At 40.2% G+C, this 258684-nt stretch overlaps 3 protein-coding genes and 1 non-coding gene across 5 annotated transcripts in view; 3 read left to right on the top strand and 1 right to left on the bottom strand.

Annotated features, from left to right (window-relative positions):
- The first annotated feature begins 59682 nt into the window (after positions 1 to 59682).
- Positions 59683 to 196666, top strand: Pde5a (phosphodiesterase 5A). 2 transcript variants are annotated; one of them, XM_027395645.1, is made up of 21 exons: positions 59893 to 60014; positions 78465 to 79053; positions 90632 to 90721; positions 103755 to 103826; positions 105783 to 105872; positions 115229 to 115366; positions 117801 to 117868; positions 128237 to 128345; positions 129412 to 129499; positions 141416 to 141591; positions 142880 to 142939; positions 156965 to 157111; positions 161880 to 162005; positions 163662 to 163756; positions 171212 to 171299; positions 175609 to 175709; positions 177221 to 177298; positions 179231 to 179294; positions 188657 to 188731; positions 189565 to 189648; positions 192764 to 196666. In XM_027395645.1, exons 1-21 carry the CDS (start codon positions 59893 to 59895, stop codon positions 192893 to 192895), a joined length of 2592 nt encoding a protein of 863 aa, XP_027251446.1. In that variant the 3' UTR covers positions 192896 to 196666. The 2 variants fall into 2 exon arrangements, with proteins under 2 accessions (XP_027251447.1, XP_027251446.1); XM_027395646.2 differs by lacking the exons at positions 156965 to 157111; positions 161880 to 162005 and having other exon boundaries at positions 59683 to 60014.
- On the bottom strand, positions 128954 to 129060 carry LOC113832108. Its single transcript, XR_003481335.1, has one exon. It is a non-coding gene; the product is annotated as a U6 spliceosomal RNA (small nuclear RNA).
- Positions 196667 to 230779: 34113 nt separating the features above from the next.
- On the top strand, positions 230780 to 234771 carry Fabp2 (fatty acid binding protein 2). The gene is made up of 4 exons (XM_027395412.2): positions 230780 to 230846; positions 232122 to 232294; positions 234094 to 234201; positions 234595 to 234771. The coding sequence occupies exons 1-4, from the start codon at positions 230780 to 230782 to the stop codon at positions 234643 to 234645; spliced, it is 399 nt and encodes a 132-aa protein (XP_027251213.1). The 3' UTR covers positions 234646 to 234771.
- Positions 234772 to 249162: 14391 nt separating this feature from the next.
- The window catches only part of LOC100754451 (fatty acid-binding protein, intestinal), a 10765-nt gene continuing 1243 nt past the window's right edge, over positions 249163 to 258684 (top strand). Inside the window, exons 1-4 of the mRNA XM_027395647.2 lie at positions 249163 to 249477; positions 254609 to 254715; positions 256019 to 256191; positions 258420 to 258527. Coding sequence (XP_027251448.1) covers positions 254649 to 254715; positions 256019 to 256191; positions 258420 to 258527 — 348 coding nt within the window. The 5' untranslated portion in view covers positions 249163 to 249477; positions 254609 to 254648. The remainder of the gene's footprint in view (positions 249478 to 254608; positions 254716 to 256018; positions 256192 to 258419; positions 258528 to 258684) is intronic.

The following is a 258684-nucleotide window of genomic DNA, read 5'->3' as shown; positions in this document are numbered from 1 at the left end:
TGCCAGCCAGACACAGAGGAAGGAGGACATACAGGAGGAGAGGTAAAAGCCACAAGCCATGTGGTAGCACGTAGCTTAGTAAAAATGGGTCAGTTTAAGTTATAAAAGTTAGTTAGAAACAAGCCTAAGCTGAGCCTGTGCTTTTATAATTAATAATGAGTTTCTGTGTTGTTATTTGGAAGCTGATGTAAAGCTTATTATAGTCCTATGGGTAAATATTTAGGATGCAGTTAGGAATTATGCTAGATTAGTAAAGTGGTGGTAGTTCTTCTCTATCAATCAAGAACTCACTATCCCTGGGTAGCTTGCTAGATTTCTCTTCTCTTCAGTGGGCCTTACATCCAATTAGATAGCAGTTGGTTACCACAAAGATGTGAATGCCACTATTGCACCTTCAGGGATATTGCGACATTTTGGCCATTGTAATTCATAGGTGTCAAAGCTGGTTAGGACTGTTGCTTGCTTCCATCCCTGCATTTCTATGAGCAAATGAAATAATAATTAGGTCAAAAGATAGCATGCAAAATGGAGACAATCTTTCCTAGTTATGTGTCAGACAATGATTAATATATACTATATAAAGAACCCACAGAACAAAATACCAAGAAGCCTAGCAATTGAGTCAATAAGTGGGTTAATGAAAGGAACAGACATCTCTCAGGATATGAACTATGAATAGCCAATAAACATATGAAAAATATTAGCATCCTTAGTCATCAGGGAAATGCAGACTAAACCTACATTCAGATTCCAACTCACCCCAGCCAGAATGACCATTATAAGAAAACAAGTAATGGGGGCTGGAGAGATGGCTCAGAGGTTAAGAGCACCGACTGCTCTTCCAGAGGTCCTGAGTTCAATTCCCAGCAACCACATGGTGGCTCACAACCATCTACAATGAGATCTGGTGCCCTCTTCTGGTGTAGAGATATACATGGAAGCAGAATGTTCTATGCATAATACATAAATAAAATCTTTTAAAAAAAGAAAACAAGTAACAAACAACTCCAGAGAAACTAAGTAAACAGGAGGACCCTAAGAGGGACATACATGGAGGGTCCAAAGAAGGGGAAATAGTTAAGATCTCCTGGTAAATTGGGAGAGGGTAGAAGAGAGGAGATGGGGGATGGGAACATGAGGGATCAAGAAGACCCAATTCGGGGAGGGATGGAGAGCGAGAGCAGAGAAGGAGATATCTTGATAGCGGGAGCCATTATAGGGTTAGGGAGAAACCAGGTGCTTGGGAAATTCCCAGGAATCCACAAAGATGACTCCAGCTAAGATTCCTAGCAATAGTGGAGAGGGTGCCTGAATTGGCCTTCCCCTATAGTTAGATTAGTGACTACCCAAAATTGTCATCATAGAACCTTCATCCACTAACAGATGAAAGCATATGCAGAGATCCACAGCCAAGTACTGGGCTGAGCTCCGAGAGCTCAGCTGAAGAGAGGGAGGAGGGATCATATGAACAAGGGGGTCAAGAGCATGATGGGGAAAACCACAGAGTCAGGTGACATACGGTAGTGGGAGCTCCCGAACTCTGGACTGACAGCTGGGAACCTGCATGGGATGAACGAGGCCCCCTGAATGTGGCTGACAGTTGTGTGCCCTGATATGTTTGTGGGGCCCCTAGCAGTGGGGCCAGGACTTACCCTGGGTGCATGAACTGGCTTTTGGAGTCCATTCCCTATGATGCTCAATCTTGAGGCGGGGTGGGGGCAGGGTGGTTGCTCCTGCCTCAACTTGGTATGTCAGACGTGGTTGACTCACCAAGGGAGTCACCCCCTATGAGGAGTAGATGGGGGTTCCTGGGATGGGGGAAGTTTCGGGGTAGGAGAAAGGAAGGAAGGGGGAACTGGGGTTGGTATGCAAAATGAAAAAATTTTTAATTAAAAAAACCCAACAAGTTCTGGCAAGTACATGGGGAAAATAGAATTTGAATACTCAGAATGGGGCTGTAAACTTGTCTAGTCACTATGGAAATCATTCTGGAGGGTTCTTCAAAAATTAAAACTAGAAGTTAATGTGATACAGTTATGCCACTTCTGGATATATATCCAAAGAATTCTAAGACAACATGTTTATTGAAGTTCTAGTCATAATAGTCAAACTATGGAAAAAACCCAGATATCTACCAAAATATGAATGAAGAAAATGTAATATACATATACATATGTATATATATGTACACATACATACATTGGAGTTTTATTCAGCCATAAAGAAGAATTAAAATTACATCGTTTGATTAAAATGGATGCAGGGCTGGAGGGATAGCTCAGCTGTTAAAGGCTAGGCTCACAACCAAAAATATAAAAAATAGATGCAACTTGAGATCATCACATTAAGTGAAATAAGCCAAACTTTAAAGGATAAATATTGCATGTTTCCTTCATTTGTGATCCTGGGTTGTTGTATAGCTACATCAGTCGTGTGTGTGTGTGTGTGTGTGTGTGTGTGTGTGTGTGTGTGTGTGTGTGTGTGATTCAGTTCAGTTCCTTAATAGCATCATCATGGGGAATGGACAGACATTCTGCTTTTCCATAACACATTCTTCAGGGTGTGGATTTGTACTCAGGAAAACTGTCCTGTATCACAATTGAAATAATATGTGGTATAATATTGTCTCTAATTATGAAGAATTTCCCCCCAAGTGTCCCAGTAGATTCCCCTCCATGGCTCCTTCATCAGAAATACATTACACATACTGCTGGCAGGAAGAATGAGATTACCATGATTTTATTAGGAAAACACATGGCCTTCTGAAAGAGGCTAAATCATCCAAACAAAAAACTGATCTTCTGTTAGAAAGTCGGAAGAAGAGAGATGTGGCAGTTTTTATCCAGCAGTAATGCAAACACTACAGGGATTAACATTTAGCTAGTGACCGCTGCTGAAAGGTGTTCCACCATTTCCTAGGGCTAAGGTATAAAATTAATTTTGGAAAGTAAATTTGATTGGGAGATTCTGTGATAAGACATTCTGAATATTTGCAGCCTGTGGGCATGAAATAGCAGGAATACAGTCATAGAGGTTGAGGTCACAATTGGAGGCAAGCTTGAAGAAGCTGGGAAATTTAGACCCAAGACCTGTTGGGAGAACGGTGACCATCTTGAGATTCAGGCTGATGGAATTTGAAACTTTCACCCAAAATGCAACCATCTCTGTCATGGAAAGATCAGTTTCAAGTAGTGTAATTGCCAGCCAAATAGAATCTGCATTCCTGTTGTGTTCTTTTGTGAGATTCGTCTAAGCATATGTATGCCTTTTAAATATTTCATTGGCTTTGCATTCCTCTTATACGTTTGCTACATTGTTGGCTTTCTTTGTTCACAGGTCTGTAATCTTTGTAATTTCCACTTTTTACTCTTGTCACTAGCAACCAGTACTTGTCATTGCAGCTGGAGGCATCAAGGAATGGACGACACTGCAGGAAAATGGACAGTATATGTTTTATCAATAGGACCAGCTGATCCTCCTTGAAACTGGTTAATGGTTGTGGCAACATGGGCTGAGATTTTCCAATTTCTCAAGAGAAATCTGGAGACCTAGATGTTCACTGTAGTGCACAAACTACTGGGGATTGATTTGACAAGTGTGTGCACTTTATGAAAACTGTGAGGCATACACTTTGATTTGTGTACTATAAAAGTTAATACAGTCTACTTTGAGGGAAAGAATCTAAAATAGAACAAAGTAAAAACTTTTAAAAGGACTGAGATATGATATAAGAGCCACAATTTGTAACTATCAATGATAACCATGTCTCATAGCTTGGTATCAACTTGCAAACAGAGGGAGGATTTAGGGATGGAGAAGCCATTGGGTTACCAAGTTAACATGGAGAAGTTTGCCTGTTTTGTCCCTTCCACACACTATGGTACATCTTCAGTGTCTTCAGCAAGGAAGGACAGAAAGCTTGACAAAGAAAGCATATTGTTCTTGGGACCCGGCTGATGGAAAAGTAAAAAATTCCTATTTCCTTTTCTCAACTATTCCCCCAAGTAATAAAACAAAACTTACTCCAACCATAAGTCTGGAAAGTTATTCTAAATTTTCTAAATGTAACAGAAAGCATCCCAAGCACATTTCCGATGTGTGGTTTAAGATCCTAGGGCAGAAACTAATACTTGCTAATACATATCAGGATCCAATGTATTCCAGAGACCATTATTTATCTTGCCTTTCTGATAGCTTTGGTTTCTCTTCCAATGAGTAATTTAGGATGGGACTGGCCCTTTGTGAGATTTGCAACAAATACTTTGAAGTATTTTATTGCTAAAGTTACAGCAGGGCTATTTTTTTCTTAGTCATGTTTTAAGGACAGATTTACACATTTTAACCCTGAGAATCTGCTTACAAAATGGAAGAATGCTTTAAAAAGTTGTTATTGGAACATAAAGAAACAAGACATTTAAACATGTCCAAATTTACATTGTGTATTTGAAAATCACAACCTGGATATGTTACAATTAAACAAATAAACACAAACACAAAATGAACTTAATTAATGTAAATATATCCAATATAATGAATATATTACAATGGTAACATGGATACTTTTGGTTTCTAAATAGATAGTTGTGAGCCACCATGTGGTTGCTGGGACTTGAACTCAGGTCCTCTGGAAGAGCAGTCAGTGCTCTTAACCACTGAGCCATCCCTCCAGCTTCTTGGTTTCTAAATAGGAAGAAAAGAATTAGTAGTATTAAAGTTCATCATTACTTTAACCTAAAGGGAACTGTAACAAAAATTTTTTGAAAAGATTTTTTATTTTTTATTCTTTTCTTTTAAACTCATACTTTCAGTTATATGTACTTATAGATGATGAGGTCATGTTTGATACATGAACACTGATATTCAAAATAAAATTAGCCATTTTTATCTCCTAAAACACACAATGTCATCAGAGTCTCTAACATATAGCCCAGACTACAGTGGCTCCAGCAAATTAGTCTCCTTGGCTTCCCATCCTGATGTATCAATTAAAGAGATAAGCAGTGATGAGAAGAAGAAAAAAGATGTTTTTCAATGTGGCCACATTGGAAAGAAAAACAAATAAAGTTGTTCAGTGACTCCTAATCTATCTTCAGTGTATTGAGATGAGGTTTATATTTAGAGTGGGTAAGAAGTATGTATAATTTAGCAGTCCTGGTCAACGTTGTCCAGACTGAACGGTCATTGTCTCTAACTCCATCTTTCAAAGTGATCATTAAAGGTGATCCATTAAAGTTGTAAATCTGTTCACCATTGTAAATCTATCACCCAGGAGGCCAGTCTTCTCTATAGGTGACTACCATTCTCAGGTCATCCTTCCCCTTATGAAAAGTTGTCTTCCTCTGGGAGGAGATCTATTCCTGAGAGATTTTGCTTTTCTTGGAATTTAAATCATCTCAGGAGGAAAGGTTGGTTGTAACCTACCACTGTGATCCCAGCCAAACTACAGACACAAATGAAAGCAGAGATGCCAGGGTTTCATCTTAAGTCACCTTTGGTGCAATGAACAGCCAATGCTTTTTAGTAAACACAGTTCATAAGTGCCCTTTTCAATATTGTGTTATTACTGTACCCTTTCTGTGTATATTATGATGTCTTATTCCTATATAGCTATAACGTATTACTTAGTGGTCACCCCCCATACTCTCCACAGACCTAACTACTATTCTTCTCTCAACTTCTCTAAGACCCACCTTTTTTTAAATTCCCTATAAGAACCAAGTCTTGTAAGACTTGCCTTTCTCTGCCTGGTTTATTCACTTAATGTGATAGCATCTAGATTCATACTTCTTGTCACAAGTGACAGGATTTCATTATTTTATGATAATATTCTATTTTGTGTATATATAAATATATGCACTATTTTCTTTAATCATTAAAATATTACTATTAGTTGATAGCCTCTTAGGTTGTTTTACTTTTTCTGCCTCTTTTTTGTAACGAACAGGGAGCTCTTTTGTAATATTCTTCCTGGGGAAACATAACAAATATCTATTCATGCTATATAGGGCACGGAGAACAGACAAAGAAACAACTGTACTCAAGTCAACCTCAGTAAACAAATGTGAAGTCTAATGAATAATTGTTTTCCTTTAGAGAAGAGTGGGAGACTTGGGATAGGGGAGAAACTTGGTATACAAAATATCTCCAGAAAACACATGGTGCAGAGACCCAGGCAGCTCTTGGCTTTCCCTATTTCAGCTCCCCTCCAAGTGGATCACTGAAACCCTGCAGCTGCTTGCCAAGGACTGTTATTTCTTCTTGGCCTGCCTATTTCTATATTAGATTTTTCTGATCCAAGCCCCCTGATACCAAAGACTTTCTAGCTAACATACATACCACATAGACCTAGGGACTCTCTGATCATTACAGGTGACTCAGTGACCCATAGCCCTGCCTGCCACCTGACAGGAATACTCCAGTTGCTCGTATCCAGGCTTGAGACCTAGGACCAGTCCACCTTACAAGGAAAATTTGTTCAAATCTCTTTGATCAAACCACTGATGATACCAGACTGTAGCAGAGAGAAACAATAGAGCTGGGGTGGAAGATTTAGCCACAAACACCAGACAAACAGAGGAAATAAAGATTCCAAACTTGCTGTGAAATAGTCCCATCCAAAACACTAAAAATACCTCTGTTGAAAGAAGAAAGCTGACTTGGACAACAAAGAAAGAAAAACTCAGCCAACAAACCAATTCCAGGTGCACAAATCACAACGTAGAAGGAAAACAACATGAAAAATTGAAATACCATGTCACCTCTGAAAATTACAAATAGCACAGTAATGACATTTAGTGGAAATTACCTGGAAAAACTCTCAGAGAAGTAATTTGAATGAATAATTATAAGCATGGCCAAACCATTCAAAGAAGATAAAGAGATGGGTGAAACAAGGAAGTCAATTCAAGACAAGAAAATGGAATTTGAATATTTTAAGAAAACCCAAAATTAAGAGATGCTGGAAATGAAAAACTCAATAAGACAACTTAAAATCTCAGTGGAAACCTCACTAACAAATGAACTATGTCAACAAAGGAGAGTCAGGCATGGGAAACAAAGTAGAGGAACCAGATCATTCAGCAAAGGTCTGCAAGAATATATGTAATATATAACATGTTATATATTATATATATGGAGAATTTGAGGACACCATAAAATGATCCAGTCTTGGAATTGTGGATATAAAACAAGAAGAAAACCATAATAAAGGCACAGAAAATAATCCTCTGTCCCCTTTTCCTCTTCGCCTCCTCCAGTGGCAGGATGTGAGCCACCAGCAAGGAGGGATGCCAATAAGGCATCCTATAAGTCTTATAAAATATATAGATTTATGATAATTAAGACTGAGCTAACAGATGAGAATCATATTCATTGGCCAAGCAGCATTTGAACCTAATACAAGTTTCTGTGTATTAATTTGGGCCCTAACTCTGGCGGGCAGCTGGCGTAAAGCGCACATGTGGCTATGGGGCTCGGGTGGCTTTGGCAGAAAGATTTATTGTAACAATCCTCAATAAAATATTTTCCAAAATGGAGAAAGAGATGTTCATCTAGCTCTAAGAGTCCATATGTGGAAGAATGAAACCAGACATCTCTCTCATTCCAAACAAGAATTGACTCCAAATGGATTTGAGATCTCACACAAAACCTGACACTCTGAAGCTGCTACAAGAAAAAGCAGACAGCATTGAAACACACAAGAACAGGTAAAAACTTTCTGACTAGGATTCCATTCATTCAGGAATTAAGCTCAACAGTTGATACACGGGATCTCACATAAGTACAAAGTCTCTGTATAGAAAATGAAACAGTCAATGGAGTGACGAGACAGCCACAGAATGGAAGAAGGTCATTATCAACTCTGAGAGAGGATTAACATCTAGATCATACAAAGAACTCCAAAGGCAAAGCATCAAGAAAACAAACTACCCAGATCCCCAAACAGGCTATGGATCTGAACAGAATTCCCCAAAAGATTTCAAATGTCTAACAAACACTTTAAAAATGTTCAGCATTATTAGCCATTGGGGAAATGCAAATTAAAAACACTTTGCAATCCAAGAAGAATGAACATCAAGAAGTCAAACAGAACAAAACAAATTAAGTTGAGGATAAGGGCAAAGAAGAATCCTTTTTTCCCTCTGGTGAAATTTAAACTGTTGCAGCTGTCATGAAAATCAAAACATACATTTTTCAAAGAGATAGCACTAGAACTACCATTATACCCAACTCTTCCAGGCTATCGTCTCAAAAAATAAATTCTGCACTATGCTATAAAGACGCTTTCTCACCCATGTACATTGCCATTCTAGTCACAATAGCTAGGAAATGGAACCACTCTTGGCAATGAATCAATTGATGAATTTGAGTATGAAAACATGGTGCATACACTTGAAGAAGTTTTATTTGGTGGGAAAATAACCCTGAAATTGTGAGATTTGCAGGTAAATGCATGGAATTAAAAAAGTATACTGTACAAAGTAACCAAAAGCTAGAGATAAAAGTGAGACATGTTCTTTCTCAAATATGAAATGAGAAATAAGAATTTCCACTCATTTCCACTGAGGGTGGAAATGTTGAAGTAGGGAGGTTGGGAGGGAAAAAGGGAGAGGGTAGGGTAAGCCAAGTCAAAGGATTTATGAAAAGTATATAGAAACCTACTATTATTCAAATAAATTTAAATAATGTAACTCAGTAATATATGTGTACATGTACATGTACATGTATGTGCCAGGACATGTGTATATGTGCATATGTATATGTATATGATGTAGACATGTAAACAAAGCTGTCCTTACAAACAAAATTCTCAGTGCCAGATATGAGATACCTTCTTTTGAGTTGTTGGCCAGGGCCCACCAAAAGGAAAATAGGCACTTGCTATTTCTGTTGGTTGCTTACCAGAACTAGATGATAAGACGCTGTTGCTGAAGAACCTAAGTGCCTGGACTGTAGGATACAGAGAAACCAACCTGGAGCTGAGATGGAAGTTTTCTCCCTGCTGGCTAGATTTCACAGTGCCAGAAGGTGTTCTGCCAACTCCTGGGGAGGAAAGGCACCAAAAGTCTTACACAGCTGTTAACTCTCTATGAACTAGAATACCCATTTGCCAGGCAAGAAGTGCCAATTACGCAATAGTAGCATGGTTGTTATGGAAGTAACCGGCCACTTTCTGATTAGACTTGAGGCCAGCTCCAAAAGAGGCAATCCATTTCTGGCACTGTACATTCCAGTTAAAAAACAACAACAGCAAAAAAAAAAACATAAAGAGGGAATGCAGGCTGAGAGGGGGGAGAGAGAGAGAGAGAGAGAGAGAGAGAGAGAGAGAGAGAGAGAGAGAGAGAGAGAATATGAGAATGGCTGTTGCTTATTCACATTTGCTCTGGAATCTGTCCTAGAAATCTTAACACCCATGCTAAGCTCCTCCCTGCTACCTTCTGTCAACCAGGTGCTAACCCCATCTGTCTGAGCCCACGTTATTTTATTTAAGTAATGCAAATGTAACAACATCTTTGCTCAGTTAAAGTAATGTTCCACAACATTTCCCCCTTTTTGTCTAAAAAGAAAGGTTTTTAACTTTAACATAGTAAGACTATACACAACAAAAACAGTTGCCAAGTAAGGATTACATTTACAATATCCAGTTCATTTCTATTTGGCAAATTCAAAGAAAATACTCCATTATTAAGCCTATCTTGGTGAGTCCAAAGTTTTGTACCTAATTATCATAACTAAGCAAAACTGCAACTATATCTATCTAGTCTTCAACTCCATCAAAGACCCCAGAAGGATATAATATTTTCTGAATAAACTGGAAGTGCAGTGCAAGCCACTTCCAAAACCATAGAAACGACAGACATCTGGCTGCCTGGACAGTCAGCCAAGGTTCCTCTGCAACATTGGGGCATCCAATCTTCTGCAGACAGGCCTAGAATATCTGGCAGACTCTCCTGTGAAGCAGGAATTTTGAAGGACTTTCCTACCCCCTCTTGGCAAAGTTCAGCAGTCTTTTTCCTTTGTGTCCTGATTGTCCAATTTGTACAGCATACTGTCAGCAGTCAAGGCAAGAGCAGTTTTTTTTTCCATCTGGTTCTATCTTTATTGCATATCTCTAACTTTTTTTGTCTGCATGAGCAAAATCTTAAACTGCTTAGTTATTGCTGTGTCTGTGTGGCTCTGTCCCCTCCTTAGTCCATGAAAGCTGAGCTTTATGCCCGGAGCCTGGCCAGAGCTGCCTTCAATGGGAGCTGAGTCTAATGACTCAGGAAGCTGATGCCCTGCACAGTGGCAGGCATTTACTTAGCTTTTTGTTTCTACTTAATGTACTGGCTGCTTAAGGGCTTGCTGTATGGCAGAGACTCTTGAAAGAGCCATATCTTTTTCTTTTTCTCAGATTTTTCAGGCCCTACATTGGTATGCTAAAATGTATCAGGCTTTTTCTTTTTCTTTTGTGACACCAATCAGCTCCCAAATCATAACACAGAGACATTATTAGTTTTGAATGTTTGGCCTAGTTTAGGCTTGTTTCTGGCTAGTTATTTTAACTTAAATCAACCTGTTTTTCTTTGTCTATCTTTGCCTCAGGATTTATTACCTTTCTTACTTCTGCATATCTTACTTTCACTGCTTCTCTATGTCTGTTTGGCTGGCATCTGCCTGGCTTTTTGCCCCAGGCATGTTCCTCATACTCTCCTCTTTCTTCTCTCCTCCTGAGCATAGATTTCTCCTCCTATTTATTCTTCCTGCCTGTTAGCCCCGCCTATCCTTTCTCTGCCTAGCTATTAGCCATTCAGCTCTTATTAGACCAATCAGGTGCCGTAGGTGGGCAAGATGAAACAAATGCAACACATCTTTTCCTAATTAAACAAATGCAGCATAAACAAATATAGGACACCTTTACACAGCTAAAGTAATATTCTGCAGCATAAACAAATGTAATACATCTTTGTCTAGTTAAAATAATTCACAACAAACAAGGAAGGAGGAGGAAAAGGGAGATGAATAAAAAGAATTAAATTTCTTCCTCATATATCATGTTCTGACCATCAAAATTTAAAAAAAAATTTAATTTGAATCATGTGTATGAGTGTATGTCTCTATGAGGGTATGTGGGTGCAATACATTTTAAATATATTATCTGCAAAGATTTTTAAAAATGACTTCTATCACTGTCAAATACCCATTTTATTTTATACCTCTGGTTTGAAAAGTCAATAGTCAAATTAAAAGTTTCTCATAAGATTAGTAAATAGAGATTTATTCCCTCCTCTTGTTTTTTTTTTTTTTTTCTTTTTTATGATGGGTGCAACATTCTACAGCTCTCGGATGAAAGGGACAGCACTTCCTTTCTCATGAAATCAAAGCTCCCCAAGTGTTTGCACTAAACTGATCAGGATGTTGGTCTGTCTCCGGCACAGCGGTTATGTCAGTCTTCCCAGCTGCTGCCCAGCCAGCCTTCCTATGGCGGGACAGCTGATCAGCACATTCTCATCGCCAAACTCTCCCTTCTCTCTAGATACTAAGATTCCCATCTTCCTCCAGAAACTCATGCCTCCTCTTCCAACAAGGGTGGCGTAAAAAGACCGCCCCCCTTGCAAACTAGGGCTGCTGTAGTCTCTTGTTTGATCTACTTCATTCTGTAAGTTTCATCTACACTTTCTTGACAGAACAAACAGCTAAAATTCTTATACTGTTAAAATAAAGTGTATCTATTACATTTTAGCTTTATTTCCAGAAGACTAAAATTCCATAGAACTAAAAATTGGCAAATTAGCCGGGCGTTGGTGGCACACGCCTTTAATCCCAGCACTTGGGAGGCAGAGACAAGCAGATCTCTGTGAGTTCGAGACCAGCCTGGTCTCCAGAGCGAGTGCCAGGATAGGCTCCAAAGCTAAACAGAGAAACCCTGTCTCGAAAAAAAAAAAAAAAGGCAAATTATATTGAGGAATAAGAGTCATTGAACTAGTTGGTCACTTTACCATAGGTTATTTTTAATACTGTAGCATGTGTGGTAAAGTATTATTTTGTGGCTTACTGTGTTTCAGGATCTAGAAAAATATAACTAAATTACTTTGATGTATGCCTAAATTCCATGGATAACTTTTAAGCAAAACCAACATAAGTCCCCCTCAAAACAAACAAACAAACAAACAACCACAATAGAACAAGCTGTAACAATAGTAGTGGAAGAGAGAGTATTTCAAAATATCTAGACAGAATTATTTAGCATGAGCCTGATCAAACAAGGTTGTGAGACACTTTGCTCCAAGGAAGCACAGAGGATGTTTATATTCTTAAGTTTTCTTCTCATCTCAATCCAAGTCTGAAGAATCTAAGAGTTAAAGGCTGTGTCTTTTTCAGAGAAGCCTCCAGTGTAGAATTAAAACAAAACAAAACACTGAGAGTGAAAGGAAGTCATCTAGTGAGAATGTGGGAAGCTGGGGAGAAGAAGAGAATGTAAAGCAATAGCATCCAAAAGGAGAATGAGTTCAAATGACTCCTGACCTTCTCATCTGCTGTGTGTTTCCAGCTCTAACTCAAGGCTGATGCATGCAGGCAATGGCTCTTAACCAGGAATAGCTTACTTGGGAAGTTTTACTGGGAGAAAAGAAGGGAGTAGGGGAAGGAAAGGGAGAGAGGGAGAGAGAGCTGGAGAAAGAGAGAAAGAGGGAGAGGAGGAGAGAGGGAGACAGAACTAAGGGGGGGGGGAGATGACCTGCCCTCTTCAGAGAAGCAGTGGGAAAGAGAGCACTGGAGTGGGTGCAGCTTGTCTCTTTTTTGTTCTCCAATTTTTTTATTTAAATTAGAAACAAGATTGTTTTACATGTCAATCCCAGTTCCCTCTCCCTCCCTTCCTCCTCTGCTCCCCCCCAACTAGCACCCTACCTATCCCATACTCTCTCTGGATGAACGTGGGTGTCAGTGAGGAGGCCTCAGAAATCTATGGGACCTCTTGTAGTAGATCAGTACTTATCCCTAGCATAGGAATGGAATTTGGAAGCCCATTCCACATAGAGGGATACTCCCTGAGCCTAGACACACGGAGGAGGGCCTAGGCCTTATCCCAAAGGATATGACAGACTCTGAAGACCCCCTATGGATCTTGTCTCTTAAAGGGGTCTTTTGTGCTTGTATACAGAGCCAGAGTATTGCCTGCCATGCCTGTAGGGGTGATGCACTCTGCTAGGTTCCCAAAGGGCAGGGCCAGGTATGCCTGGATGCTAACACTTGTGTACCCTGAATGTGCTCACCTTCTTCTCATGCCTGTGCTGCACTGGTCTGGGACTGCTTAAAGACTGAACCTAAAGCTCCAACAATACTTTTAGGTACTCTAGCTATTGAACTGATCTTTGGCTAGTTTGAGTCTAGACCCTGAAACCCAGAGTGGTGCCAAAACTGAAAACCAAGCATTATTCAGCTAGTCTGCAACCTGACAAATTGGTGTAATATCAAACAAGGGCTCAGATCTGCCCAATAGAAGCAATACTAGATATCAACACTAAGAAACATTTCAAACATTTTAACTCCAGATGACTAGATCCCATCACAAAACACAAACAGCAACTGAAACAGTACGCCTCCTCAACAAACCAGCACCCTTACAGTAATTTCCCCACAAAAAGCAATTTAACTGAAGTATAAGACAAAGACTTCAAAACAGCCATTATGAATATGTTCAAGGACTTTAAAGAGGATAAGAAAAAAATGCCTTAACAAAGATTGTGAAGACACAGTTAATGAAATAATTAAAACAGTTCAAGGTATAACAATAAAATTTGACAAAGAGATAGAATTGCTAAAGAATAGCCAAACTGAAATAAAACTCTGAATGAAAAATTCAGGGAGTCAGACAAAAAGCCCAGAGGTAAGCCTCACCAACAGATCAAAAAACAAGGAAGAAAGAATTTCAAGTATTGAAGACAAGGTAGAAGAAATAGATCAATCAGTCAGGGAAAATATTAAATCTAAAAATGTCCAGGAACAACACACCCTGGAAATCTAGGACACTATGAAAGGACCAAACCTACAAATAGTAGCCATAGAAGAAGGAGAAGAAACCAAGTCAAAGGCTTCAATCCAATGCCCACTCAACTGAAATAGAGATATCAGAGAGCATACAAAGCCATGAAAGTTAAACCACTTACTACTAAATGAAAATAGGGTCAAGGCAGAAAGCAATAAGAAAAATTAAAACTTTAAAAAAATCATGGAAATGAAAAACAACATACCAAAATGTCTAAGACACAATGTAGGCAGTTCTAAGAGTTCGAAGCACAAATTGTCTATACAAAAACAAAACTAACCAAAACCTGTCGAGTGCTCATATTATTAACAATGATACACTTGAAAGGCTTGGAGAAATAACACTGAAAAGAGTAGAGAAGAAAAGTTAATCAAATTCAGAGCTGAAATTAATGAGACAGAAACAACAACAACAAAAGAAAAAAGATCAATGAAATGAAATTAGTTCTTTGAAAAAAATCAAGACTGAGAAACCGTTAGCTAAGTCAACACAAAGAAAGGCAGAGAGAATTCAAATTAGCAAAATTGGAGAAGAAAAGAGAGAGAGAGAGAGAGAGATCACAAGAGACACTGAGGAAATTTAGAAAAGCATAAGGACATAACAAAAGTCTGTATCCCACCAAACTGGAAAACCTAAAACCAAGAAATGAATGAATTTCTTGAACAAAGTTAAATCGAGATAAAAACAATAATTTAAACAAGCCCTTAACCCTGCATGAAATAGAAACACTAATTTAAAATCTCTCAACTGAAAAAAGCCCAGAGTCTGATGGATGCAATACAGAATTCTACCAAAACTTTAAAGAGGAACTTATGCAATTCATCTGTAATTATTCTGTAAAATAAAAAATGAAGGGACATTTCCTATCTTTTTTATGAAGCCACTATTATACTGATGCCAAAATCACACGAAGACTCACCAAGAAAAAAAGAATATTATGGACCAATATCCCTAATGAACATAGATACAAAAATTCTCAAAAAATACTTGTAAATTGGATTCAAATGCACATAAAAAAGATTATCTACCATGACTAAGTTAATTTCATTTCAGAGATGCTGGAATGGTTCAACATACAAAAATCAATAAACACAACCTACCACATAAACAGACTAAAAGACAGAAGTCACACGATCATCTAATTCAATGCATAAAAGGCCTTTGGCAAAATCTAACACCTCTTCATGATAAAAGTCCTGGAGAGACTAGGGATATGAGGGATATATCACAACATAATAAAGGCAATTTTCAGAAAGCCCGACATTCAACATCATTCTAAAACGGTTCTCAACACGTGGATTGTGACCCCTTTAACAAGCATCTTTCTCCAAAAATATTTATATTACGATTCATAACAGTAGCAAACTTACAGTTATGAAGTAGCAACAAAAATAATTTTAAGGTTGGAGGTTCCCACAACAAGAGGAACCATATTACAGGGTCATAGCATCAGGAAGGTTGAGAACCACTGCTCTAAATGGAAACTCAAAGCACTTCCACTAAACTCAGGAGCAAGACAAAAATTTCTACTCTCTCTGTAGTTGTTCAGTATAGTACTTGAAATATTAGCTAAAACAATAAAACCAACTGAAGGAGATCAAGGGAATACAAATAGGAAAGGAAGAAGTAGCAGTAGCCTTATTTGCAAATGATTTGTTTATATACATAAATGCCTTTAATAAAGCCTCCACCAATGAACTCCTAAAACTGATAGATACATTTGTCAAAGTAGTAGGACACAAAATTAACACACAAAAATTTGTAGCCTCTCTTTTATACAAATGGCAAGCACACTGGAAAAGAAATCAGGGAAAGAGTACCTTTCACAACAGCCTAAGAAAGTGAAAGATTTGCATAACGAAACCTTTAAGACTTTGAAAAAAGAAATCGAAGACAACACCAGCAGATGAAAGATCTCCCCTGCTTATGGATGGGACAGTCTTACCAAAAGTCATCTACAGGGCCAAGGCAATAGTCATCAAACTTCAAACAAAATTCTTCACAGGAATTTAAAAACTGTAATCTTACATTTGATATGGAAGCCCAAAGCACCCAAAATAGCTAAAACAATCATGAACAATAAAAGAACTGCCGGAGGTAACACTATTCCTGATTTTATGTTATACCACAGAGCTAAAGTAATAATAACAATAACAATAATAACAAACAACCATGGTATCAACATAAAAACAGACAGGCTCATCAAAGAAATAGAACTGAAGACCCAGGTGTAGGCCTGATACTTGTAGACACCTGATGTTTGTCAGTGATTTCAGCCAAAACTACACACTGAAAAGCAGAGGATATTCAATAAATGATGCTAGTCAAACAGGATGGCATCGTGTACAAGAATTAAAATAGATTCATATCTATCGCGCTACACCTAAGTCAATTTCAATTGGATCAAAGACTTCAACATAAACCCTGGCACCTCAAATCTAATAGAAAAAATGAGGAATATTTTTGAATTTATTGACACAGGAAATTACTTTGTGAACAAAACCCCTATAGCACAAGCATTAAGATAATCAGCACAGCAAAGGACATCATGTTTCAAGTGAAGAGGCAGCCTAAAGATGGGGGAAATCCTCACAATTACACATCTGACAGAGTGTTAGGAACTACAATATGCAAATAATTAAATGACTTGGAAACTTTTTTAAAAAAAATGTTCAACGTTTTTAGCTATTATGGAAATGCTATTAAAACTACTTTGAGATTTCATCTTGCCCCACTCAGAATGGCCAAGATTAATAAAACAAATGTCAGCAAGCAGATTTTGGATCGGATGCACAGAAAGGAAAACATTTACTCATTGGTGGTGAGCTTGGAAATCAGAATAAGTTTTTTTTTTTTTTTTTTTTTTTTTTTTTAACTGAAAATAGACCTATTGCAAGATCCAGCTATGCCACTTCTGGACTTATTCCCGAAGGAGTCTACATCTTAATGCAGAGACAGTTGCTCGTCCAAGTTCATTGCTGTTCTACTTATAATGGCCAGAAACTGGAGAATTTCAAATGAAGATTGCCACATACAGTCACATGTATATAAACAGCATCTTCTTCCAAACACAAAAATGTCTGTGTTCTATTGGCTCCTGATTCCTTTTCTCTAAACTCTTAATCACTTCTGCCTTATCCCATTGAAAGACAACCATTGGTTAAGTACCCCACCCAACATTTACCCTTGGTGTTTTCTCAGACTTGGGAACAGCACCACTTCCTCTTTGATCTGTAATAGATAAACATCTCAATAAATGAAGCATAAATTTACTGGCATTTTAAGGATAAAAATAAACGAAAGAATGAGTGATATTTGATAATTCTCCACAACATTACCTCCTGCAGTTTGAAAAAACTCAAAGATTTTATCTGTAAACTGAGGGTGCAATGCCGAATTCATTGGATGTCATAAAAAAAACCCAGAAATACATAAATTACAACCATTATACTGTGCTGGACACAAAGTAGTTATCTTTTTCTCTTAACAAACTTCGATACTATCACAACACAAACTTGGAAATCAAAATGAAAGCATATCTTCAGGAAAAGAGATATTCCAAATAGCAATGCAAGGTCCTAATATGCTTGTTTAAATGTCATATAATTGGTGATCATTGTTTATCTACCCATTAGACGTCCAAGGATATATTTGGCTTTATTATGAATTCCAATTCTTGAAAACCTTGGAGGAAAGTCTTTAGTAATGCAGTATGTCAAATACAAGCCCTGTTTTGCTTATTTATACTAAATAGTTTCAAATCCTAGCCCACTATGCTGCACAAGATTTATTTGTAGAGCCTCCAGCCAGAGCTAGAGTTCCTCCAGTACGGAGTATACACAAACTCCCTCCAGCACATTGCTCTGGGTCAGCTCTTCTGATGCGACTATGATTTCAGTGTGTTTGTCCACTTGTGTTTAGAAAAATACATAGTTGTGAATCATGTTTTGCAGTGACAGCTCTTTCATTTTAAAAGTATATCATTGAAAATTAAAACTTCAGCTGGGTAAGGAGGCCCACGCCTTATATCCCAGCACTCAAGAGGCAGAGGCAGGCAGATCTCTGTGAGTTTGAGGCCAGCTTGGTTGGCAGAGTGAGTTCCAGGACAGTTAGGGCTACACAGAGAACCCTGTCTTGAAAACAAACAAACAAAAAACCAAAAAGAAAAAAATTAATACATTGTATATTGACTAAATTGCTACATAGATTATAAAATTAATCTTGAAGATACCATCCTTATACCTTAATTTTTTCAGAAAATTGTGTGATTTTCTGAGTTCTTCACACTTACTCAACAGGTCCTTGCTTTGAATATTCAAGCTTTTCCTATGGATTAACATGAATCACACCCAAATTCACGAAGTCACATTGCCCAACTTGCCTGTCTTTGCACAGTAAGAAATGAAGCTCTGTCTAGTATGTAGAGTAGATAACTGCCCTGTGATGATTTTGGATGTTTATCTAACTGTGTTCTCACTAAGATGACACTAGCTGAAAGAAAACTGGTTTTAATAAAGCATAAAGAGAGTCCCAGATGTTTAAAATTTCCTCTCTAAGTCTTCAGAATTTTGTCAGGTATTTTCAGAACAGTAGCAAAGCATAAAAACAAAGTAAGCATATTTGAAGGTAGCATCCACTCAGAGGATTCGTTTTGACAGAATTTTAGTAGTGAATTCATAATATTATCTCCTAATTGAGACATTAATGAATAAAATTTCAGGAAGTGAAAAAACTCCATCAGAAATCTTAGCTATAGGTTTAGTGATAAAGCTTATCTTGGGATGCCCAGCTTTTCTGTAAAATAATATAACCAAAACACATATAAATTAACTATACTATTTAAAATTCTTTCATATACATTATTTTAAGCATGAAGTTACAAACTTCATTGAATTGAGTTGTTTAAACCACTGTAGGGAGAAACTGGTTGTCATTCTTTATCATTTATTTTTGTTGGCATTTTGCTGATCCAAAAATAGGACTTTTTACCAGAAGACACAAATAATAGGTTTTAAAATATTCATATAAGGAAAGTGTTTTTTCATTTCAGAATAAAACTAATATACTGTAAATATTATTCACGTCCATCAATTTCACCCTTTTAAATGCATAACTATATTATAACCTGAATGGGGTAAACCAGAGAATTTTTACAGAGGATGCAAATGAGAGCCTGGAATATTAAAACCGGGCTAAGAATTGAACAAGAAAAAGTCAAACACAAGATACAGTGGAGGGTTTGACTCCATTGGACTTAAAAAGCAGGCACTGCACGCTGGCAACGAGAGGCAAGTCCATAGATGAACAAGTTTAAGTGGACCGAGTGGGAGCTCATGGGATTCCAGGGAATTCCGGGCACGGAATCACCTTCAATACTGACTTAGTTAGAGGGAAAGCTGGTTTGGGGGATCATCGATGGTTACCGCTCATACCGTGTTCTCCATTCAGCACCTGTCTTCTCCTTTTCTCTTATGCACTGCAGACCAGTCAACTGAGAAAGGTGTTCTCCTTATTTCAGGGAAGCCCGGAAATGTGGCTGCTCCAGAAATCTGGAGACATTGCAACTAATGTCTGATAATCAAGCGTGGATTCTCTGCCAAAACCAGTACTTTCTGTATCTCCCCCATTTCTTTACGAAGTCAGTGGAAATGAGATGTTACATGTTTGTGTGTGTACGGCATTCTTGTGTGTTTGTTTCTGGAGATATGTATACATGTGCTCACTCGCACTTAACAAAAAGACACAAAGACCTATTGAGTTGGAGTAATGCTTAGCTGACTTCACAAACTGCTAAAACCCATGTAGGACAGAGGTACTCGGTTTCCATCATGGAAACCTCATGTCAGGATTAGTCTCCCAGGGGCTTTGTTCAGCTCCATTTAATTGACAAAGAGAATAGTGACACTAACAGGGATAACAGTCTGCCTCTTTGCATGTGCACATCTTCCAATACACACACACACACACACACACACACACACACACAGAAATTGTATCTTACCATCCTTAGCACTTTCTAACATGGAGGCAGTGGTCTTGATTTAGTTTTGTTTCAGCACAGTCAAGATTCTGAGTCCTGCACGCATAGACCCATAGACAGTCTCCTAAATAGTCTTTTGGCTAACACTGAGCAGATTCCAGTACTATGAGGATTAACGACTCACTTTATTTCTTTTGGAAGGCTTGGCTGTAACTAAAGCCCAACATTTTGTTTATCTTCCACTGTTTATCTTCCAAGGAACACACTCAAATTCATTCACCATTACAAAGTGCCTGCTATGGAAATATGCTTTAATATTGAGAGGGCTTTTTGATAGAAGAGGTATTATATCTAATTTTGAGAGTGTTTTAATCCTTCCTAGAGGTGGCTGAAATATAAGAGTCTTAGAGATTTTAAACACACTTATCTTTGTTGTCGTGTTTCCAATCATTCTGTAATATATAAAGTTTAGCAGATCTATCCTTACGGTAAATGGATTATTGAAACCTATAAATATTAACAAAATTCTTTTGACCTCCTGCTACAGTACCATTTTTTGGACAACTGCTAAAAAATAGGAAGAAAAAAGCTTTTGTTCTTGGTCATGTCACAGTGTGGGTTCTAATTAATTACCAGATTCCATGACTAGAGGCCAGGATGAGAACAAACAAAAGCAAAGATGAGGTGGTGACAATCCACAGAGTTTACCATTAATCCCTAAATGCCTGAAAAGTTATCATTAGTGTGTACATTTTTTCAGTTCTAATTATTAGCTAAAAGAAAGCAAAAAGTATTGTAACATCCAGCTGAATGGAGGCTCACTCAACAACACCCTCTGCCCATCTCTTTTACCCTAAGTGCATACACAGTATTGGGACTATTTAAAGTAATGTACTGCTTGGGGGGGGGGAGATAGTAAGGTATTTTCAGTTTCTTCTTTAAATATATTTTTATGAGAATAGGAAATAAAGGAATTCAATGATTTTGTTATTTGTCTCAATGGCTGGGTTTTAGCATTTAAACATGAAAACTCAAACATGATATACTATAATTGAAAATACATGTTAGAAGACACAGTATTTCAATGAGAATTAAAATATATAGTCTAAGCTTTCCTTTGGCCAAATTTTTATTTAATTAATATTCAACATTTATTGATCATATATTATATGCCATATATTATATGTATTTTAAGTATGGAAAATATTATCTCACATTCCCTTTCCAAAAAAATATTATTGGGTAAATGAGGATTGTTGGCAAGAGCCAGTTATTTGCCTTGGGGAAATGAGAGGAAGAGTATTTAAAAAAACTTGGCAAAGATCAGCATTCTGATGGTAAATGTTAAACAATGGGATCTCCATGATTATTTTTTAACAGAAATTTAAATGGTCGGTTATCATGATGTCAATATGAGCTTGAGTCAGATTTCAATCTTTCCGTTCTACCAGTTTGACATTTCTGCTGTGGAGTTGAAAAGTGACATGTTCTGACCCCCTATGATGCCATGTTAGCAAATTACTGTTAATGACCACAATCCACCAGCTTCCCAGATGCCCTAGGGACCCACTTATAACCACATAGTCAGAAAAACTGGGAGACTATGTAGGTCAGGAGACTGATTCATTGTGTCCTGTGGCACCCAAATGTTTGACAAGAATTTCCACGTAAAACCTGACAAAAGTTAAAAAAGGATTCTGAACACAAAAGAACAGAATTAAGCATGGTTTCTTGGTAGCAGCATTTTCTTGGGTGGTCTCTGTTTTTCTGGAGGCAAGCAAAGGCATGGCTACTTTAAGAGAGGCCTCCTGACTCAGCGTTAGTGGCAAGAACCACAGAGCTCTTTTAAGAGGCTCTGTTACTAAATACCTAGATGGTGTTTATGAGCAGCCAGTGGCATGCTTGTTGGTGGTGGCATGGACCTAGAAGCTCCTCAGAGTTGCAACAATCAACATGGCTCCTGCCAGTACCTCCTCTATGAAGCTAGACTCTCAGGAAGCCAAGGAATAGGGAGGAGCCAGCAGCCACTTTAATCCTAGTCATGCTGTTTAGCAGATTAAAGACTTGTGTGGTTAGAAAAAGATAGAGATACACAGTAAAGACTGATTCAGATGAAAAAAAGTTTTTTTAAACTGTTTACAGCTTGTTTAAAATATACATAGGCTTGGGAGAGAAAAGAAAAGGGATAGAGAAAGTCCTTAAAATAGAAATAGAGTAGCTGGGTATAGCAGCACACAACTTTAATCCCAGCACGCAGAGGCAGAGGCAGAGACAGAGAGGCAGGGGCAGAGAGAGAGGCAGGGGCAGAGAGAGAGGCAGGGGCAGAGAGAGAGGCAGGGGCAGAGAGGCAGGGGCAGGGCAGAGGCAGGGGCAGAGGCAGAGAGGCAGGGGCAGAGAGAGAGGCAGGGGCAGAGAGAGAGGCAGGGGCAGAGAGAGAGGCAGGGGCAGAGAGGCAGGGCAGGGGCAGAGGCAGGGGCAGAGGCAGAGAGGCAGGGGCAGAGAGAGAGGCAGGGAGAGAGGCAGAGAGAGAGGCAGGGGCAGAGAGAGAGGGCAGACAGGCAGGGCAGAGAGGCAGAGGCAGGGGCAGGGGCAGAGGCAGAGGCAGAGGCAGAGGCAGGGGCAGAGAGGCAGGGGCAGAGAGGCAGGGGCAGAGGCAGAGGCAGAGGCATCTCCATGATCCCAAGGCCAGCCTGGTGTACAGAGTGAGTTCCAGGACAGCTAAAGATACACAGAGAAACCCTGTTTCAAAAATAAATAAAAAAAGAAATAAAGTAATAAAACTACACAGTCTGTGTGTTATTGTGTTCTCTTTGAATTGTTTGACTGAGGAAGGAGCAACAGCTGCTAATAGACATTTGACTATAAATGTTGCTGGATTGATTCCAACCTATATCTTGTGAAAATGCCTTGACATCAAAATTTAAGTCTAAGGACATGTTACTTTAGAAAAGGAGTTCTGCTTTTGTTTCTACAGAAGATGAAAAGCTGTGGATTCCTTCCAAACTAATATGGTTTGATCAAGCAAGACCCCCAAAGCAGTGGCCCAAGTGATCCAACATCCAAAACAACATCTGAGATGATGCAGCCTCTCAGACCACTGCAGCCAGGATTTGGATAGGATTCTGGGTTTTCTAAGGATCCCCATGGGATTGATAGCACCCCCAAACAACAGAAAGCAGTTTGGAGAGAACTATGCCCATATTCCCAAATATTATTTATAAATGTTTGTTTTCATTTAAATGGGGTCGGTTATAAATGGTTAATGATCACAGTCAACCTCTTTCTAAAGAAAAAAAGGAATGATATAGAAATGAATACTTTGTGTTGGTATGGATTTGGTTTATTGATATAAATTTTTGTTATATGTATATTTCTGCTCTTATTTAGGTATTGTGTTTGTATAGCTCATTTAAATTTTTAATGTATAATTAAATACAGATTATAGATAGTGACCTATAATAGTATAAACTTATAATTATGTTAGTTAGGTTTTCTAGATATACAGAGATACATTTTAAATGGATAGGAATTCTTCAAAACCTTTCAAAGACCTACAGAATATGGCATTTAAAATGGTTTATTTGGGTTTTTCATGACAATGAGATACAACTGCTCCTGGGAACATCATTTATGTCAGAGAAGATGGGCATCAAAGAAACTCCTTACAGAGTTTGCCTTCAACATAGCAGGGATAGGCATTTGGACAAGAAACTGCCCTTGTCTGGACTGCTTGACATCACACTGTTCAAACTGGACAATCAAGTTACAAAGAAAAATGACTGCTCAACTTGCCAAGGGACAGGATGGTTCTTCAAGTTTCCTGCTTCATCAAAAAGTCTACAGACATTCTCAGCCTATAGGCTAAAGAGGGATGCCCCAACATTACAGAGGAACTTTGGGTGCCTGTCCAGGCAGTGACATGTCTCTGTCAATTCTAGAGTTTTTATATTATCCTTCTGGGGTCTTTGATGGAGTTGAAGACAGTTATGGTTATAATTTTCCTTAGTCATGATAAACGATAAGTTACACATAAAACTTCAGACTCACCAAGGTAGGATAGATGATAGTATATTTTCTTTAAATTTTGCCAAATGTTAATGGGCTAAATATTGTTAATGATAGTTCTTGCTTGATAACTGTTTTGTTATACATAAATTTACTATGTTAAAGTTAAAACCTTCCTTTTTATTTAAACAGAAAAGAGGAGATGATGGGGGATATCCTTTTATATGCTATGAATATATGTTTCTCTTATTGGTTGATGAATAAAACTATTTTGGCCAATGGACAGGCAGGTTTTAACAGGTGGGAAATCCAAACAGGATAGAAAAAGGGTAGTAGGCAGAGTCAGAGAGAGTCCATATAGCTTCCAAGGAAGCAAGAAGTCCGGGCATCACTGGTGGTAAGCCAAGAGCACATGGAGATGCACAGATGAATAGAAATGGTTTAATAATTAAGAGAGATAGTCAATAAGAAGCCTGAGCTATTGACCAAACAGTTATAATTAACATAAGCCTGTGTGTGTTTATTTGGGATAAATGGCAGCAGGATGGGGCAGGACAGAAACTTCCATCTGCACTGATGTGTCCCCTTTGTTTGCCTCCTTTCATATTTGGAATTTAGAGCACCTTAATTAATACTAATTTTCATATTCTCTCAAATTGATATTCATTTGCTCTCTCTGGGTCTCTCCTTTTCTTTCTCTCTCCCTCCCTCCCTCTCTCCCTCCCTCCCTCTCTCTCTCTCTGTCCTTCCTTCCCCTCTCTTCCTATACCCCTGTTACATTAAGTATAACCTCTGGTTATGCTTTGGGGGGCTAGCAATGACTTCAACTTACTTGAACTACGTGTTTCACAATTTTAGAATGGTATATGCTCACCCCATCCCTAACAAAGAGGTTGTCTCCAATGGAGTCTCACTAGGTATAGAAATCACACATCTTATGCTCAGCAATAGATGGCCAACACAAAACTAATTCAGTGGGATTTTTGGAAGGTTTTATTATTTTTTTATCTTACTGGTCTTTTGCTTGTATAGTATGTTTTCTGATTTTGTGTTTTTATGGTGTGTGTGTGTGTGTGTGTGTGTGTGTGTGTGTGTGTGTGTGTATGCGTGTGTTTACATGTATATGTGTTTCTTGTGCTTTTTATTTCTTTTTCATTGTTATTTGTTTTTTATTTTTCTTGTTGTCTAAAGAGAGAAAGAAAGAAGGTGTAGAGTCGGATGAGTAGAGAGGGTCTGGGAGGAGATAAGGGAGGGGAAACCATGATCAGAATATATTACTTGAAAAGAAGTATTTTCAATAAAAAGGTGTAGATGTAGACTTAAGGATTGGATTTACTAAAACTAATAAATATTCTTGCTTCATCAAGAATATTCTTAATGATAATGCCTAATTGTTCATTGAGAATGTTAATATAGTCCAATGGCTGGCTGTGCACTCACACACATATATGTAACACTAATTGGACCTAATGGGTTCAAAAAAGATAAATTAAGAAGAGGAAGAGAAGAAGGAAGAAGAAAATGATGGATGAGAAGACAAAGAAGGAGGAGGAGGAGGAAGAAGATGGCAATGGCATGAGGTTGGGAGGGACATGCCAGAGGAGATGTCAGGAAGTTGAAGGAGAAAATGGGGTGATTTCTTTGTAGACTTTTTCTTTATATGTACAATGTTTTATTGTATTTTTAGGTGAAATCCTCAAGGAATAAAAAAATAGAGTTTAATGACTCTAAGTCCACTTTATTATCTCCACATCAGTTTGAACTAATCTCTGGATCTATGGCTTTTGTGTCGCCAGTGCAAATAGCAAAGCAATTAAAAAGGCAACGTAAGTATTGCAACAAAATAAATTTTGCTGACCCATGAAAGGGTGCCCAGGATCTCTAGAGAGCCACAGACACTGTTGAACCACCATCCTTGTCTAAAGTCAACAATGTCTCTTGGTCTGGACTTTGTAATGGCTTTTTTAAATCCATTCTTGCCCCCCTTGTAACCCATATGCCAAGGGACAGCCCAAGTGAACTTTTGGAAAGACAATTTTATTCATATTACTTTTGGTTAAAAATACTTTTATGATCCCATTACTCTTAGGACAAAGTAAAATACTTGCAAGGGCAGACAGAGCCATCCATTAGCCAATCCCTGCCTACTACTCAGAACCACCTCTCCAGGTTCTCCTCCTGATGTTTTTGCAATATCTCCTTTCTATTCTTAGAATTAGGTAAATTTATTATTATACCAGGGTCTTGATACATGTCCTTTACTCCTGTAATGCTTTCTCCATATGCCTCATACCTGATACACTGCATATCTTTCACTATCAATTTAAATCTCACTCTAAGAGGCATTCCTTAATATTTATTATGTTAGATTCCTCTGTGGTGATATTTTGTTTATGATCTAATAAAGCTTGCCTGAAGATCGTAGTGCAAATCTAGCCATAGCCATAGAAGTCAGACAGTGGTGGCACACACCTTTAATCCCAGGACTCAGGAAACAGAGGAAGATGGATCTCTGTTAGTTCAAGGCCACCCTGAGCTACACAAAATTGATCCAGTCTAAAAGAGAAACAGAACTCACACAAAGATGATCTCATCACTTGGGCTCCATGCCTTTAATCCCATCACTAGAGAGAAATATAAGGCAGGAGGAGAGAGGCAATCTGTGGAAGTCTGAGATTTGATGGAGACAGATGCAGTCTGAAGATGCAACCTGCGGACAGGATCTCTCTTTTGGGCTGAGCATTGGTAAAGGCGAGAATTGTCCAATGGATGGCCGCTTTGCTTCCCTGATCTTTCAGTGCTCCCCAATATCTGACTCCAGGTTTTTTCTTTTTCTTTTTAAAATTTAAATTAGAAACAAGATTACATGTCAATCCCAGTTCCCTCTACCTCCCCTCCTCCCCTGCCAACTCCCTATCCCATCCCCTTTCTGCTCCTCAGGGAAGGTGAGGCCTTCCATGGGGGATCTTCAAAGTCTGTCATATCATTTGGAGCAGGGCCTATGCCCTCCCCGTTGTGTCTAGGCTGAGAGAGTATCCCTCTATGTGGAGTGAGCTCCAAAAGTCCATTCAAATACTAGGGTTAAATACTGATCCACTATGAGAGGCCCCATAGATTGCTCAGGCCTTGTAACTGACTCCCAGGTTCAGGGAGTCTGAGTCAGTTCTATGCTGGTTTTCCAGCTATCAGTGTGGGGTCCATGAGTTCCCCCTTGTTCAGGTCATCTGTTTCTGTGGGTTTCTCCAACCTGGTCCTGACTGCTTTGCTCATCACTCCTCCCTCTCTGCAATTAGATTCCAGGAGTTCAGCTCAGTGTTTATCTGTGAGCATCTGTTTCTGCTTCCAACAACTATTGGATGAAAGCTCTAGGATGGCATATGAGGTAGTCATCAATCTCATTTTTGGGGAAGGATGTTTAAGGTAGCCTCTCCACTATTGCTTAGATTGTTACTTGGTGTCATCCGTATAGATCTCTGGACATTTCCCTAGTGTCAGTTTCTCTTTAAACCTATAATGGCTCCCTCTATTATAGAATCTCTTTCCTTGCTCTCCTCTATTCTTGTGGTCCTAAGCTTAACATTACAGTGTCCTTCATTTCTACATAATATTAAATATTTGTGCCCTTCTTTGTTCTTTACCATGAAATTAAGGAATTCCAGGAAAGCTCTAAGTTTTCCAGGTTATATGTCCAGCCTTGGTAGCTTGCACCAGTCTCATTTCTAATGATGACCAGTAGGTAGGAAGGCATGGTGGTCTGAGAGTGTCCTCTTGACTTCCACACGATAACCATAGCAGCATGCTCATGCGTGCACATGCACCCACACATGCAGAAGTACACACACATAGATAAAACTCAGGGTTTGCTGGTTCTGAAAAGTTCAATTTTTTGGCTGCATATCTATTTTCTTTTGCTAAAAACATATATGAGACAATGTTTCCTGGAATGCTCCCCCAAGCAAATGTGCACATGCAAAATGATGCACTTTGGCCCATCCATCACTCTGTACAAGAATCTACTGTAAATGCATTAAAGACCCTAACATCAAGCCAGGTGTGGTGGCACACGCCTTTAATCCCAGCACTCAAGAGGCAGAGGAAGGTGGATCTCTCTATGAGTTCGAGGCCAGCCTGGTCTACAGAGTGAGTTCCAGAACAGCCAGGGCTGTTACACAAGGAAATCCTGTCTCAAAAAACAAAACAAACCAAAAAACCCATAAAAAGATCTCATCATCAAACATAAAATGACAAAATTTAAACACGGCAGAGATTTCTTTCCATATTAGTGTCTATTTATTTTGTTTCCCCGTGCAATTTTTGAAACTAATATTTATTACATTGTTGTTGAAAAAGAGAAGGTAAATTGAGAAAGGGATGGTGGTACCAAGAGATCGACTAGAACTGGGTCAGCTAAAAGACAAGAATGAGTACATTTATAATGGGAAATTGGGGAATACATAGCTGATACTGTTCAATTATCTTTTTAATCAGTTTCTTTTTATATTAAGTTTGAGAGAAAAAAATCCCAGTTGGAAAAGTTCACATGTAGGTAGCAAATATCTAGGGAAGTGTTATTGATTGTCTTTGGAAACTTAAGACATCTAGAGAAAAAAGGAAGAAAGTACCAGGAATCCCAGTGTTGTCCAAGGAAGCATCAAGGGAAAAGCAAGATCAATCCAGTGGAGCAATTAAATGACACTGCTATTTAATTGTGTGGCAATTGTCCTTGATCATTTATTTACATTTTTAGATAGCTTTTTAATTATGTAGATTTCAGTCTTTGGTTAATGGTCCAACTGAGTTATACAGTCTTCCAAAGTACTATGTGAGTACCATCATGCCCCACTTAAGGAAGCTGTAAAGATTCAGTTCCTCGTGTGCAGTGAATAGCTGCTCCTTTAATGGCCCACAAGCTGGAAGTATGATCTGAGCATCATTTATGTTTTTCTCCTTGCTCCCTCTAGGCTTCCATCATGCTTGAGCCATGGTTAGCGTCTTCTCCAGAAGGAGGCCAAAGAGCAACATGACTTACTGCTCAGTGGTCATACTGTTTATTAGTGGAGCCCTTTGTAAAGTAAGTAGACAGGAAAAATTCACCAGTAAATGAGGTCTGAGATTTTTTTTTTAAACAAATGGTTCTGATCATCAACCCTCTGTTTTAGACCAGCACTTTTCATGGGACTTTCTGTGACATGTTCTACGATGGCAGAACATACAGCATCAGGGCCACTCAATGTGGTGACCATCATGCAGCCTACTCAGTTTTCAATGCTATTTCATTGTAATCAATTCCAATGGCTCACTGTAGCTAGTAGACAGCGTGGTGGCACACACCTATAATCCCACTACAGGGAAAGTGGAGGCAGAAGGATCAGAAGTTTAAGGTCATTCTCAGCTAGCTGCACAAGAGCTTGAGGCCAATCTGGGCTATGTGAGACCCAGTCCTCTTGTCAAAAAAAAAAAAAACTTTCTCTTTCTTATTGCCACATTTGTACAATATAATGTTATTAGCAGAAAATCTGTTTATTTCAAAATACGATCATCTGGCATAGATTGGACTATCCTATTGATTCTTGTACTATGAAAAAATATGACAATTATATTAATAATACAGAACATTTATAAGTCAAAAGTTCAACTCTCATAATGGCATGAACCAGGTATAATAATTAGCTAGAATTATTAGAATCATCAGTGCATTAACATAGATGATTAATAATACTGTGAATATGCATGCAGACTACTGTGTGCATAGAATAGTCTGTATGCATATTCACAGTATTTGCTAGATAGTTTTTCTCTATTTTTTAAATTTTCCTAGTATTTGAATGCTGATTTGGCCTTGTGTATAGTATACAGCACTAATGTTCTAATGCAATTACACAAATCTAGTTATAAGTGCTGCAGACCTAGAAAACTTTAAGAATTTGTGCTATACACACACATAAAATGTTGAACACTGATAGTTTCTTAGTGTGATTTTCTGAATTAGCATTAATTTCACAGTACATACCAATATATACTACCATGAGTTACAAATGATGAATAGGTTTACATTTAATGAGAGTGGCTTCATGCTTTCAGGAATATAGAGAATGGGCTAATGAGCCAAACTGCCAGGATGTCCATTTCCCGCTCTCCCATACACTAGATACAACCTTGAGCTTCAATTTCTCTGTGCTTTAATTTCTTCATTAAGAAAGCAGAAAATGAAAAAAAAAAGAAAGCAGAAAATGGCTGCTTCCTTATAGGGTTATTATGAGAAATAAATTTAAATATTTATCATAGTGCTTTACGTAGTCCTTGACACATGGTTAGTAGTCAGTGAAATTTTTATTATTATTTATCATTGCTATTATTACCTATAGTGTAAGGTAAAGTAAACACAATTAAAGGAGAGACTTGGAGTGGAGGGGTCATCAGCCAGACCTGGACATGTTGCTTCTGTTTGCATTCCTTTAGCAGAAAATCAGTCATAAAGCCACACCTGTCTGCAAGGGACACCTAAAATCAGACTAGCAAAGAAAACAAAGTGCCACATCTTTCTTGATGTTCTACAGATGGCTGTAACCTTCTCTGCTCACTCAATGACTTGGTGACCACCGAGATGCCTCTCTTACCTCCTGCACCAGCAGAAAGTCATCTTCTCCATTGAGTCACTATTATACATCAGCCTTGAATGCACAGTTTAAATGCCCAGGCCTGCAGTATGATTCCTCTCCTCAGAAGACAGATGGAGCTTTAGCTTTTATTGTTTTGTTATTTTCCGTAGGACGGGATTTTAAAAAATCACTTTAATGTGTTAAAAAGAACATCCTAAAAAGCTGCCAGGCCAGGTGTGGTGGCACAGACCTGTAATCCCAGAGCTTGAGAGGCTGTGGAGGAGGACCACAAGTTGAAGGCTCCCTTGGGCTACACAGCAAGGCCTTATTCCAAGAAATAATGAATAAATAAATTGCACTCTTTAATAATTAGGATGGACCAACTAAAGTACCAACTAAAGAATAGACACCATGGGGTCTAGTGGTGCACTCCTTTATCCCAGCACTTGGAAGCAGAGGCAGGCAGATCTCTCTGAGTTCCACGTCAGCCAGGGTTACATGGATGAAACACTGCTTAAAAAAAAAAGAAGAACTAAAAAAAAATAGATATTATAAATAGCCTGTACCAATTCTGTTTTTTTTAATCTTTTCAAATATTCACAGATCAGCACAGTTGTAAACTTATACATAATACTGGCTGAAAGATTTACTTATAAAACCAATATCAGATTCAGTCCCTGAACTGAGTGACAAACCATCTAGTAAGTGAAAACATAACATGCTCCAAAACTGAAGTCTCACTTCCCCTCTACAGTTTGTCCATGTATTTTTCCTGTTGACAAATAGTACTAAAATGTTGTAGTCATTTTAGCGTCTCCCTTCTCTCACATCTCTTATCCAAGCTTCCAGGAATTCCTATGACCTCCTCCTCCTCCTCCTCCTCCTCCTCCTCCTCCTCCTCCTCCTCCAAACAGAATATGAACCTTCTTCTCTATCTTCATTGCTGCTATTAATTTCCACAGTCTCGTACCTAGATTACTGAAACAGCATCCTGCCTGCCTATCTTTGGTGCACACACCCACATGAAGAGGAGAGAGGAGAGGGAGAGGGAGAGGGAGAGGGAGAGGGAGAGGGAGAGGGAGAGGGAGAGGGAGAGGGAGAGGGAGAAGGAGAGGGCATGCTACTCAAGACCAAGGCAAAAATAGAAGTGAAACTATTTAGGAAACTCCTGTGTTAACCAAGAAGAGAGACAATTAGTACTCCTCATGCTTAGTCCTCATCACATGCCTTAAGGGACCAGCTCCCCCTTTCGGCAGCCATAACAGTAACACATGCTTGCCCTGACCTTGCCTTGGTCACTAGGAGGTCAGATGCCTTCCTCATTTCAAGGAACCAATCAGAAGTTAGCTGGTGGCGCTATGCTTTACGGCTCTGGGTGTGCTTTATGGACAAGTGCACAGCAATGATGCGCAGAGCATAGCAATCACCCTGGGAGGGCCTATGGGCCATAACAACCAGTTAACCAATCCACACAGGGCAAACCCTCCCTGGAGGCACACCAATCCTGAGCCTGTGCGTACCCCTAGACACTCCCCTTACGCTGCCTTATAAGATCTCTATGCAGTGGCTTCTTGCCGTCTTTCCCAGCCATCGGCCATGGTGGGTGGATGAAAGACCCGAGATAACATGGGGTTAGCTTGTTAAACAACTACAATAAAGCCTTGTGCTGTTTGCATCGTTTCCACCTCTGCATGGTGATTGGGGTGGCTGCAGTCCTGGGCTGAGATCCTGGGGTCCTGAGCCTCCGGGGGTCTTTCAATGCCCACTTCAAACATATTGACTTCTTTACTGGTTTTAAATAAACTAGGTATTTTCTTAATGTTTTTTCTCAGTGATTTCTCGACAAGGTTTGTTCTGAGTGTCTGTGATGGCTAATCTTGGTTGTCAACTTGACTGTATCTGAAATCAAATAAAACCCAAGCAACTGGGCACACCTGTGAAAGGTTTTCTTGATTGCAATATTTGAGTTGGGAAGACCCACCAACACCTTCTTGTGTCAGCCTACACAAAAAGACATGGAAGAAGGAAGCTTTTGCTTTTTGCCTGCTTGTCTTCACTCTCACTGGCAAATTCATCTATGCTGCTACTGAGGCATTCTTTGCTGGTGTTGGTACCTACTGCTTTGGGATTCCAATGTAAACTGAAGACAAGCTGAAACATCTAGCCTTGTAGAGTGAACAACTACTGGGTTTTGGCCTTTCCCTCAGGAGACAGTCACTGTTGGATTAGCAGGACCACAGCCTGTAAGCCAATCTATTATATCCCCTTTTTATATTCCACCAATATTTATGTATTTTGTCAATACTGTTCCTCTAGATACCCCTGACAAAATACAGGCTAAATAGTCATGGAACTTCCCACCCATCTACCTATAATGTCTAAAAATCTCTTTAACTTATTTTCCTTTTATATAATTTATAATGTTTTCAAATCTACCTTATAATTTGCCTATCCATATACTTATTGTTTGATTCTCTTCTACAAAATAAGCTCCACAAGAGCAGGCTTCTTTTGTTATTTTCTTTTCACTACTGTTTTCCCAATACCTAGAAGGGTACCTGGTACATAAAAGATACTCTGCAAGCATTTATTAAATATAAATAATATGATAAATATACAACAATTTTTAGATAGCAATATACAATTTAAAGATTGATGATTACTCCAGTTCTAGCCTTTTCTAAATCACTGTTGCCTGCTAGAGAAATTTAATTAAAATTTGTGGGAACCAAGTATCTTAAAATAAGGTAGAAAACTAGTATCACAAGATGTCTTTGATAGATAAGTGCAATACCTCACTCTTAGAAAGTCACAAGTCGTATCTTCTCTTATATATTCCACTGTAGAGAAATCTGACTAACTATAAGGCAGACTTTCCCAGACTTACCTAGTTTCCTTTCTTTTTCACAGAGCAACTTTGCCTTAGTTAGGGTTTCTATTGCTGTGATCAAACACTGTAACCAGAAGCAACTTGGGGAGGAAAGGATTATTTCATCTTATACTTCCACATCATAATCCATCACTGAAGGAAGTCAGGGTAGGAACTCAAACAGGACAGGAACCTAGAGGCAGAAGCTGATCCGAGGCCTTGGAGGAGTGATGTTTACTGGTTACTCTCTCATGACTCATTCGCCTGTATCCTTATATCACTCAGGACCACCAGCCTAGGGATAGGACCACCCACACTGATGTGAGCCTTCCCACATCAAATATCTGACGAGAAAATGCACCACAAGCTTGCCCACAGGCCAATGTTGTGCATTTAGGGGTGCATTTTCTCAATTAAGGTTCCCTCTTCCCAAATGACTCTGGTTTTTATCCAGCTGACATAGAAGAAGCCACCACAAACTACTAGCATCCTATGGAATTACTGTTCTGAATATCATTACACTTGGCAATTACTGCTCTAGGCTAGTGAAAATAATTTTACATTAAATGGGGTTTATTAGCCTTGGAATTCGTAGTTGGTTCAAGGGTGAAAGCAATAATTGGAATGAGCCATGTTCATTGAGCAAAGATTGAGAACCACAAGATGACATTGGCAAATGTTGACAAAGCATTTCACAAAATCCAGAAGCCTTGTATTATAAAAGCACTGAACAAATGAATATATACATTCATTATATGTATAATACAACTATAATACAACTTGGTGTTAAGAGTCTGAATGACTTTTTTCTACACTCAGTAATAAATAAAAGAAATATTTACTCTCTCTTATGCAACAATAGAGTGGAGGTCCTAGCCAGGTGATTAGGTGAAAAGAGAAGTTTTAAATGGAAAAGTAAAATTAATTTTTTGCAGTGTTTATTGTTTTTGTGTCATACTAAAGAAAAACTTAGGAAACACTAGGACATTCATACACATACATTCATGAACACATATATCTTTATCCATTACAAATAACACATGAGTTCAGCATGTGCTCTGTGTCTTTTCCTTGTATGGTGGTTTGAATAAGATTGGCTCCCATAGGCTCATTTTTTGATTGCTTAATCACCAGGGAGTGGCACTATCTAAAAGAATTACAGGGATTAGGGAGGTTTGGCCTTGTTGGAGGAAGTTTATAACTGGAAGTGGGCATTGAGGTTTCAAAAGCTCATGCTAAACCAAGTCCCCTCCTCCTCTCTCCCACTCCTCCTCTCTCACACACTTGTGGCCTGTGGATCAGGTTGTAGCTACTGCTCCTAGCATCATGTGTACTGCCATGCTCCTGGCCATGTTGATAATGAACTGACCTTCTGAAACCGTAAGCAAGTCCCCAATTAAATGCTTTCTTTCATAAAACTTGCCTTGGTCATTATGTTTCTTCACAGAAATAAAACAGTGAGTAAGACACCTAGGGAACAGTACTCATTCTGTCAGGGTGAGTCACGTTTGTATGTAGTTTTGAGGCATGTAACACTTGAAATGACAGTGGCCTGTGGTATAGGGTTGTGGCTAATTTTGTTGGGATGCATCATTCTGCTATTCCAGTTTCACTGTTTGAGATGATGAGGTTGCTCGTTTTCTTTTTGGGGATCCAATTTGAGCCTGACTCACACTGCAGGCCTGTTCTTTTTCTGGTCTTTCAATCACAGTCTCTCAACTACATTTCACTCTGATGTCCAATCTTGTGACATTAAAGGTCTCCAGTAGCTTCTTCAAACTGAGCAAGGCTCACATGTTGTCTCTACCTATCATTTCTCTTGAAGAGATTCCATGGGGTACCACAAAAGTGAACCATATTCAAGGGCAGTTTTGCTCAAAGGTCTGGTTTATGTGGTACAGTGGGTTTAGGTAGTGCATCTTAAAGACTGGCCGAAGCATCATTTGAAGACAGAACTGCTGAACCTCAAAAGAAACAAACCTGGTTAGAAGGTTTAAAATGTAGAGATTGAGTGTAAGAAGTTGGTTATGAGAGGTCCCATAAAGGGAAGCAACCAGGACAACTATGACTGGGTGTTTGTTTCAAAATCCCACCAGTCAAACCTTCCTTTTCATCTGTACTCCCCAAGGGTTACTTTGGGGGCTTTAGGAAGAGCCTTGTGTGTTTTGTGGTTTTCCTTTACCAGTCAATGCCACCTGTTGGGATAGACTAGGTTCTCGACAACTGTCTTGGGCTGTTCTAAGCACCGTGACCAAATGAAGCATGAGGAAGAAAGCTTTTTTCAGCTTACAGCTCTCAGGTAAAAAAGAAAACAAAAACAACAAAACCATCACTGAGGGAATTCAGGGAAGGAAACCAAGCAGGAACTTGGAGGACAGAGCTGAAGAAGGGGCCATGAAGACTGCTCACTGGCTTGCTCCTTATGGTGTGTTCAACCTGCTCTCTTATTCCATCCTGGACTCTCTTCCCAGGCATAGCACTGTCCACAGTGGGTGGGGCTCTTCTACACCAATTATTAACCAAGAAAATGCTCCACAAACTTGCTCATGAGCCAGCCTAGTAGAAGAATTTTCTCTTTGGGGTTCTCTCTTCCCAAATGACTCTAGCTCATGTTAAGTTGACATAAACTAATCATCCCATTGAGCCTGTAGCTATACTTGGAAGCATGATGGACACTATCCTTTGTATTGGTTTTCCTCTTTGCAGAGTGTACACTAGTTAGAATCCATTCTCTGGGGTCTCAGTGAGCTCTCTGATCAAGAGGACAAATGACTTAACTAGAGCCATAGGGCTCTTTCAAAGGTGTCTGATCTGGTTCCTTGGCTCTCTGGTTTTCTACTTGACCTGGAGTTAAGCCCAAAATGTTACCTATCCTCATAGATACTTTGTCCTCATTGAGTACCAATCTTAAAGAAGGAATAGTGTTTAAAATTTTCCTGTTCAACATTTAGATAGAGAATAACAAAAAAGATCAGATTTTAGAGCATGTTTGGCTTGGTTATACTATGTACTTGAAACCCTGATAAATTTAGCAGAACGCATAAATAATTACCTTTAATTTTTTTATTTATTTGCAGTTGCATTCATGTGAGTGTGTGTGTGCGTGTGTGCGTGTGTGCATGTGTGTGTAAGTAATGTGCACACTCAAGTCAGAGGGCATTTTTTTGTATGAAGACATTCCTCTTCTTCCTTGAGTGCAGATTGCCAGGTTTGTACAGCAAGGACCTTACAAATGAACCATCTTCCTGGCTCACAAATAACTACAAGCTTACAGTTTTAAGCCAGTTTTTGTAAATGTTTCCAAAGTACCCAGGTTGTATTTGAAACATAGACAATATTAAATAATATCTTAAGAAAATGTATTAACAGTGCTATAGACATTTTAGCATTATTTTATCAACAAACATAAAATAACTAATTTAATATATTTCTTCATTTGTATGCATTTAAATTAATTTGGACTAAGTACATATAGTTTCTTACTTATAAGCCAATTTGACTGAAACTGTGTTAGGGTGGATTTTATTCTTAACATATAGCTAGAAGTAGTATGCAGCAAAAACATCAAATTATAGACTCAGGCTATCACAGGGCTAGCAGTCAGGACACATGTAAACAATTATATCGAATCAATAATTATGAGTATTCTAACAAAGAAACTCAAAGGACATTAACACAGCTATATATAATTGGAGCGTACCATTAGTAAAAACAATGTAGAGAATTTCATAGACATAGAGCCTAGCTTAAATATTGAGAGGTGCAGTGAAGGCAAAAACATGAAAGGTTAAGCTTGTTATGTAGACTTACATTAAAGAAGTAAGGTGATTAGTGCTAGGAAGAAAATGATGAGCTAGAAACTGAAATTGGGGTCCATTTAATTTGTGGGGAGAGATTTGATAACATTTTAATGAACACAAAGTATTTTCTTCTCAGGGTCTAAGAATCAAATTTGCTTCAGTTTCTTAGACTACATACCAGAGGGGACATGCCCCATGTTGTCCAGTTCCTAAAAGGGCATCACTGCAGGGCAAAGGGGTCCATAATATTCCCAAGAGACTCAAGAAGCAACTTTCAAAAGCCTTGATGGCTCCCCTCCCGTGGTAAGAAAGGAATTTGTGATGGTTTCCCTCCTGTGATAAGAAAGAAACTTGTGATGCGCCCCCTGAGGTAAGAAAGAAACTGTGGTAGCACCCCTCCTATGGTAAGAACCCTCTGGTGATGGAGCCAACAGGTAAAGTGAGGATGCTGGAACAGTTTCTGGAAGAGGAAGATCCACCCATGTGTACTACAGAGAAATCCTCAGATGCGTGGGAAGAATATAGTTAGGCCCCAGAAAGGAGAGCCAAAAGAGGACGGAAGGAAGAAAAGGAGTATCTGCTGTAAAGTGACCAAATCTACCCAGCAGTGGAAGAAATCCACGCTGTTGCTGGGTACCCAATAGGGACCGAGAAGAGAGAAACAAACAGTCCTGGGTGTCCAGATTCCACCAAAGAGTTGCTTTGGCTGGTGAACCTCTATTTTCAGGGGAAGAAGGTCTTTCAACTGAATGTCTGTTAACATAATGTTGGGCCCTTTGCCCCAGAGGCCTGTAGAAGATTTTCAAGAGAACAACAGTTCAGTGAAGGCCCTGAGGAAGTAACAGAACGTCTCCAGACTCTCAAACTTAAGACTCAGATGAAAATTACACCTGCCAGAAGGTTGAATATTTCCTCTAGAATATATGCTGAAATGTAATTACCATTGTACTATTAAGGACTAAGACCTGAAGTTATTGCTTTGTTTTTTTTGTGGCTCTAGTCTCATGAATTAAATAATGCTATTATCACAGTATTGGGTTAAATATAAAAACAATGAGTTTGGCCAAATTTCTTTTTATAGTTTTATTCTCTCTCTCTCTCTCTCACTCTCTCTCTCTCTCTTTCTCTCTCTCTCTCTCTCTCTCTCTCTTCTCTCTCTCTCTCTCTCTCTCTGTGTGTGTGTGTGTGTGTGTGTGTGTGTGTGTGTGTACAAATGTGTATGTGGCAATGCATGTACTTCTGTGTGCACGGAGGTCAGAACAGAGCATCGGATCCCTCAAAGCTGGAGTTTCAGGCACTCATGGGATAACCTACTTGTTACATGGGAAATAGAATCCAAACTCTGGGCTTTGTGACTGCACAGTGAGCACTCCGAGTCCAGGAGCCACCTCTCAAGCCCTGGTCAAGGTCTCTGTATCCTGCACATGTTCAGTTACCTTTTCATTGTGTTATGTCACAAGACAAAGACCTCATGAGAATTGTGAAACCATTAGTTTCTACTTTGTAAATTACCCAATCTATGGCATTCTGCTGCATCAGGAGAAAATGGATTAAGATATCTTACAGTCTCATCTTTCTTGCCAACATATCACTTTCCACAAGATCAAAAGAAGTGTTTGCTATGTGGGAAGGAGACTTTTGCACATGTACTTCTGCATAGAAATATACTCAGCATGCTTTGGAGGGCATTACAACTTTGAAGCTCCTTGGAAACCTTTAGTCTCAAAATAAATCTACTAAAAAGACAATCAAATAGAGTCAGCTTCATTCATCACTCATGTACAACATTACAAGCTTGTATCTTCTGGACAAGAGAGTAAAATGTTTCTACAGTCAAGCTGAAGCTAACAGTGTGGGAGCACAAAATGGCTTTCTAAAAAAACTCATTACTTGACAGCTATTCTGTCTTTCTCTTGTCTTAGACAGTGGATTTCCCCCACAAGAGCACTGCACAGTCTCTGGCTGCTCAGAGAACACAAAACCATGCTATTTGCCTGCCAGGAAGCTGCCCTGGGTGGGAACCTTGTATATCCAGCTGTAGGATTAGACCCATGGCAGTTGTTTGACAAGACAAGGGAAGGATGTCCAGAGAAGATTGTGGGGTCATCCTAGGCCAAGCTTCTCAAGTTCTCATTTGTCTCCTTTTAAAGCCTGTAGAGCTAACCACATGCGGGTTCAAGCTTTGATAAAAGTGAATCATAGGATGGAAATAAGCACTATATCTGGCACACATTTTAGGCTCATTTCTTTGGACACTGACTCCAAACAGTTGCCTTCTGTGGGAGTAGCAATGACTCGTAAGTATTTGTAAAGAATTTATATTTTATCCAATGATTCACCATAAATTATGTCATTTTTAGGTAAAACACATAACATTTGAAAATTGGTATTTCGTAGGTCACCAGCATATTAAAGGCATTGCAGAAATGTGCTTATGTTTCTAAAACCTAAATTTCTCTGCTTATAAAACAGCAATGCTAAAATTCACCCTTCTTTCTCTTCTGTTGATTCGAACATTATTGCACACACCATGTATGTCTTTAGGACTAAATGATGTTTTTCTGGGCCAAGATTCCAATGCCTACTGGGTAGTTTGGAAGCCAAACGTGGAAAACTAATCTGTCTTCTTATTCTTGTTTCTATTTTAATCTGATTTTATTGGCTTTTAACTTTTTGTATCATATATTTTATAAGCTTTCTGCCTCTGATCCTTTTGTAATAATATGAAGCTATAAATAATCACACTTTAGTGAAGTAGTATAATTAGTTGTTGGTTGTTCTGGACTGTGTAGTATGCAATTATGGGCATGGTGCACAGGAAACAGGAAACAGTCTTAGTCCATTGTTTAGGAGCACCAATATACTTACCAATTTTAGATACATAAATTATAAAAAGGAGGTTCTTCTTAACTTTTGGGAGAAACTTTCACCTTAGTATATGGTAGAAGTGACCAGCGAGTGTTTGGTAGTGTCTTTGTATATGCCATACTGTGTGTGAGGTACTGTTTCAGCTGCATCTTCCTATCAGTTGTCCTCTAACTTATGCTAGTGATGGATCACTATCACCATGTTGGATTTACAAAAGAGAAAACCCATGAGAGAGTGGTTTCTTGTCCAGACTCACACTGGTGGGAAGTAGCAGCCAGGATTTGAAGCCAACTGGCTGGTGAGGAGCATCTCATGTCACGACACAACATCACCCTGAACAAGACAGCTATACATAGCTCTCTGAGTTCCAACCCTGACAGCTCAATAGCATTGCCTAGAAAAGGGAGGTTAAAAGTATCATTTGGAACTTCATTCAGAATCATGAACTAGATTTTCTGAAAGGCCCACACATAATTTTTTTTTTCTTGTACTCTGGGCAAGAACCACTGAAAGAGACGAGTCTTTGATTTCCATTCACAAGCTAGTGTATACTTCAGGGACTACATTCTTTTCAGCCTTTTATAAGTCCTTGAAATGTAAAAGTGACTAAAATGAAGCCAGTGTCATGGTGGCAAAATAAACCATGATCCAAAGAAGCCAAATCATAAATAGGTCTCTCACTACCATTCCCTGCTAATAAATACTACAATTGCAGCAGTGGAGACTGACCTATGTTCTAGGGGCCACACAAATTCAATAAGAGTGACAACATTCTGAGGAATCTTCCAAGGACTTTTATTTGTGAACTATTAGACCAATTCATTTGAAATCTACCAAATAGTAAGAAAATAGTACCAGAAAAATCCTGGATAATGATAACGTAGGCAGTGTAGTGGTTTGAATGAGAATGGCCCCTATAGGCTCATATGTTTGAATCCTTGGTCCCCAGTTTCTGGAACTATTTGGGAAGTATTAGCAGTGTGACCTTGTTGAAGTAGATGTGCCCTTATTGGAGGTGTGTCACTGGGGTTGGGCTTTGAGGTTTCAAAAGCCCACACCAGGTCCATTCTTTCTCTCTCTGCCTGCAAGTTATGGATCAGATGTGAGCGCCAAGATATTGCTCCACTGCCATTCCCACTGGCCTGCTGGTGTGCTTCCTGCCATGTTTGTGGACTAACCCTATGAAACTATAAGCAAACACCCTTTAAATGCTTTCATTTTCATTTAAATGCTACTCATTACTAAATTTTGTTTCATTTTCAAGAGAATGATTCGTTTTTAAAGCTACCTTCTACAGATTATAATCAAAAGTAGCCAGATATTAATTTTTAAAATGTTTACTTATTTATTTTAAGATCTATTTTTATTTTGTGTGTATTGATGTCTTGCCTGCATGTGTCTGTGTAAGGCTAGAGTTATAGACTATGAGCTGCCATGTGGGTGATGGGAATTGAACCTGGGGCCTCTGGAAGAGCAACCAGTGCTCTTAACCATGGTAAGTAGCCAAATGTTAATTTTTTAAAAAACAGTCATGATGTCATAATGTCATCAACAGAAGTTTGTCCAGAGGTATGCTACTTCACAAATGATAACAGGTGCAAGAGATTGGAGAGGTGCTCAGTGGAACACTGGCTGCTCTTCCAGAGGACCTGGGTTGAATTCCCAGAGCCCACGTGGCTGCTCAGAGTCATCTGTGATTCCAGTCCCAAGGTATCTGACTCCTTCTTCTAGCCTCTGTGGGTACAGTACATACACGGTGCTCAGACATACAGAGAGAGAGAGAGAGAGAGAGAGAGAGAGAGAGAGAGAGAGAGAGAGAGAACAAAAAATGACACGAAATACATTCTCACACATACTATTATGGGTTAATAAATACTGTGTTTTCTTTCCCACCAAGGACATTTCCAAAAACTTTCATGTTTTTAACCCACCTGGAATGCAAGTTTCATGTGGGAAATGAAGAGGGAAAACGGTCATGAAAAGCTCCTTGGCTCTGACATGTACTCTCAAATCAGCATCCCATGGCCTACTAGCTCCAAAGCCAGAGGGCTATGACACATGACATGTGTCAGGATTGCAAACTATCACACGGCACAGTTTTTGCCTAAAATGGAAAAGAATGAAAAGAGAAGAGGCTTCACGTTTTGAACATCCAGATGTGTTAAATATTATGGTAGGGATGTTTACATCATAGATCATTTAAATCCCGATGATGGTTTTGTGACATAGCTATTTTTATAAGAGAGTCACTTGAAGTTCAAAGAGAGTGAATCCCTTGTCAAGAATACACTGTTAGTAAATTAGGGTTTGACTATCCAACGACCCCAAACCCAGCTAAGTCTGTCCTGGTTTTTGCCTCTACATTGTCTTGGGTTATGTTTGATGGGGAGAGCAGTCACTGCACACAGACAAAATAGGATGGCTTTGGCTTTTGACAAAATAAGCTTTAAGTTCTCATCATAAGGGCCTTTTTAAAATAGCATATATGATATATGATATATGCTAGATCATAACCTTGTTCCCTTAGATATTAGATGGGCTGAGGTCTTGCTTCAGCCCCAGGGAGACTGATCTTTGTTTAATGTTTGATAATGCATTTGTCCTAAGGTTAAATGGAAAAGTGACAGCAGCATCAGGTCATAACTCTAAAGCGAATACAGAAAGGGCACAGCCTGGGGACAAGAAGACAGCAATAGTGATGCACCACAGTACTTTACGAGTGCTGCAGAAATGTGTTTCAAACACATCTCAGTTCTGCAAAACAAAACCAAAAAGGCCAACAAAGCCTTACTTCTTTGCTATAAAATGAGGGAAACCCAGTAAAGTGACATTGAAAGTAGTGTTTATGTAATTTAAATTCCTGTATGTGTTTTATTGTTTTGAAAAACAATGTACATATAGGAAGGAAGGTATATATACTCTCACCACACCACAGACATGCCCAATACACACACACACACACACACACACACACACACAGAGAGAGAGAGAGAGAGAGAGAGAGAGAGAGAGAGAGAGAGAGCATAATTTTTTTAAGAACATGAGTAAAGATATCAAGAGCAGTGAAACTGAAGGAATAAACATGATATTGTGTAATGCTAATCCCTAACACAAGGGATTCTGGGCTCTGCATGCACTGCCTACACCAGCCTAGTCTACTTAAAAATTATGGTGATCACAAGACAATGCTTTTCAGAAACACTCATGAATAAGCTACCCATGTTCCAGTAGGTGGTCCTACATACATGTACACACAGGCAATAGCAAATAGAATCAGTGGGTTCTATTGTTTGATTATTTTATCTTATTCTATTTTGTATATGTGAATGTTTTGCCTGTGTGCATCTTGGTGTACCTTTTGTGTGTCTAGTGTCTGTGGAGGACAAAAGAGGACATTGGATCCCCAGGAACTGGAGGTAGGGATCATGGTGAGCCATTATGTAGGTCCTGGGAATCAAACCTGAGACCTCTGCAAGAAGTGCTCTAAGCCACTGAGCCAACTCTCCAGGCCCAACAGTGAGGTTTCAAAAAGAGGACACGAAGGGAAAATTGTTTGGGGAATATTGGGAAGTCGAAGGGAGGGAATGGGAGAGAGTATTTGATCAGATACAGTATATTTGTGTATAAAATTCTCCATAATAATAAGTAAACACATGTATTTTTAAAGTAAAAAAAATTGTGGTCACATCTTACATTTGATTTCTATCTTGTGCTCAAAGAAGGCAGCAGATAAGTAAAAACAAAAAGATATCACAGGACAGGAAGGAAAGACAAGTTCCCTCTAAGAGAAGAACAACTGATAAAGAGTCAATTCTTTGTCCAATTCTGAAGAAGCCTTCAGTCTTTCTCCTCAACGTCTGACTCAGGATTCTATATGTTTCTAATACGGTACTTTAAACTAATTGTTTGTGAATTTCATACATGCATATGACATCTTTGGATCATATTCATCTCCCCCTCCTCCCAGTTCCAAACCTTCCCCCAATTCATGTTCTTTGTTTTTATAACCCACTGAATTTAATTTGTGCTTCCCATATACTCATGGATATGGATCCATTCATGTGAGCATAATGAACCTACCAGGGACCACCACACTTTTAAATAAAACTGACATTTCCTCGTCCTCAAGCTACCAACTGTAACTTCTCAGCTAGGTGTATGGGTCCATTACCTCTCCCCAATCCCCCACCCCCTCCAAATCCCCGCTGCAGTGACGGTGGGGTTGATCATGTGTTAGTCTTGTATGGGCAGCCACAGATGCTCTGCTTTCATGAGTGCAATGGTCCCATCATATCAAGAAGACACTGTTTCACTCTGGTTTCCTGAACTTTCACTCTTACAATCTTTCCATCCCTTCTTCAAAGACAGTCCCTGGGCTTTGTTGGAGAGGAGGGTGCTATTTTACAGTGTATTTATTTTAAGATGATTTTTCTTCTGTTATCAAACTTGATCAGGTAAAAAGCCTTTTCTGTTTCATTATTATTCATTGTATGCACGAGAAAGTAGGCTATTCATGACCTCATAGTTCACCAGATCACAGCCAGGCCCAGTCTGAACGATCCTAGAACGTACTAGTTCCAAATGAGAATTCTTAAGTCTTCTCAATAATAAGAATTATTGTTATAATAACAAAAGGTCAGAAAGTCAACTTAAGGACATTTAAGCCAACAAGAATAAGGGAAACGTTTTTAAATCCCTGATTTTAAAGTGTTTAAGAGTAATATGATGGTATGTGGTATTTAAAGGACAGGTGAACTTTTAAGTTTGGGGCTAAAATACATTTTCTCCCAGCAGAAAAATTAAACTCAACTGCAACAGAAGAAAAAAAAGGTTCCTAAAAATAGGATATCCAATAGATCATTTAGCACAAAGCAACTTGGCAAGATTAGAGAGCCCCTGGAACTATAAACTCATCCCATCTAAGCTCCCTGCTACACTGCTCAAGTTTCTGGACTATGAGTGTGTGATTGATTACACATGCAAATTGAAACAAATGATGCATCCCCAAAGGAGCTCTGGGGACCACTTTCCACTCATAGACATACCCATGAGGCCTATACTTTATAGATATGCATGCTAATTAAGACAAATTCCTTGGAGAAATAAGCTGCATGATGTATTTCCAGGGCTTTACTTCTTTAAACTCTGGCCTCTCAAATGTAACTTTGTTCATTCCTCCTGTTTGCATATTTGAGAGACGTCAGTCATCTTGATGTGACTAGCTGGATTGGAAGGAGAGTCTATTATTTATGACCTACTATCAGGAATCCTGCTAGGCAAATAACTATAATTCTATAAGAAAGGCAAGAGCCAAAACAAGGACTGTCACAGGCACACAAAAGAAATTCGAACTAGGGAAGTCAGTTGCTTGTTAATATCAATCCATAGAGCAACTAAGAATGCCATTCTTGCTCTTAGGAAAAGTCTATGTACAAAAGAGATTGAAAAACACAAAATTAAGTGTTTGACAATCAAAATGAATTAATAAAGGTCATCAGGTTAGAATGAAACCTCGCAACCCATCACGTATCAGGCATATTTAAACTAATAGCTCCACAGCATTTGACATGTTTAATGAATTTCACTTCCACATATGTAGTCTTACTCAGTTTTTAATTGCTACATATTGAAAACAGAAATACAAATGCTTTTTATTTATTTAATTCTACAACACAAATAATGTGTACAACTGTGAAAATTAATGAGTAATTAATGCTCAGTTTTGCATATGGGTGAGAGTAAGTTACACAGCTTAGGCTCAATACATATGTGCACCAATAAAAGAGAAATTATGTTTAAGAATGTTTACAAAATTTGCAAAAGTACAGAGAAAACAACTGCTTTGTTAGAATACACATGGATAGGTCAAGGGAATTGCCTCATGTGTCCTAACTCTATAAGGAAGCAATGGTTCATGTTATCTGGCCATATATTATTAGCTTGGGAATGCATCTGAGCAAATCATATAAGTTTTAAAGTATAAACTGGAAAAGCACTCTCCTCATCTAGAGATTGATTGCTTTAATCACATTCAACTAATTTATAAGGTAAAAATCAGGGGAATGTGTATGCAAGGGTACGAATAGATGCTACCACAAATGTCACTCTAGCTAGGTATTTAGAGAAATTTATGCAGTTTCCAAAACTTACTGCAAATACTCAATACCAAGGCAGGCAGGAGAAGGGCTTTTACATATGTATACGAAGTCTTCAAACATTGCTGTCAGAGGGACTAAGTATAGATAAAATAAGAGCAAGTTACCAGGAAAGTTAAATTAAAACCTAAGAAAGCATCATATTACAGGGTCATAAAGGACCACAGATTAAATGTGTCATCCCATATTTGGCCTCACAACACCATGTAACTCTTGCAAAGAGAACAGATAGGGATCTAAGAGCCAGAAAGTATTTTCCATAACAAGTTTGCATTTGGAGACTTATGTTTCAAAACCAGTGAAATATAGGAGAAAAAGAAAGCTGTTTCTTCTGAAATGCATAACTTTCTTTAATTTCAACTTAATATAAGTTGATAAGTTGAGGAAAAATGGAACTTCTTATGTGGAAGATTTTTATGAGAAGGTGATATCAAATCTGTTGTAAACATGGTATCACTTCATGATCACTAAAATGGCAATAAGAAAAACGGACATGAGGAAGTTCTGAAGGAATGTCCAGGAATTGGAAGCCTCACACATCACTCAAGGGAATGTGAAACTCTGTAACTGTTATGGAGAATAATCTGGCAGTTCTTCAAAAGTTAAACAAACAGTTATCACATGACCTGGTAGTTCCACGTCTAAATATTTATCTAAGGAAATTAAAGACACATGTCCTCACAAAATTTGTACATGTTCATAGGAGCGTTGTTAATAAGGGCTAAAATGTGGGAAAATCCTAAAGTGTGCACGCCAGCTGAAGAGTGGGCAAATAAAACATGATGTCTTTATGACTTTTAGCCCTAAAAGAAATTATACATACTACAACATGGATGAACCTTGAAAAAAATTATATTATGTGAAAGAAAACAGACACGGGGCACCTGCTTCACAATCAAGAAGACATGAATTCAACTTCCATAATCCATGTAAAGTTCCCAGGTATCATGCTATGTGCTTGTTATCATGGTACTTGGGAGGCAAAGGCAGGACAATTCCTGGGGATCTCTGGCTAGCCAGCTAGCATAATCAACAAATTCTGGATTCAGTGAGAGACCCTGTTTCAAAGGAGGTAGTCAGTGTTCTGGAAGATGATACCCAAGATTGCCCTCAGGCATTCACATGGCATGCTCATACATGTGTATGTACACACACATGCATACAGACACAAACACTTTAAAAAGAAAGCAGATACGACAGGCTACATATCGTACAATTCCATTTTAATTAAATATTTACAAATAGGTAAACTTGTAAAGACAGAAATTTGCCTCATTGGCCTGAATAAAGGGAGAAGCAGTGTTTATTTTGAGGATGGAAATATAGAATTATTGATGTTAATTCCTCAACTTTTCTATTGAAAACTCCTGAACTGTATACTTTGAAATATCCTTTTGTATATAATATCATATAAAGCATACATCTTTATGTCTTAAAGCAACAAGGTTATTTGGAAAGACATTATGAGCTAGGGGAAGAGCTAAGTATGATTCATTATGATTAGGTTGGACCAGTATCAAGGTCTGTTTGTATCTTTAGCATTTCTAACTAAATAGTATTTAAAGTAGTTTTGAAATCCATGTTCCAAGTATAGAAATATGTATGTTAGATTTCTCATTCTACAGCATGGTGAAAACCTTGAGGGGTCATTAGAACGTATCTGAAGTCCTAGGGGAGTGATTACATTTGCCCAACAAAACAGGAAACAAAAAGTCAAAGGGTGAAGGGCATCCCGGTCCAGATAGGGGGTGGGTGGCTACCGGACTTTTCTAATGTTTTTTTTTTTTTTTTTTTTTTTTGTATCACAGCAACCACCCCAATTCAGTCTTGATAACATAATCTAGACATACAATTTGGGGCACTTTTCTGCTCAGAGACAAGATTGCAAAAAAAGATGAGTGAGAATAAAGGAAGTTGAGGATTAAATCCTGGCCAGGAAGAGGAGAATAAATCCAACAAAAAGGCAATATGAACAGGCAGTCCCTGACACAGAGCTCCAAGTGTATCAGTGTGGTCTCTTGAAAAGCACAGGGAAAAAAAGAGAAGTAAATGGAGGGCTGTGTGAAGGCAACTGCTGCACCAAGTTAGACGAGGCTATTATGCTAGACTTGCAGAACAGAGGGCATTTGTGGGCTTGCTGGATGCTTTTCTGTGGAGTGGGAAGACAAGAAAGCACAATATCAGTGAGGCCAGAAGTGAGTTCTGCAAAGAAGTATAAAATAGCCACGGCATCCAAGTAGAAGAGCCAGGCCGAGTAAGGACAGGAATAAGACAGGAGACAGAAGGCGAAGAAAGCAAAATGGGCGTGAGGCTTTGCCAAGGAGGTAGGCAGAAAAATAGGCAGAGATGGGATGCAAGGTGGAGTCAGATCAGGGCCCCTTTTCTGTTTGTTGTTGTTTTGTTTGTTTGTTTAATAAATAAAAGAGGAGGCACATCTTAGTTACTGTTCTGTTGCTGTGAAGAGACATCATGACTAAGACAACACTTATAAAACTTTTAATTTAATTGGGGGCTTGCTTACAGCTTAGAGGATTAATCCATTATCATCGTGGTACAGACTCAGGCACTGGGAGTCAGGGAGTAGCAGAACTTGTTGCAAACTCATTTATTAAGCTAGACCTGCCCTTATACCTCCTCCCAAGGTCCCATTGGCTCAGGCGCTGACTCTGCTGTACGTCATTTTCTCATTGATGTCTCCGGGTTAGGTGTCTCTCCGGCAGCAGCATCTCTGGGCGTTGAGGCAGGCTTGGTGGCTTGGCTCAGGGAGGAAGTGCCTGCTGCGCATCTGCGTGGGCACCGGGGACAGGGCGACTGTGGCTTGGGTAGGCTGGCCACAGTTTCTCCTACAAGTGATAGAGAAAGAGATAGAGAGATAGAGGCATAGAGACAGAGACAGAGAGACAGAGAGTTAGTGGACCTGCTGTGGGCTTTTAAAACGTCAAAGACCACCCTCAGGGACACATTTACAACAAAGCTACACCTACTCCAAAAAGGTCACACCTCCCAATCCTTCCCCAACAGTTCCACTCTCTGGTAACTAAGCTTTGAAATATGTGAGCCTATTGGGACCAATCTCATTCACACCACCACAGGGTGTCTTAATGCTTTGAGGAAATGTAATACATAAAGAGAGAACGAACTTTCAGGAAAGATGTAATTATCAGAGCCTTATAGCAGCTTAGACTGTACACAGAGGAGAGGCGCCACCAGCTTACCCCATGGAGCAGCAGGATAGGCAAAGTGTATGTGTCCAGACATAGAAGAGTCATAGATTCAGTGGAATTTAGCTTTGCAGGTAAGAAATAAAAAAGATTAAGAAGTGGTTTCCCAACAGCCACGGAACAAAAATAGCTCATTTAATTTCTACCTAAAACTTAGTATGATGTATATCAAATGCTGGCTTAAATGGGATGTAGTATCAATACTTAAAACTGCTGTTTTTGTGAAGTAGATTCAGTCTCTTAGTAGATGAGAGGACAAAATGTTAGAAAGATAAGAATATAGAAAGTAATATGAAATCATTTATATTGGAATCCCTGTGAGGGAAGCTTTAACACAAGTGGAAGACTTCTTACTGTGGTAGACTTAGCCTGGTGTTGAAGAGGAACCCTGCAAGATTCATTCTAGCAATGCCTATAGTAGCACTGACTGAAACGGAATCTCACACAGCCCAAGGTGAATCAACACTTCTGCTCTCTGAAATGCTCCTGGAGTCTTCATGGCATAAAAGGGGTGGGAAACTACAGACACCTCAACTTAAGCTTTGTATAAAAGCTCTGCCCTGGGTTTGTTATGCGGCCTCTATATGTCCCTTTTCTTATTTATAAAATGGGTAATAATTCATGTCAAACAAGGTTATTAGAAAGATTAAATATTGCTATTTGTAAATGATTTAATAGAGTGCTTAAAATACAGGGGGCAAAGTGACATACTATCAAATAAAACATTGTAGGTTGCATGCAATGTACCAGAGAGTAAACATTTTTCTCACAAAAAAGGCAAGCAAAACAATTGGGTAGACTCACTGAAACTGAAAAACATTACGGATATCCTTAAAACTGTTTCATTAGGCTAGTATTAAGAATAACATTTTATGGGGGCTGGAGAGATGGCTCAGAGGTTAAGAGCATCGACTGCTCTTCCAGAGGTCCTGAGTTCAATTCCCAGCAACCACATGGTGGCTCACAACCATCTGTAATGACATCTGGTGCCCTCTTCTGGTGTGCAGATATACATAGAAGCAGAATGTTGTATACATAAGAAATAAATAAAATCTTTAAAAAAGAATTACATTTTATTTGCTAGATATAATTACTTGTTAGACATATACTCTTTTCCTAGAGTAACTTTTCCTATGGCTTTCTAAAATGTAATTTTAAATGTTTTCTCAAAATGTAGCTTTCCCTCACTTCCCTACATGTTAAGAAATGTATATTAGACCTCCTACAGTAACCAGAATCCCCAGAGGAAGTATGCTTCATTCAGCATGGGTAGTTTAAGGAAGTCCCACTCTCTCAACACCACCATTCTATGGACCAAGCCTCTATTTCATGAACTGTTAAGAGACAAACCGTATCCAAACCATGGCAGAGACTATTTTATGAGGCTGAACAAGATGAAAAGCCAGTAAGAAATGGTAACAGAGCTACTGATAGCAAGAAGCCATTCCCTTTCACAGTCTAGAAAACAAGAGTTGTTATTTTGAGAGGGATGTCTTAGAGAAATTTTGGCAGAGATATACAACCAAGCAAAGATGACCTTGACTATAACATGATAGGTACTTAATTAATTGTCGGTGTTTAAAAACTATTTCCAAACTTAATAATGTAAAATGATGGTTATGGACTACATCCATGATTCTGTGGGTCAGAAATTCTAACAGGGCACAACAGGAATAAATTGTCTCTGTTTTATGTTGCAGGTAACCCAAATTGGGTTGGCTTGAACAATCAGACAGAAGGATAGCTTGATGGGGTCATATATCTTGAGCCTTACTTTGGTTCTCATCTGGGGTTAGAATGCTATGCAAGTAGTTATCTTCATTCACATATTTACAAGGCAATTCTGGAGCATCTTGGAAATGGGTAGGATGGCTAGCATCACTATCTTTCCATGAAGCTTGTCTCTAGCTACTTCTTACAGTTGCCTGCAGCAGAACATTAGTAGGGTAGTGAGACTTCTTATATGGCAGCTCAGAACCAGGGTGTGAACAAACCAGACACATGTAAATCCTATTTTAAAAAAAAAGACAGCATGCTATACTTCAAAAATGTTGACATTGATAAAATGTCTATAGTAAGCAAGCAGGATATATATGATTGACAATGGCCAGTTGGGCTATACTGAGAAACAGGTCCTATATAGAGAGGATAAAGAGGATTCATTAAGATATTTTTGGAGGGAAGTGACTCCAGCAAACTTGCAATTCAGAACTTCACTATTGTAGTGGAAAGAATGCACTGTTTCCTAGACTGAAGACACGTAGCAGTGGGAAGAGAAACAGGGATGAACTTTGAAGTCAAGATGTAAGATCAATGTTCAGTGATTGGAAAGAGAATACCAAATAAAAGTTAGAGATTATTACAAGCCGTGGATTTTGAGAGACCTTTGCACAATGTAGTAGATTTGAGTATGCGTAGAAAAGAGTTTTCTAGGATGAATTACTACTGTACATTATTATATCACTCAATGGTTGTGCTGGTTAGTTTTATGTCAACTTGACACAAGCTCCAATTATCTCAAAGGAGGAAACCTCAACTAAGAAAATGTCTCCATAAGATCTGACTGTAGGAGATTTTTTACATTAGTGATTGATGGGGGAAGGCCCAGCGCATTGTGGGTGGCACCATACCTGGGCTAGTAGTCCTTGGTTCTATAAGAAAGCAGGCTGAGTAAGCCATGATGAGCAAGTCAGTAAGCAGCACTCCTCCATGGCCTCTGCTTCCAGGTCCTTGTCCTCCTTGAGTTCCTTTAGTGGAACATTGTGAAATGGAAGAGAGTAAACCAAATAAACCCTTTCCTCCCAAGTTGCTTTGATCATGGTGTTCATCACAGCAGTAGTAACCCTGACAGTGACAATGGGCATAGAATGCTCGTGGTCATTTATCTGTTTGTTTGCATGTTCATTGGTGTTAACCTTGCTCAGCTCACGTTTGGGCAGTCATGTTGGTGAGGCTTTATGGGTGTAGCTTCTTTGTTTGTTTTGTAGCTTTTTTTGTTTTTGATAGGGTTTCTCTGTGTAGCCCTGGCTGTCCTGGAATGCACTCTGTAGACCAGGCTGGCCCCGAACTCATAGATATCCACTTGCCTCTGCCTCCCAAGTACTGGGATTGGAGGTGTGCACCAGCACTTCCCAGTATGGGTGTAGCTTCTTAATGCAGGCTCTCATAGCTATAAATTTCCCTTGCACTGCTTTCAATGAGTTTCAGAGGTTTCATTGTGTTGTGTTTTTGTTTTCATTTAGTTCTGGGAAATTTCTTTCTTTCTGTTTCTTCTTTGACCCAACCATCATTCAGTAATGAGTTTGTGCTTTTACTAGAGATTTGTTTGCAGTGGATTTTAAGTTTTATTGCAGTATGGTCAGATAAGATCCATGGAGTTATTTTAACCTTTTTGAATGTGTAAAGGTTTGTTTTGTGTCCTAGTCTGTGTTCTATATTTGAGAGGGTTCTGTGTCCTGCTGAGTAGAACGTGTATTCATTTGTGTTTGGGTGGAATATTCCATAGATATCAGTTAAGTCCATCTCATGTATGATGTCATTTAATTCTGATGTTTCTCTGTTCATTTTTTGTAGAAAGTGAGGTACTGAATTTACCTACTGTTAATGGGGGCTGAAATATTTTTAGCAACACAAATGGAACAGGTGAATGTGTTTGACCTGTGGAGTAATCCCTTTAGAGAGAAAATAATTTTCAATGATAAATTTCAGTTTTTGAGCTTTACTGGAACTTTTTCAGATTCACAGATAACTTCTAGCTATAATGCCAAAATATTGGGGCGGTGGAGGGGGGGGGAGCTTACCATGATGCCATGAGAGTTTGGGTGAAGAGTGAATTCATGGGTTTCGGTGACGTCATAGTCAGCAAACAATGAAAAAAATGAACTTCAAGGATTGAATCTGTTTTGAGGATGTAGCTCCTTCTTCCAATTGATTTGTCTATTATTTTTCTTAGAAGTGCTACCATTTAATGTTAAATTTTCTTTGTAAACATAACTGAAAATTATAGAGTCCTGATCCACATGTAACCTTTGGTTTATCTTAAAAATAAAGCATCGCCTACACATTCTTTCAAAGTAGAGTGAACATTTTTATACAACTTACAGCTCACCTGATTTTGAGGTTTAGCTTTTCATTAATTTTCACTAAATTTTAAAATGTTGTTTTAGGCCTGGTGGTGTCTGGCACACTCCTTTAATCCCAGCACTCAGGAGGCAGAGGCAGGTGGATCTGCCTGTATGTGCATTTTGCCTGTATGTTCGTCTGTGCATACCTGGTGCTCATGGAGGCCACATTGGATTCCTTGGAACTGGAGTTACAGATGGTTGTGAGCCGCCACATGGGTGTTAGGTATCAAACCCAGGTCTTCTATAAAAGCAACAAGTAATCTTAACTGCTGAGCCATGTTATGATAAATCTTTCTGCCAAAAGCTGCCGAGCCCCACAGCCACATGTGTGTTCTACTCCAGCCGCCTGCCCGAGTTAGGGTCCCAATTAATGCACAGAGAGACTTGTATTAGGTACAATGCTGCTTGGCCAATGACTAGGATTCTCATCTTTTAGCTCAGTCTCAATTATCATAAACCTATATATTTTATAAGACTTATCTTATAGAGGATGCCTTTCGCTGCCTGTGGCTCACATGGCGCTGCTGGAGGAGGAATGGGGAAAAAGGACATTTCCTGTTTCTCCTTGCTAAATATGAGTCTCCTTGCTATGTCACTTCCTGCCTGGACCACCACTTCTCTACTACATTTCCCAGAATCCTCTTTGACTCTTAGTCCTGTCTAACTTGCTGCCATTGGCCAAACAGTATTTTATTCAATAATCAATAAGATGAACATACACAGTACATTCCCCATCATCTCCTCTTTTCTGTCTAAATAAAAAGAAAGATAACTTATCTTTTATAATAACTGAAGAAAACTATAACCATAACTATCTGTCTTCAACTCTATCAAAGACCACAGAAGGAAAATATATAAACTCTAGAATTGGCTGAGACATCCGCTACATGGACAGTCACCCAAAGAGCCATCTTTCCAAACCCTTGAGTGTTGACCATACTCTGACATACCAGAGACTGACAATAAAGTTTACTTTGAATCATAGAGTTGAGCTAGCTACTAGTGAACCAAAATTAGACATAGAGGTTTTAGAGAACCAAGAACATATAGAGAGACACAGGAAGTAGTAGGGTGGGGCTTAGAAAGATTCTCTGCCCTTTTGGATTTGAGAAGGAGAGAAAGAAGATGTAACTGGTGGTTTCTCTGATCATTTAGTTTCTTACTTTGATATCTGTCTTCTGAGTTTTTATTGATAAAGAATAATTAGATAAACACTTCACTAGAGTCTTTTTTTTTTTAGTTTGTTTTTGTCTTGTTTGTTGAAACAGGGCTTCTCTGTGTAGCCCTGGGTGTCCTGAAACTCACTCTGTGGACCAGGCTGGCCTTGGAACTCACAGAGATCTGCCTGCTTCTGTGTTCTGAGCACTGGGCTTAAAGGCATTCACCACTATCACCTGGCTTAGAGTATATTTTAAATGACCTACTTTTAAGTGGGTTTGTAATCGACTGTGTCACCTCTTGATAGAGCTGACATAGAATTGACTCATTCTTTGTTATCTTATTCTAAATCAGTCATTTTATATTTAATTATTCTGGTTAGTGTAGGACATTTTTGGTTTTTTTTTTTAGTGAGTAGAATCTCTTTAATAGAAAAAATGGACAAGAGGAATGGATTTTTTAGTCTATGAATGCTCCATGTTAATTAACCTTTTTGAGTAGCTAGTATTATTTATTAATAAAAATAAAATTCCTCTGGTTAATATAATATATATGTACAGGTGAAAGGGAAGCTTATCCCTTCATCAGTTTCTTTGGTTGATCTGTATCTTAGACAGACTTCAAACATTACCACAGATGTTTGCCTACACTGTCCATTAAAATCCCTAGGGAAACATTCCACAGTTGCTTTTCATCATAAGCCCATCCATGTTGCATCTGTTTGTCAGGAAAATGTGTCTACTATCTGTCCTAAACCACCCTGCATTAATGCAATTTTACTTCCTCTACATATGACTGTTGTTGATATGAAGAACAGCTGCTTATGGTTGTCTGTGTAAGGTCTTCCACATGGATCTGCTTAGGACATCACGTTAAGCTCCTGACTGCTCCAAGAGAATTTGTGGGAAAATTCCATATCTGATTCGGAAAGAGGTATTCTGTCCACTTACCGGACCACTAGGACCCAGTGCTATAGTTAAGCTGCTTTTGTCCTTTAAACTGAGGATCAGGCAGGATCTGACCTAAATTCACACATTTACATTATGAGGTTGTAGTTAAAATTTTGGCTGATACTAGGATGTTTGTATAATGACTTAAAAAATGGACTCCACCATGATCAACAGAAAAATGTGCTTTGTTGGCACCCAGTGCTGCTACATGAGAAGGCTGTCTTAGTGAGTATCATAAAAAATCTCAAAGACAATAAAAACAGACAAACAAACAAAAAGCCTAATTGCTTAATTTATTAAACTTACTTATAAGTTTAATTGTTGACATTTTAATATTCAACACACCGAAGAATGGTCATGGTACTCTAAGAAAAGTCCTATACTTCATTTTAATTTGGCCCAGCAAATATCTCTCCAGCAAATACTTTGTGTGGGTGTCCATGGCTTACCATTAAATTTTCTGTTGATAGTGCTGGAACACACATTTTACCTTGTTACACGGGTGTCCTAATAGAAGTCTAAAATTTTAAATAGAATCTCATATATTTTGGTATTAGAGTAATATTCTCTTGTGGAAAAAGTTGAAGCATACTCCTTCTGTTTCCCTCCCACCCTCCCTCCCTTCCTTCTGTTTTCCCTCCCTCCCTCCATTCCTCCCTTCCTCTCTCCCTCTGTCTGTCTTTCCCTTTGAATACTTAAAGAAGTACTGGTTTTAGATCTTTGCTGAGGATCTGGTAGAATTCTTCTCTGAATCCATCTGGGTCTAGGGTTATTTTTAATTGAAGTGCTTTGTATTACTGTTTCAACCTCTTCATTTGTTATGATCTATTTAGGTTTTTCTTTCCTTGGCTTAATTTTGGTAGCATGGATGAATCAAGAAATCATGAAGTACAAATTTTAAATTATTTCCTTACAATATTCTGATTTTTATTGTATCTGTAATAATGTTTTTCTGTTTATTTTGGGTCAAGCTATTCTTTCTTTTGGTTAGTTGGCCTAAGGATCTGTTGGTTTTGTTTATTGTCTCAAAGAACCAGCTCTTATTTAGGCTTTAATTTTTATTATTTCTTGCCATATAATGAACTTAGGTTTAGTGTGTTCTTTTCCCCCCAAAATTTTTGAATTTCATCATTAAGTCATTTATTTATGCTCTTTCTGATTTTTTTAAACATAGGCACTTAGAGCTAAAAATTTCCATTTTCATGAGTCCCAGAAGTTTTGTTGCATTTGTTGTTTTATTTTAAGTAAGTTCCAGGTACCTACCTATATTTTTTTCTTATTTCTTTTTGACCCATTCACCATTCAGTAATGAGTTGTTTAAACATCATCTGTTTTTGCACTGGGATTGTTTGTTGCTGATTTAAAGTTTTATTGCATATTGGTTGTATAGGATCCAGGGAATTACTTCCCTTTTTCTGAATTTCCTAAGTTGCTTTTGTTTGTTTGTTTGTTTGTTTGTTTTTTATTGTTGTTGTTTGTTTTTGTCTCCCTGGATGTGGTTATTTTAGTGAATCTTCCATGGACTACTGAGTAAAATGTGTATTCTTTGGTGCATTAAGTCCATTTGTGTAAGATATCATGTAATTTTAAACTTTCTGGACTTTCTCTGCCTACTCTTTGTTCAGATGACCTTTCTATTGGAGGAGGTATGCTGTTGAAATCATCTACTATTACTGTATGGGTGTTAATTTGTGTCTTCAATTCCTAGTAGTAGACATTTTATGAAGTTTTATGGGTGAACTGTAGTTTGGGGCATATGTGTTTAATATTATAATGTTTCTCTGCTAAATGTTCCCTTGATTGGAGTAATGTACCCATATTTGTCTCTTCAGATTAGTTTTATTTGAAATTTATTTTTTGAGGTGTCAGGATGGCAACATATGCTTGCTTCCTGGTCCCGTTTGCTTGGAATACTTTGTTCTATCTTTTCATTGTAAGGTGATATCTATCTTTAAAGTTGAGTTTCTTGTCAATAACAGAAAGACAGGCTTTGTTTCTTAGTCCATTCAGCTACCCATGTCTTTTGATTGAAGAGTTGAGGCCATTAATAATACTAATTATTACTGAATGACATGTAGCTGGGTGTGGAGGCACGTACCTTTAATCCCAACACTCTGGAGACAGGCATGTTATCTCTATGAATTAGAGGCCAGCTGGGTCTGCATACTCAGTTCAGGCCAGCCAAGGTTATATAGTGAGACCCTGTCTCAAACAAAATAAAACACCAACCCACCTGAACAAAAACAAAACAAAAAACCCCAAGGAAAGGTATGTGTGGATTGTAGTGATTTTATTGTTGTTGTTGTTGTGTGTTTGTGTTGTTAGTTCTGCTTTGTATTTCATTAAGTATAGCTTCATTTCTTCTCTCTCTCTCTCTCTCTCTCTCTCTCTCTCTCTCTCTCTCTCTCTCTCTCTCTCTCTCTTTGGTTTTTCGAGACAGGGTTTCTCTGTGGCTTTGGAGGCTGTCCTGGAACTAGCTCTTGTAGACCAGGCTGGTCTCGAACTCACAGAGATCCACCTGCCTCTGCCTCCCGAGTGCTGGGATTAAAGGCGTGTGCCACCAATGCCTGGCTCTTTTCTTTTCTTTGTAGAGTGTCTTGGCTATACTCTGTCCCCAGAGTTGAGTGATGTGAGCTGGGCCAAGTAAAGCTGGTGCATGAGTTCTTTGATTGGACCTAGTCCAGGTAAAGGTGGTATGAGCCTTGTTCTGCAGCTAGTCCTGTGGTTGTGCATATGGCAGCAGCGCTGATGGGAGGCAGGAGGAGCAATTTATTAGGCAAAGATGGCTGTCAGTCATAGGCCTGGAGGTAAGCCTGGAAGTGTGGAGATAACAGAAGACTGAGGGAAGAGTGGGGGAGAGAAGGTCAGCTAGCAAAGGAAACCTGGGAACTGAACCCGAACCTATAGAAGAGAAAGAAGGACTTTTAACCACGAGTGAGCTCTCCAGTTTCGATATATACTGTGGACGGGGACACAAACAGTAGAGGCCCAATTTCTAGCTCTTATCCCAAAGAGTCTAGTTTTAAATTAAATGACTTCCTGGTAGGAGGAATGTGTAGGCATGAGGGAAGGTATACAAGGAACACTCGCCAATGAGGGGAAAGTCCTTAGTATTACAGTGACATATCAGGAGAGAACTGTCATTTAAAAACTGAATGTAAGTTAGCGTGTGTGGCTTTGGTCATGTTATTTTGTCACAGCCGTAGTAACCTAAGACAATACTATTGTTGAGGTATTGATGCCAGTTAATGAATAACAGATGAATAAATTTTAAATTAGGGTAATTGGGTGCTTTCAGTTGTACATGGTTAGCTAGTATTAGTGTTCTTAAGTCTGCATAATCATTTTCAGAATTCACAGGCAAGGACAGGTGGTTGCCATTTGTATGTCCTGTGCCCATCCCCAATCTTGCGCTTTCAAAAGGAGGACCTTCAGTATAATGAGTCACCGCACCTCACAACTGATGTCAGCATTAAGGAAGGGCGTGGTTTTGTTGGAAGTTACATTCTACAGCTGCAGGTTTCTCAGTTCTCAGTTCTCACGCTAGCTTCTGGGGTCCGTGGTAGGAGTGCTTGGAGTCACTCACAGGGAGCGCTCCTGCGGGTGAGATGGGTTCTGGGTCCTCTCCACCAGGAGCTGCTTAACGCAGAAAAGTAAGGTGGGGTCCAAGTTAACATGCTCTCTCACTTTCTGGTGACACTCTCCTGCCTCTTGTCTTCTGGACTCGGGATGAGTCCTCAATGTGATCGTCCCCTTCCTAGAATTGGACACTGTAAAATCCACCCACTGTCACCTTTGCTGGCTCGGCCCACAGCGCACCCCAGCGGGCGGTCTGGATTCCTTCTAGCCCGGGCCACTTAGCTTCCGGAGAGCTCGCCAGTCAGCGCCAGGGCAGATGCAGAAAGCCGGTCTCCGCGGGACCCCAAGGAGGGCACCCGCCACCTGGGAACCTCGGGGACCTGGAGGGGCGGGGCAGGGCGGGCTGGGAGGCTGGTCCGCGTCTCTGCTGTTTCGCAGGACTGCGGGCCTGAAGCTAGGCAAAAGGGGAGGGTCTCGAGCACAGTCCCGCTCCTCCGAGACAGGGACCCGGCCGGGTGGAAATCCTGCACTCGGGAGCCAGTGAGACGCGCGGCACACACCATGGAACGAGCCGGCCCCAGCTCGGAACGGCCGAGGCAGCAGCGGGACCAGGACTGGGTGGAAGCGTGGCTGGATGATCACCGGGACTTTACCTTCTCTTACTTTGTTAGAAAAGCCACCAGGTAAGAAGAGGAGCCACAAAGGACGCGGCCAGGGACATGGAGCGTGACCTAGGGCTGATCTTTCTTCCCCCATTGAATTGTCCCCTTGGTTCAACATTCAACAATCCCTGTCCCCAGGCCCTTTGCTTCTGAAGTAGCTTCTCCGTCCCAGATCGGACTGGAGTCCTGGACTTAAAGCGAGCACCCTTGAAAACAGGCGTCGGATTAGATACGACTTGCCCACTAAGTTAAAAACAAAAATGTATACCCGGCCCGGGAGCAAGATTACTTTCACACACGCTCACGGGCCTCTCCCCTCATCCCCCAGCCCCCTCTCATTTTCTCCCTAAACCAGTTTAGCAAAACCAAAACAAGCCCCCTTTCCCAGCGGCTCCGGAAGCACCGCTGCGGACGCGTCCCTGTGGCCGCGCTCCTCCCCTGCCCCGCTTGCTCTGACCCTGGCGGGGCGGGGAAGCCGGGGGTCGGGACCAGGCCACCGGGAAGCCGGGGAGCAACAGAATGCCCGGGTCGCCCCGGGGAAGACTATAGCCTTTAGTCCCCTGACAGTCCCCGGATCATCCCACCGCAGGCTGCGGCGCTGCAAGGAGGTTCTTCGAGGAGCTTTGCTGCGCGCACACAAAGGGCGCGGAGGGAGGGAGGGGGGCGGGCTCGGGGCCCGGGGCCCCGGGCACCCCAGAGGCCAGCTCTTCCTGGTCGCGAGCCAAGCGCCGGGAGGCCGCGGCGGAGGGCGGGGAGGAGGGAGCCTGTCCTCCAGGAGCCGACTGCAGCGGGGGCAGTCGGGGCGCGCGCAGACTTGAGAGTGGAACCGAGGGACGAGAGGGTGGAGCGGAGTGCGTGGCGGGCGGGCCCCCCGAAGCTCGCCCGAGGAGTCGCCTCGAAGCCCGCGCGCGCGCTGGCCTCCCGCGCGCCGACCTGGGCAGAACTAACCAGCTCGGCTTTGGAGAAGGGGCTGGAGCCCCGCCACCGGCGCCTTGGGGCAACGGCCGTCGAGCAGCTGGTGCTGGCCGCCCGAGCCGGGAGGGCGACTCTCGCCGGGCGGGGATGGTGGACGAGCTGGTGGGGACTCGCCTGTGCGCGGCGCCACTCGGCCCGGCGCTGCCCGCCAGGGGGCGACGCCACGCGGGGTCCGCAGCCGGCGACCCACAGCGAAGAGGCGGCGGGGGCCGTAGGGGAGCCGGCCGAGCATCCACGGAACTCCTCCGGCCCCCAGAGTCTTCCGAGTCTGCCTTCCGAGGAGTTTGGAAACGAGCGTCCCACGTTTGCTATGTTGCCCTTTGGAGACAAAACGAGGTACTTCCTTCAACATCCCGCTGGCCACTTTGCCTGGGGAGGGGTGCGGGAGTCGCCAGGGTTGGCGGTGGCACCCAGCACACCTGCGGGGAATTAAGTCGCTTGGTAGATGGGCAGTGTGATTTTATGTCTCTCCTTGCTTTCTCTCCGAGTTACTGTTCGGGGTCAGTTTTCTCTTTTTCCCACCCAGTCACTTCTGGACAGTTTGGATGCTTTGCTTGTGAGCCTAGCCTTTAATGCCTGAGCCATCTCTTCCAGAGAGTCCAGATAAGCTTTGAGTACCCAGCTCTCCTTTCATTCCCCCCTCCGATTGTGCCTTCTTCCTTCAAACTCTGAGCTTAGAGCGGTCGGATGATAACTCTGAAGGGAGAGCTGTTTCTTTTTAAAACGATACTGGGAGTTTTGAGCAGAGGCACCAAGACAGACCATCTCGAGCTAGAATTATCGATTGCTGTGAACTAACAATTTCCAAGGGTCACTAGCTACTCTGAGACCATCTGTCCCCGGTGTCCTTTCTCTGCACACTCTCACCCTCTGCTCACTTTGAATTAGAGCACAGGAAATGGGGAGGGGCTAGAGAACTGGGCTGAGTTTTAAAGAGTGCTTCGGAGGTGTCCTTTAGATAGGTTGTTAATAGGTGAAAGAATAAAGCAGCTTTTCTAAAAATACAGCAAAAATGTTCCATTCTGTTTTCCCCCCTCTCTGCTTTGAAGACAAACTTTGGATGGGTTTTTGACTAGTCCTAGCTGAGAACACTATCAAAACCTTCCAAAAACCTTGAAAGTGTAGCAACATTGTGTTTGAAAGTGTAAAGACTCATTCAGTACATTTACTTTTTTCGTTCAATTGGAATACAATTAAAATCTCAACTACAATGCTAACTAAAGTTTAGATAGTCTGAGACTCCAAAAGACTATTTCCAGTTAGGGCATTTGTGTGTGTGTGTGTGTGTGTGTGTGTGTGTGTGTGTGTGTGTGTGTTCTAAAGAGCAAAACTTGGAAGATAAAGTGTAAAATATTTTAAAGTAACTCAGGCCTTCATTTTTAGAAGTTCAGAAAGTTATTAGCATAAAGAATACCACTCTAGGAATTTTTGTTTGGCTTTTTGCTGACAATATTATCTGAAGGCTTTTAATATAAGAACAGGAAGTTGATTACTGTTTCTTCTTTTAAAAAGCCAGATTACTAGGATTAGTGTGGTTCATATTGTCAAGATAAAAATGTATTATATACATTTTAACTTTACGGCACTGTTCTTAAACTATAAGCCTGCATCATTTTGTTGTGCTTTGTAAGTATAAAATGTGTGTGTATATGTAAAATATATAGGTGATTCAGGTAATCCAGGAAGCAATAGTTCTACAAAGAGGCATGTGGAACATTTAAAAGCTTCAAATGAATTTAGATTCATTTAGAATGCCCATCCCAAAGCAGAACTCAAGCTTATTGATAGAAATGTTTCTGCATTTATTAATTAATTATTTATTTATTAATTGTTGTCACTTGACACAAATGTATTACATACTCTCCTATCCCCAGGCCCAATTGTCTGCATCTGCCCTTAGTCCTGGAACATCATGAAACTTCTGGCATCCTGACTTTTCAAACACCTGTTAATCTGGCTTGACTTTGATAGTAGTTATGCTGTCAAGGTTTTTACTTTTTATTGTTTTTCCTTAAAATTATCTTCAAAGATTCAGCTACATGCTGTATTAATGGCTACATTCTCTAGCAAAGGAATGGATGGATGCCTTTTAGTGGTCACAAACCCTTTCTATGAATTTGAGTGTGGAAGTTGAACAACTTGTAACATTGTTGGCATGAAGATTCACTTTGTTTTTCTAGTAAACTGCTGGTGGACACCTCCTACCCTCACTGTCCTAAACAATAGGTAGTCCTCCAGGACTGAGTTAATTGGAGATTTAATGTACAGACATTTACCAAGAAAGCCTTCCTGGTGCTAAAGCCACTCAGCAGCTACTGTTATTCTTGACATCGCGCTTGAATAGTGTTAACCTTTCAGTAGTTACTAATCAGGTCTACCACTGTGGGTGATGTTTTAAGTCATTTAGTATTGAAGGTGTGAGATGGTTGCATTTTATTGCTTTGTTTGCCAGGCAAAAGCCTGAGAATATTTGGCATACATTGGAAACAGGAGATTGAAGTGAGGACAAGTTTTATGGCAGGTCGGATCAAAGTCCAGAAACAGAAGTTTTAGTTTTACAGGTCCTTGCTGCCTCCTGTGACATACTTGGCACCACAAAGCTGGGCTGAATTTGTTGAGTCTCTAGGTCCTGCATTTGGGATTCTTGACTTCTTGTGCTTATTCTTTTTGGTGCAGTAGTGGGAATTAATTATGGCCTTCCATATGCAAGGCAAGTGTTCTGCCAATTGAGCAAATCCTACCCAACACTCAAAATTGTAATTTTGAGATAAGGTCTCATTAAGTTGTCCAGTGGTTTTGAACTTACTCTGTAGCCAAGGCTGAATCTTCCTCAGCTTCCCAAATATTTAAATAGCTGTTGTTATGGGCCAGGATGCTGGTTCCCTTTTTATTTCTAAAAGATGTAACATTTTTATTTGTAAGGAACTATACATTAAATTTAGATGGGGGATGTAAATAAATACTGCTATCCATTCTTGAAATGTGCTATTTCTGTATTACATAGGAATAGAAACTGTTTCACAGTGTTCAAACAAATATTTACTAAGCATAGTTTTTAGGCAATGGTATTGAAAATAAATTCTTCAGAGCATTTGCCCAACCAGAGTATGACTGTGTGCATGATTATCTATTTATAGCAGTAATTCTCATACAGTAACTGCCAATTTTCTTGTGTGTCTTGTGCCCTATATGTTGGTGCTGCCTTCTAGTCTTCTGGATGCATTCTGTGAGGGTTCAGTTCTTCCTGCCCAGAAGACCCTGCAAGGGCTCTTGAAACAACAGCTATTTCCCATTGCCTCCTTCTCTGTAATATTTTCATTTCAGAGTTCTAGATCCTTCTTAGAGCCTAAACTACATGATCAAGATTTGTAAAAATGTGTATATTTTGTGCAATATTAGTCATAGATGCTATCTTGAAATAAAGTGATTTCTGTGTTACAATAAATCTTAAATAAGCTTGTAAAGTTTATAGTTTTTTTTTCCAGTTTGTGATCTGAAAAAATCTATAGAAACTGTCAATATTTTTATGAGGTCATGTCCACAGTATTTCAAGATAGGGAACATTGAAGTTTTGCTTATTCTAGGCAACAAGATATGGTTTTTCATGGTGTTAGGGGTTGTATCTGAAACCTCCAGCACCATATACAAGTTAGTGTCCTATATGTGACTTATGTATATAGTCAGCCCCAAATTGCCCTTTAAATGATTCCACTTATGTAGATGATCCCTGCTCTCTTATGTGGTTTCTTTTAAGGTAAACTTAAAAAACAAACTGAAAAAAAAAACTGCCTAAAGTTTCAAAGTCGCCCTTTATCAATTAATGACTTCCCTTCCATTGTATCTGGGAACACAAATTACAGCTTTGCTCACATAGCCTTGGATGTTTTAGCAATGCTCCAGAATGATTTCTTTTGTAAACAGAACTGGATAGTATTCATTTGTTTCGAGCCCAAGCAGAATTTATTAAACTTTCAATTGTGGTTTTCGGGTTACATTTGTTTTTGTTGTTGTTTTCAAAGCTGAGTGTAGGATTAAAAACCTTTTTACTAGGATGAAAATTCTTTAGCAAGCCGTGGGACAATGAAATGAATCAGTGAGTTGATTGGTCATTCAGAGTTGAAAATGCCTAATTTCTGAATTTAGTGTGCAGATGAGCCTCCAACTTCACTTCCTGTAACCTTAGTTTGGATATATGGGTACAGGTGACTGATGCTACAGCCATCAGTGTGACTGGGGAGCAACTTTGATGTCAGCTTCTCAGGAATGTCAGCCTGTGAGCTGCATACCTGGGACTAAAATCAGAGTGGGTCTCTCCACGTGACCTATTATTCACTTGATATTTAGCTCTATAATCTTATTTGCTGACTTGTTATTCTCATTTTGTTTTACATTGTATCATTATTTATTTATTTTTTACAATGTAAGGACTTTATTCATTTTCAATGAATGGTAGGAATTTGCAATTACTTCCAATCAAGGTAGTCAAAACAAATTGAGTGTTATATTTCTAAGAATCATGTTGATCAATAGACAAATATCCTAAAAAATGTTTTAAAGCCTTTAAAAAAATATGTCCATTTCTCTGAGTTTTAGTTTGTAATGAACATACTGTTTAAATTCTTCTTCTTCTTCTTCTTCTTCTTCTTCTTCTTCTTCTTCTTCTTCTTCTTCTTCTTCTTCTTCTTCTTCTTCTTCTTCTTCCTCTCCTCCTCCTCCTCCTCCTCCTCCTCCTCCTCCTCCTCCTTCTCTCCTCCTCCTTCTTCTTCTCAATTTTCTGAGACAGGGTTTCTCTGTAGATCAGACTGTCCTCGAACTCAGAGATCTGCCTGCCTCTGTCTCCCTGCTACAACTAAAGGTGTGCATTGCTACTGCTCAGCTTTTTTTTTCTTTTGTCTCCTCCTTTTCCTTCTGTTTTTTTGTTTGTTTGTTTGTTTGAATTATTATGTGTCATTGTTATTATCTTCTTTATTTGGGAGAGGGAAGGATTTCATTTTATGAAATGGCTTATCTGAATAGAGAAGTGTGTGCTTGTTTTGGGGTGTGGGTGGGGGGCATGCTCCAACTTTGTAGGAAAATGACTGTCATTTGATATTTTAGTGATAATTATATATGTATATAGTGTCACCATCTGTATTCTCTGAATTTCTATGTAAGATGTAAGAAAATATCCTAATCATTTGAAGTAATAAAATAACAAAACCTCAGATACACACTGAGAGGGATGCAGGAGAGGGGAGAGTGAAATTTATAGTTATGTAATCTAGTGTCTTAAATTTAAGTAATGTGCCGTTCATCCAGGAGGCCTTGGGTTCAATCCCCAGCATAAATCAAACAAAAAGTAAAACAAACCCCACCCCTATTAGATAAAGGCTTTCTTTCTGATGTCTGGTACAGTAGTTACAAAGCTTTTGTTCACAAATGACAACAACCCTCCCTGAACACATATGGAATTGACTATTAATTGGCATGCCTTGGAGGGTGTGTGTGTGTGTTTGGATCAGTTTAGTTCACCTGATCAGATAATCTTGTTAGGATTCTGTCTGTTTGTTTGCCTGTCTGTCTTTCCCTGGCCCATTTATCTGTCTTTGGGCCTTGAACTTCAGCTTTTTTTTTTTTTTTTCCCTGCATGTTTCCTTTGTGTGCTGGCAGAATTCCTCTTTGATGAGTCTTACATTTCCTTCTGCAGTGAAAGGGACACCTTCTTGGTCTTGGCAGTGCTCGACACACTACTTTACCCTTACGTGGGTCATTTGTCTTCTCTGGACTAATCCAAGAGAGTAGAGAAGTCTGACTGCTGTAGTAGGACAGGTGGCCACACAGTCTGAGTGTTCCTTTATGGACAGGGTTGGGGGCGGGTCGGGGAGGACAGGGAAAGTAAGGGGAGGGATTGTCAAAGTAATGTGGTCAGGCCCAGTATGCCAGGTGCCATATCTGGCGTTGACTTCCCCTCCTGCCTTTTTTTTTTTTTTTTTTTTTTTTTTTTAGACAGAGCCTTACTCTGTGTTGCAGACTGTTCTAAAACTCTCCATATAGCTAACCCTTCCTGTTTCAGCTTTCTGAGCACAGGGACTATAGGTGTGAGTCACCACCCATGCCCATTTTTGAGTTCATTTCATTTTAATGTGTATCAGAATATGGAACTCTTAAAAGTAAAATCAATGTAGATAGATATAATTTAATCACAGTTACAACATTTATGCAACTGTAATCCTAAATTGCATTTTAAGTTAATTACGAACAGAATGATAAAGCTACAATCAAATGCAAATTGGCAGCGTTCATTAAATGCCCCTTGCAGAGTCATTATGGCCCAGCTGTGGCCATGAGCAGTATAACATGTCCATCAAGCCTTCTTCATGTTACCCCGCAACAGCTCACTTCTCCCACTGGCGCTTGGAACACTCCATGTAGCTTTTAGTCCTACAGCGCAAAACACTCACTTTTGGATTTCATCTTTCATGTCGGATGGAAGCCTGCTTGCATATTAAATTTACTTCCCCTCTAAAATTGAAGGACAATACTTGGTAATAAGTTGGTGATGCCAGTCATTTATAATGTACTTCTTTCACCTTTTTATGTTTTAATTATGATCTTTTGAAAATACCAAACTAAAGTACTTGCATAGAAATGTATTGAGCCCTTAAGACTTCGGGTTGATGAACATCCACATAGCAGCATTTCTCTGATTTCTAAACTCCAATCAATATACTTTTTTAGTTCATAGGTTTCAGTTCCTAAGTTTTCTATCAGATAGCAGCAGGTTTCCATTTAAGTGATATCGTTCCTACATGCAAATAGGAATGCAAGGAAAAATACAAACCAGAGTTTCCCTCCCAACTTGGGAATCATGAGAGCAGAAAGGGTTTCTGGATTCTCTTTTCATCTTGCCTAGGTAAGTTTCTCCCAGAGAACACTTGGGAACTGAAAAACTTTCGGCAGAGTGTTTCATTGCTGTGTCAAAGCCAAGTGAAGTATGCATTGTCAGGGTAGAGGTTATGGAGGGTGTACGGGACCTCAAATTTCCTGTTTTGTTTACTGTCCTTAGAACCAGCTAATTTTTTATTCACTTAAAATGTTTCTCAAAAGTATAGGTTGGAGCTGGGCAGTGGGAGTCAGTCTTTAATCCCAGCACTCAGGAGGCGGAGGCAGGCGGATCTCTGAGTTCCAGGCCAGCCTGGTCTATAGAGTAAGTTCCAGAAGAACCAGGGCTACACAGAGAAACCCTGTCTCAAGAAACAAAACGAAAAAAGTATAGGTTGGGATTTGATTGTGACGTGTTTTGCTCTGAGATGCTGTCCATGAAAGGGCAGGGTGAATTACATCCTAAGGCCAAGAGCACCCCCAAGATTGTGAAGTCAAATCTGTTGCCACACATTTCCAGATTTCCCTCAAGGACTGGCACCAACGCTCAATTTGGATCCACTGTTCTAAAACCATTGAAATGCATTTCTGTTTATGGAAATCAGGAACCTTACATGTGAGAAGCTTAGCCGTCAATTCCCAATCCATCTTTCTGAGAGAATGGCTTCAGATATGTTATTTACTGACTCTGTAAACTAGAGCTGATGGACTTAGAGTTCTGAAGACAGTTAAAGTAGATAATGTATGTTGTCTGTGGTTTTTCTTAGTGTTCTTTAGTAGTTTATAATTTTCACATTGAGAACTAAAAACACCTAAAACTTGATCATAAACATTGATAGTCATTCCCTTTTTCTGGCAAATAGGAATCAGAACAACACAACAGGGGCTTTAAAAAGCCCCTAGGGTCCTTCATTTTTAGATGACTTTTTATTAATGGTTTGAACGAGCCTTATTTGGTATTGTGTAAGGCTCTTCTAGCAAGGTAATTGGAATAGGAATTAGGCTCCTAAGGTTTAGCTCCCAGCTTGCCTGTTAATGAAGGACAGGAGTTGTGAGGAGTGAGGGACCGGCCACAGGTTCACACTTGAGCTTTAACAGGCTCCTCCAGCTCTTACAACCTTGCTTCTCAGGAGGACACAGCATCAGCCTCTCAAGTTAAACAGTTTCATTCTTGTATTTTTCCAAACTTGAGTCTAGGATCCAGGTCAAATTATGCAAACATTGTAACTAAAACTGTATAAAGTAAGGATCTAAGCGCAGGAAAAATAGCCAACATTATTTTTATGGGAGTTATTTTTGTGTTTTTTCCTACAAATAATTTTAGGAGAATTTTATACATTCTTTCCAGTCAGAGGATTTAGTAGGCTCTTTTAATTCAGGTACTAATGATTAATTACAACTGGTGGATAAGAAACATTGAGAAGAACAAATAATATGACATTTTAATCGTATAATTATAAACATGAACATGTACTTGAGTGTTGTGGATTAGTCACACCTGCAAATTTTTCCTTTGTTTTGCTTGAGATACCCTGAAAAAGCTCTCTCAAAAATTATGGCTCAAGGGACTGCTCCCTGGGTATCCTTGAGGTCCAGGGTTGTCAACAACCTACTTTTAGTATTTTCCTTCAGTTGGATAAGAAGTAAAATGGAAAAAAAAAAGAAGTAAAATGGCCAGCTTTTATTCCCAAATGGCCTGGAACATTTTTATTAAGTTTTAAAAATGTGTTCAGGTCTACAATTATCATATTATATAGGATATTGCTATGATTTAATTATTGTATGTTTTCTAATATATACAGCTAGACAACTTTACCCTTTTAGTAGTAATAGGAAAAATAAGTTCATTCTTGCAATTGTTTTTCACAATTAAATATTTAGCTTATAATCTTCATGTATGGCACAGAAATTATTTCATATATGGGTGTCACTTTTAATTCAGGGATCCATTTTTAAATTTTAATTTGAAAAATAGGACTGGACTTGATGGTACATACCTGTAATCCCATGGGAGGCTAAGACTAAGCCGTTGGTATGTTCAAGTCCAGCATTAGATGATTAAATAAGGGGGGGGGTCATTGTCAATGTGAATTTAGTTTTTGTATATAATTTTGGTTTAAAAGCCTCCTATGACCTTCTTTTTTCAAAAAGTGGCTGAAAACTTAGTTATTAGGCTACCGATTAGATCTTAGTACTAGAACAAAATTACCCTAAGTATGGGGCAGGAACCATGACAGCACTTTGTGTTCTTGCAGAGGACTGGGGTTCGGTTCCCAGAATCCACACCAGGTGGTTCACAACCATCGTAACTCCAGTTCTAATGCCCTCTTGTGGCCTCCATGTGCATCTGAATGTGTGTGGTGTGCAGGCATGTACTCAGGCACACACACCAATAAATAAATAAATAAATAAATAAATAAATAAATAAATAAATAAATAAAATCTTTTAAAAAAATACACCCAACGAGCAGTATATTTTCAATTAAAAAATTCTTTAAAAATACTTGTTTTGGGGGAGCGGTTGGAAAGATTGCTCAGCTGTTAAGAGCACTGGCTGCTCTTTCAGAGGTCCCGAGTTCAATTTCCAGCAACCACATGGTGTCTCACACCATCTATTTTGAGATCTGAGTCCCTCTTCTGCCATGCAGGAGTGAGTACATGCAGACACAGCACTCATATACATAAATAATTAAATCTTTAAAGAAATAACAATTATTTGGGCAAAGGGGTAAGAGGCATTGAATTAGTTTCTTGGCAAGCAGATTTTCTATATTTTTAATTTGAGCGAGTTATCAGTTTGATATCACAGTTTTGCTTTGCCTTGTGCATTTTTGTTTCCTCATTTTTCTAGATTCTAATAAATATTCTATAAAACATAGACAAAATATTTTATTTTGTCTGTCAAGATATCTAGAATACTTAATACGAATTTGAAGCCATTTGTAGGAAGTGATACTACTACTACTACACAGAGCTACTTACAGTCACAGCTTGAGCACCCCCTCCCCCCTCTGTGTGTGTGTGTGTGTGTGTGTGTGTGTGTTCTCTTTGGTAGCTAATTATATTTGAAATGTGTGAGAGTTTGCCTCCCTGTGTCCTATCAATAAATTAGGCATTTAATGCTTCCTCTAGACCCCATGCTCACTCAACACAAAACCAACTCGGGTATTTTTGGAAGGTTCTTTTGTCTCACAGTCCTGGCCTGTTTTTAATCATACATATTTTTTTTCTTATATATTCTGGTTTCTGGTTTTGTTTTTATTGGGATTTCTGTGTGTACAAATGTGTGTCTCAGCACCTGTATTTCTTGTGCTTTTTCTTCAACTCTTTTTTGTTTGTTTTGTCTAATTCTGATTTATTTTCATATTGTATTGTTATTATTGGTGTTATTATTGTTGTTGATGCCTGTTTGTATTCTAATGATAGAAAGGAAAGGTGTGGATTTGGATGGGTGGGAAGTGGGAAAGATCAGGGGGGAGGGGAAACGGTGATCAGAATATATTGTATGAAAAAAGTCTATTTTTAATAAAACAGGAATATTACTCATGAATAGTGAGAAGCTACAACTCTGTCTAGTTAAGTGAAAAACACAAACTACAAATTCTAAGTTTAAAATAATGTGGAATGAAAATGAAAAGTTTTTTAGTTGTGGGCTATATAATTTTTCATTTTTTAAAGTATTACTAATCAGTAAAAACTTAAGAGGATATGAGTCAAGGCATACTCAACATGTAAAATTAAAAACTGGTGTATTTATTTGAGTCAAGGTCTCATTATTCTCATCATGACCTTGACCTCATGGTGTAGACAAAGATGACCTTGATTTTCTGATCCTCCTGTCTTGCCTGCTAGGGATTTGGGATTACAGACACGGACCCTGGACTCAGTTTTATGCAGTTTTGATGATTCACGAATGCCAGGCCTGCTAGTTAGTTTTATGTTAATTGGACACAAGCTTGAGTTATTGTAGAAATTTTAGAAAAAAAATCCCCATCACATTGTCCTGTGAGCAAGCCCCTGGCAACATTTTCTTGATTGATGTGGGAGGGCTCAGATCACTGTGGGAGGGGCCATCCTTGGGCTGGTGGTTCTGGGTACTTTAAGAGAGCAGGCTGAGCAAATGTTGGGCAGCAAGCCTGTAAGCAGCACCTCTCTGTGGCTTCTCCTCAGTTCCTGCCTCCAGGTTCCTGCCCTGCTTGAGTTCCTGTCCTGACTTCTCTCAGTGTTAGACTCTTACCTGGAGGTGTAAGTGAAAACAGCCCTTCCCTCCCCATGTTGCTTTTGGTTATGGTGTTTTATCACGCAATGGTAACCCTAACTAAGACAATTGGCAAGCACTCTACCAACTGAGTTACATTTCCAACCTCAAACTTAAGTTTATTTAAATATTCACTAGAAAGTATTACTAGCTTGGCACCCATTTGTTCAACTGTCAATTGAATGTATCATATGTGTTTTAAATGGAAGTATCGGGTGTATAAAATGAAATGTGTAGCATTTTATTTTTGCTCGTGTGTAATTTTAGTTGTTAACATCACTGTAAAAACTCCTGACAGCTCACCTCCTAATCATCTCCCTGTATACCTTTGAACCTTCTGTAATCACCAGTCAGTTGGTCCATCCTTCTGTGTACTGTGAGACCCAAGCCTCAGATACTGGAGCACACTGTAGCAGCCGGAGCTTGGCTGGCTGTGAACTCAGGGGTGTGTTCCTCAGTAACAACATCATGAAATGTACCACAGTGAAGTCTCAAGAAGCCAAATGTCTCAGAGGCCCTGATTGTTATATGAAATCACTGCATAAGCATTTAGAGGGGCCCAGCATCTTCCCTAGAGTAGAGCCTTAGAATAATGCATTTCTGATTAGAGTTGTCATCTAAAAGTAGTTGAGATTTAAGACTTAAGTCACCTTTAAGACAGGAATTCAGGTCTTGCTTTTTATGATAAATCTTTCCGCCATAAGCCGCCTGAGTCCCACCGCCATGAGTGAGCTTTACACCAGCCGCCCGCCTGAGTTAGGCCCAAATGAATACACAGAAACTTGTATTAGGTTCAAAGCTGCTTCGCCAATGACTAGGGCTTCTCATCTGTTAGCTCAGTCTTAATTATCACAAATCTATATATGTTATAAGACTTATCTTATAATAAGGCCCTATTGGCGTCCCTCCTTGCCGGTGGCTCACATCCTGCCGCTGGAGGAGGCGAACAGGAAAAAAAGGGACCCTTCCTGTTTCTCCTTCACTTAAATATGAGTCTCCTTGATATGTGACTTCCTGCCTGGATCACCACTTCTCTACTACATTTCCCAGAATCCTCTTTGACTCCTAGTCCCATCTAACTTGCTGTCTCATTGGCCAAACAGTATTTTATTTAACAATAAGATAAACATACACAGTACATTCCCCATCACTTGCTGGTGATTCCGTTTGTCCTCACCTAACTAGTATGGATCTTTGGGTGTTTCCTGTGTTTGGCATGTGCTGACTTAACCCGAATACCATGTTGAAAAACAAGTAGTGTTTACCATTAGTGTTACCTGGGAGTAGTTACTGCCAGCAATGATTTTCTGGCCTTCCAGGTTTTCTTCAGTTATTTTAAGACACACTGTAAAAGCTGGAAAACAAAACTAAATTCTCTCACTTGAAATGGATATACACTTACTTCACTTATGAGGTAAGAGTTTTTTTGTGTGTAATAAGTTGAGTGACGATAATTTAGTGAGGAGAGGGAGCAATTTAGATGGGATGTTAACATGAGGATCTTGGGCATCAATTTTCATTGCATTTTTCTTGGCTAGCTTTCTTTTAGGTATTTGTCTTTTTATTAACAGCCTTGTAAAAGCTAAAATCAACTAAAAGACTTCAGGCCATGTGCCTTCTGACTGCTCTCAGGCTCAAAGGGCAGTTAGTAAAGATAGACTTGTATGTTATTAATTATTAGTGCTTACAGCAAAGTGTAAAAAAACCTATGGGAATTTTCATTTGGCCAGATGCTTATTATGTAATTGAAACCCTACTTCAAAAAGGAAACAAAAACAAAAACAAAATCCCAAAAGAAGTGTTCTGCCAAGGGTAGCATCTGCTTCGCCCATGGCCCCAAGTGCCCATGATGGATGTAGCTAGCATGTACCAAGCCATACTTCTTCCTCTTCCTAGGGGCATTTTCTGCCCTTTTGTAATTGACTGCATTTTATAAAGCTTCTTTCTTGGTTTGGCATCTCCATTAGCATGGTACTAAGGACCTGGGATATAATAAAATCTTATATCCGGTGATCTTACATCCCATGTACTTTCTCTGCTTACATTTAATTTGAAGAGAAGAGGTTATGGACTGCTTACCCATGCATGCTCTAATTTGACTTGCCCATCAACCGTGTGCCAAGGGTGAAGGACTCAGGAGAATTTCTGCCTATTTAAAAATGAAGAAGTTGAGGAGCAACAAGAAGTTTGATTGTTAGACCCACGGCCATCTCTTGGCCAGTGGATAACATAAACTGTTGTGGGGTCTTATCTTGTCAATACAGCAGCCATTGTTGCCACTAAACTCCTTGACCTGCAGAATTCTGGGAGTAACTGACCATTGAAAGCTGAGCCCTAAATGGGACATCCAGATCTTCACTCCCAAGGCTCAGGGATCATTGTTTCTTCAGTGAGGAGGCAGAAACTTGTAAGGGCTGGAGGAAGGAAAGGTGTTGTGGAACACTTCCCTGGGATGTGGCATGGCTGTTGCACTCCAGCTCTGTGCTCTACAAGACTGTTAGAGAGGAGGGAGGGATTACCTGAGGCTGTTGGTGCAGTTTGTGCTTGTCTGAAGGGGAGAGATGTTTTCCTCAGTGGTATAACCACTGGTGAGGTACCCAGGCCCCATAATAACCCCTCACTCAGGCTTTTCTATAAGCAATGCTAATTAAACTCAGTGGGCCATAGAGAGGAGAGGGGAGGAGGGATACCCCTAAGGGAAGAGGGACAGCTCAGAAAGATAAGGGGATTAGAAGTGAGAAGATAAGAAAGGGTTATGAAGGGCTAAATATGATCAAAATACATTATATGATGTGTGAGTGTGTCATAATGAAACCCCTCCTTGTATGTTTCATATGTGTTAATAAAAACCGTTCGCAAAGCACTAACTTGCCCACTAGAAAAGCTGTAGTGTCTGTGCTTTGACTTGCATGTCAGCCCTGCGTCTCATCTCCATAGTGTTGAGGTTGGAGCTGGAATTCTCCCCTTCACACTCCTTTGGTATTTTTGACTTTTTACTCCATGGAAGATAGACATGCATCTTTTACTGTTTTCAAAGAAGATGGGGTGGAATGGGTTGGAGAGATGGCTCAGAACACTGGCTGCTCTTTCAAAGGATCCAGGTTCAATTCCCAGCACCCACATGGCAGCTCACAACTTTAGCTCCAGTTCCAGAGAATCTGACACCCTCTTCTGGCCTCCGCAGGTGACAGGGGTGCACATGGTGCACAGACATACATGCAGACAGAACATCCATACAAATTAAATAAATTGAAAAAGAGAGGTTGAAACAGTTGGTTTGTGTTTTATGGATGATGCAATTGAAACTCAAGTTTCTTATCATTGCAGTTGTATCCCATTAATAACAAATGCTAAGATTAGAACTCAGAGCTGGAGACCAAAAACTTACAATCCCCCAAATTTTTAGCAATTAAAATTTCCTCTCTAAGAAAATATTTCAATTTGGAAGTGGTACCCCCCACCCCGACTCCGAGCACCATGGACTACATTATAAATGTAGTTGTGAAGTAAAACAAGAAAGCTTGGTATGGACTTTGAAAAGGTCCTGTTATCAGAAGCAGAATCAGTGTGGTTGCTTTTTGTGTACCTTTAAGTGATAACATTAGTAACCTGGCAGCCTGACAACTTATTGGACTGCTACATAAAATGTACCTATCTGTTCTCCAGCAATTTCAGGAAAAAAAAATATAAAATGACTGGATTGGCCAGATGAAATACAGGGCACTAGTGAAATTTAAATTTAGAATACCATTTATAATAAAATAGTTATTCCTTATTTTCTCCAAACTCACTATTACCTGGGCATCTTCTTTTTCTATAGTCTAAACCCTTATAATGACTATTCTTTCAAGTATACTCATTGTACGTTTTTTCAGTGCAACGTTTTTGATTTATAAAATATGGCCTCTTTCCAGAGAAATATAGACATGATGGGATTTTATTAGAATTTTTTAAAGGATACTATCCTCAAGAATGTTTTTTCTTTGGGTTCTCTGAATCCATATTTTTTATAGTATATTTATAGCATGGCATTAGTAATGATCCAATGTAGAGTATTAGAGAATGTGTTACCATGAGTGATCCTATTCTCTCTGTGCCTTCTTTGTTTAAATTTGGTTTTGACTTTCAAATTTGTTTAAATGAATGAGATGCTTTCTTCATGACCGGCAGTGATGGACACTCCAAGGAAGTCTATGTTTTCCGCTGTCACAGCACCAGGAAGAGGAGAGTGGATGTACCACCAGATTACAGAATAGATTTGGTCCAGACATTTTTTTTTTTTTTTGGTTTTTTGAGGCAGGGTTTCGATGTGTAGCTTTGGAGCCCATCCTGGCACTCGCTCTGTAGACCAGGCTGGCCTCGAACTCACAGAGATCCACCTGTCTCTGCCTCCCGAGTGCTGGGATTAAAGGCGTGCACCACCAACGCCTGGCTTTGGTCCAGACATTTAAATTGCTTTCATAGTGTAGAAAGTAAGATTGTTAATGTCTTCCTCACCAGGTTTGAAGAAAATGATACTTTTTAGTGGGGGGGGGGGCACGACATGACACAACACGGACAATGACAGAGTTTTCTGTGAAACCCTGGGTATCCTGGAACCCACTCTGTAGACCAGGCTGGCCTTGAGCTCACAGAGACCCACCTGCTTCTGCCTCTCAGGTGCTGGGACTAAAGGCATGCACCACCATGCATGAAACTTTTTTTTTTTTTAAGTAATTGATATTTCTCAAAATTCACTAGTGTCAAGGAAGAGATAGGGAAATATATATATACACACACACTATCCTAGCCTGTAGAAGTGACTTTCTCACTACCCTCCAGGCCTGGCTTCAGTGACCCACAAGCTATCAACCTCAGCACTGTAAAACTGGGGCAAGAGAATTAAGAGTTCAAGGACAACCTTGTGTGCATAGTGAGACCCTGTTTAAAAAACCAAAGTAGTTGATATTCTATGTGATTTTCTTGAATCCTACATACCATATTGTTTTTTAAGTTTTCATTGCAATACTTTAGACATACCCAAATGAAGGGATGTGAAAAATCAAATCTCATGAATGACCTTGGGATGGTTTGAAAGAGAATGGCCCCTTGGGGCTGTGAGTTTGAATATGTGGTCCCAGTTGATGGAAATGATTTGGAGGACTGTTGAAAGAGGTTTGTTAATGAGGTCAGGCTTTGAGGTTTCAAAAGACTGGCACCATTCCCAGTGTGCCTTTCCATCCCCAGCTTGCAGATCAAGTGTAAGCTCTTAGCTCTTCCTGCTGCCACTCCTTTGCTCTACCATCATGGACTCTAACCCTCTGAAACCATAAGCTGCACATTAAATGCCTTGGCTTGGTCATGGTGTTTTATCACAGCAATAGAAAAGTAACTAAGAGAGTAGTTGGTACCAGGGAGTGGACTATTGCTTTGACATGCCTGACCGTAGTGTGTTTTTGGGGGACTGTGGAAGACTTTGGACTAGGAAAGCATTTGGGTGCTATAAGCAAGGCTTAATGGGCCATCTTAGTAGGATTTGGAAGACAGTATGCTGAGAGGAATGTGGACTGTGCAGGCCCAGCTCAAGAGGTCTCAGAGGGGAACAATATTAGCAACTGAGATAGGAAGCATTCTGGTGCTATTTTGGCAAAGAATGTGGTTACGTTCTGTCTTTGTCCTACAAATCTGCCTGAGGAAAAATTGAAAAGTATTAATTTTCTTGGTGGGGGAGATTTCAAGACAGCTTAATTTAATTGACTCTGTTGCATGGTTATTAGTAATCACTCTTATGTTCATCTATAGTGAAAAAGAGAAAGCAGGGGGAAAAAGAAATGCAAAATGACCAGTTTGAAGAGAAAAATAATACTAGAAAATTTAATGTCAAGACTTGTGCTGAAAGAGATGAGAAAATTAAAGAAATAACTGATTCAAAGTGGAACAGAGAGAGGGGAACTCTTAGAGAAAGACCCCATTAGCAAAATTAAGCTGCGAAGAACCCGAGGTCTAGGATACACTGATCATACACTCTAGCACCCAGCCCCAGTCCCAGCCCTTGTGATGATTATTTATGTTAGTGCACAAACTATTGTTAATGTCTTCCTAATGTACCGTTGTTGCCATACTTTTATAGCCAGCCATGTTGGAATTGAAATGCTGCTTGTCTTTGTTACAGCATATAGCATCGCAGTCAAATGCCCTTGTGTTTCCTTTGTCACACGGTAAAGGAGCCTTGTTTCTTAGAGAAATAAATTACCATCCACAGAGATGTTCTTTTTTTAGGTATCTGGAAAGATTTGAGAGTGACTACAACTGTACATTGACAGAGTTTTTGGAAGCTTTAGACAGTAGTTCGCTTTTTCCTCAAATATCTAAGCTGTCTACATGGTTTTGCTCTGCAGAGAAATGGTCAATGCATGGTTTTCCGAGAGAGTTCACAACATCCCCGTATGCAAGGAAGGCATCCGAGCCCACACGGAGTCATGCTCCTGCTCCTCGCAGCAGAGTCCTCATGCAGACAATACCACCCCTGGAGCCCCAGCCAGAAAAATCTCTGCCTCTGAATTTGACCGGCCTCTGAGACCCATTGTTGTCAAGGATTCCGAGGGAACTGTGAGCTTTCTCTCTGACTCAGGAAAAAAGGAACAGATGCCACTAACCCCCCGAAGATTCGATAGTGATGAAGGGGACCAGTGCTCCAGACTCTTGGAGTTAGTAAAAGATATTTCCAGTCATTTGGATGTCACGGCCTTATGTCACAAAATTTTCTTGCATATCCACGGACTCATCTCCGCCGATCGCTATTCCCTATTCCTTGTTTGCGAGGACAGCTCCAAAGACAAATTTCTTGTCAGCCGCCTCTTTGATGTCGCTGAAGGTTCGACACTGGAGGAAGCTTCCAATAACTGTATCCGCTTGGAGTGGAACAAAGGCATTGTGGGACATGTGGCAGCTTTTGGTGAGCCGTTGAATATCAAAGATGCCTATGAGGTGAGTAGGGGCCCACAACACATCAAACAATGATTGCAAAGAATGATGGGAAGTTGAGATGGAATAATTTGCAGAGTTCTTCAAAACTGGATGGGGCTACAGCTCAGTAGAGGAGAGCTTGTTATGCAGTGTTGGATTGAATCTCCAGCCCTCAGGGGGTTGGGGAGATTACAAAACAAAAACAACTAAGTGTATGGCAAGGTTGCTAGCTTGTCAATGCCAGCTTTTCTTCCCTAGTACTTTAGTACTAGGCTGGGCCTGAGGGAAGTGTTTTCTTTTTCTGTTAAATATAACATGAGCAAATCCATCTCATATTTGTAGTCTGATGGTTATGTGTGATGTATCTAGTTGTTTCTATTTGAACTTAGTGATTTTAAGCTGGGATTCTAAAATGATAGGTCCAAAACCTGTCAAAATAAACAAACAAGCCTGTCACCTTCTTTTTTGAGAAATCACTGGCATCTTTTGAAAGCACCATTGTCTCCGAAGTTTGGTTTTCTTTCCTTCCATCTTCGTTTGTCCTTTTGTCTCTTTTTTCAGATGGTACTCTTGGGGGCTCCAACTTAGCTACAGTTAAGTGATGGCTGAATGCTGGGAGAGCTGGATGTCGCTCAGAGTTTAGTATTAAGGTTTTATTTGCAAAGATACTAGGAAAATTTATGTTTCTACATCTCTGACTTTGGAAATATTGTCAATACTTTGTCTTATTTTTCTATTTTCTTTAAATTTGTAAAAAATAAAACCACTATTATAATGAACTTACAAATTAAAATATCATGCAGCTAGATTAACACAGTCACTCAAATCAACACTTGGTGAATCCCAAATGCTATGTATTTAATGAATAAATACATTGTATTAGAATAGCCGTTCTGAAGCCATGGAGCTTACGTTTTATACTTTCACTAGCCATTATTTTTATGCGCTTATCTACAACAAGTTTTTCATCCTTCACCTCAATCCTTTCTTCATCATTAATATTACTATTTCTTCACCTCTCTTACATGTTCCCACACGTATATTTGTTTACATATATAACATAATTACATTATAGGCTAGGGTCCACATATGAAGGAGAACATATGTTTTTGTTTTTGTTTTTTTTTCTTTCCTTCTGAGCTTGAGTAACCTTGTAAATATTATGTATCCTGCCTATCATTTTCCTATAATTTTTCTTTCATTTTTCAATAGAACTGAATAATACTTTATATGTTTACCAGATTTGCATTGTCTGTCTGATGATGGGCATGTTAGTTGTTTCTATCTTCTTGCTATAGTAAATAGAGCAACAATAAACATGGATGTACAGATTATCTCTATGATAGGGTGTGGAGTTCACTGTGTCTGTGCCCAGGAGTGAAATAGCTGAGTCATATACAGTTCTACCTTTTTTTAATTTTGGGGGAAACCTCCAAATTGATTTTTTAATGACTCTGGTAATGTGTACCCCACCAGCAGTGAACAAGGTTCCTCTTCTTCAACTCCTCTAACATTTGTTGTCAGATTTCTTTTTTCCATTTCTTAGATTATAAAAAGTTTATGTTATGTGGATGAGTGTTTTATCTGCATGGAAGTATGTGCACTGTGTACATTTCTGGTGCCTGTGGAGGCCATAAAGGGGTGCTGGATCCCCTGGAATTAGAGGTACTGACTGTGGATGCTGGGAATCAAACCTGGGTCCTGGAAAAGAGCAGGAGGTGCTCTTTACTGCTGAGCCATCTCTCCAGTCCCGCTTGTCAGATTTCTGAAGAGTGAGGTGGTATCTCAAAATAATTTTAATTTGTATTTATCTAATGACTAGGGATATTGAACACTTTAGAACAGTCATTGTCTGTGGTGATATATAATTTATATTATATATATTATTAAAGCCTGCCTGAGGGTTCAGAAAGCAAAGCTAGCCACAAGCCATAGGGCTCAGGCAATGGTGATACACACTTTTAATCCCAGCAGCCATACTAGCAAGCCATAGAGCCAGGCAGTGGTGGCATATGCCTTTAATCCCAGAACTCAGGAAACAGGTAGATGGATCTCTCTGAGTTCAAGGCCACCCTGACCTATACAAGAGTGAAGAGTAACAGAACTCATGCACTGGGATCACACACCTTTAATCCCAGCACTAGGGAGGTGGAGACAGGAGTGATATGGCTGGGCAGACAAAGGAATATAAGGGAGGAGGAGACAGAAACTCAGAGCTTTTGCCTCTGAGGATTTGTGGAGGTAGCATTGTCTCTGAGGATTCGTGGAGACAGGATAGCCATTCCAGCCTGGTAGAGGTAAGAACTACTGGCTTGACTGCTTTGCTTCTCTAATCTTTAGCTTGAAGCCTGAAGCCCAATATCAGTCTCTGGGTTTTTATTTTTTGTGTTACAATTGTCCATTTGTTTCCTGTTATTGGAAACTGTCTATTCTTCTCATTAGTCCAATTCTTAATTGGCAGTCCTATTTCCTTGGTATTAAATATCTGCAGTTCTTCATATATCCTGGTTATTAGCCTCTTGTCTGAATAGTAAGCCATTCTATGGCTGTCAGTGTGCTCTGATGGTGCTTTCCTTAGCTGTGCATAAACTTGAATTTTACACAGTCCCATCTATTGATGGGCTCTTATGAGGCTAGTTCTTATGAAAATGTAGTTCATTTCAGAAAGCTCTTCTCTAATCAAGTATCTTGAAGCGCATTCTTTGTTTGCTTTTAGTATGGCAGACATCTCTAAATCTGAGAGTAGAATATCAAAGTTCTCCACTATTATTATCCCAAGACCTACATGTCTTTTTATGCCTTATAGTGTTTGTTTTATGAAAGTAGAGCCTCCAGTATTTGGTGTATACATGTTTAGAATTGCTATCTCTTCTTTATGAATTGTTCCCTGTATTAGTATATAGTTTCCCTTGGTTTTGATTTGAAGCTTACTTTATCTCACATAAGCATAGTTAGGCCTGCTTGTCTATGGTTTCCATTTGCTTAGTAGTTTGTTTTCCATATTTTGATATGAGATTTTGGATATCTGTCCTGGCTAATTGTGTTTCTAGGAGACAATATACAGTTAGTTCTTGTTTTTAAAATCCAGTTCATCAGTCTGCATCTTTTTATTGTAAGTTGAGACCATTTATATTTAAAGTTATTGTAGAAAAGGATTTGCTATTTTCTGTAAATGTTAGGGTTTTTTGTTGTTGTCTTGCTGGGTCATTAGCATTTCTTTTCCTCTTCTATTAGTTTTGAGGGTTTGCTGATTTTCTGTGCTAGATGTGTTTGCTTCATTTGAGAGTTTATTTTGTCTTTCCATTCCTTTCATGGAGTATACACTTTCAGGCATTCTTCTAAAGGAGCTGTCTTTCTTCTTCCTCCATGTAAAGTATTCCATGAAGAATTTCCTTCAGTGATGATTTGGTTGTTATGTATTGCCTTAATTTATGCTTGTCTTGAAATACCCTTACTTCTCCATCAATTTCAATTTTGAAAGATAGTTCACAGCTATTTACTTCCAGAACTTGAAATATTTAATTCCATGCTATTCTAACTTTTATTGTTTGCTTTGCTTATCTGTTGGTGTGAGTTTGTTTTTAAGTGTTTACTTTCCTTTTCTAAGAGTCTATGTGGGAAATCTGCATGAATACAGCTGTGGGGATCGGTGAGACTAGGTGATGATTGTCCGATAGAGTCACTGAGGTGATACTGTGTTATCTGTGTGTCAATAGGACCAAGGGTAGGCTGTACACTGAACCCCAAAGCAACCAGATGCAGTAAAAACTTTGGTCATCCCTTTGATTTTGTGAACCTTCTGGAGACAAGATACACAATACCCACTGAAGCCTTTCTAGTATGTTGTTAGAGCTGTTGTTAGAGCCATAGGTGCAGAGTAACTCAGGCCCACAGCATTATAGTCTCTTAGTCCTCCAGGGACTACTGGAACCCCAAGTCAAAAATCCACACCCACAGTAGCCTCTGTCTCTCAAGGGATCCTGAAGCTGAAGCTCTAGCCTTGCATTGGCTCTGGTGGCCACCGGGGCTAGGCATTTAGTCACTTGGTGCTCCCAGGTCCTTCTGAATCAGAAGCCTTTTTCTTGTCCTTTTAAACAAGTAAACTTAGACGTATGTTCTTTTTAAGTGTAAATTTTGATGTATTTTAATGAAAAGTTTTGATAGTTCTACATTTATTACAGCTATCCACAGGCCTTTAATTTGTTTTCAAATTTCCCATCTATTCTATTCATTAAAGGTGTATTTATTGTTTATTTTGTATGTATGGGTGCTTTGCCTGCTATATGTGCACTATGTGTATATAGTGCTTGCAGGGGCCATTGGAGGCCGTCGGATCCCCTGGAACAGGAATTATAGGCATTCTGGGGATTTAACCTGGATCCTCTAGAAGAGCAGCCAGCGTTTTTAACCAGGGAGCCATCTCTCCAACCCCTTGAAATGAATTGCAATTCTTAAACAAAGCATCTTAATTGAGAAAAATGCTAATTTGCCTAGTGATGAGGTAGGTTACAGTACCTAACAGTTGTAGCTATCTACTGCACCATGAAAGCTCAAGGTTGGTGTGGCCCAACTCACTTGTTCCCGGTGCCTGTTTTAGCACCTGGTAAATAGGACTTAATAAGATTTGCTGGATTAAAGTTATATTAGATACAATGGATAATGAGAATTTCTCACAAATATCAGATTTCAAGCTGGTCATATCTGTCAAGGCAAGTGTCATCAGGATCAGGTTTACCATCAAGTGATGAAGATGGGGAGAGGCTTTTTTGAGGAAGAAAGACTTGGTGGGTCCTACAAAACATGTGGGATTTGAGTGACTTGGATGTGAGCCCGATGAGACCCAGCAGTAGAGATTGTGAAGGAGAATCAGGGGAATTGGATTGTGAACTGAAAGTGTCCAAGTGTGAGCAGACGGTAGGGAGCTGTGGGTGTTCCGCCAGGAGACTGTGGAACTCTTGATGAGGGATAGATTATTGAGTCAGAACCAAAGAGAGGAACTGAAGTTTTGACGGGCGACGAATGTGTCTTAAATTGTGTTTTAGGAGGTTAAAGTTTCATCTTCTGCAGTCATAAAACATATTAGACAGAAAATCTACAGGCTGCAAGGATAGATTATTTTAGCAGCCGATAAGTGAGGAAGTGGGTCCCTGAACCAATGGAAAGACTGGAAGAGAGGAGTGGAGTTCCTAGCACTTGGCAGCTGATGGGAGACAGTAGTGATGGACAAAAGGAATCAAAAATGCCTGGAGTTTGGGGAAGGGTAGGTCAATAATGATACAGAGGAATAGCAGCGCAGTGATGTGTCATGATAGTTCAGATAGTTTAACTCCTGAGATATTTTTCTACCCAGAACCTGCTGTACATACATTCTTTTCAGTTTTGATGCTCTTTGAAAAACTTAGTGGTCTTCATGGAGCTGCCCTCAACATCTCTGAGTGCTTTAGTAGCATCACACTGTAGCTGACTTCACGAACCAAGAACCTTACCTTCTGTTCCTGCCAAATTTGCATGTCCTTTCCCTTCCTGTTGTAGGCAACAGCAGGATTTATACTTTTCAGTGGCTATATACTCCCAAGAATACTAGGACCATAAACACTCTTTAGCTTTGCTAAGAAAGTTGTCATTTGTCATTTGTCCTGTGTGTCTCCAGCATGTCAGTTCTTCACCCACCTGCATTTTATGTAATCTACTTACCATGCTTAAAGTTTGATGATGTGTTTTTACTTCGTAGTTAATAGTGATTTAATTCTTAGGCTGTGGTTTAGGACAACCAATTCCTCTCATTTGCACTAATCCTAAAGGTGTATCCTCTTAGCCTTGGATTTCTCCTTCTCTTCACCCTTGGTACCCTCCATCATTATTTATGGTGACCTTGTGGACTTTCATGTCCATTAATCCATCATGACTGTGGAGTTTGTCTGTGTTCTAATGTATATGAGCAATAGCCCTGGAAGTCATTTATCTAATGGAAAATTCTTCTCTCAGCTTCAAGCATAATTTGAATAATAAAAATACTGTTTCAGAGTCTTTTGTGAAAGTAGTCAGAATATGTCTGGATGCTTCCCAAGTCTGACTTTAGCCATGAACTAGTAAAAAGGTTATAATGCAGCAGAAATCCAAGAGGGGCCATGGAATATAATAGTGCTTATATTGAAGCTGAGAGCAATTTTAGTTGTGAGAAATTATCAACATTGGATTCACTATTTAAAAGTGTATCACAGAAGATTATATGAAACAACACAAATTTGAAAATACAGTTAAAACTGATAAACTAACACATTGACATATTTCAAGTATAAGTTAATATCCTCAGTTTAGCCCAACGGCTCTGTTAGACCAGGAATACCAAGGAGAGATTCACTGGAAGGAGCTGTTTAAACACAGACAGATGTTTGAGTCTTATGACTTCCTAGTTGGGGAAACTTCTTTCATGTGGCATTGTATTTATTAATAGTGAGACAAAGATCAAAATGTTTACCGGTAAGAAGGTAAGGAAATGTTACTATGTAAAACACTGACTTAATAAGATAAGTTACTGTAATAACAAAATATCCAATACCTACACAAGACCACCTAAGACTGGTGCCCTTTCTAAAGAAAGTTTTATAACCCCTCTCAGTGATTGCTGTTGTGTTGTACGGCTTTGTACTATTGAAACTCCTGCCTGTCTCCTGAAGTGACTCAAATGTAGATCTCAGCTCCCAGTGGTCTCGGCTCTCTGGAGAGAATAGATGTTAGGCGGATTCACACCGCCACTTACATAGCTGTGCTCATGTAACTGCTATTCCTTCTGCCCTCCTTCCTTTTCTTCATCCTTCCCTTCCATTCTTTTGCAGAGGAACAAATCAATTCATCTCACTTTCTGCTGAAGGACTCGTACAGATCCCTTCTTAAAGGAGTATGGAATCTCTCTGGCGGATTCCTAATGAGTACAGTTATTTCCAAAATAAATATTAGAAAAGGAAAGAGCACCAGCAGATGCTGCGGTTTAGATAAATCATGAACTCTTGCGGTGCTCTGTGCCCCCAGGGAACAGAGTCTGGGAACTGCTGTGTCTGAGCGTCTTCATGTTCATGCTCTAATTTTAGGCATTATCTTAAAAATGCCATTCTTGGAGAAAATGAGCCTGCCTTGCCAATTCTTTTGTGTTTTTGTTTTCTGTTATTTTCACTTTGAATTCACGTATTTGCTTCATCGTGTCCCTCTTTCCTCCCCTCCCCCTCATGTAAGTCACACATGCTTCGGATTTGTTTTTTTAATAAATAGATAAGTTGAAGACATACTTTTATTAAATATTTTATCGTGGTTTTGATTTTTTTTAATTGGTGTGTATGTGTGTGTTTGTGATGTCACATGTGTAGAAGTCAGAGAACAACTTACAGCTTTTGGGAGTTGGTTCCCTCGAGTGTGAATGCCGTGGATTGGACTCAAGTTTCCAGACTTAGTGGCAAGAACTCTTACTCACTAAGGCATCTCGCTGGCCCTTCATTTCGTGCTTTTCAATAAGAACATTCTTCTTTGTACAATAAAATGATCAAATTCAGAAAAATTGACAGTGGTACAATGAATGCTGTTACCTAATGTGTACAAAATATCTTACAGTCCATTTTCAAAGTTTTTCAGTTATCCTGTTAAAATAACCCTTGTACGTTATTTTTCTTTCCAATCAGGATGCAATTCAAGACCAGGATCACATTTTGCACAGAGCTGTCATGTCTCCCTCCAAGCTAATATAGTTTATAACTGTGTTTATCTTTCTTGATTTAGATATAGTTGAAGGCTACAGGGCAATTGTTTTTTAAAATTCTTTTCATGGGTAGACTGAAGCCAGGCTCTTTGGGCAAGAGTAACCATAGATGCCTAATTTTGAGACCTTCTTTGGTTTTCCAGACAACAGTTAATTCTCAATTCTGTGTGAAGAGGGTGTTTACAATCCTGTTTAATTCTAATACTACTCGGAGGTACAAAGCAAGACAGTCCTATCTATCAGGATGCTCTGTCCCAACACCAACCTCAAAGGGAACCCCAGAAACCCACACTTTTTCATGTCAAAGTAACAGTAAGAGTCCCTGTTACTTTGTTAGGTTCAATCATTTGATCACATGATCCACAGCACCCAGTAAAACATTATACCTTCTCTTAAAACTCTGTAGTGGTTAAACTGAAGGGAACACAGTATGGTGATAGTTTGTTTATGATCTAACAAGTAAAGTTTGCCTGAAGATCAGAGTGCAAAGCTAGCCACACTAGTTAGCCATAGAGACCAGGCAGTGGTGGTACAAACCTTTAATCCCAGGCAGGTGGATCTGTTAGTTCAAGGCCACCCTGAGCTACATGAAATTTATCCAGTCTAAAAGAGAAACAGAGCTCACGCGAAGATGATCTTAGCACTTTGGATCCCATGCCTTTAATCCCAGCATTACAGAGGAATATAAGGTGGGAGGAGACAGGAGCTCAGTGCAGTCTGAGGTTTGGTGGAGAGCTATGCTGTCCAAGACAGGATCACCCCTTTAATCTGAGCATTGGTAGAGGTGAGAACTCTCTAGTTGCTGACGGATTTGCTTCTCTGATCTTCTGGTTTAATCCCAGTACCTGATTCTGAGTTTTTATTATGAAGACCTATTAGAATTCCTTCTACAATACAGAATGAGAATTGGGGGAAGGGAGAAAGCTGTGGGCCCCTCTCTGGTGCTTGGTTACCCCAGCACAAGGATATGAGGTCATTCTAGAAGTCCCAGTACCCTTCTGTCCTATGTTTGTGTTGTAATTTTGGTGTGTAGATACAAATTCTACTACTTTGATTAAGTAGGTGAGTTAAATCCTCTTCTTTATAAACTGAATTTGTAATTACAACAATCATTAAAAAATTATTACAGAAGGTACATTTTTGTTCTTAACAATTGATTTAGTATTATGTATGATAATCCACTAATAGTTAATTTTTACTTTTTCAACCCATCACTATCAATATTCTTTCTACTTTCCTTAGATACAATGAAGTCTGAAGACAAAAATGTCTAGATATGCAAAGATAAAATAAGAATTAATTTACTAGAAACATTTAGCTAACACCACCTGCGTGTCTGAGTAAAACCTGGTGTGCATATTTGCAGGGGAAAAAAAGTCCACAAGAATGCAGTGACGCTTATAAAGTAAAATATTTATACTGATGCATCTTTCCCTTTGAAGTTAACTTTAAAGCCAGCTTCAGTTCTCCCCTCTTGAGAAAACTGGCCTCATTTCTGACCCCATTTGACAGAATCTGGTGTAATTACTTACTTCCCTCACAGCTTCGGCTTTGCACGACTTCAGACCAATTTAAAGAAAAAAAATAGAAACGACCTTCGAAAGAGGAGGGCTTTCCTGAGTGAATATTCCGTATTCCTGAGGGGAATTCCAAATGCAGCTTTTAGAGCAAGAATACTATTATTAGGTGGCGCACAGAACTTGCTGGGGTCCGTATGCCCTGGAGTGCTCACTCCGTTCTTACCTTTCTGTCTATGCTTATTTCTGACTTCATTTTCTAAAATTGCAGTCCTAATCATCAAACTTTGTTTGAGGATTAAACAGGTAAAAATGACCACATCTGATACCGATAGTATCATTTACTATAATGCTCCCAATTATTAATGACTACCAAGTACTAAGAATACAGAAATGAATGAAAAAGAGAGAGATTTAAAAGAACTCACAGAATTAGAGAATATAAATATAGCCCAATTATATATCTTGCTTATCTAAAGAACAATGGAAAACTGTCTTTTAACCTTATTTAACCCACATTTAGAATGCTTACACTTTTTATATATCCTTGGTAGTTCTTAGATATGTATTCCTGTGTTTTAAAAAATAAACTAGAGGAGCTAGAGAGATGTGTAGTGGGAATTGGGTTACCTAGCCTGATGTTAGAGGTGGTGCTTCTTGTTTTCTGAGTTAACTCCTTTAAAAGTAAGAGGGAGCAGTTTGACCTTGACCTCTCAACCTCTCCTGTGGTGGTTGGAGATCTGATCATAGCTTCCAGTAACCCCAGGGCAGGAGACCAAGGAGGCTCTCTACCTTGTTGTTATTCCTGAGTGTCCCCAATAAACATTTGATATGCTTTTATTCAGGCTCTCCTGGATGCCCTTAACACCTCTGACAGAGATGGCTTGACAGCTGCTCCATGTGAAGAGGGCTAGACTAGAGTTTTTTCAGCTCGTCACCCACATCAGAGAGTATACACCTTCCCTAAATCCAGTGTCAGGGCACCTGGTGCCTTCTGGGCCTCTTTGGGCACCCGCTTTCATGTGCACACACACTTGCACCTACAATTAAAAACAAAACAAAAAAAAATTAAAGAGCAAAGAGATTCAAGAGCTAACAAAATCCTTACTCACAACCAATGTAGAAGCCCCAACAGGTTGAAGGGCAGAGGGAGGAGGCATAACTCCCGGCTTCAGCAGACTGAAGACCTCCAATACACTTTAAAAACAATAAATCCCGGCTTCAGCAGACTGAAGACCTCCAATACACTTTAAAACCAAACAAGGGTTCATGGCTTTGATGCCGACAGGAATTTTAGGACTTAGCCAGTTTATGAAGCAGAGTCGAGTTTTAAGAAAGCAATTGGTATGAGTTTAAGCATATAGGTTAAGAGAAAGAGAGGTGCTCAGAAGAAAGTAAGACATACCCAGTGATGTGAGTATAGAGCACTCAAAGAGGAGGACTCACTGTGTGTTAAACAGTCACATATGGGCTGGGGTGGGGTCTGAAGTTACTATCTTTAAAGAGCTGTTAAGAAACCTCAATGAGGCCACTAAGTGGTTCCTCCTGGCACCCACGGGACTGCAGCTGATAAGGTAGGAGTGTCATCTACAGGGATGTAGGAAGATTAGGTGGAAACAAAAACTAACAGATTTCTGGGCCAACAATCATATACATTCAGGCCTAGGCCATTGCTCCTTTAACGTAAGATAGCTGTTTATGAAATGAATATTAATTCTATGCTAACAGCTCTTATGGAAAGTGCTGTTTGTGCTAGAATTAGAGGCTTCCATTCAGCTAGAGGGTTTAGCCAGACTCAGGGATGAGGGTCCTCTTTTCTTTTCCATTTCCCCATAATTTCCATTCTTTTTTTTTTTTTTTCTGTCCTGACAGCGTACTGTGGAAGTATAGAACAATCCTTAGACCCAAAATTACATCATGTGTTGGAAAGGTTTTAGGAGAGCTGCTTTTCTGTGAGTGACACAGTAACAGCAAGCGATAGACAGATGGGGACAGACAATTTTTTTGTCAGAGGTCGAAGATGCTACTGTTCCTGCAACCACAAAAACTCTCTAAATATTTGTATGCTGTTCAGTTTGGAACAGTTGTTAAAAATCTTGGTTTGGTATGGGGCGCTTAGTTTTTGTAAACTCTGAAACCCCAGAACAGCCCTTACACTTATCTTTGTCAAATATTATGGGATTATATATTGATAGCTTTCACAGTGATAAAATCATTACTCAATAGTAACAAGGAAAGTCAAAGGTTAGATTTCTCTAATCTAATACATGAGAAAAAAATCAAATCAATCTTTGTACAGGTAGGTCAATAAATTGGATTTCTCTTTCCTTCCTAGGATCCTCGGTTCAATGCTGAAGTCGACCAAATTACAGGCTACAGGACACAGAGTATCCTTTGTATGCCAATTAAAAACCACAGAGAAGAGGTAAGCCAATTTTTCATTGCCTATAAAAGGTCACTTGGAAATATTTTTTGTTTTGAAAAATGTTTTTTACTCTACACATATATGAAATAATACTATGGTGACAAATTATCATTTAAATTAATATATAAATATTTAAATGTTCTGCTTGAGTTTTTTTTTTAACTGTAGTCACAGGGTTGAATGCTGATTATAGACTTGCCCCTGACCTTTAATTGGGAAACAAATTGTATACATTTTACTTCCTGTCTAATGGATAGGAATTCTAATGGATTTATTTCACATTGTATATTATTGTCTAATGCTTGTTCCATAAATGGTCATCAATTGCTATGGCTGTCAGTTGATTTCTTTGCATTTATTACAATTTTGAACACCTAGAAATCATAGCTAATTTCAATGGCATATATTTAGATGTGAACTTATAACAGGCATGTGAAAGTATTTTGCATTTCACCTAGCTAGAAGATTTAGATTCTGTTAGCACTCAGATCCCTCTTCATTTTACATTCTGTGGAAAAAAAATAGGAAATTGTCAATTAAACTGAATGTTCGAATTGTATAGTCTTTAATCTGAAGTCACATTACAACCAACTAGGGCATTTTGAAAGATTGTCAGCTGAAAAGAGGCATGAATTTCAAGATGGTCAATAGGATGCTTATAGATGAAGCTGAGATTTATTGTGGGCATTAGCCATCATAGTTGGAAGCCAGGAAGCTAATCATCTTCCTTCATTAACCCAGAGAACTATTACAGTGGGTGGTGTAATTCACTCTGAAACCTAAGGCCTGAAAACCTTGGGGGCTGCTAGGTAGGACCAAATCCAAAAGCCTTAGGATCTAGAGTTCTGATGTCTGGAGGTGTGACATGGACAGCTCAGCTCGAGGAGAGGGCAATTTGCCTCTGCCTATTTGGTCTACCTAGACCCTGAGTGGATTGGTCAGTGTCCTCATGCATTGGTAGATGAAGCATATTCCTCATGGGTCTGTTGATTCAGGGTTATTCCTTCCTGAGGCATTTTCACAGACATACCCAGAATACCTGTTGTCTGGGCTCATTAAAAGAGGTCGACATATAAATTTAACCTTTAACACCAGGTAAGGCAGAATGTCTAGATTAACTGTTAGCTATTGCTATGATAAAACATCTTGACCAAGGACAACATAAGGAAGGAGTTTTATTTTGGTTTGTGTCACCAGAGGGAGCGTCTACAAGGGTGAGAGAGTCATGGCAGCTGGCCATCAGAGTAGGAAGCCGAGAGATCCCATCTTCAAACTCAAGCACAGAGCAGAGAAAGTGAACTGGAAGTAGCTACCACCTCCACTGATGTACTTAGCCTCCCCAGATCCTGCCCAAATAATAACACTCCCAACTGGGGACCAAGGGAGCCTATGGGAGACATGGCTGATCCAAACCAGCACAAGGTCCATGGAGATTCTGGGAGGTGATGGGTTTTCAAAGCCCATTGTGGGTTCTAGTAAACTCCGTGTTTGTATTCAGTCTATCCTCAACTGCATGGCAGAGAATTGTCTGCGTGGGCAGTGGGACAGCGGAGTGTAAACTAATGCCTTCCCCATGGTTTATCCTTGTATTGAATTTGTATCCAACAAGGGTATGATGTCAATCAGACATGTCTTCATTTCGATAGTGTCCCTTCTTTTCCTCTTATAGGCATACTTAGCTTTTCACTATGTGGGCGGGGCCAGTTCTTCTGTCTTCCTAGGACTGCTCACATCATGCACCCTTAGTTAGGGCGTATCTCCAGAGTGAATGTGAGAAGAATGTCATTCTATTGGAGGAACGTCACTGTGAATGTCAGGAAGATTCCTGGAGTTTTACAGTTCTCAGACTTCACAGCATTGGAGTGAGATAGGTGAATGTAGATTGGTTAACCTGTTGCCCTCAGTTAATGAGACACTTCCTCTCCCCAAAGCTGTATGAGAACTACCTACACACACACACACACACACACACACACACACACGCACGCACGCACGCACGCACGCACGCACGCACGCACGCACACACACACACACACACACACAGAGACAGATAGACAGACAGACAGACACATCACTGCCTGAGGCAAGCCTCCTGATAACTGCACTTTTTCTCTTGTCAGTTTCTACCCCCTCCTCCTCCATTTTTGCTTCCTAGAGGGTTTCTCATTTGGGGTATTGCAGGTTAAATTAAAGCTCCCAGACTTGTGGTTATTCCTTGTCGTTAAGCCCTTAAGGTAGCTAAGTTTTAAGTCATAGTTTCTTTTCTAGGGTGTGCCTGGCCACTGCCCTCTTAGTCACATGGAATGGCAGAATGGCTATCTCTGGCCTTCTCTATTCCTCTCCACTACTGACCCTTCTACAGGAGGAATCACTGTATGACCAAAACCCACAACTGGTTTGGGGTTTGCCAAGCTGTGGCTTGTCCTGAGGCCAAGACTGCCTGTCTATTCACCTCTGGGATGAGGCGCCTGCTCCCTTCCTTACCAGGGAGCCTGCCTGGAAGCTGTCTGACAGAGTTTGCTTCTTTTTGGTGCAGTTGTCAATCTTTTTTGCCACAGGTTTCTGTCATCACCTTTGTGAGTTTCCAAAGCTCTTCTTCATTCAACAGTGTAAAAACATGTTTCCTTGTTATTTCTTTTCTCCTTTATCACGTCAGGCAGAGGTAGCCTCTGAACTACTCACTTACCGGAAGTCTCTCAAAATTTTTTAAATGAAAATTTCAAGTCCAGTGAAGCTTTCAGGAATAATTGTAAAGATTGTTTGCTCAGAGCTTGAAGCCCTTTTTATTGCTTCCTGGATGACTAATGGGGTTAATCCCTCTGAGCTTCACTTTCCTTCTCTGCTAAGTGGGGGCAATAAAAGACCCGCCTCCAGGGCTGCATTAAGCTTGCAGAGGGCCAGGCTTGTGACTCAGTGGAAACGTCAGGAAACACCATCTAGTCTTTTTAAAAGAACAATAATGGAACTTGTGAGAGAAGGAAGGAGAGAAAAGCCACCTTGTCATCAGGCAGCTGGTCCAAATGATAGTGGCCTAGCCCTGGACTCTGTCATTCTGTTTGCCGTCCTCTAACTGTAAACTTTGAAAGAAAGATGGCTTCCTATTCTTTTTTTTTTTCCCTCATAATTGAAGCCAGGCGGATTTGCCTCCTTTCTGTAAATCATTTCTATTAAGCTATCATCCATTCTAGTTACCAGAGAACCTAAAAGAGCTGGTTATTGAATTAGTTTATTTCTTGTTTATAAAATATTTTACACTTTTTAGTGGCAGCAGTTTTTAAAGGGAACTAGTTCTGGGGCAGTTGCATATTACTTACTGAAGTCTGTGCTCTGACACCGGCCATGCCATTCTGGAAGACTTTTAGGAATTCTGGAAGACTTTTAGGATTCACTAAAATACTGAATATTGCCTCTTATTTATTTATTTACTTACTTATTTACTTATCTATGTGTACATCCATGCATGTGAGTGTGCAAACACATGGAGATAGAAGGTAGCTTTTAAGACTTGGTTCTCTCCTTTCACCATGTGGGAATTGAACTCATCATGTCTTTAGGGTTATCAGAAAGCACCTTTAATTGCTGGGCTGTCTTGTTTGCTGGCCCAGCCTCTTGTTCTTGTGAGATATTTGAACAAATTAAAATTTTCAGTAGTTCTTTTTCAATCATGTTATAATATTATGTAATATAATATTATATTATGTTATAATCCATTGATGTAATGGATAGAGCAATTATTTCATTAGTTGGGATCACAGCTACTCATAAGAGAGTAAGTTTTGTATTCTTCTTTCTTCTTATTAACTCTTAAGATAGGGGTTAATGGATTAAAAAAAAAAATAAAACAGCCAGGCGTTGGTGGCACACGCCTTTAATCCCAGCACTCGGGAGGCAGAGGCAGGCGGATCTCTGTGAGTTTGAGGCCAGCCTGGTCTCCAGAGCGAGTGCCAGGATAGCCTCCAAAGCTACACAGAGAAACCCTGTCTCAAAACAAACAAACAAACAAACAAACAAACAAACAAACAAAAAAACAAAAACAAAGCTAAGTGAAGCTTGAGGAAACTAAAATATTCTATTTTAGAGCAGGGTCAAAGAGCTATTAGCCAGAGGGAAATGAATGGCAAAAGCAAAAACAAAAATCAATCAGAGGAGCTGTCCAGGTTGTATAAGAGAGTGGTTACGCGGCGTGGAACAGGCTTGGGAGGTGATTGACTTATGTGTAGCAAACAGTTGCCATGTGTGATATTTCTGGGGTAAGCACTGTGTGAATTGCTCTAAGTGCCTGTCACTTTCATAACACCCCTGGAAGCTGTCATCTTATTCCCTGTTAACCTACAAGGAAACTAAGACTGGAACATTTAGGGGTCTTGGTCTAAATCACATAACTAGAAACTTTCAAACCAACATCCACAAGCGCACCCTTGGCCTGTGCAGTCATGATATGGAAAAGAGACTCCTGAAACTCTGCTGTGGATGACAACTGAGCTCTTGCTTCTGCTTAAGTTTCTGTTGCTTTAAATGGGAAGGGGCGGAGGTTGACTGGTGTGGCAATGTGGGCACAGCCAGGAGACATGGTTGTCTTCTGAAGGCTCTTCGGTGTCATGTCACTTAATGCAAAGATTCTTTTCAAAATATGAGACAAGGAAGGAAGGGGCAAAGACACATTCTCTGACGTCTTAAGAGGAACCCATGGGCAAGTTTTTACCCGGGACAAAGGAGTTACAAGAAAGTTTTGCACTAAGCTGGGCCAACATGCCCCAGAGAGCAACCATGATATGCCAATAAAGCAACTGGAAGAAAGAAATTCAAGTATGCTTTTCAGGCCTGCTATTAAATTTCATTCAGACGTAATTCTGGATTTTTCAGGCAAAAGGCACTTGAGACGGTTTTATTTTAGTAACTTGCACTATTTATTTATTTAAGCAGAGAGAATTCTCTTATGTTTAGTAAAAATGTACAGAGAATTCAGCTGCCACTGGACCAGATGGCCTATTCCTGCAACATTGCCCTTCCCTGAAGTACTGTTCCTTGTGACAAGCTAGTGTTCCTCTGTATTTATAGGGATGAGAGACTCATCACTTGGAGCTTACTGCTGTTTTGTCTGCCCATCATTTGGGTAGGGATGAGTAGGAGTCTGCAGGCGGACATTATCAAATAATGCAAATGATGATACAAAAAACAAAAACAAAAACAAAAACGTCTGCCAGTTTTTATGACATTCCTGTGAGATAAATACTTGGAGGAATTAAAGCCACTTAATGTATATCCAAGTCATAAAATAAGGCATGAAGACTTGTAATTCCAACTACAATATGCAGAAGTAAATGCTCTGTAGAACTGCAACTTTGTGACCCACGTTTGATTATTTAAAAGTATTCTCACTATTCTCACTTATTTTTTCCTAACACTGTCTTAGTTTGACAAATGAGGGTTGTTTGGTTTCAAAGTGGGGCAAATGGCCGAGGTGCCTTTTAATGTGTCAAAGCTGACGTCAGCCACCAGCTTCTCCCTGCATCACTTAGACCTGACCTGTTACAGGGCCCTTCTGGATGACATACCCCTTCTCCTACACTAAATTTCTCCATCCCAGGGGCTGGGCTGTCCTTCCCCAAGCTGCCCTACCCTATATAATCAATCATTTTAGTTATCTGATCTTTTTCCTCTTCTCTCTTTCGGGCCTCCTGGCTGGTGCAACTGGTTCCCTCCACCCCTCATTTCTCCTCACATGGCTCAGGGTCATGTCCACTCTGGACTCTCCCAGGTGTCCTTGCCTCTGGCTATGCTCTCCCACATATCCATAAAAAACTTTCTCCTCCACCATACCAGGAGCAATCATGTCCTTTCCTTTGTATTCCCCCCCCCCCCCGCCCCCATTCAATGGTTGAGTCATTGAAATACGCAGATGCTGGGCTAAGCCAAAGAGACATGAGAAATAAAGGGGCCACTGAGTGTGGGGTGCATTCTGGAAGTGGAGACAGGAGGCTTATCAATTCAAGATGAGCCTGGGTTGCCTAGAGAGACCTTATTTCAAAAAAAGCAAATGATAATAACAGCAATAGCAACAATAAACTTTAAAGAAGCAACCGGAATACTTGCTTTTTAATTTTTCCATTTGGAGTAGGAGGACTTGTGCACCAGAAGCAGAGTATCTGTGGATGTTAAATGGGTACAGCAGTCACATGACAGGCCGGGCTGAGCCACTGAGACAAGGCAGAGCAAGGCTGAGACCCTGCTGCTGTGTTCATCTGCATCTTTGCCCACAGCCTTAGGGCAGGAGAAACAACGGCTCCCATGATATGCATACCTGTGCTCCCACCTTAAAGATACAAGAAGATCCCATCTAGTGCTCTATGCTTGTTGTAACAATGGTGACATTCTCAAATTTGACAAAGAAATTTGGTTCAAATAAAATGTTATAGTGGTATGCCTATAACTCTACAATTCCAAGGAAAACATAATTACAAGAACCAGCAGAGTTTATTAGTGGACTGTCTGGTGGCCTAGGTCTATTTATTTTTAAAGAACTGGTGAGCTTTGAAAACCTTTTAGATTGTTCCCCGAGCTTATCCCCCGCAGTGTTCTTTCTTGTAGGTTTGTTTTAGAAACAAAGTAGAAATGCTTGGAGCAGTTTCTGTTTGTCCTGGACTGGACGCTGTGATGGGGAAGATCTTTCACTTTTCCACATTACCACTTAAATAATAAACAAGTGCACCTCCACAAAAGATGTTAACCACTTTCCCAAGGGGGTGGGAGGGTAGGGACATTTCCTGAGAATAGTGGACGAGAAACATAGTCTTGTAGGTGAACTCTTTGCGTCTAGGCATGGACCCAGAGGGAAGACAAAGTGTATAAACAATTCAGATTTGAAGATTCATTTAGCAGTGTTTCCTATGACCCAAATGATATCTCATTTGTAACACTTAGAAAATTTGCTTCATGCTGTCTTTCATTCAATAGAAGATTTAACTTCATTGGCACATTCTGTAACCATTCTGCTGCTTATTGGAGAGTACTGCATTTTTAATTTCACAAATCATTGTTAAATTTAATTTTGATGAGTTTTATGTAGGTCTCAGTGGTGAGTGTTAAGGATCTGGGACCAGTTTCAGATGATAATAAGCCGTTTCTTTGTATAATATTTGGCCCAATACTGTGTAATTAGACCCTTTGATATATTTTGATGTTTTCTATAAATTCTTTAGCTGTCAATGAAATTACAACTCTCAATAGATATATGTGCCAACATCTATATTCATCCAAGAACTAAAGTTACATAGGAAATGTGCTTTGTCAACTTTCACGACTCCTGTTCCTTTTAAAAAGCCGAGTACATTTTAATATCTATACCGTATAAAGATTTGTGTTGAAATTTTATCTAAAATTCTACTTTCTTCTCTATCTTTAAAAGAAAATTAGTTATGTGGGCTGAATTTTGAGAGAAAGAGATGTATCTTAGATTTTCTAGTGCTGTGATGAAACAGTGTTACCAAAACCAAGTTGGGGAGGAAAGGGTTTATTTTTGTTTACATTTCCCTATCACAATTCATCAATAACCTCTGTCCCCTTGTATTACCCCCTGTCAGGTATTTATAAGAAAACTAATGCCCTCACCATTCTCTTTTTATCAATGGGAAAAATTTGTCATATGCACATTTCTCCCTTTAGATTGGGAGTAAATGTCCCAACTCCAAAGAAACTCATCAATTTACAGAATAAATGAAAGATGAAAAGAACACTTGGGTGAATTCTCCCAAGTTGATAATATTGAGTGTTATTATTGTTGTATTTGCAGTGTGTTGCTGTTACTGGGTATTCTTTGTGTTGTATTTACAGTATGTTGCCATGTTATAGTTTCTTGGTGTGATGCGGCTTTATCCTACATAAGTCCCTATATGGACAGGAGGGAGGGATGTCAGGATTTGCAATCACTTCAGTTCCTCCCTTGTCTTTTGAGTCCATGTAGAGCATCCACTGGAAATTGAAACAGTGTGAGGTATTGAGATTGATATGTGACCTTAGTAAATGTCTGGGATTAACCACTTATTGAATAAGAGGTTGCTCTCTGTGACAGTGATGGGCTGTCTCTGAAACAGCCAGCTGTCGCATTCGACTTTGATTGCCCAGAGAGACTCAAGGCATTCTGGGTTTTTTTTTGTTGTTGTTGTTGTTGTTTTGTTTTTTCGAGACAGGGTTTCCCTGTGGCTTTGGAGGCTGTCCTGGAACTAGCTCTTGTAGACCAGGCTAGTCTCGAACTCACAGAGATCCTCTGCTTCTGCCTCCCGAGTGCTGGGATTAAAGGCGTGCGCCATCATCGCCCGGCTCAAGGCATTCTGAAAAACATTCAACCCTGTAAGGACATGGTATCTGTTTATGCTGTGGGAATGCCAGTAAAATAGAGGCTCCTTTCTGCTTGAAAACGTAATATAGGGCACCAGGTAGGCAGCAAGTGAATGGGCTTCCCAGTAATGAATCTGACATTTGTAGTGGCTTTGACTCTCAAATGTGAAGTCTGAACATATACTTATAATAGAAGTTGTATAGTTCATTCTTGTAGTCCTGGTACTCTAGTTAACAAGGCTAGAGGATCCACATTTCCTGGCCAGCCTTGGCTACATAGTAAGTTCCAGGCTAGCCTAAACTATAATATATACAGAAAGACCTTGTCTTAAAAACTGGACAACAACGAAGTAAACCACAGAGTAACTGTTTGATCTTAAGAACATGTACCAATTTGTTCAAAGGGCAATCAATAGCAGACTAGAGGGAAGGCCTTTATAGCCACTCCGGGAGGGCAGAGGATGCTGGTTTTGCTATGGACATTTGAAATTCAGACCACTGATGTCTTTTTGTCTTTGATTATCTGTGTGACTGTAGATAAACACTATACATTTTCTTTCTTTTGTCCCTGAAACACTGAGCGCTGAACCAAATGCCTTGTTCATGACAGACAAATTGTCTATCACTGAGCTATAGTCCCAACTCTCTATTCTTAACCTATTGCCTTATTCCATGTTATTTTTGCATTGTCATCCATATGAAGGTGGGAGAAATACATGTACACACTTTTTTCTTTTTCTGGTCTAGGATTCTCTTGAGAGAAATGTCTGGTTGTTGTTTGGCTTGGTTTTGGTGGGGGTTTTATTGATTGATTGATTGATTTTTGAGGTACAGTCTGTATATATACCCGACAGACCTGGAGCTCCCTATGTAGCCCAGGTTGGCCTTTAAATCTTAACATATCTCCTGCCTCAGCCTCCTTAGTCCTGGGAGTACAGACATGTGCTATGGCATGTAGCTGCTTGCAATATTAAAAAAATATTTATTTTTATGTGTCTGGGTGTTTTGTCTACATGCATGTCTGTGCACCATGTGTGTGCCTGGTGCCTACAGAGTTCAGAAGAGAGTGTTGAATCTCTTGAGTCTGGAGTTACAAATGGTTGTGAGCTGCCATGTTGGTGCTGGGAGTCAAAATTATGTCTTCTGAAAGAACAGCCAATGCTCTTAGTGCTGAGCAGTCTCTCTAGCTCTCACTCACCTAATTTTTAATGTAAATATTATAGTCAGATAGTCATCCTAACTGAAACAAAATAACAAACCAACTTCTCATCTAAGTCTATAAGATTAGTAGTGGAAAATCATTGGTCAGAAAGAATGAGTACTTTCTTGCTGGAATACCTTAGTACATATCTTTCTTTACCATTAGAAGAAATTAAATATAATCTCCTTCTATAACCGTGGGTCCCACTTCATTGGATTTATCCAAATTAAGATGAAAATATTTGGAAAAGTTGGTTTGGAATATATGCAAGCATTTTCTTTTGTTATTCCCTGAATAGTACACTATAACAACTACTAAAATAGCATACAATGTATTGTGCATTATAAGTAATCTAGGAGTGATTTAAAGGAGGCAAAGGACATGTGTATTTATATGCAAACTCTATGTCATTTTATATGAGGGAGCTTAGTATTCTTAGATTTTGGCATTTGAACTGTGAGGGACCTAAAATTAATGCCCTGTGGCTCCTGGGCGACAACTGCAAATGTTTGGTATTAGGGGGCACAGAGTAGGTTTTGAAGCTCATCAGGCCAACTTCAGAAGACACAATTGATGTAGAAATCCTAGCATTCTGCAAACTGATCCAAGGGCAAATGTTACTAAAAAGCAAGGTTTAAATATACAAACGAAGTTAAAGAGTAGAGAAACCAACAGATCCCTGAAGCCAAGCGGGGAACCCAAGGTAGGGACAGTGAGCTTCCAGAAGCCAGATGGGCTGCCAGTGTTTGAAATTCTGTGTGGATTGTGTGAGAATGGTGTCTGTGGACTGTAGTTGACTCCAGACTGCAGGCGGGAGGTGAGTGGGTCTGAAGTGATCTCTGTGAAAGGCTCGTCTGTGGGATTCTGCCCGTGAGCTGAGCTCTTCTCCATCAGTAGTCACAGCAAGCAGCGATGGAGCGTGCCCTCGGCTTAAGCTGTGAACCAGGAGACAGGAGCCTGTGCCTCTCACAGGCAGCAGGTTCAAATTCTCACCCCAGGACCAGCAAACTACTGAACAAACAGTAGGCAACCACTCTGCCAACGGTGAACTGACAGTCCCAGTTAGGGTCTTCAGAGATGAGCAGCAGACACTAATGTCCAAAGTAGAAAGAAAGAAAAAAAATGAATAAAAGGATTTCCTATATAGTGTGACCTCAAAGATGTTTTTCTTTTAACCAGAAAAAAAAGACTTTTAATCTCATAGTTGTAAATAATGCTTATTTATAAATGAATGCACCTAGTGTAAAAACATAAACTAAAACGTAAGTTGAAAGAGAAGGTGTGGAGGCTCATGCCAGCAAGCTCACCATATGAGAGGTAGAGGCAGGAGAATTGCTTCAAGGTCAAAGGTGTCCCAGGTTACAGGCTGAGAGAGACCTTGTCTCAATCAAGAAACCAGAGTGAGAGTAAGAAAGGGGGTAAGGAAAAAGGAGGGGGGAAGGAGAGAGAAAAATTGGGACACAGGTTTTAATAAAGAAAGAGCCCCAGGGACCATTCTGTGTCTGAAGAAGCCTTGTTCCAAGGCTGATACTAAAATGGAAGACACAGGGAACTCCGGGGAGCCAGTAGTATTTTGAGTCTGCTGTACTAGTGGGAACTGATGTCCCCTGACCCATGCGTCTTCTTCTCTTGTAGGTCTCCCTGGTTGTCCCAGGCATTGCTCAGACAGCCACCATATAGCCCACTGACCAGGTTGAAGTACCTATAGTGGTTAGTCCAGGACCGCAGAGAACCAAAGTGTCCACCCTGACTTTGGCTTCATTTTCAGGGAACTCCAGCAATCTAATCAAATCACAATATGGTTACTTCCGAGTTATATAGCTGATTTTATTTCTTTTAAGACTTCAATGTTGACTTAGCTCACTGTCAATTTATGGTAATAAACTGATGGTCTAAAAGGTTACCATAATTTGATTTGGGGTCAGTTTTTAAGTAGTTGTGTGTTTTTGAGCAAACATGCTATCCTTTCTGCCAAGTGCCTCCTGCTGTGCTCTCAATATGGGCAACTGCACCATGAAACTTTTCACACAGCCTGTTGGCTCTGCATGGATCGTACTTAACTTCTTCTGAGTAGCCCTTTCTTCTGTCTTTGTTATTCTTTGGTTTTTAGTAGCAGTTTAGTCCTTGTTGAATAAATGAATGAATGACCACTTAAATGAGGGTTACACTTCTACTGCTACGTATTAGGCCCCATGACCCTCAAGTTGTTTTCATCAGTTCTGTTTCAAGTGAACATGCCCAGCTACAAACCAGACATGCTCAACCTGGACAAAACCTTTCCCAGGAATTTGTCAGTAGCATCGAGAAGTGTTGAGAGTGCAAGGGGCTTGTCAAAGTCAGAGTGAATAGAACCTAGGGAAACAAAGGTGGTTAGGATAAATGAATAATTCTCTTTTTTTAAAAAGCATATTGTCCTCTTATGATATAATAAAGAAGGAGAGAAGGGGAAAAAAACCATTTTGGGAGTACCAGGAAACTGCATCTCCTGAGAATATATTTCCCCTTTCTGCTCTGCTCTCCTAAGGGAGAGTTCTGTGTCATTTTCTTCTAGGTAGGGAGCTTGGAGTGAGCTGGACAAAGCAGGATGAACCTCCCACACAGAAGTATGGCTGCGTTCCCTAAAGTGTGAGCACTTAGGGGAAAATAGTTTATCTTGACGATACTAAATTGGGAAAAGAAGGAAATGGTAGAATTCATATTAAGAGGAAGCTGAAAGTAAGTTGTAAGCTGTGATAAACGCCAAGTCACTTCTCAACCTCAGCTAGAACTGGAAATATCCAGTGGCCCTCCAGGCTGACTGAGGAGAGGTTTCTTCAAGTCTTTCTTAACCTTTTGTGGAACTCAAGGCACACGGGCCAAGTTTAGCTTGGCCAACTTAAGTACAGTTTATCTTTCAAATTCCTTCTGACCTATGTGAAAGCAGGCTTCGCCTGTTAATTCCTGTTTTGGTTTTTTAATAACTTCTTTTACCAAAAATAATTCTCTTGAAGGTCAAATAATTTTCAAACCAGAAGTTTCAAAAGAAGCTGAGTTACATTCCTCCACAAGAGTTCTTGTGCATGGATGATTGTCCTGTATTCTTCTGCAACTGGCCACTGGGCCCTGCTTCATCTTCAGTAAATGAGCACTCAGCCTTTTAGGAATAGTTGAAATCAATGTAAAATGTTTGCTAATGATACATTTTATTGGAAATAATAAGAGTTGTTTTTCCTGCTTTTTTTTGTACTTGAAAACTATGTAGAATATTTACTTAAAACATAATTACCAGCTAGTTTAATCTGGATGCAAGGTGAGGTCCCAGAGTCCCATGCGGTTTAATTGGGTTCCAGGAAATTTAGAATATTACTACCCTTATTAGGAATAAAAGACTGGACTGGGTTTTGTTTTAGCATCTCAGCTTTGTGCTTTTAAACAGCCCATGTCCTCTGCAAACACATTCACTCTGAGGAATTAAAGCTAATGAAAACAAATGTGTCACTTTTAATCTTCTTATCCTAGGTTGTTGGTGTAGCCCAGGCCATCAACAAGAAATCAGGAAATGGTGGGACATTCACTGAAAAGGATGAAAAGGTACCAAAAACCCAAGTTTGGCACAATGCCAGCTTAGAAAGACACAGTCTCTTTATAGCACATGACCTCTGGAGTTAGGCATTGCTGAAATGTTTGCTTAAAAAAATGTTACAGTTAAAAATGATGTGAATTTGTGTGTGTGTGTGTGTGTGTGTGTGTGTGTGTGTGTGTGTGTGTGTGTGCACGCATGCGCGCGTGTGTACATCAGTACTAATTAAGGAAGAGGGGCTGTGAATTTAAGAGAGGGGCATGGGAGAAGTTGGAGAGATGAAAGGGTGTGATGGACAGGATGTAAAGACAGAACTCATCTATGAAATTCTCAACCAAATGTTTTCTAAGAGTAATAAAAGAGAAAAAAAATGACCTGAGTTTTAGCAGAATTTCTTCGGCTAATGGCAGTGCTGATTTGACTTGAGAGTGTTTGAGTGTCCGCAGGAACCCCAAGTTCTGTCCTCACAGAGCTACCAGTAAGTCCTCCCCTGAGCTGGATGCACACACAGAGTCTCTCTGTATTTTAGTGATCTCGTTGTTCTTCCCATCAGTACTGCTTGAGGAGAAACAACAACATTGGTTGCTCTAAGCCCTGCACCATGCACTGTCTGAGCACTGGCACTTTCCTCCTGGCAAAGCAGATTTCCTCGTTGTATGAGCTTTGCACAGGGCACCAGGGCGCTGATGTGCAAGCTCAGAAAGATTATAGGAATCCAGCTTCTAAGAGGACAGCTGTCAGGGTTATCTTAGCATTCCCATCCAACTCCTGAGAAACACATTCCACACACCACATTGACAAGATCCCAGCTGTCCCTTAGGCCTGCTTACACCTCTGTTCCCCAGAGCTTTATGATTCTCCTATCGGATGTGCGGTATACATTTGCCATAGCCCACTGCCTCTCCACCACTCCAAGCCATGTTGCTCCTCTAAAATTAGTGGGTGCTTTTAAATTAGTGGGTGCATTCAAACAAGACAGTTAATTTTGTTTCTTTGACGTAGCAGTCTTGACCCTGTGTGAACCATGTTCTAATTGCTCTAGAGAGTAAGAGGTGACTTTTAAAGTCAGAGCACTATATCTGTGTTATCAATTATACTGGGATACCTGATATGAAAGCATGGCTATTAGATAAACTTCACGTCCACTATTTGTAGGCAATTAAAATAAACCTGCCCTTAATAAATATTTAGACTGTATCACTGTATCTCAACCAAATATATCCATTTGTGTGGATAGATCTAACGGTTGCTTTAATCATTAATTTAACTGTGAGCACATCACCCTATTGTAGTATAAAAAGGATTCTAGATTCATATTAAAAAGAATTCATTTGGGGGCTGGAAAGATGGGTCAGGGATTAAGAGTACTGACTGTTCTCCCAGAAGTCCTGAGTTTAATTCCCAGCAACCACATGGTGGCTCACAGCCATCCATAGTGGCATCTGATGCCCTCTTCTGGCATAAAGTCATACATGCAGATAGAGCACAATATACATAATATAAATAAATCTAAAAATAAAAAAGAATGTATTTGAACCAGTATTTGCAAGCTTACATGAGACTTAACTTGTTATGGCCACTATTCTCTCAAATATGAGTCTTCATTTGCTTCAGGAATAAGGTATGAGCTATTTATTTGGTCCCTCATAGGCTTGAGTCTTAGTGTCATGTACAATCTATATCAATTGTACCATTTTTCTCTTGATTAGAGAAAATTGCAATTTGATGCAAAATCATCATCTCAATTACTTTCCTTTTCATATAACACAAAAGACTGAACACTGAGTCGTCTGCTAGTAGTGCCATTTAGCTGACAGTGTGCATGAGTTCCTAATTTTATGCATAACAAGCACCTACATTTTGGTGTTTAACATTTCTTTCAACTGCAATCACATCTATGTTTCAGGCAATGTTCCTAGACAATTTTGCAGGCAGGTCCAATCTGGCTGTTGTCATTTTTCTCCTAGGACTTTGCTGCCTATTTGGCATTTTGCGGTATTGTCCTTCACAATGCTCAGCTCTATGAAACGTCACTGCTGGAGAATAAAAGAAATCAGGTAAGTGTGGTTTCTAAAGAGAGCGTGAAGCTCATTTTTAAAAAACGGTTAAGTTTTTATCCGAATCATGAATGCACACAATTGAAATTCAATTCACAGGACTCAGTTTTGTAAACATTTTAGCTGGTTCTTTCTGATAGTCATTTCTTTTTCCATTTTCCATGTTCAAAAGCTCCATCACTGTTAGACAGTGGTCTTTGACAGCCTTAGATGGCTTGAATTTGTGCCATTGAATAAAGCTTTTGAATTGTTGCTCTTCATCTGTAGCCACCACTCCATAGTTTACCAAAGGGACATCTTAACATGTTTGGTCTTCCTTTTGTCTTTTCCAGTCCTACTTCTGGGACCTTCTCTCTGGATCTTTTTTTTTTTTCCTTTCTTATTTGTTGCTGAAGTTGTCCATAGTGTTTTAGAGCCACGATGAACTTTTCTTAAGTTTTGTTTCTGTTAATTATAATTTGTAGTTACTCCGTGCACATATCTGTATTATCTTTGCTATATAACTTAGTTTCTCCCCGAATTTCTTCCTTCCTTCCTTCGGTTTTTTGGACTGTTTGCTCTAATGTAATCTCTTGTCCCTGCCCCTCACCCGTGCTCATAGCTCTGGCATATTTTCTAGGGTTCTTCTTTGCCTAAGGTGTCCCAATTAAGGATTTCCATATTTCCTGTCATCCTAAACTACTGCCTCTGTGCCTGCACATACAGCAGCATGGAACTTTTCCTTCAAACTTCTCTTAATAAAGTTATGTTTTATGGATCTCTCAACTTCTTGCTCACTTAAATCCTGTTTGGTTCCAGCATGTTATCACTGAGTGCTTAAGAAACAGTATTGATGACGGAAGCTTTGTGCGTCCTTGCATGTATCAAACACCCATTTTCCTGCTGCACTGCTCCGGTTGGTGTAACCCTGTGACTGGAAAGCTGAAGCTCTCTGATGTAAAGGGTTTTGCTTTGTCTTTTGACGAGCATTCATGTTCTGCTTCTTGGCTCTTCGTACATGTTCTGTATTATCGATTGTATGTAAAATACAACCTATAAGGTGTTTTATGTGTTATATGTTTTGTGTGCCACGTTTTATATTGCATTTATGTATTAGTTTGTATTTCTAAGCTTTCAGTTATGTCGTTGTTTTCATAAGTTGGTTTCATCAGGTCTCTTTTTCTTACCATGCCTGCATGTTAGGTTGTCGGCTTAAGACTGGAGAGTTAAGAAAACCTTCAGTTCTGCGTGATCATTTTTCATTACTTTTTAAATCCTTCTCCACACTCTATTTTCTCTTTTCAGAATTAATGCAATGTCTGGTACTATATCTCAGTGGCTGGCCACCTGACTGATATGGGTGAAGCCCTAAGTTCAATTCCTAGTACCGACTGGCCCCCCTGCCCTCGGGGGTGAAAAAAAAAAACCTAATGTTAATAAAATATTAATTCTTCGGTTGTCTTAAACTGTAGAATTCTCTGTATCTCCTCCTCTTATCTCACTACCTTTCATTCCAGTCCTTATCTTACAAATCCATCTGCAATAACAGCACATGCCCCCTGGACTGAGTCATAGTCCAAGCAGTTTAGAAGTGAGAGGCCTTGTGGGCCTGCCTCTGCTCATGAAGCCTTCTTGTCTCCCTGGGTGTCTTTTTGTGCTGTATGTTTCCATAATTCATTTCACTTCTCTGACATTTCCCTTTCCCAGTCTACCTCACGGTACCCTGTTCTTCCTCAGTTATAATAATGCCTCATGCAGTAAATCTTCTGAAGAAAAATTCTTTTTGTCCCTCACAGAAAGCCTTGTTAGGATTCTGGAAAGACTTCTCTACCATCCAGAAGCAAAGGGTAGTACTTAGAAAGGATCAAAGGGAACGGAAATTTTCTTTCTCACAAATATCTTTGGATCATAATGTGGTGATATTTTGTTTATGGTCTAACAAATAAAGCTTGCCTGAAAATTAGAATGCAGAGCTAGTCACCCTAGTCAGCCATATAGGCCAAACAGTGGCGGCACACACCCTTAATCCCAGCACTTGGGAGGAAGAGGCAGACAGATCTCTGTTGGTTCAAGGCCACCCTGGCCTTCAGAAAATTGATCCAGTCTCAAAAGAGAAACAGAGCCAAGTGGTGGTGGCTCACACCTTAATCCTAGTACTTGGGAGTCATATTTCTTTAATCCCAGCACTAAGGAGGCAGAGATAGGAAGGGATGGGAAACATAAAGGAATGGCTGGGCAGAGAGGAATATAAGGCAGAGCAGGCAGTCTGAGGATGTGGTTCAGACCTTTGGTCTGAATGTTGGTAGAGGTAAGAACTAGTGGCTGGCCAGGCATTGGTGGCACATGCCTTTAATCCCAGCACTTGGGAGGCAGAGGTAGGCGGATTTCTGTGAGTTCGAGGCCAGCCTGGTCTCCAGAGCGAGTGCCAGGATAGGCTCCAAAGCTACACAGAGAAACTCTGTCTCGAAAAAACCAAAAAAAAAAAAAAAAAAAAAAAAAAAAGAACTCGTGGCTGGCCTTTCTGCTTCTCTGATCTAGCAGCTTTACTCCCTGATAGATGACTCTAAGTTTTTATTATTAAGACCTAAGAGAATTTGTGCTACATCATAGTTTTCCTTTCCTCCACTCCCCCCAGGCCCTTCTCATCTCCCCAGCCAGCCAATTTCATCTCTCTCTCTCTCTCTCTCTCTCTCTCTCTCTCTCTCTCTCTCTCTCTCTCCCTCTCTCTCCCTCCCTCTTTCTCCCCTCTCTCCCTTTCTTCCTCCCTCCACCCCCTTTCAAAAACAAAAAGCACACACATACCACAAGGAGTTTGTTTTGTTTTGTGTTGGCCAGATCTTTCTAGGCATTGGACCTACCTTGAAGTGTGCTTATATGCCCAGGACACCCCATTGGAGAAAACTGATTTTCCCTTCCTCAGCGGTTATCAATTGCAAATACCTTCTTGGTTAGGACTCTGGGTCTACTTCTCTCTGTCAGTGCTTGGATTTTGTCTGATTTGAACTAGTGATGGTCTGTGAGTTTCTTCTATGTCTATCGGCCCTGTTGTGTCTCAAAGGCTCTGTTTTCTGGGAGTTGTTCAACACCTCTTACCATCCTTTTGGGTCTTACCATCTTTTTGCCTCCTTTTCTGAATAGATCACTGGGCCTTAAAAGGAGGGGTTTTTATAAAGACATCTCATTTAGAGCTGAGTGTTCACTAGTCTCATTGTCTCTGCACATTGTTTGGTTGTGGGTCTCTGTGTTGATTAGTACCTACTGCAAGAAGAAGCTCAATTGATAAGGGATGGGTGATGTATTGATCTATTGGTATAGCAATATGTCATTAAGAATCATTTTCTTGCTATCTTCATTTAGCAAAATAATGGTAGTATGATCCTGCTGGGGTTCCTGTTTGGGCACCGCTCTGCTGGGGTCTCTGGCAGTCAGGGCTGTGGGACAGACCGGTTCAGCCAGTCACTTCCAGGGGCTGAGCGGGATGGTGAGTGTCCACGACTCAGACCCCCTCCTAGTGACTGGAGAGAAGCATACTGAGTCATGGAGGCCCGTTAAAGCAGAGTCTCGCTTTATAGTAACAGACATGCGTTTACATAGAGTTGAGAAAGTGGGTGGGGACCTAAGGATGGGGTGAGAGTAAGGGCCAATAATATCTCACCACACCAGCAGTAGCTGGGCAGAGGCAGTTTTGCTGAATCAGTCTGCCAAACTCTAGCCAGGCTCAGGAAATTCCACTAGGCCTTATGTCTAGGCCTTTTAATAGGTTCCCTTTAGGGCCTAAGACCTATTTAGTCTCATATTCTTGGCCACTTTAGAAGTATCTGGTATGCATTCCAACTTATAAAGTGGGCCTTAAGTTCAATTATTAAAAAGGGTGGTTGGTTACTTCCACCACATTTGTGCCACTATTATGCTGTGTCTTGCAGGAAGGTCACTATTGTAGCTTAAAGGTTTGTAGTTGGGTTGTATTGATGCTTACTTTCCTCCTCTGGTAGCATACAACGTACTTTACAGAACAGTGAATGCTAGTCAGTAGGAGTGAAGCTTCTCTTTGGGCACCAGCTCATTTTCGGTTTCCATGTTCTACAGTGTAAGTTGCATCATCAGCAATAGGACTTGAACTAAAGTAACCAATAGCCTCTTTGATGATTTTAGTCTATGGTACCCTTTTGACAATGACTCAATAGGATGTACCCCATTTCTAGCACTGGAGGTTTTATTTGGTGGCATAAGATGTCTAGTTGGGGCATTCTTTCCCCATTATATAGTGAATCCATTTAGTTACCTTTCATATATTTTTATTTTATGTTAGTTTGCCTTCATTTCCCATATTCCCAACTTTACCTTGCCCTCCGATTTCCCCCATCATTTAATCCTCCTATTCTAGCTTCCCCTGTACCTCTTTATAACACTATATTCTATTTCTCCTTCCTTGGAATATGCCCTACTCCGTCTTTATCTCTTATTGCCTACCTACCCTCTGATTATTTATACACATTTCTGTATAGAAATATACATATGTAAAGCTTAAAAGCTATCATTCATATGTAAGAGAAACAATATAATATTTGTCTTTTTGGGTCTGGGTTACCTCACTCAGGATAGCTGTTTCTACTAGCTCTATCCATTTATCTGCAAATTTCATAATTTCATTTTCTTAACAGCTGAATAGTATTCCACTGTGTAAATAAATGAATGTATCAAATTTTCATCATCTATTCATAATTGATGGACATCAAGGCTGTTTCTAATTTCTGTCTATTATTACAAATAGAATACCCATAAACATCGAAGAGCAAGCATCCCTGAGTAAGATTTAGAGTCCTTTGGGTATATTCCCAAGAGCAGTAGAGCTTGGTCTTGTGGTAGATGGATTTGCAGCTTTCAGAGGATCTGCCACACTGATTTCCATAGTGGTGGTCTCAGCTTGTATTCCCCTTGTCCCCTACCTGTGCCGTCATCTGTCTCTGTTTAGTTCTACAGCCCATTTTTAAATTGGTTCCTTTTCATAATGTTTAATTCTTTTAGTTCTATATATTTTCTAGATACCAACTCTCTACCAGATATATAATTAATAAAAGTTTTCTCATTCTGTAGGCTGCCACTTGGCATGATGGTGTCTTTTGCTGTAGGGAAGCTTTTCAGTTTCATGAGGTCCCACTTACTAATTGCTGGTCTTAGCCCCTTTGCTAGCTGTGTGCTATTCAGAAAGTTCTTTCTTGTGCCAATAAGTTTAAGCTTATTCCCCATTTTCTCTTCCATCGGATACAGGGTATCTGGCCTTATGTTGAGGACCTTGATCATTTGAAGTTGAGGTCTAAACAGGTTTCTATACTACATATAGTTTCTATAGTCTTATGATTCTCTGGATTTCATCAATATCAGCTGTAATATCCCCCTTTATCTCCAATTTTATGAATTTGGATATATCTCTGTCCTTTGGTTGATTTGAATAAAGATTTGTGAATCTTAAAACTTCATATTATAAGTATGGATCTATTTTCGTTTTGTTACATGCAGCTAGCTGGGTTGACTTAGCACCACTTGTTGAAGATTCTGCCCTTTCTCCATTGTGTCATTTTAGCTTCTTTGTAAAACATCAGATGACATTGGTGTGTGAAATTATGTCTGGGTCTTCAATTTTATTCCATTAATCAATGTGTCTGTTCCATGCTGTTTTCATTATTATCACTCTGTAGTATACCGAGAAGCCTGGATTGTTGATAACCTTTATTATTCAGGAATGTTTTAGCTATACTGTTTTGTTTTGCTTTTCTCTCTGTGTGTGTTTCTTCATGAAGTTGAAGATTTTCCCCCCAATTTCTGTGAAGAACTGTGTTGGAATGTTGATGGGAATTGCATTGAATCTGTAGATTGCTTTTGATAAGATAGCCATTTTCACAATATTAATCCCATCAATCCATGAGCACTGGAGATTTTTCCATCCTCTTACGTTTTCTTCAGTTTCTTTCTTCAGTGTCTTAAAATTTTTATCACACAGGTCTTTTACTTGTTTGGAGTTATTCCAAGGCATTTGTTTTTGAAGCTATTGTGAAAGCTATTGTTTCATTGATTTCTTTATCAGTATGTTTGCCGTTTGTATATAGGAAGGCTTCTGATTTTCATGTATTAATTTCATGTCCTGCTACGTTGCTGAAGGTGTTTATCAGCTGCAGACGTCTCCTGGTGTCATCTTTGGGGTCTTTTATGCATAATATCATACCATGTATAGGTAAGAATACTTCAGGTTTTTTCCTTACTTGTTTGTATCCTCTTGCCCTCCTTTAGTTTTCTTTTTGCTGTAGCTAAGATTTTTGAGTGCCATATTGAATAGGGATGGAGAGAGTGGACTTCATCTTATTCCTGTTTTTAATGGAAATATTTTGAGTTTGGCTGTGGGTTCGCTATAAATATCCTTTATTATGTTATGTGCCTTGTATCCCTACTATTCTTGAGGTTTTTATTATGAAGGGATGTTATATTGTATAAAAGACCTTTTTGTCATCAATTGAAATGATCATGTGGTGACTGTCCTTGAGTCCATTTGTGTTGTTGATGACTTGGTTGGCTCACATGTGCTGAATCAATCCTGCAGCCCTGGAATAAAGGCCACTTTATCATGATGGATAATCTTTTAATGTGCTCTTGAATTCAACTCGCAAGTATTTTATTGAGAACTTTACATCTATGTTATAAGGGATTTTGACCTATAATTTTTTTTGTTGGGTCTTACATGGTTTTGGTATCATGGAAATAGTGGCTTTGTAAAAAGAATTAGGTAATGTTCCTGTGTTTTGCAGAATAATTTGAGGGATGTTGGCATTAGCTCGTCTTTGATGGTCTCATACAATTCTGTTCTGAACCCATCTGGCCCCGGGCTTTTTCAGTCAGGAGATTTTAAATTACTGCTTCTATTTCACTTGGGATCATGGGTCTCTTTAAGTTATTTATTTCATCTTGATTTGATTTTAGTAGGCAATATATATCAAGAGATTCATCCATTTCTTTTAGATTTTTTTCCAGTTTGGAATATAGGTATCTATAGTACATAGTTTCTATAGTCCTATGAGTCTCTGGATTTCCTCAATGTCAGCTGTAACATCCCTTTTAATCTCTAATTTTATTAATTGGATATATCTCTGTTCTTTGGTTAATTGGGATAAATATTTGTGAATCTTACAAGCTTTCTCAAAGAATCAACTCTTTATTTCATAGATTTTTGTAGTGTTCTGGTTTCTGCCTCAATGCTTTTTTGCCATGAGTCTGTTTCTTCCAATATTCTATCTTTGAGTGTTATTTTATCTTGTCCTAGAGTTTTAGGTGTGATATTAAGTTATTAATATGAGATTTCTCCCTTCGGAAAAAAAATTGTGGGCAGTTAGTGCTATGTACTTGCCTCCTAGAACTACCTTCATTGTGTCCTATAGGTTTGTTTGGGTATGTTGGGTTTTCATTTTCATTCAATTCTAAAGAAGTTTTACATTTCCTTCTTGATATCTGTCTTGGTTCAATTTTCATTCTGTAGCGAGTTGTTTAGCTTCCACAAGTTTGTATTTTTTTTTTTTTTGCCATTTCTCTTGTTGTTCATATCCAGCTTTAATCTATGGTGATGAAATAGGATGCTGTGACGAGACATCATGACCTTATAAGATTCTTGTAAAAGAAAACATTTAATTGGGGGCTTGCTTACAGTTTCAGAGGGTTAGTCTATTATCATTATGGCAGGGAGCATGGTGGCATGCAGACAGGCATGCTTCAGGAAAGTAGCTGAGAGTAGACAAGTACATTGTGTCCTGTCTGCTGGCAACAGAGAGGGAGGGAAGAGGGAGGGAAGAGAAAGAGACTGGGCCATGGGCTTTTGAAACATCAAAGTCCACCCCAGTGACATACCTCCTCAAACAAGGCCATACTTCCTCAATAGGGTCATACCTCCTAATCTTTTCCTAAACAGTTGACCAACTAGGGACTGGACATCCAAATATATGATCATTCAAACCAATGCAGTATTTTTCTTTTCAATTTTTTGTTATCTGTTGAGATTTGCCTTGTTTCTGTTAACCAATTTTGAAGAAAGTTCCATCCTTTCACCCTGAGTTGATGTCTGACCTTGGTAGTGAAGTATGTTTCTTGGATGCAATAGAAAGATGAATTTTGTATTCTAATTCAATCTGTTAATATGTATGTTTTTATTGGGGAATTAAGACTTTAATATTAGCCGGGCGGTGGTGGCGCATACCTTTAATCCCAGCATTTGGGAGGCATAGGCAGATTGATCTCTGTGAGTTTGAGACCAGCCTGGTCTTCAAGAGCTAGTTCCAGGACAGCCTCCAAAGCCACAGAGAAACCCTGTCTTGAAAAACCATAAAACAAAAACAAAAACAAAAACAAAAAAAAACAAAAAAGACTTTAATATTAAGAGTTGTTAACATAAAGTTATCAATTCCTATTGTTTTGTTGCTCCAGGTGTCCTCTTTGGTACAGTTAACCTCCTCTTCAGACCGAAGCTTTCCTTCTAGTACCTTCTATAGAGCTGCGATGGTGGATAGAAATTGTATTTAATGATGACATGCTTTCTACATCAACTGTGATTAATAGTTTTGCTGGGTATAGTAGTGTAGGCTAGTGTCTGTTGTCTTTTGGAGTTTGTAAAAATCTGTCAAGGCCATACTGCCTTTCAGAGTCTCTAGTAAGAAGTCAGGTGTTATTCTAATGGGCCTGACTTGATAGGTGAGTTGGTCTTTTCCCTTGCAGGTTTTGTATTTTTTCTTTGTTTCTGTACATTTAGTGTTTTGATTATTGTGCATCTTAGGGAATTTCTTTTCTGGTTCTGTCTAATTGGTGCTCTTTATGCTTATTTTGTATTGATAGGTACCACTTTGTAAAGATGTAGGGAGTTTTTCTTTGATTTTGTTAAAAATATTTACCGTATCTTTGACTTGGCTTCCTTTTCTTCCCTTTATACCTACTATTTGTAGACTTACTCTTTTCATAGTAACCCAGAATTCATGATTCATGAATGTTTTGTCCTTCTTTTTCTTTTTTTTGTTTGTTTTTGAGTTAACTTTTTCTTTCACGTAGCTATTCATTTCTTCTACCTTGTCTTCAAGACCTGTTATTCTATCTTCCGTGTCTTTTAATCTGTTGGTGAGGCTTACCTCTGAGGTTTTTGTTTGGCATCCTGAAGAATTTGGAACTGATTACATTAGCTTAAGTACTCATAATTTTCTACTATACTGTCTATATTAATGATCTGTGCAGAGGTGCATTTAGCTCCACAGCCATGGATTTAATACTTGAGTGGGAACTTGCTCATACACAGCCTTTAACCCAATGTATTCTACACACAACTATATCATAAGCTGTCACCCTTTCTCGTCTAGGTATTGCTTGACCTTGCTAGCTTAATTTTCGAAGAGCAGCAGTCATTAGAAGTAATTCTGAAGAAAATAGCTGCCACTATTATCTCCTTCATGCAGGTGCAGAAGTGCACCATATTCATCGTGGATGAAGACTGCTCTGTGAGTACGGAGTGTGGCTGGTGTTTGCAAGATGGAAACGTATCATTGAAAGGACTTCCTGCTTTTAAACCGAGTTTTTGCCTTAGAACCCACTCCAGTACAACTGCATATGAATATTTATGCAAAACCAAAACAAGCATAAAATGGTTTTGAAACGGAGTGGAAGTGAGGGCGGGAAGAGCATTCAATGCGCTGCCACTGACCATGGATGTCTATGTACTGCCCCTGACAATGGCTGCTCTGCTTTAACGGGGAAACACCTTGGTCAAGAACTGTGGTGCCCTGGTACCTAAAATAGGTAGACTCCCATTCTGATGGGTTGAGGATGAAATTTTCTTTCTTGCCAGAAATTATTTAGAAGCGAGGAGGTCTAGGTGGGTGGTAGGTAGAACTAAAGGTATTTGTAAGTTCTATATCATTTACCAACAACATGAAATGACCGTTCCCATTCACAGATTTCAGTCTGTTGATTTCTATTGTTAGAAAGCTTTCCCTGGTGAGAGGCTGGAGCTCTCTCATAGGGCTGGTTACTTGTACTTGAATGTTATGTGGAGTTTCTGCCTTGTGTTTGCCTGGGAGTCAGAGAGCTGGCCTACTACGGTTTTCTTTATGCAGATTTTATCCCTCCTCACTGCATGAACCAGTGGAATATTCCTTATGGTGGGAATTGTTTCTTCTTATAGTCTAAGGTTATTAGGAAAAAAGATTAGAACTGTCACTTGGATATGTCAGTTATAATTAATTTATGAAATTGGAGTTGTCCTTTCTGGCAGAAGTAGAATAATAAAAGACATTCAGTCATTTAAATTTTTAATTGGCTTAGATATTAAGATAATTCATTATCCTCTGAATTATTGCATGTATTAGAATGGGTGCACTGATTAAAATTCTTCTTGTTTATCAAATAAAAATTCACTGTACCAAAACAATAATCAGTATTTTCATGGAGAGCTATTAGTTCATATTTCTATTCAGTTAGTTATAATTTAATATAAAATGATTACAAAATAGTTGCTAGCTTTTTAAAGTTCAGGTCAGATTTCATTAATTTGATATGCCAATTTATCATTTTCCTTCTGTGGGCTGCTCTTCAGCATTTAAATTTTTAAAGTTTTCTACAAAAGCATTCCTTTAAAAAGAAACCAAAATCACACTTTATTAACACTCAATGGAATTTTTAACAGTTAATATTCAAGGTAACAAGCTGGTTTAGATCAGAGTGGCCCTCGGCTCAACAGTATGGCTAAGAATATACTCTTCTCTCTTTGGAAGACATACATTTTTAGATTTAGGCAATAAATTAGTTGATGTTATATTACAGTTATTTGCGGTTTAAAACTACTTCAACATGAGTGAAATTAAAAATGTAAGACCCTCGAAATGTACTCAGTTTGTCCACTTCCAGATTATAGCTTTATTTCTCTTCATTCAGGTGTAAGTACAACATGGAGCAATAAGAATCTTGTTTTGTGACATAATGCAAAACTATTTCCTGATATCACTAAGTCTTCATAATTATTTTATTGCTCTTGTAAAGTATTTCCAAGTGGTATAGCTCTTTAGGAAAGAATTCTTTGGGCTGAGGAAATAGCTGAGCCAGCAAAGCTCTGACCTGGAAAGCTTAACAGTCTGAATTTGATATCAGAACAATGCCAACGAGTTGGTGCAAGCTTGTAATACCAGTGCTTGGGAGGAGAGAAGGGATCCTTAGAGCTCATCAGTCAGTCAGTCAGCCAGTTCAGTCAGTCAGTCAGGCTGGTGATCGTCAAGTTAAAGGAGGTTGACAACATTCCTGAGGGTGACACCAGAGGATGTCCACTGGCCTTCACAATTCTCTCTCTCTCTCTCTCTCTCTCTCTCTCTCTCTCTCTCTCTCTCTCTCTCTCTCTCTGTCTATTGCTCTCACATACACATACCCAAACACACACACGAGTACACATGCATATGAACACATGCAGACATGAACACACAAACTGGCATATACATACACCCATGAACACACATACAATCACATACATGCACACTCACACTCATAGACTCTCATGAACAACATGCACACACACATAATCAACACACATTTACACATACACACTCATGGACACACACATGCACATGAACACACACACACACACACACACACACACACACACACACACACACACACACATCCATAAAGAAAATGCGTGGGATTTACTAAGTGCATACTCAGAAATCTCTTTAGAAGTAAAATGAGAAGTGCTTTGAGCCTTTAATAATAGAAAGCATATTTGAGGATGTTGTGAATTTTGTGCTTGAATCCATTTAGTCCAAGACTATGGAAAATATATTCAACCATTGGCATCCTCAGTGTTGTACAGCATGTGTGTGTGTGTGTGTGGTGTGGTTTTCATGGCTTTGTCAGATGTCTCAACCCATGTTGCTCTTCTGTTTTCAGGACTCTTTCTCTAGTGTGTTCCACATGGAGTGTGAGGAATTGGGAAAATCAGCTGATACTTTAACAAGGTAAAATAGCTTCTCTGTTGGTCTATATCGCATTATATTGTGCTGCTAAATAATTGCCTTGTCGCTAGTGTGACTTAAGGTGTGTGAGTGACAGGCTGTCTCCCCCGCAAAGATAATTTTTATTTCTCAGAATACACTTTTGATATTACTATGCAAGAGTTTTCTACTACATTGATCTGAGAATTATTTTTTATAGTAAATAATACCTTAATTAGCACAGGTCCCATTCAATTGTTATTATGAACTCATTCAGCTAAGACCCACAAGTACTGTTCTTCAACTATATTTTTGTTTGTGTATATGGAAATACCATAGATTCCCTGGCAACTCTTTCTGTAAATCTATTCTGAGTTGTAATCAGCCATGAGAATTTACCTAGTAACAGAAGGAGGCTGATAATCCTAATCTTAGAAATCTGTGTTCCCCCTCTGGCTAGATCAAATGAGATCTTCTATCCATCCAGTTCTTCTTCATAGTTTCTAAATGTGTGCTCATTTGTCTCTTAATTGCTGTTATGGTGAAAAGAGTGTGCTGTGTTTGCATGATGTGTAGTTATCCTCATCTGGCAAGTACTTTCTGGAAGCTTTGATGGATTTAGGGCAAACTACTAAATGTTCTTACTCATATTTTTTTCACTCATACCTAAAAATTATATTGTTATCTCTCTCTCTTTTTTATTTTGGTTTTTCGAGACAGGGTTTCTCTGTGTAGCTTTGGAGCCTATCCTGGCACTCGCTCTGGAGACCAGGCTGGCCTCGAACTCACAGAGATCCGCCTGCCTCTGTTTCCCCTCCCCGAGTGCTGGGATTAAAGGCATGCGCCACCAACGCCCAGCCTATATTGTTATTTTAAGAGATAGGATATTCTAAAGGATAAATATTTACCAAGACGAGGTACCAGAAATTCTTAGGCATTTATCATAGTTTTCATTTCTTAAATATATGTATATATTTAATTTGATCTTGTGATGCTGTAGCAACTTTGTTGCTTTTGTTACTATATATAAATATGAGTAAGTATGCATTCATTATTATACATAATTGTCTTTATCTCCATAGGACAAAATGAATCATATGATGCTTGTGAGAAATATAAAACATGTTATTTAAGCTTAACTTTTAGTATTTATGTGGCAGCATACATCTGTATAATTAAATTTTTATATTGACATTTTGATTTTTTATTATAAATTCAACCAAAATCATCTAATATCTAGTGACAGCTGAACAAACCTAGTGTCTTGTGTGATAGTGACCTCTGCTGGTAAATACACATTTTTCAAATAGCAAAAGCCAAGATTTATGTTTGATTTCTTTTTGATAAGTTCTCACTGTAGGCCAAATGGAAGATACTTTACTATTTATAATTATGTACCATTTTAAGTCATTTATAAAATATTTTATAAGGGATAAATATTCTAGAGACAAATTCGAACTGATTTTTAAATTAATACTATGGTAATGGAAACCATTCACTACCAGTGATGTTTTTCAGCCTGTTGTTTCAAAGTTTGCCTTTGTTCTGATGATGCAGTCAAAGACTATTTATTCATTGGATAAAATTTTTTAAATGGTTTTTAATTAAAATTAGATATCTGGCTTAACTTTAGGAAAACTGAACTATAAAAGATGTTTAGTAACTAACATTTTGAGAAGGTGTTAAGTTGATCTTGACACTTCCTGTTTACTAGCCAATTATTTTACTTCTGGAATTGATTCCTGTTGTTACAGTGATTTGGCACTCTCTACTTCTCAGTATTAAACACTTCCTAGTTCAGAACTCACCCATGAGATGAAGTGCCAGGCAATGTCTGTTAACAGTTAAGTAAATCATTTGCATTTTTAAGCTCGTATCTGTTGATTCAACATTATGGGTCTTGAGGCAAGGGATGCAAACCAATTGATAAAGTGCTTGCCAAGCATGCACAGAGCCCTGGGTTTGATCGATAACACAGCATAAACCAGGTGTGGTTGCATACACTTGCAGTCCTAGCACTCCAGAGATTCAGGTGGTAAGTGGTAGGATCAAACAGTCACCCTTAGCTCCATAGACTATTCAAAGCCAACGTGGATTAGGGACCTTGTCTAAAACAATACAAGATAAAAATTCATGACTGTTATAGATCATTATTTTATTGTATATGTTTAGCTAATATATTGACCACAGCTTTGAAATGTTAGATATCAAAATATAAACAGCTATTCTGGTGAACCCTGTGTATCTTCATGAGAATTGTCACATTAATGGGATGAGGTAGTTCTAGTTATTAGGAACTAGCTTATCACTAAAGATTCCAGAAGTGGGGTTCATTTCCAAATGGTGGGTGGATTCCTTTCTGTGCTGTGTTATGGAGTTCATGTTAATCCTTTATTTTAAGTAGACATTTTGGTTCTGCCATTTGAGTAATTTTTATGTTTTTTTTTTAAAAATTAGTATGCCTTTTAAGTATGACATGAGAAACAGAATTACTCCTTCAAATTCATCTTGATTATTAAATTTGGGAAAACAAATATAGTTCAATTGAAGAAAACCTTTAATGCCAAAATAACTGGGCATCCAGTGGAGGAATGTAGAATATAGTAGGGTGTAATTAACTTTAGGTTTTGATGCACACTAACTGTTGTGCAAATTATTTAACCCCTGAAGACTCAGTGTCTTCCTCTGTAATGACAGAATTGTGGTAAGGCTTGAAAGAGCTAATGCCTGTAAAATTTCTTCAAGAACCTTCCAAGTAGCCTCTGTAACTGCTGTCTTGGGTGTGGTTTTGGTTTATATCAGTCTGCAGAGATTCCTATGGATTTGTGAAGTTCGGAAAGGCTTGTCTTCCCCCAAATCCCCTGCCCCTGCTTTCTCGGGACTTTTCTCTCATGCAGCTCTGTAGATGGAAGTTTCTGTCCTACCAAGTCCGGCTGCCCGTTTATTCCCAAATAAACACACTGAGGCTTATATTAATTATAAACTGTTTGGCCAATGGCTTAGGCATCTTACTGGCTAGCTCTCTTAATTATTAACCCATAACTATTAATCTATGTATTTCCACGTGGCCTTATTTTTCCTCAGAATGCCCAGGTGTCCTATCTCTCCAGTAGCTACATGGAGTCTCTCTCATGACTCACTCTCTAGGTTCCTCTTCACAGCCTTCTCGTAGTCTGGTAGCCCTGCCTATACTTCCTGCCTGTCTACATCCTGACTGTCATTGGCCGAAACAACTTTATTCATCAACCAATAAGAGAAATATATTCACAGCTTTCAGATGGACATCCCTCATCATCTCCTCTTTTCTGTCTATTTTTTGGCTCTGTTGATATCCAACCAAAATATTTAAATGCAGGACTTAGCCAGGCTCTTTTAAAAGGAGAGGCCAAGACCTTTTTAAATGGGTGGGGTTTACTAGGGAGTGCACTCTGGGAAAATAAAAGGGAGAATGATGTGGGGGAGCTGAGCCCACCAGGCCTGTAGTCTGTGGACGGAGGGATGGGAGAAAGTGCCAAGGAAGGTTGTAAGCTCGTGTCTTAGCTGTGAAGTCTAAGGAAAGCCGAGCAAGGCTGTAGGGGAAACTTGTAGCTTAAGTTTCTTGACTGTAGAATCCTGGGTCTTGGAAGGACAGTCTTGATTTACTGGTAGGCTCAGTCTTGGACAGCCCTGGGAGGCATGGCCTGGAATGTGGGCTCTTGGGATAGGCCACATGCACTTCCTGAAGCTTAATCTCTAAGGCGTCTTTTAAGGCCACCACGATATTGCTGTTCTATAAAGGATGGCATCCATATTCATTGTATTGCACCTAGAAAGCCGTCACTATCTATTCTATCTAGCCAAACATTTTTGGCCAAAAACAACCACTTTATTATTTTTTCCCAGACATTTATTTTTTACTTAGACTTTCCCAGAGGACATAACTGGTCTTGTCAGCACCTCCCATTCCCCCACGAAGAGTCTATGCATTCACTGCTACAAAGCAGACCTTAACAGTTTCAAGGGCTGGAACCTACCTTAACTGCCAAAGGACACTTTCTGTCTGAATTATCATAAAAATGTTTAGGTAAAAAGAAAGGAAGAAAAGGAGCAAAGGGGCCAAACAAAGCAGCTGAGATCTGCCAGACTGTCGATAAAATCAAGCAACAGACGGAGATCATAGGGGATGGAGGGATGTTGGGATTCATTCTCTTTCGATGTTCTTTATGCGTTTTCCAAACACCTTCCATGCACTCATTCATGCACTCATTCACAGACTCACAGTCAGGGTAATTCCTGCCTTCTAGCCTCTTTGTAGGCTGAACCAGCAAAATCTCGTGAGACATCGCGCCAAATACTTTCCCACAGCTGCCGCTAACACTGCTGTCTCCACACACGAGCTCAGCCGCCTGCTTTACTCTTGATTATCTGCAACTATTTAATGTTTCTCGAATGTATGTAGAACTTATTCATGTCAACAATGAGTTTTCTATTGTAACTCTTTTATTTTTCTGCCTATTTTTCTTTTCTTATTTCTTTTTTTCTTCTTCATGCTTGGCTAACTTTGTAAGCATTTCTGTAATGCCATCTCTTTCCTAAGTTGATCTATTTGGATACTATCTGTCCGTCTTCTCCACATGTCATGTTTGCACTGTTACCACTAGTATTTACGAGGGTTAGTTTTAGTTGTGAATCATGAACATACAAAATTAAAAAAAAAACAAAAACACAAACAAAACTTAACCAGGAATGCAAAATGGTGTCGTCTGTATGTGACAGGGACGCTATACCCATGATCATAACAGTATGGTCACCTAAATAAGACCTGCACAATGATAACACCCATTGATAGGCCAGCATGGGAGGGGGAAATCTCACAAGGTCCCATCCCTAGGTGAAGAACTACAGGCAATTAATCCTTGCTGAGAAAGGGAGAAACACTCTTCTCTAGGGATGAGTTCCTGATAGGTAATGCAACCCTAAGTGATCAGTCCTAAACACATACACATAGGAGAAACATTAAATGGACTCAGCAGGTTGTATTTATGTGCACATATGTATATGTGTAGCAACAATAATTAAAGATGTAGCCATGGAGTTTGAGAGTAGCTGGGGGAGGCACAGATGTTAAAAAGGAAGGGGGGGGGAGAAATGATGTGACTGTAGGACCCATGTAGGAAATTCTCAAAAAATTAAAAAAGTATACATTCAAAAAGAATGCAATCTTATTACAGTCTCCTGGATACGCTCAGAGGTAAGCAAGTGAAAGCAGGCATTGTACTTGGGACATAGTCCACATGCCCCAAGATCTCAGATGCCTTCTACGTCACACCCCTTAGGTGTGTTCTCTCCATTCAGCAGCAAAGATGGAATCCTATCCATCACATTATGTCTTAAATGGGGACCAAGAGGGCCAAAACCCCCATTTATCAGTGTTCTAGAAGTTGTTCCACATAAGCATCTGTCAGGCCATTGACCGGGACTTATTCCTGTTGTAACACTAACTCTCTAGGTGCAGAGGAATGCATTCTTTATTCTGGGTAGCTCTGTGAGCATGCAAAGAGGAGTTATTTGGGGGCAGCCGGCGTTGTCTATATACAGGATGCTGCCCAAACAGAATATGCAACTGAAACTATTGCTCCATTGCAGCTTCCTGCTAGATTCTGAGTTCCTCGCTATGGTGACTGACCTGTGTGTGTTTGCTTTTCTTCTACATAGTATTAAGAATGCCTCTCTGGGAACAGGTGCTCAGGCTCTATTTATTGAGCATAGGAAGCAATTTATCAACATCTTTGTGAAGTAGGAAACTTTATGTAACTTTAGGAGAACTCATGCTTCTATATCAGCTCCTATTTCTGAGTTATGGTTCTAGTGGATTTCTTGGGCATTTTGGCTTGCTTCTGACTCCTGTTGTCAATATAATTATGACGATAATGGTAAGAATAGTATAGGTACTGCTGTTTTTATTATTAGTTTGTGGGAGTCTTATATGAAGCCATCTTACCCAGTGTTCTTGCTTCTGATAGCAACCTCTTTATTTTTCCAGTCTCTATTATGGCTTCTTCTCATTTTCGTTTCCCTGGGCTATTGTTTGTAAAAATACTTGTAGTTTTAAGTGTTGTTTTGTTAGCCTCAAACCTACACTTATGACCTTTCCTTGAATGTCATACAGATAATGTATGAAATCAGACCCAGGATGTCTGTTACACAAGGCAATCTGCATTCCTTCAAGGTCAAGCTGGAAGTTCATCTCATTCATCTTTTCCTTTGCCACATTTGTAATTTCCCTTTCATTCTTTTTCATTTATACATAATATTTTTGAGAGCATAGATCTCTAATTGACCTTATTACAATTAAGTTAGAAGATAGAAAGAGAATGCTGAAATATCTGAGTCATTGTGGAATGCCATATGACATCACTGTCCCAAGATATAGCTTGGGTAAATAGGACAGTAGACAGGCACTGTATTGGAACTTTGAAAACCTAGAACCAGAAAAGTTCTTTTCCTAAGACATGTGTTTCTTTTTTGCAAATTATAATTGTTCTTTATTATTTAGAATTCCATACATATATGCAATTAAATATGATCATATCCCCCATTTTCTTCCTGTGATTCTTCCATAACCCCCCAAAATGTCCTCCTCTCAATTTCATGCTGTTTTTAATAACCCACTAAGTCCAGTTCGTGTTGCCCATATGTGCATATGTGAAGCCATTCTCTGGCACATGGGGAAACCTGCTAGGGTTAGCACCACCCAAGAAGAAAGGTTCTCTCTCCCAACAACTGTCCACTGCCCATAGCTCTCCATAAGAAGTGGGCCTGGAGAGCACCTTTCCCCTCCAACCTTTCCTGGCTCTTGGTTGGGTGGCTTTTGTGCAGTTCTTGAGCAGCTGCTGTTCCAGGATGATTATACTAGCTATGCGATGTCCAGGCAGCATTTTCCTGCACCTTCCCCACCTTCCAGCTCTTAACTTTCTTTCCACCTCCTCTTCCAGGACATTGATTGAGCCTTGGTGGGGAGCGGTCAGTGATAAAGATGTCTCACAGGGGCTGGGCACCCAGCCTCTTACTTTTAGCACTTAAACCAATTCTGCATCGATAATTAGTGCTTTTAATGCTGTGAGAACACACCATAACCAACAGAAAGGCACAAGTCTTTGGAACGTCAAAGCCCACCCCCAGTGACATATCTCTTCCAACAAAGCCACATCTCCTAAGGCAGAGGTTTTCAACCTTCCTGCTGCTGTAGCCTTTTAATACACTTCCTCATGTTGTGTATTGAGGTGACCCCCAAAATAAAATTATTTTCGCTGCTACTTCATAACTGTAATTTTGCTACAGATATAAATCCTAATGTAAATACCTGATATGTGACCCCTGTGAAAGGGTCATATGACCCCCAGAGGGGTCACAACTCACAGGTTGAGAACCATTGTCCTAATCCTTCCCAAACAGTTCGACCAACTGGGGACCAAGTATTCAAATACATACACCTATTTAGGTCATTCTTAGCTGCCTACTGCATTAAAAAACAAAAAAACAAAAAACCTTTCTGATGAAGACTGAGAGCAGCTCAGGTCTCTGGGCAGAAACAAATAACAACATGTTATTTTAAGAAAAGAAAAGTAGGGACTCAGACAGATGGCTCAGAGGTTAAGGGACTGACTGTTCTTCCAAAGGACACAGGTTCAATTCCCAGCACCTGGCAGTTCACAACTGTCTGTAATTCCAGTTCCAGGGGATCTGATGCCCTCACACAGACACACATGCAGGCAAAACATCAATGCACATAAAATAAAAATAAATTAAAAAGAAAGGGTAGAAAAGGAAAACTAGAATGGTAGTTTCTTTCCTAGGGCCTATGGCCTTCCCCACTGTGGGCCTTTGACCAGGATGACAGTACTAGGCGTGAAAACCCCTCCTGTGGAGCAGGCCTCAGATTCAACCAGAAATCAAGTAGTTACCCCATAATAATCCTTTGTCTATTGCACCAGTGGGCAAATGTTGCCTGAAGGTCAGGGTTGCAGTACACGGAGTCCAGCACTCAGTAGATCCAGATGTCTTCTATTCCCCAGCAGCTTGCACAGCACCTTCTGACACTGTCAAAGCCAGCCAGCTGGAAGGAAGAGCCCTGCTTAGTCTCAGGTTGATTCCTCTTTGTCTTGCAGCCAAAGTATATGGTATCTTCAGCAGTGAGGTTTTACTAGGTAGTTGTGATGGCTTGTTGTAGAGACCTCTGGGGAGTCCCTAGCCAATAACTCTTTTTTTTTTTTAAGAATTTTTAAAATTTTTATCATTTATTTTATTTTTTGAGATTTTAATATAATTATATCATGTTCTGCTTCCCTTCCCTCCCTCCAAACCTTCTCATGTCACTTCTCCCATCTCTTTTAAATTCATGGCTTCTATTTTTGTTGTTGCAGGCATGTGTGATCGCATGCGCACATGTGTGTGTGTGTGTGTGTGTGTGTGTGTGTGTGTGTGTGTATGTGTGTGTGTTTTCCAGGCTGACCATTGAACTAATCTGTGTGCTCTTCCCTGGGGAAGACTGTTCTTCCCCTCTCAACAGTCCTTAGTTGCCTATAGATTTTTGTTTGTTTTGTTTTGTAGGAATGAGGCATTGTGAGCTGCTCCCATCCACTTTAGCTTGTCTATTGGTGTCAACCTTGTTGAGCTCACGTTTAGGCAGTCATGTTGGTGAGACCTTATGGGTGTAGCTTCTGACCTTCCTAGGAGACACAATCTCCAGCAAGCTCCCTGATCCATGGCCTCTTAGACTCTTTCACCCTCTTTGACAGTGACCCCCAAGCCTTAGGTACAGAAGCTGTGTCACAGATGGATCAGTCAATCTGGGCTTCACAGCTTTGCAATTTGACTGATTGTGGTTTTGTGTAATGGTCTCCGTTGGTTGCAAAAAGTTTCATGAGGGGTGAGAACAACATTTATCTATGGGTATAAGGACATTTGAGTGTATGCTGGTTTTGTAAAGCAGTGGCTGTAGGTTCTACTCCAAGATCCACGATGTCATTAGTCCTGCATTGTTGGCTTGGTTTCCAGCACCAGGCATGAGTTCCCTCTTGTTGAGGGAGTCTAGAGTCCAATTAGAGAGCCGCTGAGTACCACTGAAGTGTTCACGCTCCTACTGCACCCTTAGGGTTGTCCTGCCATGCTGCTCATTGTTGTGGTTCATGGGCATCATAGCTGAGTAGGATTGCTGGCTGCTTCCTCCCTTTGGAAGCTTGAAATCTTCTGGAACCATGAAATCTACTTCTCAGGGAGGGGCTTTCACTAACCAATAACTTAGGGAGGTATCTCATGCCTAAGGCATATTCATTTTTATATACCACCTACTACTTTTCCATTTTTTCAGTTAGTAAACTACAATTTACTAACTGAATAGGCATATCAGACAGAAACACACACACAACAGGAGGAAGATACACCTAGAGAGACCTACTGTTTTTCTACTATTTTAATTTTTGTAAAAGATTGTCTTATTGAGATAGGTGTTCACAAAATAATGATTAAGGAAGTATCATTAGGCATTCTGTGGTCAGATAAAATGAAACATGGAGAGAGAATCAATACAAATTTTACATTAAATGACAAAAAAGTGAATATGATCATTTACACTCTTCAGTTGAGAATCACTCATTTGAAGTGTCTTGTGCAAATGTCTTTCTGATTCAGGAAATTTTTAGATACTGGAATATTTGTATATACATAGTGAGGTATCTTGATATATAAGTTTAAGCTGGAAGTTCATTTGTTCCATGCACATAGCCTGGAAGCAATTTATACAATATTTTCAATGTGCCTACCTATCAACTGCAGCTAGTCACAAGAAGTCAGGTGTGGAATCTTATACCAGGGGTCTCCTATCATTGTTGACAACATGTTGGATTTGGGAGCTTTTCAGATGGTTGTATTAAACATTTTTAAGTTCCAGATGTTTGACCTGTGATTGGATGACTAAGAACATTCTTAGAACTTGTTCTAGACCAGTGGTTCTCAACCTTCCTTATGCTGTGACCCTTTAATACTATTCCTCATGTTGTGGGGACCCCAACCATACTGTTATTTCATTGCTACTTCATAGCTATAACTTTGATATTGTTATTGATAATAATGGAAATATCTGATGTGCAGGATATCTGACATATGCTGCCAGAGAAGTCACCACCCACAGGTTGAGAATTGCCCTTCTGACAGTCCACACTGTGTGGGTGTTTGTTGTACCAGACTATCTAGATTGGAGTAAAGAGCTGTAATCATCTAACACATTTTCAAATTAAGATGTGGATATCCCCCTGTACTTCACAGCTGCTGGTTCCTCCCCTACTTGGTTATTTAGTCCTATGTGGACATGTTTTCCCACTGCATAGAAGGAACTCACATCTATTGTTTCTGCAGGGAGCATGATGCAAACAAAATCAATTACATGTATGCTCAGTATGTCAAGAACACAATGGAGCCACTTAATATCCCTGATGTCGCTAAGGACAAACGATTTCCCTGGACAGTAAGTAACCTAATTTTAGACCTGATGCATACAAGCTGTTTTCCCTTCAGACTATACTTACAGCTGCTCCTTGTCTGCTGGACTGGGCTGGAAACTGGCTGTTTAAGGGTGATCTCTCTTTTTCCTGCTCAAGGGAGGGATGATAAAATAGCTCAAACTCGCTGGGGAAGCTGTACTTTGTGTTTTTCCTCTGTTCTCTGGATAGTAACAAACCAGCATGTACAAGTTGAGGTAATTTACCACCATGGTGTCGGTAGCTTGCCTCAGATGGATTTTCTAACTTTAACTGTGAACATTAAGGTCCCTGTGGTTTGGATGCACACGACTGGCAATCTTCTTAATGAGCTGCTCCTTAGCTATCCATTTACCTTGACAGTGAAGTTACAAAGATGTGTTCTTCAGACATTCAACACTTTAAATACCAGTGTTTTCTTTAATCTTTCAAAAATGTTAGCCTGTGACGCAGCTGCCTTGATTCTGTTACCTGCATACTTAGAAGAACTTTTTCAAACTTTAGAAGTGTAGGCTTCCATTACCGTGGCATTATTTTTTTTACAATAAATGATATGTTTTATTTGAATTGAGTTAATAAATTTCTATAAAAGATGACTTATATGAAACACTTCAAGAATTTGCATGTCATCCTTGCGCAGGGGCCATGCTAATCTTTTCTGTATCGTTCCAATTTTAGTATATGTGCTGCTGAAGTGAGCACTACCGTGGCATTATTAAGAAGGCCAATATTGTAGTATGTTGTTTCCAGGCTTTTGGATTCTGCTTCCTTGTTAAATTGGGACCTTTACCTCACCTTGATAGCAGGCACTGAATAATATTTGACTTACTATTACTATAAACTCTCTGGAAAATTTTAAAAGGATGAAGGAAATTTGCTATTATTATTATAATGAAGGCTGAGTATTGTCCTTATGCAAACCTCATTATAATTTGTTTGTTTCATATAGCTAATACAAGATGAGTTATTTTGCATGCGCCATAAAGTTAATATGACATTTGTGGGACAAATCATTTCTGTGGTTCCTTCAGTCTTATTTTTGTTCTTCTTTAGAATGAAAACACAGGACATGTAAACACACACTGCATTGGAAGTTTGCTTTGCACACCTATAAAAAACGGAAAGAAGAACAAAGTCATAGGTAAGATCTTCCCATTGGTTTAACATTGCATTTAAGAAAAAAGAATTCCCTACAACTTTTAAGTGTGAACTGTAAATTAAAGAATAAAATGTCTGAGGAAGGAGAAAATTTAGAATTATAAATTAAAATTTTTATGTTGATAAATTCCATCATACATGTCAGACATTTTATTGGCTATACAGTAGTTTTTTCAATCATTGGAATCCAGTTTCGTTTGTCTTATTTTGTTTTTTGTTGTTTGTTTGAGACAGGGTTTCTCTGTGTAGTTTTGGCTGTCCTGGAACTCACATCTGTAGATTTGGCTGCCCCTGAACTCACAGAGATCTGCCTGCCTCTGCCAACTGAGTGTTGGGATTAAAGGTGTGTGCCACCACTGCCTACTTTAGAATCCAGTTTTATCTGAGGTTTTTATTTAAGAATGATGTGTTAAGTCAATAGAATGGACTCAGAATGGATTCATGAAATGGCTTGATGGGTAAGGTGCTTGCCACCAAGCCTGAGTTCTATTCCTAGGACCCACATGGTAGAGGGAGAGAACCAACTCCAGAACATGTCTTCTGCCCTCCACATCCACACTGTGACACACTTGCATGCCCAAACAGACGTGCACACACATAAATATAAAAAAATGTTATAAGTTCATACACTGAGAGGCATCAACTGGCAATGTATATTTCTCAAATTCATAGTTGAGATTATAGGTTGTACTAGTTGGTTTATTCATTCAGTCAATATCTATTGAGCACTCCTATAGTCTAGGCACTTGGCATAAATCAGTGAGCAAAGCAGAAATCCTTGCCCTAGGGTCTTACATTTGTGTACAAAGGTTAAAGTTTAAAGGGCCACCTCTACTACAGAATGGTACAAAAGTTCCTCCCCGAGACAATGGAATGATGTTCTCTGTCACTGGTGTGTTTACTTCTTGGTGTCATAGACTTCATTAAGAGCAGGGCAAACCATTGCTGGGCACCGGTAGCACACCACTTTAGTCCCAGCACTCAAGAGGAAGAGGCAGGTAAATTTCTGAATTTGAGGCCAGCCAGGCCTACAGAGCTAAACCCTGTCTTTAGAAGAAAGAGGCAGACAAAAAGTATGTTATTTTGTATCCTAGTTGTCCATGGGCAACATTGAGAAAGCAGTCTGAACTGGATTCTGAAGATTAAAATGTAAAAGTAAAACCCTAACGAAACAACACTTGTGTGTAAATTTGCCTTTAAGAATCTGAACAGCTTTTGGGTTGCAAGAAAAAGAAGTATTATTATTTAATGTGGCAGCAGGTGTGTGTGTGTGTGTGTGTGTGTGTGTTAAAATGTTGAAAATGCCTATCCAAGCTAGACACAACTTCGATTAAACTTTCCGTGAGTCTCCTTCCCTTGTTCTGATTCCAAGGCCACTAATGTGATTTCTCTTATTTGATTTCCCTTCTAACATAGTTCATGGGAAGAGAACTGGTTGCTTTGTAGGTTCACGTGCTTGATACATCTTTTTCTTGTCCATTCTGGCCATGGTGGGTCCTGCACCTACAAGGCTCAGGGTGAGACCCTACTATAAAGCCCAAGAAGCTCATAGGCCACTCCTTGCTGTGCCGTGTCTTCAGCACTACTCTTCTGGACTCAGGAAAAAAGTTCATAGGCCAATGAACATGTAAACACATCTGTAAACATCACCAACCGACCTCTAAAATAAGCCACAGATATTTTATAAAGTTTTACTTCCTAAGAGACCAAACAGGAAATTACATTATGTTATACTTTAAAAAGAATACCTTTCATGTAAGTGTAAGAAACTGTTACAAGTGGCCTTTGAGAATGTGATATTGAGTTGTCGTGGAGATGTCATTTACTAGTCAGTTGTCATAAGATGGAAGGAAAACCTGCAGAGGTTCCAGAGTCACAGCTTAGGTGTCTCTCAAAGATGTCTCTTTGAAATAATAGGTGGGAATGGGCCTGTGGTAGGGGCCTGGCACTTTCCTGCACTCTAAGCATAGCTAGTTAGGGAGCACAGGCCTGGCTGGGGAAGGGACTCATAAGCCCTTTATGTCACTCTCCTGTCAATGACTAGGAGCACCCAGTAGATCTGTCAAAATTCACTTTTTGTTCTGGTCTGTGTTTCAAAAAAGTGAGACAGACATTTTGAACTAGACAGGAAAAACTAACTGAGCTCAGTGGTACGTGCCAGATGGACCTCTGTGAGTCCGAGGTCCATATAGTAAGTGCCAGGACAGCTAGGGCTGCATAGTAGAGAGACTCCATCTCAAAAAATAAAAATCAAGTCACCCCCCAAAAAGAATAGGAATAATCAGGTTTGTTTTAGCATATACTTATTCTTGCTGGGTAGCAGAACCAAAAGCCAGAGAATGTCTTGGAAAAGAGACAATTCTGTTTAAAATGAAATAAATGGTTTTTGTGTGAGTTTGTGGAACAGACAGGGCAGAGTACTCAAGTTAATTTTGAGGCGGAAATTTCCCAGTGTACCCTGCTGTTTTATCTGTGTGACAGAAACAACTGGGAGGTAGAATTCTGCACATACTTATGTACCCACAGGTGCAGGTAGAAAAGATCATGGCTATGGGTAATTCACCTTGCTTGTCTCAGACCAGATCCCAGTATGCAAGTCTAGCAGAGAATCCCTACAGAAAAACAGGCCACCCCCTGTGTTTTTCTGGAACCTTTCTTCCTCCCTCTTCATTTGTTGTTGTTACTGACATTTAGATGAAATTATAAGCATTAGCCTGGTTCAGAGTCTGTTGTATCATCAGCTGTATTCCCCAAAGTATTTCCTATCAACAAATGTTTTGTGTGCTCTGCCTGATCCAGAATGTTTCCACCACTGTCCAGGAAAAAAAAATATTTTCTCATTCAGTGTTCATTCCATTTAACCAGTTGTTTGCCCTGTTGATAAAGCTAAATATGTCTTTTTCTCCCTATCATATTTTTGAGACATTTTGATCTCTATTCTACATACCAATTTCAGAGTATATTTTGGGTTTGGGGTTTTAATGTTTATATTTTGAAATTATAGTAGTTGCTTCATTTACTGCCTCCCTGCTGTCCCTCCAATTTCTCCCAAGAGCCCCTCCTTTGTTGAGAGCACTTTTTGAAGAAATTACCATGCAAAGAAAACACAGAAACCTTTCAATGCCCCTATTTTGCACAGGTTATATCACCATGTTACAAGTAAGCAAATATAACAAAAATAAAAGCCACACAATCGTATATAGACTTTGTTTAAGAAGTAATAGAGGAAATATATTCATTACTGTGCACACTGTAAGCTGGGCGCTTGCCTGACTCTTATCTATGCTGTAGGAAGTTCCTGTTTTCTCTTTCTGCAGTGGGTTTTCAAGTCATATATAGCCATACCCTGCATAACTTTGTGTCAGTCCACACTGGACAGCATACGAAGTAGAATCATCACCATCTCAGACTATTTAAGTTCCACTGTGATGGTCACCCTTGTACCTTATGTTGTACCTCACAGGATGCATTCCTGCCATTAAGGGACATAGGTAGTTCATTCTTATTCTCTGTTGATCTGAAATCACCAAGCACCTCCATCACTGAGATGCTAAAAGCAAACAACAACAGCAACAAAACCCCACCTTGATTCTAGTTCTTTCGTATCAGTAGAATGCATAACCTGTGCATCTACAGACATTTCTGAGTACCCTTCCTTAAAATTTTGGATCATCAAGCCTCACGGTGGTGGCACATGCCTTTAATCCCGGCATTTGGGAGGTGGATCTCTGTGGGTTCCAGGCCAGCCTGTTCTACAGAGTGAGTTCCAGGACAGTGAGGGATACACAGAGAAACCTTGGATCATCAATTATTTGCTTAGTATTCCTTGTTATTTTCTTTTGTTAATTATTTGGGCTTTATTTAATAAACTACTTTTATGTGGACCTTTAAAAGGTGAGTATTTGGAGATGTGACCTACCCTCCCATGCTGTGGCCTCACTTCAAGTGATAAGTATTCCGAGGTGAAATTTTAAATTTGACTTCTACTTCTTTTTTTTGTATAAAGTTTTGTCATTGGCACCATAATTTTTTCTTGTTTTTCAGATATTTGCTAATATTTTCATAGTGCAAGAAAAATTAAACCCTACATTGTTCATAGTACACACTGTCAAATAGTACTTAAAACTACAGATCCCTGTCCTGCTCCCAGGTAGAGAAATGCAAATTATGTCCGGGTATATTTGTACTAGGAAATAAAACAGTAGTGGAGCAGTGATAATCGGAAGAAAACAAAATTAAGAAATCATAGCTCTCAGCACTCTGAAAGCTGCTGCAGGAGGATTACTGCAAATCCAAGGCCATCCTGGGGCACACTGGACTACACAGTAGTCCTTGCCTCAAAACACATGGAAAAAGCAGGGCTATCTGAGTGAAACTAACCATGCCAGGAGATGCTTGAACATCCATGTTCATTGCTGCAGTATTCATAAAAGATATGGAGCCATTCTAAATGTCCATCAACAAAGATGAATGAATAAAGAAAATGTGTTTTATACACATAGTGGAATTGTATTTAACAGTAAAGAAGAATGTAATTGTGCCATTTGCAGGCAAAATGGATGAAACTGGAGATAATTACATTAAGTGAAATAAGCCAAGCACAAGACAAATGCCATGTTTTCTGTCAAATGCAGAATATGAATATACATATGTATATATGTACATTATCATCCTTGTACCCATATGCATGTATACATATATACATATGCATATATCTGTATATATGAGTACAAGGATGATAATGAAGAAGTTAGACAGAGATCTAAACCAAAGGGGGAGGAAGAGCCAGTGAGCATAATTGGGAAAGAAAGTTCCAGTATCATGGTTTCTGTACAGAATCTAGATTTAACCACATATACACAAGATGTTTATGAAAATAATAAAGGAGATTATTGGGAAAACCAGCATAAAGGGAAATGGGGAGGGTGGGGTGGTCAAGTTACAATGATAGAAAAAAGGCTTAATGTTTTGATTTAGTATACTAGCTCTAAAAAAATCAAAGCTACAAACTTAGAATTATAACCTAAAATTATAGAAGTGAAGATCTGCTTTGAGATTTGACTGAAGAATAAGGAAAACACTGGAAAAGGAAGAAACATACCTTTATTTGGCAAGAATTACTAAAGAATTTCTGAAAAACATAAAGGAATTTCTGAAAAGCATATGTTCTGTTATTAACCAAGAAATGATGAGATTATTTCAACCTAGTATTCAGCCAAAGAGCTCTCTAAGAAGCACCTGTTCCCCTCCTACTCTTCCTGCTGCCTCCCCAAACCAAATAGGAAGGAAGGAAGCAGGAGAATGAAATTGGACAAAGTAAACTAAACAGGAGATGGGGGGTAATAATAATGTCTGTAACACCTAAAACGGGAATAAGAGAGAAGCAACAAACAAGAAGGGGAGTGGGCATGTAACTACAGACAGAGAAGAAATTGTTTTTAGTTAGCTGATGTGAGATGCCTCTAGCCAGGGTTGGTGGTTGGTGGGCCACACTTTCAGTTCTCTGTGGTGCTAAAAGAGAAGGACTGCTTGTACAAGACGCAGTCTGAGCAACTTGGGGAGATCCTACCTCATAGTTTTAAAAAACTGATAGTGAGAACAACTGGACCTAGCTTAGAGGTAGCCTACCTGCCAAGACAGCCTGTAGGAGATTCTGGCTCAATCCCTGGTACTAAAGGTCTAGCGGTGGCATGTGGGGTTGGGGGAGTGCATGGTGATTAGCAATACTTCCTGGGAGATTTCAAAAAAAAAAATCTCTCACAGAACTAACTCATGAAGTTGTATTTGAAGTCTTTTGTTTAAATGCATATATATTGCCCAAAGGAACTTCTAACCAAAGTAGTTAGAAAAGAGGAGAGGAAATAAAATGAGACATGAAAAGGGAGAAGACAAACAATGCAGAAAGTGAGATGTCGATTAAATGGGAAACCCTGTGGGAGTCAACCAGAAGTTATTAAACAGAGCAGCCAGGGTTAGTGGCATACACCCTGTCTTAGGGTTTCTATTGATGTGAAGAGATACCATGACCAAGGCAACTCTTATTATTAAATTATTAAATATTAATATTCCACACAGAGGAATACTCCCTGAGCCAAGACACACGGGGGTGGGCCTAGGCCCTATCCCAAAGGATACAATAGTCTCTGATGACACTCTATGGAAGGCCTCACCATCCAGGGTGAGCAGAAAGGATATGTGATAGGTAGGGTTTTAGTTGGGGGAGGTGGTAGGGGAGGATGGGAGGGAGAAGGGAACTGGGATTGTCATGTAAAACAATCTTGTTTCTAATTCAAATTTTTTAAAAAATCTGAGAAAAAAATAAATCTCTACTTCCTATGTAGCAACTTACCAAATACACTAAGAGATATTAATATACTAATGGGGCCGGGGATGTAGTTCAGTGATAAGGGTACCTGCCTGGCATATACATGACTCTTGTCAATTTGAAGAAGTTTTCAAAACTATTAAAATGCCAAATACATGTATTGTTTTAAATATGAATTCAGTGCGTGATGAGGTAACAACTCAAGCCATTAGGTAATGGGAAACTAGGTGTTATAAGATGCACTAGCAATTTAGGAGGAAAACTAAGATCTTGTAATCCACATGATTAAAAGTAGTAAAAAGAATTTTTACAAGTGCTAGGAAAAACAACTCCTCCCAGATCCACCCTCTTCCCTACTCACCTAACGTTGTAGCTTCTTTGTACTCAGAAGAGAGAGAGAGAGAGAGAGAGAGAGAGAGAGAGAGAGAGAGAGAGAGAGTGTGTGTGTGTTGTGAGAGAGAGAGAGAGAGAGAGAGAGAGAGAGAGAGAGAGAGAGAGAGAGAGAGAGAGAGACTGTGTGTGTCCTTCCATTGGAGCACCATCCTCCTGCCAGAGGCCACCCTTGAAACTGTTTTTCCCTTTCCCACTAGCTATCAGTTTATCAATAGGTTTTTAACTAGGGTTGGGACTTCATATCTACCTCCTCTCTCGATGTTAAGATTATGTTTGGCTCGAGTTTGTTTGTGCAGATCTTGTGCATTATGTCACCACTGCTGTGAGTTCTTATGTTCAACTGCCCTGCTGCCTCCAGCAGACACAGTTTCCTTATAGTCCTCCACTGCCTAAGGCTCTTACAATCTTTTGTCTCCCTCTTTCACAATGATCCCTGAACCTTGGGAGGGGGGGTGTATGGTATAGATGTCCCATTCAGGGTTCTTACATTCTGCATTTTGAATAGGTGTGTTAATCACCATCTTTGCGAAAAGATTCTTCTCTCATGAGAATTAAGAGACTCACTAATCTATGAGCATAGTGGTAAGTTGTTAGGAGTCAGTTTAATATTCTATCCACTTGACAGAGGAAAAGTACTAGTTTCTCCCTTAGGGCCTTAATCTGTGTAGCTATGAGTTCTGATTTCAATAATGGTGCTAAGTATAGGTTTCAACTTGTATGGCAGGCTTTAAACCCAATCGGAAAATAGTTGGTTACCCCTATGACATTGGTACCACTGTTGTACTAGTGAACATATTTTTCCAGGCCAACTGTTACTGTAGCTCACAGGGTTCATAGTTGGGTAATGTTGATGATTATTTTTCTATACTACTAAGTATAGCACCTTCCAGTACTTTAAAGTTAACCAATAGGGATGCAGCTTCCAGGTCAGTGCCACCTTGATTACTCCATGTCTATGACTTGAGTGTCTGGTGTCTTCAGCAACAGGGTCTTATCTAAAAGGCAATGAAGAGTGTTAGCATTAGCCTTTGACTCACTGGTCCTGAACTCCAGAAGAGGTAACTACTTCTTGGCACTAATTCTGAGCAAGGCAATCCAGACCCAGAAAGACAAATATCACATTTTTCTCTTATTTTTGGGGTGGGGGCCGTTGGGGGAAGAGGTTTTTTGTTTTTTGTTTTTTTGAGACATGGTTTTACTTTGTAGCCCTGGCTAGCCAGGAACATTAGGATTCACTGAGATCAGCCTTCCAAACACTGGAATTAAAAGTCTGCACCACCATGCCTTGGAAGATGACTCTTTTAAAATACTTTTATTAATTTTGAGAACTTCATACAACATATTTTGATGATATTCACCCCAGGCTCATCACAGATCCACTCCTGTCTCCCTTCCTACCCAACTCCATGTCTTCTCTTTCTCTCTTTTTAAACCCATGTGATCCTACTTATGTTGCTCCAGTATTATTGAGTGTGGGGCCATTCTCTGGAATGTGATCAGCCTATGAAGGGCCACACCCTTAAAATAACAGACTCTTCAGGAAGTGTAGTGTTATAAAAAGGCGGACTAATGGAACATGGGTTGCAGGATTGCAGGGCAGGGGAGTGGAGGGGGTATGGAGAGGGATAACTAACACTAGTCCATCCTGTAGCCGCTTTCCTATACAGCTTAAATGGTATTACCCTCTCAGTGGTGACAGTGCCCTTGCCAGACGCCATAGGCTTGCAAATTAAAAACCCAATGCCTGAAATTGGCTACTTCTCTTTAATATTATTCTTTTGGATACTCTGTTTAGAAAAATGTTCCTGAATTAAGACTGACAAAAATAAGCATGAAAGATTTTTTGAACAAGATTAAATCTTGTATATATTTTTTAAACCTTCTGACCTCAAATTATGGGGGGGGTGTAGAAACACCCAGACATAGTGGCATACATCTTTAATCCCAGCACTGGCGAGGCAGAGACGGGGGATCTCTAAATTGGAGACCAGCCTGGTCTGTAGAGTAAGTTCTAGGACAGCCAGGGCTAAAAATTGTAAGATTAGTGTTAAGGTGGGTTTTTTCTTATTTTAAGACTAGATGCTAACTTTGATGCCCACATTTATGGTGGAGAGACCCTGTGGATATGGATATATATATATATATATATATATATATATATATATATATATATATATATATATGCCTTAACCCTGTTTTGACAAAATGCTAGAGGGTTGGATGCAGACTGTGAGTCCAGAGTTACAGAAAGGAAGCAGCACAGGATTTCATATGCATCCGAAGTGTGGTTTCCAGAGGTGCCTTGGAGCTAGCCAGCTCTTACAGTTGCAGTGGCCACAGGAGGTGAAGTCTGCATAAACACTCCACCGTCCGCTCCTTAGTAACATTAGGGGACACTGATAATTTGCTGTTTGGTTTTATTACTGCTTCAATTTTCCTCCTAATATGCGTTTGGGAATTATTTTACTTTATGATAATATTTATTATTTGGTTTTCATGAAATACTTTTCTTGTGTCTTTGGTTCTACATAGCAGTTTAAAAGACACAAGCGGCCCACATTTCATCCTTGCATTGCTTAGCTCTTCTCACGGATCATTAGTGGAGAAATGGCGAAAATTTAATCTATAGATGTGCCCAAGCTTTAAATTTTTTCTCTAAGAGGAACTCCATTTGTTTCTTATAAACCTTCCCATGTACTTTTGCTCGCTATAATTAAATTTTCAGAAGGATTTAATGAGATCAGTGAGCTAAGCATGAATGCTGCCCAGCCCATTTTCAAGAGAGAATTTAATTATGAGCTTAAATGGCCGTTTGTCTTCAGTACCCTTTTCTTGCCCTGGAGCTGATTTCTGCATTTCTGCACCTGTGGAGGTGGCTTGTAACACAGGCACATTTGATCTGTTCTTCACTGGGCTGTGCTTGTTATAGTGGACTTAATATTCAGTTGGCATTCCACTTTAATAATTTTTGAGCAACTCCAGAGGTAGAATTTAATACTCCCCCCACGTTTTTTTTTTTTTTCCCAGAGCTTTGCATATATTAGGCCAGCAGTCTACCACTGTGCTACTTCTCCAGATCCATTAATACCTCTGAATATGTTTGTTCAGTGAATTTTAGCTAGGACAGATTTGAATTACTATGTAAAAGATTTAATTAGGGCACGGCTTAGCAAATTGCCTGATGTGCACATCCTAGCGCCCCCTCCCCCCGCCCCCCATCACACTTGCCTTTGTGTGCTTGCAGGAATTGTTAGGAAGTAATCTGCAAATCTTATTTCTGAGCATCGAAGATGACGTCTATAAAAACTGAAAGACACTTCCACTGTAATCTGAGCATAAGAGCATGAAAAACATGACTCTCCCAAAAATGCCAATTGGGAAACAGCCAGAGCCTATATAAACGGTCCTGTAGTTATAACATGAGGAGCTGCAAAGATGGAGCATAACCCTTGTGTTGTTACCAAATACGGGATGTGCGTTGTTATGAGAACGAGTGCTGACTGATATTTTATGCATGTCCTTTTGCTTGCATTGTCCACATTCCTCGGGTCTTGTTCGAAGTTTGGGTTCACGATAGAATAGTGTTGGAAAGGTGGTTCCCTGCACTGATGCAGACAGGAAAGCACACACGTATGTATGCCGGCAAACAGAAATGAAAAGCAGAGTCCAGATCATTTGCAGTGTTAAAATGAAGAGAGTGTGCAACCATGGTGACAGGGGATTAATATGTAATCAGATGTCAGCACAGACCATGGAAATCTTTTGTGCTCCAGGAAAAATAAGGGCTAATCGTCAATATAATCTCCATGGGAAAGTACCTCGGGTCAGAGCTGGGGTACTGCATCTTTTCATTAATTCAACGTTTTGTTTTCTTAAGTTTTTACTCTCTGCCAGGGATTTTGTTAGCTGAGAAAATGGAATTGGGGGGAGGGAGTGCTAAGCCCAACATACTTACAGCTAAGAAAGACACACAGACGTGAAATCTGCCATTATTCACCACATGTTACTGTTAACATAGGGAAGAGAAGCGCCTGCCCTGTGTGTGAGGTGGCAGGCTGAGGGCCTCGTTGTGAAGGACATGCAGGCTCCACCTGCAAGATAGGCAGGAGAGCATTGGGCAGTGATGCTGTCCCTGTCGACGGAAAAGCCACGGCAGAGGTGTGGGCGATCCTGTGGCATGTGAATGAAGTTAGGAGCAGGCCAAGGCAGATTTCAGACTTGTGTGTGTGCCATGTGACTGTGAGTAAATGCAACAACCCTTTCCTCATTCCTATAAGGCCTCACCCACCAACTTAACAAGGAAAATCACAAGGACCAGAGATTTTGTGTCTAATCAAGTACCCGGCACAATACCTGTCCCACAGTGGGCCTGTACATACAGGAAGTCTTGTATTTAGAGACAAAGTGATAAAAATGTCAACAACACATTTTACTCAATGGTGGACCATGTATTCCAACTCCTTGTGCAGCGGCCTCATTCTGTAGTCACAGGATCCACAGCAGCACCAGCCGAGTAGAAATTTATTGTAACATTATGGCAATCCTCCATTCTTGCCTAACTGTGCAACTACTGGCCGATGCTAGAGGGCAGAACTAGGAAGGTTATGATATTCTTTAGGGACTAGATCTGCTTTTATCTTCAAAACTGTCAGTGTACCTGTATTTATTTCCTCACATGTGATTATCTTGGATACCTGAGGGTGTATTTGAAGCTGCTTGTGTGACTTGCCTATTTTCTGTATTCTATTCTGTATGTAATTGTATTTTTAAACTCCGATTTCTCAGTAAGAGAAGGCAGACTGTGTGACCCGAAACTCCAATCTCCATCAAAACTGTTCTCTTGGCACATGGACAAAAATCCAATTAGTTTCCAAAGGACAAATTGTCTTTGGGGACTCGATCTAAAATTCATGACCAATCTGGAGGAAAATAGTTCTCTAGGATTTTTTTTTTTTTTGAATCATAGATGATATACATGCAGGGCTGTGTGAAAGTAAGGCTCATGTAAATTAATCAGGTTTACTTTCCTAGGTTTGTTTGTAGAAGTCCACATCCTTACTTGGACATACCAGGCATTTCTAAGAGAAAAACCACAAGACAATCTTTGGGGGTGGCTATTAAGGTTGGTTGGAGCTGTGATGACTAACAGTCACGACTGCTTAATTTTTCTGATTGTTACAGGAGTTTGCCAACTTGTCAATAAGATGGAGGAGAATACTGGCAAGATTAAGCCTTTCAATCAAAATGATGAACAGTTCCTGGAAGCTTTTGTTATCTTCTGTGGCTTGGGGATCCAGAACACACAGATGTATGAAGCGGTGGAGAGAGCCATGGCCAAGCAAATGGTGACATTAGAGGTGGGATGAAGCTGAGGGGTTTGATCTGCTGAGTCAATGTACTGTGTGTATGTGTGTGTTCTGGCTTTGGAGCCCCACAGAAAACACGGGATTCTCACAATGATATCCGTATACTTATTTAAAAGCTAAATAAAGGAGATTCCAAATATTTGGACTCTTGCCAAGGCTCAGATGACCAAGACTCTCGTCCATCCCCCCCCCCCTTCTTCTGCATAGTGTTTGCCTTCTGTAAGCCATTCCCACAGTTGCACACCGTCCCTGAGCAGTCCCTTCCCCGTTTATCCAGCCCTCCTCCTATGTCTCTCCATGAGGGTACCTGTAAAGAAAGCTTACAGAAAATCTTGCCAGTCTTAGAGAACTGAAAGTAAGGAAGAAAAAATAAAGGCAACCAGTGAAAGGCAGAAGTCATGTCTCTTTCAAGCAGTGGTCCGTGGACTTTGATCCTGAAGCTCTTGATCCAGCTGGTTTCATGGGGCAGCTGTAAATATTGTTGCCGCTGTCAAATAGAACTTTAAAATAAATCTTTTAAAGTGTCAAATAAACCATTCAGTACAACCACATTTTTTTTCATTTAAAAGGAATATCTAAAATAGTTCCTCATTCCTTGGAAGTTATGATTTCTGAAAATGAGAATTATGATTCTTGGTTCAAGTTAGAAGATTTAAAGTAAGCCCGACCTTAAGGTAGCATTGGGTCCGGGTTCTGTTGTGAGATTAATAGCCCAGGTGTCCTCAACTGCTGTGACAGCTTAATCTACACTGCCCTTGACTTGTAGACTCTAAGAGCATGCAATTTTCTGAATGAATTTGGCAGTTATTACAGCTCTCACCTGAGAACTGTGTGTGTGTGTGTGTGTGTGTGTACACATATATATGTATATACATATATGTATCTATTACAACTAGCAACTTAAATATTCCAATTCATGCAAGAGTTTTATTCCCCTATTCTGTACAGAAGTACATTTCTGAAAAAAACGGTTCAAAATAAACACTTGCTGCCATGGGTGAGCCAGTGATTATTTCTAGAGTGACTTGTAGATAATGTGTCTGTTATGTCCACAGCATCAGAGTGACAGTTTCAGGACTTTCTATAAAATTAAGGAGCATAACTTCAGGCACACACACTGGACCCTCAATGGAGGTTTCACTGTGTTGATGAAAGCCAGGAGTAGGAATTGGCATTCAGAGGAGCCTTGTTGCCTCTCCAAGAAGTCGGAGCAATATTCCAAACTATATGTGCATCGGTCGTCCTGCCTGGGTAACCTGGACTCCTGTCTTACCCACAGGTCCTGTCCTATCATGCATCGGCGGCAGAAGAAGAAACAAGAGAGCTCCAGGCTTTAGCGGTAACCCTTTCTTTTGAAAACTCACTCACTGTAGCCATCCAATTAATATACAAGTGCTTTCACTAGTGGTAAATACTTAGATGGATGCAGAAGTAATCTATGTTGATTAACTGTGCTTTCTTGCTAGGGTACAAAGTCATTGATAATACAGAACACTGATGACTGACATTGACTTTGTAATATTACTCTATTATCCTGATTTTTCCCCCAGGGGTTGTTAAAAAGTTCACCTCTTTCTTTCACCAAAATTAACTTAGTTTTCATTTACTGGGGAGACTGAGATGGGTGACTACAGATGGTTGGCTGTCACCAGTAACTAGCTCTGCACTGTCAAGAACTGAGAGCGATCCAATTTCTGACCATATGGTTTATGGCAGGGTATTTGAAATCGGGATCAGATAAGGTTAGCTCCTGGAGTCAAGTCATTATTCAGTATTCAGTGAGACGAAGGCAGGGGAACCTGAGCACACACGCCAGATGCTCTGGGTCTTGGTTGGAGATGCTTTGATAGCGGTCTGTGTAAGTTTGAAGCAGTCACACTTAACCCTCCACAGCACACTTAATACACTCTCAGTGCTTGCACACTTAATACACTTGCATTTTAAATTTGTTGCTGTGACACAGCGAGATCTATCTGAGAAAAAGAATTGTGCATGGAAGGAATGGAAAGTTTGAACGCATCAGAGAAATTCTCTCACTGTTATCGACACCATAGCTTGCCAGAAGATAACTTTTTTATGCATCATCAGCATGTTCTCATGGAAACTACAGTTGTGCTGTGAAGACCACAATAGGGCCTAGAAAAGCCAAAGGACTTCAAGTTTACACGGCCACACAGGAGAGGGAGTGAGGTAGATAGAAGTCCATACTTCAGTGCAGAGCACTGAACCAAGGAGTTAAAAGGCCAGGAGAAAGAGACCTTGGAGACATTCTAAGTTAAATTGTGTGTAGGAACATGACTCATCTAGCAAGGACAGCAAAAGAATCATTAGGTAATTGTATCTGAAAGGTCACACGGAGTTTATAGAGGTATTGGGTTTAAAAGTATCAATTGCCTTGGGCTTAATTGACTTTTTTTTTTTTTTTTTTTTTCTGGAGACAGGAGACAGGGAGACAGGCTCTCACAGTGAGTTCCTGGCCTGGAGCTCGCTTGAACTCCTGACACTCCTCCTATAGCAGGCTCCCCAGTCCTGGAAGTATAGATGTGAGGTGCCTCACCCAAGTTAACTGTTCCATTTAGTTGCCTAGTCCACCAACGAGATCCAGTTTTCAATTACATGTACACTGTGAGTAGGACATGGTTTTGTGTTTTCAAGCCTCACAAATCATTAATCAGTGGCAAAGTAAAGGAAAAGTTACCCCTTGCCACATGTCATATGGAAATCCAAAGAGCAAACTTCTCAAGACAACGCTAAAACCATCACTGGAGTATGAAACTCTGGTTTACACTCCAGAAAGAGCAGAGTCTTTCACAAAAGTCTGAACTTGGCTTTCTCAATTATACTTATAATTTTAGCAAGAGAAAAACACTCGGGAATAGCTGAAAATTGCTGCACAGCATATTGTTCTGAACCATCTGTTGTTCCATTTGGAAAATAGATGTCTGGCAGCTGCATTGAGAAAAGTAGGGTTACATCTTTTGTAGGTCAAGTAATTTATTTAAATTGGTTGAAATTCAGTAACTGATTTCAATTCTAGTTTTATGTTAACCAAATAAAAATTCTTCTGCAGCTCCAGCTACACAGGTGTCTGCATAACACAGCATTTCTCCTAATCACTGTCTTTGCCATGTGTTTGCTTGTTTATGCCAATTCCAACTGTAAAATAAATTCAAAAGTTGTCATATGTTTCCTTAACTGAGTGTTGCCATGTATGTATCTTTTTGATAATCCTTAGTCACAAATTGCTGAGAAAGCAATAAAAGAACTCCTGTCACTTGATCATGGTTCTTAAAAGTTAACTAAATACAAGAATATAGGGCTGGCAGATGATTTGGCAGTTGAGAGCCTTAGCTACTCTGGCAAAGGACCTGGGTTTGGGTCTCAGCACCCACACTGTAGCTTTCAACCATCTGTAACATCAGCTCCAGGGATCCATTTCCCTCATCCGGTCTGTTCAGGTGCCAGACACACAATATATATATATATATATATATATATATATATATATATATATTATTATATATATATAATAAAATAAACACTAGGGCGGTGGTGGTGCACAGCTGCTGTAGAGTATTATTTTAAGATGTGTTACATTTTTTATGCTGTGGAACATTTGTTTAATGATGCAAAGATGTGTTGCATTCTTTTATGTTGCATTTGTTTAACTCTGTGAAGCTGTGTTACTTTGCCTGTCTGAAACACCTGATTGGTCTAATAAAGAGCTGAATGGCCGTAGCTGGGCAGAGAAAGGATAGGCGGGGCTGGCAGGCAGAGAGAATTAATAGAAGGAGAAAAAGAGAGAAGGGAGATTGAGGAGAAATAGAAGGCAGAGGACACCAGGGTCCAGCCACCCAGCTACATAGCAAGCTACTGAGGAAGAAGTAAAGAAAGGTGTACAGAAATAGAGAAAGATAAAAGCCCAGAGGCAAATGGCTGATAGGATAATTTAAGAGAAGCTGGCTAGAAACATGCTAAGCTAAGGCTGGACATTCATTAGTAACAATAAGTCTCCATGTGTATTTATTTGGGAGCTGGGTCTCCAATCCGCCAAAGAGTAAAGAGCAAAAATCCAAAAGAATAAAGAGTAAAAATAAATAAATAAATAAATAAATAAATAAATAAATAAATGCCTTCCAGCACTTGGGAGGGAGAGGCAGATGGATCTCTGTGAGTTCAAGGCCAGCCTGGTCTACAAAACTAGTTCCAAGACAGCTAGCCCTGTTACACAGAGAAACCCTGTCTTGAAACATCAAAAATAAATAAGGAAATAAATAAATAAATGCCCTTTAAATAAGTAACTAAATAAAGAAACTTTTAAAGAAAGATACAGAATATAAGTTTGATTAAACAAACAATTGAAAAATGAATGTGTACTTGATTGGGTGACTGACTGCTCTTTCTGTCTTCTGGTCCTATTTGAAGAGCAATAGATAGGTACATATTAACATTGATAAACTACTTGGTTTGTCACTGAGTCAGTTCTTGTTCATTTAGTCACAGTTTTGCTGCATTTTGTAGAATCATGGATGCTGTGTCTAGAAGCTAACTGAATTTTTTTGACATCTTAAAGGGGCTCTGAGACTCTTCGTGTGAGAACAAAATTAGAAAGAAAAGGCTATGGTAGCAGCAAGGTGGCATTTCCTAGGACAGAATTCCCCTCATTTTCACCTTACCCTCTCAAAGAAAGAAGTATCATGTGGGCCCAGCCTTGGTCAGGTATCTTGGACTGCTGCAGGTGACTGTGGTGAAGGACAGAGCCAAGTCCTGACCCAAATCTGATGCCTAAATTAGTGTATAGATCAAATATCTAACAGCAAGATATTCATTGGCCCTTGATTTGGGGAAATTCCTTTAAAGACTGACAAAGTATAACTTGAAACTTTCGATTGGATGGTTTAACCAAGGGTTGGCCCTGTGATCTTGATGATGCTCAGTGCTACTGAACTGCAGTGACCTGTGACCTTGGTAATGGGTTGCCTTCCTTAAACTGGTCAGAGTCTAAAGCAATCTCCGGGCTTTCCATAGAGGCATCCTCTTTTGTAGAAGTCTAAAAGATTAAGACTACTACATTTTCACATGGGCAAGATGTCAGTAGGTTATCTGTTTGATTCTTCCTATCTCACTTTGATTTTTCTGGTGGACAGTTTCCAGCCATAATCTTATCTCCAAACATGGAGAGGCTGTTATTGAATTTCTCTTACACAATGGCTGTGTATAGTTTGGAAACACCACAGTTTTTTCTTTCTTTCTTTCTTTTTTTTTTTTTGAGAGGAGAAATACTTTATTAGGAAACTATTAGTGTTCATTTAGTAGCATGTAACTCAAGAAATAGGGCACATTCATTCAACAAGCTATACTTTATATTGAGTCTTCTATATGGAAACACCACAGTTTTTAAAAAATGTTTTGTATGTGGAACTAGGAAAGCAACATAATAGCAGATCTATGTATATTAAAGTACACCCATCAGTTCCACTGTTTATATTTAAAAGTATTTATATCTTATCAGAATTTTATCATTATGCCTTTGTTGTATGATTTTTTAAAACTGTAAGCTCATTATAGAAGTTTTGAATATTCATCTTCCCTACTAAAGTTTAAAGGAGCCACTTATTTAATGTAAGAAAGAAGGAAACATTATACTGGTATAGTAATTAAAGAAAATATTCAAGTCCGCAGCCTCTGTGCCTTACACACATTAAAACTGTGCCTCATGTACTCCCTCCCCCCATTCCTCCCCCCGTAGATTTCTTCTCATTTGAAGGCACCTCTGTCTTGGAAAAAGATACATTGTAACAACACTGAAAGATGTGTCAGTTTCCATATTAAATACACATTTTATGAGAGTTTGGAAGTGGTGAGCACAGGCAGCAGCCTTCCTCAGAGTGTAAGATAGTGGTTGTCACAGTGGCTTTTTTCAAGGGCTGAAATGTCATTGTCATCCTTTGCATAGGGCCCTGAGAGGAGAGTATTGGTCAGGGCCCACAGGAGAGTGCCCAGCACTTGCCAGGAGACCTTTCTTTGGAACCACTAGTACCACCTAGCAAATATACTCACTTGATCCCTAAAAGTAATTTCCCTGAAATGAGAACTAATTGAAATTCCTCATTTTCATTGACTTAAATATCAAAGAGAAATAAAACAAAATGACTTTATAAACCATTGATGCTAAGTGGAAGAATTTGACATTTATGGAAGATCGAGTTCAATAATTGCTGATTTTAGACTTACTTTAACAAATATTTCTTGTGCACAAGGAGCCTTTTATTAATAGTTGGCTGTAAAGAGATGTTTCAGTTCCCATGATTTTTATTTGGGGCTTGAGAGCTGATACTTAAGATCTAGGGCGGACTGAATTTCTGGCGCTCCATTTGGCTTTTTTTGGAGGAGGGTGGTATAAAGAATACACAGTCAATCAGATTGTGTAGCCCTGTGCCCACATTTTTAGTTTCTGCTGAGGTGACAAGAGACATCTCCCACAGGCAGAATAGAAGCCCCTTTAATGAGGTCTTCACACACACACACACACACACACACACACAAAGAACTCAAATAATTTGTAGATGATTGTTCCTTTTATTTTACCAAGTGTGCTATTTTCCATGCTCACATGATTAATGGTTTTCACGACACCATACATTTGAGAAATACAGTATTATTTTAAAATATGTAAACAGCTTTTAACTGTTGATTGATCCAGATTTCAGGGTTAATATAGTCAGTCTGAAGCAGATGGAACTTCTCTATGCCCCGCCCTCTCCATCTATAAAAGCAGATAACTAAGAGCTTACCCTACGGAGCCACAGTGACAAGCCTTCCTGGTGTGTGTGCCTCCACTGAGTTTTAGTTATTGTAAGTAGTTGTAGCAATATGGAAGTCTTTATGGCTCTGTCATGTGGCAAGCTTTGTTTCACAAGTCCTAATGGTATAATAAGCACTCTGGACATTATATGCACAGGTAGGGAGGAAACTTCCAAGGGGAAAATGGACCTTGTGTTTTAAGATTAAAGGTGATACCAACATCTGATTTTTGACAAACAATCCAAATTTATACAACGGAACAAAGAGAACATATTCAACAAATGGTGCTGCCATAACTGGTTGCAGACATGTAGACGACTGCAGATAGAACCAAGCCTGTCGCCATACACAAACCTTAAGTCAAAATGGATCAAAGACCTCAACATAAACCCAGCCACACTGAACCTATTAAAAGACAAAGTGGGAAATACCCTTCAATTAATTGGTACAGGAGACCACTTCCTGAACCAGTGGCACAGATACTGAGATCAACAATTGATAAATGGGACCTCCTGAAACTGAGAAGCTTCTGTAAGGCAAAGGACACAGTCAGCAAGACAAAGCAACAGCCCACAGACTGGGAAAAGATATTCACCAACCCCACATCTGACAAAGGGCTGATCTCCAATATATACAAAGAACTCAAGAAGCTAGTCTCCGAAACACCAAACAATCCAATTAAAAAATGGGGTACAGAACTAAATAGACAATTCTCAATAGAAGAATCTAAAATGGCTGAAAGACACGTAAGAAAGTGTTCAACATCCTTAGCCATCAGGGAAATGCAAATCAAAACAACTCTGAGATACCATCTTACTCCTGTCAGAATGGCCAAAATCAGAAACACCAATGACAGTTTATGCTGGAGAGGATGTGGAGAAAGGGTAACACTTCTCCACTGCTGGTGGGAGTGCCAACTTGTACAGCCACTGTGGAATCAGTATGGCAGCTCCCTGAAAACATGGGAATCAGTCTACCACAAGATCCAGCAATTCCACTCTTAGGCATATACCCAAAAGATGCACATTCATACAACAAGGACATTTATTCAACGATGTTCATAGCACACTATTTGTAATAGCCAGAAACTGGAAGCAGCCTAGATGCCCCTCAACTGAAGAATGGGTGGAGAAAATGTGGTACATTTATACAATGGAGTACTACTCAGCAGAAAAAAAACAATGGAATCTTGAAATTTGCAGGAAAATGGATGGAACTCGAAGAAACCATTCTGAGCGAGGTAACCCAACCACAAAAAGACAAGCATGGTATGTACTCACTCATATGTGGATTTTGGACATAGAGTAAAGAATTACCAGCCTACAATCCACACTGCCAGAGAAGTTAGTAAACAAGGAGGACCCTAAGAGAGACATACATGGTCCCCTGGAGAAGGGGAAAGGGTTAAGATCCTCTGAGCAAATTGAGAGCATGGGAAGGGGCGGGGGAGTTAGGAGAATAAGAAGGGGAGAAGAGGAAGGATGCAGAGGATATGAGGGAGAAGAAAGGTTGAGTCAAGGGAAGAATAGAAGATAACAAGAATGGAGACACCATAATAGAGGGAGACATTTTAGGTTTACAGAGAAATCAGGCACTTGGGAAATGTCTGGAGATCTACAAAGATGACACCAGCTAACAATCTAAGCAACAGAGGAGAGGCTTCCTCAAATGTCCTCCCCTGATAATGAGATTGATGACTGACTTATATGCTACCCCGATAGCCCTCATCCAGCAGCTGGTGGAAGTAGATGCAGACACCCACAACTAATCACTGAACTGAACTGGAATCCAGATGCAGAGAAGGACGAGTGAAGAGCAAAGGGGTCCAGACCAAGCTGGCGAAACTCACAGAAACAACTGACCTGAACATCGGGGAACTCTTGCTCCCAAGACTGATAGCTGGGATACTAGCATGGGACTGATCCAGACCCCAGGAACATGAATTTCATTGAGGAAACCTCGGGAATCTACAGGACCTCCTGTAGAAGTTCAGTACTTATCCCTAGCATAGGTGTGGACTTTGGGAGCCCATTACACACAGAGGAATACTCCCTGAGCCAAGACACATGGGGGTGGGCCTAGGCCCTATCCCAAAGGATATGATAGACTCTGATGACACCCTATGGAAGGCCTCACCATCTAGGGGGAGCAGAAAGGATATGTGATAGGTAGGGTTTTAGTTGTTGGGGTGGTAGGGGAGGACGGGAGGGAGAAGGGAACTGGGATTGTCATGTAAAACAATCTTGTTTCTAATTCAAATAAAAAAAAGTCTGAAAGAAAAAGATTGAAGGTGAAACCTTTTGTTTATAAACCATAGCGAGTTCTCTACTTGTTGAGTCTAAGATGGACTATCCCAGTTACTTCCTGCCATGATTGCTCACAAAGTAAGTCCTCAGGCCAGTGCTGCCCCTTTCTGGATTACTAGTGTCCTTAGCATGGAGGCATCAAACTTGCCAAAGCATTGACAAGCTGAAACTGCTGGTTAGAGTTATGCTGGATACATAATGCAAGTGAAAGAACCTGAAAATCTGACTGTAATTTTAATTTTTTTCAAAGGAAATAAGAAGAGCAGAACTAGAAGAGAACAATACAAATACCACAAGGGATTGTTTTTCCGGTTGCAGTGGGGTTCATTATCAATACTGACATTTGTATTATAGTGGTTTAAAAGGGAAATTTGTAGGAAACACATCTATGTGTTATGGGAGAGTTTTGATGTTGTTCATTCAATATTTACCACATAATCTATATAGGTGTTGTAGTAGGTTTTTCAAATATACTGGTGTTGTAGTAGGTTTTTCAAATATATATATTTTTCAAATATATATATATATATGTATATATATATACATATATATATATAATAACTATGACTATGAGAGATATCAGGCACTATGAAATTATAAGGGTACTCTTATCTGAGAGACTTGTACCTATGCAGCTGTACCCCAGTGTCTCTGTTCCATTCCTTGGTGCCCACTCCCTCTTAATCAGTGCTCTGACTTAGACACAGGAGATTTTAATATGTCCATGGCATGTCTGTTTTCAATATGGTTTGTAATTCAGCAGCCTGCTGAAGATGCATCTGGACTTTGTCTCTATCAGATTCTCTTAGGAAATCCACAAATTCTCTTGTTTTCTAATCATGGCTTGAACAAAAAAAAATTGAAGTCTAGAGCATCTTCTGTATTTCCTCCTACTGAAGCAGTAGTAAGAAGCAGCCAGCTTTCCTTGTGGTTTCTGCATGGCGGTTACCACTGGATCCACAAAAAGTCATTTTATTGAAGACGGCCACAGTGACCATGTAAATGTCTGTGCTATTGACTTTGGATGGCCTCACCTAATGCAGCAGTTCTTACCTTTTTGCATCCATCAGAATCGCTTGCAAGGTTCATTGCAACACAGAGATGGCCAGGGCACACTCCTGGCTTTTCTAGTTTAGTATTTCTGCATTGAACCCAAGAAGTTGTAATTTTAATGATTTGTATATGCTACTCTAATGGAATTATAGTTACTTCTGCTTCTATACTCATCTGCATTAGTTATCCAATCTCAGATTCTGAGCCTGGAGAGTCTGTTGCCTACAACCATTTTTTGTTGCCAAATAGATCGTCAGGGTTCAACTGAGAAAATACAACCTGCCTTGACTATTTTTTATAGAAAGACAAACATTTTCTTTCAATCCCTCTGAAGAAGTCAATGAATGAGCCCAGGAATGAGTTCCTGGAATAAAACATATCTGGACTATTGCATCATATCTACACATATCATCAGCCGCATAGCCTAGAATCAGAAAGCCACTGGGCTGTTGGCTACTACCTACATCATCCGTGTAAAGTGGAAGGCAATGGAGTCAGAACTAGACTGATAACAGATGGTTTATTAGGAAAGTACTCATGCAATGGAGCCAGCACCAGGTTTACCCCGGATGCCTACTTGTCAGTTCAGCCAGGCAGGAGAGGGGAAAGAGAGCTGCATGCCAGCGTCTCTGATATTTAAAGCCTTGCCACATCACTCTGACCACGCCCAAATGGGCGTGGTCATCGGCACCTGTGCCAGCCCGCAAGCGGGCGTGGTCAGCATTTCTCCCTACAAACGTGCTAGATATTTTCGAGTAGAGAAGGCACTCTGTGTTCTGTAGAGTTACACTTCCCACCATAGTTTCCCTCAATAGTGTCTCATGTGGCACCATTTTTTTATATTTTTTTAGATTTTACGTTTTCTTTGACCTCAGTATCCATTTTTTTTTTAAATCATGTCTTCAAGGTTTGAGATTCTCTCTTCCAACTTTTGTATTCTGTTGGTGAGTCTTGCCTCTGAAATTCTTGTTTGAGTCCTCAATTTTTTTATTTCCAGATTTTCCTCAGTTTGTGTTTTCTTTATTGATTCTATTTCTGCTGTCAGGTCTTAAACTGTTTTATTTATTTCATTCCAGTTTGTGTTTTCATGGATTTCTTTAATGGATTCATTCATTTCCTCTTTAGGGACCTCCATCATATCCACAAAGGCTATTTTAAGGTCTTTGTCTTGTGCTCCAGCTATGTTGCAGTTCTCAGGGCCTGCTGTGGTACGATAGCTGGGCTCTACTGGAAACTTTGTCCTGGCTAGTATTGATTATGTTTTTACACTGTTGCCCAGGCATCTGGGTTTGATTATAATTCTAGGTGCTGATATCTGGTCTTGCCTTTGTTGGGTGGGTGTTCTTTTCCTAGTTTCTGTTGGCCTTTCTGGTTCTTAGGAGGCCGTGATAGCCATGTGTTGCCTGGTAAGGAATTCTTCTGGGATCTTGATAGGTTTGGCCACTGGAGGTTCAGGGCAAAATGTGTTTCTTGGTATTGGGACGTAACACTTAAGATTGGGAATGGGCTAAGAAGGGGAGGCTGAAGGGGTGTGTCCACTGGAGGGAGGAAAGCAGGGTGTTCCTCCTGGATCTCCTTAGTCTCCTGGGAAAGGGTATAGAGATGGAGGAGAGACCACAACATGGAGTCTGCTGCATAGCTGGGGATGAGACTGGATTTGGAGAGGTTGAGGGAGAGTGAAGGGCTGAAGTTAGCCTCCCTGCTTGGCTGGCCTACTTGCTTCTCTGGCAAGGTTGGCTGCTGGGCTCCAGGGAATGCCTGCTGGAGTTGGGGGCTGGGATAACAACATGAGTGGAGGGAAGAAAGGTTAGAGGAGGCCAGTATAATGACCTGGAGATCAGGGAGCAGGAAGGGAGGGGAGGCTGCAGCAGGTGGTCTCCTACAGAGCTTGGGATGAGACTAGGGCATTGCATTCAGACAAGAGAGAGGTTACGATCTAGTTAGCCTACGCGTTTCCCTGGCTGGTGTCTCACTTCTAAATTCTAAAGCATACAACTGTAACCAAAAGAAACTCTGAGAATCTAGAATTGCACCTGACTGCCCCACCTGAAATACCACACACTTCAGTCTCTGCTATTAGGAAAAGGTACACAATATTTTTATCTTTTGAAATAGTAAGAAAAACAAATAGAAAGCTTGTCAACTTTTATGCTATGGTTAACGAAGAAGGGTTTTAAGGGATTTCTGCCTTCCTCAAACCTCGTTAGTGACTAATCCAAGTTCTGAACCCCATATCTGACGACAGTGCTCCATTGGAAAATGTCTGCATGTCTCTGCTGGGTCAGTGCGTGGAGTTTGTTTGTGCTGTGGTGTGGTAGTGAGTGAAGGAGGAAAGGAAGCGGCTTGCTTCTCGGTCTGAGAGACTGAGAATCCATGCACAGGGAGAGAGGCCTGGACTGTGAGGCCACCTCTCCTGCAGCTGTGGGATATGTGGAAGGAAACGAAGAAAACGTCCTGCAATAGGAAAAATGATGCTGATGAATAGAGCATCTGTTCTCGTGTCTAGTGGATCTACTTAAGGACAGCAGCTGTTGTCTGTTTCCTCCCCGCTGGACTCGCTCCATCTCTGATGCTGGAGGCCACTGTAAACAATGAGACCTTTTTCTAAACATTTTCAGTTGTCAGCCCTGTTTCAGCCCACACGTAAGTCCATGGGACTGGCTTTATAGAGTGCATATTTTCTTGTGAATTTTTGTCTTAGGGGAAGAGTCTTACAGAATGGAACAGTCTGGTGTATGTGAGGTGAAACACGACAGCCACCATAAGCAGGAGAAATAGCTTTAAAGGTATAGGGGCTAGACAGCTCTCAGCAGCTCTGGGAGATTTTAGTATTTTGATGGGTTTAGTTCTGGACAGTTGAAGGGGAGACAGGATAGTGCTGTATGAATGGTAAGAAACCTAAGGAGTTTGGCAACTGTTTCCGCTCTTACTATTTCTTTCCTCAATAAACAAAAGGTTCTTTTTATCAGGTTACTCTCAGACTGATCAAGCTACCACACTCAATAATGCTGAGTTGCATGCCCATAAAGTAAATGGCCCATGGGTGGAGGAATAGGGGCCCCTACAAGTTCTAGTAGCCACAGGCTCCAGCAAAAATAAAGGAGAGTGCAGTGAGACTGCCAGGGCCCCTTGGCCTTAGCTAGCTACTCTTCCGTTGATGCTTTGAAAAAGTTCAAAAATAATGTTGCTGTTTAATTTTCCTAATATGTAAACAGCATGACAAATTAAGTGTTTTTGACAGCAAGATTAGGACATGCTTGCAGCACTGCCCCAACACAGGCAGATGGGCCTCATCCTCCAAGGAAGCTTTGGGACATTAAGAATCTTGGTGCATGCCTATCATACCAATGCTGGCAATGCTAAGGTAGGAAGGTCATGGGTTCCAGGCTCTCCTGATCTCCATGGAGGGCGGGGCAATCTTTAAGTAAAATGAAAACTGTTAAGTCAAGTTAAGCAAAGAGAATAAGAGTTCAATTCCCTTCCGGTTATTCTTAAGTTATTGATGCTAATAAATAGAAAAGTGTAGGAAACATGAAAGTAAGTAACAGTCATGGATGCCATTTAACAGGTGTTCCCAGAGAAGGACCAGCATCAGGGGGCACTTAATCCTATTTAGGTTGTAACTGTGTCCTAGAGATTACCAGTTAAAGAGCAGGTGCTCACAGAAGTAGACAGCACAAAGGAGGAGAGATGAGAAGCACAAGGCATCTGTGAAGACACCCCAGGTGCTTGCTACAATTAAGTGACCATAAAATCAAAGCCAAGGATTTCAGTTAAAAACAACAACAACAACAAAAAAAAACAAACCAGAGTCATCTCTTCCAAAATACAAACACAATCAGCTTCCCTTGCCACCTGTAATGGACTACATTCAAATTCCCAGCAAGTGCTTTTGTTAGCACTATCTGCTCAAGCTTGAATGAGCATCCACATGAGTCTACACTGTAGACTCTACAGAGTAGCAGTGAGGTCAGATCTGAGCTAGGCAACGTGCTGCCTTGGAAACCGGCTCCATTCCTTACCTGACCTCTTTGTGCTTGTCAGTGTAGCTAAAGAAATGGGTGCAAAGCATCTGTAAGGTTTTTGTATGAATGCGATATAAATTGCTTGGACTGTTATCTTTACCTTGCTTACTGCTTGACTTCCAGCATTGGAATAGCTCCAGATAATTGCCTCTGTCAAATGAATATGAAATATAAAAGAGCCAGATTTATCGGGGTCCTCTGTACTACTTTCTGTTTGAAGTGTCATCTCATGGTGGCAAGCCTCTCTCTTCTTTCACCTATCTGGAATCATATTTGTTAACCCTATGTGACTCTGCTTAAAAAGTGTAGGGGGAGTCTGTGGTAAAGATTTCTAGTCTATTGCAGTTTGCCATTACTTAACAACATACCCGAGAAAACCCACTGAAAAAAAGGACATTTATGTGGGCTTGTGGTTTCAGAATTTGCAGTATGTGATCAAGTTCCCTCTACTCCTCTGGGGTCTAGGATTTGACATCCAGTAAGTTCTTTCAGTAAGAGGAAAAGAAGGCTCCAGAGTCTCCCATTCTAGGGCTTACTTCCAGTTATCTAATTTTCACCCCCTGGGCTCCTCCTCCCATGTGCTGGCCAGTCTTACATAAGCTTGGCACAAGCCATTTGGGAATCGGGAACCTCAATGGAGAAAATGTCCCCACTAGATTGGCCCTGTGGGCAAGGCATTGGTGCATTTTCTTGATTGGTGATTCGTGTGGCTGGGCACAGATCACTGTGGGCAGTGCCTCCCCTCCACTGGTGTCCTGGGTGCTCTAAAGAAGTAGACAGATCAAGCCATAAGGATCTAACCAGGAAGCAGCACCCTTCATGGCCTCTGCACCAGTTCTTGCCACTAGGTTCCTACTTTGAGTTCTGTCCCTGACTTCCTTAGATGATGGACTACAAGTTGTAAAATGAATAAGCATCTTCTACCACAAGTTGCTGTGGTCATGCTGTTTAACCACAGCAATAGAAACCCTAACTAAGACATCCCAACAGCACTAGGCTCGAGAACAAGCCTCTAACATACAGGCATTTGTGGGAACACTCCTGACCCAAACTACAGCAATATTGAAAGGAAAAATAAAATAAACAACATGTTCTGTTTCCCTACAGAGAAGAAAGCCTTATGACGGACTGCCGTCTTGGTTCACAGTTTTATTTCATTTTCTTCTCTTCATTAAGGCTGCTGTTGTGCCATCTGCCCAAACCCTTAAAATTACTGACTTCAGCTTCAGTGACTTTGAGCTGTCTGATGTGGAAACAGCACTGTGTACAATTCGGATGTTCACTGACCTCAACCTTGTGCAGAACTTCCAGATGAAGCATGAGGTAGGAAGGCAGTGATGCCCTTTGATAAAAATGTGGGTGTGTGTGCATGTTCATGTACATGTGTGTAAGATAGAAAATTGGATCTGACTAATAGCATGTAATAGGGGTGTTCAGTGAGCAGAACACCTGGTAAGCCATCAAAGGGAACCGGCTCTCCTCCTGATAACAGTGGCCACTCACTGAGGAGTTTGAAGCCTGGAGAGTACCTTGACATCATTGCCAAGGTTGGGATAATGATGTAGAATGGGCCAGCACCGGGGCCACAGATGCTTGTGAGGCCAGACTACTCAAACCAGGTCATCTCCATAGAGCAGAAATAAGACCCTTTGAGATCCAGTCTCCAAATACAGATTTCCTATAAAAAAAAAATTCCTGCCTTCAAGGCTTTTACAATTCTACTTAGTCCTCCATTAATTCATACAATGAGTGAAAAGTTACTCACATGCTTTTTGTGATTCCAATGATGCATTGACTCTTTCTGCCTCACAGTACAGAAAGAAAACTGAGGGTGAATGTAATTAAGGCTATCACACTGCAATCTGACTCTTTCTTGAATTTAAACGAAGTTCATATTACTTTTTTCTTCAATGAAAGCCAAACAATACAAATAGAGCAATAACGAGTCTCTCTTGTCTGAGTGTTAGCTAAAGGATGATGTATTGTTTGATTATTCCAACAAGCTCTTATGAATGAATCTCATTTAGAGATGAGGAAAGCCAGCCATCATGGAGCAGAAACGTCATGGGCTTCGATCTTAGATCCTCGGTGATCTGTACACATTCACCTGGGCAGGTTATCTCCCATATTCTGTTTCCTCACCTCTTGGGGTAAATGATGACACTGCTCTGTGGAGTCTGTATGAATTACGTATTCGTCTGTATATTACATGCCTGTATATGTGTGTGCTTGTAATATTCGGTGTAATCCACAGACACAGAGAGCATGTTAATTATCCCCTGTTTAGGCCACATTTAACTGTGCTAAATCACCATCAGATTTTTCCTCTGTAGCAGCTAGGACTCGCTTTAAAAGTCTGCCCTGTGAATGTGGTAAGTTCACTTCTAGAGTTGGAAGTCCTTAGTATGGATCACCGTCTTCCTTCTTAATGCCTTGATCAGATCCATGTGTTCCTGGAGTGTGCACATCTGTAACTAACAATGATTCTCTTCCAAGGGTTTGGCTAGAATGCAAGAATGTGATTCTTTCTGTAAAACTCCTGTTGTTGGTTTACTTTTGTTTGGCTTATAGGTAGCATTTGAAGATTGGGGAATACAGATACATTCTCACTCAGTTTCCCCAGCTCTGTTTCCTTGGATTCCTACCCATAGGAAGAACTTTCTTCTCTAGATCACCCACTTTCCTTTTTTTTTTCTTTTATGTAACCCCTATCTTAATGTCAGAAAACAAACAGTAGGTAATTTCAGTGCCATACAAAGAAATACATGAACAGAGTAAAGGCAGCTCGTCAAGGCTGTTTCTTTTTGCTCCAAATATAACACTGTGGCCCAGACTGGACTGGTCAGCACACCAGGACAGAAAGTTCACGTCATTTTTATTCTAATACAGAAGGTGACTGTATTTTCCTCATTGGTTAGGTTCTGGCCTCACAGTCTTTGAGATTGGTTAGTTTTAAAAGACTCAGTGCAAAGGAAATAATGGAAGGTGCTGTGTTGCTCCAGACAGTAGAGTTCCAGGAGAACAGGGAGCCCTTCGCATAAACAAAAGTTTTACCAGGTGGGAGAGATTAAAAGATTTGCATAAAAGTTCTACACTGTGGGGAGATTAAAAGATTTTAATTCTTTTACATAAAACTTTTACAAGGTGGGGAAAATTTATGGAATATTGGCATTCTATGAACTAACTTTGATTAAAAAATATTTTACATTTATTCCAGGTATCATCAACTGGGCTGTTAGGATTACTGTGGTTGGATTTTCTGTCTTCTCTTTGATTTCAGGGATTATTGTCAATATAATTTTAGGTGGAGGCATTTCACAGTGAAATGTCAAACCTCCAGTCAGCATTAATTTATGCTGGTGGCAGCCATTGCCTTTTACTGGTCTCGGAAACAATCCACTTTATTAGGACAACACGTGTTGGTTGTGTTTCCATGGGTACCCCTCAACTGTATATGCCGCCATGGTCACTGGGGAATGTAGATCCCTGTTGTAGGTTCTGAGTCATGTAGGAAAAGAATCTTACAACAGACTCAGAAACTTGGGATCCTTTTACCAAAGTTGAAGAGAAATAGCAGGAAAGGCAAAGTCTAGGTTTCAGCAGCTGCCAAGAGCTGAGGACTAGAGAAGGCAGCTTTGTGAGTAGGTTGAGAAGTAAAGCCATTATTAAATATGTATACATATTCTGCAATTGAATCATGGCTAAAGTAACTCTTGCTGGGAATCGGGTGAAACATATCAGCGTGGGGCCCTTTTGGGAATGAGGTAAATGGAAGGCTCGGCACAGGCTCGGCAATGGAAGTCTGTGAGCAGCGCTCGGGAGTGGAGGGGCCTTCAGAGGGGGAAAATGCTAGTGTGTCGAGTGCAAACAGGTTTAAGACTGGGGTCAATTTGGTTTGGAAGAAGGAGAAAGGAATTAAGAAAATGTTGCAGGCCTGGATGATCGCTGCATCTGTGGCAATGGCTTCTGTGGTCTGTGAGTGCACATCTCTCTTCTTAACAGGTCCTTAGGTACCTTGTCTGTCTTCCCACCTCCTGGCTGCCCTCTTGGAGTCCTTTCCCTATCACAGTCTTTGGCCTTGTGCTATCAACCACTGACCAAGCCTCTTTATTGATAATTAATCTGAAGCCTCTTTTAGATTCTAATGCTCTTCCCTCCCCCAGAGACTCAGGAGGCGGGATCCAATGTCTGTTGGTTGGAGGGGTCCATTGGCAAAGGGTCCCAAGCTGATATGTTTTACCTCATTCCCAAAAAGGCCCCTAGCTGATATGTTTCACCTCATTCCCAAAAGGGTCCCAAGCTGATATGTTTTACCTGATTCCCAGCAAGAGTTACTTTAGCCATGATCCAATTGCAGAATATGTATACGTATTTAATAATAGCTTTACGTTTTGAACTAGTGAAGGATATATTCAGTTTTTCTCATTATTTTTCTTGCTGGTTTTTTAATCACAAGATGGCAATGCGTACTCTCAAAACATACCAAAGCAAAACTTGTGGCTTTCATTTAAAATCCCCCTACGGTAGCTGATCTGCCATCTTTCCACCAGAGTGTTTAAAATGTCCAGAGTCAGGAAATCTGTATGAGATTTCAGTGCTGAGTGAGCACACACCCACTGGGGGCACACAAACCTGCTTTCACAAGGGCAATGGCAGGGACCTATGCTCAGAGATCCCAAGGTTTTTTATTTGAGAATTCCCCGGGAACGGAACCACAGAACTAGAAGGAAAAGTCCTAAAAAGAGAAGAGGTTATCCCAAGTCCTCTGACTGAGCAGTTTCTACCAACAGTGAAGAGACTCAGCTCAGCCTCCAGAGCGGATCACAAGGCTGGACACTTTCAAAGCTTCGTAGTTTCCCCCCTTGTAATTTTTCCAGTCCCAAGGCCATGCTCTTTGTGTTTGCAACATCCCCAGTGACACACTTGGGGACAGCACTTAGAGAACGATGTTTTTACAAAAATAGAGTAAACCATTGAGATTTTAAGAGAGGCAGCCTGGTAACACAGACAGAATGACCATGCTTAGACCCTGAGTCCCTGAGGATCTTATGTAATTCTTCACTTAGAAGTTAAATTCAACCCAACTTGGGAGAATTGAACAATTCCACCTCCCTGCCCCCCTTCCCGGCTTTTAAAATAAATGTTTCCATATGGGTCCCAAAAGTTTTCCTTTGTATACATTATCTCCAAATTTTGATGTCCTGGTAGGCAGACATTAACTATGCCTAACACTTAGGCAGAACTGAAAGTGTAAGGAGTAAAGATCTAATGAAGAGGGCATTAAGACCTGCGATTCTAGTTTGTCCAGAGACTTGAGCTGGATTCCAAGATCCCAGCTCACCTTAGATCCTTGCACCCAAGTGTGCAACATGAGAGCATTGAAAGAACCCGTTCCCCAATACTCATACACACATGACTCTGGATTCTAAGGATAACATGGGGGGTGTTTTTAATAAATGTAGTTGGTGTCCTACCCATGACAAAATAGCTTTCTTTGAGATATTACCCATTTCTCACCTGATTTAACTAGGTTAGCTGGGTAGGTTCTGGATTGAACCGGTAATATTTGAATTCTGGCTCTCCCCCTTATGAACAACCACCACTGGCAGGTTACCTGTTTGAGTGTAGTTTCTATCCTTCTTTTTTCTCTCTCTTTTTAAAATATTGATTCATTTTTTCCTAACATTCTTATCAATTATTTGGGAGTTTCACATAATGCCTCCTGATCACATTCGCTTGCCTGACTTCCCAGGTCCTCCCTTGTGACCTTCTCCAAAGGAAAGAAGCAAAGGGAAAACAAACCAAAAGAAACAGTCCAGTTTGTATTGCTCATATACTCACTGGAACGTGGTGAAACTTCCAGTGGACAGACCCTTAAAGAAAACCAGTCTTTCCCCACCCCACCCGACAGAAGCCATCAGCTGTGAAGAGCGAGTGTTAGTTTTGTCCTTTGTGAAAGGATTGCAACAGTCATGCGGACCTCCCTGGTGGTTGTAAGGAATTGAACTGGATTGCTGTAAGGTGCCTGGAACTTAGAAAATGAAGACTAACTTGGCAATTCTTGTCACTCAGTATCCTTCATTTCCTAAAGGTTCTCTGCAGATGGATTTTAAGTGTTAAGAAGAATTACCGGAAGAATGTTGCCTATCACAATTGGAGGCATGCCTTTAACACAGCACAGTGCATGTTTGCTGCTCTGAAAGCAGGCAAGATTCAGGTACTCAGTTTACAGCATGTCTGTCTCTTCAAATGTGCAGCTCTGGTCATTGACTAATGGTCGGTTGAAGATTAGTGCCGCAGGGTCGTTGGCTACCTTACTCTCATTTGTAATAAATATGATGTCATAAAAATCCTCCAACTTCATGTTACATTTTAGTAGTCCTTGCTCAAGTAGAGATTTCTGTCAGAGGAAGTCACTGGAAGAACAATAGTACATTTCTCATAGCCACAGTCAACTGCTCCATAGTGGAATTACTCAACAATCACCAAGTGCTGTCACAGATAAGCTTATAGTTGGCTGCCTTACTCTGTGGAAGGCGGGCACTTCTATAAGTGCTAGTTCGGATGGGTTTTTGTTTCATGGGCATTGGTCAGAGGCTGATTAAAAGGAAGATTGGTGCAGAAAACATTCACACAAAGCATTGATTTCCAGTCAAATCCTATTATTTCTCTGTCCTTAGATTCCATTCTAAGACAGAATTGACTAGTTATTCTGAGTGATTCTAGACATTCACTACAGAATTCAAATTCAGAGCCTCCAAGCTTTAAAAAGTAAATTAAAAAACTATAATTCTCTGTCATGTATCCTACTTTCTGGGGTTACGAATTTTAAATGATCCATTTTGAAAGAAATGACTGGACTTGGGTCTAGCTTAGCAATGGAACTCAGGAATAGCCTGTGTAAAACCCTGCACATAGGAAATAAATAAAAGAAGATGTACAGAATAACACAGTGCTATTTCACTCCCATAGAAACATTTCTAAGACCAGAATAAACTTATTTTGGGTCGTGCAAGAGTCCTAAGATTATCACCACAGTTAGCTGCCCTTGGTTTTCATGATGAAGAATGAGATCATGTTTTTCACACCTGCTTCAAAGTTTATGGTTCTGGAAGTTCCTGTGGGATGGAGTGGCATGGCAGTTTAGCTTACATTTCCTTACTGACGATGGGAATAGCACTGTAAATAATATAAATGGCAAGTACTCAAAAACAACCAATATGTAGCTTGGGAACATATACAACTTTTGAAAGCCAATTTTCCCCCAGTTATCCCATTTCTATTATTTTGTTTAATATTCATGTTGTCTAGGTTCCTTCAGAATATAGCAGCCAATCACAGAGAGCAAAGCAATGGTTACAAAAAAACAAAAACAAAAAACAAGACACAGAGATAGTTAAAGTTTATTACAATCATTCCACATGTATAAAAATAAGATCATGATTACCTGTTGTGTGAAGATTATTCTTGTTTTCACTTGAAAAAAATTATGTAATGAGTGTGTGTGTTTGTCTGCACATAGGTCATGGTACGTGCGTGGAGGGCAGAGAACAAATTTTGTGAGTCAGTTCTCTCCTGCTACCATCCATTATTACCAGAACAGAACTCATGTGGTTGGGCTTGCATAGCAAGCACTGTTACTCACTGAGCCAGCTTACTGGTCGTAGATTATTCATTTTTGAAGCATTTCAACTTTTCTGTTGTTTAGAGACATTTGTAATAGCTCATTGTGAATGCAGCTTAAATGGTCACCTATAGATCTGCATTCTCTGTGACCGCACAGAAGAGCAGGAATAAATGCTGAAAAGTCACGGGAGAATGCCCCGCTCATGTTTTCTCTACTTTTTCTTTACTTCAATGCCTTTGCACACAGAACAAGTTGACGGATCTAGAGACACTTGCATTGCTGATTGCTGCTTTAAGCCATGATTTGGATCATCGTGGTGTGAACAACTCATACATACAGCGGTAAGATCGTTTCTCCAGTAAAGCAAGAAGATATGTCCTCTGAATCATTGATCCATGTTTTAAGTTAGAGCTACAAAAAAAAAGTAGAAAATACCAGTTGGTTAAATTTCATTACATAGTCTAGCTATGTTTAAGGAAAATAGGAAGCAAATACAAGTGTAATAATACTATATTGATCACATTTCAGGCCTGAAGTTCAAACTGTGTTTATGTTGACAATCTTATTAGATAATTACTGTGAGTTTTTCTTTAGTTTTCTTACACCCAGCTTAAGAGCTTCTTCAGAAAACTATGAAGAGCCCAGAAGGGGTAGAATTTTTATCCTGGAGTAGAAAAGACAATATTTGGAAAAGTGCTTAGCCTGGCCCTACTTATGATGCTCAATACACTAAGCTTTTCAGGTTAGTTGAGGTTTCATCGCACAGTGTCAGAGAACTTGAGCTCTGTGGTCAGGCTGTAGATCTGTCAGAGTTCCTGTGTAGCCTTGAATGAGGAAGCTGATTCCTCTATACCTTAATTTCCTTTAAAACGGAGATAACGGCATTTCCATATCCCAAAGTTGGTGTGTGTTTTCAGAGACCACACACATTGCCACTAAGTGGAAGGTTTGTCGTATTTTGTGTTAAATCCTAGCTGTAGTTACTAGAGTTGTGTCAAGTGTGATGCTCTCACTGGCTGATCTTAAGGCTGAGATTCTAACCACCGAGACAAGAATTTGCAGGTACCTTTGAGTACCACCAACACTTAAGCGGCATTATGTTATGACAACTAAGCTGATAAAACTAATAGTACTTTTTCATCAAATCATCAAACCCCTGTTGCCGGCCCATCTTCACATAGCAATTGGTTGAGAAGTCTGTTTTAATGGCAGAATGTCTCACTATGGAGCCTTTCTGTAAGTGAGCCAGTCTCATGGGGCATTCCATATATCTCCAGGGTGTGTGAGAAAGCTCTCCGGTCGCTGTCCCTTTATGTGATAGACAGAAGACTTCCTCTAAAAATTCTAACAGTGTACAGCCATGCCCTGTGCTGCCCTTCACAAAACAAGACAGAACGCTCTTACCCTGTCACAGCCTGGCTGTTTCCACCTGAAAACCTAGAGATTTGGAAAAGTAACTTGATGACATGTCCTTTGTCCCTGTGTCTTATTAGTGATCCTGGGGGGTCACATAAACATTATTAACAAAAGGGAGCAGCAACAGGAAAGTTTCTACAGTGTGATCAATCCATATGGCATGGCTATATTCTCTGCCTGTCTCAGAAAGGAACATCGTGTTATTAGTATATATACTGTCAATTATTGTAGAAATTGTGATCATGTTGCTCTATGTAAATGAAGAAGAAAATTACAACTTTTTTATTTAAAATTACCTTAAAAAACAAGCAAACAAACAAACAAAAAAACTATTGTAACCCAAAAGAGCTTCTGGAGAGATGGGATCATCTCTTTAGGTAAAAAAAAAACCCTGGGGATGGGGTTGGTGGTGGGGGAAACACAACATAACACAACACAAAACATAGTTTCTCACACACAAAGCAGATGCTAACCAAGCTGTAACTCTTGAAAAAGCCAAAGCAGTTCAGAGCCTTTTATTTCTTCCTACATTCCTGTTCTGTGAGTAAAGGAAAGCAGGCCTTTCTCTTGCCTGACTGGTACTTAAAGTAGGATTTTCTTCATAAGTGGGCACTTGAGGCAGTAAAGTACTGTAAGCTCCTTGTATAAAGGTCTGTCTTCTAGAGGGGCAAACAGTACCCAGGACCCATGATGTATCCACACTGACACATAATAAAAAACAGACAAACAAATAAAAAGGAGGTGGAGAAATAAGAGCAGTTAAGATAAAGGGGATATAGGTTGAGTCAGGTGAAGAATAGAAGAAAAGGGTATGTGATAGGTAGGGTTTTAGTTGGGGGGGTGGTAGGGGAGGACGGGAGGGAGAAGGGAACTGGGATTGTCATGTAAAACAATCTTGTTTCTAATTCAAATAAAAAAAAAGATAAAGGGGATGTCCCTGGGTAATGGAAGGAGGTGTTCATGGATAATGGAAGGAGGTGTTTATGGGTAATGGAAGGGGGTGTCCCTGGGTAATGGAAGGGGGTGTCCCTGGGTTATGGAAGGAGGTGTTCATGGGTAATAGGAAGAGGTGTTCATGGGTAATAGAGTAAGAAACTGAAATCCTCCTTTCTCTTAAGTTATTTTTGAGAAAACTACTTTGAGATAAGGCTTTCCTTGAGTAGGAGGCTATCCCTTGACCCACTGTTGTCCCTCCCTCCCTTCCTCACCTTCCTTCCTCCCCTCCCTCCATTAAGAAGACTGCCATCACCAGGGGTCCCACTGGTTTCCTGTGATATATTTAGATACCCTGCTCCCACTTTCTCTACTCATTTGGAGGGAAAGAAGAATGCTCTCAGATGAACTGTGAACTTGAGCACTAGTATAGACTGTGGCTGTAGCTCAGTTGGTAGCTTGCTTGCCTAAGTATGCATCAAGCCCTGGGTTTGACCCTCAGCACCTTTTAAACCAGACTTGATGATACCCTCAGGCAGCAGACTCAGGGGATCAGTAGCTCAAGATTAACCTTGGCTACATAGCAAGTGTGAGGCTAGCCTGAACTACATGTGTCTTTACCTCAAAACAATAAAACAAAATAAATGGTGGTTAGAACACAATAGCTAAAGTGCAAATATTCACTTAAAATGAGTTATAAAACTTGCATTATAGAGAAAGTCTCTGCATCAGGCCTGTAGTCAGTGTCATAGGTCTTGCAAGCACATTTATTTGCTTAGTTTCAACTCTAATGATGTTGCACAAATAAATAAAAGACCCAGAGACAGATATTGGGGTTCAAGCTTCAAGCTGAAGTTTAGAAAAGCAAAGCAGCTGGTCACTAGCTCTTATTCTACCTCAGACTGAAAGGGCTGATTCTGTCTCCACGAGAGCTCCCCAAACCACAAACTGATGCCTCTCCTCTGCATGGCTGGAGAATCCTGAGACTTCCATGTCTTCCTCTCCTCAATGTGGCTGGAGAATGAATGCTGATACTGAGAACTTGCTCCTGTCTTATATGCCTTCCTAATGCTGGGATTAAAGGCATGTGATCCCAGGTGCTGAGATCATCTTTGTGTGAGCTCTTTTTCTTTAGGAATGGATCAATCTTGTGTAGATCTGGGTGGCCTTGGACTCCCAGAGATCTGGCTACCTCTTAACCTTGAGTCCTAGAATTAAAGGTGTGTACCACCACCTCCTAGCTTCTGGCTGCTGGGATTAAAGGTTCTATGTCTTGTGGTTGTCTTTGCTTTCTGAAGCCTCAGGCAAGCTTTAATAAATCATAAATAATATATCACAACACAGTGATTATAAAATGATTCAGCAAAAGTATGCAGTATGTTAAGCTTTTGCATAATGAACAATTGTTAGAGTTTTGGTTCTTTGCTAGGCAGGAGGAGAGCTAATTACATATATAATGTTCTTGCCTGCAGTTTCTGACCCTTGAAATGACAATCAGTGAAAGAAATTATTCAGTGAGTCCCAAGTCATCTAATGACGTGGACTTCAAGTATCCATCAGAGAAGGAGATTGGCCAAGCATATTGTAGTCCACATCCACTATTCATAGAGAAAATGAGACTTAAGCTGGATGCTGAGAAGTAGGTGGATTTTCAGATAAAGGACAAAGATATTCTGGGATGCTGTGAAGTGGGCATTCCGTGGAACAGTAGTGGTAGACCAGCAAGAAAATAGACAAGATCCCCTCAGGGGAGGGATGTAACACTAAGCAGTATATACTAAAATTGATAGAATTTGTAAAAGGAATTGTTGCTATAGGCAATGAAAACATTATTTAGGAAGTAAGTCATGGAATGAACCACATGGCAAATGGATTGAAATTAGAACCACAGAGCTTGTCAGTGTGTCAGTGTAAACTGACAAGCACACTGGGGGGTCTGGGGGAGAGGCCAAAGGAACGATGTGAATTTCATGTAGGGACGCTAGATACATGCATGAAGAAAAGAGAAAAAGCCCATGCCTTCTAGTCTAAAAAACTAGAACAGTGGTGCTGTGATGAGCGTGAAGGAGTGGGGCTATGGGTATAAAGTATTAGAGTTTCCAACCCAGGGAGGGTCTTTGTGGCTAACAGGCTGAATCAAGGATGCTGTTTGGAATGGTGAAAGAGAAGCCTGGGAGAAGGCACTGTTTTTCTCATGAGACATTTGTTTTGAATCAGTTTCTAAGGCTTTCTGTTTCTAGTATATTTCCTAATACCACTGTCCAAGATAGACCAATAACTGTGCAGGGCAGGAAAACACAGAGAAAGTATACCAGTCCATTAAGGCTCACTGACATCAGCATGGGAATAAAATTCCACAGCGGTAGTGGTTTAAAGAGGTCCTTCTGGTGGGCCTCGAATAGAAGCAGCATGAATACATTGGTTTCCATGCTTTTTTTTTTTTTTTTGTAAACAGGAAATCTGAGGCATTTTTCACTCCATTACTTGATTCATGAATTTGTATTTTTAGAATGTAACTAAAGACAAACATATTTTGGCATTTTTCTATCTCACAAACCAAAAATCCTCTCTAATATGAAGCAGTTCTTTCTGCCTCACCTAAAAATGTAAAGTATGTTTGAAGTTCTAACTGGTTGATATTATATCCACATAATTGCATTTCCTGCAGCAGCTCCCAACTAGGTCAGTGAATAGACACTGCATAGGGCCCTGTGGCACCATGACAGTGAGGTAATGAGAGCATATACTTGAGCCCCAGGTCTGTCATTTATATCTTCATTGAGCAAGTGAGATAATCTGTCTGAACATTTGGTTATCTATAGAACAAATGCAGAAATGCCTGTTTTATAGGACTCAGCCTAGGTTTCTCCTGAGCCTTTGTTGGAGGCTAAAAGTTGGTGGACACATAGCTTACTGATGAATAGGACCCCAGGGAACACAAAGAAAGGCCTGTTATGAAGCAGGGAAGGAGGGATATTACCCAGATATACACACATAGAACAACTGGTACTCAGTCCCACCAGAGGTGATTTGGAGGAACCTTATGGGAGGAGACCCAGAGCCAGTCAGCTTTAAGGCAGAAGGCAGTTATCTGGAAGACCCGTCACCCCACTAGTCAGCAGTGGTCTACATGGGTTAATGTGCATGCAATTCACTCCTGTGGGCACCAGCTGTGGGGCCAGATGAGTGGTACCTAGGGTGGGCCAAGACTGATTGGCACCTGTGTCTCCTCTGCTAAAGGATGAATGAAACACTGTAGCCGTGGCTGAAGTGAAGGTGGGTGTGAGGATCCTCTTTCAGTGCTTACTTATACAGTGAAATAGAGTAATAATAAACCAAGTAGCACAGTGCCAGCCATGTTACAGGCACTTGACAAATGGAAACTGTTATCACCAGGGAAGACAAATGTCAGCCAATTCAAACGGTTTATTGTCTGGTGAGGTGGAAGATATAAAGGCAGCAGCACCTGCTGAATGAATCTAATCCAAAGCTAACAACTTGCCCTCGAACTTTTGTTTTAAGTTTTGTGCTTTACATTTGCATGGGTTGGTTGGCTGATAGGTCCAGGACAGGTACCCATCTTGTATCCTAGGCTGGCCCCTACCTAAAGCTCTTCCAGCTCTTCTCCTCAGTCTATGGAGAAGAATGGGGGTCTATGGCGAGGAGTGTACCACCTCACTTTCATGCTCTTTAATTCTTTTGTAAGTGAGGATAACAGACACCTGAAAGCTTTGTCTTTTAGTATACCTGAAGTGAATGAGGGAAGCAATCATTATGCTAGGAAAGTTGACTTTGATAGAAAAGAACAGAGTGCAGGGGGTCCGTGGAGGAGAACAGGGGTCTGTGGAGAAGAACAGGGGTCCGTGGAGAAGAACAGGGGTCCGTGGAGAAGAACAGAGGTCCGTGGAGAACAGTGGTCATCTCTGGAGAAGAATAGGGCTCTATGGAGAAGAATGGGGTCTATGAAGAGGGGTGAGAGTCCATGGAAAGAGTCAAAGGAGAGGTCACAGACCCTCTTTACCATCCCCTGTTCTCATCCCAGGCCATGTCCCTGCCAGCTCCCTTGTGAGCCACCTCCAGAACAGCTCTCAGATAACTCTCTTCTGGCTGCCACCACTTTAACTGAGGCACTCTTTCTTAAGCCACTCTAAGTGTCCCAGAGTGCCCTGACTGACTCCCGGTGGTCCACACATCACAGCAAACACTTTTCAACCAATGCTTTCGGGCAACTCAGTTCATTTTTACATGGAGCACAGCTCCCAGTCTACAGTACAGGTCATCAAATATGCGTGGCATGAAGAAGAAAGGTAGCCAAGGATTGGGCCAAGTTATGCCAATAGCGGCATTAAATCAGCAAGATAGGTCACAGTTTCAATAATAGGGCTAGGCAAGGTTTACAAGTTTACATTCTCCCACCTTTATCTGCTTGTGTTTTCCCATAGCATTTATTTCTGAGTCTCACTGCAACCATTTTTTTTTCCACTGCATATTACTAGCTCTGGGTAGATTTTTTTTTAACGAACAAATAAAATGGACAGCGACATTCCAGTGCATAGCAATCCGTTCAATTTTCTAGCACTATTGTGGGGCTTTGCGATTCATAAGCACCATTCCTATAGGTTTTAAGAGATGCGGAATGCTTTCGTTTTAAGGACTAGTGGCAAGTGTGGTTTTTCACATGTGAAGGGTCATGAGAAATGAAGCGAGAGGCTCTTCCTGTCGTGCTGGAGAGGCTGCTCTGTGACTACTGTCCCACACATACAGTAAACAGTGCAGCACCCTCCCCGCTCAGTTTACCCAGCAGGAAGTCTTCCCTGCTTCTCTGAGTTCAGCTTAGAAAGTTTGCTGGCTGCCTTGCACTCAAACAACCCTTGTGACTCAGCATCCTCCTTCCTGCTTCCCCCCTCACCTCCCTCCTTTACAAGACTGTGTACTTACTGTCTCCTTTTGTCTTGCCTTTCATCACTCACACTCAGTTAATCCCATCTCAATGGCTTCTTTCCTTATATGTAGGCACACACGGATAAACTAACCTTCAGCCCAAGCATTGGTTCAGAGGAAAGGGCAACATGGATTTGTTCTAGATTTTAAGCCAATCGCCTGTTGAAACTGAAAACCAATACAATAACACTTAGGTATTGTGGGGTGGTACATGGCTGTGCCTAGGGCTAGCAGTCTTCTGCCCTCATTCCTCACATCTGTTGTTTTCCACAGTCAAACCAGTGACACTGATCCTTGAACCAGCGGCATCATTATTTGAAAACAGTTTGCGTCAGTATTTATTTCTGAGAGATTACCCCCCCCCCCCCGCTCTCCTCAGCAGGGGAGAAAATTATTAGTGTGGTTAGTTTGGAGATAATTCCAGTTGATAATAGTAATGAATTGGTGAAGTAATGTATTTTGGAACTTCTTGTTTCTCTCTCTCTCTCTCCAACATAATCCCTCAGAAGTGAACACCCGCTGGCCCAGCTGTATTGCCACTCCATCATGGAACACCATCATTTTGATCAGTGCTTGATGATTCTAAATAGCCCAGTAAGTACATCGTTTATTGTTGTGAATCTTAAAAGAGAGCTTTATAAATGCAGTTTTATTTTTAGGTTTTGGATTTATTCCCAGCATCATAAATTCTCGAACATTCTCTATTCCTTTTTGGGTAAGGAAGGAATAGCCCAAACACTTGACATCTCTACAGCCTCACTCCTGGACGGTAAGAACCACCCAGTGTTTCCCGTGAAGGGAATTTGATCACTGATCTTTGATTGCTCCAAACTAGAAACAAAACTGGTACTTTATGGCTCCTGCTTGACTTTTTAAACAGATGAACTGGTACATAGGGATCACTTTCTGTTTCTTCTTTTTCTTTTGGCTGTGCTAGGATAAAACCTAGGGCCTTGTACCTGCTAAACGGGAGCTTTTCCCCTCAGTTGTACTCCAGCCTCTGTCTTATGGGAGCTTCTAACTGCTCACAAACTGTCTTCTCTAGGAATGAGAAAGCAATCGGACTATGTGGATACGTGAATATTAGTAAATGTAAGAAAACATGTGCTACAGTTTGCTAAGTGAACACACATGTTAAAGAGTACAATGTTAGCAGAATGAAATTAGCTGGATTGTTTGTCTAATGAAACCGTTGGTAGTTTTTATTTTTCTTATTGGATTATTAATTATTAACATTATTTGTTGTCAGCCTGTGTTAACTTTATAAGGAAAAAAAGGAAGTTTTTACTATTCCATTTAAATAGTCACAATACATGCTACATAACCCCAGCCAATTTTATCACAATGTCTTCATGTTTGCTGGGGTTGGGTCTAGTTTTTTTCTCTGAATACTAGAAGAGAACTATGGGGTCATATTCTGGTCACTATTATTAGGTCTAACCATATAATATACGATTCTCATGTCACAAGCCAAAATGGCCACTCCAGGATAATTCACACTGTGGGGCCAATTTATTCCTTTACTGCCCCACAAGCTTCTCTCATTCCTTGCTATCATTTCTTTTAACTCCTTTCTTACTTCCAAGCCTCTGTGTAGTTTCCTGCCTCTTCAGCCACAGATCAGGAAAGTAGAGTAGGCAAGTAGAGTAGGCAAGAAAAGGGGCTGGCCTTTCCTATCAGACTGACATTATTGAGTGTCCCTCTGTTGTAATTTTTAAAAGTGGGTTATTGGGGAAAGTGAATGGGAAAAGGGGGGAAGGAAGAGGGGAGACCGAGCTCTGGGGACAGGAGCTGCAGAAGAGGAAAGGCAGAGAGAGAGAGAGAGAGAGAGAGAGAGAGAGAGAGAGAGAGAGAGAGAGTAGTAAATGTGCAAGGTGCTCTTAGTGGCTGCAGCTGAGGTCCTATCCTGTCAGAACCCCTAGGGCAGGCCAATGCAGATGCCTTAGTGGCTGCAGCTGAGGGCCTATCCTGTCAGAACCCCTAGGGCAGGCCAATGCAGATGTCGAATACTAACATGTACTCTTTGTACCTGATAGGGATTGGTCATTTTATCACCCTGCCGAACATCCTCATTGTGAAGATACCCCTCAACAGCCGCAGAAGGGTCAGCCAGTCTGGTCTTGCCTTTTAGATTTCTTGAGGATGCATCACGAGTCCATTCTAGTCCCACCTCTCCCATTGAACATAGGAGACACACACAGGGTCTCTCTTCCACTTGAGGCAAAGGGAAGTCTCACCTCTCCCATAACACCTTAGTGTGACTAAGAAGTTAGGGAGTGTGCAACTTGGGACGAAGCTCAGAGGTAGAGTGTGTTTTGCACATGTACGGCACTAGGTTAGACCCCCAGCAGTGACAAAAAAAAATTATACAACCTGTTTTGGCCACTTCCTCAGAAAGTTTAAATGAGGATTACTGGAGTGTTTGCGTGATTGTGGTGTGAATTAGTTGATATATGATTGGTATCATTTTTCATGTAGCGTCTGGGGAGAGCTGTGCAACAACTGTGGGAGTTGTTAGATTCTGTCATTCAGTAAGAAGGCATTTGAAGAGGCAGACGCAGGTCCTTGTGCCCTCTGCTCCAGGCTGTCTGAGGCTCTGGACACTGCTCTTCCTTCCCCATCAAATCCCACGCACACTGCCTCATGTCCCATAGTCATCGTCCAGCATTTCCTTCTGTTGCTCTTGTGTCCTCCCCGTGAGTCCGAAGGGAGCATCTAGGCCTGCTGGACCAACTCACCTCCAATGAGAACTTCTCTGGCTTGGCTCTGTGCTCTGGTTTTAGAGTGCCATAGGTTTTGAGTGATCTGCCCCAACACTACTTTTCCCATACACTATGTTATTTTTAGTGTATAATTTTCCAAAATTGAGACTGTAGAAACACATGCATGTTAAAGGAAAAACATCTGTACTTTATTTGGGAAAATGCTCTGTAGCTAAAGCTTTTTATGTATTTCTTAGTAGGGCAGGGAGATGATTAAAAAAAAAACAAAACAAAAACATGGGCTCATATAGCCCAACCTGGTTGTATCTCACAGAATAGCTGAAAGCTGGTCTTATCCCATAATTGTCCTGCCTCTACCTCCCAAGTTCAGAGATTACAGGAGTGTGCTACCACCACCACACCCTACTCAAAAGTGTCCTGTTGGTGTCTTATTTCAAGTTCAGCTCCAAATCAAAGAAATTACTAACCTTTTAAAAGGTGTATTAAACATTTCCTATCATCCTTCTTTTGTTAGGTATATAAAATATAGTATGTTGTTACTTAGAATGACATACAAGAAAGCTGGCTGTACGTTTAGCTGGCTTCAGTCATAAGGGCTGTCTACATAGCTTATCTTTGTAAGCACAATTAAATAAAAAAAAATACAGGTTGTACTCTTTGGAGAAAAACTGAGACTGCAGTATCAAAAGATATTTCAATTTCTCCTGGCAATTGTTTTATCTTAAAAATAAATAAAAGCATCAGAAGTTTCCTGAATAGTTTCATTTGGCCCAAATCTAAAATGATGAAATATTTTAAAATAACGATGGTGGCTGTAATCACACATTCCGTCATTAATTCATGAATCTCATTACTCCCTAATCACTGTGTTTTTCCCCCAGCCGAGCAAAACAGCAGCTCCCTGACTTCATTCTTCGCCTCCAGATCTTATTTCTAAGGCTCTGGATACTTTCTTGGATCTGAGACTTAGAAAGCCGTATGATTCGGTTTGCACACGTTCTGAGTATGCTTGGAGTGGCCGAGCTCTGTGCTTTGTTTAGTTCAAGATCAAAAAGAGCCACTCTGCTTTAAATTACAGACAGAAAAATCAATGTTAAAACAAAAACTTTGAGTGATGGTATACATGGATTGCTCCCAGTGCCCCCGACCCCATGCTTTTTCAGAAAACTATTTTACTAATATGGGAAATATGACCTACAAAAATTCCTGCATAAATAGTTCATGGAAAAAATTGGAATTTTTTTTATTATTGGTTTGGGGGATGTAATATAATTACATCATTACCTCTTTCCTTTCCTTCCTTCCAACCCTTCCAACCCTCACATCTTCCCCTCCTGGCTCTCTTTCAAATTCATGGCCACTTTTTTCATTAATTATTGGTGTGTGTGTGTGTGTGTGTGTGTGTGTGTGTGTGTGTGTGTGTGTTCATTCCTAGATATGTAAGTACAATCTGCTTAGTCTGTATAATGTTTCTTGTATGTAAGTTTTTGGGCTGACCATTTGGTATTTAACAATGTGTTGGTGTGTTCTTCCCTGGGAAGAGTTTTTTGCCTGCTTTCAGTATATGTATTTCTCCCTTTTAAGATCCTTACAAACCTTTGAGGGACTGCTTTCTTAGGTCACCAACTGGTAAGCTTAGGCTCAGAGCTGCTTGCCGTCTATATTGTCATGTTCATGAAGAACACATGCAATTTAATTCTCAGTATTGGTTAAGGTCTATAAACGTGAAGCAGAAATGTTACCAACTTTGTTACAGAAGCCACAGAGGAGTGTCTCTTTAATAGTAAGTTATCTAAAAATTTCACAACTCCATTCTTCATGTTTATTAATATGATTTTGAGTTTTCAGTTTCAAATTTTTCCTGTTATATTTCAGCAATTAATCTGCCCAAAGGAAAAAGATGTACTTACTTAGTTTTTAGATTGCAACTCAGTCTCAAGGTTATGAGTTGGAAACACACATGTACAGAGGCAGGGATAATGTCATGTGGCTGTTTTTATCTTACATGACAGAGTGGTGCATGGTGAGAATGAATAGGAAAAATACTATGTATGTACTTTTAAAAAAGCAGGCTCAGAACTAGGCATGTGTTTAAGTCACGTGACTGTATCTTCAGTGTTTGTTCTTGAGAGCAGCTCCTGCGGGAAGAATACTAACAGTGTTTTTCTTTTTATATAAAGGGCAACCAGATTCTCAGTGGCCTCTCCATTGAAGAATATAAGACCACACTGAAAATAATCAAGCAAGCAATTTTAGCTACAGACCTAGCACTGTACATTAAGTAAGTTTTCAGAGGAGATGCCCTCCAAAATAGACCTTAAAGTGTTTTCATATCTACGCTGGGAAATCCTTATAAAAAGAAGCATCCAGACACAGCTGTTGCCTGACTGGTCATTTTTAAAGGCTGTCAAAGAAGTCTACTCTGTTGTACACTTGTTGCTCCACATGGTAGCACAGGGCTTTTGATGACGCTCTTCTGTTTCAGTGTCCAGTCTAACCATTCCAAAGGCTACTTATTTTCCTCCTTTCCCTCACTTGCCAGTCTCCGCCCATTCATGACGCTTTTATATTGCCACCCAAGCCTAGGTGGGCAGGCAAAGCACATTGAAAATAATATTTTTTTTTCTTCTCATTTGACTTTGTCAGAAGAGCGTTAATACAGAACTGTGAAGTTGTTCTAGTGTAAGATATTTGAGTGCTGTTTCTGATTGCTCTTAGCATGATTATTGTGCTTCTCCTAAAAGCTAGAAAGCTTGTCGGCATTTGGATAGTCAGTTTCCAACCTATAGGTTAAGGCCTCTAATGTCTTTGTGGCTTCACCCTCCCCGGGCTTCCTCTCACTGTAGGGCTCTCCCCCTTGACACCAGAATTCACCGCAACAGTGTTAGTCTTTCCCATAAGGAGTTAAACAACTACAACAGGCACACACTAGTTACACTGCATATCCACTGCTCCGGGTCTACAAATTTGAGTGCTTCTGCTTCATTGAAATTTCGGTCAGTTTAAGGTTAATCAGAACAGAAAAAAAATGCAGCAAACTTCAGATTGTTCAAAAGTAATTTCAGAATACTGATCATCAAGTCACAAAGAACTTGAAAATGGTCTTGTTCTGCATACGTTTCCCATGCTTCATGTCATGTGGGTTTCTTCTCTAGATGTGGAACTTAACTTCCATTTTTAATAGTTAATCATACATAGTCCATTTTATCTTGTAAGTTTATCGTTTGTTTGGTCACATTTCTCAAGTCATTTGTTGGTGTTGAGCACACAGGAGGTAGTTGCTAGACACAAATGACTTTATGTTTATGCATGACAAGAAATGTTATCTAAAACTTGCTCTTTGCTTCCAAATCATTTAACATCTTCATTGCCTTTCTTTTTTTTTTGAATTCTGCAGCAGGATGTGGATATGTTAAGAGCCCTTAGACCCTCTTACCCCATGCACATAGAAGATCTCAAATCATTCTTACCATCATATTTTAATTCACACTATTCATTTTTTAATAAAAATGTTCTGGAGTTAAATTTGCCATTATTTGTCATCTGGAGTTAAAAATAATGTGCCTTTAAATAATTCCCATTGAAAGTAGACCAGGAAAGTGAAGGAGGGGTGCTGAGTGAAGGAGGGATACTGAGTGAAGACAGGGTACTGAGAGCTGAGGAAGTTCTATCGTTGGTTCTGAGGTGGAGAAAATAGAAATCTTTCTCACATATATACTCCACGAGTCTTGTAGACCAAAGGAGAAGACCCTGAAGACTCACCATAATCACCATGTATTTCTTATTTTCAAGGAGACGAGGAGAATTTTTTGAACTTATAAGAAAAAATCAATTCAGTTTTGAAGATCCTCTTCAAAAGGAACTATTTCTGTAAGTTGGCTTTATTGTCTGTGCAAGCTTCACTACCCAATTGATTTTCTCAGCTCACTTGTTAATTGGGATTATTTGTTATGTGTGCTGACTCTTGAGGCTGTCCACTGCTCCAGAGTATAGTACAAAGGACTAAATGCGGTTGTTGGCAAGTTGAAGTAAATGGATTGTTGCATTGTTGTAGACTGACTGACTGGCTGATGGGTACCGTAGAGAGGTGAAGCATTTATGGCCAAAAAGGTTCATTTCTCTCACCCTTTGGAATGGAAAAGCGAAAGTTAAGATTCTATAGATTCTGAGAACTGAATGGTGGCTGCAAAGTGTCCACTTTTCTTGGGCCACAGCACAGCAGTGCTCTCCAGTGGCCACTTCAAGATGACTTCTTTTCATCCTCAGTACACCAGTCCCTCCCTCCTTCTAGCTGTGGATAACGTCTCTGCTGCTACTTGCCACTGTTATTGCCAAGGCAATAACTTGTATCAGTAAAACAGAACCAGGAAGTCACCAGAGTCCCTGCACTTGAGAGGATGAAGGAAAACAATTACCACAAGTTCAAGGCCACCCAGGGCTATAATAATGTTGTGGCCCTGTCTCAAACAATAAACCAAAACTAAGGTACCAAAAATCAGTAATAATGAAAGGTACTAAAGAATTACATATAGTGTTGAAACCATGTTGATGTCAACATTTATTTAAACAGGTTGAGATTGATTAGCCTGCAAAACAAATACACACATTAAAAGGAAACAATATACAAACCCCTAGCCTAGTGTTCTGTATAGTTGTGCTTTCCTTAATGTCAACTTATCTTTCAGAATAGTGCCTTGGAAATGGGCAGGCCTACCCCTGTGACTGTTGTGCACTCCATAATAACACAGAGAGAAAACAATGATGTTCCAAGTTTGAGCCAGTTCTCCCTCTCCCAGAGAAGTTTGTACAAGCACTTATGGTTAGTCAACTTTGGCAGGCACAGTTGTGCTGGTGAGTTTGGTTGGACTCCTTTATGACAGTGGGTTCCAACTGTGATTAAAAGGACCTCCAGTGCACTGGGAGCGTTTAGACAGACAAATAACACTTTGCTTGTTTGTTTTGCAGGGATAGCCTTTTTGCCTATTTCATCAAACAAAGTAAAGGGACATTTGGATGTGACTCAGGGAAAGAGCGCTAAAGTCAGATGTTGAGTTTAGGGCTGTAGCTCCTCTGGTAGAATTCTTTTATAATGCTCACAAAGCTTGGGTTTGATCCCTAGCAGTGCATAAAACAGATATGGTAGACCACACCTGTAATCCCAGAACTTTGGTAGTGGATCTGAAATTGAAGGTCACTTTTGGCCACATAGAAAATTGGAGATATCTGGGACTACATGAGACCCTCCCCATCCCAAAAAGGCAATTTTCATAGCTGTCTCATTCTATTCCAAGGCACATTGTTATAGCCTGGGGCAGGGTGGTTCCCACTGCTCTAACCAGAGAAGGACTAATAGCTTAATCTCCCTCTTGCTTTTCTATGCTGGAGGAAAACTCTCCAGCATGTACCATTCAACCATGCAAAGTTATGACATAGAAAGTCCTACAGGGGGTGAGTGAATTAAGGTGGCCCACTAAGCCAGGACTGTTTTCATTAGGATGTGTGATGCTATCCTTGTGATTAATCGGTATGATTTCATCTCATTATCAATGTGGAAAAATCAATGATCAGGCAAGCTTTTACCCCAAGGATGAACTCCAGTAACACACAGGACAGACAACCAAACAGTGAGGCTGTGTCACAGTTACAACAGCTGGTTCCAAAATGAATATAATCTGTTGGTTCTTTGGTCTTCAAAATGTGAGTCTTCTGTTGTTAAGCAGATTATAATTTAACTTTTTGTTGGTGACTACTTACTGAGGATAAATACTCACAAGTTATGAGGGATTTTCTTTCCTTTAACAGAGCCATGCTGATGACTGCCTGTGATCTCTCTGCGATTACCAAGCCCTGGCCTGTTCAACAACGGGTATGTTGCTCAGTGGTGACCAAAGCAACACTAAAAAGTCAAAATAAGAGAAGTCTCTCCACTTAAAGCTAGCTTTGGAAGTAAAGATTTATGGAAATTTCCCCCTGATTTTTAAGCAGTATTAAAAGTATTAAAAGCAGATAATTGAACATGAAAATGTTTCTCTTTTTTTTTTAAAGATTCATTTACACTTAATGTAAAAAGATGGTATAAAACTAGCTGCTGGTTTAATTACAGTGCTAATTACTTCTTGCTCACTTTGGAATATTTTTTGAAGCATCTCCCTTTGGTCTTGAAAATTAGAAGAAGCAAGATTTTCTTGTGATTTAACCTGTTAGACTGTCCCTCTGTTCTAAGGAGACATTAACAGGTAGATGTAGGGAGTGTTAATAGATGTTGGCAAGGATCTGATCAAGAGGCTAGAAACAGATCCTTCCCTCTAAATGAGAAGTAACTGTCACAACTGTTTTACAGAGGGAATAGAGTAAAGGTACCCAAAATGACTAGATATGCATTGTTATGTTTACTGTGTTTTTGTTTGGAGGGATTGCATTGGAAATCATAATATACAAGCAAAGATTGTTGGCCTGCTTTTAAACAAAACTCTAGGCTATATATCATTGGTGCCAAGATAATATTGCCTTCGTTTAAAAAAAATGGAAACAATCCTTCCATTTCTATTTTATAGGATAATTTGAGGGCTATTGATGTTGGTTCTTCTTTGAATATATGGTAGGATTCTTTTCTCAATCCATATGGCTCTGGGCTTTTTTTTAGTTGGGAGATTTTTTTTTAATTACTGTTTCTATCTCATTGGATGTTATGGGCCTATTTTCTTCATGTCAATTTAACATTGTTAGGTCATATATTCTTGAGATTTATCAGTTTCTTTTAGATTTTCCCAGTTTAGTAGAATATAGAATATGATTCTCTGAATTTCCTCACTGTCTGTTGTAATACTTCCCTTTTCGTCTCTTTTTTTTTTCTATTTTAAAATTAGGTTTATTTTATGTGTATGAGTGTTTTATCTCATATGTATGCACCATGTGCATGCTTTGTGCAATGAAGTCAGAAGAGGGTATCAGATCTCTTAGAACTCTCTCTCTCTGTCTTTGGGTTAATTTGACTAAAGGTTTATCAAGTTTTAATATGTTGTTTGTTTTTTCCAAAGAACCAGCTCTTCATTTCATTGATTCTTTGTATTCTATTTTTTTATTTTTATTTCATTAATTTCACCTCTGGGTTTGATTATTTCTTATCATCTACTCTTTTTGGGTGTTTTTTTTCTGGAGCTTTCAGGTGTATAATTAAATTATTAATATAAAATTTCCTAATTCTTTTTATGAAGGCACTTGGTGCTATAAACTTTCTTGGTACTGAATTCTTGGTTTCCCATAGATTTCAGTATGTTGTGTTTTCATTTTCATCCTAAAGTAGGAAGTTGGTGATTTCCTTTGACCTCTCCTTGACCCAGTTGTCATTCAGTAGTGTACTCCTTAGTTTCCATGAGTTTCTGTACTATTTGTCATTTCTGTTGTTGATATCTAGCTTTATTATTCTGTGATCAGACAGGATAAACGTTGTCATTTAACTTTCCCCATATTTATTGAGACTCACGTAGTGTCCTAATATGTGGACAGTTTTGGAGAAAGTTCTGTGGGCTGCTGTGAAGAAGGTATATACTTTGGTGTTTGGTACTAATGTTCTGTAAATGTCAAATTTGGTTTATGATGTCATTTAGCTCAAAAGTTTCTCTATTTGGTTTCTGTCTGGATGCCCTACCTATTGGTGAGAGTATTAAAATCACCCACTGTTGCTGTGCTAGAGTTTATCTATGATGCTGTTTTCTGACCTCCAGACACACACCTTGTCACACATGTGCATACATACATGCACAAATAAATCAATGTTTAAAAAAGAGAGAGTTTAAAATAAATTGACTATGGAAGTAAAAATAGATAAACCTGATTTAGATTTAGAAAAACAAAAGAAGAACACCCTAAGAAAGACTAATTCATTCTAGGTAACTTTAAAACTGTAATTTCTAGACTGGAGAGATTGCTTGGCAGTTAAGAGCAGTTCTTTCAGAAGCTGGGTTTCACTTCCAGCACCTACATCAGGCAGCTCTCAACTTTCCATAACTCCAGTTCCAGAAGCCCCCCAAAACCTTCTTGTGACCTCCATAGGCACCCAGGCACCCACATGTGACAGGTCTTTCTCGTTGGACTTTCTTTGGACCACCAGCCCCCAAATAATGACACAGAGAATTATTATTAATTATGAATGCTTGCTTGACCTTAACTTAGACTTATTCCCAACTAGTTCTTATAACTTAAATTAACCTGTTATATTAATCTACATTCTGTCATGTGGCTTGTTATCTTTTCTCCAACTCCCTCCCAGTTTCACTGGCTGAATCCTAGTGCTTCGGCTTCTTCCTGAGTTCCTCTCCCTCCCTGGAAGTTCTGCCTATCCTCTCCTACCTAGCTGTCACCCATTAAACCAATCAGAAGGTGCCTTAGGCAGAGACACATCTTCATAGTGTACAATAAGATTATCCTACAGCGTGTGCGCACGCACACGGAGAGAGAAACATAAATAATTTTTAAATCTTTAAAGTAATAAGCAGTAATTTCATTATTAATTTAATTAATTTTAGCTGATGGGAATGAAAGCCAGGGCCATGAGTATGTTAGGCAAACACTCTTCCCCAAGTCCTTGAAATGGTAATTTACCCTAAGTCTATAGAGGGGTCTACTTTAAAAACAAAATCATGATAAAAAAGAAAGATTTCTTATAATTAAAACTTTATTATAAAGGATTTTCCAATAAAAACCATGGCACAGTGAGATTAGCTAGACCTCAAAATCTCTATGTAATGGCTAATCTTGGTTGTCCGCTTGACCACATATACAGTCAGATAAAACCTAAGTAACTAGGATACCTTTAAAGGATTTCCTCAATTCAATCCTTGGTAGACTTACCCTAAATCTGAATGATTTGATATCAGAAGGCACACCCTAGGCCACACCTGTTGGCAGACCAGATAAAAGGACCTACAAGGAAACTTGCTTTTTGCTGCTTGCCCTCACCTTTGCTGGTGAGTCCATCTCTCCTGATGCTGAGACATTCCTTCACTGGCATTAGAACCTACTTCTTTGGGATTCCAACACAGACCAAAGATCAGCCGAGGCACCCAGCTTTGTGGCCTGAACAACTATGGGATTCTTGGGAGACAGCCATTGTTAAAGACTACTTGGCCCACAGCCTGTTAGCCACTCCATACATCTTCATTCCATCAGTTCTGGTCCTCCAAGGAAACCTGACTAATGCATACTGTGGTACCAGGAGTGGTTCTACAGAAAAAGAATTATAAGGATGAATTTTTAAGTATCTGGAACAGGCTTTCCAGCTTATTGGCACCCATAGTTACTAGGGCCTCTTATAATCATGGAAAGCATTAAAAATCCTTGGTGTGAACTATTTGAGGAATGCATTGAGATAAATGCATTTGCTTATCCCGATTGACTTATTGGGAAGAGCAAGGAATTTAGTGACTCTATGCAGAGAACTTTTGACATTTGTGGGAAAACCAGTGCCAGCTGGTTGCTTCTAGCACCTCTGCATATATTAACAAAAGGAAAAAGTGAGCTGCCTGGTAAAATTAACCAACGTCTAGCATCTCAGTATCCAGTGAGAAAGGAAAACAATGAACTCTGTGGTACAATGCTCTAGGTGAGCATAAACAGTCTAAAGGTTTCTAAGTGTGCCCTGGAAGACAGTCTTCTCTCCAGCAGCCACTGAGCTCAAGTTGTGCAAAATCAAACTGAACCCTCACCATAAGACTGTCTGAATTACAATGAAAATCCAAGGCCGGGCCTCAGAAGGTGTCATCGGCTAAAGGAAGGACACTAATTGGCAAGGAATTGGATCCCGTAACTTGGGATGGAGATGTGTAGAGGGTCCTCCTGAGGCTGAGGACTTGAACCCTCAGATTCTGGAGGGTTTGTTTCAGCAGAGGAATCAGTCTCTCCACCCCAGCAGAGGGTGCATCCCTACCTGACTTCCAGCAATACCGCCCCTTCTTCCTAATCCTGAGAGAATTAATCCTGCTTTGTCTACTGAACCAGTGGTAACTTCCCCTGGAAGAGATGCCAGGCAAGACAATACTGATGTCCCTCAGGGCCCACCAATATTTTCCTCTAGACCTATGACCAGACCCCAAGGCTAAACAGGCTCCTAGAGTGGAAGTATAAATGAGGTCCATGAGAAGGTACAGTATACCACAGAAGAGCTTAATGAATTTGCCAATTCATTCAAGCAGAACTCTCGGGGAATCCGTGTGGGAATGGATTTTATAGGTTTGGGATAATGGTGGAAGAAACAAACTAGATCAGACTGAGTATATTGATACAGTCCACTGAGTGGAGATTCTAGGTTTAATATGGAAGCTCACACAGTTGCTTGTGATTAAAAAATGTTGATTGTCTTTCTCTTACACAAAATTACTGGTCTCCTATATTGATGACAGTATGCTAATTGGACCAAGTGAGCAGAAGGCAGCAACCACTTTGGACTTGTCAGTAGCACATATGTGCATCAGAGGATGGGAAATAAATCCAACCAAAGTTCAGGGGCCTCTACCTCAGTGAAATTCTTAGGAGTCCGGTGGTGTGGACCATGCAGAGATACTCCTTCCGAGGCGAAGGATAAGCATTGCACCCGGCCCCTCCCACCACTGAGAAAGAAACACAGCAGTTACTGGTCCTATCTGGATTCTAGAGACAGCATGTTCCTCACTTGGGTATGTGACTTTGGCCCTTATCCTAAGTGTCAAGGAAAGCTGCTAGCTTTGTGGGGGCCTGGAATAGAAGAAGGCTCTGCAGCAGGTCCAGGCTGCTGTGAAGGCTGCCTTACCACTTGAAACATACGATCCAGCAGACCCTATGTTACTTCAGGTGTCAGTGGCAGATAGGGATGTGGTTTGGAACCTTTCATAGGTGAATTGGTGAATCACAGAGCAGAGTTTCTCTAGAGAAACCTGACTAATACACTGGGCATCCCAGGGAACTTCTACACAGTTAGGATAGCCATTCTGAAAATGTGGGGCTCCACACTAGATTTTATACTTTCACTATCAATTATATTTATGCACTTATTCACCACCACCCCCAAAAAAGTAAAATGAAAAATCAATGACAAATTTGATAAAACTAAAAAAAGCAATAGTCAAAGCAATTCTGAGGAGCAAGAATACTTTGAGAAGTAGCACAACACCTAACCTCAAATTATACTACAGAACTGTTAAAGTAGACAGGGCTGGAGAGATAGTACTTGCTGCTCTTCCAGAAGACCCATGTTCACTTACCAATCCCTAGGGATCTGATGCCCTCTTCTCACCTCTGAAGGCACTAGGTCTGCATGTGGTGTACATACATACAAGCAGGAAAAACACCTATATAAAATATATTTTTAAAATTTAAATAGACAGGTATTCCATTGGAATAAATGAGAGGACCCAGAAATAAAACAACAAAACTATGCCAGCTTGATTTTTTACAAAGGAGTGAGAAATACATTAGGGAGAGGTAGAGTAGCCTAGTCAACAGATGGTGCTGACAAGTCTACCTTCAAGAGAATGGAGTAAGAGTCCTATCTTTTAACACTTGTCAAAAGTCCATTCAAAAGAGATCAAAGACTTTAATTTAAAACCCAAAATGCTGAGACTACTGATGAAAATGGGGGATACCCTTCAAGACAGTGGGTTGACAGAACTTCTGAATAGACCTGCTGTAGGACAGAGACTGGCCCTCAGTGTCAGCAGCAACTACCTGGGCCTACGTGAAATGAAAAGTTTAAAGCAGAACAAAGGGAAACCATCAGCAGAGCAGACAGACAACCTGCAGAGTGAGAAAATCTGCACCAGCTAGGCTTTAAGAAATTAATTTGCCAAGGGAATAAAACTGCCAGTCAACAAATGGGCTAATGAAGGTATAGACAGTTCTCAAGAAAAGAAACACAGATGGCCAATGACTTTTATAAAATGTGTTCAATAACCCTTACCATGAGGGAGATGCAAATTAAAACTATTTTGAGATACCATATTATCCCAGTCAGAATAGCTCTCATCAACAAATTTGACAACAAATGTTGGAGACAATTTGGAGAATAGGGAACCATTGTTCATCACTGGTGGGGGGTGTGTGAGTTATTACAACCATATGGAAGTTTGTTTGGAGGTTCCTTTGAACCTTAAAAATAGAGCTCCCACATGACCCATCTGTGGGCCTATATTCATAGAACTCTGTACTCAGTCACAGAGATGTTTGCATACTCAGGTTTATTGCTGCCTTATTTACTGTAGCATAGGATTGGAGTCAACCTAGTCTATCACCAGATGAACAGATAGTGAAATATGGTACAAATATAAACTGGAATGCTATCAGCTCTAAGAAAAATGAAATCATAAAATTTTCATGGAAATGGGTGGACTTAGAATGTATAAGGTTAGGCAAGGTCACACTGTCTCAGAAAGAAAAACTAAAACTATATGTTCTTTCTCATGTGTGGATCCTAGACACAGATCTATGTAGACACAGATATAGATGCTGTAGATATAAATGTATAGGTGTAAACAAATGTTCAAGAAGATACAATATAATGTAGAAAGGAGAATAAGAAAGAATAAATACTAGGTGATGGGGAAATTCAGATAATGAGCATATGAATCATGAAAGGATATAAAACTAAAATAACTTTAATAACCATTATCATTTAGCTGGAGAGTTGGCTCAGTAGTAATTAGGAGCTCTTGTTGCAGCCAGAGAGTAGTGGCACAGGCCTTTAATCCCAGTACTCGGGAGGCAGAAGCCAGCCTGGTCTAGAGAGTGAATTCCAGTACAGCCAAAACTACACAGGGAAACCCTGACTTGGAAAACAACAACAACAACAACAACAAAAAGAGCCCTTGTTGCTCTTACAGAGGACCTTCCTGGATTTCATTCCCAGCACCCACATAGCAGCTCACAACCATCTGTAATTCCAGTCCTAGGGCATCTGATTCTGATGCCCTCTTTGGTTTCTGCAGATACCAGGCATAGGTGCGGTCCACAGTTATCCATGCAATAAAAATACTCATACACACAAAGTAATAAATAAATCTTTTTTTTTTGTTTGTTTTTTGTTTTGGTTTTTCGAGGCTGTCCTGGATCTAGCTCTTGTAGACCAGGCTGGTCTCGAACTCACATAGATTCGCCTGCCTCTGCCTCCCGAGTGCTGGGATTAAAGGCATGCGCCACCACTGCCCAGCTTAATAAATAAATCTTAAAAAGTTTAAATTAATTGTTATTGTGGGTAATTTTATATTGATATTCAATTAGTATTGTAGGCAGTATGGGGCAAAAGCAGAGAAGAAGCTTTGTTGGTGTTGACAACTAGGATTTTCGTGTGAATGGAGAGATAAAGCTCTAAGACAGGTAGCATTATACAGAAATCCTATTGCCCTGAATTTGAATTGGAAATACTCTGTGAAATTATGCTTCATTCTAGTTCTATCCCTTGAAAGAGTTTCTGCATAATGACGAGCCACTGGTATTGAGTTTCTTCTGGACCGAGGCCTCTAATTGACTCAGTTTGGAGCATCCATGGCTCCATCAAGACATGACTAGTTGAACCACAGAGCACGAAGATGAGCATAGACAGCCTTGTTATACTAAAAGCACAGAAGTTACCAGAAAGTAATAGAGTTTGTCCAGAGAACAGACACCAAGTCCAAGAAGCTTGCAGTGGCCAAAATGGAAGAAGTTGAGCACCCAGAAGGACTGACATACATAAATATGTTTAAACCCAAGAATTCATATAATAAAAGTATTAGAAAAAATTGGCACCTTTGGTAGATGCTTGAGAACGAAGTGGGTTTATAATAGGTACACTGGGAAGAAGTCTGTTTTCTTAAATATGAATTACACTGAAGCATATCCAAATAATTGATGCGGGGAAACTTACTGGTACTTAACGCTGATAAAACAAAGCTAAGAAATGTTGGCTTTGACTGTCACCCTTGTGAAAACCCCTAATAAATGGACTCCAGAAAACATCAGTAATTACTGCCAGTATCACAAAAAGAGGGGCCGACTCCATATAATTAGTGACTGACTACTGCACTATGCCTAAGGAGCTGACTGGTGAGAAAATGAAATGTCAATCTAGCTAGGCTTTAAGAAACCAGGAAAAGGTGTTATGAGAATGTGGTCTACAGAATCTAGGCTCTGGGAAATTCTAAGATAGACAAACTGGAGTGTTCATCAACAATAGAAATTGGAAGAAAAGATTGCAAGAGAGATTACAAGAAACCTAAAAGCCTGTCAAGCAGCTGCAGTACAGCTGGCTGGGTGCTGGTTGTTTGTTGGGTGGTGGTTGTTTGTGCGTTTGCTTTTTTTTACCCACCTTTTATACACAGGTGCTTAAGAACACGGGGTTTGCTGTGACATCTTGTCTCCTAGGAATGTCAGAAGCCACATCCATAAAGTCTGAACAACATGACTGCCCAACATGACATCGGTAGATGTGATAACATGGTTGGGGAACAACTCACGAGGCCTCAAGCTTTCACAAACAACTATGGGGGCAGGAGAGACCATCTTCCCCAGCCAGGGAGAGCACATCCCATACCAAGTGGTCAGCCCTGAAAACATGCACACAAGTAACATTATGCTGACTGAGCAGGCTGTAGTTAATGTGTTTAGAAATTATATCTGTACCCACACACGCTAACAACAATTAAAGAAAAAGGAGGCCATGAATTTGAAAACAAGCCAGGTAGGGAGTTTTGAGTAGAGACTAAATGTGATCAAAATACTTTTTATGAAATTCTCAAGAAATTTGTGCTTTTTTAAAAAAATTAAACAGCTGGACGGTGGTGGCGCATGCCTTTAATCCCAGCACTTGGGAGGCAGAGATGAGCAGATCTCTGTGAATTTGAGGTCAGCCTGGTCTACAGAGTGAGTTCCAGGACAGGCTCCGAAGCTATGAGAAACCCTGTCTCGGAAAAAAAAAATTAAAGAAGCAGGTGCTTGATAAATAGCTTGCTGGTTATTCATACAGATGGGCACAGTCTTGGTACTGATTGGCAAACTGAATGAAACATGTCACTTCCTGCTTAGTTACAGAAGAGCACATGATCGTGGTTAGTTGTATGGTTAAAGCAAATGCAGCCTTATTTCTGTTTCTTGTTGCTGTTTTATCCTAATGCTCCTGATGTGGTGGGAACAAGCAATTTGCTACATTTAATTAACTTTATTCAAAGTCCCAGTTTTGCAGAATGGCATGCTTTCCCCTAGCACTCAGTCTGCTGTCTGTTTCAGATAGCAGAACTCGTGGCAGCTGAATTCTTCGATCAAGGAGACAGGGAGAGAAAAGAACTCAACATTGAGCCTGCTGTAAGTACGAGGCTTTATTGGTAAGAACTACTCAACCACATTTTTGAACCATATACTTACCGTAAAGCCAGGCTCTTAGTGAGTACATCAGCCTAGTTTCAATCATGCAATCCGTTTGCCTAGGCCTCTTGGTGCTGGAGTTACAAGCATGTGACCACACTTGGCTAAAGAGTATAATGCTTCTTAATACTTCTATGATACCTTTCTGTGGGAATGGGGTTTCTCGTTGTACATTTTAACACTTTCTTTTCAGAAGAATTAAACATGCTGATTACAAAAGCAAAAGCAAGCTAAGAAGACAAAATTGCTTACAAGTCAAGCCCCCAATTTTCTTGTAGTTTGTTTTCTCCACTTGAATGTAATAAACCACATTTATTCTAATATGATCTTTGTTGTATATGGATTGTAATTACATGAAATGAGTGTAATCACAACTTAATTCACTTCCTTTGCTGTAGTATTTGCCAAGTTCACTGTCACTAACAGCACAGTGATAAACAGCTCCATTGCTGCCCCTTCCTCTTCATTATTTTGCGAGGGAAAATTTCCAGAAGGGAACAGTGACTTTAAAGTGTTTGATGTTGCCATTTAATATAAAGGTACAGATCTCCAATGTGAGATCTATTTGTTTTAGTTTCTTCCCTTTCTTTGTAGGGTCAGGAATACATACATACATACATACATACATACATACATACATACATACTTGCATGCATATACATACATACATAGTTGCCATCTTAGCTCCTTGAGATAACCACTGATCTATCTTTTTACAGCAGCCTTTCCTCTGAACTTGGAATAACTGTAGATCTGTCTGTGTGTATTTTCAGGATCTAATGAACAGGGAGAAGAAAAATAAAATCCCAAGTATGCAAGTTGGGTTCATAGACGCCATCTGCTTGCAGCTGTATGAGGTATTTACAGGGAAAATACTAGATTGATAAACTTAGATTATGTTATGAAGAGATTAACACTAGACATATATTTTTGCTTCTAAGGCAAAAAAATGTAATTATCATTGGTAGTGTTTCTTTCTGCTGACGAAGGTAATGTCTTTACAGAACAAGGGATACATTTCACACTTCTTATTTCTCAAAAGCAGTGACTCACTCCATATATAAATATCTCCTGAGTGTCTAGGGTGTGCTGGACACCAGCACATGAATTTAGGGGACACTAAGAGCCATGTGCTGGTGCTGCCCTCGAGGAGATATTTGCTGCCTACTCTGTGTTAGCATGATCTTTTGCAAGTTTCATTTTATCCTAAGTACAAAACACAGTCACCCAACTTTTTTTCACTGTCATATTGCAGCTTGCATACTGTTAAGAATTGTTTTTCTTAATACTTAGAGAAGGAGGTTGCAGGAAGTCAGGCTCCAGTTGCCCTTCTACTAGTGTCACTTCTTTTCTTTTTGTAGCTTTTGTTGTTCTGGTAGAAAGATGCTTCTAATATTTGGTACACTGGTTTACATGTTTATTACCCGGTAAAGAAAATAGATGCTGTCTTTGTTTCTAAAAGCTCAAATGGATATAAGTTTCATTTATTTGAGAAATTTACCCTGGAGTTGTCATGAAAGGTTAAGGCCAAATAAAAACTGCAAAGTTTCCAACCCAGACATTGCAGGTTCAGTAATTGGATGTGCAAAGTTCATCTTCCACAGAGAAAGAGTATTTGCCCCAAATATGTAGTTGGTAGAAAGCACAATTGAGAATCCAGCTGTATTTATTTTATTTATTTATTTATTTATTTATTTATTTATTTATTTTTCACTGAGGGACTCGAACTCTGGTTCTTGTATATGCTAGGGAAGCATTCTACCACCAAGCCATAGCCTTATTTTTTTGTTTGTTTGGTTTTTGTTTTGTTTTTCTAGACAGGGTTTCTTTGCACATCCCTAGCTGTCCTCTAACTCACTTTGTAGACCAGGCTGACCTCAAACTCACAGAAATCTGCCTATCTCTGCCTCCCAAATGCTGGGATTAAAGGCGTGCGCCACCACCCAGTCTCCAGTTCTCATTCTTAGTTCAGGGTTCTAGCATTGTCTTAGTTCTATTGCTGTGAAGAGATACCATGACCAAGGCAATTCTTATTAAGGAAAGCATTTAATTGGGACTTGCTTACAGGTTCAGAGTTCATTACCGTCTATAATATGACTTCTAGTAGGTCTTAATAATAAAAGCCCGGAGCCAGAAATTGAGGATGAAAGCTGAAAGATCAGTGAAGCTGAGCAGCCAGCCACTAGAGCTCTTACCTCTATGAAATCCTCAGATTGAAAAGAGACCCAGCTCATGTCTCCTCCCACCTATATTCCTCTCTCTGCCCAGCCATCTCATTTCCTGTCTGTCTTTACAGACCTCCAGACCTCTATGCTAGTGGCTAGCTCGGCCCTCTGATCTTCAGGCAAGCTTTATTTGTTAGAGTATAAACAGGATCTCACCACAATCATCATGGCCAGATGCAGACAAGCTTGGTACTGGAGAAGTAGTTGAGAAGTCCATTCTGATCCACATGCACAGGGGCTAAGAGGTAGGGGGTGAGGGTTGTCCTGGTCCTGATCCTAAGCTTTTGAAACCTCTTAGCCCATCCCCAGTGATACACTTCCTCCAACAAGACCACACCTCCTAATTCTTCTCAAATAGTGTCACCCCTGGTGACTAAACATCCAAATTTATGAGCCTAGGGGACAATTCTTATTCAAATCACCACAAGCACCAAATAGTTTAATAAATAATCCTGCTGATAAGGAGGAAGGGAACACCATAGAGCACCTATGTCACCTCTGCTGCACTGTCTCCCCACAGCCCTCAGGGTCCATTTGGCTAGTTTCCTCTGTTGTGAACAAGTTCTTTTCCAGAAGCTGCTGGGTGCAGTTTTTTAGGCACCTTCAGATCTCCTCTGTATGACAGACACTGCCCTGTTGCTTGAGTATAGAGCTTCTCAGTTGGTGGTACCCATGGCACTTGATTTTCCCATCCCTGTCATTAGGAAGGCTAGTGTAATCAGAAGAGCCATTCTAGATCTCCCTTTGTTCTATAGTTGGTGTTAGCACTCTTTGAGCTGTTGGGAATTTTACATCATCTTAAAAGATGTTTTCACTTTTATCATAAAAGTAGTATATTCTCACTGCAGAGCAAATAGAATGTCCCAAGAAACAAACCAGAAGAGAAAATTTCTCATAGTCTGACTGTTTATAGATAACTACTAATGTCAGCATGTGTGCTGTAAGATGTTTCCATGTCCTTTAATAATAGCTGATGCTTGAAATCCATGATATAACATACATAGTTCCATGTCAGATGTGTGCCTGAGACATTTGTAATGACCATAAAATACTTACAGACTTGTTGTTCGGTATTTGTCATTTGTCTCTCTATGACAAAGAAAGCTACAGTAAATGTTCTTGTAGATAAATGCATGATACTTGGTAGTAATAATAACCTTTATGAAAATCTTGCATTGAAAAAGTACATTTCGTAAAACCATTCAATGGGAAAGCACAAGCATGGGTTCCCACAGCCCCCAGGGACAGCCAACTTTCATAGGGACCCAGAGTCCAGCCCCACAAATGAGCCCCCATAGCTCAGTATTTACATTCTTTTAGATTCATTTTTATTTTTAATTATGTGTGTGCCTTTGTGCGAGTATGTGCACATGAGTACAGGTGTTCCTAGAGGCTGGAGGCAATGGATCCCTCTGGAGTACTAGGCAGTTGTCAGCCCCCTGACCTGAGTGCTGGGAACCAAACTCAGGTCCTATACAAGACAATACCTGCTACCCAGACACTCCCCTCAAGCTGTCCATCAAGCCCCCTCAGTTGTTACTTGGAAGTGCTTGTGTTCTCTTTGTCCTCAAGTATGCCTCCTTAGATGTGTAGCTTAAGGGGAATCTTTGGCAAATACTCTGTGTGTTTGTGTGTTCTTAGGACTTAAGAGAATGCCACCTGTGGGGCTGCTCACACGGTGAGTGTGGCCCTTAGTGGCAAACCTGTGGCAGAGGCTTCATTCTAGTTGTTTCCTTTCTCTTTTTAGGCCCTGACCCATGTTTCAGAGGACTGTTTGCCCTTGCTGGATGGCTGCAAGAAGAACAGACAGAAATGGCAAGCCCTTGCAGAGCAGCAGGAGAAGACTCTCATTAATGGGGAAAGCAGCCAGACCAAGTGAGGCTGACAGCGCGTCCGCCGTGCGCAGACTGCCACAGGCCTGGTTTCTACACTATGCATATTTGTGTGCACTTCGCCACTGCTGTATTTTGTTTTTGCACAACTTTTAAGAGGACATAGCATGAACTGTTTTAGGGATTGCTACCTACTTTCTGTACTTTTGTTTTATGCCACTGAAGTGAAATGAGGAGTCATATTCACTTATAACACATTGATAAGAATGGCGTCAATGGCCTTCCGACACCCAGTTTGGTTTTGCCTGGAAATTTATAAATAACTGCCTTTGTGTTTCTGAGTCACCGGTATTTCAAACATGTTAGGAATCTCTCTCAAACTAGGTTAGAGGCAAATTGATTATGTTCTGGGACATTGAAAGCCATCATGAGATGAATGTTGACTGGGTGGATGGTAGGAAGAAATGAATATAAACTTGAAGAGTCTTAACATAGTTAAGGCATTGAGAAACAAGAAAATGTGGTACCTAGCTGCCCTGCTTTTTCTGTGATGGGGACAACTTGTAGTACATCCCATCTATGTGGCAGAGCAAACAACCTGACAGCAGTCTCAGAACTTAAAGCCCAGGGCCAAATGATTCCCCCCACTGACCTTCCCAAGGTGCCAGACATGGGAGGGCCCAGAATAGCCCTCAGCCTACAGAAATGTTTCACTGGAAGTTCTTTCTGACAATCTGCATTTTAAATACTGAAAACTTTAAAAGCTATTTCTTTTTAACTTTTCATTGCCTTAACACAACAATCAAGTTTCAATGGAAAAGTGGTCCCAGGAGCACACTTGCCTGAAATCAGGCATGACTACAGTATGAAAGTGCAAAAATTCACCTTTATTCCTCTCTGAAATTTACAGGAAAAGAAAATAATTAGACGAGTAGCAGAGGTTTGTGTCTATAAGGGAGCTCAGACAATGAGTTCAAAGAGACAGAGTGTGAAATCTTCTGCCTGAATAAAAACAGCCTTCGGAATTTCGAGCAGATAGTGAATCACGCCCATCAGCTGGGTTAGGGGAGGAGTATCTGTTCCAAATGGGCAATATTACTTGAGTTTGAGGAGAATTAGAGGGATTTGATTCATTAACTTCCACCCTTTTCCCACTTCCTCCCAAAGTGGGTGAAGTATTTGACCTGGGTTTCTAACATTAACTTGCATTCAAATGGTTTCTTTTTCCTTTTCTATTGGCTTAAAATTCAACATGTTCCCTTTAGATCCTGTGTATGTACATTTTACTGTGGCTTTGTTCTTAACTGAGATGAGAAAAGGCAAAGCAAGTTGTGCATTACTGCTTTGTATTGGTGAAGGCTAATCCAGGGAGTTGTCACCCAATGCCACTTGTAATTGTATTACTATTGTAATACTTGTATTTTCAGAGTATTATTTCTTTGTGTTTCATGATGTACAGGTGAAATCTGTAAGGTTGCCTCTAATGCACTGGTGTGTAAATTACACAGACTGTCACTAACAATAGTCATATCAGCATACTGTATACACCCATGCACGCATACATAATTCTTGAGTGCAGATGCGTGCTTAGAGAACATTCTCCTAGCCCAGCACTGAACCCCACATGTTGTGACTGAGCAGTTATACTGAAATGTAGTCATGCACATTTGTAGCTTAAGTCACTTAGAATATTTTTAAAGATGACATTGTGTGTGGAGGATTTGTCTGCCATGTTAACAAGCAAGAAGTCTGAGTTTGCTTTAGGTAATGGTCTATTTTACCTATTAGTGTAGACATTAAAATAGGAAGAACAGTGCCATGCCTTGTTATGTTATTGCTGGGTATTTTAGTTCATACACAGGAGATTTGTATTTTATTCAAATAATTTTTATTTTATAGGAAAACCATTCCATACATAGATTTCTGTCTGTGGTACAAGAATACAAGTCACAGTTTTGTTCTGAATGTGAATATTTCCTTTCTAGTAGCCTCTCAAGTTGGAATATATTTATTATATTACATTATTATAATCTCTCCCTTATGCTGCCATGCATTGATATTGCCCATAATGAACAAGATACTGTTCTTGTCCTAGACAGTTTGTTGGGTTAATTGCTTGACTGGCTGTAGAAAAATAATATGATAACATTTCATTTTAATTTTTAGCCAGAAAAATTCCTGTGTTTTTGTAACTTGTCTATAAAATTTTCTGCTCTTATGTGTTTAGAAGATCTGCCTTTGCCGGTCATGATGCTGTATGAATGTAAGTCAGTTAACCTCTGCACCTAAGGAAGCTGTGTTCTAATGTATTTAAGTTTGGGCAAAGCCTGTGTTCAAGGGAAACTTCACAGGAGGCAGCTAGCTCCTAAGCCTTCCTTACGGGCCTTTGAGACCACTGTCAGAAATGGGGAATTGGAGTAAAGAAGTGATCTCACCCCACAGGTCATTTCTTATGTTGAGTTCTTTAGATGGGAAGCAAGTACGTTTAATCCACTCCACAAGGACCTGGTTCGGAGCCTAAACCCAGGATGCTGCTTTGTCACTGGTTGATTAATTACAAAGAAGAGTTTCTGTTAGTAGCAGCATGGAGATAAGGATGGATATTAAAATGTACTAGAAATATTGGTTTCTTGGAGGAACTTGAATCCCAGACAATTTTTGCCTACCAGTAAAGTGCCTTTACTCTCAGAGTGTTGCAGAAGTGTGAGGCTTGGCAACTATTGCATTTCCAAATTTCCTGGGATTTTCACTAGATTACACTCCCAAACCATAGCAGGTAAGCAGCGAGGCTTTTTCTTTAGCCTGATTTAAGACGACAGAAGACAAAGTGTTCCCTTGCTCTCCTGTAAACAGCTGTTTGAAATAAGGTGGTAGAACTTATTTACTTGGTATCAGCCATGCATCAGGCCACCTTTTATTAAATCCTCTCCATATGTTATTCAATCCTGTCCATATGTTAGGTACAGTGCTCAGTGGCCGAGACAGAGCAGTAACTCCATGGAGCTCACGGGCTATACAGGAAATGACTAAGTGCACCATCGTTTCTCATCCTGCCAACTTCCCATGCAAGTGTAGAGGGCGTCCCGTCACTTTCCTATTCACCTACTGTGCACTTTTATCCAGAATTTCCTCTACATCTGTGAACACCCTGTCTTCCTGTCAATATGGATCTTTTAACCTGCTGATAGCCTGAAGAACACCTGTGTAAGGAAGAAGTCACATCTCCCATGACAGATCATGTTTCCATATCCAGTCAGGCAGAGAGGCATCAGAGTTCTCTGTGAATCCCCTCTGCCCTCTCACAGAGAGCAAAGAAGGAAGTATTAGAGCTTACCTCACCCTGCCTCATTCTTATCAAAAAGCCTGTGTAGACATGTCTTGAGTGTTGTTGGAAGTGATGTAAATAGCTGAAAATATAAATTTCTATTACAGTTTAAGAACCCCAATGAACCATCACTCGCCACTATTGATATCTATTTGTATTCTTAATGCCTTTTCAATATATCTGAACAAATATATAGTTTCTGGCACTATTTTTATACTAGCATAAAAGAGTTACTATGTAAATTATGTTTTGCTGTGAAGCCGTTTAAATGATTGAAATGTTGGTTTCTTTTCTTTCCTCTCACCACACCGAAAACCATTTCTGACCTTCTGTGAGGGGTGTGTGTGTCACGCCTCAGAAGCGCTTGCCCACCCACCCCTGGTCCCTGTGAAGTCAGACATGATCAAGGTGGTTTTTCCATTGTGCAAAGTCATCACACATCAGTTGTTTTATCCTTTTGCAGTGCTGTAAAAATAAAACAAACGAACAAGAACTGTATGTGGTGTAATCATTAGGGGACTTTGAGTTTTAAGAATAAGGGAGGGATAGGGAAATTGGGTTTCACAATGGGAAAGCCGGTCCAATAGTTTAAGAGAATTTTACACTGAAGTTTAATAAATATTTAGTCCTTAAATAGACTCTTCAATAATAGTCATTTTATTGGTAATATCTCGCTACCAATTTGAGGGTCACGTTTCACACCATGACAGCACTGTGGAGGGTGATGGTATCATTACCAACCTGGTGTGCACAGGGAGCTAAAACTTAGGTGTTTCTTTCTTACGAAAAGTCTTGAGTCAGGCCCAGATCTGTAGCTTCACAGCCACTGATAATCTTCCAGCCCATTCCTTTATGATGCAAAAGTTTTTTTGTAATGCAAAAACTTACAAAGTCCCAAGTCCAGGCTGACTGGACCAAATGTACTTCCTAGAAGCATTATAAACAGCATGTCTCTCAGCAGGCCTTGCTTTGTTTTTGGTTTTATGGATATCGGTCCTTAATTTAGTTCTCCTGATAAAGGTTAATGTAGTGCCTCAAGGGACTCCTGACACCCATTGGTGTTTCTGGTATAAAAGTCACTGTGGTAAAGAAACTGAATTCTTTTTTTTTTTTTTTTTGGTTCCTATAGGGAAGCCCCCTTTAACTGGTCAGAAAAAAATGTCTCACCTAAAGGAATATTGCCTTTAAGAACACATAAAAGAATAGTTAAAAATTCTGACCATGAACTAATCACTGAACTGAACTAGAATCCATTGCAGAGAAGGAGGACTGATGGACAAAGGGGTACAGACCAGGCTGGTGAAACCCACAGAAACAGCTGACCTGAACAATGGAGAGCTCTTGGTCCCCAGACTGATAGCTGGGAAACCAGCACAGGACTGATCCAGATCCCAGGAACATGGGTGTCATCGAGGAGACCTCAGAAATCTATGAGGCCTCCTGTAGTAGTTCAGTACTTATCCCTAGCATAGGTGTGGACTTTGGGAGCCCATCCCACATAGAGGGATACTCACTCCCTGAGCCAAGACACACAGAGGTGGGCCTAGGTCCTATCCCAAAGGATACGACAGACTCTGATGACCCCCTATAGAAGGCCTCACACTCCCTGGGGAGCAGAAAGGTAGGGTTTTAGTTGGGAGGGGTAGTAGGAGAGGAGGGGAGGGAGAGGGAACTGGAATTGACATGTAAAACAATCTTGTTTCTAATTCAAAGAAAAAAGAAAAAAAAAATCTGACCATGAGAGGGCGCCAGAATTTCACCTAAAGAAGTAACAAGTGGCCACAAAGGATAATTAAAAACTGTTTCTTCAAATATTTTTGGTGACTAAATATGAAAAAAAAATCCAAGTAAGAATTTCTGAAAGTAATGGGAAAAGTCATTTTTTCTATTACTATGATGAAAATGTAAAGTGTTGTTTATTGCCCTTAATCCAGTGATCATGCTGTCAAGATTTTCTCCTAGAAAATAGTAAGATCATTTCATTCTCTTTTACTAGGTATTCCACTCCTGGAACATCAACCCTTTCTGTACAAATAAGAAGTATTTAGAAATTTCCTGAAATGCACAGTCCTGTGATTAGCTGTTTGTCTCCCAGCTAACAGGAATTCTAGTTCCCACATGTAAAACATAAAAATGTCATGCTATGGCTTTCTCTTTTCAAGGACTATAACACTTGCAGAGACTATTCTCTCATTTTAAGCTACATTCAGCTAAAGTTTGGGGAAGGTTAGAAGAAGAACTAACAAGCCATTTGTTTAAAAATCTCAGGAAATATGAATATTTTACTTATCTCCCTTTCTAGCTGGTAGCCATGTGCAGGAGGCCGGGGTGCAGTCAACCTTGAGAGAGTTCACCATTCTCAGAATAACACACGTTTATTTATGGAGGTTGAACCATCCTTGTGTCCTAGGGTGAAGCTGGGTTGATAATGGTGGATATTTTTGATGCGTTCTTGAATTTGTTTTCCAAGCATTTTATTGAGACTCTTTATATCTCTCTTTATCAAATATATTGGCCTAAAATTAGTCAAGACTTTTCAAAAAAGTCACATGGTAACCTACTATTGAGGAGCCTTCCTAAAATACATCTACCCACATACATAAAAAGAGTTAAAATGTGTAACCCAGGCTGGCCTTGAACTCATGATCCTTCTGTCTCCACCTCCTTCAGCAAGCCCTGCCTGCCCCTAACAATATGCACCACCACAACCAGCAGTGGGGAAATGGCCCGGGGGCTGGGGGGTGGGAGTGGGGGGAGGTGGTACCGAGATACCGTGACTGGGATGTTTTGTATGAGAGAAGAATAAATAAAAATTGCTTTTATAAAGTCAAAATGTAGTTATCATATAATGGAGCAACAATGCCCCTCCTAGACAGCCCACACTAGCAAATAAAATATCTATATCCAGAATTGGTTTACTTATTTTGGAGTTATTGGCCAGTGAGGTTTCAAAGACTTCAAAACATCCCAGGATATTGCCAACACTCCAGAGTTTGATAATAAGACCCCCTAAGTATTGCTAAGACACACATACTTGAGTCCTAGAGCATGGTCCTCCACTGGAAGTGTCATCCCTACCAGCTTACAACCAAACAAGAAAAGTAGTCATTACACCCAGCTGTGAACCCTTTAAGCCACAATAATGACTGTCCTGGTAAGACCTGGTGCAATAGTTGCCCAAATACCAAAAGAATAACCAACCAATTTTTTATTGGATTTAAGGCCCACTCCACAAGAAGAAATCCATCCCTGGCACCTTTATTGGACCAAGAACCTATGGCTAGATAGGTCATAGGCTCTGGAAGGAAATCCATTCCATTATTCTGCTAAATTGATATAATAATAAACGAACTCCTCATGGCTTATCATTATACCCATAGATTAAGGCACCTCTCAACCTTTGGCTGAGAAGCTTCTGCTTACAATAGATAATGGGCAACAAAGAAACCCCCAACTGGCCATAGTGCAAAGAACAAGGAACTGAAGAATGTTCAGGCCTGAAGGGAACCTGTATACTGAAGTTCCTCCTCCAAAGGCTGGAGGAAAGGGTGGAAAGAATGCAAGAGCCAGAGATGGTGGATGACTACAACGAAACTGTCTCTGGACACAGCCCTGACATTTGCACATGTCAACTCACAGAAGTTGTGATAGCATGTACAAGACCTGTGCAGGCCCAAGGCATTCCAAATCCCACCTGAATAGGGGAGTTGGGTACAAAGTTCCAACCCTAACCAAGGAGTTAGTTATTAGGAATCCCTGGTGCTGGGGAAATAAATAGGATCAATTTATTTTAAGGATGTAGCCCTGGCAAGTTGACTACACACCAGTGGAAGGCCATGTGTCCAAGAATATGTGGATAGCACAAATTAAACTTGATTGGGGGTAGGGAGACAGATGACAAAGGAATGGGAAGAAGAAGAGGAAACTTGATGTGGTAACTTTATTTTAAATAAAGGCAAAAATCTAGGTAAACAACATTTGTTTCTCTTTTCTCCCTGACTTTGGATACAGTGTAGACAGCTTCTTCAAACTCTTGGATTTCCCCAACATGATAGACTGAATCTTTGTACTGTGAGCCAAGATGATCCACTCTCCTTTGAATTTTCTTTCTGTTGGGGCATGGAATCAAAGCAACAGGAAAATAAACTAGGATAAGCTGTGATGTTTTTATTTTAGTTGAAATATAATTGGGCCGTTTTCCCATTTCCTTTCCTCCCTCCAGGCTTTGCCATGTTTACTCCCAAAATCTTAGCCTCTTCTTATTTAATTGATATGTATGTATGTATATATGCCAATTTTATTAGACATGTACACACACATACCTTATCAGTCTGTGACTATTACTTACATATGTATGATTTCAGGGCTGACCACTTGGTATTTGATAAGCAATTGGAGGGCTCATCCCTGGGGAAGACTCCCATTCATCAGTCCTCAGTTGCCTGTAGTTCCTTGTCTATGGGTGAGGCCACGTGGGATTTCCCCCTTCCCTGGAAGCATACTGACTGATGTTGTACTTCTCTGGGTCTTATTTAGGCAGCCATGTTATTGAGATATCATAGGTGAAGCATCTCTGTCATTTTTAGGAGACACAATCTCACAGCATATTTCCTGATTCTCTTACAATTTTTTTTGTCCTGTTCCATGGTGTTCCCTGAGCTTTAGATGCAGGAGTTGTATTGTAGATGCATCAGCTGGGAACACATGATCACTAATTCTCTACATTTTGACCAGTAGTGATTTTCTGTAATGTTCTCCAACTGTTGCAAAGAGAGCTTTCTTTGATGAGTGGAGAGAGCTATACTTATCTGTTGCTATAAGGGTGAGTATTTAGAATGCAATTGAATATTATGTTGGTTTAGTAAAGCGACAGTAATAGTTTCCCCTATAAGACCCATGATCTACTAACTCTAGGTAGGTGGCTAGGTTACCAGTACCAAGCTTGATTTCTGTTCTGGATTGCTGTCTTCAGGACTGTGAACAGAGCCAGCCGTACAGTCCCGGGTCCAATTCTGAGTGGGGGTGTGTGGACTAGGGAATCTAATTACCCAACGGCGCTAATGATGAGACAGGAAACACCATATCATCTCAGGAGGACCCCCAGCTGATTCTGAGAAGCCACGGTTTATTGAGAAGTCCATTTAAGTAGTCTTCCAAAGGCAAGGGCAGCATCAGGAAGCATCTATTATGATGTATATATCTAATATCAAGTGATTCTATTGATTCAAGCATTACCTAAACAGTTCCTAGTCACATAGACAGAGTTCTCAGCCCAGGCGTGGGACCTACTCAATGCTTAGGCCCATAGAGATACAAACTAGGAGGCATTCTACACTGAGGCCGTGGTAAACAATAGCAGACCTGCTCGCATTAGCAGTACAATAGTGGGTCGGAGCTTCTGGGTGCTCCTGTTTTCTGAAACTGGAGGCTGGACCTTAAGACATTCCATAATAGAACTTTTCTTTGGTCCCTCCTGTTGAGTAGGCCTTAAATGTAACTTGTTATGATAAATCTTTCCGCCAAAAGCCGCCTGAGCCCCACCGCCACGTGTGAGCTTTACGCCAGCTGCCCGCCTGAGTTAGGGCCCAAATGAATACACAGACACTTGTATTAGGTTCAAAGCTGCTTGGCCAATGACTAGGATTCTCATCTGCTAGCTCAGTCTTAATTATCATAAATCTATGTATGTTATAAGACTTATCTTTATAGAGGATGCCTTTCGCTGGCACCCTCTCTTGCCGGTGGCTCACATCCTGCCCCTGGAGGAAAGAGGACACTTCCTCTTTCTCCTTGCTTATGAGTCTCCTTGCTATGTCACTTCCTGCCTGGAACACCACTTCTCTACTACATTTCCCAGAATCCTCTTTGACTCCTAGTCCAATCTAAATTGCTGTTTCATTGGCCAAACAGAACTTATTTAACAATCAATAAGATAAACATACACAGTACATTCCCCATCAGTAACTAGACAACTGCTGGTTACCACCAACATATGGAAGCTACTATTGCCCATTAGGGTTGCTGGGCACTATGAATGGCCACTGTGGTTCACAGGTGTTACAGCCAAGTAAGACTTGTTTCGCTCCCTTGGATACATGAGTAGAAACTTCAGGTACTATGAAAGCTAGCCCACAGGAAGAATTCAAGTCAGATCAAACTTAGATACACCATATCTTGTGTCCAGAGTACATAGTATTTTCAGCAATAGTGATTACCTTCAACCTCTGGGAGCCAACCAACAGCAACGACAATAAGTCAATATTTTAAAGAACAAAACATCAAAAATAAGTTTTATCTTCACTATCCCCATTTTTTTATTTTGATGTAAAAATATCTGGTTTATCTTAAATCTATCAGTTGTCCTTTGAAGAAGGAACAGTGCACTATTTTTCCCTTTTTGTCCCAGTCTCATGTGAAGAAATATCTTCTGGTAACTAGAAATGATAACTCTGGTGTGAGCCATCTTTCTAAAAAAAAAATCAAAGGTTTCTTATGAAAACCAACTCCATGCTATCCACTTTTGACATAGCATTTTAACTATTTTGACCTGCTGAGTTGTTTAGAAGTGTTGTGTATCTTTAGTTCTCATCTCAATATGAGTATAATTTTGAAATTATAGAAGAAATTACAAGGCAATTACAATAGAAATTACAAGGTAATTAATTGCCTGATTTTGTAAACCTTCAGTTTTTTAAGACTTCTGTGTGGTTCTTCTATAGAATAGTGCTAACTATTGCTAGTTCTTCTCTACATTGAAGGCTTTAAGATGTACAGCTTTGGAAGACATTTTACCAAGACAGTGCCCTCTAAAATAGAACTGATAATCATGCTAACATTCTCCAAGTTTTAAGTTTTCGTATTCCAAATTGTACTATGATTATTCTCTTTAGCAAAGATAATTAGATAGGCTCTAAAACTGGGTGCCCAAATCAGTGTCTCCTAATAAGTAAGTAGTTTTAGACACTGATAAGCCTATAAAGAAATAGTTCATTTTCAAATTAGTTTCACTCTTGGTTTATTTTACAAAACTTTGTAACTACTGTCAGTTAACATCCTGCAAAAGTGTTTGCTTTTCATAGTTCTGTTTTTACAAAGCCTTACAATTAATCATTGTTAACATTTCACAGGTGATAAAGGAACCCGAACAAATAGCTAGATGGTAGGAGAGTACCCACAGCATACATGCCACGCCTTCTATATCTTAGTTGCTTTAAACTGGCCATAAAGACTTTATTAACATTAGCTCCATAACGCCTGCTAATGGCCCGAGGCCCCCACCCATGTGAGATCAAATAATACCACAGACAAATCTTATACTGGGGACAAGGGACAATAGAGAACAAACTTCCAGATGGTGAATTACCAACATTTTTAGAGAACATTGTTCAAAAACAAGCTGGAACTATTATTTGAAATGAAGTCACACTGGGCATGTCAGCACTTATAATCTCAGCACTTTAGAAGCTGAAGCAGGAGAATTGTAAGTTAGACTCTGGCATAGGCTTTATGGCAGGACCCTGTCTCAAATCAACAAGATGGGTTTGCTTATGGGAGCTCTTCCAAGAGTAACTGCTTCATGTTTGTGGGTCAAGAAATAAATTTCTGTTACTGCTCCAGCACCATGCCTGCTGCCATGCTCCCCACCATGATGGTCAGACTCACCCTCTGAAACTATACCACCCCCGCCAAACTCTGTCTTCCAGAGTTCTGGTCATGGTGTCTTGTTATGGCAGTAAAAAACTAACTAAGGCAGGCACATTTCAACAGTGAGGTGTTTCAGCAAAGACTTGGAGAGTGTAACTAGCCTGGTAGGAAAGAGTGTGTTCTAAGGAGGCATCTGTAGTCCTTCCATTTAGTTCTCAGACTGTTAAAATGATAGAACACAGGAATTTCCCCAGGAATATCATGGTGGAAGAAAGAAAACACTGGAAACTTGGTGCTAACCAGCGGTCGAATTTTTTTCTCCTAGAAAGAGATTTCACACAGTGCTAGCAATTTGTAAGACCACATTTCAGGATGAGAATGAAGCCCAAACAATAATGGTTCAATGATGGACAGGACTACACCATGCTCAGGCCTTCTTAGTTATGTGTGTCTCTCACCTTCTAGCTAAACCTTACCTGTGCTGGGACCCCAAAAATGGACTGTGGGTTAGCAAAGTGTTGCTAAATTACTTTTTACCTCTTTCAAATGTGGTCACATTGAATAAACCTCTCTTACTTGTTTTTTTGTTTGTTTGCTTTAATGGCTTATTAAGGCTGGATGGCCCAACTGGATCAATTTGGAATATCATGGCCCAGGCTCTGACTCTTAGTAACTCCAACAGCAATCCTAAACAACCAGTTCAAAATAAATCAACAGAACATCAGCCAAATCGAAAGAGGTCTGAACCCAGAACCAATTCATCAGCATCCACCCATACAGGTGATGCCAGATGGTTGGGCACAAGAGGCCCATGTTGCTACCAGATCCAATCTGGGTATCTCTTATGGTGAAAAGTAGATTGTCCTGGGTCAGGGGTGGGGTGGGTGTCAGGCACCATAACTGACATTGGAAAAAGCATAGCTCTCACCTCAATGGGGATAAGAAATAGTTTGTTCTGAAGCCAAATATGGGTGCCCATGATCCACAGACTCTAAATTATCATACTCTAAAATGGTATTGATTTATGAGTTTTTTTACCATCATAGAACCAGAAGCTTATCCAGTACACTTTCCAGATGCACCGGTGAGTGTGGTGGGAACAGATATTATCAGTGCCAAACAAAGAGGGCAAGTCATGCAGCAAGGCAATTTGTTTTTTCCAAAAAGGATGCTCAGCCCAAACCAGGCTAAGAAGCAAGCAGGCAAAGGCATGAAATTCACATCATTTTTATTCTAAGGCAGGTGGTGATTATGTCTTTTCTCCATTGTGTGAGGCCCAATCTCACATGATTGGCTAGTTTTAAAAGAATCTGTGCAGAAGAAAGGAAGGGAGGAAAAAGAGGGAAGTCAGTCCTTCCAGATCATCATGGACAAGGGAGTAAGAGGAAGGCTTTGCTTAAACAAAAATTTTGCCAGATAGAGGAGATTTAAATTTTGCATAAAATTTATATAAGAGGAAGGAGATTAAAAGACATACATACAAGTTTTACAAAATGAAGGCGATTTATGGGCTATTGACTCTTTGCTGACCACCTACCTTTGATAGGGAAAAATATTTTTCACAAGTAAATTGAGTAGGCAGATTATAACAAAGTGGGAGACCTCCATTCTAGGCATGTGTTATCCAGTGGAATTCTTAGCTTTTTGATTAATGGAAGCTAGGGGTTCTGTTTGTACAGTCCAGAAAGCTGTTAAGTTACACACAAAAGTACAAAGAAAACGGCCATTCAATGGGCCAAGATAGCCCAGTATGTTTGGCTCTGTCTTATTTCAAACTCTATAATCACTGATGTTCTAATCTTTCAATCAGCTTTGGTAGAGGTAACTGTCCATAATTTTAAGTAGAGCTTAAATAGAAGGCAAGGGGTATAGACAACTGAGGAGGCTCTCAGTGTGCCTTCCTATCCGTGACTATTGACTGAGGTCCACTGTCTGCTGCAAAGCCAGGCTGCCTTGCAAGGTCTTCTGAGAGGCTGTAAATCTTGTTTCCTGGGACAAGTTCTTCCTCTGGCTGTCTCAGGGCTGTCATCTTTCCTCATCCTAGATTCATGGGGAAATTCTAATGTCTTAGGGTCATAAGCAAAGGGAGGGACATAAGCGTCTCTTTACAACATCCTCATTCCTGCCAGGAATTTACGCCCAAATTTCCTTCATGTCCTTTTGTGATTTAGTAACTCATTTCTTTTTGAGGTTTGAATAATATTCCTTAGCAAGGGTTTGATAAAAGAGAATGTCTGGACAGAATCGGCCTTCATAGACTGACCACCTGATGGAAACCTAAATGACTAATTAGGTTGCTCCTAACCTAATTACAATTTCTTAGGTTTCTTTTTTCTTTTTCTTCTTTCTTTCTTTTGGTTTCTCTGTGTAGCCCTGACTGGTTGTCCTGGACTCACTCTGTAGACCAGGATCTCAGAGATCTGCCTGCCTTTGTCTCCAGATTGCTAAGATTAAAGCTGTGTGCCACCATTGCTTGGCCTGTTCTGGGCTGGTTTTATCCCCCTAAAGATCCATCCCTTGCCCACCTCTGCATCAGACCTAACATCCTGAATATTTTAAATTCACACAACTCTGTTCTCCACCAATGGAAGGGCTAAGGATGCTATCACATAACCTATGAGACCTATAGTTGAGGTCTCTGCCTGCTACAAATACCCTCCTAATATTTCCAACAATGTATTTTTATCTTATTTATTTTTGAGGCTTGTTATATTAATGACTGATGCAACACTGAAGCCACTGTATGCAGATATGAGGGGGACTTTATTTCTTGATCTCTTCCTCCTTGGACACAGTCTTGATGACCTCCTCCTCCTTGGATTGGAGGTGTTCCTCACAGAGCTTGCATGGTTCTTTGGGCCTCAGCCTTGTCAACCAGGAACTTCTTGCTGACCTTGTCTGACTTGAGCTTGTGGATGTGTTCCATGAGAATTGGCTTATTTTTGAACACATCCTGTTAGATTTTTAAGGCAGCATAAAGAGACAGAAGGTGAGAGAGACCAGAGTCTGACCTCCAACGGATGGGACTGTGCTTATTAGTGAACACAGCAAGGGCAGTCTCTGTCCTGCAGGAAATTGAGGGATCTACCGGGGAGGAAGATGGCTATGGTCGTTTGTGTGGTGAGGGGCTAGGAATGAGAGGAGTCTCTTCTTCTGAAGTTGTTTGCCGAAGTTGAGACAAGCTATCCCAAAAGATCTTCTTTCCTATGATGTCCCAGCAAGGTCATCTGTGATCTTGAGGAACCCTGTTTTACGGGGGAGGCATCCTATCACGTTCCCCTTCACCTCCAGGTTTAGACTGTGATGCTCGTGGCAGTCTCCCTAGATTCCCTCTCCCCTCCCACCATGCTCCTAGTATGGCAATTCCTCAGCAAATGGGAATCAGTCTACCACAAGATCCAGCAATTCCACTCTTAAGCATATACCCAAAAGAAGCACATTCATACAACAAGGACATCTGCTCAACGATATTCATAGCAGCACTATTTGTAATAGCCAGAATCTAGGAAGCAGCCTAGATGCCCCTCAACTGAAGAATGGATGGAGAATGTGGTACATTTACACAATGGAGTACTACTCAATGAAAAAAAAAAAAACAATGAAACCTTGAAATTCGTAGGCAAATGGATGGAACCAGAAGAAACCATTCTGAGTGAGGTAACCCAGTCACACAAAGACAAACATGGTATGCACTCACTCATATTTTAGACATAGAGCAAAGGATTACCAACCTACAATCCACACTGCCAGAGAAGCTAGGAAACAAAGAGGACTCTAAGAGATATACATGATCCCCTGGAGAAGGGGAAAGGGACAAGATCTCCTGACCAGAGCATTTTTTAAATGCCTTGGCTTACAGCCTTCTTTGTTCTGTTACTGTAAAAACTCCATAAAACTGTTTCCACATTGGAACATGGAGTAACCTGGGGTTTCCTGGGCTATGGCCACTCAAATTTGGCTCTGGAATAGGCTATCTCTTATTCCCTTTGAGGTGAGAGCTCTGTGGTTTTTGTCAATAGGGTATTTGATATAACACTGTTTTTCAGTACTGAATGCAGGCTAAGAAACTGTTCTATGGCAGAATTATTTTCCCATCCCCATTATTACAGCTGATGTGTGAATAGGTAGGATCTCTTCATGCCCTATGGCTGCCTGGCCTAAGATTTGAAGAAAAATTTAAATACTGTTCAGACCTCCTAAGTAGATTTTTTTTGAAGGGGTTGCATTCACTCCTGCCAGAGTGCATGGATGCTTTGCCTGCATGCATTTCTGGGCACCAGGTGTGCACAGTACCTGCGGAAGAGGGTTCAAATCCTGCGTAGCTGGAGTTACAGAAGATTGTGAACTGCCACGTAGGTGGGTCCTGGAACCCAGTTCTCTTAACCACTGAGCCACCTCTCCAGTCCCACCAGTGGAAAATTCTTGGCTTTTTGTGTCCATCCACCAAGGAGGAGACTGAGCAGTCCACAGCAACAGGCCCTTAGGTTATTCTGAGGCAACATTAAATCTAAATATCTTCTATCAATTACAGCCACTGATCTAAGATACGACCTTTTTAATCTAATTAGTTATGATTCACAGATGAGAGTGGGAGCAGGAGAGAAAGTGTTTATGTGTGAGGGACGGGACAGATGCGTTCAGTGGATGTGTATGATGCAATGATTAAAGGTATCTTTTGTTAAGGAGGCTTCCAGAAATTTAAGCAGCAGAGTCATTGAAAACTTGGTTCGATCTCTATCTGGATTTTTATTCTCAGCCAAAGCGGCCCATTTACGTAGGGAAAAGAGAGTGCATTATAGTCATTGCTTCTGGAGGCTCTCCTCCTGCGTTTATCTGCAATTGCTTAAGTAGAACCTTGAGAGATTAGTTCTGCTATCAGTTCTCTTCCTCCTGACTCACATCTTGGAGAATACTCAACTGTAAGGACCAGAAGGAAGACAGTAAGCCTCTCACGAAGAAGGACACGTCGTAAGTGGTGGGGGCCAAGAAGGGCAAAGGTGAAGCTGGCATTTTATCTAATGTGAGATTGCTTACTGATGATCTACCATAGTCCCCAGGGCCTGAGAGTGGAGGGCAAAGCGCTCTTTCTGACTTACATCTAAATACACCCCAATGTGACAGCTCACAGATACTGCTTGCCCAGGGTCATTTGAGCCCACACAGCTAATGTCAATCGTCTGAAAATCTAGCACCTGTGCCTGTCTCCTTCACTTTGGGTCACTCTCCTCCTTGGCAAGACATTAGGTATGATAATCACTAAAACTTTGACCAACAATCTGTCTAAAGCCCAGTGACACCTAACTGAGCTCATCCCCCATCAAGGCTGATCTCCCTCCAAGACTGATGTCACAAAGACCCGTCCTACTAAACCTGCCATTACCTTGGGTTCCAGGAGACCCAGTATCTTGCAGGCAAGGTAGATCACAGCCAAGATGAGAGCAGCACTCTATAATGGGGAGGCTATGCTCTGGAACAGAAGTCACCGTCTCATAGAGATCAGATCCTTCCCCTAAAGCTGACAGAGGACCCACCTGCAGAAGAGTGTCGGGAAAAATTTTGATGAATTGTGCAGGATTCTTCTAGCCCCGGTACTTCCTTAATTTAAACATGAAGCTCCTATCAGTACCTTGAAAATGAAGTTGATGGACACCCGTTCTCCCCAATGTGTGTTGATTGAATCACCTCTCTCTGCCTTTCATCACTCCTTGCCTCTTTAATTGGTGTCCTGGGACAAGTGTTTGAACATAACCTGTTGGGGTTCCTGGAGCCCAGGGAATTTTGCCCTAAAACTCTGGTTATACAAATACACTGGATCATATCTAGGAGCAATTTGGGTGGCCTAGGATGCTCAGCAGCTACCACCCTGGAGGGTCTAAAGCTCAATGCTCACTGTCAGACTTAAAGGAATAGTTGTTGGAAAGAAGCCCTGGGGAAGTTAGGGTGGGGATAGAAAACATCCCCAGGGCGAGCAGTTTGCTCCTTATCAGTGAGTAGTGACTTCCAAAGGGTCTTACAAGGGAAGGAAAAGTCAGTGGTGCTTTCATTTGAGGCCAAAATTCAAGGCAGGGCTGGCTCCTGACTTAGCCCTAGGCCTCCCTTGATGCCTGATTTACAGACTCTTCAAAATCTGAGGCCACTCCAGATGAGAATGAAGCTGTCAAATGTATGAGGAAGATAACACTGCTCCCCAGACAGGCAAGAGTCCTAGTGATCAATGCTGTCACCAGTGCACTGAGTTTCCTGTCCTCCTGAACCTGTACCTCAGCCACCAAGAGCTACATTCAACCTGTGTATTCAACACAACCATCAGGCAACATCATGACTCATGGTCCTTCCAGATGACAGCTCTCTGCCTTGTAGAGACACCAAACAGGGTGAAGAAGGATGAAGACATTATTGGTGAGCAGTAACTGTGTGCCAACCCTTTCTGCCCCCTACAATCACATTAGGTAGATTTTGTTTCCAGGCAAGATCAGGTGACTAATTGCAAGCAGCATAGCTTCAAAGAGGCAGAAGGAGGTTGTGAATGGGGCTCGAAGTCCACACGCTTCTCATCACTGTCCCAGCACAGCAGAACAGGCTGAGCACCTGCCTCTCGGAACAAGAGACATCAAGCAGGTCCTCCATGAGTTGTCAGCCACAAATAGCAATTACAGTACAGACAACACCCATGCCATCTTTCTTGACTTTAGATGAATGCCTGAATTTTACAAATTTAGGAGAATTGTTATATATCTTCTGCAACCTATAAATAGAGTTGGAGGACCAGTGAGATGATTCAGTGGGTAAAAGAGTTCACCACACAGGCCTAACAACCTGTAGTCAGTCTGTAGTTCCCATGGTGGAAGGAGAGAACTAACGCCCAAAAGTTGTCCTCTGACTTCCACACAAACTCCATGAAAATACTCTCTCTCTCTCTCTCTCTCTCTCTCTCTCTCTCTCTCTCACACACACACACACACACACACACACACTGCAATAATAAAATTTAAATTTTTTAAAAGAGTTGGACATCACAAATATCCAATTGGGAGTTTTCTCATGGGTGGTCTTTATTTCTGCATCCATTCCTCTTTCTGCATCCATACCTCCTTCTTCCAAGTTGTTCTCACGAATCCCAGCTAAACAGAAGTTCACCATAAGGAGTTCTGTTATCGCTTACATGGGGAGAAAGGGCTAAGGTGAGCATTTTATTGCTGAGATAATCAGGGTGCTTGCTAGAGCCTGCTAGTCTCAGCATAAGTCTCTGTGTTCTTAACATCCCTGAGCACGCTTGAGATATAGTCTGCTCATAATCATCAATCGTATTTGAGCCAGGTTAATCATTCATTTGTCGGAAGGATTCTTTGGAGTTTGTGTTTGTTATTATCAAGTGTCCAAACTAACCCTTTGTAGAAACAAACTCTTTTTAAAAATAGATCTACATATTTATGCATATACAGAGATGGTATATATGTCATTGCTCACTAGCAATATACTTAACTTTGAAAGAATGTCTTACTTAGTGCTTGCAAGCTACAACTGTACTTTTGTTTTGAAGAGCTATTTTTTAGGAAGGTTCCATGATAGAACCCAGCCTTACACAGCAGAGTCCCTGGGTAAATGGCTTTCCAAGGAAGAAGCAACAGCTGGAATAGGAAGGAGGCACTTTCAGACCACCAGATATTCTTTGGCCTGATCTAGCATTCGGAACATACGCATCTGTATGAGAGCCGACTTGACTGGGCTAGCTCTCCACCAAGTCTGCTTCAGGGAGAATCAAAAACAAAGACAGTGCATTGTAAGAAAGGAAGTTTCAAACAGTACAAACATATACCCCCTGAACTAATTACATTATGAGATATTTCTATAAAATAGTACCATGCAGACATTAAGGTTATTGTTCCACTGAAGTAATATATTTAACAATTATTATTTCGTGCATATGTATATACATATTTGTGTGGGAGGGTGTTCATGTACTGTGGCACATGTGGCAGTCAGAGGACAAACTGTCCCCAGTCTTTATATGACTCTTTGGGAGCTGAGCTCACGTGGTCAGATCAACCTGCAAGCACGCTCCCCACCGAGCTCCCCGCCTGGCCCCAAGTAATTGTAGCAATAGATGGAAGAACAGACTGCAGCATAGTACAAATAGGTTTTAAAACCCTTTTCCTTTTAGAAAGGATGTGATCGTCTTACATGGTGTTGCTAAAATGGCTCTCAGAATAGAGAAAAGCAGTTTCATTACTTGGGTTAGCTGCTTTTATTTTTCTATATGTTCTGGCTTTTCTGAGGAAGGCCTGTATTGTTTGTGTGATCAAGAGGGATGAAAAACAGAACAAAAATGTTGTAGAAATGATTCCATGAGCATTGAGGGGTGGGCACAGCCACACAGCCCCTCTGGCTGAGCGAGCGGCAAGGAGCAGCATGCCATGGTAGTCTCAGTTCCCTCTTCATTGAGCCTGTGCCTGCCTTAATGGCAGGCATCCCCTGTGAGCTCCAAAGAGAGGGTGTGAATGAGTCATTGATTCTAGTACACGATGCCCTTTCCCCTTGTACACTTTGGTCACTGATGATGCTGATTTACTTGTTCATGGTCTCCTGGGTTGATTATCTCAAGACAGATTAAGAAATGTTTATTCTATCCAATTGTAGTTGGCAGTATGATCTTCTATAACAGGTGACCGAATTTATAGGATTCTCTGTCAAGAAGAATTTCAGAATTGGATTTTTCTGTTTATCTGGGCCTCATCAAGCCTCTCAAAATGGTATTTTCTGAGAGAAGTAGAATTCTTATTTGATTCCATACCATGAAGCTCCATATTGTAACAAGAATGCCAGACCTATATTAATGAATTAGCGTTGCACACAGCTTTAAATTTCTATAAGACAGTGCATTGCTGTGCATTCTAAATATGCTAAAACCGGAGCCCTCGTGTCATAAAATTAACTAGAAAAAATTTACTATGATTTTTCCAGATCTTATTATCTCTTAACCATTGTATTATAAAACATTGCAAAATGTAATTAACACAACATATATAAGCAAGGAGAAATCTTTTTAAAGTTATAAGCAAGGTTTAATGATAGGCTTACTTCAAAGTACAGGAAGAATAAAATTCACAGGAAAAACTAAATACAATAATTGTATGAATATGGTGAAGGAAGGAAAAAATACAAAGAATGTCTTAATATAGTTTTGTTGAGGACATGTAAATATTTTACAGTTGTAGGAATAGATCAAACTTAAAGAAATGGGGAATAATTCTTCAGTCTGGACAAACACCATGCCTGGATCAGTATGAGTATGGGCCCAACCAATGCTGTTGTTAAAGACAGGCCTTGTTACATGTGAAGAGCCCTGTGGTTTTTCCTCAGTGGCCCCTGCTGACCTTATGAAAGCAGTCCCTCTGCAACTGAAGCTACTTATCCTTAATTTACAAAAATTCAAATCTGAGCTCACACGTTCTCTCAGATGATCTGAAAGGTTTTGGTGAAGATAAGAGTTTTAAGAAATACCTGGAGGTTAGTATACATATGAAAGCCTCTCATAGTCTTTGGTAAGTTAATCAAGAAAATGCCTTACAACAATGGTTCTCAACCTTCCTAATGCTGTGACCCTTTAATACAGTTTCTCATCTTGTGGTGACTCCGAACCATAAAATTATTTCATTGCTATTTCATAACTGTAATTTTCTACTGTTATGAATCATAATGTATTTGATATGTGACTCCCAAAGGGGTCACGACCCATAGGTTGTGAACTGCTGCCCTAGAGACATGCAGACAAGCTAGTCTGATGGAAACAATTCCTCAGTTGAAGTCTCCTCAGTTTTCCAGATAACTAGTTTGTGTCAAGTTGACAAAAAAATTAGCCAGCACACAACCACTAGTGTATTCCCATCTAATTAATCAAAGAGGTAAAAAAAATCTAGATTCAATAGGACTGATGCACATATGAACTTACAGACTGTGGCATGCATAAGACCTCATAGGTTCAAGTCAGAGGAATCCCAGCACTGAGAAGACCTGACATGGACCAAAAGGACAATTTACCCATTGGAAAAGGGAAATCATCTTTCTCCAATGGAGTCTTACAGCTTATATCAAACACACACCAAGGCTGATCTCATGCCTAGGAGTAGGTGGCCAACACAAAATAAAGTCCATGGACTTTTGTGTTGGGGGTGGGTGGGTGTGTAATTTTTATTTTGTTTAAAAAAAACATTTTATTGGTCTTTTGCTTGTTTTGACTGGAGGGTGACAGTCAACTAAAACAAAGCATCTCTACCACTCCCAAAAAGTCACCAAAGAAGTGTAAAAAACCATGATACATAGAATAATATGTTTGTGGTCTTTCTTGAGAATTTTTTTAACTCATCCAAAAAACCTAGAAATTACATGCCTTAAACATCCTAATGAACATCACTTGGTATTGACAGCATCATGTTAATGGAACAGACAAGCAAGAAGCTTGAAGTATGTTGACAGAGTCCTGACCTGCAGGATGTCAGCCTGGGTCAAGAGAGTCAGGGGTAGAGAATGGGGACAAGAGACACAGAAAGAACGACCACAAGACAGAATTCTGATCAAGTGGCAAACTTGACTTTTCTCAGGCTAGCTTATATAGTCAGGACATGGGGAGGGGCAGAATGGGTTGTTTGTGCACCAGGTGTTGGTATAGGCAGGATATTAGGAAGCCACAAAGAGGATGTTTGGCAGGGTAAAGAGTTCATGAGTAAGAGGTCCAGGAAGGGTTGCCTAGGTGACTGAGCCTGTGGGTGGTGGACTGGGTCAGGTTGCTTCTTTTCTTAAGCTGAGGTTCTAAGGAGCTGCTATGTAAAGGTTAACTATGTGACCTGCCAAGCATGGCCTAGGATCTCATGCCCAGCCCTGTGGTTTGGCTCCCAACAGACAGTTTGGATAAAACATAAAAGCTCCAGAGGACAGGAGTAAATTGAGGGGCATATTGAGCTTCAAATGTAAACAAGAAAATGATTTCTTAACTCACACCTCCCGCATTGAAGAAGGAACCCCAACACCAATGACTGAGGCTTAGAGTAGAAAAGAGCCACACCACAGTTCCAGGCTGCAATGCAAGCAGCCTTGCTGTTTAGCCTGTAGGACTCAGTAAGCCCCCTGGTGTTGCAGAAGTGTTCGAACTGCCACTCTGTTGTGCCAATAAAGTTATTTATATATTGTATCAAAGGGTACCTCCAGTGACTGGCTTACCAGAATTAGCCATAGATATGTTTGAATGAGGAAGTCGGACGGTGGGGGGGGGGGCAGAAGAGATAAGAGGGTCATTAAGGAGATTTTGCAGGACTTTTAGGTCTGGAAAACGTGGAGAGTAGGGTCAGTCAATTGTTCCTCTGCTGCTCCTTGGATTGATCAGGTTTTTATCTCAATTTCTGACTCCTGGGTTTTTATTAATACTAGAACAATTGAGGTAAACACATTATCTGGCATCCAATGTGTGGCAAGATCACCCAGTGGCTTTTAAAGCTGCCACTTACCCGATGCTGTGGGTTGCCAGCTTCTCCCTCCAGGGGCGTTTATCCCTTGCCATCTCCTTGCAACAGCTGCGCACCCCCAACTCCCAAAACAGGCAATACTGCTCATCACCAGCTGTCATTCAGGTGGTCCTGTGTGTTCCCATGCTGTGTCCTAGCCACTGGCTTCTCCTGCCTGTTTTCCCCTCGCATCTGCTTCTCAGGCCTCTCCCTCCCCCGTCCTGCACAGCCCAGCACAAGTTATCTGGACTGGCTTCCTGGAATATCCACTGCTCTGCTCTCAGGCCAGTCCCACGCAGTCTGCCATGGGCACAAGACCTAGCAGAGCTAGTCCGGCTGCCTGGCCACCACCCTACAGTCTACTGTGGCCTCAACAGCTGGCTAACCTCCCACAGCTTCACCCTTGCTCTCATTGCCACAGAGCTGATGAGACACCTGGGAATCTGTAAAAGAAAAATTATGTTTAAATACATATCTTTCCCATGTAAAAAATGGTGAATATTATGATGCAAGGAGTTTGGTCTCTGTATGGTTCCACAATTGAAAATGGAAAAATTAAAGGATAATCAACTTAACAGGGACAGACATAATGTCAATTATAATTAATAAGTATTCTGTACCCCAATAGTAATTCTCTTCGCTGAGGCAGTAAGCCAGACCAAAATGAATTAAAAAGTAAAAGACCAGGTATATTTGAGCAAAACAACTCCAGGGTGAGTCCTCCAGTCCCAGAGATCACGGTGGGGGAAGAAGGCAGAGAGAATCATATGACTGGGTTTGTACCCAATTATGGTAGGCAGGAACTTGGTAGGTAGGTAGCAGCCTCGGAGGAGATTAGAAACAAATATCCCCCAAATAAGGGACTTCAGTTTATAAAAGGAACTTATTGGACCTTTCCTCTCGTTGCATGGGAAATACCAATTTCTAGAGGCCCTACATTCTATACTGATGCAAATAAATTAGGAAATACAGATTATAAGTTATAAAATTTAAGTAAAGTGGCTCAAAGCCCTTACTTAATTCTGTTTAAAATTCAAAATTATATGCTATTCTCATGGTATTACTAGATCTTCCCAAAACTCTTAATATAGTTACTGATTCTCAATATACAGAGTTGTTTTACATATTGAAACTGGTGAACTTATTCCAGATGATTCTGAATTAACTTTGTTATTTATTCAATTAAAAGAAATAATCAAAAGTAGAAATCATCCCTTGTAATAGCACATATCAGATCCCATATGGGTGTAACAGGCGCTCTAGCACAAGGTAATAATGATATTGATTGGCTATTGGTAGGAAATGTGCTGAAAGCCCCAGAATTTCATAAGATACACAATGTTAATAGCAAAGATTTGAAGGAGGATTTTTCTATCACTTGGCAACAAACCAAGAAAATTATAAGAAACTGTCCTACTTACTGGTTCTTTGTATAACCAAACTCCACTGCCTGCAGGCAGTAACCAAAAAAGATACTCAAAGAAATGAAATTTGATTAACTAATGTGTTTTCTTTTGCAGGGTTTGGAAAATTAAAGCATGAGTACCATACCAGAGATACATATCCAGGATTTCAATAGGCAACTGCTTCCAGTTTTGTAAAGGCTGATTCTGTAATCATATATTTATTAGAAAGTATGCTCGCTAAGGGAATACCTGTACAAATTAAGGCTGACAATGCTCCAGCATATGTCCCTAGTAAAATGAAACATCTTTTTGTATATTATAACATAAAGCATATTACAGGTATACTACACAATCCTACAGGACAACCAGTTATTATAGAAAGATCTAATCGCCTTTTAAAAGATATGTTTAATTTTTGGTTGTGAGCCTAGCCTTAAACGGCTGAGCCATCTCACCCTATGAAAGGCCTCACCATCCAGGGGGAGCAGAAAGGATATGTGATAGGTAGGGTTTATTTGGGGGTGTGGTAGGGGAGGATGGGAGAGAGAAGGGAACTGGGATTGTCATGTAAAACAATCTTGTTTCTGATTCCAATTTTAAAAATCTGCAAAAAAAAAGATATGTTCAATAAACAGAAAGGGTAAATAATACATTACACAGGCTTTATTAACTTTAAAGTTTGAAATGTTAATGAGAAAGGAACAGAAGCTGTGGAGGTACACTAAGTAGTAAAAAAAAAAATGCTGAATTAAATCAGCCTGTATACTTTAAGGATGTGTTGACCTCAGAATGGAAGCCAGGATATGTGTTATGTTAGGGAAGAGTTTTTGCTTTTGTTTCCACAGGAGAAGAAAAGATATGGATAACATCAAATTTGATAAAGATTCAAATAGGAGAGACCTCTTGATTAGGAGAGATGATAGCTCATCAAACAGCATGGTCATTCAATCTAAACTATCTAATAAGACTAGCAAATGCCTTTTATTTGGTCAAACTCCAAAAGGGAAACCCCAAAAAGGGAAACTCCAAAAGTTAGGTTTGGTGAAGTGTTTTGTTTTTGTCTTTCCAGGAGAATAAAACCATCCAACTAAGTAATTTTAAGACTATTGGATAAATGAGACATCTGAAGAAGGATGAATCATGCAGAGAAAAATATCCCAAGAAAAAGAGTAAATTGGCTTAATGGTATAGCACACTTCCAACAGGATAAAATTTTATAAATATTCCCAAATGTTTGTTTCTGCTGTTCTTTACAGACATATAAGGCAAATGGTCTTTTCATAGTCTCAATTCAATTAAAAATTAAAGCTGTCCCCAGTTGTCAGATTAGAGTCTGTGAGCGCCTACTTGCTCAGGTCAGTTGTTTCTGTGGGTTTCCCTAGCATGGTCTTGACCCCTCTGCTCATCCCTCCTCTCTCTCTACAACTGGATTCCAGAAGTATGGCTCAGTGCTTAGCTGTGATTCTCTGTTTCTGCTTCCATTAGCTACTGGATGAAGGCTCTGTGAAGGCATTTAAGTTAGTCATCAATCTCATTGTAGGGGAAGGGCATTAAGGTAGCCTCTCCACTGCTGCCTAGATTCTTAGTTGGGGTCATTCTTGTGGATCCCTGGACGTTTCCCTAGTGCCAGATTTCTCTTTAAACCTATAATGACTCACCAAACCAGGCCCCCTGAACATGGGTGTCTGTTAGGAGGCCTGGGCAGTCATGGGGCCTCTGGCAGTAGAACCAGTATTTATCCCTAGAACATGAATGGACTTTGGGAGCCAGTTCCTCATGGAGAGATACTCTCAGCCTAGATACATGGGGAGGGCCTAGGCCCTGTCCCAAACAATGTGACAGACTTTGATGATCTCCCATGGATGGCCTCATCCTCCGTGGGGAGGGGATAGGGGATGAGATGGGGGGCTGGTGGGGAACAGGGGAGGAAGGGAGGAAGAGGGAACTGGGAGAGATATGCAAAGTAAGACTGTTTCTAATTTAAATAAAATATTAAAGCTGTTTTTGGAGTTGGTTGTTTCTCTCCTTCCTTAAACCCAAACATGCTTATTAAAGGAGAATCCAAAATCTCTGTCTCATGTCAGAAGAGCAATCTGGTACGGGACAGAAGAAAAATCAAAATTAAGGGACTATTCTATTGCCACTAATCCCATAATCTTTTGGTTTTATTTTGACTCTTTAAAACTTTTCTTAAGTAAATATTATCTCAAAATTTATAAGATTATTATACATATACAATTATTATACAATTATTTTTATACTTTCTGTCATAATACTAACAGATAATAGAGTACTAATAGTACATATAGAGTACTAACTAATTCTAGAAATAGGCTTCATCTAGCTTCCTGTACATGATTTTGGGCTTGAGTCTGAAGCAGGTAATTAGGAATTAAGCTTGTGAACCCAGACCTATTTATTAGATTGTGGCCCTTTAACTTCTTCGAGATCTGCTGTAAATACATTTAAAACTTAAAGTTTTCTGCTCGGAATGGTGGCTGTTCCTAACAGTGACCTTTGAAGTCACTGACACCAAAGTGACAAACACCACCAAAAGATCAGCTGTGGACCACAAACTGCTCAGGACAATTTCATGGTGTCCACCCTCATAGACTGTTCCAGCCAGAATCTCAGATAAGCCCTGTCCATTCCCATCGCACTGAAACTGGACAACAACTGGGTCTCCCAGGACTTGACCATTATCTCGATTTTCCCAGGGTCCCCTGAAGATGCCTACACTCCAGACAGCAGGAAGTAATTTTAAGAACATGATGCCTAAGAACATGATGCGATTGCTCAGTGGTTAAGATTTCTGACTTCTCTTTCAGAGGACCCTGGTTCAATTCCCAGAACCCACATGGTAGTTCACAACTGTCTGTAATTCTAGTTCCAGGGGATCTGACACCTTCACACTAATGTACATAAAATAAATTTAAAAAAAAGAATGTTACACCCAATTTCTCAAAAGGTGGGGTGAGTAGGTTTCTGGTTGTTTGGTGGGTTATGGATGTTTATCAGCCTTTTAGGGGATTGGTTACAAGTTGTTATTGGTCAGGGAGTAAAACTGAACAAAGGAAATTAGATTCTACGATCTTGTTCTGAAAAAAAAGGAGGGGATGCAGTAATGATAGAAAAAAAGGGTAGATTATTGAATTTACTTTTAAACTAAAAGAGCAACTATTAGTCTCAAATTTTTTACATTGGTATGAATTTTTGTATACTGATACAAATTTAAGGTTATGTTGTTATTCTGTGTATAAATTAGATACAAAACTTTGGATTCACCAAGATAGGATAGATAATGGAGCATTTTGTTTAAGTTTGCCAAATACTATTGAACATTGTGAATGTATTTCTTACTTGCTAATTGTTCTTATTGTATGTAGTTTTAATGTTAGAGCTAAAACCTTTCCTTTTTATTTAGACAAAAAGGGCGAAATGCTGTGGGAGTATTGTTCACACTGTAACGCCATTGTGCCAATAAAGTTATACCTTGAATCATCACACAAGGGGAAAGAGGACACTCCAAACAACCCCATGTCTTATAAAATGATGCCAATTCCATTTCTATGAGAAGAGGCAGCCCACATGATTTAATCACCCCCACAAAGCTTAACTTCTTAGTATTATAACAATGGTGATTGAGATTCAATAGGCATTTTGGAAGGGATCCAAACCATAGCACTCACTGTTAAGTTCTTCATTATAGCCTATTATGGGGTTTATGTAGAAGGGGAGGAGGAGGAGGAGAGAGAGAGCTCAGAAGGGAAGGAAAAAACTCTATATTTGCTGAGTTAATTAATATTCAAGGTACAACTGGGCTAGGATTCACTGTGGACCTCTTGATGATTACATAAAACACACCTCAGTGCCATCCTGTCTAAAGGCAGAGAAGCTTGGACTTACATCCACCAGGTCATGCCTGTTACATAATGAGGGCTTTTCGTGGTGGCCCGAATTCCCTGGCATTTCCAACATACCCCATCCCCAGAGTCTGAACAGTGTTCTAAGCCCAAAGCATTGCTCATAAGTCAAGCATTGCAGGTCCTCACATTAGAGTCTTTGAACACAGTGAGAGCTGAGGGGAGGGTGTATGTGTGCCATTCTTTCTAAATTTAAGGTGGTCAAAAATTATACAATGTTAAGCTGGGCATCATGACACATGCCTTTAATCTCAGCACTTGGAAGGTAGAGGCAGGTGGATTTATGTGAGTTTGAGGCCAGTCTGGTCTACACAGTTAGTTCCAGGACAGCCAGGGTTATATAGAGAGATCCTGTCTCAAAAAACATATAAATGCATACATATATATATTTATGACATATGTAATATAAAACATATATACACACATATATAATGCTTACTGTATTCTCAATACTAAATTATGAAAAGTAATTCTTTTATATAATATTAAAATTTATTCAGTAAATACATGTGTTTCTTGAATTACAAGTTCCCTGCTTTACAATATGTTTGTTGGAAATTGATCCCAGAATGAGTTCATTCTCACTGTTCTACTTACTGGCAGTTATAAGACCATGGTCTTCTTGGGATCAGTGCTATTGTTTGAACAGGTTGCCCTTCTGAAAAAGTTTTGAATAAATATTATCTTTTACAAAACAGCAGGGACTCATCTGAAAAGAAGAAACACTCTTTAAACAGGATACTTAAGAAAACAGCATGGTATGAAATTAAATTCTATTCTGTTTGTGTATCTATTTTTATAATGTATGAGTCATGTTTACAAAGTAAGATTTTGGTAACTAGGGCTCCAGAGTTTCTATGCCAAAGGCTAAGACAGCTTCCTAGACTATAATAAATTTACTATAAGGTTATATAGAGTAATCACTAGCCCTGACAATGGTCTTTGAGGTTTTGCAGTGACATCTGTGGGACCTCTTTGACTAACGACTAAATAAGATTTAACTCATTCCTGGCACTAGAGGGTTTAGTTGGTGACATAAGATATCTAGTTGAGGTATTGTTTTCCACATTATATAGTGATTCCATTTAAGTTTCTTTAATATATGTATATTATTTTAGGAATCTTTTATAATAGTAGGCTTCTAGATGTCTTTTTAAAAGGCCTGTATGGTGTTTTCCCTCCCCATATTCCCTCCTCTACCCTGCCCTCCCTTCCTTCTCCCTATTTAATCCTCCTATTCTAGTTTCCCCTTTATCCCTTTGTAACTCTATTCCAGTTCCTTGGAAGACCCCCTACCATGAGCCCTTCCTAACCCTTGTGATTATTCAGATTGAAACACACATATCTAAAGTTTAAAGGCTAACATCAGTATACAAGAGAAAACATACGATATTTGTCTTTTGGGGTCTGGGTTACCTCACTTAGGAAGATTATTTCCAAACTCCATTCATTTGCCTGAAAATTTCATAGTCTCACCTTTCTTCATAGCTTAATTATTATTCCATTGTGCATATGTACCATGACCATGAAATCCTAGCAGAAACAGCTCTCTAAAATTCTCCATTGTGTAGATGCTGAATGAAAAATGAGGGCATGATCACTCCAAGGGATGGCTGAGGAGAAGAAATCTATTGTAGATGTGTGGGAGAAAAAAGCCAGAGGCATCTGGAAGCCTCTAGACTGAACTGGGTCTTGGAGGGTGGGGTAGTGGATCCATGAACCAAGAGGCCAAGATGACCAAGAGAGTGCATGGGAACCAAGAGGCTGCAAAGCCAAAATGTCTGAGTTGTATAGGGAAGAGAAGCTGGTGGAAGCTCAGCTCCTGGGAGGGAGAGGTTTGGGGTGGGGGCAAGGTAAGAAGTGTTGGGAGGAGCTACAGGTGATGCTGTAAGGCCAGAGTTGCTTTGAAATGTTAACAGGCACCTTAGCCACTTGTCCCAGCTTTCTTTGAGACCTAACAGATGGCATATTACAGTTTATATAACCTAAACTAAGCCAACTTCATTCCAAACTGCATTGCCTGAGCAGGATCATTCAGCTTACCAATTGCAGACCATACATACAGAACAATATAGGCCAGTTAGATTTAATAGGGTAAATTCTCCAATTTATACCTGATTTGACAGAAGTGCCTTAAATATATTTTACAGAATTATTCTTGATCATTGAAAATCATTAGAACCTATATCTTAAATTTTTCAGCTTTTAAAATGCTTCCATAACACTTTTCAAGATTATGTCAATGGCAAGGCAAAAGTCTAAGTTTAATCCTTAGCACTAGAAAAAAAATTATTTTCAAACTCTTCTTTCTAAATTGAAAAGAAAAAAAAAAAAACAGCTCAAAGCCTATCAAGCTTCAGCGCAGGCGAACACAAACACACATACACACACACACACACACACACACACACACACACAAACACACACACTATTTGATACAATATTTAACTTAATACTCTATTAATAACTTCACCTCAAAACAGCTGAAGGATAATGGAATCACTATTTACAAAGAAAACTGAGAATTCATTGCTCTGAGGTCCTTACTTTTCTCTAAACAAGCCAGGGCCATCAGTCTGCATCCAAAAGTGGATATTTTATTTACACTGACAGCTAAGCCCCTGGAATCTTAGGATAAACGGACTCCAAACAACTCTCAAAGGTTAGCAGAGATGTTAAGGCATAATTGGTGAAAATGATCAAAACAATAAAATAACCCTTTGCTACTGCTCTAGTTGGCACTGTGAACCTGAGAGAGTGGGACCTAGAAACTGAGGCCAAATAAAGTCTCATTCAATAGCCAACTTTATTTAGAGCAACAGACAATTTATATTCTGAGAGTTAAGCAGGAGCAAAGGTCACATGAGTTTTGGCTGTATTCAGCCTGGAGGGCAAGGTCACATGAATTTATGCTGTATACAGTCATGAGGACAACCCATGTTTGCAAACATCATCCAGGTAATAATAGTGGATGACTGGCAATCTCAAGTAAACCCATTCCTGTTTACTATACTTGGGAGGGGCATGGAAGCACATTCCAATAACAACCCATGTTATGGAGAAACAGAGGTCACAAGACTTTTGTCTTGTTTTCTTGGAGTTTCTCACAAGCTCTCAAATTCTCCTCACACAGCTCCATTCTTGGACCTTGTTCATACAACCCATCACTTTTTTTTTTTTTAGCTCTACATAATGGTTTGTGTTCAGTGCTTACTACATTAGTATTTCAGTTCTAGCTCACTACTAGTCCTTATTTAACTATTAAAATAGATCAATCACTAGCATTTAAAGATTGTCTTAATTCTTCTTCATACACCCATACAAGATGGGTGGACAAGCTTGATTTAGATTGAACATTTTTACTGAAAAACAAAAACTTCTTAGTGAAAGATGAAGAAGAAAATTAGACACTGGGGAGATAGCTCAGTGTGCAACGAGCTTGCCTTGCAAACATAAGGAGATGAGTTCAAGTCCCCAGAATCCAAACAAAGTCAAGCACAGTAGCTCCTATAGTAGACAGGAGGACATGGGGATGCTCATGGGTCACCTAGCCTGACTTATACAGTTGCAGAACAAGAGACTCTCTTAAATAAAGTTGGAAGGTGAAAATCATACCCAAGGTTGTCCTTTGACTTCAAAACAGGTGTTGTGCTACACTTGCGCTTACCTTCACATGCACAAATGTGCACAAACCCATGTACACACGAAATACACACATGCATATACACAATACAAGAAAGGGTAAAGAAAACATTGATTAGCATTCCAATTAAACTTCATAAATTTTGTTTGTGCAACTTATAATTACAGAATGGGTTAGTTAATTGATAGATGAATTAACAGTGAAGGGACAATTTAAATTAATAAGGAAAGTTTTTTTTCATTTAAATCTGTTCCCCTAGCAGAAAAAAATGGTTAAAGAAGCAAATTCTAACTGAAAGGGTAGAGACAGTGGCACAGACAGGTGGATCTCTGTGAGTTCGAGATCAGCCTGGGTTACAAGAGCCAGTTCCAGGACAGCCTCCAAAGCCACAGAGAAACCCTGTCTGGAAAACCTCCGAAAAAATAAAAAATAAAGAAAGGTTCTGTAGGTGGATTAGCATTTTTCCCTGGTGTAAGAAGGGACTTTGAGAGCCCATCCCACATGAAGGGTTTCACTCTGGCTCTGGACACATGGGGAAGGGCCCAGGCCCAGCACAGGAAGATTTGGTGGACTTTGCAGAGCCCCTGTTGAGGGCCCTACCCTGCCTGGGGAGTGGTGAGTGGATGGGTTGGGGGGTAGGTTGGAGGTGGGGGAGAAGGTATGGGGTTGAGGGAAGGGAGAGGGAGAAGGGACTTACATGTGAAACAAGCCTGTTCCTTAACTTGAATTAATAAATATATACATATATATTTATTTATATTATATTATATTATATATATATTATATTATATACAAAAGAAAAAGAAAGAAAGAGGTTCTATAGATGCTCAGTCTGTAAATTGTTAGCCAAGTAAGCATAAGAACCTAGTTCAGATCACCAGAACACATATAAAAAGCCAAACATGAAAGTGCATGCCTACAACCCCTATAGATTATTGGGCAGCCAATCTATTCAAACCAGTGAGCCTCAAGTTCAATGAGAGTACCTGTCCCCAAACTAAAGGGTGAAAAAACAGATTGACCAAAGTCATTCATCAACAACCTCTGTACAACTAATATGTACACATATCATATACATGCAACAAATCACAGACGAATACACACATATACACACACAAAGGAATTTCTAAAGATAAGAACATGTTGATTTAGTGATTTTTTCCTTGTTTTTATGATAAGGTCTCACTGTGCCCTTGTTGGCCTGGAACTCAGTATGTAGCCCTGCCTCTTACTTCACAAGGAGCCAAAGTCCCTTGTAGCATCCTGTCATCTAGATAGTTTCTGAGTCACCTATCTTCAATTAAATTTCTTGGGTGATCCTGCAGATAGGAATTCCTCAATTAAGCTGCAAAGCAGGTGAGAAGTCAAAATACTATGCTGGGGAAACAGGACCTTGTCATATAGAAGAGGACAGTGTGTAGTTCGTGATGAGGTAACACATTAGATGACCAAACATGGGCAGTCTGTCCTCTGAATAGAAATGGATACAGTTTCGAACACAAACGGGTGGAAGAATTAAAAGGGAAATAACAAGTAGCTTCAAAACTGAGAAGGCATAAAGTTAGGGGTGAATTGCAAGATGGTTGATTCCTCCTGCAGGCCATCTGCTGAGGACAAGGGTAAGGCTATAAAATGACTAAAGGCACAGACCTTGTTATAAATGCAGAAATCCACACAGGAGTCTTGCCAAGCAGGCACATGATGAGGGTGGAACTAGGAAATATAAATGTGTAATAGCACCCTGTCATCAGAAAAAAGCATGAGGGAATTTTTGTTTTGTTTCATTTTTATTGGCAAGAGGATACTGTTTAGGATAGAGATGCGATAAACCAAGAAGGGGCTCTAGCTTGAGGGACAACAGCTGACTTATTTTCTCTTCATGGGAAGGAATATATGAACAAATTAAACAAAGTGCCAGAGCAATTCTGTTTGTAAAAATGGTATGCTAGATCTAAGAAATAGTAGAGAGGCTACCTTAAATACCCTTCATCAATAATGAGATTGATGACTACCTTATATGCCATCCTAGAGCCTTCATCCAGTGGTTGATAGAAACAGAGGCAGGCACCCACAGCTAAACACTGAACTGAACTTCTGGAACCCAGTTGCAGAGAGGAAGGAGTGATGAGCAATGGGGTCAAGACCGGGCTGGTGAAACCCACAGAAACAGCTGACCTGAACAAGGAGGAGCTCAGGGACCTCAGACTGATGGCTAAGAGGCCAGTATGGGACTGATCCAGAACTCCTGAACGTGGGTGTCAGTGAGGAGGCCTCGGCAATCTATGGGGCCCCAGGTAGTAGACTGGTATTTATCCCTGGCACACAAATGGAATTTGGGAGCCCATTCTACATGGAGGGATGCTCTCTCAGTCTGGACACACGGGGGAGGGCCTAGGCCCTGCCTGGGATGCTATGATGGACTTTGGAGATCACCCATGGAGGGCCTCACCCTCCCTGGGGGGCAGAGGGGGGGATGGGGTGGGGACTTGGGGAGGTTGGTGGGGGTGGGGAGGAGGGGAGGGAGAGGGAGCTGGGATTGACATGTGAAGCAAGCTTGTTACTAATTTAAAAAAAAAATAAAAAAGGAAAAAAAATGGTGTGCCAGAGCCCAAACCTGGCTGACAAGCATGCAGGGCCAAGATGCCTGCCATCTTTTATCCCTGATCTGGATGGTGGTGACTCCATTTCATCCTATAGATGAAGAGAGCTTGACTTCACAATGAGTCTCAGTTGGTTACACAGGGGATGAGGAAGGCTGGGGAAATATGAGTCCTGGCTGGACTCATTACCTTTGATAGAAAAAATATAATTACCTTTAATAGAGACATTGGAAATTCATTTACTAGAAAACAGAAGAGAATTTCTCTTGAAAGACCAAGAACTGATACCGTGGGAAAATAAAGTAACAGAGAGGATGAAAGCCATGGCTGTAGCATTGTGCTCTGGAAGGTGTGCCAGATGGTGGTACATCACAGGACATAGCGTTGGGACTAAGTGTGTAAAGCAATGAACTAAAGATGGATCGTGACTACCAGGAGTTAAGGAGGGGTAAGACCAGAGAGTTGTGGCTTATCCATATGGACTTTGAGGTCACTCAAGATGGTGGCATACCAGGGTTTTCAGTAATAGGAGGCAGATAAAAGTAGATAGGGGTAGACAGCTGATAACCCTGGATAGTGCCATATAGATAGATAGCCAGGATAGATGAGACAAGATGGTAGATAGCAATGCTGAGATAGGCTGGAAGACACTAGAGCAAAATTGAAGTGGACACAAAGGAAGAGGTTTTCACATACACATACACACACATACAAACACACACACACACACACTCACACACACACACACACACACACACACACACACACACACACTCACACACACACACACACACACACACACACACACACACACACACACACACTCGCACTCCATGGAGGAGTCATGCTTTCTCAGGCATAATCATTCAACTTGGTTGACATGCCTGGAATTCCATGCCTTGGGACATGGAGGCAAGAGGATCTCAAGAAGCACAAGGCCTGCTTGAGCTTCAAAGCAAAACCCTGTTTCAGAAAAACAGAAGAGGAAAAAGAAAACAAAAGGGATTGACAATTTTTGAAAGACAAGTATAAAGAATCCCTCAACACCACTCTTTTGTTATTAAGAATCAGGAAAGTATACTTTCCACTATATTTAGACATCCCTCTGCGTGCTGCCAAACCTATAGTCTTTAAAAGGAAGCCAACCAATCATTTCAAACTCTGAAACATAATCAAGCAAGTCTTAACAGTTCACAAACACAGAATTCAGTAGTTTGCTGGCAAACTTTAGAATGTTCCCGTTCCCCATTCTTTGCTAGGGGTTCACAGAAATCTTAAAACTCTTATGTCAATGCAATACTTTTTCACATTTGGTTAGTCTTTGATATGTGAAAGCTGAACAGCTTGGAATAAAAAGCAGTATTCATAAACTCTGAGGTAAACACCATGCCTTACAATGCCCTCTTTCTTTTTTATGATATATTCAAAAGGATAACCTTGAAATGTTCTTTGCCATCTTTTGATGGGAGAAAGGGGGTTTCTGTGAGCTTCTGAAGGTCAGTCCCCTGAGATAAGCTCAGGACATCCTCTTTCCCTTGTCACTGACATCTCTGGATATCATGATAATAATATTTAACCTTTATCATGAATCTACTCTTTGTTTTTTGGACTATACTCTGACCTTTACACCCAGACCAAGGAGAGATATCAGACTCACCCTTGACTGTTCAGAGCAGGCTCAGCAGAGCAGTAAGACCTTGGAGTACACGGTACACTTTGAAATACTTTGCAGTACACAGTGAGGAATAACAGTGCTGAAGAATGTGGTTTCTGCTTTTGGAGACATGGGTAGCAATCAGCAGGAAATTTTGCTAATTGATACTTCCTCCAGACAATTCACTCAGGGGGATAAGGACTGCAGAGCCAATGGGATGACAGCCAAATTCCATAGTACTCATGGCATCTGCAGCCACATTTCCACATTTCCCCAAATCCTAAGATGCTAAGTCTTAGGGTTCAATAAGAACAGGAAATGAATGGGCTAGGTCCACACTAAGCTGACTCAATATTAGCAACAGGAAAAATCTCTAAGGTAAAGGTTGTGCTGCCCACAGGTCTTGTATAATTTTCATTTTCTAGATTGATTCTAGTAAGCAATAGCTTTATAGAGGGAAAACTAGAGAACTATTATGTTGTAAAATTGAGTCAGAATTTAAACATTTAGTGATGCTACAATATTGTGAATATGGGATTTCCAAGTCGATAAATGGAAAACCAAGTTTAATAGGCCCATCTGTTAGCAGCGTGTGTGACTCCAAGCAGTATGTATGCTCTTACAACTGAGTCTTTTGTCCTCTTAGTAGTTTAAGGTGCAGAAAAAGCAGGGAGTCCTAGTGTGAAAACACTGTTACGTGAACAATGGTAAGAAACCACTCTAGTTTCTTCCTGGCAAATCCAAGGCACAGGCAGCCCAAGGAGTCACCTGTACCAGGCACTAAATAAGAAGATAACTTTCTAATCACCAAAGATATGGATTTTCTTCACAAAATAATAAAGTGGATCAAGGCCTGAGGTGCTCCTACTACACTGGTACTGGTGTAAACTTCCTTTCTCAGACAATGAGGACAGAAACATAGGTTTACTAAGTACCTGGTGTCTACAAGTTGTTCCGGTTGGAGCTTTTACACAGTGCTTTAAAAAATGCCCTATACTTGAGGCACTACTGTCTTCATGTGTGAGGAAACTGAGTCTCAGGTATGTTGGATAATCTGAGGCCATTCATGGTAGTGGGTGTTTTGATTGCAATACTAAAGCCTGGTTCATTTCTAAAACACATGCTTCTTTTTTAAATATATCATATTTCTAGTCCATTGGCCAGAGATTGACTTTACCTTTGTAATAAAGATTGGATCTTTAGTTTAAAATATTTGTTGTGTTTTTAATTATGTGTGTATATGTGTCTGTGTGAGGGTTTGGGTATGCATGAGCAAAGGGCTCACAGAATCCAGAAGAAGGCATCAGATGCCCCAGAACTGGTGTTACACACAGTTGAGAGTCAACCTATGTGGATACTAGGAATCAAAATGTGTCCTCTGTAAGAGTAGTGTGGTTTTTTTTTGTTTATTCATTTTTGGTATTGTTTGTTTCTCTGTTTGTTTAAGACACAGTCTCATTATACAGCACTGGCTGTCTGGGAACTCACTGTAGACCAGGATGCCCTAACTATATGGATCCATCTCTCTGCCTCCTGAGTGCTGAGACTAAAGGGGTGTGTGTGCCTTCACCACCCAGCTACATTGTGTGCTCATAACCTACTGAGCAACCTCTCCAACCTGTGGCTTCTTTAAAAACATTTAAATTTATTCTTTGACAATTTCATACTTTTATCCAATTTAATCATAACATTCCACCATCCCCCTCCAACTCCCTTAAATGGCGCCCATCCCATCACCTTTTCAACTTCATGTCCTCCTTGGTTGTTACAATAACTGTTGCCCATATACCCGTGAATGTGGGTCTACCTATTAGAGCATTGATATCCTACTAGCCATGTCCTCAAAGGACAGCGACTGACTCTCCCTCAACAGCCACCACCATCCACAGGCTTCAAAATTCATGAATCTCTGTTAAGTTTGTTGCCTGAGAAGATGCTTTGTAGGCTTTAGCACCTAGGTCTATAATTTGACATTACAACAAGAATACATGATGCCATTTATAAAGTTCATGATGGAGAACTGAGCAATCCACTTTTCAAAAGGAATAACAGAAGTAGAGTCAAGGAAAGCATGGAAAGAGAAGCTAAAGGGGCGTGGCATGTAAGGTAGTTAAGTAATCTCTTGAACTTTAAACTTCCACATCACAGTATGAGTTGGTTCGAAGATAAGAAGTAGAATAAATTCTCTCTTGTAGACAAGACTGAATCTCTGCTTTTCCAGAGGCACACACAACTGAGACCATGGCATTTGACGGCAATTGGAAAGTAGACCGGAGTGACAACTATGATAAGTTCATGGAGAAAATGGGTAAGAGTGTCTACCTGGGCGGCTCATTGTTTGCTTTCTCCTGCCTGTGCCTTAGGGAATGACTGGTGATGTGTAAGGCTCCAGGTGTGACTATAGAGCCAGGAAATCCATATCCACTCTTCCTGCTTTAGGAAGAACATCTTGTCTTCCCAGGGCAAGTGTTAGAGACCTTGTGTTTTCTTCCCTTGCCTGTTAGCTGAAAATTCACACGTGTGTGTGTGTGTGTGTGTGTGTGTGTGTGTGTGTGTGTGTGTGTGTGTGTGTGTTATGATAATTTCCAGAATTTAAAATAACACCGGATTATTGGGGGTAAAAAGAAGGATCTTTCAACAAGGTAAGAAAAGAATTTTATCAAAACTCAGCTTGAATAAATTCTATGTAATTCTCTTCTCTGACTTATGTAACTTCAGGAATAACCACAGAAAGCTGTGTATTCTTTATGGATGTATAATTTGATTACATTATAAATGTCCACTAATATTCTGGCAACCCACTACAAAACTGGGCAAAAATTATGTGTCATTCCCAAAATAAAACCTGCATGAATTATGGTTTATAATTTAGGGATTCTGAATTTAAATTTGTGATATCTGTACATTGATATTATAATGTATTTCATCATAAAACCCCTATTTTTTCTTGCTTGCAACTAATCAGGAATGCCACAAAAATGAATATAACTATGAAGCAAGCAAAGCATGGTGCTATATGCCTGTGATCTTAACACTTTGAGAGTGAAATGGGAGAATTGTGAATTAAAGGCTAGGGTGCTAGGCTATCTGGCAAGTTTGGAGCCTGCCTGGGTTATATATCAAGACCCAGTATCAAATGACAACAACAAAATAAATTAATAAATGCAATTTTGAAAGCAAAGTAGTGTTGAAAGTTAATAAATATCCAGAACTGAACTTGTGTTTCTTTAATATATGAATATACCTTTTAATACTCCATTTGACATTGCTGGAATTTGACTTAACTCTGAAGCAAAAAGGTTGTTAATCTTGTTAAAACGACCCAGGGTTAAGGTGCTACAGTTTGTTGCTTCATTTCCATTTTTCTTAGTTTGGAAAAGCTGCTTGAAGCAGTTCTCTGGGTCTACCAGAGCTTCCCCTTTCTCTAGAAGCATCTCAGTGTTGCTGTGCACACACAACCCTATTTGCTCTTTCTTCTCCACCCACAAAATAAACATGAGCAAACCAGGACAGAGTTTAGAAAGGGAAACACTTTCCGAGGCATTTTCATTTCTTGTTCCTTCCAATCTCTCTCGTTGTGCAGGTGTTAATGTGGTGAAAAGGAAGCTTGCAGCTCACGACAATTTGAAACTGACCATCACACAGGACGGAAATAAATTCACAGTCAAAGAATCAAGCACCTTTCGCAACATTGACATTGTGTTTGAACTTGGTGTCAACTTTACCTATAGTCTAGCAGATGGAACGGAACTCAATGTAAGACATTTTTAAAATAAACAATACATTCTTGATTTTTTTTACCAATACAAAGTGGTTGATCTCATGGAACGGTTCAACTAATTCAAATTCATTCCTAAGAAGAGGCAAACAAAGTGTGTTCATATTTTATGTTACACACGTTGGTTAAATGTTTAAATACAGTATTTTATTGTGACAGACATCTGTGAAAAAGTTATACTGAACAATAAGATTAGATGGACTGAGTATCGGAATAGTCACAAGGTGTCTTAGTTATGGTTTCTATTGCTATGAAGAGAAAGTATGATCACAGCAATTTTTATAAAGTAAAACATTTAATTGTGTTGTTTACAGTTCAGAGGGTTAGCCCATTCCCATCATGGAGAGGCATGGTGGCATGCAGACAGACATGGTGCTGGAGAAGGAGCTGAGAGTTAATGTGTCTTGATCTGCAGGCGACACGACATGAACTGTGTCACTGGGCATAGTTTTAGCCTGGAGACCTCAAAGCCCACCCCAACAATGACACACTTCCTCCAACAAGGCCACACCACTCCAACAAAGTCACACTCCCTAATAGTACCACTGTCTATGGGGGCCTTTTTCATTCAAACCACCACACAAGGAAATGTAAAGTTCTGTATTTTCAACTCTTCCTGCTGGGAGACTACAAGCTTTTAATGTTCATAATATTGAAACACAATAAGTGTTTATATATGTACTTGGACAATAAACTGAGAAGCCAGGTATGTAGCAGATTCAGGAGACTGTAGCAAGGACAAAACCGTGGATTGTGGTTCCAGCACTGTATAAAAACTGGGCATGGTCACACAAGCCTGTAATCCCAAGATGTGGGAATTGAGTCAGGAGGATCGTAAAGTCAAGCCTCTCCAAACATGTAGAGTAAGTTTGAGGTTAGAGTGAGCTACATGATATTTAATCTAAAAAAATTAAACAATTAATGAGTGGGTGAGTAGCCAAATGTAAAAGTCTAATACTTTATAGGTCATTAAGAATGTCCCTTTCAATGGACATAAAAAAAATTTAGGGACTCACTCTTTTCAATTAATTTTTAAGAAGTATTTTTAGTCTCAGAGATTTTCTAGTCAAGTATATTTGTAGTACGTGTGTGTGTGTGTGTGTGTGTGTGTGTGTGTGTGTGTGTGTGTATGTATGTATGTATGTATGTATGTATGTATGTATGTGTGTGTGTAGTGGTTGCACATGCCCACATGGCCAGAGGAGGCCATCAAGTGCCTTGTGGTGCTGCATATCTTATTCCCTTGAGACAGGGTATCTCACTCAATCCGGAGGCAGGCTGGTGGCCATGAAGCCCCATGGTCCTCCTAGCTCTGCTCTCTACAGCATGGGTGTCATAGGCATACGTGACCACACTTGGCTTTTTACATGGATTCTGGGGATTTGAGTTCAGTTCCTCATGCTTGTGTTGCAAGTTCTCTCACCAGCTGAGTCATCTTGTCAGCCCTGCAGGGACAGTCTACCTGTTGCATACTTTATCACTAATGATAATCACTCCTCATCTGCACGAATATCCAGTATATAGCAATTGTCAGCTGAGTGGTGCTTACAGTTCCCAGCACAGCCTTGACTCTCACAGCTCATGACCAATCAATCTTCTTTCTGATGTCTGAGGAATTGCTATGTCATTTCTCAGTCTCCACAGATGTAAAATGGAAGTAATGAATTACTCCATAGAGTCCATAGGGTCACTGAGTGACAATGTTTGTCTGTAAACTGGAAATCGTGATAGAAACATGTAAGATCATAATAAATACTGACTAATTATTATGATGCAGGGGACCTGGAGCCTTGATGGAAATAAACTTATTGGACAGTTCAAACGTGTAGACAATGGAAAGGAGCTGATTGCTATCCGAGAAATTTCTGGTGGTGAACTAATTCAGGTAAGTTGTAAGAAAGATTTACAATTACATTCCAAAGACAAAAATAATTATGAACAAGAATTTTATCGATGCTGACTTGCACCTTTAATTAGTAAACTGCTACTTCTTTCTTATAACTATATATATATACATATATATATATACATATATATATTATACATCTATTTATTGAGGAGAGTTTACATATATACATACATCATTTCTTGTTTTAACAACAACAAAAAATAAAAGCCTGCCACCCAAAATGTAATTTTAATGGTCCTATCCTATATCTTCATGAAGTGCTTCTATCAAATATAAGAAATTACAGGACAGCCTCCAACATCACTATTTTCCTTAATTTGGGATTTTCTCTCAATGACACTTCCTTTTATGTTTGTCAACATCTTTCAGACCTACAAATATGAAGGAGTCGAAGCCAAGCGGATCTTTAAGAAGGAATGAGCAAGCTTCTTGGAGCCCAGAGCAAAACCCTGAAGAGCTGAGCTGATGTCAGACTCCTCTCTCCATCGTGTTAATGCCAGGCAGGTTCATCCTTTCATGAACACTGGCATATTCCCAGTCTTGTCAAAGCCCAAAATGTAAAAGCTAGTTAGGATTTCATTTGCATTATGTTCCTTAAGATATGCATGAACTGGTATTTAAAAGGAAAATAAATACTGTCCTCACATTGCTTCATAAGTAGTGTTTCCTTTAAAAAAAAAAAAGTGGTGCGGCATATGCACTGATGACTGTTTTCCAAATATTTTATGTGTGTGTAGGTACAGAAATGCAATTTTTCTCCATATCTTTTTGTTTTTTTTCTGTGTATCTTTGGCTGTCCTGGAACTCACTCTGTACAGAACTGTAATTTTTCTCCATATCTTTTTGTTTTTTTCTGTGTATCTTTGGCTGTCCTGGAACTCACTCTGTAGACCAGGCTGGCCCCAAACTCACAGAGATCCGCTTGCCTCTGCCTCCTGAGTGCTGGGATTAAAGGCATGTGCTACCACTGCCTGGCTTTTCTCAATATTTTGTATTGATTCATTACATAGAAAACATCATGAGTAGTCCTTCATATGTAGCTGGGACTCAAAAAAAATGTGTATGAGACAATCATTTTTCCTTTTAAGAGTTCTCTCTCCCTGGGGCTATGTGTGAGCCAGCATCACCCTGCCCAATGGGAACTCTTAGTTCTGGCCCAGTCTTAGGCTAACTAGTGTGAACTTGAGAAAGCTACTTCATCTCTTTGGGATGTACTTCAGGCATTTTTCAAATGAGGTGATTGGACTGGATATCTATATCTATATCTATATCTATATCTATATCTATATCTATCTATCTATCTATCTATCTATCTATCTATGTGTGTTCATATATATGTATATTCATTCATACATATATACATACATACATATATATTCCCAAACAATGATCAGTTATTTCCCTTTCTTAAGCAACCATTTGGGAATATGTCACTGCAGAGAGAGTGTTGGGGTGTTAGAGAGCATGGAGTGGGGAGAGAGAAATATCACAAATATTGTTAAATTTGGCTGCCTTCATGGGCTCACAATCCTTTTTGGCTTAGAAAGACCCAAAGTTTGTTTTCATGATTTATTGTTAGTGTCTTAAGATTCTCAATAATAAGGATACCTTGAATTTTCCCTTCCTTCCTTCCTTCCTTCCTTTCTTTCTTTCTTTCTTTCTTTCTTTCTTTCTTTCATTCATTCTTTCTTTCTTTCTGTGTGTATGTGTGTACATGTTTTTGTATGTATGTGTTCATGTCTGGGAGTTCCTGTACACCTGTGTTCTGGAGGCCAGAAGTTGGCACTGAATATCTTTCTCTATTACTCTTCACCTTATTTGGGAACAGGATCTCTAACTGAGCCTGGAGCTCATCCATCAGTGACTGGGGACCTTCCTGTATCCTCTGCCCTCTCAGCACTGGGGTTACAGAGATGCACCACTATGCCAAGGTTCTATGTGGGTGCTAGGGGTCATAACTCAGGTCTCCACATTTGTGCAGCAAGCATTATACCCCTGTTAAATGAAAAATAAAAGACCCAGAGACTGATAATGGGATTCAAATGTCAAGCTGAACAACAGAAAATAAAGTAGCAGGCCACTAGCTCTTACCACTACCTCAGACTGAATGGGCTGATCCTGTTGCCTGTGCTCAGTGTGGCTGGAGAATCCTGAGACCGAATGTCTTCCTATCCTCAGTGTGGCTGGAGAATGGATACCTGCTACTGACTTCAATGTGACTTGAGAATGAACTCCATCTCTGAGACCTTGCTCCTATCTTATATACTTCTCATGAGTCCTGGAATTAAAGGTGTGAGCTCTAATTCTTTTAGACTGAGTCTCTCTAATGTATCCCTAGGTGGCCTTGAACTAAAAAGATCTGCCTTTATCTCCTAAATCCTGGGATTAAAGGTGTGTGCCACCACCTATTGACCTCTATAGCTTGTGGATGATTTTTCTTTCTGAATCCTCAGGAAAACTTTAAAAATCATAAATAATATATCACCACATCTCAGAACTTAGCTGCCTTTGTATTTATACAGACCCTGTAAGATACTTACACAGTCCTGTCCCTAGGAGCTGACTGGTCTTAAGTTCAGGAGGCATAGAGCAAATCAGTAGTCATGGTAAAGAACCATTGCTGAGGGTGTCTCAGTTCTCCTGTTGTCACTGAGGATTCCATTAGATGGCAGAGTGAATACAGGGTTACAGAAGTCCCCGTGGTATACAATCCAGATCACCAAGAATCAAAGAGAGAATTAAAATTTCAGTCTGGCAGAAGAGAGGGGCCTAAGTTCTCCTGAGTCTCAGTCCAGCTTCAAGGCCATAACCTCAAGTCTACTTTCCAAATGTTCTAAAACACACACAAACACATATACATACACTCATATACACACTCAGTAGTTCATTTTGTGTTGACCAACTACTCATTGTTGTGTGTTTAATATAAACAGTTAAGACTACACTAGAGAAAACTGATTTCACTTTGCCAGTGGGTATAAATTGTCCTCTTAGTTATGGGTAGGACCCCATGTCAGGTCCTCCTCTCAGTGCTGGGACCTCTCAGACTTGAACCTATGAGGTCTTATGCATGCCACAGTCTGTAAGTTCATATGTCAGTTCTGTAAGTTCTTTGAAATTTTTGTACAATTAGTTTTGACCCCAGTCATAAAGCTGCGTTGGACTGAACCAAGCCTCCTGCATGTGGGTGCCAGTTAGGAGGCCTGGGTAATCTATGTCACCTCTAACAGTGGATCCAGTACTTATCCCTAGTGCACAAATGGACTTTGGGAGCCCATTCCCTATGGAGTGGTACTATTGCAGCCCAGATACACAGAGAAGGGCCTAGGCCCTCCCTCAGATGATGTAACAGACATTGATAGTCCCCCATGGAAGGCCTCACTATCCTTGAGTGGGGAGTGGGTGGGTGGTGGGTTGGGGGATTGGTAGGGGGCATAGGAGGATGGGAGGGAGAGGGAATGGGGGAGACTGATATGTAAAATGATTGTTTCTAAATAAAAAAAAGACTTGAAAACTGAAATCGAGGCAATAAAGGAGACACAAACTGAGGGAATTCTGGAAATGGAAAATCTTGGTAAATGATCAGAATACAAGAGATGGAAGAGAGAATTTCAGGTGTTGAAGATACATTAGAGGAAATAGATTTATCGACAAAAGAAAATGTTAAATCCAACAAACTCTTAATATGAAATATCCAGCAAATCTGGGACACAATGAAAAGATCAAACCTAAGAATAACAGGTATAGAAGAAGGGGAAGTCCAGCTCAAAGAAAATATATTCAATGAAATAATAGAAGAAAGCCTTCCCAGCCTATAGAAGGACATGCCTGACAGTAGAAGAAGCTTACAGAACACCAAATAGACTGGACCAAAAAGAAAATAGACTCTCACCACATAATAATAATCAAAACACCAAACATATAGAATAATGAAAGAATATTAAGACTGCAAAAGAAAAAGCCCAAGTAACATTTAAACGCAGACCTATCAGAATTACATTTGACTTCTCAATGGAAACTCTAAAAGCCAGAGGTCTTGGATAGATGTTGTACAGACACTAAAGAGACCACTGATGCCAGTCCAGACTACTATACCCAGAAAAGATTTAAATCACCATAGATCGAGAAAACAAGATATTCCATGACAAAACCAGATTTAAACAATACATGTCTACGAATCCAGCCCTACAGAAAATACTGAAAGGAAAAGTCCAACCCAACGAAGTTAGCTATACTCACAAAAACATAGACAATAGATAACCCTACATTACCAAAAACACCATAAAGGGAAACATACACAATACTACCACCAACAACAAATCTTAAAAATAACAGGGATCAACAATCAACAGTCATCAACATCTCTTAATATCAGTGGCCTTGATTCTCCTATAAAAAGACACAGACTAACAGAATGGATATGAAGACAGAATCCATTCTTCTATTTCATACAAGAAACACACCTCAACTTCAAAGACAGACAATACCTCAGACTAAAGGGTTGGGGAAAGATTTTCCAACCAAATGGGTCTAAGAAACAAGCTGGTGTAGCTATCCTAGTATCTAACAAATTAGACTTCAAACTAAAACTAATCAAAAGAGATGAAGAAGGTCATTTCATATTCATCCCAGTAAAAATGCATCAAGATGAAGTCTCAATTCTGAACATCTATGCCCCCAATACGAAGGCACCTGAATTTGTAAAAGAAACATCACTAAAATGTAAATCAAACATAAACCCCCACATACTAATAGTGGGAGATTTCAACACCCTTCTCTCATCACTGGACCACCAGAGAGAAACTTAACAGAAATAAAGGAACTAACAGAAGTTATGACTCAATTGACTTTAACAGATATCTATAGAACATTCCATCCAAACACAAAAGAATATATACTCTTGTCACAGCCACATGAAACCTTCTCTAAAACTGACCACAGACTTGGCAACAAAGCAAACCTAAACAGATACAAAAAAATGGAATAATTCCCTGTATCTTATCAGATCACCATGGTTTAAAGTTAGAATTCAACAACACAAACTCCATAAAGGCTACAAACGCATGGAAATTGAACAATGCACAATTGCACCATCCCTGGGTCAAGGAAGAAGAAAGAAATGAAAGACTTTCTAGAATTCAATGAAAATGAATGCACAACATAACCAAACTTATGGGACACTTTGAAAGCAGTGCTAAGAGGAAAGTTGATGGCACTAAATGCCTACATAAAGAAGCTGGAGAATTCCCACACGAGTGACTTAACAGCACACCTGAAAGCTCTAGAACAAAAAGAAGCAAACTTACCCTGGAGGAGTAGACACCAGCAAATAACCAAATTGAAGGCTGAAATAAATAAAATAGAAACAAAGAAGACAATACAAGGGATTAATGAGACAAAGAATTGGTTCTTTGAGGAAATCAACAAGATAGACAAACCTTTATCCAAACTAAGCAAAGGGTACAGAGAGAATATCCAAATTAACAAAATCAGAAATGAAAAGGGGGACATAACAAAGGACATTGAGGAAATCCAGAGAATCCTCAGGTCACACTTTGAAAATCTGTACTCCACAAAATTGGAAAACTTAAAGGAAATGAACAATTTTTTGGATAGGTATCACATACCAAAATTAAATACCAAGAACAGATAAACAATTTAAATAGACCTATAACCCCTAATGACTCCCAACTAAAAATGGCCCAGGGACAGATACTTTCAATGCAGAATTCTACCAGAAATTCAAAGAAGAGATAATACCAGTATTCCTCAATTTTTTCCACACAACAGAAACAGAAGTGTCATTGACAAATTGTATGAGACTACAATTACCTTGGTACCCAAGCCACACAAAGACATAACTAATAAAGAGAATTACAGACCAATCTCCCTCATGAAAATTGAGGTAAAAATACTCAATAAAATACTGGAAAACTGACTCCAAGACCACATCAGAAAAATCATCCACCATGATCAAGTACGCTTCATTCCGGAGTTGCAGGGAAGGTTCCACATACAAAAATCTGTCAATGTAATCCACCATATAAGCAAACTAAAAACCAAACCAAAACAAAACAAAAAACCACATGATCGTCTCATTAGATGCTGAAAAAGCCTTTGACAAAATCCAACACTCCTTCATATAAAGGTCTTGGAGAGAACAGGGATAAAATGAATATACCTAAACATAATACAGCAAGCCAATAACCAACCTAAACTAAAAGGAGAGAAACTCAATATGATTCCTCTAAAATCAGGAATGAGACAAGACTGCCCACTCTCTCCATTTCTATTCAATATAGTACTTGAGGTTCTAGCTAGAGCAATAAGACAACAAAAGGATATCCAGAGGATACAAGTTGGAAAGGAAGAAGTCAAACTTTCACTATTTGCAGATGCTATGATAGTTTACATAAGTGACCCAAAAAAATTCTATCAGGGAACTCCTATAGTTGATAAACACCTTCAGTAAAGTGGCAGGATACAAGATTAATTTTAAAAAATCAGTAGCCCTCATATATATATATATATATATTATATATATTATTATATATGATAAACTGGCTGAGAAAGAAATCAGAGAAACATCCTTCACAACAGACACAAATAACATAAAGTATCTTGGGGTAATATCAGGTTCAGTGTATCTGGTTTTATGTAGAGGTCTTTGATCCACTTGGACTTGACTTTCTTGCAGGGTGGCAGATATGCATCTATTCTTCTACATTCCAACATCCATTTAAGCCAGTATTATTTGTTGAAGATGCTTTCTTTTTTCCATTGTGTATTTCTGGCTCCCTTTTCAAAAGTCAGGTATCCATTGGTGTGTGGATTTACCTCTGGCTCTTTGATTCAATTCAATTCATCAATGCATCTGTTTTTATGCCAACACCATGCAGTTTTGTTACTACAGTTCTGTAGTACAGCCTGAAATCAGGAATGGTGATACTTTTAGAAGTTTTTTTCTTGTATAGAATTATTTTAGCTATCCTGTTGTTGTTGTTGTTTTTCCCTATGAGGTTGAGTACTACTTTTTCAAGGTCTGTAAAGGATTGTGTTGGAATTTTGATAGGGATTGCCCTGAATCTGAGACTGCTTTTGGTAAAATAGCCATTTTTACTATATTAATCCTATCTTTCTATGAGCATAGGAAATCTTTCTATCTTCTAATAGCTTCCTAATTTCTTTCAAAGACCTGAAGTTTTTACCATACAGGTCTTTCACTTGCTTGGTTGGAGTTACCCTAAGATATCTAATATTATCTGTTGCTGCTGTGAAGGGCTTTGTTGCTCTGACTTCTTTCTCAGTCCATTTGTCATATGTATATATGAGGTGTAAGCATTACAGCTCAGATGGAAAAGTATCCTGGCACTCGTGAGCCAAGGAATACCACAAAGTCACACTGTACAACAAACCTCACACAAGAGATTTGTGTGGGAGGGAAAAAACCAGGAGAGTGGCTGCCTCTGCTTGGGTGAGAAACAGCAGAGAAACGGTCAAAAGGCAGAGTTTATATAGTTTCTTGTGTGTGTTGGGGGTAGGGGACTTTTCAGGATAAAGCTTTCAGGGTAAAGTCACTAGGGGCCAGTAAAACTGTAATTGATTAAATGTAAACTGTAATTGATAAATTAAATAGCAATTGATTAAATGTCTGGTTAGAAATCCTTTGAATATGTTGTTGAAAAATCTAGACAACAAGTTTGTAAGGCAGAGTGTGACTAGGAGGGTTAAGAAAAGGAGGAGAAAGGGGGCATCCCCTAGGAAGGGCGGCATCCAATTCCACTCTGGACAATTAGTGACCCGCTGACCAGAGGCTGTTTCTTACATTTTTGGAGATCCATCTGGAGTTGTTGGCTCTTGTCTTTTACTAGACCTGACTGGTTGACAGAGAAGCAACATTCCTCCCTTAGGAAGAGACAAAGACCACCACTCCAATCCTTGTGATCTATAACACTAAAGCAGACAGTGAATCTATTTCATCCTAGAGGGTAAGGATGGTCTGAGCCACCGCTTGGAGATCCTGGATGAACTTTGATGAAACTGATAGTCAATAGCTAGGGAGGTAGTCAATCCCACTGCTCCAACGGTGATGTCAGCAGTCAAACCAGGTCTGCTAGAGAGGGGATGACCTGAACAGCTCATTTGTTATGCCATGCTGCTGTAAACCCTGTGATGGAATTGTCCAGGGCCCTTCACCAGGTACCACCCCTTAGTTTGGAAAAAGGAACACCAGGGCACAAGTCCCAGTCCACCTGGTACATATGGAGTGATAAACTTGGGTGCCACAGAGAATCTAGACATAAGGACTGGGGTGGTCGTACTAAGGGTTTAGGTACTATTGCAGTCTGAGGAATCCAGTGTGCTGACAAAGTATGTTCCTGAGGAGTTAGCGCAGTCTGTGATGGCAAAAAGAGAGAAACGTGGGTAATATTTGGTTTAGAGCAATTAAAGAATGGCAAGGTGAGAGAGTCTAATAAGACAATAGGTGATGCAATAAATGGTGGTTGTGAGTGTGATCTAGGAAGATCATATAACCAACGTTCTTCAAAGTGGTCAGGCATCGAGTTCTTAAGTAGTGTATATGTAGAGGTTCCACATCCTGAGACAGGAATGTGGGATCAGTGCCACCAACAGGGGGTGATGTCAGGGATGTCAGGACCTTGAAGGAGCTCTTGACTACTTCTACCATGTCTGTTCCTAGGGGTTTAGAAAGTGGGATCTGTACCCTCTGTATTTTGATCATGCCTGATGGCGTTTATGATAAATGCCATAGTAAAGTTTACCAATGACCTCTGTCTCCCATCTGGGGTGCCATTAGTCATTTATTAGACTATAAACAATTTATTATTTTCCATAAAAGGTAGAATGCCTTCCTGAATATGTACCAAGTCTCCTACATAACCAATAAGGGCAACCCCCATAAGTTTCTGACCAACATTGAGAGTAATCTCTAGTTTGATCATAGAGAAAGAAAGCATAGGGGACAGGTGCTTTAGAAGTCAATTAAGGTGTTATAGGAGCAGGTATCACCTTTTGGAAACCTGCTGGTGAACAGTTTCCAGACCCCACCACTCTAGTGGTCTGGTTGATCCATTGAGCATAGGTCTCCTAAACCTTTGAAATATTTTTCAATTAACATAATTTCTTTATTGATTCTTTGGGATAACCTTTGAAATTTTAACAAGAACACAGATTGGAAAATAAATATGAAACATTTTTACATTACCTTAAATCACTTTCTTATACCTTTGGAACTTTCATTTACATGCCTTAATCCCAAGGGCTGGGATTAAAGGCCTGTGCCACCACCACCCGGCATCCTTTAGAGCTTTCTTAAGTTTTTGCATCCTCAGGCCTTTATACACTTTCTTAGACCCTCAAAACTTACTGAAGCTTTCACCAATGGCCTCTCCTGGGCTCTCTTTAGGAGCTTAAGGCCTTCCACACAATGCCAAATCACAGTTTCTCCCCATGTCTTTTCTCCATGTCCTTATTGTCTTTTAAAAACTAAGACAACCTAGGTGACTCTTATGTTACAAAGTTCAGATACCAGTATGAGGTATGTTCCTTTATAGTACATGGAGGTGTAGTTTAATAATACTTTATTAAACACACATTTTCTTTCATAAATACTATTTTCTGATTTTTGTTTTCAAGACAGGAATTAACATACAAAACAGAGAAAATATGAGTGGAGGTAAGCCCTGGTGAGGAAGAGATGAATAAAGAAGTGATAGGAAACTGAATAGGCCTTTGACAGCCTGATACAAAACAATTTCCTGGCCCTATTAGGACAGGTTGTTGGTTACAGGTGGGGGTCTCCATATGTAGGAATTACCCCGGACAGATGTAGTTAGAAAGACATAGAGGAGAGAGCAAGTATAGCTGTAAAAGATTTTTGGTTCACTTGTTTGCATGGTGGCAGAAGTTGCCACCATTGAAGAGTTAACATGCCAATGAAGGCCAATTGAAATGTACTGAGGCCAAGCTCTTTGTAGTAACAGAGTGAGGCTTTAATAAAACCCAAGTCCACGGAAGAGGAGAGGGAAGATTGCAAAATCAACCCCACCGGACAGAGTATCTATAAACTTCAAGTGGGACCTGAGAAGCAACAGAGAAGCCCAGGAGGGCATAGAGAAGTTGTGAGACTTCCAGGATGGAGCTGAGAGACATGGGAGACAAGGTTGCAGAGATCCAGAAGTGCTTAAGGAAGCCGTGGGACTTAGCAGGCAGCTCCTAGGTAGAGAGACATGGAGGAATCCAATAGAGGGAGAGGAGTAAATGATGTCTTAGTAACTAGAGAGTGCCCACAGGGAGGGGCCCTGAATGGTGTAGCAGGCTCTAGGAGCTAGAAAGAGGACACTTACTAATTAGGAGAAGAGGGATGAATGGATAGAACAGGTAGAGGGAAGAAGCAGCTGAAGAGGTGGATTCTAGGAACTGGAATCAAATATGGTGGGTGGCAGAAGCCAGCAGAAACAAATGATCCATACACACCTTAAGAGAGACAAATCAGCAACTTGAATTAGTTTGAAATGTTGAGATGTGGGCATAACTGAGATGTGGGCATAATTGAAAGGAAAACCTAGCATCAGGTACCAATGCTACCTGAAGAGAGGGAGCTCATGAAGGGAGTAGTATTTAGAGACCCTTGTATGTTAGAAAATGGGGTAGGTAGTGAAAAGGGGAGAAAGCAGAGGGTGACCCAAAGGTAAACCTTTCTATTTGTGTATAAGAAGTTCTCTATGGTCAGAGAACACAGACAAGGTATATCCTTGAACAGTATATTCTAATGTTTTGATGAGTTTGCACTGAACATAAAGGAAGGTCCTACTTGGTCACCCAGCTCCCCATGGACATATCCCTCCTTTTCTGTAACCTGGAGAGATAAGGGGCTAGTTAAGTTCAGAAGGTGTAGGCCTGGGACCTGGAGGAGGGCCTGATGAAGCTTCTAAAGTAGTTTGGTAATGGATTCAAGAAGGGGTTCATGTAGGGGTGAAGGGCCACTTCATATAGGGGGCAGACAATAAGAGAGGAAGAAACCCAAAGAAACTGGCCATCCTTAGGAAGGATAGAATTCCATCCATGGTGGTGAGAACTGTGAGTGACTGAATTAAGTATTCTCCATCTAGGATAATGACCTTGTCAGTTGGAGTGATAGCTAAGCCCAGATGTGGATGGACAGCTGAACCATAGAGGGTGAGACCTTATATCCCTGTCTGGACAAAAAACTGAATAAGGTAAAAGTGTTGGCCTGGCTAATTTGCAGGGGTAGACAACAAAGGAGAAGATCAGGGCGTGGTCAGGCACACCTGTAGCCAGCCCTTAGGAGGCGTGGTTACTGTGTCTCCCTACACAGCTATGTATTGTGTAAGCGTGGATTCAGGAAGAGACAGAGAGAATAAGTCAGAGGTAGAGCCTGGCCAAATAGATGTGGGATGTCCCAGTAGAACAGTCCAGGATAGTTGGGTGGAAAGATGAGTAGCCCGGTCAGTCCAAGTAAAGGCAAAGAGATACTTTGACACTGGGGATTGAGAGGTATGGAAAAGAGTTATCCTTGAGTCCCAGGACAGAGAAATGGAAGGAATCTGAGAGGATGACGGAGAGGAGAGTATGGAGGTTGGGTACCATGGGGGCAAAGGGAACCACTGCTGAGTTGATAAGCTGGAGATCTTATGGTAGGTTCCATTTGGGTTTTTAACTGTGAGTATGGGGTTACTAAAGGGGGAAGGAGTGGGGCAAAGAATATTCTTTCTTTCTTAAAAGGTCAATGATAAGAACCTTAAGACCCCTGAGGCTGTGGAGAGAGTTGATATTGAGCCTGGGTGATATATTTGGTGGAGTTTGATGAGGCAGGTAAAGCTGTATCACTCTACCCTGACAATAGAGGAACAAGATGATGTAGGTTCCTAAAACTCCATTTGAACTATGTAGGTGCCCCCAGTGTCCAGAAGAAGAGACAGATCACCCTGATACTGTGATGTCTACCCCAGGCTCCCGGTCAGATATGGCAGTGGTCAGGCCAAGGGAGTCTGGGCACCCTCATTCATCCATGGTCAGACTTAGTAGCTTGGCTGAAGAACCTTCTGGACTTGATGTCCTCATAACACAAGAGACATGGGCGCATTCAATACACCAATCCCTTCTTGATGACACCTTGGACATAGTCTGGTGGTATATGTGAGTTCAGACAGGCCTGGACCCAGGGAACCTCCTGGCTGCATTTGAAACAGGGGCAGTTGCTATTGCCAATGGAAAGGCCTTCACTAGTATCAGGTATTTTTTTGTTTCCAGCTTTTTCATCTCTTTCCTTGTATACCTTAAAGGCCATTGATAAGACTTGTGCCTGTGGAGTCAGGGTTTTTTTTTTTTTTTCTAGACATTTAAGTTTGGCCTAATATCAGGGAACCTCTGGGAGAAGAAGTAGGTCATAAGGAGTTGTTTTCCATCTGGGGTCTCAAGATTCACATTTGTATATTTTAAGAGGGCCTCTGTGAGGCAGTCTAGGAATTGAGATGGATTATTATGTTTGTCCTGGATGACCACTTGGATTTTTTTTTTCATAATTTACCACTCTAAGGGTGGCCTTGTGAAGACCAGCCAGGAGACAAGCTACAAATAGGTCCCTAACATGGATGCCCCCTGGGTTATTGTAATTCCAATCAGGGTCCTGCTTGGGGAACTGCCTCAGCCCTGACTATATGGGCAGCCTTAGCTGAGGAGGAAGAAAGAGAAACTAGAGAGACTGGAGAGGAAGAGAAGAGACTGGGATGAGGCCGAGAAGAGGAAGGCTTTTTATTGTGATTAAAAATAGTGGAGGAATCATCTGGTTTTGGCCTCAAAACGAGGAGCTGATTTTTTCCTTGATTGGCTTATGCCACGTGGTCATTTTTCATCAGCATGGGAGTGAGGTCCTGTAGCAAAGTCCACCCTTCCCACCCCTAGGAAAGATGGCTGTCAGCCACATGGCTGCCTCCACCCTAATCAGGGGACAGCAGATAAGGTGACAGTAAACTAGGGTTCCTTTAAGATTACTTATGCATAGACTTTCACTATCAACCCAGATGTTAAGAGTTTTAAGCTAACCCTTTGTTACAGAATTTACATTGTTTTAATCATACCCGATGTTTCTACAAATCTTGAGGTACAGAACGTTTACACAATAGTTTTACAAACCTTGAAACCAGATTTATATCTTAGCAAAGATTTGAGAGAGTCAATCCAAAATCAAAAGAGTGTGAGTTAGATCCCTATGGGGGCTTGTGTTTTGCTCTCCTTTCTCTGTCACAGAGTCAGGTGGCTCTCCTGAACTGGGGCAGAGATTTTTGGAAGAAACCTTTAAATAAGCAAGCTTGGGTCTGGAGGAGGGGGAAGTCATACCGTACTTCCAGAGTCTGCTTTCAGTTGAATTGGGACAGCATACAACAGCAGGCTGCTGCCACTCAGATCTAAAAGACACCTAGGTCCTTGTGAAACTGAATCCAGTAAGCTGAGGACAAAAGAAGACTTAGACATAGGCTAATTTTGAGCTCTAGCTATAGACAGAGGCCAAAGCTGGGAGCTGAGACACAAACCAGTCGGTAAAGTGTGTGTGTGTGTGTGTGTGTGTGTGTGTGTGTGTGTGTGTGTGTGTGTGTTAAGCCATGGGAGGTGGGCGAGACTAGACAAAAACAAACAGGGCTTAAAGGGGAAAAGAGAACAAGAAACCTCTTTTCCTTTCCAGATTGTGGGCAGTATTGGAAAGATCCCAAATAGTATTAGGATCTAGGGTGACATTTAGCGGCCGTTTGTGTTGCTTTTCTAAGGAGTATTGCGCCCAATTTGCAAAAGAAAATAAATTTAGGGTTCTTCAGGTCAGGTGTCAGATGGAGAGGATGGAGGTTTTCTAAGAGGCATCCCAAGAGGGAATGAGAGAGTATGGAAGACTCCATTCCCATGGATGAGAGAGGGTAAGGAAAATGTCACTGCAGCCTGTAGTGACCAGCATCCCTAGGACTCACAGACGACCAAATGAAGACCAAGTCATTCAGTGGGTCATTAACACAGTCAACACCAGGGGTCAGGGGGTAGCCTGACCAAGCCAGAGGAGAGACTCAGCTCTTGGCACCAGGGTTTTTGTAGAGGCCACAAAAGTGGGACTTAAAAATCCAGCTGTAAAGAGGGGGCTCACCCACAGGCATGGGTTAGAGGATGGAGTTATAAAAGGCAAGAAGGCCTAAGAGGAGCTGTGGGATTACATGCAGCTCCTAAAGGAAAACAGGAGAAGAGGGTGGGGAAGGGGCTTGAAAAGTTTGGTTGGGCCTAAGGAAACTTCAGGATTGCACCTACAAGGGTTGGGGGATGAGGTCAGGTAAGGAGGGCCAGCTGTATAATTGTTGTGGGTGGATGGGGTGTTGAGCGATCAGTGAGCTGGAAGGTGAGTTGTTGTAGGCAGACTAGAGATGAGAAAGAGGGAGCCTTGAGGATCTTAGCTGCCCCCCCCCCCCAGAGGAAACTCAGGCACTGGGAGGGCATAATCCAGGTTTTGGCACCAAATGTTTAAGTGTTATAGTGAAAGATTAAAAAATTAGCAAGAAAACAGATGTGGCTCTGCCACCTACCCACCTGCCCCCCTTTCAGGAAGAATTGCTCCTGGCCCAGAGACTTGCTGACCAAGGCCCCATGACTCAGTTCCTGGAATCTCCCCTACAAGGCCATAGATAGCTAGAGCTCCAAGAATTTCCAGAAGGCTGCACTCCCTAGAGGAGCCCATTAAGGGAACTAACTGACCAGGAGTCAAAGAGTGATAAATAAGTTCTTGAAAAACAAAGACCACTGTCTTAGGCAAGATTGATTAGCACATTCTGAGGTTTGGTCTGTTTGCCCAATAGATGGGCCTGGAGAGTTGCAGCCCCCCCCCCCCGGAAGCTTATGGTTTTTGCCTTTAAAAACGCCTGTGCCTGTGGAATGCTGCTGCTCTCTAGCCTGCATGCCGAGAGGGCCCATTTGTACAAATGCTTCCCGTTCATTAAAGCCTCTTGCTCATTGCATCAACTGGACTGGACATTGAGTTCCTGGGGCAGGGGACAGGCCAGATTGGGGAGACTCCTCACCTCGAGGGTCTTTCATTAGCTCAGATGGAAAGGTGTCCTGGCAGTTGGGAGCCAAAGAATACCACAAAGTCACACCTCACAACAAACTTCACACAAGAGATTTATTGGGAAAGGAAAAATCCAGAAAGGTGGATGCCACTGCTTAGAAACTGAGCAGAAGGTAGGATTTAAAGAGTTTCTTCTGTGTTGGGGTGTGTGTGTAACTTTTCAGGGTGAAGCTTTCTATATGGGGATTGGTGGGATTTCAACTCCTGAGCTTGGGCTTTTTAATCTGTACAGTGGGGGCTGGATCCAGCCGTTAGGGCAGTCAGAGTATTCTATGAGTGGAATCTGGAAGTTGGAGGTCCTCAGAGGAGGGACCTGGGGCTTACAGGAGGGCTACTGATATTTCTTTATTTAATCTTGTATCCAGCCACTTTGATGAAGGCACTTATCAGCTGTAGGGGTTCCCCGGTACACTTTTTGGGGTAGCTTATGTAATGAAGACTTTGAAACCATAAGCTAGCTCCAATGAAATGTTTCCTTTATAAGAATTTCCATGGTCTCTTCACAGCAATAAAACCCTAAGACAAAAGTTGGTACCAGGAATGGGGTATTGCTGTAATAGGCCTGCCTATACTTTTGTTTGGAAGCATTTGGACTTCAGGAGTTTGGGTTAGGAAAGTAGTGGAATGCTTTAAGTGCTGCTTAATGGGCTTAAAGTAAGAACATGGTAGACAGTGGTGCTGAGGGTGATTTGAACTGTGAGAGCCTGAGCAGTGGTTTTGGAGGAGAAGAATTTTAGTATGTTGCCTAGAGATCATTCTTGTGATATTTTGTTGAAGAATGTGACTGTGTGAAAAGTCTGGCTGAAACTAAAGGGAAGAAGTTTTGGATTAATTTCCTTGGCAGAGGAAATTGCAAAACATCCTAGTATGGATTCTGTCTTGTGGTTATTATTTTTAACTATAATGAAGTTTTATAATGAAAGGGAGCAGAGCTGAGAAAGTAAAAATAGAAAATGTACAACTTGAGGAGAAAAGGAGCACCATGAAGAGAAATGGAACTATGTCCTGTGTTCAAGTAGATAACCACATTAAGAAACGGAATAAAGGTAGTGGTGGCCTCAGGGCAACATCCCACCCAGGTAAGTTTACAACTTGTGACAAGGAATTAAAGAAAAGCTTAGATCCATGTATAATGGTACATGCGTTTAGTCCCTGCACTGGGAAGTCAGAGGTTGGCAGACTCTGAGTTTGAGGCCAGCCTGCTCTACAGATCCAGTTTCTGGACAGCCAGCCTTAGGCAGTGAAGGACAGAAAGCATACTAAAATGTAAACAAGGAGACCATGTTCCAGCCCCAAATAGCAGCAGAACCTGGCAGATTTGGCCATGTGGTTCTATTTTTGAGTTAAGGATAGAGGAAACAGGTTATGAAAACTTCATCCACGACTAAAGAAAGCTATTGAGACCAAGCATCTCTCAGAGGCGTACCTGAATGAAGGCCTAGAAGAAAGACTATTGCATGAAGCTGTGAAGTTGAAGCTTGGACTTCCTTGGAGACCCCAAGATATTAAAGATGCCAGACTGATGGGATGTCTACCAAGAAGAGCTGCTAACAAGGAGTGGAACCAGCTCAAGAGAAGAAGTGTATTGAAGTCAACAAAGCTGAACAGAGATGAAGATCTGAAGAGTATTTTGACATTAAACATAGAGATACAGAGTTTGGAGTCTGCTCAGCTGGATTTCGGTCTTGTGTTGGTTCAATATTTCCTCAGTATGTGCCCTTTCCTATGTTTTCTAGGGTAATGTTTATCTTGTACTATTATATGTGGGAAGAATGTGATCAGTTTTTATTTTGTAGGATATTATAGTTAAGAGATTGTATGACTCTCAGAAGAGACTTTGAACATTGTTGAAAACCAGACAACCTGTTTGAATGTGTCTAAAAGGGGGAGTAAGTATTGAGAAAAGAAAGAGTAAAAGACAGAAGACAGAGTTGAGAGGGCTCTCAATTAATACTGTATTAATTAATTAATTAATTCGAGATGCCTCGAATTTTTATTTTACATAGCACTTTTATACCCAAAGCAAAAGGAGAGGACAAGGAATGATACAAGGAACAAACAAGTGTAATTACTTCCTTAATTCTCAAAGCATCCAGTAACCATGCCCTTACTAAACATTCTGCCATTTGGTGTTGAGGAGTAAAACATCTAGTAACCATACCTTAGATCAAATATCCTGTTATTTGACCTTGAGGATCAAGAATAGATTTGAACTCTCTGACCTTAAGTCAAGATGGAACGGAGTCAAATCTGTGGGCTCCCACAGAAATTTGGACTTTTAAACATGTTGAGACTGTTATAGACTATGGGGACTTTTCAGGTTGGACTAAATGCATTTTTCATTATGGTATTGTTACAAGCTTATGTGGTTCAGTAGTGGAATGAGGTAGTTGGGATGTCGTTGGCTCCCATAATCTCATATGGAGTGGCAATATTAGGAGATGTGGTTTTGTTGGAGTGGGTATGGCCTTGTTAGAGGAAGTGTGTCATGGTGGGGGCGGGCTTTGAGGTTTCCTATGCTCAGGATACCACCCAGCATCTCAGTTGACTTCCTGTTGCCTGCAAGATGTAGCTCACTCAGCTCCAGCAGCACACGTCAGCCTGCACGCTGCCATACTCACCATCATAATGTTGCTGGATTGAACCTATGAAACTGAAAGCAAGCCACTCCAATTAGATGTTTTTTTTTTCCTCTTTTTAAATTTTTTTCTCACTCTCTTTTTTTAATTAGAAAGAAAATTATTTTACATGTCAATCCTAGGTCCCTTTCCCTCCCCTCCTTTCCTGCTCCCCCAACTAACACCCTACCTATCCCATACTCTTTCTGCTCCCAAGGGAGGGTGAATCCTTCCATGGGGGAGGGTCTTAAAAGTCTGTCTTATTCTTTGGGATAGGGCCTAAGCCAACCCCCTGTGTCTAGGCTCAGGGAGTATCCCTCCATGTAGGATGGGCTCCTAAAGTCCATTCCTAAGCTAGGGATAAGTACTGATCCACTACAAGAGGTCCCATAGATTTCCAAGGTCTTCTCATTGACATCCACATCAGGGGATCTGAATCAGTCTCACGCTGGTTTCCTAGGTATCAGTCTGGGGAACAAGAGCTCTCCTTTATTCAGGTCAGCTGTTTCTGTGGGTTTCACCAGCCTGGTGTGGACCCCTTTACTCATCAGTCCTCTTTCTCTGCAACTGTATTCCAGTTCAGTTCAAGGTTTAGCTGTGGGTTTCTGCTTCTACTTCCACCAGCTGTTGGATGAAGGCTAATTGATGTCATATGAATTAGTCCTCAATCTCATTATCAAGGGAGGGCATTTAAGGTAGCCTCTTCTCTGTTGCTTAGATTGTTAGTTGGTGTCATCTTTGTAGCTCTCCGGACATTTCCCTAGTGCCTGATTTCTCTTTAAACCTGTAATGTCTCCCTCTATTATATTATCTCTTATCTTGCTCTCTTCTGTTCTTTCCCCAACTCATCCTCCCTGCCCCATCATGTCTTCCTCAACCCTCCTCTTCTCCCCTTCTCATTCTCCTATTTCCCCCTCCCAATTTGCTCAGGAGATACTGTCTCTTTCTGCTTCTCCAGAGTATCATGTATGTCTCTCTTAGGGTCCTCCTTGTTTCCTAGCTTCTCTGGCAGTGTGGATTGTAGGCTGGTAATCCTTTACTCTATGTCTAAAATCCACATATGAGTGAGTACATACCATGTTTGCCTTTTTGTGACTGGGTTATCTTGCTCAAAATGGTTTCTTCTACTTCCATCCATTTGCCTGCAAATTTCAAGATTCCATTGTTCCCCGCCCCCCACTGAGTAGTACTCCATTGTGTAAATGTACCACATTTTCTCTATCCATTCTTCCATTGAGGGGCATCTAGGTTGTTTCCAGGTTCTGGCTATTACAAATAATGCTGTGAAAAACAAAAGACCCAGGATAGCCAAAACAACCCTGTACAATAACAGAACTTCTGGAGGCATCACCATCCCTGATTTCAAGCTCTATTATAGAGCTATGGACCTGAAAACAGCATGGTATTGACACAAAAATAGACAGGTAGACAAATGGAATTGAGTTGAAACCCCTGATATTAACCCACACCTATGAACACCTGATTTTTGACAAAGAAGCTAAAGCTATACAGTGGAATAAAAAAAGCATCTTCAACAAATGGTGCTGGCATAACTGGATGTTGGCATGTAGAAGACTTAAGTCCAAATGGATCAAAGACCTCAACATAAACCCAGTCACACTGAACTTATTAGAAGAGAAAGTAAGAAATACCCTTGAATTAATTGGTACAGTAGACAGCTTCCTGAACATAACACCAGTAGCACAGATACCGAGATCAACAATTGATAAATGGGACCTCCTGAAGCTGAGAAGCTTCTGTAAGGCAAAGGACACAGTCAACAAGACAAATGACAGCCCACTGATTGGGAAAAGATATTTACCAACTCCACATCCAACAGAGGGCTGATCTCCAAAATTTACAAAGAACTCAAGAAGGTAGTCTCCAAAACACCAAATAATCCAATTAAAAAGTGGGGTACAGAACTAAATAGACAATTCTCAACAGAGGAATCTAAAATGGCTGAAAGACACATAAGAAAGTGTTCAATATCCTTAGCCATCAGGGAAATGCAAATCAAAACAACTCTGAGATACCACCTCACACCTGTCAGAATGGCTAACATCAAAAACACCAATGACAGTTTATGCTGGAGAGGATGTGGAGAAAGGTGAACACTCCTCCACTGCTGGTGTACAGCCACTTTGGAAATCTGTGTGTCGATTTCTCAGGAAAATGGGAATCAGTCTACCACTAGATCCAGCAATTCCACTCTTAGGCATACACCCAAAAAGAAGCACATTCATACAATTAGACGTTTCCTTTATAAGAGTTGCCATGTCATGGAGTCTCTTCACAGCAACAGAAACCCTAAGACACTGTCAAGTTGCTTTTGGTCAAGGTCTTCATCACAGCAATAAAAAACTAAGTAGGACTCTGAGTCTTCTAGGGAGGATCTTTCATCCCGAGGTTAAGAGTCACTCTACAAGAAGAAAGATGTTAGGTATGATTATGAAATTTTAATTCAGTTGAATCTCAGATGCAGATTCAAAGAAAGCATGGAAAGAGAAGCTAAAGGGGCATGGCATATAAAGTAGTTAGATAATTTCTTGAACTTTAAACTTCCACATCACAGTATTAATTGGTTTGAAGATAAGAAGTAGAATAAGTTCTCTCTTGTGGATAGGACCGAATCTGCTTTTCCAGAGGCACACACAACTGAGACCATGGCATTTGATGGCAGTTGGAAAGTAGACCGGAATGAGAACTATGATAACTTCATGGAGAAAATGGGTAAGAGTGTCTACCTGGGCGACTCATTGTTTGCTTTCTCCTGCCTGTGCCTTAGGAAATGACTGGTGATGTGTAAGGCTCCAGGTGTGACTGTCCAGAGCCAGGAAATCCATATCCACTCTTCCTGCTTTAGGAAGAACAACTTGTCTCCCCAGGGCAAGTGTTAATTAAGCCCCTGTATTTTCTTCCTTTGCCTGTTAATTGTGCTTACATAACTGAAAGCATTTTTTAATGTAAAAATGTAAATGTAATGTAAAGCATTTCTTTAAATGTAAACATTTAAAGAAAGACAACTGTAGTAAGTTTTGATCATTCCCAGCATTTAAAATAACACTGGATTATAGGAGGGAAAAGAACAAGGAACTTTTAATAAAGTAAGAAGATAATTTTATCAAAACTCACCTTGAATAAATTCTATGTAAATTCTCTTCTCTGACTTATCTAACTTTAGGAATAAATACAGAAAGCTGTGTGTTCTTTCCAGAGGTTGATTTGACAATAGTAAAAATGTCTACTAATATTCTGGCAACCCACACTACAAATTGTGCAAAAAATATGTGTCATTTCTCAAAATAAAACCTGCATAAATTATGTCTCATATTTTAGGGATTCCAAATTTAAGTTAATGAAATTTGTACATTCATATTATAATGAATTTCATCATAAAATCTCTAATTTTCCTGGCTTGAGGCAATCAGAAATGCCACAAAAAATAAGTATAACTATGAAGCAAGCAAAGCATGGTGCTGTATGCCTGTGATCTTAACACTTTTGAGAATGAAATGGGAGGATTTTGAATTAAAGGCTAGCCTGGGCTATGCAGCAAGTTTGGGGCCTAACTGGGCTATTACCAAAACCCAGTTTCAAACAACAATGAAATAAATGCAATTTTAAAAGCAATGTAGTATTGAAAAATTAATAAATATCCAGAACTGAACTTGTGTTTCTTTAATATATGAATATACCTCTTAATATTCCACTTGACATTTCTGGAATTTGACTGAACTCTGAAGCACAAAGGTTGTTAATCTTGTTGAAATGACCCAGGGCTAAGGTGCTACAGTTTGTTGCTTCATTTCCATTTTCTTAGTTTGGAAAAGCTGCTTGAAGCAGTTCTCTGGGTCTTCCAGAGCTTCCCCTTTCTCTAGAAGCATCTCAGTGTTGCTGTGCACACACAACCCTATTTGCTCTTTCTTCTCCACCTACAGAATAAGCATGAGCAAACCAGGACAGAGTTTAGAAAGGGAAACACTTTCCGCGGCATTTTCATTTCTTGTTCCTTCCAATCTCTCTCATTGTGCAGGCATTAACTTGGTGAAAAGGAAGCTTGCAGCTCATGACAATTTGAAACTGACCATCAAACAAGAAGGAAATAAATTCACTATTAAAGAATCATGCAGGTTTCGAAACATTGACGTTGTGTTTGAACTTGGTGTCAACTTTGACTATACTCTAGCAGATGGAACTGAACTCAATGTAAGACATTTTTTTATAAGCAATGCATTCTTGATTTTTTTTTTTTACCAATAATAGTTCATCTCGTGGAATTGTTCAACTAACGAAACGCCTCTAGATTTATTGAAGAGGCCAATGAAGTCTGTTTGTATTTTATTTTACACACATCATTGGCAAATGTTTAGACATAGTATTTGATTGTGATATGCATCTGTGAAAATGTGATGCTGAACAATAAGATTTATAAAAAATCCTCTTAGATGGACAAATACAGTGACAGGCACAAGGAAATGTGAAGTTCAGTATTTTCAACTTTTCATGCTAGGAGAGCACAAGCTTTCGGTGTTCAGAATATTCAAACACAGTGTTTATATATGTACCTGGACAATAAAGGAGAAGCCGCAAATGTAGCTTAATCAGGAGACTGTAGCAAGCACAAAATCCTGGGTTTCGTTTCCAGCACTGTATAAAAACTGGGCATGGTCACCCCTGCCTGTAATCCCAGGGAAATGGAGTCAGGAGTATCATAAAGTCAAGCCTCTCCTCACCTGCAGAGTAAGTTTGAGGTGAGCCTGGGCTACATGAGCTCTTACTTTAAAAATTGACTAAAAATTAATGAGTGGGTGAGTAGCCAAATATGAAGGTCTAAATCATGGTAGGTCATTAAGAATGTCCCTTTCGGACTTTGAGATCCCATCCCACATGAAGGGGTACACTCTGGCCCTGGACACATGGGGAAGGGCCCAGGCCCAGCACAGGAAGATTTGGTGGACTTTGCAGAGCCCCTGTTGAGAGCCTTACCCTGCCTGGGAGTGGTAGGTGGATGGGGTGGGGGGTAGGTTGGGGGAGGAGGGATGGGGTGAGGGGAGGGAGAGGGAGAAGGGACTTACATGAGAAACAAGCTTGTTCCCTAACTTGAACTAATAAAAAAAAAAGAATGTCCCTTTCACCAAACATTATGTGGAGCTCAGAAAATTCTGTGGAAGAAGGTGGAGGGGTAAGGATTGTAGGAGCCAGAGGGGTCAAGGACACCACAAGAAAACCCATAGAATCAATTAACCTAGGCTCATAGGGCTTACAGAGACTGACTTGACAACCAGGAAGCCTTCATGGGACTAACCTGGGCACTCCAAATATAAGTGACAGTTGTGTAGTTTAGTCTTCTTGTGAGACTCCTAACAGGGGAGCAGGGGCTGTCTCTGACTCTTTGCCTGCTCTCATAACTCTTCTCCTTGTGCTGGGTTGCCCTGTCTAAACTTAATAAGAGGGGAAGTGCCTAGTCTTACTGCAACTTGATATGCCAACTTTGGTTGATATCAATGGGAGGAGTGGATGGGGGTGGTGTGGAATGGGAGGAGAAGAGGGAGGGCAAACTTTGGTGAGGATGTAAAAAAAAAAAAAGAATGTCACTTTCACTGTTTATTGATGGCAGACACCTTTAATCCCAGCACTTGGGAGGCAAAGGCAAGTGGATCTCTGAGTTTGAGGTCAGCCTGGTTTACATAGTGAGTTCCAGGTTGGCCAGGGCTACACAAAGAAACACTGTTTTGAAAAACAAAAAGGAAAAAAAAAGGGGGGGAGCAGTATGTTTGCAGTGACAAGTGTGTGTGTGTGTGTGTGTGTGTGTGTGTGTGTGTGTGTGTGTAGTGGTTGTACATGCCCACATGGCCAGAGGAGGTCATCAAGTGCCTTGTGGTGCTGCATATCTTATTCCCTTGAGACAGGGTATCTCACTCAACCCGGAGGCAGGCTGGTGGCCAGAAAGCCCCATGGTCCTCCTAGCTCTCCTCTCTACAGCATGGGTATCATAGGCATATGTGAGCACACTTGGCTTTTTACATGGATTCTGGGGATTTGAGTTCAGTTCCTCAGGCTTGTGTTGCAAGTTCTCTCACCAGCTGAGTCATCTTGTCAGCCCTGCAGGGACAATCTACCTGTTGCATACTTTATCACTAATGATAATCACTCCTCATCTGCACGAATATCCAGTATATAGCAATTGTCAGCTGAGTGGTGCTTACAGTTCCCAGCACAGCCTTGACTCTCACAGCTCATGACCAATCAATCCTCTTTCTGATGTCTGAGGAATTGCTATGTCATTTCTCAGTCTCCACAGATGTAAAATGGAAGTAATGAATTACTCCATAGAGTCCATAGGGTCACTGAGTGACGATGTTTGTCTGTAAACTGGAAATCGTGTTAGAAACATGTAAGATCATAATAAATACTGACTAATTATTATGATGCAGGGGACCTGGAGCCTTGAGGGAAATAAACTTATTGCAAAATTCAAACGTGTAGACAATGGAAAGGAGCTGATTGATATCTGCGAAATTTCTGGTGGTGAACTAATCCAGGTAAGTTGTAAGAAAGATTTCTAATTACATTCCAAAGACAAAAATGATTATGAACAAGACTTTTGTCACTGTGAGTTCTTCCTTGTGGTGGTTTGAAAGAAAATGGCCCCCATAGGGAGTGGCACTATTAGGAAGTGTGGCTTTGTTGAAGCAGGTG

The sequence above is a fragment of the Cricetulus griseus genome (assembly GCF_003668045.3).
Source record: "Cricetulus griseus strain 17A/GY chromosome 1 unlocalized genomic scaffold, alternate assembly CriGri-PICRH-1.0 chr1_0, whole genome shotgun sequence".
NCBI classification, from domain to species: domain Eukaryota; kingdom Metazoa; phylum Chordata; class Mammalia; order Rodentia; family Cricetidae; genus Cricetulus; species Cricetulus griseus.
The sequence above is the reverse complement of the archived record's forward strand: the minus strand, read 5'-3'. Positions and strand labels throughout refer to the sequence as shown.

What these genes read in the sequence shown, in the direction of transcription:
- Fabp2 (XM_027395412.2), top strand. Translation starts at nt 230,780, where the DNA reads ATGGCATTTGACGGCAATTGGAAAGTAGACCGGAGTGACAACTATGAT. An exon ending in CAGATGGAACGGAACTCAAT is followed by an intron (nt 232,295 to 234,093) that starts GTAAGACATTTT and finishes ATTATGATGCAG; the next exon opens with GGGACCTGGAGCCTTGATGG. An exon ending in CTGGTGGTGAACTAATTCAG is followed by an intron (nt 234,202 to 234,594) that starts GTAAGTTGTAAG and finishes AACATCTTTCAG; the next exon opens with ACCTACAAATATGAAGGAGT.
- Pde5a (XM_027395645.1), top strand. Translation starts at nt 59,893, where the DNA reads ATGGAACGAGCCGGCCCCAGCTCGGAACGGCCGAGGCAGCAGCGGGAC. An exon ending in ACTTCCAGATGAAGCATGAG is followed by an intron (nt 157,112 to 161,879) that starts GTAGGAAGGCAG and finishes CATTTCCTAAAG; the next exon opens with GTTCTCTGCAGATGGATTTT. An exon ending in CTTCAAAAGGAACTATTTCT is followed by an intron (nt 177,299 to 179,230) that starts GTAAGTTGGCTT and finishes TTCCTTTAACAG; the next exon opens with AGCCATGCTGATGACTGCCT.